The sequence below is a fragment of the Emydura macquarii genome, unplaced genomic scaffold (genome assembly GCF_026122565.2).
Source record: "Emydura macquarii macquarii isolate MOO-44397 ecotype Brisbane River unplaced genomic scaffold, CSIRO-AGI_Emac_v2 contig_369, whole genome shotgun sequence".
Taxonomy (NCBI): Eukaryota; Metazoa; Chordata; order Testudines; family Chelidae; genus Emydura; species Emydura macquarii.
Genome location: NW_027130506.1, coordinates 5,656,422 through 5,944,779, shown reverse-complemented (window position 1 = coordinate 5,944,779; position 288,358 = coordinate 5,656,422). Strand labels below are relative to the sequence as shown.

General features: G+C 43.1%; 1 protein-coding gene across 1 annotated transcript; it reads right to left on the bottom strand.

Annotated features, from left to right (window-relative positions):
• Positions 1 to 125,228: 125,228 nt before the first annotated feature.
• On the bottom strand, positions 125,229 to 249,266 carry FER1L6 (fer-1 like family member 6). Its single transcript, XM_067530267.1, has 41 exons — positions 249,205 to 249,266; positions 210,305 to 210,387; positions 205,405 to 205,534; positions 203,986 to 204,040; positions 203,738 to 203,869; positions 203,221 to 203,283; positions 198,142 to 198,220; positions 195,917 to 196,073; positions 194,906 to 195,092; positions 192,827 to 193,019; positions 191,542 to 191,891; positions 187,939 to 188,047; positions 185,104 to 185,290; positions 180,989 to 181,109; positions 179,335 to 179,435; positions 178,584 to 178,674; positions 176,940 to 177,059; positions 175,394 to 175,546; positions 173,106 to 173,292; positions 172,241 to 172,365; positions 169,345 to 169,479; positions 168,553 to 168,702; positions 164,065 to 164,175; positions 157,850 to 158,011; positions 156,536 to 156,716; positions 156,037 to 156,257; positions 154,558 to 154,680; positions 154,390 to 154,429; positions 152,356 to 152,474; positions 150,692 to 150,823; positions 149,792 to 149,917; positions 148,336 to 148,463; positions 146,451 to 146,621; positions 142,045 to 142,205; positions 140,277 to 140,419; positions 138,118 to 138,206; positions 135,720 to 135,818; positions 132,784 to 133,025; positions 129,092 to 129,255; positions 128,466 to 128,566; positions 125,229 to 127,344 (listed from the first exon to the last, which is right to left on the bottom strand). The coding sequence occupies exons 1-41, from the start codon at positions 249,222 to 249,224 to the stop codon at positions 127,161 to 127,163; spliced, it is 5,625 nt and encodes a 1,874-aa protein (XP_067386368.1). The 5' UTR covers positions 249,225 to 249,266; the 3' UTR covers positions 125,229 to 127,160.
• Positions 249,267 to 288,358: the final 39,092 nt, after the last annotated feature.

The window sequence follows — 288,358 nt, the reverse complement described above, 5'->3', positions numbered from 1 at the left end:
TAGTAGCAGCTGCGTGCCCTGCTCCTGCTGACCACCGCCACCTGGCTGTGCTCTGAGTATGCTGCGGAGTGAGTGTGCCAACAAATTGTAGCATCTCTCACTCTGCAGCACACACAATACAGTGAGGCGGCAGAAGCCAGCAGAATGGTATGTGCAGCTGCTGCCACACTGACACCGTGGGCAGGAGATGGCTGGAGACAGATCATGGGCACAGGGCATGGGGAGTGGGAAGCCTCTGCTAGTCCAAGCCCCAAGGATGAGGTGGCGGTGGCAGCAACACGAACACAGGTTTGGGGGGAGGTGTCAGGTTTGGGTTGGGTTGGTTCTGAAAACAACATGACACTCTCGGGTTGGGTTTGGGTTGGTTGTGCTTGGCTTGGGTTTGGGTTTAAGTCGGGCTTTAAAATTAATCCTGAGCAAACCTCTAGGTGAGAGTTCAGAGACCATTTTGTGAACAAGTTCCTGATAGAAGGCCAATGCCAGAATGTGGGTGCAACGGGAGTTACTGGTGTCCTGTTGTTCTAGGATAAAGCTGCTGAGGAGGCAGGCCAATTAATTTGGCTACAGCTAGAACAGGACATCCAAATACCAGCTGATCTGGTACCTAATGCCTATAAGGTCTGATCCAACACCCATCAAAATCCGTGAGAATCTTTTCACTTACTTCAGTGGACATTGGATTTTGGGCCCTTAGACTATAAACACCTCAGGATAAAGGCTTGCTTTATATATGACATCCCTCAACTGTCATACAAGTAAAGTGACAATGCTATATAAATAATAAGGTTTCCTATCCAACACATTTTAGGTTCTCTCTAGTTTCATAAACTATTGTTTCTTTCCCTTCGTTCTATTTATAGATAAGGGTGAGGAAAGGATCAAGAGGATACTTGTTTTATTTGCTTCAGTGCCTTTCTGTGTCACATTATAAATCACGCTAACCAACCCCAGCACACAATGATGCGTGCACAGACACAGATGCATGCACAGACACAGAAGCTGAGGTACAGTACTAGCAACTCTCAATAGAAGGTTTGTCTTGTGTCTCTAGATGCCCTCGGATGCTCTACCTCAAGGACTTCCTCTTTGAGGATTATCCATTTTCCTTATATTTACTGCTGATAGTGAACTGTGCCTGTTATAACTGGAATAACTGGAACGATAAGCATTCATGCAGAAGGACAAAAGGAAAGACATATGATCTTTATGTAGGTTTGTGGGTGCTTATAAAAACACAATCCACTTTCTTTAGTATTTTGGAGAGCCCCATCCTAACAATAATCAGGACCTAATAGTTCTTTTCATGACAAAGTTGTTTTTTAAAGGTTTTGGCATTAGGTAGCCTGTTAGTGATATGCAGATAGGAATCATTTGGAAAAGACACACCGTATTGTGCCATATGTACTCTCTCCAGCTCAGAAGAATCTCCCTCTACAGAGAACAGCAATCGGCAGACTACAGACATAAAAATATTAGCTATTGATTAACAGGAAATCCAACCAGAGCTTTAGAGTGGTGCATTGTTCAAATGTTACTTGTGGGGGAGGGTGATCCAAATTTATGATGTATTTATTAATTATTATTTTATGTTACATGTGAGGAGAATTTGGTTAAGGTTTTTTTCTGGATGATTTTTCTCATTTTACACTTTCTTGGATTTGCCAGAGACAGGAAGCAGCAGTACAATAATACTGTGCATGAGACTATTCTTGTAGATTTTCAACCTGGCTGAAGCTGGGACATGCCAGGAATCTCGCTTCCAAACATGAACTGAGTGTCCCGCCAGTAATCCAGTAGAAGGCTATATTCACAACCACAAGGGTCAGAAACTTTTTTTTTTTTTTTTTTTTTTTTTTAACGTTACCACATTTGCCCATCACCTTGGGGTACACTCATTTATTGGGGTTCCTTTCCTTGCGGACGGGGGTTGTAATTCTATCAATGTACTGCTTGTGTCGCTTGTGTTTTCATATGGAGCTTTACTTCTCCCTTCTGCAAGTCCCCTCCCAATGGAGCTACCCTGCAAGACCTATGTTCCCCAGGGCTCGGTTCTTTCAGCCCCAGACTCAAATAAACAACCACATTTACAGATTAACAGAGTGCGCGTGAGCAGGCTGGGTTAAACAGCACTTTCCAGCTACCACCCTTATATGCCCCTGGCACTGCACTGGAATAGAGTAAGTCTTGAGCAAGCTGGGTCGAAACAGCACTTTCCAGCTCCCACCCTTATGTGCCCCTGGACTCAATGAGGCTGGGTTACACAGCACCTTCCAGCTGCCACCCTCATATGCCCCTGGACTCCACAGGTGGGGCAGAGTAGCACTGCCAAGCTGCCACCCTTATATGCTACAGGCTTAGCACGTCGCTGTCCCCACTCTTACTCTACAATTGTTCTGGTAGTAACCCCCTTGATGAGCAAACCTCACAGGATTTTTTGGGCGCTACAGGGATCTTTAGCTTAGGTAAGAGAAGCATTGCTTCAGAGCAAAATAGGGAAACCAAGAACATGCAAGAGTAGGTGAAATTTGGAGAGAGTCTGGTAACCAGCTTGATTATAAAAATTATTTTATTGTCAGATATATAAAATTACTCATAGTAATTGCCATACAAGAGGAGAAAAGCAACCAAACAGTTACAATATTACATGATTTCAACTGGGATATTGGGGAAATTTAGCCCAAGTTTGATTAGGTTTAGAAAGTTAGGTTTAGCATACCTGGAATAAGAGAGAGAGAGAGAGAGAGAGATCAAATTTGGTCTGAGAGGAAAAAGTGGGCTTAACCAGAGGCCTGGTCTACACCGGCGACAGAGGTCGATGTAACGTCACTTATGTCGATCTCCTAAAGTCTGTGTCTACACTGGCACAGTAGCTCCATCAAATTAAAGTGTGGCAAAAGTCGACGTAATAAAACCACTTCCAAAAGTGGCGTAGTGTGTAAATCGAATTTCATGGGTCAATTTTGCGTCAGTGTAGACAGAGCGTAACGTAATTCGATGTTAATGGCCTCCGGGAGGTATCCCATAATGCCCCGTTGTGACCGCTCTGGACATTCGCACTCTGCTGTTACGTGGCCACGCAAACAGGAAATGGCCCCTCCCCTCATGCCCCGGGAAAATTTGAATTTTCATTTCCTGTGCGGCCAGCATGGAGAGAGCTTTGTAGCTGAACTCGTCATGGCTACTGCAAGGCCCAAATGCGCTCCAGCATGGAGTCGACCAGAGGTCTTAGATCTCATCGATCTGTAGGGCGAGGAGTCCGTTATAGCACAGCTTCGAGCCAGCAAAAGAAATTTGGACATTTACAGGAAGATATCCCAGGGCATGTAGGAGAAGGGGCACAACATGGACATGCAGTAGTGCTGCATGAAGATCAAGGAGCTACGGCAGTCATATAAAAAAGCCAGGGAAGCTAACAGCTGTTCTGGTTCCTCGCCCAAAACATGCTGCTTCTATGAGGAGCTGCATGCAATTCTCGGCGGCGACCCCACCATGGTGCCGCCACGCAGCATCGATACCTCTGCTGGATCCCAGTCCAGAGAGAATAATGACTCTGTGGACAAGGAGGAGGAGGAGGATGAGGAGAGCAGGGTGCAGGAGAGCGGGGTGTCCGTTCTTTCAGACAGTCAGGACCTATTCCTGACCCCAGAGCAGTCCAGCAATACACAGGACAGCCATAATGATCCCGGGGAAGGGACATCTGGTGAGTTTTTTTTCTTCTTAGCAGTTATGTCCTTTCAAATGGCGGGGAAGGGGATTTCAGGGGTTTTACACACTTTACTGGGGGGTTACTCCCAGAACAGATTATTTATGTGCAGAGGTATGCTCTGAGAATCATCCGCTGATATCTCAAGGAAACTTTTATGTAGGTAATCTGTTATCCTTTGAACAAGGTTTCAGGGAAGGGCAGCCTTGTTTCTTCCTCCACGGTAGGATACTTTGCCACACCACGCTGCAATCAAGTGAGCTGGAATCATGGCGGAACACAGCATAGCAGCATAAGGGCCAGGCCGGTACCCTGCTGCGTGCAGCAAATCTTCCCTGTCCTCCTGCATTACCCTCGGGAGACTGATATCGCTCATGCTCACCTAGGGAAGATGACGCATGTTTAAAGTACCCGAGCTATACAGCCAATACCCTCTACCTCTCAAGTCCCCTTTTTATTGGCCTACTGAGTCACTTAAATAATTTTGCCACAGTATCTGACGAGACTATTAACCCACCCTCGCTGTCCTCAGCTACACTGTGGCCACCTCATCCCAAAACAGTCATCTTATTTAAGCCGTGGCGCCCAGTCAGCCCTCCCATACAGGACATTTGAAATGAGCTTTTTAGAGATAATTAATCCTCTCTATAGCAGAGTAAAGTGCCCTTCACTTACCATCTCTGTAACGGCACAGCGAGCTGACCCTTCTGAGATGCTTGGAATGGAATGAGGGTCTGGCTTAGCCTTGTGCACACTAAGTGGAGAATTTTATACATTGTGGTATTTGCTTCAGTTTTCTGGGTCTGCTAACAATGGCAACGTTGTGCATTTCTTTTCGTTCTGTAGACACCTCGGCCTTGGCCCCCCCATCTAGAACTGCTGCAGAAAGACTGTCGCAGATCAGAAAGAGGAAAAAGAAATCGCGGCATGACATGTTTGGTGAGCTCATGATCACCTCCGTGGCTGCTGAGACAGAGCTCCGAGCATGGCGGTTGACCTTGTCCCAGAACATGGATATGGACAGGGAGAATCAAAGAGCGATGCAGGAGCATGATTGCAGTACCCAGAAGGAGATGCTGTGAATCATACGTGAGCAGGCAGACATGCTCAGGCGGCCTGTGGAGCTTCAGGAGGAGTGGCAGCCAGACAGAGTCCTGCTGCAGCCCCTCCAGAACGCTCCTCCACCTATGGCTTTGCTGCCCTCCCCCACCCCCAAGCAGTCTCAGAGGAGAAGCTACCAAGCTGCAGTATGAGGTGCACTCCACCCCGGTGGAGGCAAGCAGAAAGCAGCGGTGGCCATGCTGACAGCTGTCATGCAAGCAACCACGCTACCCCTTGAGACTGTGAATGAACACTCGCCCACCGACTTGAATGTTCATAAATAAAAGTTTGCATCATTTCAATACATGTCTCTTTATTAATTCATAGCTTGTTTGGGGAGGGCTGTGGAGGGAACTGATATCGATGGTAGGGGGGATGGTAAGCAAAGGCACAAAACATACAGAAAACATTACTGCATCTCATTGCAGAACCTGGTTTTCAATGCTTCCCAAAGGCAAAGCGCTCCGCGGTTGGCTCTGAGCGTATCGCTGCCATCTGGCTGCTCAAAATTGGTGGCCAGTCTTTCTGCCTCCACCACCCAACCCTGGGGGAACCTTTTCCCCTTTGCTTCACATACATTTTGAAGAACACAGCATGCAGGTATAACTGATGGGATGTTCTTTTCACTCATGTCCAGCCTAGTAAGGAGACTTCTCCATCTGGCCTTTAAACGCCCAAACGCACATTCCACCACAATTCTGCAAATGCTTAGCCTGTTATTAAAATGCTCCTTTTCGCTGTCAAGATGCCCAGTGTATGGCTTCATTAGCCAAGGGAGCAAGGGATAAGCAGGATCCCCAGGATCACTATTGGCATTTCCACATCCCTGATGTGAATTTTTTGGTCTGGGAAAAAAGTGCCCGCTTGCATGTTAGAGAACAACCCCAAGCTCCTAAATATGCACGCGTCATGCACCTTTCCAGACCATCCCACATAGATGTTGGTAAAATGACCCCTGTGATCCACAAGGGCCTGCAACACCATGGAAAAGTACCCCTTGCGATTTATATACTTTGTTGCTAGATGGGCAGATGCTAAGAGAGGGATGTGTGTGCCATCAATGGCCCCCCTGCAGTTTGGGAACCCCATTGTGGCAAACCCATCCACTATGTCCTGCATGTTTCCCAAAGTCACTACCCTTCATAGCAGAACTCTATTGATGGCCCTGCACACTTGAATCATGGCAGCTCCCACGGTAGATTTACCGACTCCGAATTGATTCCCAACCAAGCAGTAACAGTTGGGGGTTGCCAGCTTCCACAGAGCGATGGACACTTGCTTCTCCACCATTAGAGCTTGTCTCAAGTGAGTATTCACGCGCTTCAGGGAGGGGTACTGCTCCGTGCAAAATTCGAGGAAAGTGGCCTTTCGCATATGATAGTTCTTTAGCCATTGATCATCATCCCACAGCTACATAATGATGCACTCCCACCAGTCTGTGCTTGTTTCCCAGAACCAGAACTGGCATTCCACGGACTGCAGATGATGCGTTACAGCCTGCAGCAATCGGGAGTTGTTCCGCTCGATGTCTTGTAGGAGGGCAGCCTCGGTGACATTGCTGTTGCTTGTGCTTCGGGTTCTCGCTCTCCTTTGAAAATTCTCAAGGATAAGCCGCGATGTATTTGTGATGCTCACAATAACAGTGCAGAGTTGAGCTGGCTCCATGTCTCTGCAGCAATGGTGAGTGCGAAGCATAAACAAACATCGCGAAAACCGGTTTCCTGTTTGTTTGGGGCAAGAAGGGAGGGGGAAGGAGTGTTGCATCATGAGACAATGAAACTCGTCCCAACAGCCCTCGCAGCTAGTTGCACCGTGGGATAGCAACCCACAGTGCACTGCTTTGAGTGTCGACACAAACATGGCGAGTGTGGATGCACAAACCCAGCGCAAGGAGCGTGGTGTGGACATACTCCAATGACTTCTAAAAATCGGCGGGTGAAAGTCGATTTTAAGTAAGTCGACTTCACACTGCAGTGTAGACATAGCCAGAGAAAAGAGAGAGAGAGAGTCAGGATCTCACCACTCAGCGCAGGAGACAGACTGTTCAGCTTAGTGTCCGGAGTGCTTGAAATAGGCAGAGCCCCCAACATGATCAGTCAGGAAAAGACGAAGTCCCAGTGGAACTGATGCAGCTTTTGGATCCAGGCATCAGAACAGAGGTTTGAACTTGGGTAGGGGTTTTTGTAGGGAAGAAACAACGGTTCAAGGGAGAACACTACGTTTGTTTAGGGGTAAATGATGACTCAGGGGAGTATACCAGAGTGGTTTTATGTTTATGCTGGACAATAGGAATTGATCATTCCTCACTATGGGCAGTGTTCCTTCGAGTGAGCTCACAATGCAATCAGGCAATTCAGTGTTTTGGATATCAATAAGAATCTATGACTAGAATTGGTCTGATAACTGCTGAGCTGGGTGCATTCAGGTGTGGGTTCATTAACATCTGGAGCAGAGATCTCCCATCATGCCATGCTTCCCTGCTTCTCTGATCCCAGAATTCAGTGCGGTTCCTGCCATGGAGCTTGGTTCTCCATTTGGTATGCTAATAGAGATGTTTCCTGGTTCCATCTTTGATGCAAATGAGTCTTTATGTTTTCCATTCGGTGTGCTAATGGAGATGCCGCCTTTTTTACATCTTTGATGTAGATGAGGCTAGGGGAGTTGCCTTAATCCTGTCCCCTTGTTTGGAGGGGTTTTAGGTGTGTTTCCCACTACCTTTTTATTGCTTTTGGTAAATCCGTCTCTGATTGGTTCTGGTCCAAGCAGAGGTTTGGGGGGGGGGGGTTCAGGTGAGTCAGATAGTGGGGGGTTTTGCACCTTGGTTCCCCAAGAACACAGAGCTGACAGAAAACAAACAAAAGATTAGTTTGGCAGCAATTGGTCACTTAAATCACTTGACTCACCAAGAAAGCAGCCCATTCACTGCAGGTAAATGAGTTTTCAAGCCCTGTTCACAGCCCCTCCTATTTCCTTCCTTTGTTTTCCCCACCTTCAAACCTTTGTCAAGCTAAACATCTTTTATGCTGCAAAAAGCTGGCACTCAGTCCATACAAGGTTGGCAGTCAGCATGGCAGTGATCTCATTGTTATTGACCTGCGTTCTTGCTGATGCATTTTTCCTGGCTCCCAACTGATTCAGGACAGACTTGCTCCTGACTAGTGCAGAACGTTGCATGTATAAGTGCAATATAAAAAGTGATGAGTAGGACAAAACCTAAACTCCCCCCATGCTTAAAATCCTTCTTGGACAGCGCTATAAATATAGTATCATGGCACTGTGTGCTGCAGCCTGTCTAGCAAAAGCTGGACCAGGTTTATAGGGCAGTGTAACCAGTTTTTGAAAATTCACATTATCAGCATAACTAGCTCTACTGGGCTGGACTGTGTTCTGTATGTTGTGCTATGGAGCTAAAACCAGCAGTGCAGATGTTCCTTCTCAGGCTGGAGCCTACGCTCTGAGACCCTATCTCCTCCCCCCGCACACTTAACTCAGTAAATACTGTAACCATTTCTGTATGGCTGCAGTTAATTTTCTGACCCAGCATTCCTGCTGCAGAAGAAATAATTTACAATAGTAAAAAATGAATGAAGGCCCGGTCTGCCTGGAGCAGAGAGAAATTTGGGACACCAGTGAAAGGCATCCCTCATAATGGACAGATGAGTGGAATCATTATGTAATCTATTGTCTTTCCAGATACTAATAGTATATAATGTATTGTCTTTCCAGATCATTATATATTAATCTCTTGGAGTGCAGCCGGCACAGGTGAGAAATTCAGTAGTCCATAGGCTAATTATAGACTGGAGTTGAGTATATTTATAATCACTATTCCAATCAGGAATATGTTTTACTGAGTGATGTGGGAGGAATCAGATATTGAACTACTCTTTTGTGTATTGTCAAAGGCTTTAGATTGAGAATGTGCAGTGAAGCAAAAATAGCTCAGGCTAGAGCTATGAACTGGCTGAGAGCAAAATGAAGAGCAAATGGGCTAAACGAGGGAAGAGGGGAAGAAATTTAGGGAAGGAAATTATTGCCTGTTAAAGAATGAACATGGGAGATAGCTAATGGGCATCTGGGTCTGTGTGGGGCATTCTCAGGACTTTTTGGTTAATAAAAATATTGATTTGAATAAGCAGCGGACTGTTTTTTGGGCACTTGCTTTCCAATCACAAATCATCTGCTGTGGCAGCACATGGCTAGGTGCACACCTATGCTGGGTGTATGTATATAGTGGGGAAATGCAAGCACACATTTTGTTGCATACTTATGTGTGCAAATGCTTAACAAGATTAGTAGTGAGATGTAGACTCATTGTGTCCAAGGGTCTAGAAAAGATGCAGCTTTGAACTCCAGACAGCAATTTTAAACAGCACCTTAGAAAGGGAAGGGAGAAGGGAGATGGGGCAGTAGTTGGAGACGCAAGTGGGTCAAGGCTGTTTTAAAAAAAAAAAGATGTGGGAGACTAAAGCATGCTGTGAGCTGAAAGAGCTAGAGGAGAATGAGAGATGAAGGAGAAGAGTATGGGAGGGGATAAGGGTGGGCATGAGGGAGACCAGGAGATGACCTGGGGTCACTAGGGCAAGTAGAGAGACAGCCTAAATTCCTGAGCAAATGTCAAACTAAACTGAATCACAATCTTTTATTTTAAATGTGCAATGTCCCAGCTGTTCCTTTTCCCCAACGTTGCTGAAATCCATTTCAGGAGGCAGGAAGATGGGGGTGCAATAGAGTATACTGATTCATTAGGGCTAGAATAGAAAGGTTCCGGGGGCTAGTGACCACGTTCCAGGAGTTCTGCGGCATTTAGAGACACAGGGAATGCTGAGAGAGAGGATGTGATTTTGGGAGTAACAGCTGGTGTCTGGAAAAACCACAGACTGCTCTTCTCTTCAGGAGGTGGCAGTGCAGGGTGGGGTGGGGGTGTCCTTCTCTCTCAGCCAATCAGGATGAGTTCTGGGAAGGAGGACAGCATATAACTCACTTCTTCCCTGATAGGGTGAAGATTGCCTGCTAACTTGTTTCACTCACAAGGTGAAGGCTGCTGAACTGTTTGGACTCTGTCTTCAGGCCATGGAGGAACATTGGGAAACCTCACCTGAGCAAGGATACCTGGGGAGAAAAGGACATTCGGATTGTGAAGATTTCATTTCAAGTTTTGGTTGTGAGGTTCTGCTGCCAGTCTGGGGCAGAGCTGGATGGAGGTAATTTAGTGCTTGCTGGGAGATGATGGCTCAGGTTTGCAGCCTGATACATGGGGTTTCTCTGCAGGTTTGGAAGTCTCTGTTGGGCTGACTGCCACTTTCAGATTGAAGGAGATCAGGATTTTCCTTGGAGTGTGGTTCATTTTGGGGTGTCTGGCTTGGGAAAGCTTCCACTGTATGTGAGATTTCAATAAAACAGAGAGAGAGGGCTCGGGGGAGAAGGTGTAGCAAAGGGATAGGAACTGAAAGTAAGAAATGTGTTTGGGGTAAGGAACTTGAGGGGGCTCTGTTAGGGAACTAGAGGCTGAGCAGTTGATGAGAGGGAGCTAGGTGCTCATGGGTGTTTTGGGGTCAGCAAAAAGAAGCTAGAAGATCAGGGGTCTGGTTGGAGGACTTGGGAACACAAATGAAAGGGGATGGTGGGAAGGGAAAGGAAAACTTCAGAGTTTGGGAGTCTCCTAAACATAATGGGATCTTCAGCCCTTTCAGGGTTATCATAGAATCATAGAGTTGGAAGGGACCTCAGGAGGTCATCTAGTCCAACCCCCTGCTCAAAGCAGGACTAACCTCAGATTTCCTACAGGAGTATACAAGGACAAGACCTTGCCAAGGATTAACATATGAACAGCTTTTAAGAATGTCTTTGTAATAGAACTGAGCTGCTCTTTGGAATGTTGATTGTATTCCACAATACAGCTCATCAGGGAGAGGGTTTGGAAAAAATGAACATGGTGGTGAAGGGTCAATAAGTGACATCTGACGCCATGATGAGGCATCTGGGATTGGATGTCTGTCTTTGCTGAGATCATATGCTACCATATTGCTGATGTTTCATTAGCTGTAAGTCTTCTGTAAGGTTAGAAAATGACCAATGTTTTATCTATTCCATCATGCCTGAGCCACGAGGAAGCCCTGTAGGATGATAGTTACCTCTTCAGAAATAATTATGAAAGTGGTGGCAGTCTACTCGGTCAGAAATGTTTCACATTCACACAAGCTCTTATCTTCCTCTTAGTGCCTGCCCTATCTCCAGTTGCCCCAACTACCACAGTGACTGAGCACTTCATAGTCTTCAAACTCTTTATCCTCACCGCACACCTGTGAGGTAGCAAAGAACTATTCCCATTTTACAGATGGGGAACGTTTGCACAGAGAGATGGAGGGACTAGCCCAGAGTCACACAGGAAGTCTCTGGTAGAGCAGGGAATTGAACCTAGGTCTCCCAAGTCTCAGACCCTAAATACTGGCCCAGCCTTCCTCTCTTCATCCATTCCTTAGGGAGCAAGAGTTTAGTTTCAGCATGACTCTTTCATCTGGGGGAGAATTTGCCCCGGCAGAATGGGAAGAAGGTGTGGCCTCTGAAAATACATGGATCCCTGCTAAGAGTCACTTCTTCCTTCTTTATTGTATGGCAGCACCACTCCAGCAGGACCCATGATTGCCCTACGGCTGGCCAGCCCTTCTCTGGAAGGAAATTCTCACAACATTGTGCGGGACCTGGCATCTGTCGGCTTTATGGTTACACCAAGAATTTCCCTCGATCTGAGGGAGGGATAATGCTGCAAGACAGCTATCCTGGCTCCACCTTCTCTCATCTCTGGCCTTGCTCCCTCCCCACATGTAGAGCCTGATCCTTACAGGAAGAGGATTTCATGTGATTGAAGAGGAATGAAGCAAGCTTTTCTGTCTTCTGGCCCTGGTGCCATAACTCCCCCCTAACCATTCCTAGCATAGATCAGCTGCTTTTTTCCTCTACTATTCATGGAAGTGGCAGGGCGCTTTTGGCCTCTGTTTAAGGTTCAGTGAAAAGAATGACTTAGTAAGAGCCACGTTATTAGAATGATTGTACTTTCAAAAGCAATCCAGTTATTTTTACATTCAGGAAACCTACAATTCATTTAAAATCCCCAAACAGTCAAACCTAGACTGTTGTATTTATGGGTCATTCAAAAGCCTCAGAGTTAGAAAGTCTAGAAATAGACACTTAACAATGAGGTATTTGTTTTGCCTCAAGACTGTTTTGCATGACTATTAAAGGTATTGAGGTCCTTCTCCATACATTGCTTTTTGATGTATGCATGCCACAGCAAAATCATCCAGCTTCAATGCATCCAGCTGTAATTTCTCTGATGGGAGGAATTGCAGCCTTCTAGTAGAGGCAGAAGATATGTGTTTATCTCTTCTATCTGCCATAAAAGCTCAGAGACTGAAAGCTAGAAGCAGCTATCAGAATGACCACTTTCTATGGTTAGTACAAGGTGTGTGTACAGCACCACTTGGCTGTAATAATGGTCTACAGTATGTGAAGATGCTCACCCCAGCAGCTACTTCAAATATTGACAGGGTACAGTCCTAGTCTGGGTTTCTTGAATGACTTGTTTTTGTTTTATGCTCTAATCCCATCCCCCTCTTCCATTGCATCACAAGATCCCTCCCAATTGCCCAGCGATAACACACACCAGTCTGAACTCACTGAAACCAGACTATCTGACCTGGGTCTGGTTCTATTCAATATCTTCATAAATGATTTGGATAATGGCATAAAAAATGCACTTATAAAATCAGAGGACTATACCAACCTGGGAGGGGTTGCAAGCATTAGAATTCAAGGTCCAGGTTGGATATTAGGAAAAGCTTTTTCATTGAGAGGGTGGTTAAGCACTGGAATGGGTTACCTAGGGAGGTGGTGGAATCTCCTTCCTTAGAGGTTTTTAAGGCCTGGTTTGACAAAGCCCTGGCTGGGATGATTTAGTTGAGGTTGGTCTTGCTTTGAGGAGGGGGTTGGACTAGATGACCTTCTGAGGTCCCTTCCAACCCTAATCTTTTATGATTTTATGATCTTGACAAACTGGAGAAATGGTCTGAAATAAATAGGATGAAATTAAATAAGTACCAGTGCAAAGAGCTATACTTAGGAAGGAATAATGAACTGAAGAAATACAAAATGGGATAGAACTACCTAAGAAGGTACACTGGAGAAAAAGATTTGGAGGTTTATAGTGGATCACCAACTAAATATGAGTCAAAAATGTAATACTATTACATCCCAGAATGTTTGCTTTTTTTTTTGCTTGTATTAGCAAGAGTGCTGTACGTAAGGCACAAGATGTAATTTTTCTGCACTGGTAAAGCCTCAACTGGAGGAGTGTGTCAGCTCTGGACACACCACTATGGGAAAAATGTGGACAAATTGGAAAAAGTCCAGAGGAGAGCAACAAAAATGATCGAAGGTCTAGAAAACATGGCCTATGAGGAAAGATTAAACAAACCCATTTTTTTTTTCAATCTGGAGAAGAGAAGACTAAGGAGGGGAGAGTAACACTCTACAAGTACATAAAAGGTTGTTATAAAGAGGAGGGTGATATATTGTTGTCCTATGCACCGAGGACAGAACAAGAAGCAATGGGCTTAAATTGCAGCAAGGGAGATCTAGGTTAGACATTAGGAGAAACTTCTTAACCTGGAAAGGTAGTTAAGCAGTAGAAGAAATTACTTAGGGAGGTTGTGGAATTTCTGTCATTGAAGGGCTTTTTAAGTACAGGTTAGACAAACACCTGTCAGGGATAGTCTAGATAATACTTATTCCTGCCTCAATGTAGGAGGCTGGACTAGATCACCTACTGAGGTTCCTTCCAGTCCTATAATTCTATGTTTCTATATAATTTGATCTAACACCTGTCCTCCACAGATGTTGTGCAACATTTTTTTTAGAATGCTCTCGCAAGATTGAGGCACTATGGCACAGCCTCAGAAACCCATCCAGACATGCCCACAGTCTGTAATGTATTAGCCAAAGAGCCTATGGATCTTAACTCATTTTTAATCACTGTCTCTTGCAGTGACCCTTGATATGGGTACACTTTACTCATCTCCTTTTGCATGGAGAGCAGATCTCCAGATGCTCTGCAGCTGTGAGCAGTGCATGTACTGCCTCTTCACAGGTAAGGGAGGGCTGCTCAGACTGGTGGTGAGGGAAGAATTTGACTCTCTCCTCAGTGAGTAACTGATAGAAAGCATTGATCCACCAGTGCAGGGACTTTATAGGCCTGATTCTGGTCTCGCTCTCACAGGTGTTAAAACAGCAATAACTCCATTGATTACAGTGCAGTTGCACCTGGTTCAGTACCTCTGTATCTTGCCCATTCCAGTTAAATGACTCAGACTGCTGTTCTCTGAAGCACTTCTTATTTTTAGACTAATACAACGGAATCAAGAGAGTTAAATTCAGACTCTCTCAAACTAACATGGGTGTGGACCCAGATCCTCAAATCTTTCAGGTGCCCAACTCCTATTGATTTTAATGGGAATTAGATAGCTCAATATCTTTAAGGCTCTGGGCCCTGGTGTCTAGAAAAGTGGCTGCATGTGGGGAACAGGAGCCACTGTAGATGTCAGAATATGTGACAGCCATACCTACATTTCTGATTAGCTTGCCATAACAATGCCACCTACATACAAATATCTTGTAATATTCAGCACTACAAATGCAAAATTACCCGACCATTTGTACTACAAAACTCTGTAACAAGGTCTTTTCAGATCAAACTGGTTGCCCAGCTAACCACTTTAATGCTGCTATGCCTGATCCTAGCCCCAGTGAAATCCATGGAAAAAGTGTCATTTGACTTCAGTGGAAGCAGGTCCCTCACCTGTAGTTTATCAATCTGAACTCAATTCTGGACACATTTGAAAAAACTGTGTAATCCAGAGGGATCGCACTTGAATTTTATTTTTAATATGGGGCCTGAGGGTGCTCAGCACCTTGTTGCATTAATGTCCATTGACTTTTTAATGGGGAACTAAAGCCTTCAATATCACACAGGAAGTGCTCAGCACCTTGCAGGAGTGGGCCTATAACTTGGATTGCTTTCAATGTAAAATATTAAAAAGATCAGTGTGGAATCTAAAATGCATCCAAATATTTAGGAGAGCTTGAAAATATGGACTGCTTATGTTTAGATGCCCTGTGTCAGCTGGAAAAGAAAATGCTCCCATTGGTTTTTGAATTGGATAGCAATTTATATATGGGACTGTATGCTAGTACATGATGCTACTGTTGCGGCAGCTGCTGCAGCAGAGTGGAAGTAATCACACTTCTGAAGGTCATGTGCTAGTCCTTTACAAAGGTCACAGCTCCTTATTAAATCATGATCAGTAGCAGAAACTGTCAAGACTGTCTCTCAGGGAATATTTGCAGTCATTTCAGAGATCCTGAGATATTACCAAGAATGAATATATGCTAGGCCAGAGTTTGTGGTATTTTCCAGCCCCTTTGTGTGGCTCTGGGACCACCAGGGGTCAGTAAGCAGCTGTATCTGGCCTTTGAGAATTCTGTTTGGTGTGAGAGAACTTTTGGTGGGTGCTGAGACAATGTAGGTAGCTCAGCACCGCTTCCTACCTGCCCGCAGCATAGGTGGCCTGTTGGGAGGAGGATGGATTGTGATGTACTCCAGAAATCACCAGTATGTATGTTGCTCCTTTGGGCTCTGACCAACTGGTGGAGTTAAGAGCAGTCCCAAAGCTGCTCTAAAATCCAGTGAGGTGGGGTCACGGCAGAACTAGCCAGAGAATCAAGGAGCCATAAAAAGCTCCTTGGCAGCTGCCCACCCTGCTGCACCAAGCTCAGAACAGCAGAGAATTGTGATATTATGGCCCAACATATGCACATACCAGCTCTGTTCTTCAGGGATGCCAAGTGCCTGGAACCTCAGTTGACTTTAATGTGAACTGTGTATGCTCAGCATCTATTGGGATTATGCACTACATATATTGGCAATCAAACCCAAGTACAGACAGATTAAGACTGATAGATGAGATATGTATCAATATCAAAGCTGGATATGAGTCAGCAGTGTGCCCTGGTTGTCAAGAAGGCTAATAGCATATTGGGCTGCATTAGGAGGGGCATTGCCAGCAGGACGCGGGAAGTGATTATTCCCCTCTATTCGGCATTGGTGAGGCCGCATTTAGAATATTGTGACCAGTTTTGGGCCCCCACTACAAAAAAGATGTGGACAAGTTGGAGAGAGTCCAGCGGAGGGCAACAAAAATGATTAGGGGGCTGTAGCACAGGACTTATGAGGAAAGGCTGAGGGAACTGGGCTTGTTTAGTCTGCAAAAGAGAAGAATGAGGGGTGATTTGATAGCGGCCTTTAACTACCTGAAAGGGGGTTCCAGGGAGGATGGGGCTAGGCTGTTCTCGGTGGTGGTAGATGACAGAACAAGGAGCAACGGTCTCAAGTTGCAGGGCGGGAGGTCTAGGTTGGACATTAGGAAAAAGTTTTTCACTAGGAGGGTGGTGAAGCACTGGAATGGGTTACCTAGAGAGGTGGTGGAATCTCCATTTTTAGAGGTTTTTAAGCTGAGGCTTGACAAAGCCCTGGCTGGGATGATATAGCTGAAGTTAGTTCTGCTTTGAGCAGGGGGTTGGACTAGATGACCTCCTGAGGTCCCTTCCAACTCTAATATTCTATGATTCGGAAAATAACTTAAATGGATTGATAAACTGAAATATGAAAAATCTGTTACCTCTGGGAAAATTAGTTTGGTGAGGCTAATGGGTGTGATTCACCACCGTTGTGCCAATTTTTAACACAACTATAGTCAATGGAGTTACACCAGCAGAAAACTGTTATGATGCAATGCTGAATTACGCCCAATGTTTTAACTGAAATTGCCTTAAAGCTCTCTTAATGTGTCTAGGACTGTTTAAGTTTCATAAGTCTTTGAGAATAATCATATTGTAATGAACTGGCTAGTGTGTGTGCTTACCTTTGCTAGATAGAATCAGAACTGTCCAAATTGTGCCTGACTCTTCTCTGATATCAAAGATTTTCTTTTAGCTGAAATGGCAGGGAGTCTGTGCTTTGGGAATAGGAGGAGCTGAAATCTAGTCCCTGTGTTAATGTGAAATTCTGAATTGTCGTGATGTGCAGCAACCATGAAGTCCTATAAAGTACTTTTTCATATCACAAAAATTCTTTAATAGTTTGTTTGAAACCAAAAAGTTAAAAAGGAGCCAGATCAGATTTATTGGCTATTCAGCAGGCTATCTGCAACACAGATTCTAAAAAAAACTAAATTGCTTATCTGATGATCATAGAAAACTGACACAGGAAAAACTGCTAGGTCAGGTAACCTACACCTGTCAATAGAGATTTCTTTCTTGCTGGTTGTTTCCTAGTGCTTTGTCTCAATTGAAATGTCTCAGGTGAGGTATTTTCCATCCTTTCTCTAAAAGCTTATTCCATAAACTAATAGATCTCAATGTTAGGACATATTTCTTGTACTGTGCAAACGATATTAGGGCTAATAGTAGGCTTCAGAATAATCTGTTACTAGACTGAACAACCTGGGCATTGCCCAAGGCACACAAAGCATCTGCTAATCCACTTAATCACGTTAAGACACATTCTGTGATACATAGAGCGTTTTCAGGGGCCAAGAAACAAGTAGTGTCTACACTAAAACCATGCAAAACTGGATCTTGAAATACAGTCCTCTCATTTGAATGGAGAATTCTAGAAATTCAAGACTGGAAGGGACCTCAATAGATCATCTAGTCCAGTCCCTTGCACTGAAGCCAGGACTACATAACTAGACCAATGGCCAACTACTGTTTGAAGCACTTTTCTGCGAAACACAGTGTGACACTATCTGGATTGGGGTGACCATTTATAATATTATTGATATCAATATTGCAAAATTACAACAAATGTGGCAAAATATGCCATGTAAGTTATCCCTGGAAAAGTTATGATTTACTGAATATAAGTTCATCTATGTCTATATCATCTTTGTATTGTAAGCTATGAATATGTGTGATATATTTCTGTATTTAAAACTTGTGCTGTGCTACTGTATGATACCCCCCAACAGATTTAGCACCTGCACTGTCCAGCCTGGTTGAGAGTCAATCAAGAGCCATCAATTATACAATGAACCCTGGGAGAACAGCCAAGGGCTACGTGTATGAGTCACCAGGACATGTAGGGACATGTCTGCGGACAGAAACTTTAAGAGCTTTTTCCTGCCCATGTGCTATGAGCTTGTGTTTGAAACACAGGAAGTACAAGCCACATGGAAGAAACTATAAAATGCAGCTTCACCTTTTTCATTTTGTCTTCATTCCCGCTTCCTACCTCTGGATCAACTCATCTACAACTGATGCTGTGAAACAAAGGAATGAGACCCATCCAGATATGGGTGGTACTCCAGAGGAACTGTACAAAAGCCTGCAAATTTCACAATATTGCTAAGAATCTGATATATATGGATTTGAAATAATTTCTATGATTGTTTTGATCATTTAACATCTCTTATCTTGTTTGTTTCTTTCCTTTTACAACAAACTTTTAGTTTTAGATACTAAAGAATTGGCTGTCAGCGTGATATTTTGGGTAAAATCTAAACCAATATTCATCTGGTAATGTGGATGACCCTTTGGGGATCAGGAGAACATTTTACTAAAGGAAATAGAGTTTTTTTTTAAAATAACTTGTCTCTTTACTGGACCTAGTTGCTGATTGGGAGCCAGAGACTGAAATGCAATAAAGGGGGCTGTGTATTTCTTTCTTGGGGCTTCCTGATAACCAGTGTGAGGAATCAGGAGCACTATTTGGTGAATCTAACTTCAGGGTTAGCCACCAGTTTGGGGAGAATTTACTCTCCTTTCTGCAGCCTGCCCTGACCGTGGCATTTTCAGATGGGCTACCCTGGGTCACACACAGTAATAAAAGATTACTTGGGGCTGCTGTATTGCTTATTTGCCTATGAAAACCCAAGGCAATACACAGCTATGAAGCCTTGCCTGCATATAATGGTCCAGGACAACTGCACTTGTCTTCCTCCTCATAGTCCAACAAGGGTATCCACTCTTGGGCTTCCATCTCTGCAGCTGTCACTTCTCTTTGGCTGAGACCCGCATCTCACTCCCTCTTGACTGGGGTATTCCAAGACTGTTCCGTTCCCTGCCTACACTTTGAATTCCCCAGCAAGTCATACTGCCTAAGCAGGCCTGCTTTGCTTTTTTCCTCAGAGGCTGTATACAGCATTATTGCCCAGAGTTATATGGTATCGCACAGCTTTTCCTAAACAAGCACATAAATTCTTATGTAAAAGCATTACAGAGAAAACTTGTTAAAACAATAACGGAAACTACCCACATGCTAATAAGCTTCCCAGAGATCACCCTTCACTCCAACAATGGCTCTGAGAGCATTCAGTCCTTCAAACCTTTACAAGGGGCTTTTTTGTGGTTACAAGTTTATAACTGCCTTGACTCACAACAAGCAGCACCCTGACTATGTGAGTCAATCCTTTAAACACGTTGGCCTCTGATCTTGTTTTCATGTAACAAGTGATCAGCCGACAAAAGTACTCTCTTCAGGGCAAGCCTTGAAAAGGCTGAGTTCTTGTACCTCCTCTGGTTATACTTGCATACATCTTCCCCTAGACATTTCCTGGGAAAACCACTTAACTTTAAAAGTTCATTCTTGTCAGAGTCCTTTGACGCTCATAACACTTCTCAGGGTTTACATTAATCATGTCGTCTCCTCCAAGAGACGTTGCATATAATACCTAAACATTTGTATTTTTAATACAATGAACTCCTAAGATACTTTAAGTGAATTCAGTAAGGTTTGTCAGGATACTGCAGGGAATTACCATATCTGTCACACTGTGCACTTCTGTTCTGCTGAATTCTCTTATGCCAATTTGGACCTACACTGTTCTCATTCCATGTGTATCTTATCTTGTGTAATTCTTGTCCTGTGGAATATTGTCCAAGTAAAAAGATGAGGGTGAGCACTTTGTGTACAGTCTTGACCTAGGAGCTAGGGAATTTACTCACTCACCTATAGCAACAAAAAGCCAAGACTTCCACATTGCTATGAGGCAATAAGCAGAGGCAACGGTTACACTTTAAAAAAATGGGCCAGATAGGGTGACCAGATAGCAAGTGTGAAAAATCGGGACATTTTTTTTTTCTTTCAGGAGTGGGAGGGGTGGAGGCGGGGTAACTCCATATTACCATTATGGAATGGAATAGCTCCCTGTGTGGACACTATTCTGGAATAAAAGTGACCGATTCCACAATAACTCTGCTGGTCAATTTCCAATGCAGAGAAGGCCTGATAAGGCCTTAAATATTCAGTTGAAATCTGAACCCATTCCCTTTGGCTATATTCTCAGCCCTTTTCTGTTTGCTTTCTGTGAAAACAGTTTAGTAGAAGGAATTTCCAAGTATGGTAAGTTTTCAGGAACATGGGGCCAGATCCTGGTTCCATTGAGCTCCATTTCCAGTTACATCAATGTGGGTTTCGGCAAAGAGTTCCGTGGAAGCATGAGTATCATTTGGTGGCATGCGCATATGCTTATGGTTGGCCAGTACGTGGCCCAAATTGTGTAAATATCTCTTTATTATTGTACATGGTTTGGGATGAATCCAATCTGTACACATCCCACAGAACCTTGGCACTGGTTAAATGAAGGAGTCTCATATAATCTGTATTATAACATGAAGCAGAACTTTTCTAACCTCACCTGATCTGCAGTCCAAAGCACTTTATAAACTAAATGTAACAGAGTGATAACTATTCCCAGTATGACTTTGGCTCATTTAAACAGTAAAAGTATAACTGACTGAGTGAAATGCTACTGAATGATTTTTCTAGCCAGGACCACATTTGTTTCTGCAGTAGTTCCTCTGGGAGTGCACTCTCTGTGCTTACAAATGAAGCTCAAGATTTGATCCTAAATGCAAACTTGGAAAATCTGTTTGCACCTATGGCTATGGTTGTGTGTGTGTGTGTGTGTGCAAGTAATTACATGCACATTTCTGTGTATGCAGATTGAGATTATAGCTGAAAAATTTGGCTGGGAAAAGGAATTCATGTGGGGCTGTGATTACAGCAAGGTAGGTTAGAATTTGGGCTGTACCTGGGGTTTGTAAAAGAACCTTGGACCACTCAAAATCAGGGTGGATTTGGGCTCGTTTCTGACCTGAGGAAATTGATCCAGGAATACTGTGTGAACATGGACTGATGATGGTTGCAAAGCCAGTCTCTAGAATCTGAGCCCCAAACTGAACCTGCAGGGTTTGGTTTATTATAAACCCTGTCAATCAGTCCCTCAAAGATCTGCTAAAGTAACCAATCTGATATAGTTCCTACAAGTGTACATGTGGCCCCCTTAACAGTTTGGGGGCGGAGGGTGAGAAAAGCAGCTGTCACAGACAACCAGCACAGAGGCAGGGGAATTGAACAGATTGGAAGAAAGCCTAACAGTCGCAGAACACAGACACACATCTTTGAGCTCCCTTCTCCTGGATTTGTGGATGGTCATCTTGACCGATGCCAGGAGGAGATTGAAGAGGAGGACTCACTTTTTGTGAACGCCTTGAAACGGGAGTTGTTCAAAGCACACTAGGGAACTTAGTGTGGGACAACAGGACATTGAGTGTGTGGCAGGCTAGTGGGGGGTAGATTTACACCTCAGCTTTCTCTAAGCTAAGTGTTCTTATAGACAAGCCCAGAGTAAATGTAATTATATAGTTTGATTTTTTTTTACATATCTTTATTTTTACTACATATTTGGAAGCTGAAATTTGTGTAGGAGACCACTTATTCAACAGAACTTAGATATCTCTTTTCCTTGACAGGTCTTCTGTCTTAGATGTTTGCATTAAGATGACAGCTGTGTAAGTATAATCAATGGCCAGATCCATTAACTTCAATTATGCTACCATACATTGATTTACAGCAGCTGAGGATCTAGCCTTAACAGTCTTTTGAATTCAGTGAGGGCTCAATCCTGCAACACTTCACTGTATGAATAAATCTTGAGCTTGTGAGTAGTCCCATATGCTTTACTCACATGAGTAAAGGTTGCAGGATCAAGCCCAGCAATCAATGAGTTTGATTTTGATCAAAGATATATAGCATGCACAGACACAAGGTGATGAGGACCCTGCATTACATCCCACTGCACTGGTGTGTGTAATGGGCCTATCCTTGAGGTTCTTACTCAGGCCTGGTCTACGCTATAACATTTTATCAGCAAACCTTGCTGCACAGCCTTGTGTGCGTCCATACTCCAATGCTGAGTCGTTTAATGGCACAATGTCTGTGCGGATGCTGAAGTAACTATACAGGTACAAGCAGTCTTTCAGCAGCAGGCCCACAACACCACTGTTCCCACAGCAGTGACCACTCTGGTTCAATTTATGAACTCGCCTGCTCAGGATCATGGTGAAATATCCACAGTGATCCACCAACACTTGCATAAATATTTAGAAGTACCCCTTCCTGTTTATGTACTTGGAGACAAAGCGAGTGACGAAGGGGGAATTGAGATAGGTGTCCAATCTGTCACCCTATCACAGCTAGGGAAGCCCGTTTACCTGAATCCCATCTTTTTTTCTGCACATTGACCAAAGCTACAATCCTTTGCATCAGGACATGCTTATCGGCCTGGCATACCTGAATGATGACCACCCCCACCATAGATCTATCCAACACCAAACTGATTGCTCGCCAACAAATGGCAAACTGGGGTTGTGAGCTTCCAGCAAGCAATTCCCACCTGTTCCTCAGCTGTCAAAGCAGCTCTCATTTTGGAGTCTCTGTACTCTGCAGGAGTGGGTGAGCTCGGCACACAATCCAGGAATGTGACATTCTGCAGCCAGTGCTGGTCATTCCAGGTTTGCATCACAATCTGATCCCACCACTTAGTGCTCATTTCATAGGCCCACAACAGCTGCTCCATATCATCCACTCCTTAGTATCCTCATTATCCCTGCTGCACAGCTGGCTGCTGTGGTAGTTGTTGTGGTTCTTCAAATGCCCTCACTCTATGTCTAAAACAGACAAAATCTTGGCTGATCTGTTCAGCATTCATGTTTCTGCTGGAAACTAGCCTGGAAAAGAGCAAATTATGGGAGGGAACAGAGGGAATTGTAAGAGTTTGACCCAAACTCCCACAATTCCCTGAGAGGATTGCTGATATCCCAAAATACATTGCAAAATTTTCCCAGAAGGCAGTGCAATGGATGGTGGCACAGGGGACACTGGGATGCTTCCATACAGTGCTGCACATCTCTTGCCAAAATAAGTTGGTGCTGTGAGAACACACAGCACCAGCAAAGGCAATGTGAATGCAGTCTGCCAAAAGAGCTATGTCAGGAGCAGTATGTTGACAGAACTTTTGCCAGTCAAACTTTCTAGTGTAGACAAGCCCTCGGTTTTTAACTACGTCAGCTCCTGCTGATGTTAAATTGAATGAAGACCTCTGGGATTCATCCAGTATGCTGATTTTTATCAGGAGTACATCAATGAATGCTGCACAGCTGGGCCCTAAAAATCTGACTTCATTTCTTTTGTGATGCACTACAGAGAATTAGATATCAAATTATTATTAGCCTGCATTCAACCTGTCAGCAGTGGTCGGCACATGCAGAGCAATTTAATTATGTAACTTTTTATCTGGGTCAAGGTATGGATTAGAGCTCAGGGTTGCAAGAAAACCCCTTCAGATCCAAACTTTTTCCTCATCAGTATCTCCTGTGCTAACTATGTAAACTACTTGTATTTAGTTACTGGGGAAATTAATCGAAACTCACTCACTTAATTTACTGATGTAAAGGCACAGATGCTATCTATATTTTTATTTTGATTCTGACTTCATCAAACATTTTTCTTGATAGCCAAAGGAAAATGAGCTCATTGATTGTCTGACAGTAGGCAGCATGTGACCCACATACTATAAAGGTGTATATTTGCTTCTACAGTCATTTTTGTGAAATGGTACTTCATATTAATAGACAATAGAACAGTCAATACCATAACCTGGCTGGCGCACAGATAAAATAAAAACAAGAGATGCATTTATTAACAAAACACAGTGCATGATATACTAAGTGTCCATTAAGTATGGGCCCAGCTTGCTGTTATACAATTTAAAAATTAATTAAACATACTTTTACACTTCCTTTTAAAAATAAATGCTAAAGTGGTAGGTGAACATTTAGGAATAAGTAGTCAAAGAAAACTGCTCAATCAAATCAATACTAATGCTTTACATGTACATATCCCCTTTCACCTCAGCATCTGAAAATGCTTTATCAGATGCTATCTTAGCCTCAAAACACCACTGTAGTAATGTAATGTGCACTGAAAATCCCTAGCTTGTGCTGCACTGAAGAGAATCCTAAGCATGCCAACAGATTTCTGTTGTCAAAGGTCAGCAAGAATGAAAGCTGGAACATGACCAACCAATCAGAACAGGTGTGCCAATATTAGTGTTGAAGGAAAAAACTGTTGTCATTTGTAAATTCACAGCAACAATGGATGGATTTCAAATAATTCTGATGAAGAAAGATAGTCTGTATATGATGATACATCATCCTTCATTTCCATCCAGAGGAGTAAACAGTTGTCAACCACATGTGTTAAATCGTATGTCAGTCCCAAAAATCATGAGATTGGGGGCTTGTTTACACGGTGTTTTAGTCTGCACCAGTGGAATGTAAATTCTTGTCTGCACCAATGTGCACCAATGTGGATCAAGTAGGGGTGCACCAGTGCATGTTAAGTTTCAAACAGTGTGTCACACTGGCTGGATTGGGTGGAGGGGGCATTTATTTTATTGTTTAACATCAGTATGTCAGAATCAGAATCATTCATGTGAGATATGCCATGTCAGGTACTGTTAGAAAGGCTATAATGTGCTAAGTAAGATGATAATGTTTATGTTCATGTGTTATATGTGTAATGGAAGTTTTGGATATGATTGATATTTCAAATTGTGCTGTGTCTGGGTGACACCCCAGGCAGGATGGCTGCAGCACTAGCCTGCGTAATGGCCCATTAAGGAAACTCACAGGTACAATGGGCCAGGGGGAGAAGCCAGGGATATACTTGCTGAGTCACCAGAACTTACTCATGTGACTCTGGACTCCATCTTATTCCTGTAAAATTCCACAAGCAGCATGGCAGAGACCAAAGGACATAAAAGGCAGCTGCCTGAGATCCATTTTGCCTTTAGTCTGTCTTCAGTCTACCATCTACCTCTGGATCAACTCATCTACAACTGAACTGAAGTTGTGAAATAAAGGATTGAGACCCATCCAGGTATTGGATGTACGCCAGAGGGACTATACAAGCCTGCAAACTCCACAATCCTTCTAGAAACCTGATATATATGGACTTCCAAATCATTTGTATGTATCTGATTGCTTTAATCCTTTAACATCTCTCTTATAGTTTGTTTCTTTCTTTTTATAATAAACCTTTAGTTTTAGTTACTAAAGTATTGGCTGGCAGCGTGGTATTTTGGATAAGATCTAAACTTATATTGATCTGGTACTGTGGCTGACCCTTTGGGGTCAGGAGAAACCTTTTTGGTAAAGAGCATAGAGTTTTAAATAACTGATCTCTTTACTGGACCTCGTGGCTGATTGGGAGCCGGAGACTGAAATGCAGTAAAGAGGGGTGTGTATATATATATATTTTTTGGCTTCTTGATAACCAATGTGGGGAATCAGAAGCATTGTTTGTGGCTGATTGGGAAGTCTGACTTCAGTGTCACCCACCAGTGTTGGGAGAATCTGCTCTCCTTTTGCATCCTGCCCTGACCTTGGCATTTTCAGGTGGCTACCCTAGGCATGGACGGATCACACAGTGCTATGTTAACATGCATCACAGAACTTCCATTGCATGTGAGCCCGGCCATTCAGTGTGTGACACGCTGGTGCAGAGTAAGTTTTATACCCCACTGGTGTGGACTAATAAACCAGGTGGACAAGCCCTGGGTTAAAAAGCAAGAGATTAAAAAATAACTGGAGGAATTAGTTTCCTCTGCTGTCTTGCTTTTGAGCCAGTAAGGTTCATGTTTTCCAGCTTTTCTCTACTGCCTTGAGGTCTAGAAACTTTTTTTTTTTTTTTAAACAAAAACAGATTTCCTCATAATCCAGGATCTGAGGCTTTAAGTAAAATGCCAACTATCAATGGACTCATGATAAAGTCATGAAAGCTAGCAATACTGAGAATATAAAGTTTTTATTGTCATTTGGGGCAAAGCAAATCTTGGTCAATATTTACGTTAAAGATCAATAATGATTGATACGAAAGGCAAAGTGCTGCAAAATAATTCAGATACGATGGTGATGAGGTTGGTATGTGAATCTATGTAATAGTGTGGCCCTAGCTATTTTGCTGGCCAGCATGGAAACCTCTTGTGAGCATCTGAGAGAAAAGAAACCAATAAATGTGACTGCTAACCAACCTGCAACAATGATGCAATGATGCAGTCTAGAAATAAGTTTTAAGAACACTTTAATACTCTTGGCCTCTGAGAAATCTGTTTGGCACTTCCTGAGTCACTTCCGCTCCCAGCCCGCACCTGCCGCCCCCACAGCAGAGGGGAGGGGGAATGAGGGAGAGCTGGAAATGGGTCCACAGGTACACTCTCCACCCGCCGGGGTGCTGTTATCTTATCTGCTGCTGCCGCCGATGGGGGAGGAGGGGCGCTAATGCAAACACAGTGTGCAATTGGACACAACTGCTCATTAGTCTGGATTGTACCCTGGTATATCACAAACCCATGCAGTCAAAAGTATTAGGGAGGTTACATGATGATGTGCTCTGAGATATCATCAGTGAACCAAGAGGATTTCCCAGAGGAGAGATATTCAGTAATTATGTGACATGCTTTAAGATTTTACATGGGGACAAATAACTACAGTTCAGTGATTATCAGGCTTTTTGCACAGCGAGCTGCTGAATCACACACAGGACGTTTCACCAAATAAGAAATAGCTGCTAAAGTTGAATTGAATAGCTGAGAGGTACTTTACATTACACTTTTGAGCCTACTGTAGACAAATCCATCCCTCCATAAATGCCATGTAAGTTTCCTGGATGTCTTCATACAGTATATAATATATTCATACAGTATATAATATATACAATAAGTATTGTACTGTACTACCGATACATTTGTAAGTTGCCCTGGATAAGGGAGCCTGTTAAGTAATTTTATCTGTGAATGTGGTAGGACAATACTGATAATAGCACACAGCTATCTTGCTTGCTTGGAAAACCCACTGTGACTATAATATAGTTCTTTCATCATTCCTCCCCATGTATAGGGAGGCAATTCCCAGATAAGGCACTCAGGGCAGATGCAATTGCAGGCTGCAAATTAGTGGGGTGTGGCATTCCATGGCTGCTGATGGCGAATGAAAAAGTTATTTAGAGCTAGACACTCTCTCAGAGGTTTAATGGCAATACAGCCAAGCACATCTAGGAAGCGTCCTAAGCCAGCAGTTGCTAAGGAAGAAAGGCCAGCACCCTGCAGGTTACAACAGTATGGTAGCCTTTAAGAGACAAGGCATAGTTGTAAAGGGTTTTTCTTCTATCTTTTCCCATTTATATTTGATTATATATAGCACATACACTAGCTGCCATGAGCTAGGAACAGCTACATTCATCTCTCTACGGCTTGCTCAGTAGGAACTACTTGTAATATATTACTACAGCATATAAGCTATTTCTCTGGTGTCAAAACAAAGCATTTTCCTCCACAGGATATTTGGGCAGTAAAGTAATAATTTCTTATTCCATTGTATATTAATAATGGTAGCACTCAAGACTACAAAACGTTTTTAAAATAAAAGCTTTCCCACCTCCTCTCCAAGGTAAAGTTAACACATTGCACAAAATGTAGCGTCATGTGAGCTAGTGAGGGACTTTGATCCTCTTCCCTGATGGAACCGATAGATTTCAAAATGTATATAATAGTGTTCAGATACTACAGCAATACATGTCTAGTGGTAAGTATTAATAGTGTTAAACAGCGGTGTAATCCAGGTTTCTTGACATGGTGCAGTGGCTTTAAGCAGGCTCATCAGAATCTCTTGCATAACACAGTTTAAAGGATGAAATCCATCCTGTCCAGTGGGCTAGGGACCATTTAAGTTTCACTTAAGCCTGTTATGAGGACTTAAATGGCACACTGGCCTTGTGCAAGTCCTTTGCACATGGCTGAATGTTGCTCACAAGTGCAAACACTGATGGGCATTGAGTGTCCTCTGTGACTGCTAGGTTTCACTCTGCTACTAGATAGAATAAGCAACTGGGGAATGTTTAGTTAAGCCTCGCATTAGCATGATGAGGATAATACTTAAACCATGTCTTCACAGACCAGTTCATACCTTGGCCACCCTTCCCTCTTTCATCTTATTCTCCACATTTGCAAGTAAAGGAGCAGGAGTACTTACTGAAACTTACTGCTGCTCAGCACTGAGAACAGTGTTTAGTGCGTAACTTCACTCGCATGCATGCATATCCTTCACTCAGATGCGTGGTGGAGTGCAACTGCCTCGCTTACGCTGCTGAGTATTTTACTAGAGCAAGGCTAGAATGAATGAGTGTGGGAATCTGTATTCTGAGCTGTTGAATGCTGGGAGTTAGAGGTAACATCTGATTCTGTCAGTCAGGATTTTAATATCATTCCTTTTAGGATTTCCAAGAGCACCTTCATTTCAATCACCTTTCAGTCAATATTAGTGGATTCTCTTTCTCCTTAACCCATGTATCACACCATAGAATAGATATACCAAATACTTTATTCAAGCCATCTGATCACCATCTTTTTCCTGCACAGCCAAGAATGTTAGGAGAAAATTGTAATTAGATGGCTTCATAGTTAGATGGTATTTTTGATATACTTCTGAATTGCTATGGAAATATTATGTAAATTGCAAGAATATGCAGAAAGTCTAGTGCAACTTTTGAAAACCTGTGCAGCTTCATCTCTCCTATTAACTTTTCTAATTTCCTAGTAGAAATGTTTTTTGTAAATGTTTTAATTTCAGCCAAACTGCATGTTGGAGAGAAGTGAGGTCTGAGCAGATGGTTGTCACAAAATGAACAGCAGTTAAGAATTAGTGCACAATTATAGATAACCTTGTAGATTCTCTAATGCTGTATGTCAACATTCAGATGCCAGTGAAACCAGGCTCAGGAGACACATATACTGTGTGCCCCTTCCCACATATACAATCTGGATGGATTCAAATCCCAAATCATAAGAAAATAAATATAGTCATACGATTATAGCACCAATTCCCCTGATCTTCAAAAGGGTCTTAAATGCACAATGTTGAGGCCCAACAAAGAGGTAATTAACTGAGCAAAAAACAGCAATGACGGATGACTACAACTGCCCACATATGAACTGGAGTTAGGAACAGATTAGACAGTAATTGACTGAAGGAATGCTAATACATCCCAGAATGATTGCTTTTTTTGAAACAGTGTTACATTGTTGACTCATATTTAACTTGTGATTCACTATGGCCCCCAGATCTCTTTCTGCAGCACTCCTTTACACACAATGTTGCTACATACCTTTCACCACATTATTGATCAGGGAATTATTAGTTTTCAAATGATACCTTATTAGGCATTTTTATACAAATATTACTGCAATAGTGGGCAGGGTATGAATACGGGATGCATTCCTTCAATCAGTTATTGTCTAATCTGTTTCTAACTCTTGCTCAGATATTCTAAGAAGCAGTTGTTTAAGATATCTAAGCCTAGTCCCGCTGTGACATTTGACCAGTTGTAGTCATCCATCATTGCTGTTTTTTGCTCAGTTAATTACCTGCATCCCGTATTCACACCCTACCCACTAATGGGCTTAAATTGCAGCAAGGGCAGTTTAGGTTGGACATTGGGAAAAATTTCCTAACTGTCAGGGTGGTGAAGTACTGGCATAAATTGCCTAGGGAGGTTGTGGAATCTTCATCATTGGAGATTTTTAAGAGCAGGTTAGATAAACACCTGTCAGGGATGGTCTAGATAATACTTAGTCCTACCATGAGTGTAGGGGATTGGGCTAGATGACCTCTCGAGGTCCCTTCCAGTCCTATGATTCTATATTGCATGATTCTATGATGCATTTAAGGTGGTAAGTTGTTGTATATTGTTGCTTTACAGGTACAATGGTCCTGAAACATCTGAACTGTCCTGGAGAGGGCTTGACAGAACAGAACACACATTTGTGTGTGTGTGTGGGGCGGGGGGGATTCAGGACTGGAAATGTGTTGAGGTCACCCTGCAAATAATAACTAAGACTAGTGGGAGCCATAGGGTGGCTGGTGTTTGCTGACAGGCTGCTGGGATCAGAGTTGTTGAACCAGAACTATGGTCATACACAGACACTCAGGGTGTGACTCGCATGCTGGCAGGCTGTTTGGGAACAGCACAAGTGGGAGTTACAGCAACAAGTCATTGGAAGGCACCCAAGGTTACACAGCCTCTCACTGGTCTGAATTGCACCCCAAAATGTCAGACACTTTGTGGATATTCCCATTCTCCATACATTAGGTTAGGTAGGATAAAACCATTTTTGGAAGGGATGCTTGACCTATATGCTTCAGTAACTGGCAGCTATCTCTTAGTAACTGACAGGAGTTAGGAAAAATCTTTTCGTCTAGGCAAGTTATTCCATAATGGTCCACTAGGCGTTTTTTTGCACTCTCCTCTGAAGCATCTGGACTGGTGATTGTCAGAGATGGGATACTCAACTAGATGGACTGCTGGTCTGACCCCACCTGGCAATTCCTAGATATTTGTTTTATATTTCAAGCCTACATCATGCTGTGAGCCTGTTGGATCTCACAAGTGACAGAATAAGTAGGGACAAGGAGGGTCAGTGGTTGGATAGAAGACATCCAACAAAAAGCAGATAGTGCAAGAAGAGGTACTGATGACTTAGACGACTTCTCTCTCCAAATGAGTACTGAACCAATGACCCCAGCATGATGGGGGAGGGCACAGTGCTACAAGACATGCTGTTATTTAGTGGAGACATAAAACACATGTGGTCATCAAAGATACTATGGCTCCTTTAATGAGACAGTGTTCTGGCCAAATTCCAATACAGGTGGTCACATATTGCCTAATTCCCCGCTGTAGTTTCCAGTGGATATGGCATTTTTCATCACTTTGTGTTTTTACTTTAACCCTTGTGTATGAGTTTGCATATCAGTTGCTAAACTTGTAAAGTACTTCAAAACCCACTGAGTGAAAAGTGCTGTAAGGATGGAACTTATTTTTTAAGCAGAGCAATATTAAATAGACTGGCTGGTTAACATAAATGGGTAATTCAGTAATCCCAGATCCATAATTTTCATTCAGACAGTTTGGATTAATGCATTAGTCCCAGTCTTGGTTTCTTTTCCCCTATTCTATGCCATCATCCATTACCCAATTCTAATTAATCTTACCCCATATTCCTGTTTAACTTTAGATCTAAAATCAATAGACATACATAATCTGTAATTTTGTCATTGAGGGATTATCTGATGTCTTTTTTTTACCCAGACACAGACTGTCTGGATCACAGGCCAGGTTGCTATGCTCTAACCACAAACTGAAGCAGGTTGGGGCTGAATTGCAGAGCCCCCTGCTTGTTCACCCTTCATGGAAGACAGGCCACAAAGCACTCTGGGCTTGTCTGGTCCTCCCTCTCCTACCCTACTCCACATATTCCTTTTATTCTGTCTACATTTTATCTGAAGGATGGTAATTGCATTTATTTAACTAAGAACCACTGTGCTCTGGGGCTGAAATTCTGTGCTGTGCTTTGAAGAGCCCTCAGCCTGGAGGAGCAGGGGTGGGAAGGCTTTATACATGGGCTGAAAATGAGAGGCAAGTGAAGAAGAAAGGGAAGAGAAGGCGAGTAGATTAGCAAACAAAATAGTCTGGAGAAAGGGGATTAAAGAGGAAGGAGAGAGCAGGATAAAGAGAGAAGAGATGGAAGATCAGGAAGAAGAAGAAACAGAACAGAAAAGGAGGAGCAAAAGGAAGAAAGAGAGAAAGAAAGGGGAGGGGAAACAGAGAGGTATACATAATACAGAATACGGTAGATGTAAGCGTTCCCTGGAGTGGGCGGGGGGTAGTGGCCCTTCTGCACAGTGAGTCTTGGAGGGAGGCTACACTTCCCGGCTGCTAAGTCCTGTTGGGAGGCTTGAGCTAATATGGGAATTTAGCAGTTTTGGCCCTGTGTCAGGCAAGTGGGTGATTCACAGCCCTGACCCTCAGGTTGGGCAGGGCAGGAGCAACCTCTAGCCCTTTTTAGAGTGAACAGACAAGGCAAGGCCCTGGCCTTCAGTCAAGGGGGGGCAGGAGCAGTCTCTAGCCCAGTGTAGGGCAAGCAGCCAGTTCAAAGGTCCCGGCCCTCAGGCAGGGCAGGGCAGGAGCAGTCTCTAGCCCTGGGTAGGGTGAACAAACAGCCCAAGGCCTGGCCCTTGAGCAGGGCGGGGCAGGCAAGGCAAATAGTCTGTAGCCCCTGGCAGGGCAAACAAACACAGCCCGGCCTCTAGGCAAGGCAGGGCCAATGAGGCAGACAGTCTCTAGTACCATGCAGGGTGCTCACCCCAATGTTGGGGTAGGAAGGGGAGAGGGGGACGCAGGCTCACCGACTCCATTGTGTCTCCCGTTACTGAGTCAGCGGTGCTCCAGCCGAAACACACCGACCTGGCTATAGGCCACAACACAGCCGGACTAGTGCCTGGCTTCCCTGGGCTCCTTCCTTCCCCCCTTTCCCTGGCATACCTTGTCCTCCGAGCCACCCTCAACCTCCTCAGGGTACTTGGCTGGGGGAGATTCCAGAACCCTTCAGCCTTGTCGATCGGTGGCAGGTACAGCAGCTCCTCAGGGCCATCGGTGGATGGCAATCCTCCAGGTTGCAAGGGCGGGTATCTCCTCCAGCGCGCAGGGGTCCTGGATCTCTGGCCGCTCCTCCAGGTCTCAGGGCCCGGGTACTTTGTCAGATACACCAGGCTCAAGCTGCTCTGGCAACTCCTTGGGGCCCCAGGTGGTGGGCAGCTCTGGCAGCTTCTCTCCAGGGTAGTGGTCAGGCTCCGGTTCCAGCGCCCAGGGAGAGACGTCCTTCTCCCTCGGCCACCTTCTGTCAACTGAGCTCGGAGGCCCGCCCTTTATACTGCCCCTTCCTGTCCCATCCCTCTGCTTCCAGTCAGGTGGAGGTGGACTTCCGGATTCCGCCCCCCAGCGGGGAGTTGGCCCTTCCTCACAGTCAGTCTCAGAGGAAGGCCACACCTCCCGGCTGCTACAGTAGACAATAGCTAGATGCGATTCAGAGCAACAGTGTGGCACACAGGAGTATTCTGTGAGGTCTTCCCCTTCGCTCAGGTCCAGTCCTGTCAGTGCCACTTTCCAGGCAGCATTCTTACAAAACACCGGGGGTGAGAGTGGAACCGACTGCCCTTACAGTTCTCATCAGAGTAGCAGCCCATTGTATTGTGCAAAGCAAATTAATATAAGAAGACAAAAACCTAATGTGGCAGAATATGAGTGGATTAAAAACAGAAATTTGCCATTTGGGGGCATGTTTCTTTCCTCTAGTACAGTCACTTTTTACATTTTTTTAAAATTTTGTGATTAATTGCAATTTTAAAATAATCATTTGACAGTCCTAATAAAAACCCATGTGTGATGCTGTCTGGATTAGGGGTGATCATTTACAATATTATTATTATCAATGTTTCAAAATTACAATAATTCATATGAGATATGCCACGTCGGATACCATTGGAAAGATTATAATTTGCTAAGCATGCTAACATTGTTTATGTATATATATATCATCTTTGTTATTGACATGTGTGATATAGATCTGTATCCAAACACTTGTGCTGTACTACTGGGTTCACCCCCCAGACAGATTAGTGTCAGCATTGATGACTCACAGAGAGCCCTTACCTTGACAATGAGCCCAAGGCAAGTAGCTAGGACAGCATCTATGAGACACCAAGACATGAAGGGACATGCATCTTCCTCCCCTTTTTCCCCTATTGGAACACTGTCCGCTCCTCTATCTCCCCCACATCAAAACTCCTCTCAGCTCCCAAGGAATGGAGGGAGGAGAAGGAAGAGCAGTCTCCTGCAGTAGCCCCGATTGGCTGCTTCAAGTGGGGAAGGAGCATATCAGAGGGTTTTTTCATGGGAGGGCTGGAGTTTCTGTGCCAGTCTTGTCCCAGGTGGAGCCAAAATCATGGTACTTCCAATGAAATCATGAGAGCTGGCCACAATCTGGCCCATTATGAGCAGAACCACCAAAGCAGAAGAACTTAAAGATGCAGTTATACAGATGAGTGGATCCAATTGCAAGACGGGGATTTAAATGGCAATAAAAGTCAGTGAAGAAATCTCTAAGAAAAGAACATTCCTTTTATTCTGGTCTCTCAAATTCTTTCTCCTCTCCCCCTCTTTACTTCTAACTAGATTTGCTCTCAGATAAAGCTGTTTGATCACCAGACATAAATACTGCCAGCTTTCAAACCCACCAAGCATAGCAAGAAAGCTGCAGTGAGGTCAAAAGTTTACAAATGATATAGTGAGCCTAACTGGGTTTGGATCGTCTCTGGCAAAGGGCTTTCTGGAATGACAGCAGCAATTGTACTCTCAGGAATGAGGTATAAAAGCGGCTGCCTTGTTTTATTATATGAGTGAGTAGACTGGCTAGATTTCTTCAGTGTTGTAATCTGAACATCACCATTTTTATGCTTTGATGACTCGTTGATAATTTTGTTTAATCATCATTCTTTTCTTTAAATTCTTGTGGCAGGTGCTTTGGTCACACCTGAGTAGCATGAGTCTGAGTTTGTTCCATGACTGGATTTTGTCACAAAAAAGGTGCTATTTTTAGCACGAGTTCAGCTACATCTATTCTTAGCACATTGACTGGAATGTTCTACTGGGGTTTTTTAGCTCCTTCTCCCCCACCCTCCACTGAAGACATTGAAATAAAGAATTGTTTCTAGGAAAAAGCAGTTTGTTTGGTTACACTCACAGGGTTTTATTTTATTCTTCTAATCTTTTTTCTTTAAAAGATTTGTGGGTGTTTGGGGATTTAAAAACAAGATTTAATAATGCCTAACAAGTAAATTCAAGGGCTTCTCCAAACAACTTATTTTCTCAAATTCCATGGTTTCTAAAAATAAACACACTCAGGATTATTCTTAGGAAACTGTTATCAGTGAATCAAGTTTATTTTTGTTTTATAACAGCTGCAAAATGGTATCATTCCAATACTGTCTCTGGACCTCACTGTGTTATGCACTATGCAGCCACAAAATAAGAAGCAGACCCTGCCCCAAAGAGCTTCCAGTTTAAATAGACAGGACAGACAAAGGATGGGAGGGAAATAGAGATATGGAGAGAAGAGACATGCTCCAAGTCACAGAGTGGGTCAATATCAGAGCCAGGAAAACAACATAGTTTTATTTGCTGTCTTTTCCGGATCACGATGCCTCTTGTTATATCAAAATATATTGCAACTGCTGATGGCAATTGATAGAAAGAAAGTATCTTTCCCACAGCTTCTGAGGTGGTTGCTAGTTTGAGATTGTGAAGGAGAAAAAGGTACTGGATACTTTCTGCTATGCCCTTTTTTGTTGTTGTGGCCCAGGAACCTCTTCAAGCCAACTGGGAAAGGATGCAGAAGTGTTACAGGGATCTTCTGAGTCTGGTATGTACATTCTAGTTCACCAAAGAGTGTCATGTGAGGGCTCAAATAAAAGCTGGTGTCACATAGAGGTTATATTTGCATGCCTGAGTCTGTTTCTTCATCATCAATATCACCTGTGAAACATATGTATGGATGTTGTGTAAGGAGTTACATATATACACTGAAAGTTATATGCTTAAGGTCTGTGTCTAGAGATTGATCACCAGGAAACCTGAAAACGAAATATTCTGCCAGGCAAGAAATATTTATCTAGTGGGCTGTTTACACGTAAATTACATATTGTATAATTCATTTATCACATAAATGTGAAGTAATGCACATTGGAAAACATAATCCCAACTATATAAACATATAAAATGATGGGGTCTATATTAGCTGTTACCATTCAAGAAAGAGATCTTGGAGTCATTGTGGCTAGTCCTCTGAAAATGTCCACTCACTGTGCAGCAGCAGTCAAAAAAGCTAACAGAATGTTAGGAATCGTTAGGAAAGGGATAGATAATAAGACACAAAAAATCATATCGCCCCTTTATAAATCTGTGGTATGCCCACATCTTGGATACTGTGTGCAGATGTGGTCACCCCATCTCAAAAAAGATATATTGGAATTGGAAATGATACAGAAAAGGGCAATTTAAATGATTAGCAGTGTGGAGATGTTTCTATCTGAGGAGAGATTAATAAAACGGGGACTTTTCAGCTTGGAAAAGAGATGACTAAGGGGGATATGATAGAAGTCTATAAAATGATGACTGGGGTGGAGAAAGTAAATAAGGAAGAGTTATTTACTCCTTCTCATAACACAACAACTAGGGGTCACCAAATTAGATTAATAGGCAGCAAGTTTAAAATGAACAAATGCCCTGTCAACCTGTGGAATTCCTTGCCAGAGGATGTTGTGAAGGCCAAGACTATCATGGGGTTCCAAAAAGAACTAGATAAGTTCATGGAAGATAGATCCATCAATGGCTATTAGCCAGGACAGGCAGGGATTGCTGTTTGCCAGAAGCTGGGCACTGGCATCGGGACAGATCACTTGATAATTAACTATTCTGTTCATTCTCTCTGAAGCACCTGGCATTGGCCACTGTTGGAAGACAGATACTGGGCTAGATGGACCAGTGTTTTGATCAAGTATGGCCATTCTTATATTCCTAAAACATGTATTTGCTCTTATTGCTCTTTATCAGAATCCAGAAGCAGAACTCCAAAACTGATTGTTTCTTTTGCAATAGTTTTGCCACCAAAATAATTCCTGCAGAGGGAGAGCACTACAGTATATTACATTAGAACCCGGCTTTCTAGCAAGGAGTTATCTGGCAAAGGAAAGCAATTAGTTAGAAATGACAATGTGCTGTTGTTCCATTAGTTGGCGTCAACAACTGTGACAATACTGGAGTGCTGCTTCCCAGATCATTTAGGGCCATTTCCTCAGCTGGCATAGCATTAGTCCACAACGTGAGAGAGGAAAACTCAGCTGGAGACTAGAGCTGTATCCTCCAGAAGATCAAATACACACACAAATAAATCACCTTCTTCTTTAACGTGTTTAAAATTGAACAAGAGCAGGACTGCTGACTAAAGTCTCCTGTTGCCTTCCTCTGTGTCGTGGTGATATCACAGGATTGTTGTAGATTGGCTCTAACTAGGACACTTTCTACCCACCTAGTGACAGAATGTGCTTTAGATTCTTTTATTACGCACCTTTTTATTTTTAAAACTTCATGAAAATCGTAGATTTTCAGATGGCATCTGGATAATCCAGCCGTTAAAGTTATAAAAGGTCTGGGGAGGTGGGAGAAATGCCACCGTCATGTTGGTGAATCAGCTGGCCCACAACCGTAGCACTTTGAGCTGTCATTTTGTCAGATCTTAGTCTGTCACTGAGTGGGAGACCTCTCCCCACCCATTTGAAAAGTCAGGTGGCTGCCAGAAGGGGTGTCAGTGAACAGGAGGAGGTATTCTTCATGCTGAATCATGATGGAACCAGTGCCCCAGCATGCTGTTAAGGGGCACTCTGCGCTGGAGAAAATGGGCCAGATCCTTACTTAGTGTAAATCTGTGTAGCTCTCTTGAAGGTTGAATTTTGCCAATTTACACCAGCTGAGGATCTGGCCCGCGTCCTTAGAATGAGATGCAAAACCAAGGTCCTGACTGGCATTTTTCATAAGACGAGGAGTGTCATCCCTGGCATTTTTGGGCAAACAATATTCTGTCTACCAAAAAATCCCCCATCAACTTCAATTTGATATACTTCCTGTCCTAGTCCTGTTGTGTAATATCAATAGATGCATGTGCATCAGTGTGATGGGGTGTCTACCTCACACAAGGCCTGAAGGGGTAAATTAGGCTGATTGACCTATAGGCTGCACCTGAAGGAAAGTCAGGGCGTGCTAAGGCCTAATTTGCAGATGAAGTCCAGCTGGGAAAGGAGCTGGGCTGGGCTTATAAAGCCAGGAAGCAGGCAACAGAGAGGGGCTGCAGGGAAGTAGGCTGCAGTCACTCACTTGCTGTGACTCATACTGTTGACTCATACTGTGTTTGATGACTGTGTTTGATGACTCATACTGCAAATAGCTCACTTTGTCCATAGGAATTACAGAAATTTCCGATGTCTGTGGACGTTGGGACACATCTTCATTGCTTCTCCCCACTTGGTACGCTGTACTAGTAGCTGGTCAAGGTGGCTGCCCATGTCCATCCTATAGCATCCAGTTTGGCACAGTGGATTGTTATCTGTCGACACTTGAAACTGAGCACCATACAAGTCGTCTCAAAACTTCTCAGTGATGATCCATTTCAAGGCCAATAACTCCAGCTTGTGAATGGGGTAACGAGTCTTGCTATCAGACAGTCCTCAACTGGCAAAGGCCACAGGTTTATGTTTGCCTTCAGCTTCCTGGAATAGGGGGGGCTCCCAAGCCCTTCCATATTGGCATATAAATGTAGGATGAAAGGCTTGCTTGGATCAACAAAGACTAGGAGTGGAGCATGAGTTAGGCAACCAATGATTTCTTGAAAAGCCTTTTCACATCTCTGTAAACCTAAAGAAGGAGATGATGGCAACATGAACTATTATAATAGCCACCCCCCTCCCTAAAGGCTTTGGTGTGGAGGAGGTGGCCAACACAGACTGCATTTCAGATTTCCATTTAAAATATACAATATCTTCAGCTGAATGATAGAGAGTCTTCACTTGTATAATATATATTATAACTTATTACCATATGATGCCACATATGGTACATGGTATTGAATAGCCAAAGTGACAAGTCCAATCCCAAGCTGTTTGCACTCTCTTTGCCCCAGTTATGGACCCTTTGCACCATAAAGAGGCCAAAAGCTGGTTGCAGCTGGTGGGTTGATTATTCCCCCAATGGGGTGAGGGTACGGGGGGGGGAGAACTTGTATATGGCATTATGATGGAAGAGCCAGTTGCTACACTGCCTCCTCCCACCCCACGGAATAGGTTGGGGGAGAGAGTGATAGAGCAGAAAAGCTATTTTGCACTAATCTTAATCAGGCCTCCAGTGCAAACAGTCACAGTAACATGTGGGCCACTTACCCAGCTAAGTTCTTGCTTATCCATTCAGAGCTATATAAAAGATATATATCTGTCTGAGGGTGCAGGTAGAAAGGGAGTTAATGTAATGTGTGCCATCTACAGGCCCTTAAGAATGTCACATTGTTCATGTTAGTAGGTTTAATAAAGTGGTTATACACAGCAAATGGTTTACTGAGTCTGAACATAGCCATTCATAGACACAGCTCTGGACATAGACATTTTAGTGGGCCAATCTGCACCCACACATATTTGCACCCACAACTGGAGATCAGAGTCAGAAAATTGGTAATGATGTTCATTTATAATACCTTGGAAAGTTGGCAGAACCCAGGAAATATTCAGTGTGATGTATGCTACTTTGATGAATGACTTTGGGACATAACACCTCAATATTTCAGACACAATAGCTATAATTATAATCCTACTGTACTGTAACAAAAGATGTATGTATGGCATTGTTCTAAAGAATCCTTACTCAGTAACTTCTTCTGAAGAAACTACACTGCACCCTTGATAATAGATTTGTTCTCAAGACACACAGACAGATAGACAAACACAGAGCAATCTGAATGTGTGAACAGTCAGCTTTGAACTCCTCTTAGTTGGAAATGTACCATTGGCAAAGTAATATTTTCCTGCATCTCTTGAAGTCAATGGTTTCTAGTAAAACATTTCCAGTTGCACTCTGTCCCTCCCCAAGCACCTCCTAATACAAAGTATTTCAGTCTGGTCGAACAGTAGTTTTATTATGTGTCTCTGGTTCTCTTTCTAAACATCCCCTAAAATGTAGCATTTCAGTTTTGGTACCTAGGCTGATGAAGTATGACGGGTATCTTATGTGACGTACAAAGCTTTTTCTCCAGTCTTTTTTGTTGGACTAGTAAAAGCGACTGTCATTAACCTTAGAACTCTATTATTTGAACTGAGATGATTCCACAAAGATGGAGAATTTGACACGTTTGTCTTCTTACTCTTTTGTCTTGTTTTATTCGTTCAATTAATCTAATGTCAAATGGCACAGAGTGTTTCTGTAATCCTGTCTTTCTCGCTACACAGATATTGTATTCTTTTTTTTCACTGTTCTCTTGGGGGAAAAAAATCTAATCTCAAAGTACCAAGATCAAGCCAGTGTTGTCACTACAACAAATAATTATTGATTGAGGGTCTTTAACTTGAGTTATCCAAGAGGCCAGACTAGATAGTGATGCTCAAACTTTTTCAATTGTACCCTCCCTTCCCAGTAATGGAATTTGTGTCCACTCCCCGCCTCCCCCTTTACTGCACAGTCAAGACTTACTCAGCAGCGGCACGTGTGCTGAAGGTGGAGCTGGGGATAGAACTGGGGATTGGGGAGGAGTTGGGGCTAGAGGTGAAGTCAGGCTGGGGGCAGAGAATGAATGAGGGCAGAGCTGGGCTGGAAGCAGAGCAGGGGGTGGAGTGGAGCTGCGGCTGGTGTCAGAGCTGGTCTGGAGGCAGACAGGGAGTGAGGGTGGATCAGGGCCTGGAGGCAGAGCGAGACTGGGGGATGAACTGGATTGGGGAAGGAGTGAGACTGGGGGCGGAGCAGGGATGGAAGTTTGGTGCTCCCTTCCTGTCTCAGTGGGGGCTGGCCCTGGCCCTACTGCGTGCCCCCACAAAATTCTTCTGAGCCCCCTAGGGAAGCATACCCCACAGTTTGGGGACCTCTGAGTAGATGATCACACGGGTTTCTTCCGATCTTAAAATCTATAAAAAATCATTATAATTGTTATATCTTAGGTTTATATAACAGCGGGTGTCACCTGAGAATGTCAAAGTGCTTTACAAACATTCTGAACAAAATTGTACCTGCCGTATACGGATGCAGTGTGTGGGGAGGATGGAGGACAATACAGAGGGCCTACCCCACTACCATTGTGCACCCATTTCGGATCAGCGTGTGATATGCACCTGGTGTCCCCTGTGCACTAGTAATGGCTAAAGTACATGGTGACATGCCATTGCCCCAAGAGATTTTGACCCATTATATGGGGGTGTATTCAGCTCTTGTGTGTGCAGGGAAATGGGTCCCTCTCAGAGGCTGGCTTAGGGTTTTGCAATCCTCTCCAAGAATGATGATAAACTTGAACAATTTCTGATCTAGGAGCCATATCCTCTACTGGCATAAATCATCATAGCTCTGTTGATTTACACAAGCTGAGGATCTGGTTGGGAGTGTCAAACTCCCTTGTTCAAACTCCTTTGCTAAACACAACAGGGCATCTCCATTTGTAAAGGGAGAAAGAAAACATGCACAGAACTCCTCCCTCTTGAGGGAGGAATGTAGACAACCCCTCCTATGGCAGAGACTAATCTCTTGTTTAGCTTTAACTCTGGCTGGTGGTTATTTACTCCTTCTCATAACACAAAAACAAGAGGTCACAAAATGAAATTAATAGGCAGCAGGTTTAAAATGAAAAAAAGAAAGTATTTCATCACACAACACACAATCATCCTGTGGAACTCCTTGCCAGAGGGTATTGTGATGGCCAAGACTATAACTGGGTTCAAAAAAGAACTAGATAAGTTCATGGATCATAGGTCCATCGCTGGCTATTAGCCAAGATAGGCAGGGATTGCTGTTTGCCAGAGGTGGGAATGGCCGATGGGATAGACCATGTGATGCTTACCTGTTCTATTCATTCCCTGAAGCACCTGGCATTGGCCACTGTCAACAGACACAATACTGGACTAGATTGACCATTGGTCTGACCCAGTATGTTCTTAAGTTTATTTTACTACAAAGAGAGAGGTTTTAAGTGAGTACAAGTACAAGGCATTAAAGTCAGAAATGGTTACAGGAGAAATCAAGAAAAAAATGCTTTCTATACTAAAACTTAAATTAGTCTTGGTTCAATGTAAAATTCTTACCACATGCTCCTAGCAACAGGGCTGACCAAATATCAAGTCAGGATCTCTCCCCAAAATCAAATGGCTGCTTCCTTTGTCTTTTTAGATGAAAGAGAGAGCGATATCTTGGGTGTTTTTGCCCCTCACTTTTATAGTCCTTTGAAATGCATTTTCCTGTGGGTTACTCCTAGATAAAGTTCATTCCTGCTGTGATGTTGGAATCATGCATTCTCATGGTGAAAGAGATTCCATGCTGTTGTTTGCTAAAATGGAGCTCAACCTGTTTCTGGTCCCCTTCTTTGGCAAAGAACAGCCACTTGACAGGTGATGGCCCATTAACTTTAATGACACCTGGCTAGAGTCTTTTGTCTTTATGAAACAGGTTTATCCACTCCCCAGACTTGTCTGGTAGCCGCATTTCAGTCATAATTTCATCTTATGTTCATTACTTTACATGTAATGTTGCTACACACATTTCACCATGATATTATTGAGCAGTGAATTATTGTTTTCAAATGATGCCTCACAAGGCATTATAACAATAGTGTGTAGGGTGTGGATACAGGGTGCATTCGATCTCAGGGTTTGCTGAGATGAAAATTGAATAACAACTGAGGTGGTATTCATCAAAAGATAGGATTAACAGATGTCCTTGAAAAATATGGAGCCACCAAGGTATAGATGATTTAATTAGAGAAGATAATTTCATTAGGAAGGCTGCTCATTCAAGAGGGGCCATTAATCATAGGAAAGGCAGTTACCCTGATGAAATACCAGACATGCTTAAAGAAGAAAATAGCCCATGTGATGCAAAAAGATAAGCAATCACTTCTTTTCAAAAAGGTATTCCAGCCACCACCATAATTTTTGCAATATGCTTATTAGTAGTATTTGGTAGTTTAATTTTGTAAGTAGGCCCAACCTAGCTTGAATTTCATAGTCTACAATGTATAACTCTAATCCTCAGCGGATATTAAATCAGCCACTTGCTGTCAGGGAGTTTGTCACGTATCACACCCGCTGTCTGGAGGCAGCTACAAGACAATCAAAAAGGTTGTTAACATAGAATTACTTTGCCCTGGTAGAACAATGAATATGCTTTAAGAGATTGGCTAAGGTAAAGGAAATTGGTTTTTCACCAGGCTGTCTGCAGGGATGCAGGTAGGAGCAAGGGAAATTCCCCAGTAGGAAAGGAGAACAAAGGAAGAGGTGTTAGAAGCTGCTGTTTAAAAAAATACCTATGCTTATGAGCTAGGGGAACCTTTTGCCTGCTGACCTAACAAGCTAGAGAGAGCTGGTTGCAGGGGCAGAGAGAGAGAGAGCGAGAGCCTGAAGTTTCAGTAGAAGGAGAGAACGGTCTAGGGTCCCTGAAAAGACCGAGTAAAACCACAATGAGCTCTTGAAGGGATGAGGACACTGGAGGGAGGGTTTTGCGTCAGGTTTTGTTATATTTTGAATGGATCAGTAGGTCTCTAGGAATAAAATGTATGTGTGTTTAAGAAGTTATCTTGCAAAGTCTCTGAGTTTCTTGGGTCCCTGGAGAGTTAATCTGTAAATTGGAGTACCCAGAAAAAAGGAGCTTTGGGAAAGGGTGTGCTTAAGCTGCTGGGGAGACTTTTGGGGTTTAGTACTGGTCCTAGAGCCAAAGGCACCTGGATCTTAGAGTCCCACTTTTGAGCAGGAACACCCAACAAGGAGTCTGCCTCTTGGGAGTGATGAGTCTGAGAGGCCAGACCCAACTCCTGGATGCTGCTCTGGCACAGAAGGTTTAGAAGCACACAGGATCCAGTGTTGGGATTCAAACACAGGAGCCTGGTGAGTGTCCAGCAAGGGGAACTGACAGGTCTATGGGGACACCTGACACCATTACTGGTTTATAAACTATTACTATTGTAAGCAAAGTCTGAGTGGCACTCTCCCTACTCAGCAGCTGAAAGGGGACCCTGTTATTTGCATGGGCTTTGTATTTGCATGAGTACAGTTAAGTATTCAGCATATTGCATAAGCACACTAGGTGCTGAGCATGATAGGAAATGGTCAATGTGTCTTGTATTGTGTTACACGTCACTTTTGTGTTAACTTCAGGGGTAATGAAATGTTGTCCTTCGATTGTATGTATAAATGGCATCAGGTCTGTGTTTAGCCCATTCTGATGAAAAAATCACTCTCACCTAAACAGAGCCCAACCAGGGTGGCAGATGGATGTTTCTGCTTTGTAAAGGGAGTAGAGAGGGGATGAAAAGTTTTCTATGGAGATTGCATGAGCCCTGGCAAAGGGCTACTCTCAGGCATGGATTGATTATTTCCTCCCCTGTTAAAAAATAGAATTAATGATTCCTCTTAGAGTCTTTTTTTTTTTTTTTTTTAAAGCAGCGCTATTGCTCCTATGTCAGCAGAGTTTTTCCCATAAGCTGAAATTCACTAAAATCTGAATCACTAGAGGAACTGGGAAACCTTGACTGACAACCAGCAGAGAGGAGCCAGCAGTGGGCAGTGCCTGTGAATGACAGGATTGGTCCATGACTGTGGACAGCAGGAGCCACCAGCGGCGACTTGGGGAGACCCAGATGTAGTAGGAGACAGCAGCGGAGGAGGCCTGGTCAAACCTGCATCCGGCAGGATCCTGCAGAAGAGGACTGGCTGAGCCCAACCGAGAGGTGGACATTGCAACTACAATGGTCAGTACAGGGGAAAGCAAGAAGGGAGAGGTGAAGGACATGCCCCGTACTCTGGGGTGGGTTTAGCTCACTGAGTTCATGAATTTTGTTTCCCAAACCAGTGCTGTGTTACTTCCTTCCTGTTATTACAAGGTTTACTTTCTACACTCAGACTCTGTGCTTGCAAGAGGGGAAGTATTGCCCTTTAGGGCACCCAGGGGATAGTGTGTGATTTCCCAGGTGTCTGGGTGGGGGCTTGAACCAGTTTGGTGTGGTATCATTGACAGGCACCCCTAGATATAGAACCAGCCCTCTGTCTGATTACTGATTTATAAGAGCAAGTTCCAGAGGCTAGGGCCCTGGATTAGGAATTAGTAGAGCTGACATGAAAGTCAATTGACTTTCAATGAGATTTAGGTTTCTATTTGCTTAGGTCACCTTTGAAAATGGCACTTAGCTGTCCAAGTCACTAAGGCCTTGCAACACTGAGCAGAACAATACCTAAAGACCTTTAAAAATCTGCACCCTATGGCCTGATTTTCAGAGGTGCTGAGTATCCATGATTTCAGCTGAAGAATGGGAGCTAAAGGTGCTCAAAGCCTCCAAAATTTAGGCCCAGTTAGCCTCTCTGTGTCCGTTTCCCTATCTATAGATTAAAAGTAATGGTGCTTACTAAAACTAAAAGTCCGAAGTAGTAGTACTATCCTCATTGTAAACAAGAGGAGCTGACGTACAGAAAAGTTAAGTGACTTTCCCAAGTTCACACAGTAATCTATTGGAAAACTTAAGTGTTTAGACTCCCAGTCCTCCTCCATAACCACTAAACCATTTCTCCCCTTATTATGTGATCACTGCATAAAATTCCAGTCTCAAAAAGTTGAAGCACCAAGGGGCAAATTTAAAATGTTTGTGGGGGCAAACGTATGTAGAAAACTGTGGTGCAGTAGGATGGGTCATTTTCTGAGTCCAAAGGTCCTGTGAGATACATAAATAACTTAAAACCATCAAACATTTAAAAATCAGACAACCTAATAACTGAAATCCACTGAAGACAGATGATAGATATAGTAAGAAAGGCAGTATGTTCTCAGCTGGTATGTATGTCTGAGAGGAAGATCCGAATCAGTTTTATTTAAGACTGGTCTTAGCTGGGTATCTAACCTTTGCATTAAATTAATCCTTGAAAAGACAATGTTTTTTTCCAAAAGGTAGGTAGGTAGTAGTTGCTTACCAGCTCTTCCCTGACTGTTCGAAATGTAGTCAGATAAATCTTTTCACAGAGAAACATTTCACAATATTTTTTTCAGTGTCACAAACCCATAAACAAGATCTGATGCAAAGTTAATAACAAATTTGCTTCTAAGAATTTCGATTCACCTGATTCCTCTCTGGCTACCAGAATGTCTCCAAATCATGAAAATATTATTGTTTTATCAATTGTGTGACTGCATTTAGTTATATGAATACACATATGTATGTCTAACAGAAGGAGAGGGCATTCAGCGTGGGGATGGGGAGTGTTTCAATAATTGGTTGGTATCATGTGGAGTTAGGCCACATGCTTTACTCTATCCGTTTGCATAGATATTGCAAATCAATGTTTGTGTTCGATCCCCAGTCTGTAGCTGTGCATGGGATTCTTCCGTCCTAAGTGCAGGACTCTGCACTTGTCCTTGTTGAACCTCATCAGATTTCTTTTGGCCCAATCCTCTAATTTGTCTAGGTCACTCTGTATCCTATCCTTATCTTCCATGGTATCTACCACTCCCCCTAGCTTAGTGTCATCTGCAAACTTGCTGAGGGTGCAATCTCCAGATCATTAATGAAGATGTTGAACAAAACCGGCCCCAGGACAGACCCCTGGGGCACTCCGCTTATTACCGGCTGCCAACTAGACATGGAGCCATTGATCACTACCCGTTAAGCCCGATCATCTACCCAGCTCTCTATCCATTTTATAGTCCATTCATCTAACCCATACTTCTTTAACTTGCTGATAAGAATACTGTGGGAGACTGTATCAAAAGCTTTGCTAAAGTCAAGGTATATCACATCCACCGCTTTCCCCACATCCACAGAGCCAGTCACCTCTTCATAGAAGGCATATTGTACATGCCTAGTCATGTTGTATCATTCACTCAGCCTGCTTTCCCCCACCTCCATTTGTATCTTGTCTGCTCTGTAAACACCCATGTGACATTGGTAGGACTACTCACATGTGTAAAATTAAACATGTGCAAGGGTTTTGTAGGCTCAGGACCTAAGCGCATGAGTTTGTGGGTTAGGAGCCATTTTTGATTATACATTTATACAATGCCAAGCACAATGGGGTCCAATCTACTGCAAAAGCAATAATAATAACAGTGTAGTGTGTTGGTTTTCTGGGCCTGCACTTGGAATGTCCATAGTAGTCACAAATGATAACGATGCAAGCAAAATATGCAGGTCAACCCAAAGAGTTCTGGTAAGCATACATACCACATATGGATCAAATTGTGCCCTCAATTCCACTAATGTAAATCCATAACTCCACTGAGACACACCAGTGTAAGAGCAGAGCTTGGCACTGTGAATTTATGCCAAGATTTTCATAAATAGGTTCATAAAGTTAGGATATCCATTTATATTTAAGCACCTAATTAAGCAGGCTGATTTTAAAAGGACTGAGCACCCTGTAGTTTTTCAAAAGCATCTGGGAGTAAAAGTTTCACTGAGAGTCAACAGAACTTGTGCTCTGAGACTCCAGTACAGCAAGGTACATCAGCACTTGCTTAACATGAAGTCAATGGGACTATTTACATGCTTAAAGTTAGGCACGTGTTTAAGTACCTTGCAGAATCAGAGTCCTTAGGTGCTTTTGAAAATTCCCCCTGCTAGATGCTTTTAGGTGTCTAACTTTAAAATCTGGGTTTGTTTATACAGAAAAAATATAGACTTCTAAATCATGATTAGTACTATTTTTTGTATTCCATTGCTTGTAGAAAGCTGGCCATCTTAGTATCTTGAGTCTGATTGTATAGGCTTTGGAAGGGGAGAGAAATTATAACTAATACATCATCTACCACTCCCCCCAGCTATATCATCCCAAACTTGCTGAGGGTGCATACCCCATCCTCCAGATCATTAATAAAGATGTAAGGATGGAAACCGGCCCCAGGACCGACCCCTGGGGAACTCCCTTGTGACCGGTTGCCAAACATGGAGCCATTGATCACCACCCCCTATGTCTAGCCAGTTCACTATCCATTTTATAGTCCATTCATCCAACCCATACTTCTTTAACTTGCTTTAGAAATCTCCCAACATTCAAAATTATAGTTTTATTTGTTCATAGATTCATAGTGTTTAAGACCAGAATGGACCTTTAGATCATCTAGTCTGACCTCCAATACAGGCCATTTAATTTCTCCCAGATACCCCTGTCCTGAGCCCAATAACTTGTGTGTTGACTAAAGCTATATATTAAAATCATTATTTAATATATTCTGCAAAGCATAATGCTACAGTTGAAAGGTCTGAATACTCAGTATGTGTCAGGGATAGACACAAATTCCATATTCCACAGGATATGGGGATTTTCAGGTCCCCAGGGGGGGTAAAACCCTAACTTCTATCCTTGATAGTCTGTGAGATATTGGACCTTAAATCTGTCAATGGTCTATGAATGAATTTGTCAAGCCTGGGCCTTAGATTAGTGTAATTTGTGTAAAATGCACCGGGTGGGGATGAGGAAGCTGGTATTCCACACTTTGAAATTGGGAGAAACATTTCCATGTCAATTTTTTTTTAAACTGATAGCTATTATTATCTGTACTACAATACTAGTAGCTCCATCCAAGATCAGGGCCCCCTTTTGCTAGGTACTGTCCAGACACATAATAAGTAGTAAGGCTGTCCATGCTCCAAAGAGCTTAGAATCTGAACAGACAAGATAAACAAAGGAAGCATGATCACCCCCATTTTAGAGATGGTCAATTAAGGCATTGAATGACTTGCCCAAGATCACACAGGAAATCTGTGTCAGAGCCAGGTACTGAACCCAGACCTCCTGGCGTCTAGTCCAGTGCCTTACTTGCAAGAACAGCAGTCCTTTTTTGAGAGGCTGTTAAAATATTCAGATTTAAAATGTTAGAAGTAGTCCTGAGCAAAAGTGAGGCTGTTTATTATCTGGCTATAATCATATACACTTGGATAATTTTGCTTTAGTTTTTACTTGGAAAGATATGTGCGGCATCGCCACCTCTCACAATATTTATGCTATTTTTAAAGCCCTAGCTCCCGAGTCATATGATTGTTAGAATCTCAGCTTTCCTTAAAAAAGGGTAAGTTTCTAGCTCTCATAATTGCAGAATCAAGCTTAAAAATGAGCCCTAAAGTCTCAGACACCAGTAGGCAAAGGAAAAGAACCGACAAAGTATTATTTTGTTAAAAATCTATTGATTTTGGAATGTTTGGATTGGCAGTACTCCAGGATAATAAGCCAATAGGCCCAGATTCTCAAAGGGGATTTCAGTGGAAGTTATGTAGCTAAATATCTTTGGGGATCTGGGCCATGGGCAAATACTGCTGAAAGCTTTTCAATGAAAGTCTAAAATCCACCCTCTATTTGAGGTGTGCTCAGATATAACAAGCATCCATTCCAAGAAGGATTCTCTGTGCTACCTAGAGAATGCTGTACAAAAAAGATCTTAAATTCACTGTTCTGCAGATCAGCTGTCAAGAGATAACAACGCTTTCTTGGTGAGAGATAATTCATTCTCTGTGTCACTGCACTTTGGGTTTATCTTGAATAGACAGCTTGCTGAATTGGACTGAATTATTTAAGATGCAATTATAATGTGGCACATAAAGTTGCTCCATCATGTCCTTATTGACTGAGATCTGCAAATGGATACTAAGATCCTGGTCTACAATGCAGTAGTCATCCCCACTCTTCTTTATGGGTGCGAAACATGGGTGACATATTGAAGCCATCTTAAACTCCTGGAGTGGTACCAAGTGTGCTGCCTTAGGATGACTCTGTGTATCAGATGGGAAGACAGCTGCACCAATGCCAGCGTTCTCTCTGCAGCTAACATCACCAGTGTTGAGGTGAAGATTATGAAACATTAACTTCACTGGGCTGGTCATTGTGTGTGGATGGCTGATATGCGTCTTCTGAGATAAGTCCTCTTTTCTCAACTTAGTCATGGTAAAAGGATGCCTGGGGGACAGAGGAAACTCTGCAAGAACACCTTGAAAGTATATCTGAAGAAGGGAGGCATTGACCCCACGAACTGGGAAGAGCTGGTTGGCAATAGACTGCAATGGTGTCACATAATACATCAAACCTCAGCCTGTTTTGAAGACAATCGCTTTGCTCAAGAGCTGACAAATGGCAGAGGAGGAAGGAAAGTGTACAGCATCCTGGCCAGCAGTTGTGCTCTCTCCAAGCAACCACCTGTCATATATGTGGAAAAATCCATAGAGTACTCCTCAGCCATTTTAAATCTCATCAATGATTTCCCCCCTGGCAGAAATCATCCTTGTATTGAGGGATAGCCGCCGCCACCACCTTCCCATTGAAGAGTTATCCTTTATTCCATTGCATCTTTTATTCCATTGCATTCAAGATTAGAAGATATTATAATCTGAGTCCTCAGAGGAATATACTGTTTTTTAATGTGAATTAATACTTATTAGCTTTTTAGTATCAGTTTATTATCTGTTTCATCTGGTTTTGGGGACTATATCTTGGTCTTGAAGGGAGATGAACATGAGGTCAGACCCAGCAGTTCTTTCTGAAGCATAATTCCCCTTGAAGTACTGCCTGAGTATTAAGGACAGAAGAACAAGGAGCCTAGTGATCTAATACACCTTTCCATTTCTTCTGTGATCAGGATAAAAGTTTTCAAGGACTCTCCTTCAGTAATAATTAAGAAAATTTTTTACACCAGTCATTTAAGATTGTTGTGATATTAGGAAACAGCTGGTAATACCTACAACCAAAAGATAACAACAAAGTTGTTGGAAAAGTATTGCTGTGAAATGCACTATATACACACATAAGTGACTCAGTGCGTCTCAACTTTTTTGATACCAGGAACTGGCTTGCTGCCTTCCTAAACTGTGTCAAAGAGATCTCAGGGACTGGTGCCAGTCCACGGACCGGTCGTTGAAAAACCATCAGCTAAATCCTCAGCTTATGTAGATTGTTGTGGCTCCAAAGGAGCACCAGGCACTCTATCCTATTATCCAAAGAAGCTAGGCCAAATGATATCAGCTGAGTGATCTAATGAGTGATCTACTTTTCCATTTCTTCTGCGCATCATTAGCCTGTTTAACAGAGCATTTTGAGAGCAGGAATGTTCCTGAGTTTACAGCACTGGATTGGGACTCAATCACAGTTAAATTCTTACTTCTGCCACATTTTCTGTGTGATCTTGGGCAAGTCACTTAACTTCCCTGTTCTTCAGTTTCCTAGTTTTTAGCCCTTCTGAAGGGGACAGAAATAGAATCGAGACAGAATTTGTCCATGTCACAGATCCCAGCGACTGCTCCTTCCTGGCCATCACCTAGTACTTCTGCGCATGGAATCCAGGCCTCTCTACTGTGGATCCTCTGGGGTATTGTGAACGGGTCTGCCATTCACCGCCTAGTGGTTGCAGTTCCCAGTGCCCAGCCTGGCTAGTGGTTGCAGTAGGAGAGGTTGGGGAGCCCAGGCCATCCCACTCCTCCGGGTTCTGACACAGGGGAGGCTTGTCCAGCGTCTTGCACTCTGGGATAACTCAAATCACCCTCCCTCGGTCTCTTCCTATCCCCCTCTCTTTCATACAGCATGCTGCATTTTGGCCCTGTAAGTGCTATCTCACAGGCAGCCTACCTGGCTCCAGCCCGCAAGGACTGCCACTCACCAACGCTCCTTCTCCCATTCTGGAACTAGTTACATCCTCCTCCAGAGCTCTCAGAGCAAGTCCTTCTCCATGCCCTGTCCACCCCCGCCCCCAACTAAACCAGCTGGCTTCCTTTTAAATCCCACCTCAACTGGAGCATGCCTGGCAAGGGTGGAGGGGTGGAGCCTCCTGTGCCCAGAACTACTCTTTAACCCTTTGCTGTCCAGTGAGGGATTGGCATACCCCATCACAGATATGTTAAGCTTCCAAAGATTCAGCAGGCTGCCTCACTGGTTCTTCCCTTGACCTCTCTGGCACATTTCCTGGTGTTGCTGGACGAATTTCTGCACATGGCCCCCCCTCGCACTCCTCCCCATCCATTCAGGCTAACAGTCAACCCACGACCTGACCTTATTAGGGCGTTACCATGGAATCGGCTGCACCTTTGGCTCCCACGTCATATATGAGGAATGTAACTGACCAAACTCCCCAGCAACCAGGAAAACTGCAAGTGTCCCCCAGCCAATCCAGTGCTAGCACGAAGCCCATATCCCATCCCTTGGCCAATCAGTTAACCCTTTATGTCCCATTTAGTCCATAAAGAGGGGTCTTTCCCAAGCCCCCGCTGAGAGCCTCATCACAACCAGCCTGATCATCTGGTCCCAGACTCTCCCGCTCACGTGTCCCCCCCTCCCCAAGCGCGAAACGTGTTTTGCCGGCCGAATCGAATAATGCTGTGGATTTTAGCCTATGTGTTCTCCTACGTCTGTGTGGTGAGGAGTTAACTATCAGTCTGTATTTTACAGCTACGTTGTCTGTTTAACTGCCCGTTTGTGTCTTGCAGTTAACTGTCTGTGTGAAATCTCTGTGTGTCTGTGTGAAATCCTTATGTCTTGCAGTTAACTGTCTGTGTGAAATCTCTGTGTGTCTGTGTAAAAGCATTCTGTCTTGTAGTTAACTGTCCTCTGTGCCTTGTAGTTAACCGTCTGTTTGACCCCCCTTCTGTGGCTTGTAATTAACTAATTGTCTGTGTAGCATAGTGGTAAGTGTTCCTGTCTGCTACATGGGAGACCAGGGTTTGGTTCCTGGGCAGGGAACCACTGTCTGTTTAATATTAGTTTAGGTCTTTATAGTTAGTTGCCTGTTTAATACTTTCTTATATCAATTTATGTTTTGTGCTTAATTGTTTTTATATCCTTTTTATATTAGTCTATATTTTATAGTTAATTGTTTGTTTAGATGAGTATAACTAGTTAAAAATCTATATTACTCCTGTGTTTATAATAAAACACATTTATTCCCTAACTGACTCATTATTGGCTCTGGGGGATCACTAACCTGTCGGAACACCTGGGAGCTGACTTTCAGGCTGCTAACTCTTCTCAGAAAGGGGGCTCTTCAGCCCACCTGCTCTGGGCCCCAGGGCCAGTCCTGACTCCTGAGATACTGGAGTTACTTACATTCACCCCTCTCCCAGATCTCCACCCCAAAGGTGTGAAGCTACTGGTTTACAGTTTAACTATCTATGGGGCATGCAGCAGTTGTGAAGTAGTCAACACACAGAAAGACACTTGGCTCAGAGCCTAAAACCTTTGTGCTCTTTTAGACTGAATAACGTAAAGCACAGGAGAGTACAGATTATCCAAAACAATGAACATTTGAAACTGCACGTCCCTCACTTTCTAGCCCACCCTTCCTTTGTGAGCCCTTGGGGAAACCATCTGGATCCAGGAAGACAGAATGTTCCTCCTCATACAGGCTGCTGCATGCTGGTCTCTCCCTCATGGAGTCTCTTACCCAGTTTCTGGGACCTTGCTTGCTCCTGCCCCATGCTTCTTCTTGTCTGGTCCTGTGTGACTCATCATTTAAGCCCCTCCTGGTCACCCTGGCACCTCTTGTTCTACTCTTAGTAATGCCTTGTCTACATTAGAAAGTTTTGTCGACGGTAGTTTTTTTGGTGATAAAAAAGCGCTATAATTACAGCTCTCGTGTCCATCCACACAGCTGTAGTATTGACAGTGAGAGCAGTGCATCATGGGCAACTATCCCACCATGCAACTCAGCAGCTTCCGCCACTAGGAATTTTGGGATGGGGAGAGAAGCGCAAGCTGACATCTCTTCTTTCTTTTTTTTAAGTATAAAAGTAGAATTTGGTACCATCCCTGCTCTGTGTCCCTCTGCAAACACATTTTTGCAGTTTTGCAATCACATTTCCTAATTTTTAAATGGTTTTCTTGCCCCACTTGCTCTGAAGAATATCAACATAAAAACCAGGTGGGAATGACTGTAATGAAAGAGTAAAACTGATCCCATAAGACCTAAGTGGGGACCTAAATGCTGCCTAGACTTTGTGCTAGCTCCCTTCACCACAGTACATTTCACCCTAAATCAACAAACTGAAAAGACAAAGGGCCAGATCCTCAGCTGTTGTAATTATTAGAGCTCCACTGACTTTGATGGATTTCCTACACTAATTTCCACCAGTGGGAGACCCAGCCCAGAGAATTTTTTTATTTAATCTCTTTCCAGTCCAGTAACTTCAGCCATTACATGTAAGAATAGTGGGTAAAACACTTTCAGACAGAAATGTGAATTCAGTATTGGCCTCCTCATGCATTAAAAAGTCAAGTGACTTAATAATCATGAGACTTTAAAAAGAAGAAAGTTTGAATTTTTTTATTTACCTTCTGGCTTTTAGCCTTCATGGATTTTTTTAAAATTAGAAGGGACTGTCAGATCACCTAGTTCTATATCACGAAGGCCAGAGAATTTCAGACAGGTACTTTCAGAAAGCTTTTGACAAGGTCCCTCACCAAAGAGTCTTAAGCAAAGTAAGTGGTCATGGGATAAGAGGGAAGGTCCTCTCCTGGATCAGTAACTGGTTAAAAGATAGAAAACAAAGGGTAGGAATAAATGGTCAGTTTTCACAGTGGAGAGAGGTAAATAGTGGAGTGTACCAGGGATCTGTACTGGGCTCAGTGCTGACTAACATATTCATAAATGATCTGGAAAAAGGAGTAAACAGTGAGGCAGCAAAGTTTGCTGATGATACAGAATTATGCAGGATAGTTAAGTACAAAGCAGATTGGGAATTACAAAGGGCTCTGGGTGAATGGGCAACAAAATGGCAAATTATATTCAGTGTTGATAATGCAAAGTAATGCACATTGGAAAATATAATGCCAAATATACATACAAAATGATGCTCTAAATTAACTGTTACCACTCTAGAAAGAGATCTTGGAGTCATTGTGGGTAGTTCTCTGAAAACATCTGCTTAATGTGCAACAGCAATCAAAAAAGATAACAGAATGCTAGGAACCATTAGGAAAGAGATAGATAATAAGATTATAATAATGCCACTATATAAATCCATGGTATGCCCACACCTTGAACACTGTGTGCAGTTCTGGTTGCCCCATCTTGAAAAATATGTATTAGAATTGGAAAAGGTACAGAGAAGGGCAACAAAAATGATTAGGGGGTATGGAACAGTTTCCATATGAGGAGAGATTAATAAAACTGGGACTGTTCAGTCTGGAAAAGAACAGACTAAGGAAGATGTGATAGTGAGCTGTAAAATCATGAATGGTGTGAAGAAAGTGAATAAGGAAGTGTTATTTACTCCTTCACATAACACAAGAACCAGAGGTCTCCCAATAAAATTAATAGGCAGCAGCTTTAAAAAAAATAAGGAAGTACTTTTTCACACAACACAGACAACCTGTGGAACTCATTGCCAGGGGATGCTGTGAAGGCCAAAAGGATAACTGAGCTAAAAAAAGAATTAGAAAAGTTTATAGAGGTTTATAGAAGTTTATAGAGGACTCGTCCATCAATGGCTATTAGCCAAGATGGTTGGGATGCAACCTCATGATCTGGGGTCCCTAAGCTCTAACTGGATACTGGGACTGAATGACAGGAGATGGATCACTTGATAATCGCTCTGTTCTGTTCATTCCTTCTGAGGCACCTAGCATTGGCCACTTTCAGAAGACAGGATACAGGGCTAGATGGACCACAGGTCTGACCCAGTATGGCCATTCTTACGTTCCTATGTTCCTGTAGTGAGCCCAATAACCTGTTTTTGACTAAAGCATTTCTTTCAAGAAGGAGTCCAGTCTGGACTTGAAGATATAAAGAAGTGGAAAGGGATCACATTTTCAAGGTTTTCTCCCCAGTCAGGTAGCCTGGAAACTTTAATTTTTTTTTCTTTTAAAACAGTAAGAAGAGCTTTCTTTGTAATTCACAGATCCATCTTCAGGAGCTGGGGCTTTAAGAAAAACACTACACAAAGCCATAATAATTTGCAACACCGGGGATTTAAAGTTGGTTATGTTAATTCTAGTTTGTTAGTGAACCTTTAAGATGATTTTTATCAGCTCTGGTTTCGACTGTACAGTTGTCTTGCGAGTTTGACTCACTTAAAGCACCAGATTCCACAGACAGAAGTCTAATTGAGGAGCACAGCCCCGAGTCTCCCACCAACTGAAGTGCAGAATAGAAAATGTGGTAAGTGGGTTTGCCAATAAGCAGGAGATGATGCTTGAGCTATTGTGAAAAACTAGCACCTGAAGCATCATCTGCTGTCTGGACACTTCAAGCCCACTTACTTAGTTAACAGTAATGTTTCTTTTATTTTTTCTGCTGCCTGCTTTGAAATTAGTTGTGCTTTCTTCCTGGCCCTCCCCCCACACAGTGAGTCTGTGTTAGAGATCATTGCAAGAGGTGTGGGACTAGAAACTAGAGCAAGTGTAGGATTTCTGTACTATAGTAAATGATGGAATATTGATTGTAAAGGCAGAATCCTGCCCTGTTTGTGCATATACGCTAAGGCAAAAGAGGGTGCAGTAGGGTGACCAGATAGGGTGTGGTCTGCTGGTTTGAGGGCAGGGCCAGGGCTCCCACTCCTGGGCCCTCTATTCATTGTCTACTTTTGGCAACAGCAATAAGGTGCCATTTTATCAGTCATTCCCAGTGAGTCAGCCTGGTCCTGTGCAGTAGGGTGACCAGATGTCCTGATTATATATGGACAGTCCCAATAGTCGGGGCTTTGTCTTCTATAGACGCCTATTACCTCTCACCCCATCCCGATTTTTCACACTTGCTATCTGGTCATCCTACTGTGAAGACAGGGCTCTGTGAGCTACTGCTCCACAACCTGCATGCACAGAACGGAAAGAAGCCAGGGCAGGATTGTTATTTATTTATTTATTGGTAATGCTTTAGGGCTAGTAATTGCACTATGTGTTGTACAAATACAGATTAAAAGACAGTCCTTGTCCAAGAAGAATGTATGGTGCCCCATCAATACTGCATTATTCCAAATATATCATGAGAAACCAGTTTCAGTTATAGCTGAAACCATACTTCCTTGCTATTTTGGCAGTCTGGGAAAGACCATGCACCATGAACAGGAAATGCATAAATGATGGTATAGGCTGTTGCTGCTGATTGATTCTGATTTAGCAATGCCACAGAACTGCGACCTGTCCTATTTCCTTTGTCAAATGGCATTTCTTATATTCTGTGGTATAGGAGCACTGATCTGAAGGCATTCTCAATAAAAAGTGTCCTAATTCAAGTTGACTTAATTATTTATCACCCAGTCCTCCAGCTCTGCACCTTCCTATCGCCTGTAAGGTCAAGAAGTGCTTTTTTGTTTGTTTGTTTTTTAAATATAACTATTCTTCCTTGGCTATGCCTCCCCTAAGGGTTCCAGGTGAGAATGCAGAATACATGGAATTTTCCACAGACCTTTTCTGCCGGGCTGTCTTTCTATCATTTTTAGTAGAGACTTTTAGATAAATTGCAGTGCATGGAAAGGAAGCGAAACATGCCGGTGAGTCTGTTTAGAAATCAGTCAAATTCAGAAGTCTGATTTTATGAATATCAGATATTTTCTCTTTCCCATTACAAGGAAAATTATTGCCACATAATGTAAATGAATGATGTAGATAGAGACTGACAAAAACACCTAGGGCCCAGACCTGAAAAGGTATTTAGGTACCTAACACCCATTGAAATCCACTTAGGTGCTTAAATACATTTGTGGATCTGGAGCCAAGTGACTTAGGAGCATTATAAGAGAGTCTACTCATCACTAAGCACCCTCTCATTTACCAGGCATGGCACTGCAGCTTTCTTGCTGGGATAGTGTTCCTTGTTGACTATCATTCCTATGCTGTGGTGGTTTCTCTGGCAGATAACTCAGATATCCGGCTGCGTCACAGTCTTTTAGCCCATCCCTTCCAGAGTCAGAACTGTCCAAACTATACTTCCACCTTTTCTGGGACTCTTCTTCAGCCAGTTTCTTTGCTGGGTCTCTCCTAGGCTTTCCTCACTTTCTTCCATGTTTTAGTCAGGGTCCCTCCCAGGCCTGCCTAGCTCCTTGTTTACAGAAATCACCTGACTCCTCTCTAGTGAGGCCCATCCTGTAATCAGGGTTGGTTTAGTCCCTGGCTCTCAAGCTAGTATAAGCCCAAGTCTCAATTTGAAAATGCCACCAAAGTGTAGAGAGGTGGACACATGTACATCACTAGAACCTGTGCACATCCATACAAGTTAAAGTTAAAACTGAAAATCAACTGGGCCAACTTTAGCTGTTGCTGCTCATTAAATTAAAAAGGTGCCCGGAGAAGAAAGGCTGGCTTTCAGCAATGTTATTTTGTTCTAATGTAAAAACTTTTATCCAAGGATCTCAAAGTGCTTTAGAAAGGTGGGTAAGCCCCATTCTCCCATTTTACAGATGATGAAAGTGAGGCTCAGGGAGATTAAGGCCTGATTTTCAGGACATTATACACACAAGTGTATTTGCAACAAGTGTGCACAACTGATGCCTAATTTAACTGGACAATTAATGCAATCACATGGAAATTTCATATTTGCATATGCAAATTGAGCCTCATCCTGTACTCACTAATGTCAATGGAAAAGCTCCATTGAGTCCTCTGGTGTAGGAGTGGGACTATTGCCAGCTGTGTCACTTGCTGTTTAGTTTCCCTGCTATCACCCCTCCATCTTTCTCAGCCTCACAATGTGGCACTGCGCTGTTTATTTCTCTCTTCTATTGTAGGACTTTGTATTGAGTAGTTTCCTTGTTGGTGCAGCCCAGCTGGCTTCTAGGATCTATCCTCCAGCATGATTATCTGCTAATCCTCTGATATTGGGGCTTATTGTCAAATGTAATCAATATTGTGCTGCTGCCCCATGTGTCTGGAACATGGGATGTAAAAGGATGTAAAAAACCAAAATGAGTATGAGGCATTATCTTTGTTGTTTCTGTTGTAGATTGTTAAATCGCAGTCAAGTGATTGCAACCCATTAAGGCAAATACTGGCAAAGCAAGCAAAAGGAGACTGTGGAATGTTATGTCTTTAAAATACATTGGGTAAAATCCTGGAGCCATGGGAGGCAGTGGCAAAACTCTGATTGCATTTCCCCCATCACCTAGTGACTAAGGAAATGTCAGCAAATCAGCATCAAGATTGTTTTTTAAACAAATATCTGACTTCTAATGGATAAGAGAAAAATAACAAACTAACCCGTGGTTCCTAGCTTGCTAGGATGCATTGTGGGCTCTGATTCTCATTACACTGCACTTTGTCATTTACGCCAGTGCAAAGTGAGTGTAAAATGCTGCTATATCAGCAGCATTGCACACTCCCTTGTGCACCGGTGTGAAGGATGTCACAAAGCTGGGGGTTATGGAGAAACAGGCCTGTTTTCCCTAACTGTTTGACACACTTCCCAGATAACACAAGAAATTTTGCAAGATCTGGTATCAAGGAGGGACTTGATTTTGTATCCTGGGCTCATATTGACACAGCAATATTTGCTATGGGCATAATTAAGGTCATGCTCAGTGAGTGAAATTTACCCTTGTGCAGAAGGTCAGCACAAGACCTATGCATCCACTTAAGCCATATTTGGAAGGTTTAAGTGGAAATTTAAATGGTGAATCAGCACTTGGCTGGCCCTCTGCACAAAGGTGAATTTCACCCAGCGTGAGTAGGAGGTGAAGAGTTGCCCTAGATACTGGCCTGTTACGAAATCATAGAATTTTAATGCACCCAGAGAATGCTAATTATGTTGTTAAATGCAAACGTAGGGATGATATTTAAGGGAGATGTTTTTTAAATGATTTATTGAGTCTGGATTCACAGTAGGAATATCCTCTCTAATAGAGAATCCAGGGCCAGATCCACCCATGCACACAATAAGTGCCCTGGACAGGGAGAACTAACCTGTTGCATTTCTATGCATCACCCCATGGAGCAGCAGATGCGCTAACCAGGAGTGGCCCCCCATAACTGCAGGGGACAGGAACCACATGGAGAAGAAACAGCCCTGGAGATACCTGACCTTCTGCATAGTCATATCCTGCCTGCAGGCCATTCCTGTTCTCCACCACCGTGCTGCTGCACTGTCTCATGCCACACCATTTCCACACTGTTGACACCACAAAATGGGAATTGCTGCCTCTAAGGGGAACATGCCTCAGAGTAGCTATTCCCTCACTCCTCCCCTGGCTATGCACCCTTTGTCTGTGCAGAGCAGGTTCTGTCTTGGCATCTTCTGTGGGTGAAAGGGAGCTAAGTGTTAGGGGAGGTGATTTATGCCGAGGAGGAAGCACCTTTGCCTTCTGAGTCATTCCCCCTCTCCTCTACATCCCATGGATTTGTCCCATTCAACTCCACTATGTGCTGAATAAGCAGAAGGGGGTGTATATCTATGAGTCCTTGAATAGACTCTCAATACATTACAAAATCATTATATAAATACAAACTAAAATAGACACGACCTCTGTGGGTCTCAGGAAAGAATTTCAGGCTGGCCAGATGCTCTCACTTGAATGGTTAATGAAGACAGTTAGCAGCCAAAGAACTTTACACTGTTTGGCCGCATGGCTTTCTTTACCCAGAAGAGCTAAACGAAGTAGAGATGAGTGGTATTAAATGTACCTCCTGTGCATGCCTTTCAATAGATTGTAAAGAATTAAACTCTTGATTTACAGCAGCCTCCAGGAAAGTCTTTGAGGAGTGGAAGAAGGAAGCTGAGTGTAGCACTGGAGCTGCACTTAGTCACACTCAAAAGCATTCCAAGGGCTCTGAGTTTGGGGCTCCGCACACACGCCCATGGCCTGACAGGAATTTCAAAGTGAGATCATCACAGACAGTACAATTTGGTTTCTGTGCTGGCTTCATTTTACCAGAGTGTTTTATTACATAAATACAGGTCCTATTACACGCGACTGTAGCATGTTCTGCCTCTGCTACTCTGCGGTGAAATTCTGTGCAGAGGACCCAGGCCAGGTCCACACGCCACTGATCTCCGCTTACATGCTCAGTGTGGGCTGTAATGAGGAACGTTGATGTAGGAGCCAAGGTAACCTATAGTGTCGTAAGGGAGGAATGATTCTGTGGTGAGCCTTTTTTGGTTCCTCTTTTTCAGCACAAGCCCATGGCTGCAGGACTCGGAGCCCAGCAGGCAGGCCAATACCATGGAGCTGTACAGTCCTCAGCAGCAAGTTCAGTAAAGGGTTTACTGTCACATAAAAAGCCTCTAGGATTTTGTCTCATGTTATATCAGGGTGATAGCAAATTGGCAACTGCTATTATATTGTGCTGTGCTCTGTGCTGCGTTGAATTCACCCCCGGAGAACTGGCTCTGCTATATGATATCTCAGCAGAAGTGATACTATTCCACAGGGTGGCAGCCATCCCACTCACCTCCCACTGACCGTTCCTCTGACCACAGGATGGGATGGTGCATAGGGGTTAAGAATAACCAATACCAATGTTTATACAGTTCAATCACCCCACCTCCATTAGGCTGCATATTTAGGGGGCCTGAGTTTTAGACGAGCTGAGTCCCTGAAGCTTCCATTGCCTTCAGCTGGAGACAGGAGCGTCCAGCCCTTCTGAGAAACCAGGCTCTTTGTCTGTTAATAGACCACAATAAATTGTTTTTAAGATACTGTTGTCCCCTGTTTTTCAGGCCTGCCGAGAGATACATCCCGTTCGAAAGACTTACAGGTTGCTTGAATATTTGCTAGGGAGGCTCCTTCATATCAGAGAGAGCACTTTAATGGACCTAAGATCTACTGTATGGATCAGCTATAAATGAAAGATCCAGTCCTGTGATTAGACCAATGCAGATGGAGAGGTCAGTCCACGCAGACCATTGCAAGCTCAGACTTAAAACATTATTTGCCTTTTAAGTGTCTCTCTGGCAGAAAAGGACTGGAAATTGCCTTCCTTTGTCAGCCTGGCAGGCTGCCATTTTTATAATACTTTTCTAATGCAATGGAGTTTTGCAGGAGGCAATCACATGCTTGAATAGCTTTTATAATAATTTTTTTTAATTGATGCCTGCTAAAGAGATTAAACTGGCTGAGGGACAAGAGGAATTTTCCTTATAACATTAATGAAAGATTTTAAGGATTTGGTTAGTGTGGCGAATATTATTTTTCTGATCTTTATTATACATTACAGTGGGGGCTGTGCCAACAAATGCAGATCAGGATTTGGAACCAAGTGTTTGGGGGCATTCTGGACCAGGTTCTAGTTTCACTTCCATTGTAGAAAAAAAGGCCCATTTCCAAAACTTGAACCTTGAGCCATTATTTATTTATTATTTCTCTCGTTATCTATTATTTGTATTGAGATATCACTTAGGAGCCACATTGTGCGACGTGCTTTATAAACAGTGAACAAAAAGATAGCCCTTGTCCCAAAGACCTTACAATCTATGGCTCAGAAGAGACAGTAGGTGGTTTGGATTCTGATTCCATCTTCTTAACATTCAGTCCTGTGGTTTTGATTCCACCCCCTAGTCAGTAGGTATGTGGCCTCATTTTCCAAGATGCTGCACTATCGCAGTGCCCATTGTCTTCAGTAGGATCTATGGAACTTGTGAATAAAATAGGTTTAGAATCTTTAGTTGTAAGCTGTTGTAAGTGAACATGAAAAGATATCACTTTATGCAACCATATTTCAAATGTCTTATACAAAGGAGGTTGTTTCTCATGGTGTATATATCCGGGTAATTATTAGCATGCTACTGTTGTGCACTGCGCCTTTAAATTACATCAGATTCTGCTTGTCTGGAAAGAAGAGCAGCCATTTTGTGTTCAGTTCAATGCAGAAAGTTACAGAGCAGAGGCACACTGAACTGAATACAAAATGGCTGCAAGTCTTACGGAGATTTTACGATGGTCCTGTTTTGTTTGGTTGTTCACTTCAGTCATCTAGACTAAACAATATCTGTTTGTTCTTAATATATGGAGAAATATAAAATAATTAAAAATATTTCAGATTAAAAAAAATGGGGTGTCACTGACCAGGGTCAGAGTCATATGTTTATTATTGATTATATCAAGAAAGCTGACAAAATGAATTAGTGAGCAAGTTTTACCATAACACCATCAAATAATTAGACTGTAAATTCTTTGGGGCAGGGACCATCCACTAGTTTGTATTGTACAGCACCTTGCACAATGGCACCCTGGTCCCATCCTTTAGGGGATAACACAATACAAATAAATAATAATAATAGTATTCAATTAATTTTTTGCAGTATTCAACCACATCTATCCTAGTAGAGATTTATTTGTTGAATAGATTATTTGACATATAACATCATAATTAGTCAAATCATTTAGTGGACAAATCATATTTTTCTACTATTCAGTTAGCTCTAATTATTAGTAATTTGGGGTTGTATTTTCTACAGTGCTTAAATATGAAGATCAGAGAAAATAGAGGCAGAGAAGAGGGGTAGGCAGGGGAGAATACAAACCAACAAAAGGCAATCTGTTCTATACATAACAGACATTTCCGAAGGTTTGGGTAGATCTTTTAGCTTGTTTTCTCAGACCAGGCAACTAATGAGCCAAAGAAGGGGCCCAAAATAATCCTAGACAGTTACAAAACCGCAACTTACAAGGAAACACAATGCAGAACTCAGAGCAGCAAGAGAGATTTATTAGAGGTGGCTGTGGCTGTAGTAATTCATTACAGGAAGGAATTCAGCCAGATTAAAAATAGAAGCTGTCAGGCAAATCAGAGCATATTGTAGCTGCATGGGCGGCTGACAGCTCTATATTTGAAATGCTAAAATGGAGGCAAGACATCCCTTATCTAGCCTTTTTATTTAAGTGTCGAAAGAAGCCTGGCCAGTGTGGATGAAGCACTGTAGAAAAATGTGACCGGGTCACTTTCAACTTTCCCTTTCAAGGAAAATTGGAGGCAGTCAGTGGTTGCTTCAGATCCTAGAGCGGCCCAGAATCGGAATGGGGGGAAGGTGGCTTAAAGCCACGGTAGCACCCACTCTCCACAGGCTCTGAGGTCTGGTGCAGCACAGAATCTCACCCTCTGTGCCTGAGTGAAGTGTAACCCTCTCTGCACTTACAGCCTGATCCAAACGGGAGTCTTTCCATTGGCGTCAGAGAGCCCTTAACTGTGGAAAATGTAAACACAAAAGGCTAATTCATAGAGCCAGCCACCATTCCACGTAGTAATAGCTGTCTGCAGTAGCTTCCACTCAGCACAGGCAGAGATCCCTGTAATGAGGTTTTCAAACATGGGGATGTGGATCATGACTTCAGAATCTATTTTTATGTCCTTGCTTCCTGCTATCTTAATTTAGAGACAAAAAATGTTTCTTCTCCTGGCTACAATGACTTAATAGCCTTATGTTTCTGAGGGATTTTTTTTTCCCTTTATCCTATAACAAATATTGAATACTGATGAGCCCTATGGTCTAATATGTTATGCTCACAGCATACACGCAGAGAAGTTAGATAAAAACCATAAATAATCCTGCTGGAGAGTTGCAACATAACCCTACTATTTATTAGAATTCAGAACGATAACGTAAGGATGGCCATCGTGGGTCAGCCCATTGGTCCATCTAGCTCAGTATCCTGTCTTCCAACTGTAGCCAATGCCAGGTACTTCAGAGGGAATGAGTAGAACAGGTAATCAATAAAGTGAGCTCCATACCACTGGCCATTCCCAGCCTCTGGAACCAAACAACCAAGAGAGAGAAAACAGGCTGATCCCTAAAGCAGAGAGCTACAGTTACCTTCCCCCCCACTGCTTTACTTTAGATTGGTTCTGTCTAGACTGACTTTGATCACACTCTTGGCTACCGATCCGCCTCCTCCCTCACCCCGCAGCATAGAGATAGGACCAGCAAGCCTCCCACTTTTAAAGGGATAGCTTGCAATTCCAACACACTCCTCAGCTCATAGTCACTTTCATTTCCTTCTGTGTTGAACACTTGATCTTTGCTGAAAGGATCCTAGTGGGGCTGGTATTAAGGGATGGAGTGTCCTCGAGGGGTTAGAACAAGGGACTGGGAAGCAAGGGTGTTCCTGCCTACCCACCCAATATCACCACTACTTATTCCGGGGCACTGAGCAAATCAGTCATTTATTACACCCGTGTAGAGTGGCAGAAAGCATTACGCTCACTTTATGATTTCTCTGCACCAGTATAATTGATTGCCCAAAGTGTAGGGCAATGGTGACTTGGGGGCCGATAAACATAAGTTTACCCACTTGTAAAATAAGTATACTGCTTCTCTGACTCCCACGTGTTCCTAATTAACATCTATAGAACATTTTGCTGTCCTTGGAGGAAAGGGGCTATGTAAAATGAAAACATTACTTTGACACAGTCCACAATGAATTGTAATTTCATACACCTTAGTTGTTGCTTTGCTGAGCTAGACTGAACTCTTACACATCTTTTGCTCTTTTCATCTTTTGCCATTAACCAGTCCATCCAGTTCCCTGATTATTTCAGTTGTCCTTCACTGAATTCCAGCCACTGCATCCATGTCTCTCTGGTGAAGTGGTGGCAGAGCAGAATACAGTATTCCAGATGGAGTCACACTGCAGCTTGAGAGGGAGGGAGGCTGTCAGAGAGGTTATTTTACATGCATGCTGTTTGTAACATTTGCTAATGTAGCTTCCCTCCAGCTAGATAGCGGAAGGAGGCGAGAAGGGATTAGAATAAACAGTAGGACATGCATTGTTCCCCTCCTCTGTATTACAAACAAGATTAAATTTTATTCACTGTTATCTCATCTGCTTGGGGAGGTTTCATCTTTTCAAATCGCTGGCCATAATGTATACCACAGAAGTGTGTCCCTCTTCCGTGTTGCGCTATTAAGATGTAGAGACTGGTTTTAGAAAACTCTAACACACAGAGAGCCAGTAATGACCTTATTGTCACTCTCAGGCTGCACATTCGTTTCCTGACATTTATTTTTATGCAAGTGAAGTGTCTCATTAGTTCCTGCCACTGGCTGCTTTTTTTTTGGCTTTGCTGCAGCCTCGCTTGCTCTCTAATGATGGTATAGTAACTCAAACAGGCAACAAGGGCCAGATGCATCCCTGATGTAAGGTGAGGGGAGTTAGTGGAGTTAAACAAGGAGTGAATTTGACTCATCGAAGTTTAGAAGATTTCCTCCAGCTGATGGAACGGGAGAATGGATAGCAGCAATCATCAATGTTGTGAGGCTGTAGGTACATGAAAGCTAGGGAGAGAAGGCCAGAAATATTGCACTGTGTGGGTCAGAGAGAGCAATATGGATTGCCTATATTAGCAAAATTCCACTTTCCACGCAGGGAGGAGGCAAGGGGGTGCCAGGCATTCGAACATCAGCTTCTTTGTTTCCCACTGGACCTTTTCCCAGGCTGGATGCCAAGAGAACTTGCTACCCGCAGCTCTGACGCTGAGTCAGTTCAGCTGGGTTTGTAAAGTCATCACTTCACATCCCCTCACCATCCTGGCTTTCTAATATTTCTTAGATAAGTAATTGCTGGGTTTCAGCACAAACTCAGTTCTTGCCAGGGCTGAATTTGCCTTCACCTCAGACTGGAATGCTATTTCTCGAGGGTACACCAGCTAGAGTGTGCTCAAGGCTGACACAGTGTGTATCTTCTCCCTCATGCTTCCCAGGAGGAGAATATAATCTCTGTGATGCCCATCAGCAATGGAAATAATTACAATTCTTTGTCTGATAGCACCTTTCCTCCAGGATTATTTCCTGGATTATACTCTCCAGGATTAATCTTTTTTACACACATTAATGAGTTACCCTTCCACACCCATGTGAGGTAGGTAATATTACCGCCCCCCCCCTCCCTCCCGGCCTCCATTACAGATGGGGAAACTGAGGCACAGAGAGTAACACCAACATTTTGGTGGCCACTGATTTTGAGTGGGTCAATTTATGGAGGCCCAGCTTGAAATATCGCTTTGAAAAGGAGGCACCCAAAAGTAGCGTTCACCTTTAGCAAATGTTGCCTTCTCAGCCCTACACATAGTCATGCAGGATCTGTGACAGAAACAGGACTAGAACTCCTCTTATCTAACCACTGTGTCGCACAGCCTTTTTGAGATACTTAGATTATTTCCAAATCTCATGTGTCTCCCCAGGTAATTTTTGTAGTAGTGATGGAGCCATCTAGCTATGCTAGAAAAAAATGATCCACACATAGTCTTGTGAAACTGAATAAGGCTTTAATGACTAAAACCACAGACTAGAGTATGTTTGGCTTCATCCTGAGATGGCAGGCTCTGATTTAATCATCCAAAAAGAGGAAATTATACCCAACGGCAAACCACATTTATTAAAGAATACAAGAAATTTGTTTGTGTGCAGTATACAAGAGCTTAACACCCATCTGGAGACAATGACCTTGGCCCTGGTGGAGGCTTCCTTTTATTTGTTATGATGCTGAGTGCTTTGTTTCATCTTCTATAGTTTTCTGCTTCTTGGAACAGGAAAGCAATAATGAAGTGAGGGGCAAAGAAAGTGAACTGGTAAGGAGAAATACATTTGGCCTTCACAAGTGTATAAAGACAGTTTCAAATAATTATTTCCACTTGTTTTTTAAATTAATAGATTCCAAAGCTAGAAGGGATGACTGTGATCATCTAGTCTGGCTTCCTGTATAATACAGGCCATAGAATTTTCCCCAAACTAATTCCTAGAGCGTAACTAGTCAGATCTAACTGCCTTCTCTTTGCTGGAAGACTGGGTGAAATCCTGGCCTCACTGAAATCATTGGGAGTTTTGCTGTTAACTTCAAAATTGTCTGGAGACAGTGAATAGTGAGGTGCCACAAGGCTCCTAAACGAGACCTGGATCCAAAGCCTATTAAAGTTAATGAAAAGCCTCTCATTGAGTTCAGTGGCCTTTGAATGAGGCCATATGCCCTGATTCTGCAATGTGAAATACATGTCTGGAAACCCACACCACACCTCCCCAGCGTCCCATCTCTCTCCATTTTAGAAAACTACATCTGGGCCTATTGTCTTCAATGTGGCTGCACACAGGTGTGGGAGTTCGCCTACATTCAACTACATCACATTGCAGGATCAGGGCCTATGCAGGGAGCGACACCTAAACTGCAGCTGATGTCTCATGGGACATCATTGTGGAGGTCCTCCAAAGAGCCTGCTGCACTGCATCTCAGGAGAGAAAAGCAAGGACTTGCTACTTTATTTCAGCTGTAATAGCAGCAACCCAAAAAGCAGAAACAAATATTTTTGATAAAGTTTGAAGCCATCCTTGTGCATCCTAAAGGCAGAGTTTACCACACAGAAGCTGATGTAGATGACAGACAATCTCTGCAAACAGAGAATCACTGTCATGGAGCGCTGGGGTCTTTGTTATCATTATTCCAACTTATTTTTAATTGTTTTAAATCAAATCCATGTAATTTATTCAAGTGGAAAAACAGGGGAGAAAAAATAAAAGTAAAGACCCAGAAAACTATTTTTAGGCCTTCCATAGCTTAGGCATGTCTGAATGGAATTAGTGAAAACTCTCTCCATACCAGGTTTCAAGTAGTGACACATTTTTGCAAAGCTATATACACCTTGATTAGCAAGAATGGTTTCTGACAGACAGTCTGACAGTCCCTCTATGTTAGCAGTGCTCATTATCTGACACACTGCATGAATAAAGGATTGTGTTTGGTTTACATGAAGGGATGAGTTGGAAAGGGCAACACCAGAATCAACTGCTCTAACTGAATAGACTTTGCTCATATCTACCTTCCCCATTGTTGTTCCTTACCCTTGGATATGTATATATATATATACCTCTTATGTGATTTCCATTCCTTACGTCTGACGGAGTAAGTTTATGCCTGCAGCAATTAAATTTGTTAGTCTTTAAAGTGCTACAGGACTCTCGTTGTTCTTGCTGTATACAGACTAACACGGCCACCCCTGTGGAAGTTTCACCAGCATCAGAGCCACATTTGTTATCTAACTGTCAGAGTTAGCTATTAAACTGTAAACAGACACTTGTTATCTAGAGAGACAGAACCTTTGCTTGCTGACACTGAGTGGCAGAAAAACGGATTATATTGTGCTCTGAGTGACCTGAAGGGTCAGTTATGACTATTTTCAAAAACAGGTCCCTGACCTGATCCCATTATAGAATCCATGGAAAGACTTGCATTGACTTCAGTGGAAATTGGATTGTGTCCTTGATTTCCATTTAAAATGATAAATTACAACAGAGCAGCTAGATTAGATCTTATTGGTGTGCATTTATACATATAACCTGTCATTTGCACATGCAAATACCCAATGTATGTGCACAGTCATGGCCTGGTAGAGATGTAATGTTATTCCAATGTAAGGTCTCCAGCATGTGTAACAATGTGCTTGTGTAATCAATAAAGGGAAATGGTTTTTCTCAGAGCTTAATTTGTTACAACACTGCTCTCTTCTGTGAGCCTTAAAACATTGAACAAACTTTCTTAATAGGGAGGTATAATCCATTATGAGACTTCTTGCACCTTGCGCTGAAATATCTGGTAATGATCACAGTTTAGAGAGACAATTTACAGGCTAGGTGGTTCACTAGATCGATCCAGTATAAAAAATCTTAAATTGTAAGCTCTTGGGAACCGCAACCAACTGGTTTGTTGTGTGTGTGTGTACTGAGCCTAGCACAATGAGGCCCTGATCCCTAATTGGGGCCTGGAGGCTGTACTACAATACAAATTAATAATAATAAGAAGAAACACAAGAAATGGGTCATTTTTATTTGAGGCAGCTTCAAAAACGAGGTATAGTAGTGTGTGTGTGTGTGAGAGAGAGACACACACAACAAAAAGTAGTGACATATATAAAGGACAAGCTGGTGACAATTTTTAAAAATTAAAAGACCAGATAAAGCTGTTTGGAGATCAGAGATGGAGCCAAAACAAAAGGAAGCCTTCTGTCTGATGGTATGAGAGCTGAAGAAGAGAGAGAGACACACACAAACCTTAAAATCTATCTATCTATCTAATTTGTAAACTACCTAGTCATCATGGTACCCAGATGCAGAATACAAATAATGGAGCACAGCTGATTTCTCTGTAAAGGACACTGTTCTCTACTGCATGAAATCTCATGAATCTAAATGAAATCTCATGATTTATACTTTATGATTTTCTCTTTATATTTAAGTCCCCTTGCTCATTATATTTGTAGTATGTTTTTGCACAGAGAACAAATAACCTGGAAAATAAGGCACATCTTTTATAACCACATAATCTTTTCTTTAATCTCTTTGGTTCACAGAAATAATTTCATAGGTTTGAGTCCCATTTCTCTGTGATGTGACTTTTTTCTGAATGCCAAGTGACTTTATCCTCCACCTGAAATTTCCCTGGAACCAATGCGTGCAATGATTACCTGTTCCATTCATTCCCTGAAAAGCAGCTGGCATTGGCCACTGCTGGAAGACAGGATACTGGGCTAGATGGACCATTGGTCTGACCCAGTATGACTGTTCTTATGGTTTTATGTTCTTAATCTCAACTAATGATATTACAGTGTAGACCAGCTTTCCATACAGACAGCATCATGCAGCTATTAAGGACAACGGAGAAAGCGAGTTGATCTGTTGTACAAATTTCAGCTTTTGAGAAAAAGTGTTCTTCATGTGTACATGTATGTGTTCCACTTCTACATATATGTAAATAGTTCATTAATAGATAAGGTGCAAATAGGTGGTGCTTAAGAATACATAGCATCGTTCTTGAGGTTTCTAGGACTAATACACTCCTCATGCACACTGCAGATGGCTTCTTTCATGCAGCTATAAACATCAGCTATAAACATAATTTATGTCCCTCAGCCCCCGCAGAAAAAAGGACGATTTAATTTTACATTCAACTCAGTCGTTGTTCGGGGACTAACACATATTCCTGTCCACAACTTGAGAATATACAAAACTAGATATACATTCATGTCAGCGCACGGATCAGATTATGTCAGCCAAACTGTAAGATTGCAGAGCACAATGTGAAAGAGTTAAAAAAAAACAGGTCAGCACAAATTTCCCGCTCTAGTCACATGAGCACAGGTGTTAGAAAGGAACAGCTGAGTCCTCATCTAACATTTCAGTTCTTTTCATATCTTTTCTAGCAAAAAGATACTGTCACAAGCCCAGCACTGGCGGCCTTATGCTATCAAACCTGTCACTGAGTTCAATAGGAGTCAAGGTGTGTGTGTCAGGGCTGCAGGAACAGAAAAGCTGTTCGGTGAGGAAAAGTATTTAGAAAAATGCCTTCTGTGTAAAGTTCAGTTTCAAAGCAACACTATGGGTCTAATATTTTTAAGAACCAAGCCTCTGTGGGTGCAGTGATGTCTTTCAGACACCCAAGTGCCTGTTTCAGAACAATCAGGTATTTATGCATCTAAATTAAATCAAGTGAGACCTCATATAATTTTGGCCATAAGATTATGGGTATAAAGACAGAGACCAGGTTGAGGATTGATCCTTTCCCCTGCTCATCCAGACATAACCAATTCCCTAAATGGGTTCACTCCACCCTCACACATGCCTGTGGTTTTTGAAATGTTAGAACAAGGAAAGAACAAACCACAAGTCGGTTTGTGGTATGATTCATCTCAAAGCAGAACCAATCTTTGCTTAAAAAACATGGAATGACAAATGTTACCTGTGAGTAAAATGAAAAAACCAACAGGGACCCAATGTTGCATCCATGTCCAGTGCAGTATCCATGCAGGCTGCACACTGAATTACCGATTAACTTCAATGGGAGTCCTACACACAGAGGGCTGGTAGCATCAGCACCCAGAACTACCCCATGTTAGTTATTCAGGAAGGGGCATTTGGGTGAGCACGATCTTACTCAGCTTAATTATTATCTCAGGGATCAAACAGATTCATCAAACAGATTCATCTCCTTCCTCTTCTAACCTGTCCCCTCGGCATGCAGTGCTTGTTCCCTATGGTGCTCCTACAGGGAAGGACTTCTGCCAGATTCCAGAGTGGGATGATGATGATGATACAGGGCTGGCATTTGTGTCCTTCCACTCCCATGACTCAGATACAACTGATCTCGGTCTCCTCTGCTCTGAGAAGCAAAAGGGGGTGACAATTAATACCTAAAAAAAAAACCAAACCAAAAAACCCACAACGAGAGTTCTGTAGCACTTTAAAGACTAACAAATTTAATTTCAGCAGGCATAAGCTTTCGTGGGCTCCAACCCACTTCCTCAGATGCAAGTAATAGAAATCATCAACTTGCATTTGAGGAAGTGTGTTGGAGCCCACGAAAGCTTATGCCTGCTGAAATTAAATGTGTTAGTCTTTAAAGTGCTACAGAGCTCTCGTTGTTTTTGCTGTATACAGACTAACACAGCTACCCCTCTGGAATTAATACTTAGCTTTCCATAAGTAACTCTCAGAGTTTTTTGCAAAGGAGGTCAGTATCATTATAACCATTTTACAAATGGGACAAATGAGGCAGCCAGAGATGAAGTGACTTGCTCCAGGTCACCCAGAAAACCTAGGAAAAGAACCCAGCTGTCCTGAGTCCCAGTCCTGGGCTCTTTCCACTAAGCCACACTGCCTCCTCTGGCCCCTGCATGGGCAACAATTCTTCTCCATCCTTGGTCAAGAGCATTATACCTAATAATTATTTCTTAAAACAGCAACCGACTTGCACCTACCATATCAGCAGGTCAGAATTCTATGTGATTTATAAATGGGAGATTTTGTGTGATATGTAAAAGGTGGACCAGGTAGAAAAATCATGTGTTCAATCTAGCTTTCATCCTTCAAACCCACCATCAGTAGCCCTATTTCCTTTCGTACATGCTAGTGTGTCTCTTTCTTCGTGTGTGCTGCATGGCATTTCATTGATTTTCTTCCAGAGTTCCACTGATTTTTCTACACTTACCTTTAAGAAAAAGAATGGAGAATATTTATTACCTTTTTAATGGCTAGGTTTTTTCCTACCAAAGAACAGATGGTCAGAACCTCAGGGAAAAGTAAACTTTATAGATTTCAAACACTAGAGTGAGGGTCAGGCACCAGGTATCTATTCACTGAAAGAAAAGAACATCTAGGAGATGTAATATCCCATTCTTAATAATTCCATGCACTGTGTACATTACATTACAGCAATATAAAAGAACTAAGCTCATGAAGGATATGAATTTTTACACTGACCGACAGTTAATTACAACCAAAACTGAGAAGGTGCTTTGTATCTTTGCTCTGAACAAATCATTGTTACATCTGTAGATTCCATAGTTGTTTTTATAGCTACCCTATTTATGGAGGAATATATAACTAAATGTAGGCAAATCTTTGTTGCTCTACAAACCTTTTTAATGAGGAAATGAATGATACAGTAAATTAAGTCTGATTTGCACATGCACATGAGCAGAGAGAGACAGAGGTTTTTGTATGACTTAAGGAAGGTTTAATTTGAATTCTGTGAATTTCATATTTAATGACTATTAATGTTGTAATTGTGAGGCCCAATACGTTTCTGCTGTATTCAGGGACAGCAGGGAAGCCTCCTGTGGCTATTTGGCTCCTGCATGATCTCACGGCTGCATGCCAAGAAGTGTGTAAGCTAGTGGAAGCACAATGAGGGACAAAGCTGTGTTGGGGTTTTGCCCCCCATAGGCATATATTCCCTGTATTTGGCTCCCGGGGGCAAATCCTGATCCTACTGCCCAGTCTGTTCCTACTGCCTATGGGGATCCAGGTCTACCAGGCAGGGAGAAGCAGATTTCCTTTGCACCTCCCTTAAAATCTGGAGGATGAATAGCAGCATGTTCCTGCAGTCAGAACCTGCAATAGTTGTTGGCAGTTCTCCTGTGCCTTGAAATACATGGAGTTCAGGGAACAACAGCAGCTGGGGGAGCTATGCTGCCACAGAGCTGGAAAAGCAGATAGGAGACTTTGCATCTGCATAGCAATGTCTCTTCTGGTGGGTCTGACTGAGTCCAGGGAGATCCATGAATTTAGGAGGGGGATGAAAGCCTAGCTTCTTCCAAGATGTGTGAGAACTCCTCTAATGGGCAGATGAATCTGTGTGAGTTGAAACTCCATGAGTTTCCAAATACCCTTCATCAGCAGAGCCCATATTTGCTGTTTCTACATTAGTGTTTTTTTCCCTCCAGGTTCTTACCATTACTACTACCAGTTCAGCAGCACTGGAGGTACCAATCGGGGGGGGAGGGAGGGACGCTCTAGTGTAGACTTGGCACAGGTGGCTGCTGGCATTTTAGCCATGTCATCTAACCGTGAAGCACAGTAGATCTACACAACACAATGGTTAAAATGCCATCAGCATAGTCTACACTAGCGTGCTCACTTCTGTCATCACATGTGGAACTGAAACAGTGGAAACAATGGTGAGAGATTTTAGGCAAAAAAGGCTAGTGTGGACAAGACTTAAAGGACAGCACAAGGCACAAGGCACAAGGCAAACCTATTTATCATGCTGCCAGGCAAATTTACAGCACAAACAGTCTGAATCCGAAGGTCTGCAAAATCTCTGTAAACTTCCTTCCCAAAACATGGTAGGATTGGGAGTGGTCTGAAGATACACGGCAGGAATCATGGCATAGGAAATGCAAAATGCAGCCCTAGTAAGTTAACACTGATTATCGCAGCATTAGCTTGCCATCAAGAAAACCCTCCACCATGTGACAGCATAAATGTTCCACACGATGTTTATGCTGTCTAAAGCCATCCACAAACAGCGGGGAATGCTAGTGTGAGCTCAGACTGTTAAAGGGATTGGGAAGGTTTTCTGTACACTCCTGAAAGCTGCAGGCTATGGAGTCTGTCATGGGTGTGTCAGTGCTCCACATCTCTTCCAGTGCAGGGTGAAATCCTGGCCCCAATGAAGTCAATTGGAGTTTCACCATTGACTTTAGTCTTTCAAGGTGGGATGCATGAAGGGACTTCGATGTTGCAACACTGAGCGGCACAGTGCCTAACTTTTAGGTGCTGAGAAAATCACAGGAACAACGCCATGATCCACAAAGCCGAGTTAGATGCCCAGTCTCCCTGTACAATGAATGTGGAGAGGTAAGCGCCTAGGAATGGGATCCATACAAGCTAGCATGCTAAGTGGGGATCTGCCTATATTAGCCAATGGGAGATACCATCCAGAGGGCGTGTGCTAAGCCCGGCCCTCTCTGGGAGTTAGGTATCTAAGTCTAGGCGGCAGGGAGGTGCCTAAATCTGCTTAGTGATCCACAAACAGGAACTGCTCACCTGGAGTCAAGTGGCTTAAGGTGTCGCTTATGAGAAAGAGTTAGACATCTGCCTTGCTCCACAGTGAACAGTCAGAGGAGGGGGGGCTTCCCATCTTATAACTGTTAGCTAGTGGCTAGAGCAGTTGGCTGGGATGTGGAAGACCCAGTTTCAATTCCTCTCTCTCTGGCAGAGTGGAAGACAGGATCTGAACAGGGATATTCTACCTCTCAGCTCGTACTATTGAGCAGTGGGACATTCTTATGTTGGGGGTGCCCTCAACCTCTCCTGTTGAAGCTATTCCACTGTATATAAATAACAAAAGAGTGATTTGAGCAGGCGGATTGGACCCAGGGTGTCACCTCATTCCCACTGTTTTTAGCCCAATGACTAGTCAAGTACTTATCCATAGTGCTCCAATCCCTCTTTTGTCTCTGCCAGAGAAGAGGGAATGGATCCTGGATCACGCACATCTCAGGTGAGTGCTCTAACCCCTGGGCTAAAAGTGATAGAGTGGGCAACATCACCTCCTCCTGTGGCCAGATTTTGAATGAGATGCTATCCATTAAGCGTGCTCGAGGCTGCCTACCAGATCAGGACCTGCATGCAAGCTAGGCGGACAAATTCCTATTTTCGCCCTGTTCGTGAATTGCTCTAGGACAGTGGTTCTTAACCTTTCCAAACTACTGCACCCCTGAAGCCTGAGTCCCACCCCCACGGGGCTGAGGCATGTAACTTAGTTTCATGGCGCCCCTGTGGCTCCAGGCAATTGCCTTTCTTGCCACCCCCAATACCAGCTCTGCACTTGCGACCCCTCTAAAACCCCAGGTTAAGAAACACTGCTCTAGGACTTAAATGGGTGATAGGCATCTAGACTCCTGGAGGGAGGCAATAGCATGCATGCCCAGAGACGGAACATAGGCACCAAGTGACGTTTCATCCACAAAATGTAGGCCTGGTGTGAGTTTAGGTGCCTACCATATTCGGCAGGAGTTTTGTGGATCACAGTGGATCCTAAAGTAGATGCCTAAACCCAATATGTAAATGCCTAAGTCTGGGATGTATTAATAGGAGTGTCGTATGTAAGACAGGAGGTAATTGTACCATTCTACTTGGCACTGGTGAGGCTTCAGCTGGAGCACTGTGTCCCATTTAGGCACCACGCATTAAAAAAGATGTGAGCAAAATGACGAGAATCCAGAGGAGAGCAACAAAAAGAGCTTTGGAAAACATGACCAATGAGGAAAGACTGAAAGAACTGGGCATGTTTAGTCTAAAGACGAGAAGGCCAAATAGGGACCTGATAAGTCTTCAAATATGTAAAAGTTGTTATAAAGAGGACAGTAACCAATTGTTCTCTATGCTCACCAAGGAAGGACAAGAAGTAATCAGCTAGCTTGCAGCTAGGGATATTTGGGTTAGCTATTAGGAAAAACTTTCAAGCTATAAGGTTAGGTAAGCAGTGGAACAGGTTACTTGGAGAGGTTTTGGAATCCCCATAATGGGAGGTTTTTAAGAACGTGTTGGATAAACACCTGTCGGGGTGGTCTAGGTTTACTTGGTCCTGCCTCAGCGCAGGGCGATGGGATAGATGAGCTCTTGTACAGCTGTACATTTTTAAGAATCTATATCAGGGGTGGCCAAACTTACTGACCTTCTGTGCTGCATACAACAATCTTCAGAAGTTTGTGAGCCAGGGTGTGCCTTCCAGGTCTCGGGGCATCAGCCCTGTGGTGGGGCTTGGGACTTCTGCCCCATGGAGCACACCTGTTGGGGCTTCAGCCCCCTCCTGCTGAAGTCCTGAGACTCCCCCTCCCTGCAGGGCTGTAGCCCTGAGCCATGGCAGATGGGCCCCATGGAGCTGAAACGCCAAGATCCCCCTCCCCACTGGGCAGAAGCCTCTAGCCCCACCACCCCACCACAAGATAGAAGCCCCAAGTTCCCCACCCTGGTAGGTGGGGACTGCAGAGGGAATGTGGGGGGTTCTGTGAACCGCACTTTAACTGTAAAAGAGCAGCATGTGGCTCACGAGCCACGGTTTGGCCGACCCTGCTCTATATTGTACCCTCAGCAATGTCAACGGGAAATGCTCACATGGGTTAAGGTCAGTACCTCATTATTAATACATTCAGGTTCTTTTCTAAAGTTGGCTCTGTGTCTGAGACTACTTGGTACTCTGCTTGTTTTTACGAGGGTTGGAGCATCACAGAGTGCTTCTAATTAGTTATTGTTCTGGGCCTTCATCAGTCCCAGAGCTGTGGGTGAAATGTGAAGTATGCTTAAAATATCAAGCTTTAATGTCCTTCTGTGAGAAAAAACAAATAAAACTGCTTTTTCCTACTTTCAGAATAATCACCTTAAATAAATGCCCATGAAGATCCTAGCTAGTGGAGATTAATACCTGGGAAGGTTTGATTGGAGTGCCAGCGTTTGAGGAATGATTTTGTGAAAAACAGAAGATTCCGTGCTCTGGTGAAGAAGTCATAAATGTCAGCGTTTCACTGCCATGACTTAGAGAATAGTTTTATTTTTCTGCTTACAGCTTCATTAAACCTTTCCTCTATGCAGTGTGGCTGCTTTCTTCTACCTAATTCTTTTAGGCCTAGGTCTTTTCTGATAGAAAACTAAAAAAACCAAGGTTACTTACCAGTAACTGATGTTCTTCAAGATATGTTGCTCATGTTCATTCCACTATAGGTGAGTGCACGCCTCCATGCATGGTTCCCGGAACTTTTTTCCCCCTTAGCAGATCCTGTAGGCCCGGCTCTCATGCCCCCCGGAGTCCCGTGCACAGGCTGCGGTATATGAGGCACTGCCGGCCCTATGCCCTCTCAGTTCCTTCTTTCTGAGAACTCCAGCAGCAGGGATGGGGGTGGGTTGTGGAATGGACATGAGCAACACATCTTGAAGAACATCAGTTACTGGTAAGTAACCTTGTTTTCTTCTTCGAGTGATTGCTCATGTCCATTCCACTATAGGTGACTAAGAAGCAATACCTTGGAGGTGGGTAGGAGTTACTGGTGAGCTGCCCTCAGCACCGCTCTGCCGACTCCCGCGTCCTCTCTTGCCTGCTGGACAATGGCATAGTGGAATGCGAAGGTGTGCACCAACAACCCGGTGGCAGCTCTGCAGATGTCCTGCAGGAGCACTCTCTCCAGGAAGGCTGCAGACGAGGCTTGAGCTGTGGTTGAGTACGCATGTTGTGATGGTCCCCGGAAGCGGCACCCTCGCTTGCATGTAGCAGAACTTGATGCATGAAGTAATGCACAAGGAGATGCACTGGGTGGAGACAGGTGATCCCTTCGTCCGGTCAGCCACTGCGACGAAGAGCTGCGTTGATTTCTGGAATGGCTTTGTACACTCGATGTAGAAGGCCAGGGCTCGTCTCATGTCCAGCGAATGCCATCTCCTCTCCTCTGCCAAACCGTGAGGTTTGGGAAAAAATGGGGAGAAAAATACCTTGGTTACAATGAAACTGGGAAACCACCTTGGGCAGGAAGGCTGGATGTGGCCTCAATTGCACCTTATCCTTATAGAATACTGTATAAGGGGGCTCCAAGGTCAAGGCCCTAATCTTGGAGACCCTCCTAGCTGAGATAATGGCCACCAGGAAGACTACCTTCCATGAAAGCATGAACAGAGGGCATGAAGCCATGAGTTCAAAGGGGGGCCCCGTGAATCTCAAGAGGACCAGGTTGAGATCCCAGGGAGGCACCGGTTCACGGACCTGTGGATAAAACCTCTCCACCCCCTTGAGGAACCTGACCGACATGGGATGGGAGAACAGGGATCTCCCCTCTAGCGGCTGATAGAAGGCCGAAATGGCCACCAGGTGAACCTTCAACGAGGCCAACGCCAGAACCTGGAGCTTTAGCTAGAGCCCATACTCCAGGATCGCCTGTATAGGCAAGAGGATAGCAGGATACCCTGGGGACTCCGTCCAACAGGTAAATCGCCTCCACTTAGCCCGATACACGACCTGTGTGGAAGGCTTCCTGCTGCCAAGCAGGACTTGCTGGACCTGCATCAAGCAGACTTTTCCTCCCTCCATCATCCACAAAATCTCCAGGCCGTGAGGTGCAGGGAGTCCAGGTCCAGGTGCAACAGGCGACCATGGTCCTGGGAGAGAAGGTCGTGCTGTCTTGGGAGCTCCAGGGGTGGGGGCGATCAAAAGGTCCAGCAGCATGCTGAACCAGTGCTGTCTCGGCCAGGCCGAAGTGATGAGTATAACGTCTGCCCCGTCCCTCTTTATTTTCAACAGGACCCTGGGCAGAAGCGGAATGAGCGGAAACGCATACATGAGGGTCCCCGTCCAGTCGATGAGGACCGCGTCGGAAATTGACCTAGTCTCATAACCCCGGAACAAGCAGAACCTCGGGCACTTTATGTTTCAGGCCAACGCGAATAGGTCCAGTTGGAGAACACCCCACTTCTGGAAGATCGTAGTCACTGCCTCCGGGTGCATCAACCAGTCGTGGCGGGGTAGAAATGACCTGCTGAGGCGATCTGCCTCATCGTTCCTCACTCCTGGGAGGTGAGAGGCAGTCAAGTGGAAATCATGCCTCACGGCAAAGTCCCACAGACGGATAGCTTCCTCGTAGAGAGCCGTGGAGCGCGCTCCCCCCTGCCTGTTTATGTAAAACATAGTTGCGGTATTGTCCATCAGCACCTGCACCACTCTGCCTGTCAGGAATCGGAGGAACACCCTGCATGCTAGGCAAATGTCCATCAGCTCCTTCATGTTGATGTGCAGGTGCCTCTCCTCGCCCGACCAGAGCCCGAGTGCTTAGGTTGGCACCGATGAGGGCTCCCCATCCCACATCTGAGGCGTCGGAAATTAGGGTGACCGATGGGACCAGTTCCCTCAGTGGAACGCCCTTCAACACTGCCCTGGAAGTCCTCCACCAGTTTAGGGAGGCTAAGATGGGCGGGGGAACTGTGACCACCCGATACAGTGGGTGTCTGCTCGGCACATATACGTAGGTCAGCCACGCCTGAAGCGGTCTGAGCCTCATGCAAGCTAGTCTCACTACATACGTGAAGGCCGCCATGTGGCCTAACAGCTGTAGGCAGTGCCTGGCTGTTGTCGTGGGACATCAGTGCAGCTGGAAGATTATAGAGACCATCGCCTCAAAACATGGCTGAGGCAGGAAGGCCCTGGCCTGGATGGCATCCAGGGTGACCCCAATGAATTCTATATGTTGCACTTGGGTTAGTGTGGACTTCTGCTCGTTTATGAGAAGTCCCAGTCTGCTGCACATGAAGCAAGTGAGGGTCACGCTCTCCTGCACTTGGGATCTGGACCTGCCCCTGATCAGCCAATCGTCTAGGTAAGAAAAGATTTGCACACCCTTTCGTCTCAGGTGGGCAGCCACTACCGCCATGCATTTAGTGAACACCCTTGGAGCTGAAGATAGGCCAAAGGGCAGGGCTGTAAATTGGTAGTGGGAGCCAGCCACCATGAAAGGGAGGAAACGCCTGTGGCTGGGGAGGATAGATACGTGAAAGTATGCATCCTTGAGGTCGAGGGCGGCATACCAATCTCCTGGATCTAGGGAAGGGATTACGGAGCCTAGGGAAACCATGCAAAACCTGAGTTGTTTGACATATTTGTTTAGACGACGCAGGTCTAATATGGTCTCAGACCCCCCTTGGCCTTGAGGATGAGGAAGTACCTCAAATAGAACCCCTTCCCCCTTCTGCCTTGAGGGACCATTTCCACCGCTCCTATGTTGAGGAGGGTGTCCACTTCCTGCAAGAGGAGTTGCTAGTGAGCGGGTTCCCTGAAGAGGGACGGAGGGAGAGGGTTGTTGCGGGGGTGTAGAAGTAAACTGTAGGGCATAGCCCCCTGAGGCTATCCCAAGGACCCAACGGTCCGATGTGATCTTTGCCCATTCGGGATAGAAAGGACTTAATCTGTTTAGGAAGGGGCAGGGCGGATCCAGGAGAGCAGTAGAGGCGCCACCCTCAGGCGCACCATCAAAACTGCCTCCTCCAATTGCCTGACCCCCTGGGGGGCCCCTGCTGGGGGGCTAAGGATGAGCTGACGGGCTGATTCCTCCCTCTCCTAATTCTAGAATCTTCCTGATTCTAAACCCCCTATTTCTGTTCCTATTTCTATAGGGTTGAAAGGGCCTAGGAGGATGCTTTGGCTGCTGCTGTGCCTGGGGCCGACTGCCACTTGGAAGCCTGGGGCATGCACAGGCCCAGGGAGCGAAGCGTGGCCCCGGAGTCCTTCAGATCGTGCAGCTTCACATTGGTCTGGTCGGAGAATAGGGCTGACCCATCAAAGGGGAGGTCCTGAATCGATTGCTGCACCTCCTGGGACAGCCCTGAGGATTGCAGCCATGAGTACTTCTCAAACTGATGGCGGAGGCTATGACTCTGCTTGCTGAGTCAGCAGCGTCACAGAATGTGTGGAGCGCTGTCTTAGCTACAGTGGCTCCTTCCTCCATGATAGTGCTAAAGTCTGCAGCCTGATCCTGATGGTTGGCAATCCTAAACTGCAGGCTTGCCATGGAATAAACCTTTCTCCCAAACAAGTCCAGCTTCTTATTGTCTTTGTTCTTGGGAGTGGACCCTGGCTGACCTTGCCTGTCTCGCTGGTTAGCCGCGTCTACCACCAGGGTTCCCAGGGCGCCGCTTCTTCCTTTTCAGTACCGGTGATGTTGCATGGTGCTGAGTCGAGGCCGGTGCCAGCAATGTCACTCAGTGACGAGTCAATCCCGGTGCCGGCGGTACACTCTGCACTGAGGTCACGCTCGGTGCCGAGGTGGAGCGGGCCGGCTCGGACGCCGGGCGGAGCGCTGCCTCCATGAGCAGGGCTTTTAACCAGATCTCTTGGTCCTTCTGAGTCCTCGGTTTAAAATCCCTGCAGATCTTACATTTTTCTTTTCTGTGCACTTCCCCCAAGCACTTAAGGCACCGATCGTGGGGGTCGCTGAGCAGGAAGGCCTTCCCACAGAAGGCACACGGCTTGAATCCCAGCGACCAGGCGTAGCCCAGCCACTCTAAGTCTCTGCAGAGACTAGCTTATCTAACTACACTTAACAATCACTTAACAACTACTTAAAATCTAACTAAACTACTTAGAATAACAACAGTTCAAAGAAGGGGAATAGAAATTGCTGAGAACAAGGCTAGTTCCAGCAACCGTCATGGGTGGAAAGAAGGAACTTAGGGGGGCATAGGGCCGGCAGTGCCTCATATACCGTGGCATGTGCACGGGACTCCAGGGGGCACCAGAGCCAGCCCTACAGGATCTGCTAAGGGGAAAAAGGTTCCAGGAACCATGCACGGAGGCGTGCACTCACCTATAGTGGAAGGGACATGAGCAATCACTCAAAGAAGAATAGCTGCTTAGGGATACATTTCACTGTTGTCCTGTTCACAGCCCATTACACAACCTGCAGTTCCTTGAACAAAGTGGTCACAACATGTTTTCATCTAGTTTGCAACTCATTGTCCTCAGAGGGCTGCCAATTTTGGTTGGACATATTCCTGGAGGTTTCATCACATGACAATCTTTAATTAAAGATTAATCTTTACTTCCTGGGACCTCCAGGACAATCCTAAAGGGTTGGCAACCGGCAGTGTTGTTACATTGCAAGACATCATCACAGTGCAGTGTATCATCATTCTGGTGTAGATGTCATCAAATTAGGTCATAACATAACATAATGCTGCAATCAGAGCTTTCTGGGAAGACCCTTATGTCTTCATGAAGTCCAAGTGAGGTTAACATGGTCCTACTTTGGTCACTGGCATGGATCTGACTGCAGGATCAGGACCTTATTTTTTTTTATTGTAAGTGATTTCTGTATTTTGGAGAAAAGAGTGTTATTTCTATAATAAAAACACTGACTAATTCATTTCTGGTGTCCCTAAGTTGTGTCTGCAAGAAACTGTTGTTCCAGGAGATTGTGTGATTAAAGTAGAAAATTGGAGGTGAGAGCCACAATCTCGAGACCAGAATTTCAAAAATAATCAGAGCTGTAAGCACTCAGAGCCTCTCACAGTCTTGGGAGTTGCTTTAGTCACTAGAAATCTGACCAGCACTTGAAAGAAACTAAACCAAATGCGTTTAAATTCCAAGAGTCCCTAGATCCGGATCAATTGATTTTTAAGGCCCGAAGGGACCATTATGATCATTAGTCAGTCCTCCTGCATAAGATAAACCATAAGCTTCACCTAGTGATTCCTGCATCTACCCAACAACTTGTCGTTCAACAATTGTTTGTCTGTTAGGAAGACATCCAGTTTTGATGACAAGACTCCAAGAGCTAGAGGAACAAAGGGGACTTAGACTCAGCATTGCAAGGCCTAACTTTTTAGTGGAATCCAAAGCCCGAGTTAAGCACCTAGGCACCCTATACAATGCACAGGGAAAATTAGGCACCAAAAATGGGATTCAGAATGACCAGAAAGCTGAACAAGGAGCTTCCTAAACTAGGCCATAGGAAATGCAAAGAAGAGGCATGTGCCCTCAGCCCTGCACCTCAAATGGAGTTAGGCACCTAACAGGAGGTGCCTCCCTCCACCCGGGATTCACAGCCGGGAACCTTCTCCTGCAGGCAAGGGCCTAAGCCAGGTCCATCCTTTCTCACAAAACACTAAGAAGTAGAAGCTGTTGCCACTCTTTACCCAAAAGCCCAATATTAGAGCACTAGCCTGGCATCCGAGGTTCAAATCCCTTCTCTGCAGATTTGGAACAAGAACTTGAAAGCAGGTCTCCTACCACAGGAGAGTGCCCTAACCACTGTGCTATAGGCAGAGGCCACACTAATCACTCTGTCAGCCTAGGCAAAACTTCAGTCTGCCACCCCCCAACCCCTCTTACCCCCTGAGAAATTCACAGCAGACTGTACCTCAACCCCCCCCCCCCCCCCCCGCAAACATGTCGCTGAGTTGAAGGCTGATGGGGCAGAGGGTTGCCAACCTTGCATTTTAGTTTATACTGATATGAAGATCTGAAGTTGATTTTTTTTACTGACACGGTAAAACTTTTTACTGACATCACTAACAATACCATAAACAATACAATACAATACAATAAAAGTGTGTACTCACTCGCCATAGTCTGTACACGGGAATTCAGAATTACGCAATTGTTTTAGCTGCAGTTAATTGATCAGTCAAGCTCCTTGGGCTTGTGCAATAATAGAAAACAGGAAATTGATAAAGTCATGGTCAGCGTAGTTTTACGATACAAGAAGTGATTCTGAATTATGACAATCAATGTCCAAATACAGTGTGTTTTACTTCTACCCAATTTCACGGACATTTTCGTGTATTTACGGGTTTACAGAGAGTGTTAAAATTGTACCTTTTTTTACTGACTGTCCGTAAATTTATGGACGGTTGGCAACCCACCCTAGCCTGGGGCTGCTGAGGCCAGTGGGCCCCCGTGACAGACCCTGTGGGATGGGATCACCCTGACAGCCAGGCGACTGAGCCAGGCCAAGCCAGGGTGAAAGTGCCTCTCTTCCTCCCCTGCCTTAGTCCTTTGCAAGCCGCCAAGACCCACTCCCTGGGTAGGTGATACCTCCAGCCAGGCTGCCGTGCCCAGTGGCCCTCTCTAGGTGATTCGGTGCCAGCACTCCTGGACAGAGGCAGCTCCTTCCTATGGAGATGCTCAGCTCAACCACAGCAAGACCCGGGCACTGACAGGGGGCCAGTCCCAGCCCATGGGGCCTGGTTAATGGGCAGTGTGGACTCCCTGTTCTGCATGAAGCCACCTGGGCTGGGATTGTTGATCCTCCTCACACGGGGGGGCAGGAGGCTTCTTCCCATTGGATAGAGTGGAAGTCTCTGCACCTCAGTCCCTGCGCCTTGTTCAGCACCTCAATCTGGCCCCTGCATGATCAGTCCCCTGCCTGGCCCCCACACTCTGCTCCTCCCTGCCCAACACACCCAGTCGGTACACATTGCCTGCTTGGCCCTCTGAATTTCACCCCTCCCCGCAGCAGTCTGCCCTCTCCAACCCCCACCAGCCCCTGTACCATTCCAGAAGTGCGTTTCACTGTCGGGCTCCTAGCCCGCATGGTGGCAGTACCTCTAGAACCTGGACATACAGTTGAAATGGTGACCATGGCTGGGCCAGGATTTTAAAACTGACAGGGGGACAGATGTGCCCGTCATCTCAGAAGGGATTTACAATTACCTTCAAACCCCCCTCCCCGAGCTGATATCACCTGGCAGCCGTGACTAGCCCTGGAGATGTTCTGAACTGCATGGGCCAGTTCCTCACAGAAACAACTTAAAAAGATAAAAGCTATGTATTTAAACTGTAGGTGATCAAAGACCAACGCCCATCTCAGCTGCAGCATGGCAACCATGACTAGTGAGAAAGGTGGAAGAACTCGATAAAATATTTGGTAAAACTGGACTTTTGAAAGAAGACCCAGTAAGAGACAATGCTGAATGATACAGTGTACAACCAACTCTACCAGACAGACCTTGGAAGAGACTAGCTGTAGATTTATGCATATTCAGATGGCAGCATTACCTGGTCATACTTGAATATTTTCCCAAGTATATAGAAATAATGTACTTGAAAGTCATAACATTTCACAGTATTATAGAGATACTTAAGTTCACATTTGCTCATTTCGGTATTCCAGAACAACTAGTGATGGACAATGGACAACAATTCACTGCAGCATAATTTAAGACGTTCTGATTGAAATATGATTTTGATCATATTATTAGCAGCCCACATTACCCATAAGCAAATGGAGAGGCTGGGAGAGCTGTACAGACAGCCAAGAAAATCCTATAGCAAGAAGATCCATTCCTTGCTCTTTGAGTTATAGATCCACACCAAGAGCTGTTACTGGATATAATCCAACACAGCTCCTGATGGGAAGACATCTCAGAACTACTGTTCCAACTTTGGAAAATAATCTATTTCCAAAGTGGCCAGACATGCAGAGAGTATCCAAATCGGATAAAAAGGCAAAAGGAGCATACAAATACTTTTACAACAACAGAACCGCCCTAGACCAAATGGTGCCCTAGGTGCGTAGCATCTTCAGCACCCCCACATTTGTTAAACTTTTGAGTACTTTATTTTTTATTACATTTGTAACCATTTCATGACTTGGATGCACAATTTGCATGCATGATTTATCCTTGTCATATAAGACAATTAATTTGGATGCTAGAACCTGTAAATCTGTATTTATTCATGCCATGTATAAAAAAGTTATTTTCCTCTAAACTTATAGAAACTTTTTAACTGAAATGTATTAAGAAATTGAACTGTGCACCAACACTGGATGGTCCAGTATTAAATTGTGTTAGAGTAGGTGACAGCCTAGAATGTCAATCCTAGTCCTTTAGTTCAAAAGGTGGCTTTTCTCGCCTTTGCTCTCGCAAACTGAAGCACTGAATCAGAGAGATCCAAAGACTGGCCAATGGAATTTTCAAGTGATAAAATAGCAAGCCAGGTCAGTCTCTAGGTGGCCATCATCAATTGAAGATATGTTTTAATGAGCCTGAGCTTTGAAAAGCTTGATTACCACTCACGACTGTGACCGGCAGCGTGAGCAGAATCCTCAAAGCTATCCCTACTTAGGAAAAGTATCCTTCAGCTCTGCATCATGAATGAATTGGAGAACTTGGAGTAGCGAGTGCTTCCGTGTGGCAAAATGTGATGGATGTTCTCCAATTCAACATAGAGGTCTTTATCATTGATGTCTGAACATTCCCCACGTGTCAGCATCTGGTGACATTCCATACAATTGTTCAAGAGTGTTTTCCTGTCTGCTGGCAGTTTACTGTCATACAAAACCTCCCAGGTCTTTTCGTGGTGCTTCATTTGGCCAAACCTTTCGTTGATGGACACTTGAGCAGTGTCAATGAGCAAGCAAAAAAACTCCCTCTTGAATTTTTCTTCCAAGCTTCTCATCACCTCATCTCTGCCCTTTTAACCAAACTATCTCTTCTTCCAATGAATACAAGTTTCCTTGAAGACAGGCTCAACTCCTAAGTTTTCCGCCATTTCTTTGGCAACAGTGATGGCATCTTCAAATCTGCTGTCTCTGTAAGTCACAACGAAATCAAGGCACCTTTTCATCAAAATAGTAGTGGTCATGATGTCCATCAACTGAGTTTGTAATTCCTTGCTTACAATATTTGCTTGGAAAAGGATATTGTGCCAAACCACAACTGAGACCAGAAATTTGAAGTCAATAATCTGGTTTGCCATACTTTGTGCCTCGTGTTATATTCAAGTCTCAGCTTTACTTGACTGTGCCAGCTCCATGAGGATGTCATAAACCTCTGTCACTTGGTACCTGAAGTCTATGTTCCGCTGTCTTAGAAAGTCATCAAACATTATGTGTAAAGCATGGCAAAAGAAATAACAGTATTTCTTTTATATTATTGCATAAATAGGAGTGCGATAGATATATCTGGTATCTCATTAAATATGTCCTTTATTAGTCACTACTTAAACTCTTCAAGTCTTAAAACACAAGTGTGCTGTCACAATTATACAATAAAACACGATTCACAATATCGCAGCTGGGCTCTCATTTCACTTCACTTTGTTGTTATATCTCACTGACTGACTAGTGACATCCCGCCCCTTATATACCAGCTAGGGCATGGCTGACAACATTCTAGGAGGAATGTTCAAGGAAAATGTTCTCAGAAAAGTTCCACAAGATGCTACAAAGGTCCAGAACATTCTAGGTTAGTGAAAAATGAATCCACATATGGAACACCTGAAACATTTTACTTCAAACATTTTATTGTCCCTTTTGTTGCTAACAACAAAAACAGCACCCCAAGCCTGGCGCCCCTCCCTCCCCCAAGCGCAGCATCCCTGTCAGTCACCTGGATTGCCTACCCCTAAATATGGCCCCGTACAACAAACCACACTCAGTTAGAAAACTGCTGGGTCTAGACCCTGGCAACCATGTTTTTATCACACTGGCTGCAGAAAAAGGATGGACATCTCCAGCTGTTGTAGAGAAAAATAATTCATCACTTAGATCATATGCGATTGAGACCGACAGTGGAGCATTCAACAGAAATTAATGAAACCTACAGTTTGTCCTCTGAATGAACAATCAACAGAGCAAATTCTACAGACGGCACACTCAAAGATTCTAAACTGACCACAGGCAGTTATTGCAACTAATGAACAGTCAGATGACCAAGTTATTACATGTTCGGGTTGTGTAATTAGAAAACTAGTCTGATGCAGAGACACTTAACAGACTGCTAGGAACTGAACTGTAAGGATAGCATGATAGTATACGTTATTTAAATGACAGGAATGTAGAACTTAAAGGGGGAGATATAATGGAATGTAAAACTGTATTATACTGCTCAGCCACTAGGTTGCTCCACGTGTAACATATTTAACAAGCTCACAACAGCCATTCCGGGGAGTGCATTGCAGGATCTTATGGAAGGCACCTGTCTGGTGTAGCTCTCTGAGAAGGCAGCGCTGTAGCCAGCCTATATCTGGTACAGGAGCCTGACCTGCTAGTAGCAGCTCTGCAACTTACCGCACAGAGTACACAAGGCACATGATATTGGGCACGGAGTGGTAGGTGTGGGTTGGGCCCCGACAGGGAGATGGGTGGGTTGCTGTGCTTGGCCGAAGCCCTGACAGTGCTCATGATGCCACCAGGAGCAGCCCCAAGACACTCAGTGCCTGAACCATGGCTGCCATCTTATCCGTGCCAGGGCAGGGAGGGGCTGGTGAGGGCGTGGGAGGGCTTCTCTGGCAGCTTAGCTGGGGGCTGCTTTCTGCTCTTGGGAGCCACGGCTGGTGGATGCCCCCTCCCATGGGCAACCCCACCAACCTCATACACCCCCCACGGCTGCCACCACTCTGCTGCCCTAGGCAGCTGCCTCGCCTGCCTATAGCTAGAGTGGCCTCTAGCTAAAAGGCATTCTGGGATGGGGCTCTTCCCAGCTCATCTGCTGAAGTAGTCCTACTTTGTATAAAATAAACATTCATTGGAGCAGGGACTTTAACCCATGCCTTCCTCTCCCAGATGAGTGCCCAAACCACTGGGCTAAGGAGTCATTCTCTTGCTGGCCAAATGAAAGTGTGGAGACCAATGAATGTCTGGTGGGTGGCCTCTGAAGCAGACCTACCAGATCAGGTCCCACAGGTGAGTCAGGCAGGGGGACACCTAGTTTTCGAATCCCACAAGGGCTTAGGTGTGAGCGAGGCACCGGGCATCAGGAATGAGGTGGGTGTGTGCATGGACACCAGCAGAAATTGAGGACCCTGCAGGACTTTATCAGCATAAACTTGGCTACATCAGTTTCCTGGACACTCCAGGGTTAGGCGGCAGCTGAGCAGGGATTTTGATGATCTAAATTTTGGATTTAGGCACCTAAATCCCTTTTTGGAGCTAGCCCCAAGTACATATATCAGCAGCTTGCAGTAACAGCCTCTCAATGCTATATAACATTTTGTTTAACTAACTATCCACACATAAATTATACACTTGTGTAACCCTTTTGCCAGACAGAGCTGCCAGCGGCAAAGGGCCAGGTTCTATATCTAGGGTTTCCTGTCAATGATACAACACCAAACCGGCTTGAGCCCCCACCCAGTCACACACTATCCCTTGGATGACCCCAAAGGGCAATACTTCCCCTCTCGCAAGCACAGAGTCTGAGCATAGAAAGTAAACCTTTTCATAACAGGAAGGAAGTAACACAGCACTGGTTTGGGAAACAGTGCCAACAGATTTCATGAACTCAATGAGCTGAACCCACCCCAGAGTACGGGGGTATGTCCTTTGCCTCTCCCTTCTTGCTTTCCCCTGTTCTCACCATCATAGTTGCAGTGTCGACCTCTCGTTTGGGGCTCAGCCAGTCCCCATCTGTAGGCTCCTGCTGGATGCGGGCTTACCAGGTCCCCTCTGCTGCTGTCTTCTGCCACCTGATGGCTCCCACCTCTGCAGGTGGCGACCGCTGATGGCTCCCACCACCTCCAGGCCTGGCTGGGTCCTCTCTGCTGGTTATCAGTCAAGGTTTCCCAGTTGCTTTAGTGATTTCAGCTCTTAGTAAATTTCAGCTCATGGGAAAACTTTCTGCTGACACAGGAGCAACGTCCCTGCTCTTAACAAAACAAAAGACTCCAAGAGGAATCATTAATTCTACCTTTTCACAGTGGGAGTAGATAGTCAATCCATAGCTGAGAGTAGCCCTTTGCCAGGACTAGTGCAGCCTCAGCAGGAGACTCCTCAACCCCTCCCTGCTTCCGTTACAATGCTTGAGCATCTGTATGCCACCCTTGTTGAGCTCCGTTTAAATGAAAGTACATTTTTCATCAGAACAGGCAAAACACAGTTCTGCTGCCATTTGTTCATACAATCGAAGGACAGCAGTTCATTACCCCGGCAGTTAACACAAAAGTGACTTGTAGCACAATACCGGACATACTGACCATTTCCCATCATGCTCAGCACCTCAGCTCTCATGCTTATGCAGAGAGAGTGCAATATGCTGAGCACTTAATTGCACTCATGCAAATACAAAGCCCATGCAAACAAAGTCCTCCCCTGAGTGGCACTCCCTTAGTGGGAGTGGGAGTGCCACTCAGACTTTGCTTACACTTGTTATGTGGAATGACCAGTGCCCCGATCCTTAGGGGAATGTCTGCACTACATCTGGGAATGAGTCGCTCAGCCGCGGTCAACAGATCTGGGCTCATGCTAGCATGCCAAGGGGGACCTCAAGGGAGGGGGCTAAGAGGCATGAGTGGCAGGTGGAGGGCTTTGGGGGAGCAGGCTGAGCAGGAGGGGGGCCTGGGTCAGAGCAGAGGTGGAGCCTCAGGGGAGGGGCAGAGCAGGGATCCAGGCCATGGTCCAAGCACCGGTGCCCCCCAGCCTCTCCAAGGGCAATAGTCATGTGCCACCCATGAGACAAAGACATGAACTCGAGTCTTCTACATTGCAGCTGAGTGCCAGAACCACCAGGTTATAAAATCATTTGCTCTAGCCTCTTAAGTATTTTATACAAACTGGAACAGCTTCAATGGGAGCACCTGAGAGAGATCCAACCCAGAATACCCTGTCGTCCAAGGGTCAGGGCACTTACCTGCGTGGGGAGAGATCTGGAGTGAAGTCCCTGCTCTGAATTGTGGGAGTGAGGCTTAAACCCAGGTCTCTTACATGCAGGGTGAGCACCCTGACCACTGGGCTATTGGGGGGAGGGCACACCTCCTTCTTCTCCTTTGCTTTTTAATGGTTATGCATTAGGGGTCGAATTTGCATGAAAAATGCCATAAAATGATGTATTGTATTCAGCCTAAGATACAAGATTCTTGTTCCTCAAGAGACTCACGCAAGTCCTTAAGTTACAATAAGCCATACCATACCCTTGATTTTTAAGCAGCATTGATGAGTTCTGCTTAAATCATGACGAGCTTCAGCCAAACGGCACTCTTTGGGGCCTTGAAGTCAAGTGTTCCCAGTGCACTTTAGTGGGAGAAGGAAGGAACCTTGGAAGAGTGTTTATTCAGTCCTGGATAGCTGCCTCCTTTAGGTCTGCCATTCCCCAATCCTCAGAGAGCCCAGAACAGGTTAACAGGGAGAACAACATTTGAGCTGTATACTTGGCTGAACTGCAACCGACTTTTGTCAAAAGTGAACTCCTGCTTTTTCTTATACTCTGGAGGGACCATTTTCCCAGTGGTGGCAGGTATCTGATCACTGCAACGCTCAAATAGAAAATCCATGCATTAATTAAACTCTCTAAATTACAAAGAGAGAGTTTTAATCTGAAGTAAAAGATTATATCATGACAAGACCCACCAGGAAAGCACTTGCAAAAGACAGTGAAGATGATTTATGTGGGATTTTCTGCTTCATTGATTGTCTCTGGAAACGTGGCAATTTAACCATGACTTGTTTTCAGAATAAGTCCGCAGTGATCATAGTGCTGTCTCCAACAAGGCATAGCAATAAAATGATGAAAGCAGATACATGAGCAGAATGGAGATAGTCGGCCATAAAGCTGAGTGCATTCCTGAGTTAGAAATACCCTTTACTTGCATGACATTTGGGTTAGAAGAGGGCTGAATATAAAAGCTCTATGCACTAATAACTTGGGTAAACCCAGAGATCACAATGCTTACATTTAAATAAAACAACTTTTACTATTGTTTAAGAAGTTATTTTCAAAGACTGTCTTACCAATTTCAAAGGAGGAACTGGATGGTTGTAGGGGCTGGTAATAAAATACAGAGGATTTGGTATCAATGTCACTGGCTTAATAATGAATCTTGGCTACATCTTGTGTCTCAGTAGAGAACGTCAGTTTCAAATAATGTAATCATGTAATCATACCCATGCAAGCAGGTCCTTGTGCAGATTTCTCGTGGACATAAGGATTCCCCATGCACATCTGAGAGCTGGATTGGAGTCTTTATTGGCCATGATTAAGACTCTCCGTGAAAGGTACTGGTGTTTTCAGTTCAGTTCTTAGTAGACACATGCCCAGAAACTAGCACTGGTAGTAAACTTGCAGCACTCAATGGCACTGCATGAAATCTCAGCCCTAGAAGTAGTCCCTCCAAGTCAGAGTTAAGATATATTGATGGACGAGTGTGCAGAAATCTTGCAATCCTACTAACCATATTATAATTCTTCTGTGGATATATAATGGAGCCCAATTTCCACTGCTTTGAACTGATCCCTTTTACAAGTACTGAAAATTAACTCCATTTTCCTAAATGGAAAGACCTGCAAAACAATCTTAGTTACTTCTCTCAGAAAACACTTGCTTGTGGGACCTAAGTGCATGTGCAAAAAATGTTTTTATCTGCAGAGCAAGGATCTATGAATTACTGCTCTGCCCATAATAACTATACACAAATTACATCTGAACTGTGTATGCGCGCAAGACTCATTTCTTATAGACTTGGTTGTACTCTGCTGCCATCAGACCGATGTATTCTCCTAAATCTGATTAATACAGATTCCTCTTCCAATGTGACGCCATCTTTTACTGAAGAGAGTCCTATAACTATTAATATTTGATCCTGGACCAGTTTGACAAAAATAGTTTAAAGACTCTGCTCTTAATACAATATCCGGGAGATGGAGCCAAAGGTAATGGCCTGATTCTTGGCTCACACTGGTTTTACAGCAGTGTAATGCTACCGCAGTGTGAGATCAGAATAGTGCCTGAGATGTAGCTCAGTGGACGTGCACTTCTGGTAATTTAGGAAGAGGAGCGCTTTACATGGTAGTGCTTTCAAATAATGGTGCTAATATTATAGGTTTAATATTGCCAAATTACATTACAAATCCAGTAAAAGTACTTACCCCAAATGAGACTAACATGATCATCATGCCTGTAAAAAGGGAAAGTAATGGCAATAATTAAACCATTTCAGTGTTACATTATAGGGTGCAAGCCCATGAAAACATGCATTTATCAGTCAGTATTAAAACCAGGCAAAACCTTTGTGGTGTTATCTGAAAATAGGGAAACTCATCTGGTTTTGGGTTTTGATGTCCAAGTGGACCATAGGCACACAGGAACGGCCAGACTGGATCAGACCAATGGTCCACATAATCCTGTATCATGTCTCCAACAATGGCCAGTTCCAGATGCTTTAGAAAAACATCTGGCTTCTTCTGCCATGGCCACAGTTCCTCACATAGGCCAAAGGATCCCCACATGTAGCCCTTGTCCTCCCCCCAATCCCAGACAATCCCTGGAAACTCCCTCGCATCTCTTAGCACCTTTTGAGGGGATTAGGGGCTGGGGACCAGGATCAGCCTTTCCTCCTTTTGAAGTCTTCAAAAGATAAATGCATGACCTGCTCCCCTATCTGATGTCCATAATGGACAGAAAACAGGCCCATTTCTCTCTCACACACATACCCTCTACCTCTAATCCATTAGACAATCTTGCATAGGATGGTACTAGCAGTCTGGGGCCTCTCAGACCCTACAGCATAGTCAGACTTAGTGACTCTGTACCAGCAGGAACAGGACTGTTTTCTGTCTTGCTATTGAACTGGTGGTAGGGGTAGTCAGGCAGCCCACCTGCTAAAGAGACTTCCTGTGAACTGGATGAAAAGGATACATGAGCTGGTCCCCTAAAGACTCAAGATGGTGAACCGGACAATTGCTTCTACAGAAAACCCAGGAGCAGGCAATAAAGCTCACCAGATCCTCCCAGAATTCATTAAACTCTTCTGAGTTTTTTTCCACGCAATTGGATATCAGGGGCTGAATTCTCTGCTGGAATGCTCCCTTAGTAAACCAAGTTATGCCAGCAGAGACCCTGTCCCTCCTAGACTGGATACATGTTGTTTGCATATCTTCACTCATATCCAGTGGAATTTTCCGTTCAAGACTGTGGGACAAAGCCTGGCTAGCTGGGGCCAGCCAGAAAATACATAGCCAGAAAGGGAAACATGAGGCATAATTGTCCAACTCCTGGTAAAACCTCTGGAGCAAGGGCTAAAGGACACAGTATGTGGCCCACACATTTATGCATATTCAGCCCCAAACTATACATTCTGCATAAATTAAAGATGTGGATAGTTAATTTGGTGCTTTATGTGATACATCAATGGTATTTTACCCCGCCTCTCCCCGCACTACTTCCACTACAGCTGCCTGCCTCCTGTAACTCTCCCTAGTGCAGGGCTGCCTTCTTATAGAAATATTTTTCCCAGCACACCTTTGTGAGGCTGGCCCTTTAAACCTCAATTGCCAAACAGCTACATCCCTACCGCTCGTAAATATTGGCTCCTGTTATATTTTCCCTATCTTATTCCTGAGGCACATCCTCAAGCTGCACTACCACAAATAAAGAACCTACTAGATGCTACAGAGCTCTTGTTAAATAAAAGAATTAAAATAGCTGTACATAGTCTAAAAGCTTTATTTAATATGGTTGGTCAGGAACATGTTCTACTTCATTGTAGAATGCTGGTGTAAATTGATGCAGCTCCATTAACTTCAATGGAGCGATGCTGACTTACACCAGCTAGGCAATATTACAACACTAAAAATCACAGTGTGAAATTTTGAATGGATTCTGTAATCTTCTATCCATCATCTTCTGAGATAAAAATACTCCCAATATGGTTCTTCTTTTCTTTTCCCACACTGGTCTTTTGTTATCTGAGTCGCCTCCTTCCATTGTTCCAGCAGAGAGAGCAGAAAATAATTGAGTGGAACAACCTGCAATTCTACTGCCAAGCCTTTCAACAATAATTCACTAACGACAGATAGAATTATTTTTTCAAAAAAAGAATCTTTGTGAGACATTGTTATCTGGTGTATTATGCATCTGATCTATATTGTCTGTCAGCTTAGAATTTAAACTAATAGGTCAGAATCTGTCTATGTTAGTATCACTATGATGGGGTGTTCACCCCACACCAACCTAGAAGGGGTTAATGAGGCTGAAAAGGGGCCTGTTAACTAGGGGGACAGTAGGTGACCGAAGGAATCCCTTGAATGAGGATGGCACCCAGCTGCGAAGGAACAGGCAGAGCTAGGATAAAGCCAGGAAGCTGGCAACAGAAAGGGGCTGCAGGAAGTAGTCTGCAGTCATTCCCAGGGAGTAGGGAGGTGTGTTTGAGGCTTCAGAGTTCAGTAGTCCAGAGTTATTCCCTGGGAGGAGGGAGTTTGAGCTGGGACACCCAGAGAGTGGGGGGAGCCAGAAGCTGTAGGAAGAAGTCCAGGGAAAGAGTTACAGGGTCTGAGGGAAAGAAGACTACAGTTACCAGGACTGGAATCCGGATTAGTGAGCAGGCCCAGGTTCTCCTACCAACCACTGGGGAAGTGATACCATCAAGGCAGTGCATGAGAAGAGGGTCTGAGGCTGCTGGTACAGAAAGGCTTTGATACCCCAGAAGGGGAAGACTGTAGTGACCTGGCCAGAAGGCCAAGCCACAAAAAAACAGAGTGCCCTGAGCCGCAGATAGCGAGAGAGAAAGATGGTATGGCATGCAACAAGCAGCAGAAGGGGGCCTCAGACCTAAGTGGAGCTAATCCCCTGACATGGCCACAAGGAGGCGCCCTGTGGTGAGTAGAGCATCCAGTGACAATAACTCAGAGAATGTTAATGCTACTCAATGAATAATGCAGCTGCATGTCTGACCTTTAGTTGTATTTCTGAGAGCTGATGGCTGTTAGCCTTTGGGAGTATCCCCATCCTTATGGAAGGATGTACATGACTCCATAGGGTGGTTTTTTGAAGGGTCCAATGAGCTTTTGACATGATAAGAGAAGCATGCAAAAAGTAATCCCAAAACAATAGACTGAAATAATAGATAAAACTGCCTCTGATACAATGATTACCTTTCATGGCTGACTATGCTGTCATGTGAATGTCCTGGCACTCACATTCCCTCTTGATGCGTTCTGTATAAATTGGATGGCTAATGAGCCCAGGCAAAGGGCTCATAGGTAGAGCCCCATGTTTTTCACAAGCGTGAAATAACAATAAATACAAACTATAAATTGAAAAAAAACTTACCCCCCAGAGGCAGCTTATCTGGCTCCTGTCCCATGGGGTAGGGACTGGATCCCCACTCCAGGTGTTGCAACCTGCTGTATGGGGGTCATAGCACTGCTTTGGTTTGGCCAGTCCACTCATCCATCATAACAGGGGTGGGGGGACAGCCAGGCTAAATTTGAGTGAGTGGCATTGCAACCTGGCAGACCCAAGTGGTGTTGCAACCTCATGTTCCAAGTTGGAATGCTTGGAGCAGGAACCTGAGCCAAGCCCCTTGGGACAGGAGCAGCAGCTGTAGCATGAGTGCATGGCAAGATCACTCTGCAAATCCTCCCAGGGCTTCCCACACTCCAAGGGGCAGGATTTTCCTCCTTCCAGATAAAATGAAATAAAACAAAATCCACCCCCCAAGAATGAAAAATTAGAAAAAAAAAAGAATTTTATGCAGCTTTACTCATAGGTCCATTGTTACCTGAAGATGGGAACAAAAACAAAACAAAACACTAATTTAACTGTCCATTCTTTTCCTACCTTCCTTCAAACGATGGCTGAGGCAGATAACTCAGAAATACATAAAACTGATAAGCCCTGCCTGGTAAATCCATACATTGTAGGAGGAGGTGGCAGCACCACCTATTATTAAGGTTGCCTGAAACTTCCCATTAGAAGACCCATTTTTAAGTTGTTTATAATTTTGCGAAAATAGATGTAAGCAGGGTCTGAATGAACTCTGCCCTGCCGAGCTGGCCAGGGGGAGGGGAACAGGTGTCGGGGTCACACTGTGTTTGTATAAGCACACCTACCCTGCTTAGGTGCTCACTCCGCATGATGGGACTTCGCCCAAATGATCCCTTTGGTGGGTGCTGGGTTACAAATCACTCTAGTGTTAAATGCAGGGGTAATGAAATGTTGTTCCCCTTATTGCATGAGCAAAGGGCAGCAAAACTGTGCTTAGCCTGTTCTGACTGAAGGGTCACTGTCATCTGAACCGAACTGGCTAAGCAAGGGGCCCGGATGCCAGAGGTCTGTGAATGTTGATGGGGGCAGGGACAGGTATTCCTGTCTACCAGGGTGGGCTTTGCCTAAGAGCCCCAGGCATGGTTTAGCCTGCCCCTCCCCCATTCAAAGCTAGCGCTAATTAAGATTCTATTCGTTGTGTTAAGTGCTCACTAGCGCTGAAAACATCTCCTGTGGGACAGCGCTCCTGCCCTGCTTCAGCACTGGCGTTCACCCACTCAGAGCTGAGAACTAGAGAGCTGTGTGGAACCTCAGAAGACCGACCTGCAGAGGTCATAGTGGAGCAGCAGGTGGTAGCAGGAGGCGATGGTGTGCAGCATGGCAGCTGGCAAAGGACAGCTAAGGAGGCGGCTGGTGGACGACTGGCTGAGCGACCCACAGAGCAATGAGAGGCAGGCAGAGCGTCCGGATGGTAGCGGCCAGACAGAGGAGCAAGCAAGGAGACTTCTTGTCACCAACCCCCAAACCAGCTCAGGAGGTGACCTCGGCAGCTGCTCCTCTAGGCTCTGGGTATGTCCTGATTAAGGACAACACCTATCAGTGGGGTGCTGTGAAGGGAGGGGCACATTAAAGCAACTTCTTGTTGCTGGACTTAGGAGCCTGAGGCAAAGGGAAACTGCCCCATGTACTCTGTGGTGTCTGTTTTGTTCATGGTTTTATGCCTGTGAATCCTACTTGAGGCATTTTCCCAAGTTAACACCAGGTTACTTTTCCCCTTTTCTTAAAAGCTTCTTTTCTACACTCAGCCTCTGTGCTTGCCAGAGGGGAAGTATTGCCTCTAGGGGCGCCCACGGGGGTGTGTGTAATTGTCTCAGGTTACTGGGTGGGGGCTTGAGCTGGTTTTGTGTTATATTGTTGAAAGGAACCCTTAGATCAGTGGTCCCCAAACTTTTTACCTCCCGCCCCTCCCTTATTTCTGTCCGCACCCCCCACCATCCTCCACGAGCTGGGTCTAGGTCACAGTTGGGGCGGGGGAGTGCTGCGGCAGGGTGGTGGGGCTTCCGAGCTGAGAGTCCTGGGGTGGCGGGGCTTCCCTGCTCTCAGCCCCAGGGCAGCGGGTCTTCTCTGCTCACAGTCCTGGGGCTTCCCCGCTGCCCTTGAAGACCTCTGTCCCAGATATTGAACCCGGCCCATGTTGCTGCTGACTCCGACTGGCAGAAGGGTTACATATAATTGTTTGTGAAGAAATTTTCCATGCCAGGTGTCTGCCTCAGGCTGAATTATGTTGGAAAATTTCAGCCAAAATGGTTCCGCCTTTTCTGAGCATAAATCTAGAAGAAAAACACATTTTGCAATGTTAAAAAATTCTGATGACCTTTTTTTTTGAATGTGCCTAGCACTTCTGTGCTGCAAGGCAGGGACTTGAAATCTGGCAGGGAGTGGCAAGGAAGTGCCTTTTGCAGTAACTGTGAATCTGGCCAAGTCACAAGTCTTTGAAAAAAATTGTGGTTTGCACATGCTCAGTAGAGATTTCTTCAATTTTAAGTAACAGCTCTGATGTTTACAATCGCAGGGAGCTTGTTCCAGTCTCTCACAACCCTGTGTGACCTGACTGTGCACAAAGCAACTGACATGCTCTCTCCAGCCAAGGCATAGAGGGGCAAAGCTGAATTTCCACTGTAATGGCTGCTGGGAGAGCACACTCCCATCCATAGCCTGGAACGAAACCCATGATTCCTAAGTTTCACCATTCCTCTGCTGTCAGCACTAGCTGTAAAACTCACTAGCAAAGTGTGTGTCTCATCCTTCTCTAATGCTGGTCCACACAGAGGATAACAGCCTGCTACTGCTATCAGTTACTCCGCTAGTTCAAGAGGCAAAGGTCTGTGCGATGGATCTAAAGATTCCAACTCTGCTGATGACCCATGTGGGTATCAGTGTGATGCCACATGATAGACACTCAAGGAGACTGAATTAAGGATGCACAAGCAACCTTCATTCTTGTATGTCTTAACTTCTGAGTGCTTGACTTTGCAACCACAATAATGTTCTTGTAACCCTTTTTGTGTGTCATTTCCTAGGTTTTTAATAAAGGCAAACTGAAAAAACAAATTCCACGTGTGGCAAACCTGTCCATCCCTTGTTCCTCATCCCAGTCCCACCCTCCTCACCTAGCCAGTTCCAGGCTCCACTCCTCAGGCTTCTCATCCCATCCCAATCTCCTTTCCCAGCAAGTCCTAGTCTCCGGTCTCCCCATCCTACTCCCAGTCCATCTCCCCACCCCTTGCTCCTTGTCTCCTTGCCCAGCCATTCCCATCCCCCTTCCCACACCCACTGCTCCTTGTCCCTAGTTTCCTTGTCCAGTTCCCTGCCTCTTAGCTCCTCATCTGATCTGTTTCTGCCCCTACCCTTTCCCCCCCCCCCTTCTCTGCATTCAAATCAGGCAGCTTTCTCCTGCTTTCTGCCCAGGCCCAGCAGGGACAGGCACTGAGAGCACAGGAGAGACAGACTCCCTATTCTCAGGTCTGGTGCTGAGCCTTGGCAGAGTCCTCAGTAAACCAGAGCTGCAATTGCAGGGAACATTCTGCTCAGCCCCTGAACTGGCAACCCAAAGCAGACTGAATCTTCCTGGAATTTAGCTGTTAACTTGTAAGAAGTCTACTGAGAATGTGTGAATTGAGATTTTTTTCTTTAAAGGCTTAGAACTTGGCCAAATGTGGGCAGACTTTCACCAGAACAGCAAAAGGTACATCCCTGAACCCAACAGCCACCCCCTGCTCCAAATCATGGGGGCCCTACAGTTTTTCAGGACTAGGTTACTGGAAAAAATTTTAACGTGGCTGAAACAACACCTTTTTCCCTAGCCTCATTCTCAGAAATGGCTGAAACCTTTGTGCTGAAAATTTCAAAACAAAACAAAACAAAAACCTCCCCACATGTACAAAGCAGACACCTGGCATGGGAAATTTCAGCCCAACCAGTTCCAGTTTAGCAAAGTTATAAGCAACTGAAAACAGCATTTTATAATGGTAAGTGTCAGGCAACCTTAATAATAGGCAATACAATCAGCCCCACTTATAATACAGTCATATAGTAGCCAAGCAGGTTCAACAGAATGAGGATTCTCCCTCTTTTGGGTACAGTTAGTGACCTACCATAGCTGTTCTGGCTCATTCTGTTGCTCATACTCCTTCCTTGTCTCCTTAAGTGTAAAGTGGCAGGCTCATAAGACCCCTCAAAGCACTTGACATGGGACTTTGTATCTCTAGATAAAAAAGGAGACAAACATCATCCAGGAATCTGGATGGGACCCATCTCATGCTATTATTGCTCTGACTTTTGTCCTTCTACCTGGTTGTGTTTGCATTCAAAAGACTATGGAGATGCCTTGGAACAGAGAAGGCTCCATGTATTGGTATGAAGCACTTGGGCTAGTCTTTGATATAATTTAAGTCATTATTAATGTTACAACTGCTGCTTATAGTAATATTGTAGAGTATTCTACAATTAATGCTGAAGTTAGCTTACCATCATCTTCTCCCTGGAGAGCTTGAGACATATCTTTAACCCTCCTGAATAGTCCTTGGGCAGCTTTTAATAGTACATGGTGCCAGTGTGCTGTTGCCCGGGCTGGCTTGGGAATGACTATTTTTAGATTTCAGTGTCTACCTATGTCCAAAACATATCAACAGTTCAGTTAAATCCCTTAGCTAGTGTATCTTTAGTAACACTAGTCTCCAGTTTCTGCTGATTGTCCCTTTGATTAAAGACAACAGCAATGTCCCTTAAGTCCAGGCAAGGCTGAAAGAGAAGGTTATACTTTAAAAAGCAGTATCAATATAATCATCGCGGGGCTAGGAAATGCGCTGGCAGAAAAATGAGAAGCTGCACTCAAGTAAATTTCTCCTCAGAAAGTCCCTATGGATGAAGTGCTCTTATCAATAAAGGATAATGCAGCGGTATATTTCACCTGACCAAATACACATCATTCAGTATTGCAACCAAGATAAGACCTCATTTGGTGCCACTTTTGTCAAATCAGATTGCATCCTTAAAATAGAGGTCCTGCAGCAATCCTTGTCCTTCAAGGACCAGAACTGAGACTCTATGAAATAAGAGGACATGCTGTCATGTTGGTCCCTGTTCATCCCTGGTGTATCCTCAGTAGGATTACAACAGGGCTAAATATATACCAAGGAGTTTTTTTTTTAAATTACTTTTTATTCCTTAAAACAACTGGAACAATGCTTTGACGTCCTTATTAGGAAGGATGATTTCTTTTTTCTTTGTGGCTATGGGATTTTCCTTGCTTTGACCACAATCTGTAGTCCAACTGCTCTATTGTTAAGATAAACATCTATCTAAGGCCTCCATTATAATAGTTCACATTCCTTAATGTATTCAGCCTCTCAGATGGAGAAATGAGGCAGAGACTAAGGGCTAGATTTTTAAAGGGATCTAGGTGTCTAAAGATACCTTTAACAATCTGGCCCTAGGTGACTTACCCAAGACTGTACAGGAAGTCTTTTGCAGAGCAAGGACTTGAAGAAGAGTGTCAGGCCAGCACCCTAGCCCCTCAGCCATCCTTCCTCCCTATTTATATCACCATAGCATAATGAACATGAATGGAATTGCAAGGGTGTTTGAAAACTGAGCAAAAATTCATCTAGGCACAATCTGAGGGAGAAAGAAGGCAACAGTTTTCATTCACCACCTGGATTCATGGTAATCCGATTTACTTATGACAGTGCAGAAATGTGCATATAGAAGCCAAGATGGAGGGAAGGTTTTGTCATCAGAACAAGTCAATAGGCTGATTTCCAGATGTTCTGAGCACTGGCAGCTCACATTGAAGTTGATGGGAGTTGCAAGCTCCTAACCCCTCTGGAAATCAGACTGCTTGTTTCAGGCAACCAAGGTTGAAAATTAAGGCCTACATCTGTTCTGTGGTGCAGTAATACTGCCCTTTCTCTTATTGTGTCCATAGAATACACAGTGACACTTGTATTCAGGGACCTTTTAAAAAAACAGCTTCTTAAGGACGGTGGGATTTGTAATAGAGGTTGTTTAGAATTTTACTTACAAAGCTGAGCGGAATCCTATGAAAGATGGAATCAGACTTGAACAAAAAAAAAAAAATTAATTCAATTGATACTTTAATTCCCAGCTGAAATAATTTGATTAATTGATATTTATATAAATAAAAAACAGATCTCTTGTTGCCAAAACATCAGTCTGTCTAACTTGTCAGTTGAAATGAGCCCCTAAGGTTTATTATATTTCATGGCTGTCAGATGGTTCAGGATAAAGGATCCTCAGCTAAAAGGGGTGAGGTAAAGGCACAGGATTGCCAGGGAGTGGTTTGGCCCCTGGCAAAACTTAGGCTACGGCTACACTGATGGCGGCAAAGTCAACGCCGTCAGATCGATTTCTCTGGATCGACTGAGCGGTCAGCGAAGACCCGCTCAATTGATCCAGAAATTGATGTACTAAGACCACCGTCACAAGTGGCGTAGCACTATGTCGATGGGAACGCTGTTCCCGTTGGCGCAGTGCAGTGAAAACAGCACGCAGAAAAGAAGCAGAGAATTCGACAGGAGTTACGCAAGTTTTTTGCGTAGCTCACGTAACTCCCGTCGATTGCCACCGAATCTTGGAAGTAAGTGTAGACAGGGTCTTAGAACAGCCTCAGGACTGCTCTAAATTACACCAGGTTTTTACAACTACAAGGAGGCCATTCCAATAGCCAGATATCAGAGCACAGTGCACTCTGTCTATGCCTCCTCATTGCCTCTCTTGGGTGGGCCAGGAAGGGGTGGCATAGAGCTGACTATGCTGGCTCTATATCTTTATCAGGGATTCCCTGCACTTCTAGGGAGTGGCACAAAGAGGCCATAAAGCAACACCCACAACTATGCAAAGTACAGCATCTCCTATGCGTGTGTGTGTATTAAATTTCAAATCTGGTCTCCCAGGAGAGGGCATTTCTGTACCTGGGACCAACTCTGGGTGGTTGCACATTACACTGGAGGGATGATCACCTAACACGGGCAGTGAAATGTAGTGTTGTGTGCATCTTATGGTGGTTGCCTTAGGCAGGGGAATGACATCAGTTTTCTTGTATGTCATTAAGCCCGGATGTACAGTACAAGAAAGCATCACTGTATTCTTGTCCCATGTTATTTTTTTAAATGCAGCACCCAGCATTGATATGCAGCACTTTCTGGTATCTGTAGTAGTAAAATCTTTATTCGGTGTTAAAGGTATTACTTTAACTGTCACAGTAATAGACTACTTCAGTCTCTCACTAGAGCAGCAGTGCACAGATGTTCAATCAATCATTCTTGCTTAATTAATTTACACTTCACTTTGATTAACATATCCAATCCAGTTGCTTTCACAGTCCCATGCTTATTAGTTGGAATCCAAGGATTTTCTTCTCTTTTAATGCTTTTCTAAAGGACCAAATTATGCCCTAATTTGCAATCCGTACAATCCTGTTAACTTTACTGCAGTTACACAGGGTGAGAGTGAGAGCAAAACAGGACCGAAAGTTAACATTATGGGCCCCCAAACTGTTCAGGTCAATGAGAATTTTGCTATGTTCACTGGGGCGTGATTGAGCCTTTTGGATGTTAAGACTGTAAAGAATTAAACTAATTTATCTTACATTCCAAGCATGGAGCAAATCTGCATAACTTTTTCCATATTAGCAATGCTGTACTTGGATAGGGGTTGAAATGCATCTTTTATAGAACCCTGGGAACAGATGGAATGTGATCGTGCACAGATGGAGGAGCAAGCAAGAAGCTCTCTGACTTTGCTCAGTTTTGTGAGGGCTGCGTACAACAGCCTCACTGTGCTCCTGAGAGGTGCAGGAATTGCTTATTCTTACTCCTTTCCGGAGAGAAGGACTCTGAAAAGGAGAGAGTCATGGCTCTACAACTCCTCCTCCATACTAGACGCACCATTTCTCCAGTGTTCTTCCAGTGGTGGTGTGACTCACCAAAACTCCCTACCCAGGAATTAGGCTTAAAAGCCACTATCTAGCTATGGAAGAGAACTAGGTCATCCAGTGAATTTCCCTGCTAGTCCAGGAGGCTCCATGCAATGTATTTTTTAGTGCTTGGTTAACTCTTCAAGTGGTCTGTGCAAATATTTCCTTATCAAGAGCATGATAGAGGCATACAGAGCAGAAATTGTACATATGTAAATTGCAAAGGAAAATTACTGCACAAGTCTGAAAAAAAGGGTTTTTTAAATATAATGTTATGAACTGAATGAACCTTGTTAAGGGTTGAGTTAAAATCTCATTGAGATTGATAGGTGTGAACTCACCCTTCAATTAACATGACTGTAAGGATAACTCCCCACCTAAAATAAAAAGAGTATGTGAATCTGCCCCCAAGCTTTTGCTAAGTATTGTTCTGAGTAGGGATGTGGGCGGGGGAAAGCAGAGCAGCCAAAAAAAAAGAAAAGAAAAGAAAAATGGAAAGTCAGAGGAGGGAGAGGGAGCTGAAGGAGCATCTGAAAGCACGGTGGCTGGCCTTGGAAGGCAGCTGGAGAGAAGCTTTTGGTTCAGGGGTGCAGGCTGAAAAGACTGCTTGTTGCTGTGAGTGGTTTCCTGCTATTGATTCCTTCTGCGTTCAGAGGCACAGGACTGTGTACATTCTTTGTAAATAAACAAAACTTCATCAGTGAAATACCTGATTATCACCAATTTCTCCTCCTCACTGGATCACCTACTAGACCTGAAGTTTTGGCCAGCTCCTTGGGTCAAAAGAAATAACAGTTAAAAACCATCTAAGAACAGCTCTCTTGCATCAGTTATGCAGGGGAAATATGGAACTTAACTGTATTGTTTTATAAATCCATAGAAATGAAAGTTTCTTTCTTGGCCTGGGGACCAGATAGCTATCCAAGCAGGGAGATACGTTAGTGAGGATGAAGAAAAGGAGAACACAGTGCAAAATCCAGGTCCAGCGCTGTTGGGGCACACACTTATGTAATGAACATATTGTAGCTTGTTGGGCAATTGTTTTGCTACCCCAAAAAAGTGCACACTGTCTGAAAGATAATAGTCTTCAGAGAGGTCTATGAAGCTTTGCAGCCTCAGCAGTTAGATTTCTAAGGTTCATTATTTAAAATGTTATTTTGCAGACACTTAAAGGCGAGGAACACATAGTTATTAACTCCACTCTAATTGTATATATTCAAAATAGTGAAGCAATTCCCAAGTCCAGCACAACATGCTAACTTTTAAAAAGCAAAAAAGAGATATAGGGCCTGATCCAAAACCCACTGAAGCCAATGGAAAGACTCCCATTTGGTTCAACTGGGCTTTGGCTGAAGTTCATAAGAGAATGGCAGTGCAATTCTGGAAGGCATAATTATTTCTGGTGATTATGGCTCATAAGGAATATAATTAATATATAGACAAGAGGAACATGCCTTGTGAAAATCTGTGATTTGGCAGATATATGGAAATCAAGATATATACCCTGTGCAGATGGACCTGTGCAGTGAGGCAATGATCAATCAATGAATCAATCAATCAATCAATTTGAGGAAATTGAACAAGCAGCAAAAACCACTTAGGGTCAAATTATTTGTCACATATTCAGTTAGCTCCAATGGTCTGCAATTCCAGTTCCCAGTAGTCCGTCTTCTGAAACCTCTCCTCCTCCTCCTCCTCCTCCTTCTCTTTAAGAGTGCCTGATGACTGCTCTCATGTTATAAATTGCCCCATGCACAGAAGCAAAACATATTTTCAGTTTAAAATGATTTCATGTCAGGTTAAGGGGGGAAAGCAAAGAGAGAAAGAACAAATGTAAAGTCTCCATGACAGAAAAAGAGCACAGTGAGTCACTAACATTCTGCCTCTGAAGTGAAGCACAAAAAAATGGCATCTGCTTCCACAGCAGGAAGGGAGCTGCACAAACATTTAAAGATACAGTAGAAAGCAAGAGGAATAATAACTCCTTCCAGTTACATAGCTATGAAGTGACCTCATTTGGCAGGTTTGCCTTGAGTGCCATAGGGCTACAAACCTTTTCAATCTACCAGGTGTACAAGGAGCTGAAAGGCAAGTGGTATACAGGTGCTTTAAATACTAAAGGATATGGACTCTAGCACTTGGTGGGTTCCCAAGAAGTCACCTCTGATGGGAAATGATTTACTGGGGCTGCAAGAAAGGAAAGAAAATACCAGAGGTCCAGTGTCTTCGTCAGGATAAGAGATAAACACAATTTGATACAATAACCTAGCCATAGTGGATGCACTTAACTTTCTTCTGACTTGAGGCTTTTCATACCAGTAGGCATGTCCTGATCACAGACTTGGAGACAACTTGTGTGGGCACTGCAGTCACTAGGATCTAGCCCTTCCTAGGTTCCAGAGGCAACAAAGCAGTGACCTGCAAGCCCCACTGGCCAGAGGTCAGTTCTCTTCTTGAGACCTGCCAATACTGTGCTCCTGCTATCCCAGTGCCATCCCCCCCAGTCTGCCGGGCTCTGTGCTGTGTCTTCGTCCTGCCACTGCTCCTGCAGCCTCCTACCAGCAACAGGCTGCTTCCCAGCCTGACTTTCAGCCCCAGCTTTCACGCTGATATCTCTGGCCTTCTGCTCCTGCTCTCACACAGCCTCCATCTCTGCCTACTTTGGTACCTTCTGACCTCAGGTGTTACTTACTTTTCCTGTACTCTGGGAATTAGAGAATCTGTCACTGGCTAGATGCTGAACTGGGTAACACGGTGCCCTGCACTGCCTAGATCCTTTCCCTGCAGCTCATTTGGGGTGGGAGGAAGGTACTCAGTAATGAGCAACCAGGTTCATTACACTTCTCTCAAGAAAGCAAGGCAAGATGACATTACCTGAATATATAGATCCTCAAACCCGAGTATCATTCTAATAAGTATATTACACTTATCACCCATCCCTACAACAATTATCATAGACATCTTTTTAAAATCAACACAAAATCTTCCTACCTGCTTTTTCCCCCCCAAGAATTAATTACATGCAATCATTTTTGCTATTGTTTAATTCTTAAGAACTCTTTAATATGCTCATTTTCTTTTTTGTGGTGAGGGGGGCCAAGGGGTGAGGGTTGTCTTCCTCTGAAGTGTATGGAGTAAAGCAGATTCACTGCCAAAAGTATCATACCAGAGTACATGGATTTACAGTCTGATAACTTTATGCTTTTAATAGTAGCTTTTGTTCTAAAAGAACTATTCAAAACTCTTTAAATGCACACAATTATGAACTGCTTATGCTTTGAACTATAAATCAAGACAAGAGAACAGATGGTCATAAATTATGTAGACTGGCCAATTTTTGCCCTTTAGAGGGAATGATAAATTTACACTTTGCAAATTGGGTCTGGATGGAGCAATGTATAAATTTCCAATAAATGGCAATGTAATAAAAAACTTATAGCATGAAGATGCTCAAGTTCATTAAACACAGTTTCTTCGAGAAGAAGCACAACAGAGGATTGTGGATAGGATACAAATAGACGCTCCAATAAAAATGGGAGTTAAAATTATGTTCATAATAGAACATCAATAATGGAGTATAAGCCTTTCTTTCTTATTTATTATGATCTTATGCATTATCTTCACTCAATTTCTGATTGAATTGTTTCAAGCATGTTGGCAAAGTGAAGGTTGCTCTTAAAGATTATGGTAAATCCTAATCATCTTGCATCCTAAATATTTTTCAGCTCTTGCAGTAAAATGCCCCATATCCACAAAGCAGGCTGGCAGGTGGCTCTATCTTTTGCTCATCACTGTTGTAGCTAATTCTGCACTGGCTTGATTCTTGGGTCCATTTAGTCTGCTGTGTACTGATGAAAAACATGCAGAAACTCAATAGCTTTGAACTGTTGAGGATTCATTTGCTGTGTGGGAATGCTTCAGGGGTGTATGACCACTACAGCAGTTCCTACAGAATCCCCTCTTCCAGGTGTGGAAAGAAAGAGGGCATGGCTGGGGCATGTCCACACTTCTGTAATCTTTGGTTACCAAACCAGCCCCTTACAGCCATATGCCCAGTGACTCCCAGTCTCAGCTAGGGCCTCTGGGTGTTACTGTCATATAAATTATAGTACGCAGTCAGTATAGTTTAGACTAGTCCTGATGCTCTTCTAAATTATGCTGGGAACCAGGCCAGTGCAGAAATGGCCTCAAGATTGAAGAGTGGTGTGAATGACCTCTGTGACATCCACTCCCTCTCAGCTGCATCCAGTGCTTTTTGGGCAGAGCGGAGAATCTGTCTGAGTAGCTGCAGTATTTCTACAGTAGACCCTGAGGTAGTAGACGTACATTCTTAGGTCTTTTTCTCTTCTCATCTTGATAAGTAACAGATTTATGCATGTAATTCCCATTAGTGTTAATGAGATTTAGGCACTTAACTCCTCTGTTCATCAAGATGAGAATAAGCTTCATTAGTGGTTCTTAACAGAGATGAGCTAAACATGTTTAGAAATACTTGGGCAATTGCAAAGAGTGGTTTTTGGAAGCCAACATGTGCAGTGGGACTATCCTAATCAGGAAATGTAAATCCTAGTTCCACTTGCTACAGCCCTGCTCTTCAGAAATTGCATCTTAATAACTTTGTCAAGGCAAAGAGATGGGCCCAGTGGAGCAAGGCTATGGGCAACAGTAACATCATTGAATGCTCTCACAGGTCTGCTCATGGCTTAACCTGTCCTCCTCGCTGCTAAATCCTGTTGAATTATTTCTTCTCCAGTCTTGGTAGCTGTTGGAGCTAATTGAATAAATTGTGACAAAATTTGATGACGCTAAGCTCTTTTTGCTGCTTGTACAATTTCCTCAAATTGATTATTTGAATCTAGTCAACTCACCTTTTGGGTCTAAAGCTCTCCTCATTGGCCTAACTTTCCTCTCAGTGAAATCAGCAGTTAAATTTCCATGGAAGTCCGTGGGAGCAGAGTTAGACCAACACTGAGTGCTTTTGGAAATCCCAACCCGGTCCCTGCAGCTCCATCAACAATACTTTTCTGCAAGCATTCAATATTCAGGCTGCACTGACTGTGGTTGGTTTGATACGTCACACGATCGGATCCCTAACTGGATTCACACACATGCACTTCTGGCACAAATGCTCGTGCATGCAAATGTAAACTTTGGTTTCAACAAATTTCATAAAGTATCTTGGAAAATTCATTTTGGATTTTACTTCCCCCTCCACCCCCAATCTCAAAATACAGCACTGTACCTGTCAGTTCAGAGGAGTAGCAGGCACTGTATTACACAACCTTTTCCTTCCATTCACAGCAGGTAACATATTTAAGATTAAAAATATAGGTTCATAAACTCGGCTACTTAGCACCACTCTGGTTACCCAAAGCAGTTGTAAACCCAGTTACGTTGGATTTATCACTGCTTTGTGTGGCTGGAATGAGTTTGCACAGAATATTTAAAAGTAAATAATGACTAAACCTGATTTCTTTCAAAGCTGGAGAAAATTATGTGTCTGCTTTTTCAGAGGAGGGACTGGATAGCATAACAAAGTGGATACAGCACTTTTAATTACTTACTTGGTAATGACTGAAGTCTAGTTGGCAATCACTAAAAACTGATCTGCAAGCCACTCCCTCACATGGGAGGTGTTCCAGGTTAGGCTTTGTGTCCCTAGACCCCAACAGATATGAACGCTAAAAGGAGTAAGTCATAGAATCATAGAAGATTAGGGTTGGAAGGGACCTCAGGAAGTCATCTAGTCCAACCCCCTGCTCAAAGCAGGACCAATGTCAACTAAATCATCCCAGCCGGGGTTTGTCAAGCTGCACCTTAAATACCTCTAAGGATGGAGAGTCCATCACCTCCCTAGGTAACCCATTCCCGTGCGTCTAAGTCAAGCCATGGCTTTCCTTAATAGGCCATTGATGCACTTTTCAGGTAGTTTAATACACATGGCCTTCCCCCATAACACACTTCTTGCACGCAGCAGATGGCTTGCTAATGCACAACCTTCAGGAACTCCTGCGTTCAGACCATTAGACAATGCCTCTCTTTTTTATGTTTTTTAAAAAGCTCATATATTTTGTGTTTTGCATCTATGTTCCCTAACAATCTCTGGGACACATCATCATTTACATGTCATGGTACTGCATCATCATGGGGACCACAGCACCTCCTTTTAATGTAAAACACAACTCGTGCTGAGAAAGTGAATATTACACAAGTCAATGTTCTTATCATATCACCTGCCCTTCATTAAACTCTGGCATCGTGAAAGTTAGATATGATCAAATAGCATGCGCTCTTTACAGCTCCATAGATGAGGTCAGCAAAGCCCATTGATGTCATAACCCTTCTGAGACAAAAGGCTCAGATAATGACGTCAATATCTCCTTCCCACTTGTTTCCTCAGCATTCTCAATGAAGTCTGCGAGGACCCGATTCTGTTCTCACAGCAGCATAAGTCAGGAGTAACTCCAAGGTGAATGGAAAACTAGTGCATGCGAGGTCATTTTTTAAGCTACTAAAATGTAAATTGTGACTATAGTTAGTGTTTAGTTTTGTTCCCACAATGAATACATTAATATATTTTAACACTATCCAAGTGGTACTGCCTTTCAGGTGGATGTTAGATCTGCTTTTATATTGTTGCTGGAATAGATAATTGTTGGAATTAGGTTATTGATCTGGCATGAATCCTAAGAGCTGTACATATTCTAAAAAGAGGAGAGTTTCTCTTTTGTACAGCAGAAATCTCCTTGCCCCCAATATTTGAGTGTCTAGGGTCTGACTTACTCTAGCCTGCTAATAGGATTTCATCCCAGGGCTCCAATGACTATTTTATGGCTCTTCCCTCACCAGCCCTGCTGGAAAGAATCTGTTACGTATCCCAGCCCATTCCCTTACATTGTTCCCTGCAATGTCCTTTCAAGTGCTTTGCCCAATTTAATTTGAAATGGCCCAAGCGATGAGACTTTCACCAGTGCCAGCTCTCACAGTCAGAAATATTTTTATGATTTAACTCAGTGGGGTTGTAGGGTTGTGAGGGAAGAAACTGACCCAAATTCTGTTGAAGACGTTACTACTGCTAGATGCTACAGGCTGTATTTCATTTTCAGCTACCTGTCTGCATGTGTTGCCAGACAAGGGACTGGTCCTAAGACAATGGGAAGGTTGCCATTGACGTCAGCGGGCTTTGGGCCAGGCTCCAAGTGTACTTGATATCAATAGAAAAAACACTGACAGAAAATACTGGGCCTAGTGTTCAGAATGGGGCCTTTTGGGGCTCAGATTCCCATCTGCTGGGCCCATCTGTTGCTCTGAACCGTCAGAAGCCCAGTGCTGTTAGTAAGCACTGTCTGAGAGGTGCTAGCTCCTCTGAACACTTACTGACTTCAGTGGAAGTCAAGGGCATTCAGCATCTCTCAGGGTTTGACCCTCATGTGAGGGATTTTGTTGCCCTATCAAATGACCTGGGTTTAAAGCCTGAGCTCTGTATTTCAGTGCTAAGGGACTATGGAACGAATCCACATGTTTCTCACAAAATCCATTACCTGATGATAAAATGGGAAGTATTTATCAATTCCAATTACCCCCCCCCCCCAAAAAAAAAATACTCAACAACAACAATGATACCTAGCACATCAAAAATGGTGCACAGTTTCAAACAAGGACATGCACAAGCCAGGGCAAGCAGGGGCCTGGCATCCCCAATCATCTCTGCCACTGGCCCCAGTTTGTGCCCCAGCCCCCCGCCCTGGGATGTCCTCTCCTGAGCCCGTCCTCCCTCCTTTTTGCCAGGGTGGGAGTTGGGCTGAGCGCGGCTGAAGGGACGTGCCTGGGACAGGCACTGCAGCTAGCGTTCCCCCTGAGCCCCACTAGATGGCGCCGAGAGCAGGGAAGACAGGCTGGCAGCTCTGCCAGAGGGGGTGAGGGGAAGCCTACTGAGTCCTATCCCTTCCCTTGCAGTCTCCACTAAGTGTTTGGAGCCTGCCTGGGATGCACAGAAGGGAGCTTGGGACAATGGGTGGGCGGGGAGACATTGGGGCCCAGAGATGCTAAGGAGGTTGGGTGGGGAGGCAGCGGGGGCCTGGTGGATGAGAGAAGCAGCGGGGCCCAGGGGCACTGGGTGGGGGCGGCTGGTGTTTAAAGTGCCCCTCCAGAAGTCATCACCTTTGAATCCCTGCACACACCCCTGGTTTCAAAGCACTGAACATATGTTCATTTCGGTCTGTAGAGGATCCCTTGTAGGGGGCGGCGCTGGTGGCTCTCCCTCTGCGTCAATCTCAGGAGGAGGACCACACCTCCCGGCGCCTACGCCCTGCGGGAAGTCCGGCCCTCAGTAGGGCAAGCCTTGGTTCAGGCTGCTCCTTTGAGGAATAGTCTCTTGCCCCCAAGGGGCACGCCAGCAGTCTATGGTCCGGCCCTCAGGCAGGGACAGGCCGGCAGCAGGAAACAACCCTCAGCAGGGCGAGGAAGTAGTCTATCACCTAGCCCCTCGGGAGGGCAGGCCAGCAAACAGTCTTGAGTGAAACAGTGAAAGAGAGCAGTAAGTATATGTGGTTACCTTGGCTAGACTGATGATATGCACAACTTAATAGTTCTGAATCCGTATTTTTAGTAACTATCAGCAAGCCCTAATCCCCACTGGCCCTCTGCCCAGCTTGATAACAGATTCTAAGTTATTGCACATCGTTTTAAAGCACCTTTGGGAAAGTGGCCTTAATAGCTGTCGATGTTCCCTGTGAATCTCCAGGGCTCATGATTGGTGAATGACAAGAGGAAATAAAGAGTGTACTGCACAGTGTGATACAAGAGGTTGAAATGGAAACTTGAGACGTTTTCCGCTTCTCTGCCAAAATCCTATTTCATTTTAGATGCTAATCTAGCAATTAAAGATAATGAAACCTCAATCTTAATTTGTTCAAGTAAACCCTTTTGGCAGAATTCTCCTCATTACAGACAGAAAGCGTTCGGTGTGGTTTTTGCTGCTGAGCCCAGCTGCATGCCAGAAGTACATTAGTAGTTAAGGCAGCAAAGGGAAACAGCTTTGTGAGGTAACTGCCTTCACCTGGGCAGGGGAGTCAATGGCAGTTCTTTGAAAGCTGAAAAATGGGAAGATTTCATGCTATGACAGACACATAATTTTGAAAGACAAGCTCCCCAGATTAGCCCAGTAATTAGACACCAAATTCCACCAGGCTGATAGGCCAGTCTTGGTCACTCTTCAATTAATAGGAAACAGTAGAACTGTCAAGAGCTTTTCAATTTAGAAGCTGCTAATGAATTGACAAGCTCTGGTGAAGCTCTGTAGTTTTTGCAGAGAGGCATTCGTGAAGCTAAGGCAAATCTCTCAGTGTCAGCTAATTAAAATAGCCCTAAGTGGTCTATATGCTTGTTAGCATCAGGCTGTGACCTTGGAAGAAGAAAGGATGAAAAAGTTTCTACAAGCAATAATCTCTCTGTCAGAAATAACTGGAAAGTTTGTGTGAAGACTGTAATTAGAGGTGGACCTCAGATGATAAAAGTATGGGTGCCTGGATCCATGATTTTGGTTCAAGCACATCTGTGGTAGTAACATGGTGCAGAGAAAATATATACAAATGCATCTGAAAGGAGATAGCATTCTGCAGAGGGCCTTCTGTCATGTTTATAAAGAGTACACAGCAAGGTATGGAGATTCTTCCTGAAATCAGTAACTACTTCTGTGACTTACATTTGGGGGGAAAAAATTCTCAAATGAGGTGGTGGAAGAATGTGACCCTGTTGTACAGTGACTAATCTGCAGAGTTGCTCTACAGTTTCCGTGATGGTAGGAGAGTGAAATATACTGTCAGGGTCGCTAGAATTTATAGCATGTAAGACCTCCATTCTGCTGATGACTTCTTAGGGTTCTGCAATCCTGATTACACTGACTTTCCTTCACATTCTCTTTGGCATGCCTCAGCAGTGCCCGAAATGTTCCATGACAGTTCTGTGCTCTTAGGGGATTGATCCTGCCTGACTGAAGACAGCGGGAGTTCTGCCATTGACTGCAGTGGGAGCAGGATCAGACCCTCAATGTGCTATGCAGCACAGAGTGACTGTCTTTTACTCACATGCATGCCACAATGTGTCACTCATCAGGATGCTGAAGATGGGCAACAGGGGATGGATCGCTTGATGACCTGTTCTGTTCATTCCCTCTGAAGCACCTGGCATTGGCCACTGTCAGAAGACAGGGTACTGAGCTAGATGGACCATTGGTCTGACTCAGTATGGTTGTTCTTATGTTCAGAGCTTCTGTCCTGCTGTCTTGAGTGGTTCAATACTGTGAGTGCCAACCTCAGGGTAGACTGTCAAAAAAGCAGGCTAGAACACCCTGAGCTGGTGGTGTGTTCTATCATTAGATTTCACCCACCCAATAACAAATGTGAACTCCTGAACAACTGAAATAGTCCTAACATGGTGTCACACACAGTCCCATTGGGCTCTCCAGTCTATCTTACACACAGGCATGCTGGACTTGGTGATAAATGGTCACTTACACCAAAGATCACAAAATATTCAGATTTCTCCCAGGCCCAGGAGACCAGTCACTTACCCCAGGTCAATCTGTACCTCTGATCTCACACCAAAGACAACATAGGTAGCCAGTCCTATAGTAAACTAAGTAAGAATTTACAGACTAGGAAAAAGAAATCAGAGTTATTTACAGGTTAAAGCAGGCAGCATATATACACAAATGAGCTACAGTCTATGGTTTCAGAGCATGACAGAGTTGTTGTAAGCTGTCAGCGCTGAATGTGTTTTAGGGCTAACACAGGTTGACACCGGGATCTCTGCTTTCATCTCCTAGCGCCTGCCTCATGAGAGTCCAAGGAGCAAAGAGATGAAGAATTTTCATGTCAGAATTCCACCTGATGGGCCATGCTTCCTTGCCAGGAGCATCTTTACAGGTGTGAGAGGGCCTTTAGCCCAGTCTTTGTATCGTGATGCCTCACAATGGCCCACTTTGAAGGGTGGGGAACCACTCCTCCTGTCTGAGTTCATAAGTTCAGAGCAGGCGTTTTTACAGTTCTAAAGCAAAACTTACTTATTACCTGATAGCATGGGATACAGCCATCACAGGTACAATTAATGCATGCAGCAACTTAGAAACATTTTATAGAGTCTGAACACTAAACACATCGTGGCAAGTCTAACATGTATCTTGAACAATACTAACACACAGCTGAGCTGGTCTGGCTTCCAGCTATGAATTTTTCAGTGCTCAGCTGACACAGCCTTAGCAAGAGCTGGCACCTGGTCTGTCAGCATCACAGCTACTAAGAGGTCGTTCATTGTCTGTGAGGGGTGAACATCAAAGGACTCCAGGGTTTCTGTAGGTCTGGATAGGGATTCAAAAATTTGGCTAGATCTCTTATCCTTCTCACCATCCAAACCTCTCTCGCTTGTCTTGGAAGGTCTTGAGTGCCCTCAGCGCCTCATGAAAGCAATGAGGGGGTTAAAGACACTCAGCACTTTCCAGAAGGGACTCAACACTTCAGAGGACTTGCTTTAGGTTTGGTCTAAGGCAGCCCATGTCAACCTACTTATGTCAATGCACACACTGCAGCCTTGGTCCCTCCAATGTAAGTGCCCTAAAACTCCAACATCATAACTCCACCTCCACCAGAGGCCTAGGGCTCATGTCGGCGTAGTTAGGGTGATGCAGTGTCTGTGTAGACACTGCGGGTTACTTACATTGGTTGTTGACTGTCATTCTTGTCAATTTCCCAGCTCCATGCCCCTGGGCTCTGGGCTTCCTTCCAGGAGCACAGCAACCCCCTGGGCTCCCAGTCATTCTTGTCAACTTCACAGCTCAGAGCTGGAGCCCTGGAATTGACAAGAAAGCCAGAAGTGGGTGGATGGCTCCAGCTACAGCCCACTGTTCCCAGGGCTCTCGGCTCCCCACTCCTCACTAGGCGCCTGGCTGCACAGAGGCTCCCTGCTCCGAGCCCAGGGGACAGCTGGGCTCTAGCCCCGGGCTTTCTTGTCAATTTCACGGCTCCAGCACAGAGCTGGGAAATTGACAAGAATGACAGCTGGAGAGGGGAGCCCTGGAGGCAGCTGGGCTCCCAGTGGAGAGCAGGGAGCCCAGGGGGAGCTGCATATGGAGCTGACACCCTGGGCTCTCAGCCCCCCACACTGCCGCTCTTTAGACCGTGGAAGCACTCCTGCTGGGGACACGCACCTCCAGCAGAAGGAGGGTACTGGGTAGTGTGGACATGAACCACAGCAGTAATTGCTGCGCTGGCTCTAAGTCGCCCTAACATAGGTCGACTTAAGTTTGTAGTGTAGACGTGCCCTAATTATAGTTTGCAAAAATTGGATCAGACGCAGTGTGAGACCAGGGTTTGCCTCCAGAGTCACAGCCACTTTCTGTTCCTGATCAGTCTGGAAACACTGTGCAGCCACATTCACCTCTCTCAGGGATGTAATTCCATGAACTTCAGGTCATGACCCCTGTGTATGGTAGAGGAGACTCAGACTCAGTGACAACAGCCTCTCTTACAGCCTTTCAGCATGGTCCTCACCCAAGGCAGGCTGCACAAAGCTGCATGAAAATGGATAAAAAAAAGAAATTGACAACATTTTTCCAAGGTTCTAACATTTTTTCTTTAGAATTGGTTCTTATATTATTGATCACATTCCCTTGCAATTTCCCATCCCTCAATTTCTTCCACCTTCTTTAAAATATAAAAGCAAATATATTAAGATTTACATAACTGAAAGATAACCTGATCTTTAAAGCCTTAATCACTTTGTCCCAATTTAAAAAAAATAAAGCATGCTGTCCACAAATTGTCCTCCTGAATCCTTTCTGAGCTTGCAAAGAAGTAGCTTTGCAGTAAAAACATCCATTTCTTTTCCCAAGATTTTTTCCTTTTGACAAGTTCAAGCAAAGAATCAAATAGACAAACAAACTAAAAAGACACAAATCTTAGAGGACTTGAGATCTCAGGCAACTTCCCACAGGCCCTCAAGAGCATGAGGTATTATAACTGTCAAGAACCACTGTATATTAGGTCTGGTCTACACTACAGAGTTAGGTCAATGCAAGGCAGTTTACATCAACCTAACTATGGAAGTGTCTACGCTTAAATTTCACTCCCTCGGACGTAACTGCTCTGCTAAGCTGAATTAATAACTCCACCTCCTCGAGTGGTGTAGCATCAAGGTCGATGTAGTTAGGTCAATGCTGTGTCAGTGTAGACGCTGTGTTGCTTACGTCAACTGTTACTCGCTTTCAGGAGCCTTCCCACAATGCCCCTCACTTACAGTATAATCAATACAAGGACTCCTCCTGGGGTGGACACACACCGCTGACACAAGGAGCAAAGTGTAGACACACACGAGCGATGTAATTACTGCGGCAATTGTATGGCGACATAAATTAGGCTGACAGTTTTGTAATGTAGATGTGGCCTTAGAGCTCTCAAATCTGAGAAGAATGAAAAGCGCAGCACAAATATTTATCAACTCTGTTTTGAAGTTTAGCGTTAATCTTGCAACATTCAACCCCTCACCTTTTTCCAGAACTTTACATCAAATAATAAAATGCAAAGTCAAAACATGGATTCAGAATACAGTGTTAATATAAAGTCTATCTAGCTGTGTATTTATATGGCCACTATCACCACAGTAACCTCACTAATGCTAATGCATTTACCCTCACAACACTCCTATGAGGTAGGGGAATATTCTCATCCCCATTTTAAGAGTGAGGACCAGAGGAACTCAGAATTTAAGGACTAGATTTTTAAAGGACCTCAGCTCCCGTTTAGTCACCAAAATTAGTGGCCAGATTGTGTAATAGTTATCTGTGCATTGGTTGCTAAGTACCCTGGAAAGCTGCACTGCATTTAGGTGCCTAAATGGGACTAAGGCCTTTTTGAAAATCTGACCCGTTATTAGTGCTGAGCATTTGGAAATCTGGCCCCATGTGACTTGTCAAAGGATACACAGGAAGTCTGTGGCGGAGCCAGGAAATAAAGTCAGATAAATAAAGTCAGTCTCCTAATAAAGTCAATTTCCTAATTCACAATGCATTCCAACACAAGAATGAATATATAGAGAATAGACCACAGCCCTGTGAATCCATACCCCAGTTAATTGGATCACAATTATGTCCTTATGTGTGAATTAACGACATCTCTAATTATCTGAAACATTGCAGCTAGCCAAGATTATACTCTATTGTGTTTCCAATTAATCATGATCACATTATGATTGCAGTTAAATTCCTATAAAAGCTTCTATCTTTCACTGTTTCTGGTGTTTTACAATGAAAGCTTTGCCGCTTCCTGACACATTTCAATGAGCTGTGATTCAAAATGAGTACCGAGGTGTCTGACAGCAGCCTGTGTGCTAACTACCGTAATGGTGGAGGTAATTGGCTGGTGAAAATAGCAAACAAAGGTATTCCTGCTATAGCTGTCTGGACAATGCATGAACTGAATGAAAAATAGCAAGCAAGGCCCTTAAATCCAGCAGAAACAGCAAAGCAAATCTTTGGCAGAAGAGCATCTAGACTCTAGGTTCTGCCCCATACACGGAAGTGCTCATCTCTGCTGCTCCACACCCAGTCATCTCTGGACCACTTTTCCAGTGAGCAATTGACACTGGTAGGCAGGGGGACAGGCCACAAGACCATGGATTTGATGAGTCTTTCCTTCTCTAATCAAAGCACCTTAGCTTGATGTTTCAGCTGAAAAGGTAATAACACTGCTACTTACGCTGTCATTATTAGGCTTCAGTGTAAATGCCTTTTGTGATGAATATAGGTAATTTCCACGGGTCCTAGAGCCACCGTTGCTGTCTGTGGTAGTGGTTGGTCAGGCACTCAGGTAGACAGCATCACATCTGGAAGGCTTTCCTTGCAACCGGAGGGCTTAAATTTATATTATTTTAGTTGCAACCTCAACTGCTGCTGGAATTAAAGATCCACAGGGAGGCTGTATGACAAAAGAGAGCTGTGGTGCAGGAAGGCAGCTTAGAGCTTGTCTACACGGCAAACGACTGCACCCCAAGCCAGGGTGTGAATCCATAGCCCAGCAGCTTGCCATGCAGTAATGTCCTGTACTCCAAGCTGCACTCCAGGACTGCAACTGATCACCCAGATAACAACCCACTGTAAGAGAGAATCCCTGCCCTAATGATCTTACAGTCTAAACAGACAAGACAAAAAATGGGAGGGGACACAGAGCTGAAGTGACTTGCCCAAGGTCACACAGCAAGTCAGTGGCAGAGCTGGGACTGGAAGTCATGTTTCTTTCCTGACTCCCAGCGTAGTGCTCCATGCACCGGGTCATGCTGCCTTTCAGTGGCTTCAGTTACCAAGCTATTTGCATCCAGGAATAAATAGCCAACAGTCAAATCGCAAACAAGATGGAGCCTTCCTCCATAACCTGCTGAACCTTGTCTCACTATATTACAATTATGTGTCTGGCTGAGGGAGGGTCATGGCCACCTCATGAAGCTATGCTGGAAAGGAAAGAAGAACATAAGTGATGCCGTAAGACTCTGAAATAGAGCAGGATGCATTGGACCATAGAAACCTGAAGCACTCAGCCTGACAGCTGTATCAGCAAGACCAACAGAGCTATAGGCCATTGATTTTGAGAAGCTGCAATGGCCTCTCTATGTCAATTCCCATCAATATCTCATCCCCCGCAAGCAGCAAGTTAACCTTCTTCAGGGAGCTCACACAGGTGGCCAGGGTGGAGTAACAGAGACTGGAAACTTGATTTGCCCACACGAGAGGAAAGCAGGAAAAAAATTTAAAAGCTACTTGCTAGGCAGCAGGAGAGGTAGCCTTTCCATCAGTTCCATCTATCTAGGTACTGATAGGTACCCTTCAGCACAGTATCTGAGTTCCTCACAAGCATTAATTAATGTATCCTTCCAACATGCCCCCTTTGCAGATGAGGAGCTGAGGCACAGACGGATTAAGTGGCTTGCCCGTAGTTAAGGTATCTGTGCCAGAGTCAAGCATCCAAACATTACAGAAATCAAAATGATCATGAAATAGCCAGGTGCATTCAACCACCGACAAGGTGTACAGACTGTGAGTGTAGCCCACCTGGGCATCTGCTGTGTAGGTTAGTGACCAAGAGGGTACTGAACTAGTGCTGGGAGCTTATCAGAATGTATGACATGCAATGCAAAGCAGCATCAAAAAGTTAAGCATATGTAAAAGACTGGGTAAGCCCAGCAGCTTGTTTTAGCTAGTTGGGAGGCAGTCTGGACTAGTGGACTAAGCCTCAGGTTGGGAATCAGAAGCCCTACATTTTAGTTTCCGCTCTGCCACTGACCTGCAATATAACCTCAGGGCAGACTTGCACTGTTGTCAACTCTTGTGGTTTTGTCATGCGTCTCGCGATGTTTGCCAAGTTTGGTAAAGCCCCAGCTGCTGGATTTGTAAAACTCTCAGCTTTCATTAAAAAAAACAAGTACACATCTAGCAAGGTTGCCAGGAAAAGTTAGAAAATGTAATAAAAAAGTAACATAAATGTTCAAACACCAGAAGGCAAGAAAAGAATCCAAACGTTGTTATTTTTAATCTTATGATTTTCAAGCTAAGCTCATGACTCTATGGGCTTGACTTTTGATCATTCGAGACAGCAATATTGGATGCTGCAGACATCGCAGACTGTCTTGTACTTGACCTCTATGCTTTGCTTGTGAGACCAGTGATCATTTCAAGATATGATATCTTGCAAAGCACCAGGGATAGAAATAATGGGTCAGAAACAATGGGACAGCTGTGATTTCATAAGGGCTAACTACTATCACTAACACTAATAATTAACGTTAAACAATATAAACTTCACTAACTATTAACTAGACTAACTACTAAGTACTAAAGAGGAGATTGCTACTTGCGAAGAGCAAGGGGCAGCGTTCCAAAGACCGTCACGGGCGGAAAGAAGGAACTGGGGGCCACGGGGTCGGCAGTGTCCCTATATACCGCGACATGAGCGCGGCACTCCAGGGGGTGCAGGAGCTGACCCGCAGGGGGTTGCTAGGGGCAGAAAAGCTTCCGGAGGCTCGTGCACGGGGCGCGCACTCACCTATGTTGGAATGCATATGAGCAATCACTCGAAGAGAGAACAATGGGTCAGAAACAATGGGACAGCTGTGATTTCATAGGCTTTCACCTACGACAGTTGCCAGTGGGACGATGAGGGAGGTCACATCTTTTTATTATTCGTTTCAGTGACATTTCTGTATGAGGTATTTGTATTTTCATAACAAAATAGAAATTACGTTTATTCTTCAGATATTGCTGCAGTGAATAGAATGAGTGTTCTGTGTCCTTCAAAGATTCAGCCTTAAGGTAGTTCAGGACAGTGGATGTAAATCTAGTACCAGTTAAAAAACAATCACCATTACTATACAACCGTCATTACACTTGCCAACCATTACTACATAGCTGTGGTATCTGTGATACCAAAGTATTTATCTTCGCTTCAAACAGGAAATAGCGTGGATACTAGTGCATTGTAATTTTTTTATAAAATGTTGACACTATTGATAACAACTGTAAGGATCGAATATTGCCTTTGATTATACTGCAGTAAATCAAGAGTAACACCTCAGAATCTGGCCTTTCCTCCATTGCTTAAATGTTACATGCTCTTGCATTCCTTTAGCGTTAGCTTTTCAGAAAGGTTGTGCAACTGAGCCAATAGAAATGACAGAGTTATAAACTAATTAATATTTCCCAAGAGGCCTCACAGTTCACTGTCTGTTGAATTTTTTCTAGTATGATTCCTTTTCATTAGGGACAGTAAAGTCAAAGACCCGATTCTGAATTTCTGTCACCTTCACACTGCTTTGCTGGAGCATGTAGTTTCATTATTTTGCTCTGTCAGGGCAGATTTGCTGATTCCTACTGATGCTCCAAGAGGTGGCTTATAATAACAAACTTCTGTTCTTCAGGGTTTTAGTATTAGTTTTTTTACTGAATCTGCCCAGAGCTAAGCTTCATTTTTAGAAGAACTTTTCTTCTTTGCTGCTTCTGATATTTCATTTTTTTCTCCTAAAAAATGCTTTTCACTTCCTTTCCTCAGACTTCTTGTAATTCTACTTTGCTAGCACAACATAAAAATGACTTTTTCTGTTATTGATCCTTCCAGTGCTGTTGAAGAACTATTGTAAAATACTTTTAAGACTTTACAATTTCCTTTGAAGAGAGAAGGAAGTGAAATTGGCATTTGTGTATTGGGTACGTGAATCTTGTACTCTTCCAGATAGTTCTGATTGGCTTGGTTATTTTCCATGTAAGTAGTTAATGTCCTTCTTTAGTAAATAATACAATTTGTAGAGAGGATAGTTCATAAGAATACTCCACATTACGTTTATAATTGGTTGGCAGAGGAAAAACATTTGTTGATTAAAATAACAGAATATAATGTGAGATATAGTTCCTTCCCCTTAAGCCTCCATATGACCTAACTAAGGGAGAAGGGGAGAAACGGCCCATTCTAAGGGAACAGTATATAATTCACTTAAGTTGTTGTATTTGCTGCTTGGCTGCTATAATGGTGGGTTCAAAAGGAATGGCTAGACAAACAGACGTGTGCTTTTACAGCCTCAGTCACCATGGTAAGTGCCACCTAGACAAATAAAGAACAGTCCATTACCTTACAGTAATGGTGGTTCTTTGAGATGTTCTGTCCATGTGGACCCCACTCTTAGTGTGAATACACCCCATGCACAAGAGACCAGAATCTTTTACCTAGTAGTGATTGCTGGAGCCCTGAAGTGTCCTGCATACCATAGTGCCTCTCCTCCCAAGGTCAGAAAGGGTAGCATGGCCCTAACAGCAGTGAGTTCAGTATAAAAGGATTCCAAGCAGTGGGGAGGAAGAGTGGGTTATGGCATCCACGTGGACAGAACATCTCAAAGAACCACAATTACTGTCAAGGTAAGCAACCATTCTTTCATCTTCCAGTATCTGTCCACATCTTGATCCCACCCTTGGTGATTGGCTATGCGTTAACCTCCTAAAGAGGTGGGAGCTAAGAGTCCTACTTAATAAGCATTAGTAGGACTTCCCTGCCAAGCGAGGCATCAGATCTAGAAGTTGATAATAGGGAATAAGGACTAGCAAAAATATGTACTGAGCTCCAAATGGCTGCACTACAAATCTCAACTATACGGACTCTGGAAATTGCCTGAGCTCTAATAGAATGTGATTTAATTTGGGAGCCGCTTTGTTCAAATCACACGAGAGCCTATGGCAGGGCTCACTCACCTTAGAGTGCCCCCTTGTGTTGGTGCAGGATGTCCCTGCTATGTTCAGCTCCATTACCTCCAGCAGGCTGCCTGCCTCTGGCCCTAGGTCTTCTGTGTCCCAGCCCTGCAGCCAAGTCACCTGAGTCAGACCCCTTCCAGGGTATCATAAACACATCCAAGCAAAAATCTAAATGAAACTGAATAGTTCTTCTGCCATCTTGTCTTGCTGGAGTCTTCTCTTTTCTACACTATTGACAGACCCTGTCTAAGGGATTCTCATGCAGGAGCTTCCCCAGTCTACATTGTGCCCATCTGCATGCCCTAACCCTGGACTTCTCTCAGCCAGAGAGACCTGTCTCTTCTGCCATCTCTCCCTCAACTGAGCGCTTTCAGTCTACTTATTATGGTGTAACCCTGCCCTCTCTGGTCAGGAGCCAATTAGCTACTCAGAACATAACCAATTGTGGACATTCACTAGCCTTGCAGGTGATGAGGATTAAGCCCCATCACAGAACCTCATGCAAGCTGAGATCCACTTTGAAAGTCTCTGTGTGGAAATGGCTTGCCCCTCTAAAATGTCACACTGTCTGGAGGGCTCACAACCATGAATGCCAGCCTCAGGGCAGACTGTCAAAAAGCAGGGCAGACACCCCAAACGGGTAGTATGTTCTATAATTAGATCTCACCCACCCAGTAACACGTATGAACTCCTAAAGCATTATAAGAGTCATACCATGGAGTCACAGTCAGTCCCCTTGGGCTTTCCAGGCAAGCTAGACAATGTGATAGATGGTCACTTTTCACCAAAAAAAGAGTCGGCCTGGTCCTGACTCTACATCCGGCTCCGACCTCCACTCCAACCACTAGGCCTGGCTACCGGGCTCCGGCACCTGACACATTGTGACTCAGCCATCTCTCTGAGTCACCATTCTGTTCCTGCCTCTTCCTTGTTATGTGAGGTGGCTAGTAACTTGCTGCTGGCTTATTCCAGCAGCTAGTGACAAGACCTCTGTGCCAGCTCAGCTGCTCTGCTTCATCCAATGCTCATTGAAGTCAATGGCAAAACTCCCATTGATTTCAATGGTGCAGGACAGGCCTCAGCTGGAGACCAGAGTTTGTCTGTCCCATGCCCCTTCCTGCCCTCCTCCACTGGGAAGGAAAAAGCAGACACATAGCACATGCTCATTGCTATATACTCAGCCCCAGGGCCTGGTAGCCAGTGCATGGGTGCCAGGAGAATTCTTACCCCCCCATGCCAGCACAGAATCTAATCTAGTCCTAAAATCAGTGGGTTGACAGGCACTTAGCACCTTGCAGGATCAGCCCTATTGTCCAATACTTAAACAGAAGGGTCTGCTTAAAGAATCAGCATGTTGCCTTCCAGACTATTCTAAGACGGTAGAAATTACTCATCTGAGCTTTTTTTATTAAAATTATTTTATTTATGCATCACAAAATTAGCTCATTTAAATCTTCGTAATTCAAAGGTTTGTAGACACAACAGGGCTTATTAGGAGAAACAGGGTTTGCACTAGAGTTAAGTACACAGTGAAATAAAAACTAACAGTGCTAGAGGACTACATTACAAATGCCATGTAAGCATGTATCGTACTGGGTCAGGGCCCATTCCATGAGATGCAGAGTGTCTTCCCATTGTCGCCAGTAGATGCTGTACCACACCTTGCAGTATCACTTTCTTATCCTGTTTCTGAGTAACGAGTACCAACCCCACCTATTTCTTTGTCACATTAAACACACGTCTAAGGTCAAATACACCACGTGAAGGCCCCAGTCCAGCAGAGTTCACTTAAGCACATGTTCCACTTGAATGGGACTGTTCACACACAAAGTTAACTTGATAATGTTTATAACACACTTAGAATGTGAAAGCCACAAGAAGTACTACATCATGCTGTCATCATGTTCTGTCACATGGAGTTTAGCCCCTTTTAAATGCAAAATGTTTGCTATTTGGCCATTTGAGTTATTTTCATTTTTTAAAATGACTTCAGTGCCCGCCAGATGAATAGCCCTGGAGAACCAACGTCCTCTGTAGAGTCACAGAACAGGTAAAGCACCAGCAGTGACAATGCAAGCTTTTCTCACACTGTCTTGCTAATGTTCCTCATATCGTCCCGTAGAAGGGACAACCTATCTTGAAGAGAGGGGAGCACATTTCAGGCCTGTTGCCCATTCAGTCTCAGCTGTGTGGCAACACTGCATTTAGATGATTCATTTGTATTCCTATGTTACAGTATCCAAAAGCATGTGCAGTGCTTTCCTGAACATACAGAAATAGCTAGTCCCTTACCCAAAGAGCTTACACTCTAACTGTTACTGATATGACTTTAGAATGGTGGAATGAATTTTCTGGAAGGTCTGGTCTACTACATGTCTGTCTAACCAAAAATCAGCCGACGGGGATTTTTATGGCTGTTAATTATTCATATTCTTAAATTGTCAGCCAAGAAGAGAACATTAGATCATTCTAGTCTGACCTCCTGAATAACAATCTATAAAATATTCTGTGTTTTGGAGTGGGATGGGAGTTGTGACATTTACTTCAAAGGGGCCAGGATTTTACCCCTTGTTTTTAAAATCCCCCATGAGTTGTTCCAGCCTGCACATTTTCTCTGTTTCCTTTCTCATTCTCTCTGTTCATCTAGCTATTGGACAACCGCTTTCTGTATTTCTCTTCTTCATTAACTCTCCATCGGTTTTCAAACCACATCTGAAAATAGATTTTTCTTCCTTTTCCTATACCTCCTTATTCCTTTCTCCATCTTTCATTATTTATGTGAGCACAATATCCTGAGCTTTTGGAGCATAATACATTTATTTTAGAAATTTAAAAATTTGTATATGATCACAAAGGTGAGAAATTCACCTTTGATTTTTATGAACAAATTATCTTTAAAAATCACTTACAGCAATATCAGATCATAAATATATTAAAATCATCAGTTGCAACATTATGCAAAGAACACACAGGGCATCCTTCCTAGGTCTCATGTTTATAGATAATATTTCTCTCTCAATATTTGATAATATAGATATTATTATATGAATTATATTTTACTTTTTATAACACCGTTTTTGGGTTGTATCAAAGAATGTATTTTCACATTTATTCTTGGACACCGAATCAGACTTTAAAATAGTTAATCAAGTTATGGCTGTTCCTGAATGATAATGCACATCATGGTTGTTTCTGAATGAGTAGAATGTTAAAGTATTTTGAGTCAGTTTCATTTTCCTAACATGAATGGTTATGTCTTATCTTTATGATACGCAGAATGTGTTTCAGGTTCATTAACTGTGAAGCCAGGTTTTTATTTTTACTGCAGTACCTGTGTGTGATTAGTTACAAGTGGAGATGTAATTGTCTAAGATCCTACAACAATCCTACGGCTGATTGCTCCAGGCAAAGTGTAGATGAAAAGCACCAAGAAGATCATCAGAATAATCAGAATCAGCGCTATAATGATGTACTTCTTGTAATTTCTCCAGATGAGGTAATACAAACACTTGAAAGGATTTACAAACCAGGAGAAGGAAGTGTCTGGACGGCTGAAGGAAAAAAGAAAAGAGAAAAAATTGATAAGAGACGATCCAGCCATTTCCAAAAGATAATACATTATAAAATTCATGCTGTGTAAAATATATCACTTACAAAAGGACCTCTTAACCTTGGAATCCACTGAAAATTCCTAATCCCCAGAGTACTTCTGAAAGTGCTAATCACCTTAAATGGCATTCTTGTTTTGGGAAGTATTACTTCAGCACATCAGACATAACAGTACAATTGGATTAAGTGACATGTTGGCTTTATATTTTCATTTTCATCATGAAAACCGAACCAAACATTTAATGGAATCTTTCACAAGTTAAAATTACCACTTGGAATAAGATATTTAAAAGCTTTAATAGTAGGAATCTCATTCCAAATTCCTTGTCTTTCCATACTCATTGCTGTAAGTGAATAAGTGCATAAACCTAAACCAATTACATGAATGTTTTTTTGATACAAAAACCTCAATTGGCAATATATTGAGTGTGGTGGAATTTGATAAGATAAAAAGTTCATTCTGGATCTTCTGCTTTGTGAAAGGACTTCAAACAATACCTCAGAAAGTCTTATGTTGAAAAATATGTACCCTCATTCTTTGACTCTGAACTTCAGTAAGTTAATATAGATGTGATAAAATTGTACGATTCCCATATGGCCAGATTCCAAAGTCAAGTGTGCACAGTCACTGGCATGTGTCTAATTTATGCATACAAATACCAGACATATACACACAAATCAGATTTGTGGATGGATATGGCTAGGTAGACGCATGGGCAAAAATATCACATCTAATATTGAGAAGCAAGCCCGTAGCCATATAGGTTAGCAATGACAGGCATAGCAGATATTGATTAATGTAAGAATTGTGAAGCACTTAGCAAATATTAATTATTTAAGCCTAACAATATTCCTGTCAGATACCCTAGGTAAATATCATTACTCCACATTTTTATATCTGGACAAACTGAGTCACAAGGAGGCTAATGTATTTTGCCAGAGTTACATAAAAGGACAGTACATCAGAGCCAGAAGCAGACAGAGGGAACACTCCTGCTAAGACCCTCGCTCCAACCACTACAACAGCGGCCTGATCTCACTTAGTGAATATGTTCCCACTCACTTGGGTTTCTCCAAAGGCTCAGGTTCCTTCCGAGCTTTGCCTACAGGACTCTTCTCAGCTTCCTCTGCAGTGACTAAATGAAATTCAGCTTCCACTTTGCCCTACATCAGAGAGATCATTTTGATTAACAGCTGTTCAAATATTCAATCCAGAGTTATTAACCAATAACCACATATTAACCAATGAGCACCTGTGAGACATTAATCAAATAAATGTGCATAGTTTTAGATTAGTTGATTGACTATTAAATAACTAGCAGATTGTTAATGAATAAAGTTAAGTTCAAGAATTGACAATCACAAACATTGAGAAGCAATTCTGAATTTACCTTCCTCAGTAGCCCCACCCCCTAAATGTTAGTACCAATAAACATCATGTCTATTGGACCTTCCATTTGTTACTTGAATTATTAATGCTCTTTTTAGTATGAGCCACACTTCAATCATCTAAGGATAGGTCTTCCAACATGGAAATTACAATACATAATATTAGTGCTCAGGTGATCTGTGTGAGATTAGAGCTTTTCTATCTCTTTGTAAGATACCTATCATCAAAGTATCTGTATATGAGAAAGGTACTTCTAGTACACTTAGATTGCTCATCTTAGCCAATAGTAATCTGCTTACAGTGAGCTCCCCAGCTTTGACGAAAGGCCACCATCCTCTGACACGCTTTTGCTGAAATATGGATATCTTGTTTTCTTTACTTGTTGGTGTTAGCATGTCTACGTCACAGCTCTTGGCAGACTTGGCTGCTCGAGGAAATTCATTCATTTTCATTTCAAGGGAGCCTGGGGAAAAAATATACTATCACTTAGACATTTCGGATGTCAAGGCAGTCAAAGAACCGCCAACTAATTCACATAGAGCCCAGCTTGGACACAACAGTAAACTACTCCGAGGCTATATTTGTAGCTGCATGTATGGCCCCCGTATCTGTAGTATCTGAATGCCTCATTGTTGGCTTTGCTACTAAACACATGGCTCTTATTTAAATACACCTGGTTAGTTGATATCCAAACTGTTACTCAGCCAATACCCCAATTTCTCCTCCATGGTTCTAAGCAGTACTTCTCAAAAATATTGGCAAAGCAGCAGTGTGAACTCTGAAGGATCCACCAAGGCTTTTGAAAAACATCAGAATTTGGACTCAGAATCAGGCTGCCATAATAAATGAGGATTTTTAATTTCCTTATTAAGACAGGCAAAGAAAGGTGATATAGAACATGGTATTGACTTGTCTAGATCATTTTTGTTTCTATCTGTGCATGTTATAGCAGTGAATACGAAGACAGCAAACATGAACTCCTAAGAGAGTTCACAAAGAGCGTATGATAACAAACCGGCCAAGATTTTCAAAAGTGACTAGTGATCTGGGGTACATCAATGTTTTGGTGCCTGACTTGAGACACTTTAAAAGTCCCTGATTCTCTGAAGCAAAGTTCTCAGAACTTTCTTAAAAGTAGGCCTCTTTAGAGTGTCACAAGCTGGACATTCATAAATGGAAGCATCTGAAATCATAAGTTGCTTTTGAAAACCGTGGCCAGCATGCCTAGAGAAAGCTGTCCTAGTGCATAAATTTGATGCAGAAAGCCAAGCAGTCTAATGCAGATGGTGTCTAATACTCATGCAGTTCAGGGCATCTTGATAGCAGAAAGATGTTGACACATCAAAGGGAATTCATAGAAGAGAAATAAAAATGATTAAGGGGGTGGAGGAAATAATTTATGAGGGGAGGTTAAAAGATGATATGGATATGGACCTCCCACATTCCCAGCTGGGTGCAGGATTGAGGAGGATGATCAGCTTCCCGTTGACTCATGAACCTAGGAAGCTTCCACAACAACCTTTTCCTTACTTTCTCCATCCCTCTTTTCTTCTGCCTGATTCAGTCTCTTTCATATTGTATCATGTTAGGTTTAAATTGGAAGCTTTTCAGGGCAGGGACTGCTGGTGAAATCCTAGCCCTAGTGAAGTGAATGAGAGTTTTGCCATTGACTTTAATGTGGATCGGATTTCACCTTAGGTCTTTATTTATTTGAGGTGCCATATTTTAGTCACTCAAAAAGCCAAACAATGATGCAAGAAGAATGTCTTGCTACCTTTTGCTTGCACTAGCCCTTCCAAAGCATGATCTCTCTCACACACATATGCGAAACCAAAATCTCATGAACCTAATAGCCTGAGGCGGGAGCAGAACTATAGAATCATACAAGTGTAAGACTGGAAGGGAACACAATAGGTCATCTAGTCCAGTTCCCTGCACTTAAGACAGGACTAAATAATAACTAGACCATTCCTGACAGGTGTTTGTCTAACCTGTTCACAAAACCTCTAAAGATGGAGATTCCACAACCTCCCTAGGCACTTTGTTCCAGTGCTTAACTACCCTGACTGTTAGGAAGTTTTTCCTAATGTCCAATCAAAACTTCCCTTCTTGCAATTTAAACCCATTGCTTCTTGTCCTGTCCTCAGAGGTTAAGGAGAACATTTTTTTACCCTCCTCCTTGTAACAACCTTTTATGTACTTGAAAACGGTTAACATGTCCCCCCCCCCCCCCCTCAGTTTTCTCTTCTCCAGACTAAACAAACCCAATTTTTTCATTTCTTCTCTCCTAGGTCATGTTTTCTGACCTTTCATCATTTTTGTTGCTCTCCTCTGGACTTTCTCTAATTTGTCCACATCTTTCCTGAAATGTGGCACCCAGAACCAGACACAATACTCCAGTTGAGGCCTTATCAGCACGGAGCAGAGTAGAAGAATTACTACTTGTGTCTTGCTTCCAACACTTCTGCTAATACATCCCAGAATGATGTTTGCTTTTTTTGCGATAGTGTTACATTGTTGACTCATATTTAGCTTGTGATCTACTATAACCCTCAGTACCCTTCCTAGGCAGTCATTTCCCATTTTGTATGTGTGCAATTGATTGTTGCTTCCTAAATGAAGTACTTTGCATTTGTCCTTATCGAATTTTATCCTATTTACTTCAGACCATTTCTCCATTTTGTCCAGATGATTTTGAATTTTAATCTTGTCCTCCAAAGTGCTTGAAACCTCTCACAGCTTGGTATCGTCCACAAACTTTATAGGTGCACTCTCAATGCCATTATCTAAATCATTGATGAAGATATTGAACAGAACCAGACCCAGGACTGATCCCTGCAGGACCCCGCTCAATATACCCTTCCACCTAGACTGTGAACCACTGATGACTACTTTCTGTGAATGGTTTTCCAATCATTTGTGCACTCACTTAATGTAGCTCCATCTAGACAAGATTTCCCTAGTTTGCTTATGAGGTCACGTGAGATAGGATCAAAAGCCTCACTAAAGTCAAGATAGACCACATCTATCTCTTCCCTTCTATCCACAAGGCTTGTCAGCCTGTCAAAGAAAGCTATTAGGTTGACATGATTTGTTCTTGACAAATCCCTGTTGACTGTTAATAAGGCAATAAGTATCTTCTAGGTGTTTGCAAATTGAGTGCTTGATTATTTGCTCCTTTATCTTTCCAAGTACTGAAGTTAAGCTGACTGGTCTGTAATTCCCTGGGTTATCCTCATTCCGCATTTTTATGGATTGGCACTATACTGGCATCATGCTGAAATGTGAACCTCCTGTATTAGATGCCTATCTACTACAGTAACTAGAGTAATATAATGTAATATAATATAGATGAGACAGATATATATATAAGTAAGAGAGAGGAGGGAGACAACATGTATTTGTCTAAATGATGTTTATAGGGTTTAGGAAGAGGAATACGATATTTGAAGCTTGTAAAAACTAAGGAGAGGAATTGCGTTGGGTGGTTTAAGGAGTAATGGAATTAACTGGAGTAAAAAGTACTTTGGGATGAATATCAGGAAATATTTCCTTACAGTGAGCTCTGTTAGAGTCTGGAATAATCTTTGAATGGACGTAGTGGAAGCTCAGTCACCAGAGCAATTTTATTCTCAACTGTACAAAGCACTTGAAAGCATACTCCCAGCAAATTAGTTGAAAATCCTGCATTGTCAGGGAGATACCGATTGGCCTAAATAGGCTCTAATACCTGACGTTATAGAAAAATGTCACTATCATTTAAACATGGGGGTTGAGCGGGCAACTTTTAATTAGCCTCCAAAAATATGCCACTTAGATCCACCCATCTGAGTAGCCAAAACTATATATTTGTTAGGCATTCTAGCCATTAAGTGGATTCATGGAAGCCGATTGATAATTGAGCCTTAGATGCCTCCTTAAACACTTTTCTACAAAACAAAGGTCTATGAAGATTTTAGCTGAAGTTCAGTTGGCATCACTGTTTGCTTACCCAGGAAATCATCAGAAGAAAGTCTTTCAAAGTCCCAAACCTGGAGCACTAACACTGCTGGCATTTTGCGTTCTGTCTTTTCCAAGGAAAATATGTTTTCTTTCTTATTGACCACCATTTGTTTTTCAGCTGGGAGGTAGTGGAATGGAAACACAAAGCGCCAGTTGAAGTTCCCTTCTCCAGTCAAGGAGTTGTAATGCACGTCTGTCTCCTGTTTGTCATCTTCCAGTCCCTTTAACCACCTATAGCATGCACACAAGTGAATACAGGAAGGTTAATAGGGAGGCTGTACTATGGGCATTAATATTCAATTACAAGAATTATTATTTATGAATCCTTTCTTTCATCATCAATGTTAGTAGAGGAACTGGAAGGCCTTGGGGGGGAGGAGAGGTTAATCTCTAAAACACCGTTGATGGGTGGCTCAGATTTTCTGTGACTGAAAATCACTATCAAAAGTTTAAAGGGATAATGTGAATTCTACTTAGGTCAGATTTGTAAAATTCTAATTACCTACTCTCCAATGGCTAGTCATTTAAAAAATACTTTTTTTTTTGATAGGCAAGCAAACTATCATAAGTGTTTTTTCATTATCAATCACCATGATAAAAAGTATCTGAGTAGATTTTGTGCCTTAGCTGGTAGGCTTCATGACTACCTCAGATGCTGATTTAGGTACTGGATGTTAGAATCAAAATTATTTGTAGCTGCAGGTGCTGTAGAGTGAAGGATGTCAGGTGTAAGTCTGGCTGACTGGTTTCCCCAAACTGTCTTCAGGTTTGTTCTTGTTTTCTGATGCATCACAAACAATGTGTCATGTGCAAAGGCACATTACAAAAAAACATATTGTGCTTCCCTAAAAATATGTATCTTTTGAAGGCATCCAGTCATTTATGAATGTATCTACTTTGTTTTTTTAGATCAGCAAATGATTGGCTAGAACTTCTAATCAATATTTAAAAATTTGCACCACATCCAAAAAAGTTAACTGGTACTTGTGAATGATATTATTACAAAAAGATGATTAAAAATATGAACAGTCTCAAAGATGGAACTAAGGACATAAGAACTAAGAATGGCCATATTGGGTCAGACCAATGGTCCCTCTAGCCAGTATCCTGTCTTTCAACAGTGGGAAATACCAACTGCTTCAGAGGGAATGAACAGAATGGCAATTATTGAATGATCTATTCCCTGTCATCCAGCCCCGGCTTCTGGAAGTCAGAGGCTAGGGACACACAGAGCATGGGGTTGCATCCCCGACCATCTTGATTAATAGCCATTGATGGACCTATCCTCCATGAACTTATCTAGTTCTTTTTATAATGCAGTTATAGTTTTGGTGTTCACAATGTCTCCTGGCAATGAGTTCCACAGGCTGACTGTGCATTGTGTGAAGAAGTTGAATTCCATTTGTTTGTTTTAAACCTGCTGCCTATTAATTTCATTGGGTGACCCCGGGTTCTTGTATTATGTAAAGGAGTAAGTAACACTTCCTTATTCACTTTCTCCACACCATTCATGATTTTATAAACCTCTATCATATGCCCCCTTTGTCATCTCTTTTCCAGGCTGTAAAGTCCCAATCTTTTTAAACTGTCTTCATATGGAAGCTGTTCCATACCCCCTAATCATTTCTGTTGCCCTTCCCTGTACCTTTTCCAATTCTAATATATCTTTTTTGAGATGGAGCAACCAGAACTGCATGCAGTTCAAGGTGTGGACATACCATGGATTTATATAGTGGCATTATGATATATACCATCTTATTATCTATCCCTTTCCTAATGTTTCCTAACATTCTGGTAGCTTTTTTTGACTGTTGCCGCACATCGAACAGATGTTTTCCAAGAACTATCCACAATGATGCCAAGATCTCTTTCTTGAGTGGCAACAGCTAATTTAGATCCCATCATTTTGTCTGTACAGTTGGGATTATGTTTTCCAGTGTGCATTACTTTGCATTATCAACACTGAATTTCATCTGCCATTTTGTGCTCAGTCACCCAGTTTTGTGAGATTCCTTTGTAACTCCTCACAGTCTGCTTTGGATTTAACTATCCTGAGTAATTTTGTATTGTCTGCAAATTTTGCCTCCTTCTTGTTTACCCCTTATTCCAGATCATATATGAATATGTTGAACAGCACTGGTCCCAATACAGATCCCTGGGGGATACCATTATTACCTCTCTCCATTCTGAAAACTGACCATTTATTCCTATTCTTTGTTTCCTGTCTTTTAACCAGTTACTGATCCAGGAGAAGACTTTTCCTTCTTATCCCATGACTGCTTACTTTGGTGAGGGACCTTGTCAAAGTCTTTCTGAAAGTCCATATCACTACACACAAATCCAAATGTATGCACTAGCAGAGGACTCTAGTGTCTTGGACTCTTCCTAGGAGCTTTAGCTGTGGAAAATGGGATGTAGTCTGAATATTAAACATTCAGGCCTGGAAGCAAGAAGCTATCAATTACTTGCTTTGGGCTAGATTGCACCCCTGTCCAACACAGTGAGTCTGGGAAGAAGAATAGGGCAATTATCAAGTTATTCTCTCCCTAAAACTAGCTTGACTTTCTCATTATCTCAAGTGACTTTCAGAACTTGCAAGCTTAGTAAAATTCTCTCCATCCAGTTACCTAACTATAAGTACAGCTGTGCTGCTCTTATGAGTCCATCCTCCATATCTTTGCACCTGATCTTTGGCAGTAGATGGTTTGGAGACTCACTTCTTGATTTGCATAAGTGCAGATGGTCCAATATTCAGGAAGATGACACAGTGACACACCTCTGATATACACAAGCAGAACAGCCTTGTTAATACAACACCATAAGTTCTGTGACTCTGGTCTTTGATGGATGGCTTGAATCGGATCTTAATTGTCTTGTCAAGGAATAAATGAAGAGAAGAAAAATGTGATATCCAGATGAACTCACCCTTTAACGTAGATGTCACTTGATTTTTGTCCTGTGAAGATATTCTCATCCTCTAAAATTACATCTTCTGTATTCCAGATGATTACTCTCAATTCATAACTGAAAAAGAAAGAAACCAACATTTTGCATATTTGAATTGACATTACCAAAAGGCCTCTTAGTTAATTTCCCTTCATCCTTCCTGAGTACAGAGTGGGTCTGATTTTACTCAGACACTGGTATAAATCAGTAGAAACTTCCTTAACATAAAGAGTGTTATGCTGATATAAAACCGGTTTGAGTGGGATCAGAATCAGGCTCCTTGTGTCTATTGGAGACTTGTTATATAATAGAATTAGGGGCTGTTCTCTTGGCTCATGAGATAGTAGAGTGACAGTAGGTGTCACTGGCAGCCTCGGAATGGTGGAAAATTCCTCGTTGGTTGTTTGCATACGTTCTTTTTTAATTCTGATCTAAAAAATACTGCAATGAAACAGGGCTAGACTGGACTGAGCAATATCATTTAAGCAGACACAAAATACTGAACAATTTGCCAATGACAGCAAAACCCATTTAGGCAGAGAGAGGGTCTCCTTTTCAGAGATTTTGTTGTTGTTGACAATATATGATATTTGGTGTAATCTAGGCTGGAAAAAGAAAGAAAAAATGCTGTTCAGAAATACTTTTCGGGAGCACAGATAAATGTAATCTCTAGGAGAGACATTTTATAGCACTAACAGGAAAGGGAATAAACTCCTCCCCACTCTTTCCACTTTGAATACACATGTATACTGTGGGCATTGGAAGCCCTAGAAACATGCAGCTCTACATGTTTGTCTTGCACCATTTCTGTGCACCTTTCTTCAGGCTAATTGGCATACAGCCTCTTCCAAAGTCATGGTCTATTGCAGAAATCTGATGATTAACATTTCAACATAGTTCAACAATATTTTTCTGTTTCTGTAGACTCCAGTATGGCAGTAGCATTTAGTTCTTGCAATTATTATTAGGGGCAAATCTTTCTGGTTTGAAAAATTCAAAGTTGATAAATAGCCTCACATAAAATCCTTGTATGAAGAAAGTACTTGTTAGATGGTGTCCTTTTTTGTCAAAGTATGGACCTTAATTAATTCTGCATTGACAGGAGCAAAATGTTATTTTTTATAGCATCATCTTTTGTTTGAACAATAATAATGCACACACTCCTTCTGTGAAACTGTCCCTGATATAAAGATTACCTAACAAAGCTCTAATTTAAATATCTTATTAAAGCTCATTGGAATGAGCCATGAATTCTCCTACCCACTTGCCATTTATTATCTATCAAACACTCTCCTAGGTTAACTCATTTAATGCAATGTCTGAGAAGGAGATATATCTGCCTGAAATTACAGAGGTGCTTAATATTCCAAACAAATCTCTCTCTGTGGCCTGCCTTTTGTGCTTCTTGATCTCATTCTTGCCAAAAGTCGTGAAAATCCCTCAGGTACTATAATACGAGATGGACGATCTTGATCAAGTCAAGTACATTCTGTATGTGACAGAGCTAACGTGGCATAGAAACTAAATTATAACTTTGGAGTTAGAGTTCAGTGGAGGGATAAATAATTCTAAGACTCACTGCAGCTGCCTCTTGTACTCTGGTCTTTTTACCACTGTTGGATGAATAAAATGAGGTCTTAAAATCAAGATCAGATGCCTTTGTAAAAGATATGCTATAGCTCAAACAGAAGGTATGGAGTGATGCAGAAATCACCGATAAGGTTCTAAACCCTGCATTATGCCAAAGGTCAGACTAGATGATCATAATGATCCTTTCTGGCTTTAAAATCTATGGCAGTGGTTCCCAACCTGTGGCCCGTGGATCCCTGGTGGTTCATGAGGCTATTATAGGAGGTCAACGGAAAAGAAAATTAATAACATTCTCACCAAGGAAATGTACAATTTCAAATAAAACTAGTAGCATGTGGTGGTCCGTGAAATGTTTGGAGGTTGAAAAGGGGTCAAGAAGGTTGGGAACTGCTGATTATGGCACTGTTTCTCAGTTTAAATAATATTTTGCAACTATATTTCTTATCAGACACTGGGTCTTATTTATATGGCCTTGCAGTGTGGGGTACAGGGGTGTGAACTGCAGCATGCACGGAAGTGTTGTGCTGTACCTGCCTCATATAGACTCTGCTAGCACGTACCAAAAGCACCCAGTTCATGTTAATGTAATCCTGTTTGAAATGAGACTATGTTAACAAGAACTAGATACCTTTTAGTTCATGCTAACACGCTGTATATGGGACAGTTACAGCACTCACACTCCCATCTTCCACACTATGCAGCCTGTAGACAAGCCCTTCAAAAGAGTCAATATTTGCAGGATGATGCCAGTACATTGACAGCACAACTGGAATGCACCCTGAATTACCCTTTGGGTTTCCTTGGTGAAATATCAACAGGTGGTCCTGGTGGAGGCATATCTTTGGGAAACATGTCCACCCACATCTGCACACGACCCTTTAAGAAAAGAAACAAGCAATATTGTCATCCTTCTTTAGTGAGAACTTTAAATAGCACTAAAAATGTAGTGCTAAATTAAAGGCTTCACAAGCCAATTTTCTTTTAGAAATACCAACCAAGTTATTACAGCATTTGTAAACTGGATGCTCTGTGTATTTTTCATATACAGAATCTATATCAGTGGTATGTGATCACATCAAGAATCAACATTTCAGCCAGTGGTTCCCAGAGCAGCACTTATATTTTAGGATTTTGTGGTTGTATCTTTGGACATCCCTTCCCTACTCTAAAGTTATTCGTCTGTGTTGGGCCCTGGTAGATCACTGCTGTCTGCCTCTCATTCTGCACTGTGTGCTGTAACCTGCAATAGAACATAGGTTGCTCCAAACCCCAACCTTGTGATCTGGCCCACTGATGGGGGGGCAAAGGGGTCAATTGCCCAGGGGCCCTGTGATTTAAAAGGGCCCAGGTGGATGGGGTAGATACATATCCTCTCTTTCTCCACACCGCCTCCTCCCCCGAGGACCCAGCTGCCCGTGATCTCCACCCCTCCCCTGAGCCAAGTTTATGCAGGTTTCCAAGCAGGCTGAGTTGGTGGTATCTGCTACTCAGCTTCTCGGGTTCATCAGTAATCTCCCTGGGGAGTCCAAGGGACCTGGGAAGCAGATACCACCTCCTCAGCCACCCAGGGAACCTGCATGGCACATAATAAATAAGTAAAAACTTCTGGTGGAAGCCCACTCGGACCTCAGTCATCCCTTTCTAGGACAGGTCATTGACTGTTCTACCCTAGGGCCCAGAATAGCTGTCCATAGGTCTGCTTGTGATTGTCCTGTAATTCATACTTCTACTGGCTAGGGACAATGGGGAAACCTCATGCTGATATTGCTTCACTGCTATCTCTACTTATTTTATTACCTGTTTATATGGGGCCAGATGTTTATCTGAGAACTAAACCAGACCCATGTTTCTATTTCTATAGCCAAACTCAAACTTGATCCTGCTGTAGGATTCTGATATGTTTTAGAAGTTTAACATTTTCACTTGCTTTGCACTCTTGAGTTCCTAGCAGTGCAGGACATGGTGAAAGCCCACAAGAAAGGTGTTTCTCATGGTATTTTCAACTCAGGCCAGAGGTAGTAGCCATTGAAATCTTGCAAGAAAGCCTATTCTTAGGAGACTTCCAGCCCAATTTTGGAGACTCAGGAGGGTTGGATAATTATTTGGATCCTTAATTGAAATGAATTCAGATTCTGAGGTTTTTTGGTTTGGCATTTTGTAACAAATCAGTGACTGTCATTGTGCTATACATGATCAAAACTGCACAATAACGAGGGCAGACTCCAAGTCCCTAAAGCTGAAGTCCTATCTGAGCTAAAGAAGGATCACCATTAGCTGTTCACACTATCATAATAATACTTATTGTTGAGCAATTCTGATTCCTCTCCATAGACAGTTTGGAGAGGAATCAGAACATACATTGAACAGTTCATTATATTTTCTCAATGAAATACGTGCATATATATTATATATATTCACTTTAGCAAATGCTGAATTTCCATTGGCTTCAATATGTCTTCATGAAGTCAGTGAGACTTAAACATGTACTTAAATGCTTTGCTGCAGCCAAATTCCTAAATAGTTATTTTCAGATAAGAGCAAACGGACTCTTGATTAGATTCCCTGTAAACAAAATTGTTCTGGTGAAGTTAAAGCTCAGAGCATCTTGATAAGAACCTTGCAGTTAGTGGGGGAAGGAAAGCAACAGTAATTAAAATGCAATGAAATGCAGAGTTAACATTAAATTTAGAAGAAACCCAAAAATTTGAAAGTATGAGAATTTGCCATTAAATCAGACGACTTTTGCTATGCATTTAGGTGCTCCACTGTACATATGCACATTTGACAATATTGAGCTATGTGCTTATTATTTTGTGCAAACTATAATGGAAACTGGAGCACTTGAGAGAGTTCCCTGTTAGCTCTGAGATCTTAACAGAAATAATTGTGGTAGGAGAAATAGAAAATCTCTCCCATGTGCCGTGCTTTCACTGTAGGCTTATCTACCTGTTCCATTCCTGGTTTATCTTTGTGATAGAGAGGCCGGGTCTCAATGTGTTCTGGAACCAGCTTACATCCAATCCCTGGGATTTCATCCCAGGAACGTAAAACCTTTAGGGCAAGGTGTTCATAGGATTCAACTGGCTCCTCTATAGGAAAGAGTAATAAAAAAGAACAACCAGAGCAGAATTAGCATATTAAGCCTCTGATTAATGTGGTCTGTGAGTTATGAAAGACACTTGTTAAAAATTGGCTTAAGTTTAGAGCAGCGTATAATGCATCCCAAGGAAGAACAGAGATGTAATAAAACACATTTATTCCTTTAAGTAAGAGCACCCCCAGGAGTAACTGAAAGTTTAGTGCTGAGAAAGAACCTAATTACAAAATACCACGAATCATTACAAAATTATACGGGCCTGTTTTAGTGCTGTATCTAACAGTAGGATGGTAAAAGATTTGGCTTGGTTTCTTCTTCTTCTAAATAATTAAGTCTTTTTTTTTTTAAACATTGCAGCCAGCCAAAGAACTGGGGATTTGGCATTTCCTCAAGCTGCCAGGAAGTGTCAGTAAATAGGCACTAAGGATTGTATATTCATCTTATTTTTGCCTTGCAACAGCAGCAATGAAGACCCCCAAAACGCCCAATTCAAATGCTGAATGAAGAGAGCAGAAAGATGCCAAAGGTATCCATGGACAAAATTATGCCTCGTCCCAGTCAGTGTTGTGCTAAGCAAGGGGAAGGAAGGACTTAACCTGCAGTCCTCCTGTGACATTGTGCCTCTGAAAAGCATAACAACTCCACTGGCACTGGAGCAAGAATGCTGGGAAACAGCTATTTCAACCACTTCTCCAGTGCACACCTGTTTGTAGGCAGAGGGTCAGGTCTAGTCCTGCTCTGACAAGGCCCTTCCGGAGTCACTCGTGCCTCTAGCACTCTCCTACCTAGTGCATCCTTGGAGGAACAGCCATAATTTGGCCCTTTCCTCATATTGAAGCACACTGAGTCTTATCTTTTCTAATGACCCTGGTCTGTTTGCCCACAGGAGAAATGGGAGCACGGTGTTTGAACTAAGAAAAAATCAAACACTGAAAATCAACTGGACACTGACGAAGAGGCAAAGCACAATCCTTGTGCTGCTTTCCTCTCTTGGGCTATCCAGTCAAAGTGTCCATCTTAATACTTGTCATCTGCTCCTTACCATCGCCTTCCCTCAAATACACAACTAGCCACTGGTGGCTCTGTCCCACCCCTCCCCACCCACACCTACATAGCCAATCCCCTTGTGGCCCTGTGCCTCTTCTCCTCTTGGAACTTGCCTCTTCCCCTAGTGGAAGGAGCAACTCCCTGCAAAGCCCTCTGGATTCCTGGTCCCCCACACTCATGAGGACTACAAGGAGTAGGATTCACTGATGCACTCACAGAACCAGTGATGATAATGGTAATAATTAATAATAAACAAGAAGAGTAACAATTAGGAGAGGCAGCATGGTCCAGTGGATAAGGCACTGGACTGGGACTTTGGAGGCCTGGGTCCTATTCATGAATTGCCTATTGACCAGCTGTGTGACCTTGCATAGGTCCCTTCACCTCTGTGCTCCTTTTTCCCATCCCACTCTTTATCTGCCTTGTCTATTTAGATTGTGAGCAACTCAGGGCACAGACTGTCTCTTGCTCTCTGCTTGTCCAGCACCTAACACAATAGGACCCCAATCAAATGTGGGATTTCTAGGGGCTACGGTAATAGGATTAAATAGCAATAAATGGCATAATTACCATTCTCATCTTCATTAAAGATTGTCGTCCCCGTGAATACTTTGGTTCCGATTTGTATCTCCCCAGGTCTCTTGATGGGCCCATTCAGTTTGTTGTCCTGGCATAGCTTGGTGAGGATCTCAGTTGGCTTAGTTGCATCTCGCCAGGCATTGTACCCTTCTCTGCAACGAGCAGACAAAGTGAAGAGAGGAGTGGAGAAGGTTTTCTGTTTGGTTAAAGGCTTTAACTAATCAGGAGCTCCAATAAAGATGTCAGACACTATGGCAGATGGACTTATTGTAAAGGAGCTTAAACCTGACTGAATGAAAGTGAGCAGAATTTTACACAAGTGAAATGTAATCAGAGCTGGACATGTCCTCTGCTTCTCCTTGTTAGTTCCTCAGATCCATCCCAGTCAATGTTCCCCACATTGTGTACTTTCATTATCAAGGTCAGACATCACAGAGCCACCATCTGTTTGGCAAAGGAAGTCAGAGCAAGACTCCTTTTGGAGCTGGCCAATGCTAATCATTGATCATTCAGGGCTTGGTCCAACACTAACTAAAATGAATGGAAGTCTTTTCACTGACTTCATTGGGCACTGGATCAGGCCATCAGATGATTTCTGTGGGTTAACATAGAATTTTGGAATCATAGAAATGTAGGGCTGGAAGGAACTTCAAGAAGTCATCAAGTCCAGCCCCCTGCTCTGAGGTAGGACCAAGTAAACCTAGACCATCCCTGACACGTGTTTGTCTAACATCTCCTTAAAAGCTACCAATGATTGGGATTCCACAACCTCCCTGAGAAGCCTATTCCAGAACTTAACCACCTGTATAGTTAGAAAGTTTTCCTAATATCTAACCTAAATCTCCCTTGCTACAGATTGAGCTCACTACTTCTTGTCCTACCTTCAGTGGACATGGAGAACAACTGATCACACTTCTCTTTATAACAGAACATAAGGTTCTCTCTGATCAACAGGAACTTAGTGCAGTCGCTCCATAACATTCCCCATTCCAGCCAACTTGAGGATCTGGGACTAGTACCTGGGAGAGGAATAGAGTCCAGGTCTTCTGCATGGCATTCCTAATAGTAAGACAAGCTCCATAGGCTATTATTTTGAATAGTGTGGCACCAGGGTCTGGATCACAGGGCATGCAGCATGGAGGTCATACATGATGGACATTACCCGGCTTTAGTATAACCAGATGCACGTTTGCTGGATTCTGGGGTGTTGCTGTTACTTACACCATGGTCTTAATTTGGTCCTATGAGGAAAATTGAACTTTCAATGACACTGCGTCCAAGATCAAGATATCAGTATGATAGAGATGTTTTGATCGAACCATTCTGTACAAAGTAAAGGGTGGTATCTTGCCATGTCAGAGGGTGGCAACTACACATGTCAGAGAGGCAATATGAAACTTGTTATCTTTCAGGAATGAGCTTGTACCATCCTTTGGTATCAGGATGCCCTGGAATGTGCTTGCGTGTTCTGTGCCTAGCATTTCTTTAGGAATGTGTATTTCTGCAATACCAGCTCTGTTCTTGCCCATTTCTGTGAACTTGCATGCAGGTTCGCAGCCTGACTTCTGCTAACAGCGGAAAAGCAGGGCTTGACTGTTACTTTAGCTCAAGACTCGGGCCTCATACCAGGCCTGTTATCCTAGGCCTCATGTCTCAGGCTCTCAGGCTCTCTACTACAAGGATATGTCTACACTGCAGCTGGCAGCCTGCTTCCCAGGTCGAGTACACAGACACATACTAGCTCCACTCAAGTTTGTGCACTGAAAATAGCAGTGTAGCTGAGTGTAGCATGGGTGGCAGCTCGAGCTACAAACCCACCGATACTCCCTGGGTACGTATTTGGGTGGCTAGCCCAAACCGCTACCCATTCTACCTCCATCTATGCTGCTATTTTTAGCACATGTAGCCCTTAGATGATGTCTACACTGAGCTGGACGTATAATTCCCAGCTCAAGGAGATATACTAGTACTAGCTCCAATCAAGCTAGCATATTAAAAATAGAAGTGTAGCTGCTGTAGTGTGAGCAGCAGGAGGGGCTACCTGCCCCAAATATGATCCTGTCCTGAGATGTGAGGCATGTACTCAGGAGATTAGTCCCTGCCACTGCTTGTGCCACTCGTATTTTTAGTAGGTTACCTGCACTAACTTGGATCAAGCAATGTCTTCTTGAGCTGGAATTTACATTTCCAGCTCCAGGTGTAGGCTCCTAAGTAACTTTTGAAAATAGGATTTAGATACCTTTTGAAAATTTTGTCCTATATCTCTATAAGTATATTTAAATACTAGGAATGCCACAATGATTATAGTTCTTGGACTTATGTCACTACTCTGTGACACTGGTTTTTCCCTGGTGTGCTTCAATTGATATAAATGGAGTCACACAGGTGTGACACAGCGATGCAGCCAAGCAGCATTCCCAATACAGGAAGGATGTGTACAAATTGGAGAGACTCCAGCGAAGGGCAATGAAAATGATTAGGGGGCTGGAGCATATGACTTATGAGGAGAGGCTAACGGAAGTGGGCTTGTTTAGTCTGCAGAAGAAAAGAGTGAGGGGGGATTCGATAGCAGCCTTTAATTACCTGAAGGGGAATTCCAAGGAGGATGGAGGTAGGCTGTTCTCAGTGGTGGCAGTTGACAGAACTAGGAGCAATGGTCTCAAGTTGCAGTGGGAGAGGTCTAGGTTGGATATTAGGAAAAACGTTTTCACTATGAGGGTGGTGAGTACTGGAATGGGTTACCTAGGGAGGTGGTGGAATCTCCATCCTTACAGATTTTTGAGGCCCAGCTTAACAAAGCCCTGGCTGGGATGATTTAGTCAGGGTTGGTCCTGCTTTGAGCAGGGGGTTGGACTAGATGACCTCCTGAAGTCCCTTCTAGCCCTAATCTTCTACGATTCTATTCCAGTTTATTTTGATCCGTTAACTCAAGTGTATTTCAGATGCTGTATTTGAGACTCCATTATCAAGAACAAAATAACAAATGTCAAGTACTGAACAATGTGACTGCTAAAATAACAAGGCAGATGGAATCTTAGAGTGAGAGTTGAGACACTTCGGGTTATAAAAAAATCTTCATAGGCAACAGAAAAAAAGTTCTATAGGGAGTAAAGCTGCAATAAAAAATTAATATGACAAGAATGTTGCTTATCAATTTATTATGCAGTTTAAAATTACCCCCCACATTTTTAGCATATCAGCTGAAGTACTGCAACCAGGAACACCTAGGGCTAGATCCTCAGCAGTGTGAATCCATTAAAACCAATTCACACCAGCTGAGAATCTGACCCGTAGTGTTGATGCAGTCCAAACATTTCACGCTTCTTATCGTTGTAAAGAAAAAAAAATGGCAAAAATTCACAGAGGAATAGACATAGGGAAGCACTGGCATATGGCTACAGAGACCAGTGTATTAAGTACAGACAAATACCAAGCTAAAGCCAGTGAGTATTTTTCTTTTCTGCTGGTTGAAACTAGAAACCATTTCATCTGTGATCACAGACTGTGTGACAATAATCACTGGAATCAGTGGACATTGAAACCCTGGACTCGTCTACACGGTGGGGTAACACAGTCTATAGGGGTGTGATTTCAAAGTATACTAATGTGCTGTGCATTAACTGGCATGTGTAAACCCTGCTGGTGCATACTAAAGGTTCCCTAGTGTGCTTTCACATAGCACTGTTTTAAACAGCACTACATTAAAGTGCACCAGCAAGATCTACACAGACCAATTATTGCACAACATATTAGTGCACTTTAGAAATCACATCCCTGTAGAGCACATTACCCCACTGTGTAGACAAGGCTCTAGTCATGGGACAGGGTTATTATACTTTAAACCCGGACCCAGATCAGGTGACAGAGGCCAGGAAATAAAATTCAGTCTCTGATCAATACTCCTGTATGACAAACCTTTACTACCCACTGTCTCCAGAATCTGAAGCCAAATTCTGCTCTCATTTACACATATGAGAATCCTGAGAAACTCCAGTGGCTTCAAGGCAGTTACTTTGGATTTACACAAGTGTAACTGAGAGTAGAATTTGGCCTTACAATTATTGTACAGCCATCCCAGACAGAGATTTTTATTCAGTGTTTGAGTCAGTAAAATCTCCAACTTATGTTTATCAAACAAAGACACTTAAATATAGACAGTTTGCCATCTGAAACTAATTGTGAGTAAGTAGAGCTGTTGGTTTTAAAAATACCCACTTTCTGTGTATGTTGGCAGCTATTTCTGAGCCATAGGACACAATTCAGTTTAACAAAATCTATAAAACTCAAAGGCTGAAAAAAACACAATTTTTGACTAGATTAGTTTTCATCAAAAAGCTTCTCTGCAGGTCACTCATTTCTTGTGTATGCACAAATCAAATGTCTGAAGAGGATCTTACTTTTCATATTGACTTTGTAAACCACAGGTAGCCCGGTGCCTGCTATAGAAACGATTTTCCAAATCAATTTTAGTTTCTCCAATGAGGTCATCCGTTCCAATGAAGTCATGGTCATAAATCAGGACAGAGAGCACAGATTCCTTAGGGAAAGTAGCCTGAATTTCAAATGACCTATGGAAAAAATTGATAAGATTTTGTGAGACAAATCATTTTTAAAGCTAAAAGTATCAGTCAAAAAAGGTATAGTGGATGCCCAAGTGCACAGTATGCTGGCAGAAATGAATAATTTCTTCTGTTAGGTACTGGCATTTTTACTGAATATCTGAACATACTGAAAGCATGCAGAATATGAAGAGTATAGTGCCTACCTAATCAGTTCCTAGTCTTCAATGAGATTATGCAGCTGCATTTTTTTTTCTGAATGGTTTGTATTGCATGAATCAGGAAGTACTCAAAATCTGAGGAGAGAGCCTGTTTCCATTAGATTTCTTGCCCAATTTCCAGACCAAAGAAAAGAGGCTAAGTTGAGATAAATTCTGTGTACAAACTGAACTGATCATTTGAAACTTTTGTGGTTCCTTCCAAAAGCTTCAAATTCTGATCTCAACTCTACATTTCAAATAACTCCATCCTGATTAATAATAGCTCTGTCCTGCTTCCATATAAGAGAAAATCATGGGTGGTAAAATTTACCTACCTTGACACACAAGTGTCAGACCCTCAGCTGGTGTAAATAGTAACAACTCCATTCACCTCTAGATAAGGATCTGTCCATATGTTATAAAAACTCCCCATATAATTATTGTTATCAATTGTTTTACGTTAGCTGTGAATAAAAATAATTATTCACCTATCTATCTGGATATATGTGGTTTCTCACATAAATATAACTGATGGGGCAATAATTTAGGAATACTTTATCATGTTCAGCATGTATCAAGTGAAAAAATGAAGTGAAAACATTTTATAGCAAAAAAAAATCAAGTGAAAACATTTTATAGCAAAAACAACGAGAGTTCTGTGGCACTGTAAAGACTAACAAATTTAATATTTGGAGACATAAGCTTTCGAGAGACTTCAGCTCTCTTCTTCAGATGCAGTAATACAGAAAATAGGTAACACAGAGGCATCTTATAGATATCCAAGTGCATTGAGAACAATGGGGGAGGTGGAGTCAAATTCTGACCCACATTTTCAAAAGTGGTCTCTACTCATGCCTGCTTAGATTTTTGGGTGCCCAATTTTAGATACCTCTGAAGCCAAGACACTGTTAGAGACCAGATGAAGTAAATAAAAGTTATTCGTGCTAAGCACCTCTGACAAGCAGACCATAGTGGCTAGATTTTCAAATCTGGCCCCAACTGTGGGAGCAGATCACTTGAAAATCTAGCCACACTCTTCTGAAAATCTCACCCTGTGTGGCCCTAAAGAAGGGCACCCAAAAACTGACCAGCCCAAAACCAAAGGCTAGCTTTGAAAACTGGGTTCTGATTTGGTCCTAAAAGTCTGAGATTGTTTTATAGTAATTCTCAGATTTAAAAACACCATCACAAACTGTGGAAATTAAGTTTTACTGTCACTGTATCTATTTCATTTTAGACCGAACGAATCACCTCATTAATTTGAGCTGACAAGATCATTTGCTGCTTCGTTTCTTGTGCAGTAACACAAAAAGCCTTCTGCAGACTGATTTTCAGGAGGCGTTCGACTGGCGTGAAAATGGAATAATTTGTAAGTACACAATATGACACAAATAATTATAAAACATCCAGACACACAGCATTGTATAATACATGCACTCTGCTCTTCAAAACAAGTAGAAATAGCTGTAGTAAAAGCCTAAGACTGAAATCACCATGAACATTTAAATAAAGCTATCACTTACCTTCCAAAAACTGGGTTTAGTTGTTTGGGGATGTAATTGTCCCGGTCTTTAATTTCAGTTTTGCCTAGTCTGAGAACGATATAGGGATCTGATGTGCCCTCTGCATCAGCAATGCTAAGATTATATGCCTGATAAAAAGAAAAGACTGTTTCATCAACATCCAAATGCTTCATTAAAGGTAATCATTAAACGTGGTTGTTTTCTAAGGGAGCTGTTTATCCATTAGTGCAGGGGATGTTCTGGAAACACAAATGCTAAGCTAGTCCTGCCTACTAAAATATAGAGCATGACACCAGGGCAAGAATGTTTGTAGATTGTTTAGGGCCCAAGTGCCACGCTGATGTGGGCAGCCAAAATGGCCCCCGGCACAGTTGCTGATCAGAATGGAACAGGTGAGGTGAGAGGAAGAGAAAGTGCCAAAGGAAGACGCCAACTTTGCTGGATGTTTTTACGTCCAAATCTATGTGAGATTCAAGGGGATTTTCCTATAAACAATGGGCCAGATCCTCAGCTGGTCTAAGTCATAGCTCCATTGACTGGCCCATTGTCTTTGATGGATGTGATCTGAAAGCATTTTAACACAGACAAAAAGTGTCTTCTTTCTCGTCTTCTCTTTTGTCTTAATTTCATTTCCCCTTCCTAACTCTGGGTTTTTCCTACTTTGTATAATCTGATTTTCTTTTCTGCTTCTCTCTTGTTTTCTCACTAATACCCAGCTCAGTACTGACTGCCTTTCTCTGACTTCACTATGTCCCACCATGTTCCCTCAATATTTGATTTTCTAAGGCATGTCTACATGTTCAGCACTGCAGCGGCGCAGCTGTACTGATGTGGCTGTGCCATTGCAGTGCATATGGTCAAGACGCTCTATGTCGATGGGAGAGCTCTCTCCCATTAGCATAATAAAACCACCTCCGCAAACAGCAGAAGCTATGTCAGCACGAAAAACTCTCCCACTGACATAGCTCTGTGCTCACCAGGGCTTATGTCAGTGTAACTTATGTTGCTCGGGAGTGGGTGGTTATTTATGTCTCGTGAGCGACATAAATTATGCTGACATAAGCTGTAGTGTATAGACATAGCCCTAATTTCTACCCCTTGCTCCTTCAAATTCATCATTCACACTCCGACCCCTTTGCTTGCTCTGAAAGGTATATTGTCCTCACGGGATATTCTCTCATTCTCTCCTTCTCCTGAATGCTCCTTTGCTTGTTTGTCCCTTTCCCTCTATGAAGCTTCCGAAATGGCCGCTAGAGTTCCTCTTCCCCAATAAACTGGCATCTTTGTGATTTACAATGAGAAGTCCTTAAGAGCTGCAGATGCTACTCTGTAGTACTCTAAGTGTTATCGAATTCTAACATATGGACGAGACTTTTCAGAAGCTACATTATGTAGAAACTAGAGGAAAATGAATTTGAAAAACAAATCCTCCATTATTTCAAGGCTGTATACTTACTTTCACGATATACACCCTGACCAGAACTTCGACTGAGTTATTCGGTGGTATCCCTTGTAGAATTTTAGGCTGTCCTCCATCCACTGAGCTAGAATCTTCAGGACTTTTGTATATGCAGAAACAGCCCTGTGGGTATACAATGTTTTATTTCCCTGGAAAAAAACAACAAACCTAATCCAAAAAAAAGTTCTGGTGTATAGACAAAACTTCATGAATGCAGTCTGCATAGGCACATATGCATGTGTGCACATCCATGTTTTGCACAAAAGAAAGAGAAGTTTAATAAATGCACTAAACCACATTCCTGAAAATATTTCTGTTCTGTTTTGTTAACCTTCCAAAGCACTTCCTTTCAATAACTGTATTTAACCTTTTCAAGACATTCCCAGAAACATCTGCAAACTCCTCTGAAGTATAAAGTACTTCAGTTTTAAATCACACAACTATTATATTAATTGTGCTTGAACTATACTTGCAGATTTCCTAATGGTAAACTGTAAGGGAAGTAGAAAGCCTATCATTTAAGCCAGATAGGCTAAAGTACCAGAAATTATATGGAAGAAATAAATTTGCATTAGCAGAGGCTATACTGCAGCACAACATGATAAGTCTGTTCTAGCTCTAATTATTACGAATCTGTGATTTAACTCAGCTTTGTAGTTTTAAATAAATGTCCCGTCTCAAAATGATAGTAAACATTGTGGGTTGAAAACTGCTTCTATCAGTCAGATACTAAGACATAACAAATAGCAAACACTTTTTGGCTTTGGATTCAATAGAATTAACAATGTCAATAGCAGATTGCCAGTGTCACTGAAACTCATTTTCTGTATACCTGGAATGTCACTGAAAACATGCATTTCTCTAAATTACCATGTATCCGATCATTTTTAAACTCACCTTAAATTTTCCTATTATTCTGTCATCATAGTCACTGTGATCTTCATCGGTGGCTTTGCCTCTGAAAAGTTCGAAGGTTTTCACCCAGTCTTCAAAGTTATTAAATTCACTCTCCAGGTCCCCATCATAGATCTTTGAAAAATGGGATAATGCTCATTTCACATGACGCAGCAAGTAAAAGCACAGCAAATGTTGAATTAACTGGTGACTTAAAGTTCAGCTTTGGCTCAGTGTTTAGGTTTTATTAAATCAAGTGTTTGTAAAATCTTTAGGTGATCAACAGAAAAATATCCCGTTCCCCACCAGTGATGGAAACCTTTAACAAATGCACCCCTGGTGTAGCAACTCAAATACTGTAGTATTGTAATAATGCATAAGAACCTGAAAACAAAGTGGACAAGAAAACATATTGTGGGAACCATCTTGTCGAGATAGGTAAAGAGATTGGATTGCTCAAAAAGGTCTTTCTCATCTCTAACTCCTACAGTGTGGTTCTTTGTGAAATCAAAAACAAGCAAAAGTGAAAATGTTCCAGAGGGGTAGCCGTGTTAGTCTGTATACAGCAAAAACAACGAGAGTTCTGTAGCACTTTAAAGACTAACACATTTAATTTCTGTAGGCATAAGCTTTCGTGGGATGTAACCCACTTCGTCAGATGTCACAGAAAGTGAAAATGGTTGTCTAAATTTGTTGTACAAGTGGAGACCTTTCCATTCAAAAATGGAAACAAACAGTTTCATTGATTTGTATACTGTTTCATGTCCCTTTTTATTCAACCTCTTTCTAAACAGTCCTAATCTTTTCAATCTCTCCACATGCCTCTAATCATTTTCCATGTCCATAATCTTTTCTTTGACTCTGACTTTCTGAATCTGAATCCTTCCCATTCCATTTGTACTTTGGGCATGAAAAACGCTTGACCACCCCTGTCTATAATGCTGGAATAGCTACCTTGCTGTGTTTCTATAACTTAACTTTTTTACCAGGATAGGTTGTTGGCCTATCACTCAACTCCTGACCTGAAGAGCCAGTGGACTGCTTTGTATCTGATCCCTGCCCTTGAATCTGTCTGGCTTGGGTACCAGGAGTAATCACTTCCTCTGGCATTACTCTCAGGGTCTTTGGAGCACACAAGCCTTCCCACCATGTCAAGGCTCAGTCGCCAGGAAAGGCCCTCTATAAAGGTCCTTTTATAAGATATGGTGACCAGCATGTAGCTCATATTCCCGGTGAGGGTCTACTATCATTGTATATAATCTTTTCAATATTGTTTTCTATCCTATTTTTTATATACCCAAACATTTCTGAAATGCCTTGTCACTTGTTCTCCCAATATCCACATTTCTGTGCTTTCATCAATCCAAAAAGATATTTTAGGCAAAAACATTAAGAGGATTACGTGCATAAATTAAGTGCACTTTGGCACAATAAAGTTTATACATGTAAGTGATTAACTGTATCCGAGGTGCAGCTAAAACAAAGGGAAAGGGAACATGAATCTAATATTTATAGTATATTCCATAAGGGTGAAATTCACTCCTCTGCACAGGGGCAGCACAAGAATCAAACTCTACTGAAGTCTTACTTAAGACTAGCCCTCGGCCCAGCAGTGAATTTTGCCCATCCAGAATAACCTGAATTATAAAAACAAAGCATTTTTTTACCTTCAAAGTTGCTAGTTGGGGGTCTTCTTCCTTTTTTCCCTCTTTGAGCACCTTTTTTCGCTTCTTTTTGTCTGTTTCATCTTCAATTAGTAATGTTACGTGGCCAGATGTCTGCTTAGCTACAGAGATTTGATTACATCATTAGGTTTATAGCAGCTGCAGTGATGGATAAAACTCTAATGGCTTAGATAAGTCCTTAAAATAAATCTTAGTGGTCATACACCCTTCCCTCCCCTTCTCTATACTTCTCTTGCACTTTCTCCTGTCAGCCCAGTCAGATTCCTTTCCTATCACTCCTCCCTACCCGATACACCATCTTTTACCCTTCTCTACCACTGAATAAAAACTGCTGTTTGCCTGAACCTGGTGCCTTCCAGTCTCATACCCCTTACACACACACACACTCTGTCTCTCTCTCTCTCCCCACCCCTTCTTCCTCAGTCATCCCAAGGTCAAATCTACCCCAGCAGATCCCACTACCTTTACAAATGTTGCGAAATATTTAAGGTGAGGTCTTACCAAGATGGAATGCCACTGCCCTGCTGCCTATTGCCTTCAGATCTCATATGTTCCTGGCCTTCCTCAGGTCAAAGGCACCAAAAATACATCCCAGTGTGCCTCTGACCTTCAGAAAGCCATGGGGAGTGTGAGATATAAAGACGGCAACTGCTCAGCAGAAGCTGCCTACTTGGCTGACAACCCACCACTGATTTTGACAGATATCAACAAAGGCAGGAGGCGCTTATTGGATCTAGCTATTTACCCAAATCTTCAGAAAATTATTCAGGCTTAGTGTTTGGGTCAGATCAGTCCTTAAATTTTTTTAAATTAATTCATCTATCTCTGATATAAGTATCTATTAATACTCTCTCTCTCTCAGTCATGTATATGGTGCCAATCACCACAGCATGTAAGTAAATGAGATAAAACATATCTTGTACAAATAATTAGGAGAGTCTTTTTCAGTTTTCAAGTCACCAGCCTAGTCAAAAACAACAGAAAACCCTGGCATAACTATCACCAGTAAAGTTTGTGGATGGTAGAATTCTGTATATGTTAAGTTGTCAGTCAACAATCTCACTATACATGGATATGGCACCAGAACTTTGTATAACATTTCTTCCAGGTGGATAGGTATGCTCCATGCATAATTAGAACTTTGACTGATGCTTTGCAGCACTGATGATCTGATCATTGACATTTTGGTCAGCTGCCACTTTCAAAATGATAATGACTGACATTTATGTAGTGCCTTTCATCCAGAATGATTGCAAAATGCTTTGCAAACTAGAAATTATTTCCACCACTTGTGAAATATAGTCACCTCTAGGATGGGAAGAACCAGCTGTTTAATTGTGAACAGCAAGTCTACACAGACAGTACAAATATTAGTTTTCTTTCTCTGCCTACTTAAGTAGTCAGGTTAGAAGAAGTAATTTGCTAAAGACATGGTTCACTATCGCAAGGACATGTAAAGCAGTAGAAAATTGTCTTCCATTAGTGTATTCAATGATCTATTATTGTCTAACTCCTCCAGGCTTTTCTGCTGAAAATTCTTGAGTTGGCTGAGTTTGACACAAGAATTGGTTGCTATTGTGATGCCTATCATTCTGGACTCTGTTTTCAAATTCAGATACCTGGAACCAAGCCCAAATGGTTTTTGTTCTGGGTTGGATCCAAAATTAAAAGAGGATGTTTTTTTGGATCTGATACAGATGCAGACCAATATTGTGGTAATCTTTCTAGAACATCTAGCACTGAAAGATTTCCATCATTTTTGAGGCAGAAAGCTGCAAAGACTTGCTCATGTGATTTGAACATCATTAAACCCAAACTTCAACCCAGTTTTGTATCTCAACATCTAACCAACCCACAGTCTAATCCAGATAAGGATTAGGATCTGAACACAGCACCTTGCACAACACAAGGAAGAACAGACATTCAATGTGAATAGGGCAAAAATGTTCTCGAATTAGCACAGAAAGACATTATAACAGTAAGTAAAATAAGTATATATGCAAATATTTTACTTACTTTTGTCAGGTTTCCCCTCATTGGGATAGATTGCTTGTACCTTTCAAAATAAAAACAGAATGGTCAGACTCCTAAATACAAATTAAACATTAAAGAGGAAGCTATTTGCATAAATCTAGTTTTAAAATATCACACATCCATTCAAGTATGGAGCTATTGGGCCTTTACCGTTTTCATTTTTTCCACAGAAGCATCGTACTTTGACCACCAATCAATAACATTTTCAGCAGATTCATCCGCTATTGTTCTCTTTTTTCTTTTTGTGGATCGTCGGGAGTATTTTCTTGAGTCCTAGCAAGGCATAAGGAAATACTGTTGAACTCTAGAATTATGACAGCTATTAAAAACTAGCTGGGCTATCAAGAGGAACAGATGAAGGTGGAATGGATATTACTCTGTAAGAACTACATTATTTTGTGTCTCTGTCTTTGTATCCCACTAGAGAATCCATTGTGATCATCATGTTATTAGTACAGTTTCTATATTACCTTCTGCTGGTATCAAATATTATACTTTTAAAATTTGGGGCATTGAAACAAAAGCAAGCCTTTTAAAGGGAAAATCTACCATAGAAAGAAGAAATATTATATTTGGAAGAATACAGACCTCCTGATATCCCCTGGTCCCCTCCAATATCATTATATTTGCAGATAATATTGAAAGTTCTTGAATGTATCAACACTTGAGTTTTGAAGACAACTAGGATTCTGAATAGCCATTGAGAATTCAATCATCTTGCCCTTAGAAAAGATAAACAGCCTGATCCCACAAACCAACTGCTTGTGCAAGTAGGCCCACTGGCTTCAATGGGATTACTCATATGAATAATGATTGGACCCTGTTAAATTGTGCATTCAGCTTTTCACACTAATAAAGAGTTGCCACTTGCAGTTGTCATGTATTTTAGCAATGCAGCTAAATCAGAATGGCAGCAATGGTAATCTGTATCAGACATACAGTTACAATACTGGCACTATATATGGATGAGTATTTTACTATATTTCACTCACTTTTGTGTCTATAAATTGTACCATTACAGATGACAGACACACAAGGATGTGTACATGTGGAGTTGAGACATCACTGCCTTTCCTTGTCCTTCAAACTATGAAGAACATTAGCAATATCTAACAGTGCATCCAGGTGCTACAGATAAGAAGTGGCTTCTTTATCCCACTCCAAAAAATATTACTGAAATGGAGCATAAAGTCAAACAGTTTTGTCATTCCCTTCATTTTATTTTTGCTTAAGAAAGAAAGAAAGAAAGAAAGAAAGAAAAAGATTATTTCTCCATCCAAAAAGTGATAGTTTATGGAGCTGATCAGAAAAAGGTTTCTGCAGTCTAGAAACTTTCTTCTGATCAATTGTATGAATTAAAATATATTCTGGCTGTCATGATGACCAGTATTGTCTCATTGTTTCCCTGTTCTTCCCCATCTGTCTGTATGCATATGTTGTCTATTGTCTTATACTTGGACTGTAACCTGTTTAGCACAGGGACTATCTATTTGTTCTGTATTTGTACAGCATCTAGCACAATGGGGCCCTGGCCTATGACTGGGGTTCCTGTGTCCAACCATAATAAGTCATTTATTATTTATTATTATTATTTTAAAATAATAGCTAGCTGATGATTTTCTATCTAACCTTCTGTTTTCTATCTTTTGCTGGTTCAGAGGATGAGGATGTAGGTTTAAGTTCTGGTGGCAGTGAGGAAGCAGGTACAGCTGCCGCAGCAGACGATTTTGCTGGAACTGGTTCTTGCATTGCAAATGAAGCTGTACCATGTTCCACATCAATGTAAATGTGATCTGTTGGTTGTGGTTGTTGTTGGGGTGATGCAAGTGGCTTTGGTGACTCTGGAGAAGCTGAAATTAGAAACACAGCAAGTTGGGTAAGATGATGCCAGAAAAGAGAGTCATCATATTGGTTCTCAAGATAATATGGACAATGATACCTCTTAATAATCACACAGGGCTTGATCCTGCAAGGTATTGAGCGTTCCAGCCCCAGCCAGCAGATCCCTTCAGTATGTGCTTAACTTAAAGCACCTGTACAGTCCCACTGCAGTGAACTATTATCCACTGTTCTAACACATATCACTTTGTCTTTTTATTTGTGGACAAGAGTTGTATTGTGCATTTACCTTTGTCAGTTTCTATAACGTCTACTTTTGCTGTAGATGCAGGAAGCTCTTTGGGTTTATATAAAAATTGCTTAAGGCAATTGATGGTGTGTGTTCCAACAAGAGTGCTACGACCAAAAGCTCTCCAGTCAACCACACAGATGCTGAGTGGTGGGTGCAAAAGCTCATTTTCAGGCAATTCCTGGCAGAAAAGAACAGACAACAGCATGAGAGATTTTATTTCTTTACTGGTGCCTGGAAAGGTGTCCTGAAAAATGCTGAACTGAGAACCCTGACTATTGACTTTCTTGATCCATCAAACAGGTATAGCATGGGCAGTGTAGTTCTGTTCACACTACCCTTCCAACCCTACCTAGAAAAGTACCCTGGCTGATGGGAAGGCTGCTAATTTGTCAAGGAAACAGCAAAATCTAGAGGGATAAACACAGTGTTGGTAGTCAGGAATGTATGAATTCTAATCCCACCTCAGTCAGCAATTTGGCCAAAGTAATTTCACTTCACTGGCTCAGTTTTCCAAGCTATAAAAGGGATAACATGTATTTCCCTAGCTTACAGGGATATTGTGAGGATTAACTAGGTAATGTCTATGCATCAGTTTGAATGTGTAATGTGCAATAAAAATTAAAGGTACCACAGATACTTAGATATTATTACTGATGCTTAGATATCCCTGGGCCTTATAAATACTTAGATAGACTTTAATCTCTGTTGATGTTACCAGCTAGTGGAAACCCTCATCCACTAAGACCTGAACTGAAACCACCAGTTCATGTCACACAAGCCAGTGGACAGCCAGGAAGCTTCAACACATTACTGACCAGGGCCAGATTCAAGTCAACAACCTAGAAGTGAAAGTCTCAAAGCTCATTGGTCATAACTAAGGGTAAGACTTTGCCACAGTTATTTTTAGTAAAAGTCATAAACAGATTGTGGGCAATAAACCAAAATTCACGGAAGTCCGATCCCCACCACCAGGAAATGTCATCCCAAGCCCTGCTGCCCACTGAGGGGGTGGAGGGAGGCTGACAGCCTGAGCCCTGCCACCCACCTCAGGAAGTGGGGCTGACAGCTCGAGCCCCGTCTCCCACGGCTGACGGCCCACGCCCTGAAGTCGTGGAGAACATGAAAAATCATGGAATCCATGACTTCCATGACAGACTCATAGCCTTAGTCATAACCAATCAACCACTTAAGTGCCCCGTCTGGTAACAGCACACAAGGGCTTAAAAAGTAAAGACAATCAGTGTTATAGCTTGTGCCTTCCCCTGCGTAAAGAGAAGAAGATCAGAGAGAGCAGCAGTGCACTGTACACACCACTTCAAACCTGTCTGCTTGGACACTGAAGTTGGGGTTGTTCTTGTAGCTCTGGATGACAGATGATTTAACTCCTTTCCCGGCACATTCTATGAGAACCTGTGGACGGTCCACAGAGAGGAGCTGGACTTTCTTCAGCTCACGAACACCCCAGAACAGAACCTATGGCAGGTGGTAGAAAAGTGGTCAGCAAAACACAGGCAACAGTGGGCCAGACTCACTGGTATGCTCCTGACAGTAGTACACAGTAACACTGGGAACCATGGATCAGATTCACCGGCACAGATGTGACAGGAGAACACAGGTAATATCAGGAACCATTGACCAGATTCACCAGTATGTTCCTGCCACTCTGTGTCACTCAGACAATGCATAGCTGCCACAAAGTGCTGCTCAATATGGCCCCAGTAATTTGCAAGAAATTCTAAACACCCGTCAGTATCTGAAATAAAAAAAAAAAAAGTCCTCATACCTTAGAACAGAAAGTTAAGCCAATTAATGTCAAACTGTTAACAAAACATAACTGGTAAAGAATAATTTTGTTTCTAACAGTCCCTTCCCTCTGCAGGACAAATATGCTCAGTTCCTATTAATCTGACAGGCCAGATTCTCAGCTGATATAAATCACCATAGCCTATTACCTACAACAGAGCTACATCAGTTTATACCAGTTGAAGATATAGTCCAGTATTTTGTCAGAAGTAGTTTTATTACCTTTATATGTTTTATGTATTGATTCACTGCAAACCCTCTAGAATGCTCATGGAATTCCAAGTTTTCCTATGCTTACTAGCAATACAGTTATTTAAGATCCAACTATAGAATATAGTGTTAAAATGACAATAATTACAACAATATAAATTAAGCAATATAAAAACCAAAATAAAATCCTTCAAATGCCAAACCACAGCAATATCATTCCGGGGCTGACAGTGGGTTATACCTTGAGCAATATTTAAGCACATGCCTAACTATAAGCACATGATTTTTCCCATTGACATAAATGGAATTAATGTGCTTAAAGTTAGGTATGTGCTTAATTAATGCATGGACTCAGGCCCAAAAAAGAAAACACATCTGAAAAAGAGATTTTTTTTCCTTTGTCCAGTGAACAGTTGTCTTTTCTCTTCCTATTTCCCTATTCAATAATTTGTTGGTTTGATTCTCCTCCACCCCTCAAGAAAAAGTCAAAGCAGGAACTGCTCCTGTGGGTGAGTTCACACACAAGCATTTCTGGTGACTGGTTCATCAGTCTCAGCACAATTCATGTAATTAAAATCTGACTTGATTTAGAAATCTTCAAAGACAGGCAATTAAGCAGATTATGGTAGTTATAGGATCAGTGACAGGAAGTGACACATGACCAACTAGAATTCAGTCATTATTCTGACAAATGAGGAGTTGCCAAATTTCCCTTACATTTTGCTGTTAATATAAAATGACTTTAGGCCCAAATTGTAGCTGACTGTTCATCGGTGCACTAGAGGGAATGGGGAGAAAGCACAAGCACACACATGCAGGAGGCAGCTGTCATTTGGCTGCAAGTTTTGGAAGCACAGAAGGAGGAGTGGCTAACACTGAGCCACTGGCAACACTATGTAATCCAAAGAGGGTGTCTTGGTTCAGTGGGGCAGAACCATTCCTGCCCGGTCCCATCCTGTGCCGAAGGTGGGATTGAAAACAAGCTATACTTCCCAATTGTCCAGCCATTTTATACAAGCATCTTCCATGCTCATGTGCTGTGGCTGGAAAGACTGGTTACTTACGTTGTAGAGTAACTGGAGTTCTATATATATGCCATTCAAGGTGCGCATGCACTCCATACACCTGGAACAGGAAGATTTGTCATTAGCAGTGTCTGTTGGTCCACACATGTGCCCCTGTCCTCTTCATGCTCTGAACCGAGGATGGAAGGGACGGTGCACGCTAACCACATCTCCAGGTTCTTCTCTACCATAAATAACCTTAGGACAAGGATCCAAAGCAGAGGAAGAAGAGGGTAGATGGTGGAATACACATAGGGACCACACATTTAGAAGAACTCAAGTTACTTACAATGTAAGTAATCTGTCTTTCTTCTTCGAGTGATGGTCCCTAGGTTTATTCTACTCGAGGTGATTCTCAAGCAGTATTCATTGGGGAGGAGGGTATAAGGAACCCTGCTGTACAACAGATCAGAAGACTACTGTGCTAAAGGATGCATCTGCTGTAGAAGCTTGTACCAAGGCATAATGTCTGCCAAATGTATGCACAGAGACCCACGTTGCCTCTCTATAGATCTCCAGAAGAGGGACATCTCAAATGGAAGTTAGTGCAGCCTGGGCTCTAGTCGAGTGAGGTCTCACACCTTGTGAGAGACAGGTTTCCACCAACTCATAGCAAATCAGTATGCAGCCCAAAATCCATTAAAACAGTCTCTGTGAGGAGACTCTCTCTCCTATCACATGTTTGGCAAAGAAGACAAATAGTGTAGGAGTTTTCCTGAAGGATTCTGTCTCTGCAAGTAGAAGACAAAGGCTGGTTGGATATACAGAGAGCAGAATTTCCAGTCCTCTTTGGTGGCATGAGACTTCAGGTGGAAGACAGGGAAGTGGATTACCTGGTTCAGATGGAATTCCAAGATTCCTTTCAGAATGAATTTTGGATATAACCTTAAGGAAACTTTATCCTTGTGGAATACCATATAGGGAGGGACTGCCATAAGGACTCCAGTTCTCCTACTCTTCTGACTGAAGTGATTGCAACCAGGAAGACAACCTTCACAGACAGAGGAATGAATAAACATGAGGCTAAAAGCCTGAATGGGGAATTTGTTAATGGAGATAGGACTGGATTGAGGCCCCATACTGGAGTAGGTTTTAGCACCAGAGAAAAGACTTTGACAAGACCCTTCAGAATCTACTGTAGACGGGCAAAGACTGAATAGCTGTCCATTGGAGGATGTAAAGCGCTAATAGCTGTCAACTGCACTTGTAAGGAGCTGAGAGACAACCCCGACTTTTTCAGAGAGAGGAGGTAGTCCAGAATAGTAGAATCTCAGAATCCTTTGGGGGTAGCTAATGATGCTGACACCATACAGAGAATCTCCTCCATTTTGCTGTATAACATTTTTTCACAAAGCCTTTTCTGCTTTCCTAAGGATGGATTATTTATCCACAAGCATGATTCCTCTAAGTTTGTCATCTATCCAAATACCAAGTTGCCAGATGGAGAGATGCTGGGTTGGGATAAAGGATCTTAACTTTGTTCTGGGTCGATAGATCTGGTAGGAGATGAATGCGGATGCATGGAGTTTGGGAACATCTGGAGAATGTTGGTGAACCAGAACTACCTTGGTCACATTGGAGCCACAAGGATCAATGAAAAAATGTGTCCCCTCTGCAGCTCCGGCCTGCTTGGGAACAGTAGGCTGGGCATTTCTTAGTCTCATGAGAGGCAAAAAGATCCCATGACAGGAATCCCCATTGCTGAAAGATGCTCTGCACCACTGAGTCATGTAGTTCACACGTATGGTCACTTGACAAGTGTTTGCTCCGGGTGTCTGCACCCCTGGAGGATGCTCTGCGAAGAGGGTGATCTGGTGGCAGATGCACCAGTTCCAGAAAATGACAGCTTCTTTTGTAGAGAAGTGTGGACTTTATTGATCTAAGAAAATGGCTATCATGTTGTCCAACATGACTTGACCGTGCAGGGTCCAATGGCAGGAACCATGTGTAGGCTTTGTGCACTGCATGCAGTTCCTAGTAAGTTTATGTGTAGCTTGGATTCCTGAAGGGTCCAAGTATCTTGTGCTATGCATACATCCAGATGGGCTCCCCGATGTAGCAGGGAGGCATCTGTAATCAGTCTTTTCATGAATGGGAGGGAGCAAAGGGAACTCCGACACATACCGTGCTCATGTTTTTCCATCAGGCAAATTAAGTCAAAACTTTGTGTGGGAGCAAGACCAGCTTGTCCATTCTGTGCTTGCTTGGCACATAACTGTCCACAACCATAACTGTAGACAACACAGATGAAGCCTTGCAAAGGTCATCACACGTGTACACGACGCCATGTGGCCTAGGAGGATTAGACAGGATCTTAGTGTTGTCTGACGTCTCACTAGGATCTGAGTGATGAGATCCTTCATAATTTGGAACCTATCCTGAGGTAGGTAGCCTCTGGCCATGATAGAAGCCAAGGTCATTCTGATAAAGTCTATGGTGTGTGTGGGAGCTAAAGTGGATTTTCCTGCATTTACTTGGAATCCTAATGATTGTCGGAGTCAGAGTAGGGACAGAGTTGCCACCTGAACTTCTTGGTGTGACTTGCCTGTGAGCAACCAGTCATCAAGGTAGGGGAGCAGTGATATACCCTGATGTTGCAGATTTGCTTCTGCTATCAATAAAATCTTCATGAATGCGTTTGGTGCTGTCGAGGGGCCGGAGGGGAGCACTCTGTTTTGGTAACGGTCTAGGCCTACAGTAAACTGCAGGAATCTCTGTGTGCAGGGTAGATATCTATGTGGAAATAAGCATCCTTCAAACTGAGACCTGTACACCACTCACCTTTGTTTAGTGAGGGGATTACAGACACCAGGGTGATCATTCTGAAAGTCAGGTGGCAGTTGAAGACATTCAGCAGTCTGAGATCTAGTACGGGCCTCCAGCCTCCTATCTTCTTGGGGAGGGACTGTCTTGAGTAAAATCATTTTCCACTGTGCTGGGTTGTACTGGCTCTCTAACTCCCATTTGGAGCAAAGAATGTACTTCCTGTCAGCTCATCTTCTTGTGAGGGGTCCCTGAAGAGGATAGGGAGGGGGTTTTGAGAGAGGGCATGTATTGTTATATTTGGTAGTGATGATTCACATAACCCATCTGTCTGATGCTATATGGTGCCATGCCAAGGAAAAGTGAAGCAAACAGTGCCCAAAAGGGGTGGAGACAAGCAGACTTGTTGGGAGGACTGGTTTGCAACTCGAAAAGATCCCATCAAAAGGACTTCTTAGTGGGAGGCTGGGACTGGGAGGAGAATGAAGGAGGAATGTTTTGCTTTCTGTGCTGCATTCTTTGATGTTTTCTTGCAGGCTCAGAAGCCCTCTGAGTGTAAAGGGTTGAGGAATGGGCTGTTGATGATGGGAAAACTGAGGCTTAAGATATTTTCCTTGTCGTGCTGGGGTATCAATATCCAGAGAACAGAGTGTGCCCTCAAGTCTTTGAGGTTGTGTAACAAACATCCGGTTTCTCACTGACTAGGTTATTTCCTTCAAAGGGCAGATCCTCCATCGTGGATTGGATTTCCTTGGAGAATCCGGAGGCCTGGAGCCATGAAGTCTGTTTCACGACTATAGATGTTGCCAGCGAGTGGGAGGCTGTATCTGCTGTGTGTTCCAAAGCTTGAAGGCAGAACTAGCTAGCAATTTACCTTCTCCAACGATTGCTCAGAACTGAAGTCTGTGCCCTTGAGGCAGCTTGTTGACAAATTCAGAAAAGTTATAATTCATAAATCATACTTTGCCATTAAAGTCTGCTAGTTTGCTATGTAGAACTGAAAACTCACAGAAGTGATGTTCTTTCTCCCAAAGAGGTCTAAACATTTGGCTCTTTGTCTGTGGGTGCAGATCTGGGTTAGTCTTACTTGTTTCTTTCATCGATAGCCTATACCTGCAGCCCTTTAAAGCTCACTGAAACTAATATTAACACTAGAATAAAAGAAATCAGAACAGGTAGAACTATTTACAATACTTACACTAGAAAACAAAGAATGCTAGCTAATGCTGTGGACACTGGAGAAGTTTGGTCTCAGATCACAGGTGGTGGAAAGGAACTGGAGAGGCTGTAGGATCACACCATCACTTATGTCCTCAGTTCAGAACATGAGAAGAAGTGCACAGACGCAGACCAATAGACACTGCTAGTGAAAAGTCTTCCAATCGCAGGGGCATGGCATGCATATGCGCCTTGAGCGGAATATGCATAGGGACCATCACTTGAAGAAAAATCTGGCCCTAGTTGTTTTCAAGATCTAACTCAATGGTTGAAGTGACTGCCTTTCAGGGATTCCACCTGATCTGGCTCATGTGGTTACATTTTAACAGTCGCATGGAGTTTTATTTCTGTGACTCCCATTGATTTCAATGTTAAAAACATCATATAGTTAAACCCTGTGCTCCACTATGCAAATGTAAAGTGTCTGGGAGTCTGAAACAGTTAAAAATATTATTCATTGTAACTTACCTCCACTCTGTATTTGCTTAAAACGGGCCGGATGTTGGCTGGAACTGGGTAGATCTGGCTTACGTCAGGTGGATCCATTGGTGGAAGGCTCTCTGGACCAGAATCTGGAACCTGCAAAATGAAATAGTCGTAACTCATTGTCTCTGCTCTGTGAAGGAATAAATATAGCCTCAAAGCCCCCTGCGAGTTGTTCATAGCATACAGCACTTTACAGCAAGTAGGGCTGCCATGAAGACAAAATACATGCTCGGCATTGTGAGAGAGACATGTCTTGGAATGCTCTCTGCTCTGCTCTGATGCCAAAGCACTTCATGGGAACAGGTCATTTTACACCTTTCCAAAAAGCATCTCTCTTGACCTGATTGACCATAGCCTGCTGTTGTATAGATACATGCATACTCTAAGAAAGAACAGTAATTATACCTAATAAAAATCCTAACCTAAGGGCTCTCAAAAGACTTAACAGAAAACTGTAATTATGATTCTCATTTAAAAATGCCACATGAATTAAGGATGGGTGAAATGAATCATACACTGAGCAAGCAGTACAAATATTAATGCTTTTAAACCAGCCAATATTTTGGAATATCAATTGAAAAATATCCAGCAGATATTTGACCTATCCCTTAAGGTGATCAGGGATCTGTTAGTTCTGTCTGGTTTTGTTTCAGCAGGGCACAGTACAACTTGGAAGACTTGTCCAACTAGAGAGGTGTTGTCTACGTTTGGGAATGCTCAGCTCCTGTCCCAAATTTCAAGGCTGGGTCCTCACTATATACAGATTATAAAGCACTCTAGACACTAAATTACTACTTCCCAGAATCCTTGTCCTATCCTGTAGCAAGACTTTGCATGCAAATGGCCTTTAGCATTGTGCTCTGTGTGCATTAGTGCATGTGTGTTTGTATTCAATCTAGGAATGGGGAAAAGGCTGATACTTAGATTTGCATCATAGTCCTATTTGGAGCCCAGGGAAAGGAGGGTCATAATCTTCAGAGGTTATTTTGACTCTTGAATATCAACCGAATATCAGCTTCATCTCCCCCATCAGCCATGCTCTGACTCTCACATTTTTTGAGCTGCCTTTTAAGGGGAAATTCCTTTTATTCTCTTCCCCTCTGTAATTTTCAGGAGCTGGTTGGTTGCCTTTCCCCACAATCTCTCTAAGGTAGATCTATGCCCCTGCCTGGTTTGGTAGACCTTTGCTTCCTCTATTTGTCCAGGCTGAGTCAAAGGGGCACTGGTTTCTTCTCATCTACTAACCCAGACAAAACTGTGAATTTCTGTATCATAGATTACCCTCTTTTGCTCAGGCAATTGTGTTTGGCTTCATTATGAAATGCATAAAGAGGTGGTTATGGGAGAGGATTAAAGAGGAAGGATATGAAATGTCTTCAGGTTAACTAAGGGCAAATTAAATTAGATCAAATAGATGCGCCATGGTGTGATAATGACCACACACAATTAAAAGGATAAGGATTCTGGGAAATAGTAATTTAGTGTCTAGAGTGCTTTATAATTATGCCTCTGAAATGTAAAGCTATGAGAGAGTCACCAAAGGACCTGTAAAGTTCACATCTTTTGTTTCTTTTAAATAGGTGCCATCTGTGGCTGCGTGGAAAGTTCATTTAACATAAGGAAGAAGAGATATTTTCCTTACTACCTTGTAGGTGCAGCGAACACATGGGTTTAAAACATCTCAGAGTGACAGCATTACTCAGTGCATTGGTGATAATACTAATAAACTAAAACAATAACTCCATTTATATACATAAGTGCCTCTCATCTATAACAATTTTAAAACACTTTATAAACTGAAAAGAGGGATCATTTCACCAACCCCTCCGTAACAAATATTGAAACACAGCAGCTGTTTAATTGCAGACACTGGGCTGAATCTCCTCTCTATTCCATCATGAAACTCCATCAACTTCAGTGGAATTGCACTGGTATAACTGAGAGGAGATTTTGGCCCAGTGCCACTGCACAGCAGTTTAGGATAGGAAGTGAAGAATTACACCATATTCAGCTGAAATTGCATAGGGAATTTTAGGGAACAGGGAACAACTACTAGAGGCTTCAATATCTTTGCAGCAAAAGATGAAACTATTTAAAAACTGATTCTTTTCACATTGTTACAAACTTTTTGTAAAAATTTTGTTAAAAAGCTGGCCACGTTTTCCTTTAAATAGGGGCTTTTTTCCTAGTCACAATAAGCACATTTTCAACTGGTGTTGGGCCCATTCAAATAAAGGTGGCTGTGAGATTCTAAAGCCAAATTTCAAAAGTTAACATTGGAATATTCATATATTTTTGATGTGCACATAGTCATTTAATCAAAACAAAGTGTGATGAGTGAAATAAACCAAAATGGTGTAAATTTTAGTGTGAAATTTCAGGGGGATCATTTCCAGACAATTCTAGTAATTACAAAGATGGGAACCATTCCAAGATGCCTGGGCCAGCATTCCTAGCTCTTGAGAAAGGTGCCGTGTGATCTTTAATGACTGCAAATGATCAAGACTAGCAAGTGAGGTAATATCTTTTATTGGACCAACTTTTGCTGGTGAGAAGGACAAGCTTTCAAGCCACCTAGAGCTCTTCTTCAGGTCCGGAAAGGGTACTTGAGCACCACAGCTAAATGCAAATTGAACAGACTGTTCAGCATAGACAGTTAGCACATATTCTAAGGGACAGTTCAAGGTACTTCCCATTGACACCTCTGCAATCATAGGAAAAAAAAGTGGGGTTAGTGGGTTACAGATTATAGTAATAAACCATAAATCCAGTCTCTGTTCATGTGTAGGATCCTTGGATCTTGAAAGGTGTGTTGATCATTGTAGAAATGGAGATATGTTCACTGAATACATATAAGACTATCAAGTGTCCATTAGTCATTTTTTCAGTACAGAGCAAATTAGTGATTGTAGATTTTCTTCCTATGGAGCATCATCAGGAATCCTTTGCTACTGGAAAAAAAATTGCCAGCATACTAAGCCTCTGAGAAAGCTTTGAAGCCTTTCATGTGTTTTAACACATCTTCTCTTGAATGGTTCTTTAAAGTCCATGCTCTTGAGCATTATCTGTGCTTAAAATAAGCGTTCTTTAGGGTGTAATCACCAAGACAAACAATGAAGGGTATGAGAATGCTGAATGTCAGTGCTGGATCATTTTTACATTTACTTTCAGCTCTTTATTGAGGCCTTGGATATTTTCAGATCAATCTGGCATGTTGTGCTGTTTCCCTTGACCCAGATAAAAGTGAAATAAAAGTAAATGTTTACTCTGTTCACTAGAAACATGGATTAGATTAAAAACTGAGAAAAATATTGATAATGGTGCTAGATTCTGTCCTTAATTACATACCACTAAGTTGGTGAGTTCCCCTCATTGGTGTTATTCAAATTTAATTGGGGAAACAATTAGCCCCACATGCTTTAAAGTGCATTTTTACTCTGGCAAGTGACTATAAAAGATGGCATCGTGGGGGTCTGTGTGTTTTACATGTTATGTTTCACTGATTCATGGGGCATGTTTCACTGATTTCAGAACACATTTGTTCAGTTTACAAACAAAAAGATGTTTCTTCTGCCAGTCAGCCCTGCAAATTCTGTTTGGGATCTGAAAGTCGAGCTGTGTTATATCTTGTCTGTGCATTTGCAAAGCCATGCCCAGATATGAGGGCAGAATTTGTCCCTGCAACTGGAAAGTGGTTAACAATTCTATTTATGAGCTACAGAAAGAACAGAACTCAGTTCACTCTCTCTTAAACACATTGGCTCCATACTGCTAATAGGAGTATGTAGTAGTAACTATTTATTAGTGTTGCTAAAGACATAGGACTCTAAACAGACATTGGGAGCAATAAGAAGATGCCATTTTTACACACTTCTCAGAACAAAGCCAGACTTTAGCTTGCTGTCAATAGAATTAGAGCTGGGTAAAACCAGTGTAAATGAATGGAGACCCAGGCCAGAGGATTCAGAGGGCCAGCAGCAGTGGGAATAGGGGCAGTGTTTATTGCTCCGATTGCACAATGAGCAGGAATGACAGCTGCATTGTGTTCTAGGCACATGAGATGTAAAGGCGAAAGGGTCCAATTCTACCCTCTCATGGGTGCAATTCCCACTGCATTTAACAAGGGATGCACCTGTCTGAGTAAGGGCAGGACTAGGACTGGGGATGTAAAAGCCTAATCATTTAAATAGTAATTAGCTGAGGGGGAGGGGAGCGGCAGCTGGGCTTGACTCCCCATGAGCGAGCGAGAGCAGCCCAGCTGCTCTTGCTCACAGGGAGGCGCGGAGCCCAGTGCAGCTCCCCCCACCCCAAGCATTTAACCATTTAAATGTTCTATTTTTAGAACATTTAAACGGATTCTTTATTAAACAAATTTTTACATCCCTAACTGGGACCAGGGTGTTTCTTTCTATCCTACATGTTTTTATGTGCCCCAAAGGTAATGTTAATAATCAAATGATTCTAACTCACCTGCAGCAGCTCGAATGCAGCAAGAAGGTCTCCTCCAGACAGATTTCCACAATGCACTGGGTGATAAGACAGTTTAGGTGGCTCATATTTCTCATCTGCAAGTCTCACCACTGGGGCAGCCACTGTTGAGCCAATATAGTCTGATTTACCCTAGATAAATAAGGATACATACATCAGTCTTTTTTGGAAGAGGTCAGAACATAGCAGCAGCTTTAGGGACATAGCTCCTCCTGCCTTAGATCCCAATGTGGGAAATGGGCTTTTAATGTATATGACAAAACTGACCAATGAGGTGCACAGCAAAATACAATGGAGGGCAACTACAGAAATGAAGTAGGATGAATTTCTTGAAACTCATCTGAAGTTCACCAATGCCATGGTTTCACAATTCAGCAGTTCTGAAGGCAATATCCTAAGAAACAGTGAGATGGTGCCAGATTTCTGTGGGCTGGAGATAAATTTGGGTCACTAAATATACATAAATATAATATTTACAATTGTGTACACGTAAAAAGATGTTTCTACTGCAAACCCTTTTTTGGATGTAAGAATCAAGCTGGAACAACAAGGCCATGAGGTTACAAAGACATAACTGAGGACTGGGGATAAATCTGGTTCTTAGACTACTTCCCATTACAATATTAATCTCCATTTCCAAAGGCCAAAAACTGATTTACATGGCCAGGGAAGCTATTTTTCAAATGTCTGTTAAATGACCTAGCTTTGATTTTTACATAGATAATACTTTATACGGCAACAATTCAGATTTTTTAATAAGTATTTCATCTTTACCACTGCATCGTCATCATACAGCTCTATGACAATCACTGGTGGGAATTCAGCAATTTCCTTTCCATCACCATGGAGCTTAATGTTTTTGAAGAGCAGCATCTGATTCCACGTAGGGGATAACGTCTGAGAAATGATCTAGTGAAAAACAAACAACATATTAAGAAGGCTGTTAAAGGACTGATTGATGTGCTCCAGCAGAAAGTGGATGCACTGTGATGGAATCCTTTTCAACGGTCTAAACTATTAAAAGACGGTGAAATTCACCCCCTGTACAAAGTCAGCACAAGGCCTATTCACCACTTACAGCCCATTTTAAACGTCACTCATCTCTGCAGAGGGCCTGCATTAAAGCATGCCTGCATGCAAGCCTCATTTAGTGCCCAGTCCAGCAAAGTACTTAAGCGCATATGTAACTTTTGACTTCAATAGGATTAGTCATGTACCTAAAATTATGTATGTGCTTAAATTGTTTGCTGGACTGGGGCCTTAAAACCTTAACATGGGCCTTCATAAATGCAACAAAAGCCCTTCCCATGCAAACAAATACCACCCATGTGCATTCTGAGCTGTAAAAGTTCCCTCCTCTTCCCCTGCTTGCCTTACAGACTCTTCCTGCACATAATACAAGATATATCTTGCAGTTCTTCTGCATGCAAAACTCATGCTGCAGTCTATGGGAAGGTTGCCTGTTTAGACACTGCAGGGTCAGGCCCTGTATAGTTAAAATAAGGGCTTTTCTCAAAGTGTATTCCACTTTTTTATTCTGTGGGGTAAACATTTTCCAAGCCATTTTTCTTCAAATACATTAATAACATACAATGTTCTTATTGAATTAGGTAATTTATTGATTAATTCATAACAAATCCGTCATTTTTATTTTTATTTTCAATTTGCTGCTGCACTTCAGATATGCTGGGCTGTTCAATGCACTTCCTCAAATACAAAGTTTAACTGCTTTGGCAAGAAAAGTATCTACCAATGTTAAATATTGAAGGAAAAAATATCCACTGCAAAATACGACTCTCAGAATCTGCTGTTGTTCTGTTAAATGGAAATGTCTTCTTTCACTATGGCTTACTGGAGCTTGGCAGACACCATTCTAAAAACAATTCAAGTGATTGCCTATAGTATTTTATTCAGTTACTTTGCACTATGTGTGTACAAAATCCTGTCACATATGGGTCTACTCACAGGTAAGCTAGTTTATACCACAATCACCTCCACTGACATCCAGAGGGCTACAATGGGCTAAACTAAATTTAACTGAATTGAGCATAAACATGAGTGTAAAACAGGCATAAAAGTGAGAGCAGAATCAGGCCCTATGACTTTAAAGACACACCTGCATAGAGAAATCTTTTCCTCCCTTGCCCTCCAAAATCTGGTGCTATAGAAACTTCCTTCAGAGAGCCAGAAGGGGTTAAACTTTATTTTTCTTAAAGCCTGTTACACTCTGAAAAGTGACTCTGTAAAAATAGCTTGATTTGGATTCCACATTATTGATTCCTAATGATTTCTGTATCAAATGTGCTCGGTTTACAAAGGAAATAGTGGGTTTCCTAACTTCCACCCTTGCAAACTTAAACTGGGCTCAGAGAGGTTCTTTCCATCATGCTGGGTGAGTGAAGTGAAATCCAGCTCTCCCACCCAACCAGGGCCAGGTTGCAGTCCCTCCCACCTTCCCCACGGGTACCAAATCAGCCGTCCCTGGTACTGGTTGCACAGTGTACTGAAACCACAGGATCTGGGTAGTAGCCCCTCTCTTATCCATAGGGAACTCATGGCCCATTCCAAAATGTCCCTTCAAGCCAATCTATGTGAGGCTGGTATGGAGACCAATTTTCCAATGCAAAGGCATCTCTAGGAGGCTACTCAATGAGCAACTATTTTGCAGGACTCAAGCAATGCAGAGGACCTCTGCAGCAGGTGTGCATTCCACATGGTAATGCCTCTCTGAAATCATCCTTGTGCACTACTAAACTCCATTCTAAAGGGCCAGACTGACTCACATAACCACAGAAGCGCTTTGGGGTGTTTTTTTAAGTGACTCAGCAGTGATCTTTACAGACACATAAACAGTGGAGGGGATTCAGGGTGCAACATCTATTCTCCTTGCAGTGGGAATGGCCTAGTCTCAAATTCTAAAGAGGGATTAATTTCAGAGCAATACAATCCAGCCAGCACTTGCTGTTTTGGTCCAATAATCTCAGAGAATCAAATATCCAATGGGGTCAAGACAGATTAGCACTAGTCTAACTGAAGCCCAAAACAGGCTGCAGACCAATTACAGTTGGAGAGCAGATACAAGGCTGCATCGCTTTACATATGCTATGGCATCAAGACCGCTATCCAGGATGATACGTTTGTTAATGTAATCATACCAAGAACTAGAATGGCAGTGGTGTCTCTCTTTAATCACAGGCACATGTCGTCAAAACAGATGGCCCTGTTAGGACTTCGGTTTTCAACATCAACTCTTGGTATTCACAGGCTGAAAACCAGTGCTATGATATCGTATATACTCTGACAGGCACTAAAAGAAACCTCAAATAAGTAACCGCTTGTTTTAATAATATACTAGTCCTTTACTTAACTACCATACTGAGATGTTGTGAAGGTTAATTCATTGCCGTTTGTAAAGCACTTTGAGATCCTTAGACAGAAGGGGCTACAGAAATGTAAAGTATTATTCTCATTTTACAGAAAGGGAAACTGAAACACTTAATGCTGGCCATTATCAGTGACAGAAACTGTGCTAGGTGGACCACTGGTCTGATCTGGTAAGGTAATTCCTAATTGCCTTTGAAAAAATCAAGGTTTTTTCTCATTTTAGCCACTTTAATGAGAAATCAAAGTTCCTTATTTACCCAAGGAGAAGGATGACTTTACAACTTACCTTGGTGGTCTGGCAGTGCGAAACAAATGTAACTTTGGCAAAAGGATCCGAAAGTCCAGAGCTGTCTGCTGCAATGAGCCCCCTGGCCTGATACATGTGGGCTCTTAACTGGAATTGGTGCTGAGCTGTGTCATGACAATGAATACAATGTTATCAGTTTTGGGGAAATGATACCACAAGCACATGGGAAGAGGACATAAAAAGAATACCAATATCTACCACCCACATATCCCAAAACCTTCTACAACATTTGAGTCTCACAGCACTCCAATGAGATAGGGAAGTGCGATCACCATTTTACAAATGGGACATCTGAGGGACAGAGAGATCACATGATAGCTCGAAATTCACACAGTCAATAACCCAGCTCTGCTAATTTCCAGTCTTTTCTCTCATCACTTGCCCATGCTGTCTCCCTAGGTATATTTATTATCTAGTATGTATTCTAGCACGTATGCTTTTATCAAGAGATCCATGGGAAGCCCCATCATTTGGGACATTTTAAACTAGGGAGCACAAACAGTGCAACGTGTGCTAAGGGCGACAGTCCTGCACTGAGAGGGAGATGGAATGAAGGGCACAATGTAGTGGATCTTTTCCATCTCTAATGTCTATGATTCCATGAAGCATCAATGGAGGTCCCGAGCATTCAGCAGCTGTCAAGGTGGCAGTCAGCAAGTAGTCACTGTCTATGACCAAACAATGTGTTAAAATGTTAATTTAAGCGGTTTTTTTGGTGGGGGAGGGGAATGCAGTTATTTCAAGTAGATGTTTTGTAGCCCTCCTATATTAGAGCACCTTGTGTCTAATGTACCGTACTACCACTAAGTGCCCTTGTTACTGTGCTGCAGAAGTATTGTCTTACTTTTGTACACCAGACTGGCAGGTGAAGGAGTAGCATGATGCCCTGTACCAGCTGTGGTAAGCACTTCCGTCTCGTGTCCCATGGGTAAATTCTCCATAATGGTATGGGCATACTTGGCAGAACCAAGCCATAGATAGGTGTCTACTTTTGCATGTACATTCCAACCCGGCAGACGTTTTCCTGGTAACTGAAGAAACACGTGTCACCAACAAATGCAAAGTAAGACAGATCACTGAATGTTATGTGTCATTTGGCCAAGCTGCACTGCTGAAGAGAGGAGCATCCACTCAGTTGATATACTGATAAATGCTATGCCTACATAATCACAGAATCATAGAAATGTAGGACTAAAAGAGACTACCCTTACCATTATGAAGTTTTTCCTGAATTCTAACCTGAGTTTCCATTGCCACAGATTAAGCTCATTATTTCTTGTCCTCTACGCAATGGATAAGGAGAACAATCTATGACCCTCCTCTTTATAACAACATTTTATGTACTTGAAGATCGTTATCATGCCTTCCCCTTTCCCCGTCTACTCTTCTCCAGACGTAACAACTCAATTTTTTCAGTCTTTCTTTGTAGGTCATGTTTTCTAGACCTTTACTCATTTTTGTTGCTCTTCTCTGGACTTTTTTTTTATGTTTGTCCACATCTTTCCCAAAGTGTGGTGTCCATAACTGGACACAGTACTTAGTAGAATGGAAGAATTACATCTTTTCTCTTGCTTACAACACTACTGCGAATACATCCCAGAATGATGTTTGCTTTTTTTGCAACAGAATGACATTGGTGACTCATATTTAGTTTGTGATCCACTATAATCTCCAGATTCTTTTTTGCAATACTCCTTCCTAGCCAGTCATTTCCCATTCTGTATTTGTGTAATTGATTATTCCTTCCTAAATTTAATACTTTACGTTTGTCCTTTTTGAATTTCATCCTATTTATTTCAGACCATTTTCCCAGTTTGTCAAGATCATTTTGAATTCTAATCCTGTCCTCCAAAGTGCTGGCAACCCATCCCAGCTTGGTATTGTCACAGACTTTATAAGTGTACTCTCTATGCCATTATCTAAACCATTTATGAAGATATTCAATAGAACCAGACTCAGGACAGATCTCTGAGGCACCCCACTCAGTATGTCTTTCCAGCTTGACTGTGAACCATTGATTATTACTCTCTGAGTAAGTTTTCCAACCAGTTGTGCACCATCTTTTTAGTAGGTTCATCTAGGCTATATTCCCCTGGTTTGCTTCTGAGAAGGTCATGTAAGACAGTATCAAAAGCATTAATAAAGTCAAGATATATCACATCAGCTATTTCCCTCCTATCTACAAGGCTTGTTACCCTGTCAAAGAAAGCTATTACGTTGGTTTAACATTATCTGTTCTTGACAAATCAATGCTGACTATTACTTATGACCTATTATTTTATAGGTGCTTACAAACTGATTGTTTGATTATTTTCTCCATTATATTTCTGGGTACCGAAGTTAAGCTGACTGGTCTATGAGTCCTTGGGTTATGCATATTCCCCTTTTTATAGATAAGTACTATATTTGTCCTTTTTTCAGTTCTCTGGGTTCTCTCTCATCATCCACGATTTCTCAAAGATAATAGCTAATGGCGCAGAGATATTGTCAGCCAGTTCCTTAAGTATTCTAGAATATATTACATCAGGCCCTGCTGACCTGAAATCATAATGGGGATGCGAACTACTTGGTACAATGTATTTCAAGATTCTAAGCAATGAAGAGATAACAAGTCTGCTTCCAGTGATCTGTTCATGCTAAATAATAGCTGTAAATTTGCTTCTGGTGTTTGCTATGTTACATTTCCCAGTCTTTGGCCCACTGTCCACCTTATGCTGCTTCCCTACTGTATTGTAGCTGCTCCTAAATAAGACAAAATTACTTCATAGAGCAGGTCAGAAAACTTTTGATAAACCCAAAGATTCCTTGAAGATTGAATTTCAGGTGTCTGGTATCTAAAATGATGTCCTCTCTTTCTCCTGCATAATTTCACTCTGAAAACATTTAAGGCAGACAGATGAGGGCTGAGTGAAACATGGATAAGAATAAACGAGAGTTCTGTGGCACTTTAAAGACTAACACATTTAATTTAAATGTGTTAGTCTTTAGAGTGCCACAGAACTCTCGTTGTTTTTGCTGTATACAGACTAACACGGCTACCCCTCTGGAACTGTTCTACATGGATAAGAATGGTCTCCATGGAGTTATCTGCTAAAAACATGTTTGTAAATGATTAAAATGTCCCAGACTTACTTTCAGGAAATGGGTTTTAATCTTCCCACAGTTTTTGCCTCTTTGTTCATTCACAGGGGAATAGAACACTTCTTTTGCTGGGATTCTTGCATATGCAACTCTTTTGTTGTTGCTGAGCATCCAGATGAACACATCAGGAACAGTATGCTGTGGCTATTAAAACAACATGGAACAGAACTAGTATGCTTTGACCACTAGAGCTGCATTAACAAATGTTCTTTTTATGAGCAACGATCATTAATTTTTGTTATACATCAACTAACAGAAGCTGACTCCTTTCAACAATTCGGCAAGACAAAGCCAGCCTTTCCTAAGAAGAGACAGCCAAGAATCAAACTAGAGAACCTATCCATTCAAATTCACACCTAAAACTCCATACACCACATTGTGATACATAAAATCTGCCCAAACCTCAGTCCCTGAATACAGCCAGAGTTTGCGCCTTTTAAAGTTTTACATTTTAAGCTTTTAAGGAGCTCACTCTGTTCAAACTACCGAAGAGAGAGTTAGGAGGTGATTTGATCAAGGGCTATAAGGGCCTACACAGAGAAAACGTATCACATACTAAAGGATCTTTATTGAAGCAGATACAGGCATAACAAGATGCCATGGATGGAAGTCGAAGCTACAGAAATTCAAACTAGAAATAAACTGCAAATTCTGAATGGAGAATCTTGCCAAAGGACATGATGGATACACCATTACTAGAGGTCTTTATATCAAGATTGGCTATAAATCTAACAGAGACGCTATAGCTCCACCAGAAGTTATGGGACTTGAGGCAAAAATCACTGGGACGTGCTATGCAGGTGGTCAGCCTGGACATTCATAATAGCCCCTTCTGATCTTAAAATCTACGGACTTGATACTCATTTACCCTAGGCCATAGAGAAAATGAGAATCAGAGCCCAGGATTCTATTTTCCATGAGGTCATGGTTGATTGAGATCTCCCAGGCACATGGAATAGCAGCGCAGCCACTGTGTGGCTGAGACTGCAACAGGGCTCACTACCCTCTTTTGTGAGAGAAAGGGAGATTTGCTGGGGGATCCACCGTGGATCCTCCATGTAACCCCAGGTCCACTGGTCACAATCCCCCTCTTCCACATCCCCTCACGCTAGTGAAAGTTAAGCCTTCACAGACACAGTTGTGTGGCAGGCAGAGGGTGGAGATCCCCTATGGGATACCCTGCATACTGTTACGTCATCCTGCACCTTTCATTCAGATGCTTCTTTTGCCCTAGATTCTTTGTTAAATTTCAGATGAAATCTCACCAGGAGGCCTAACATTCTTTATTTAGGCAAACGCACATACAGTATATCTAGTTTGTCCCTGTCACAGTGTTCTGGCCACAACCCGATTTCCCAGGACATACCCCATGCCAGGGGCTGTACGTGAGGAGATACAGAGCAGTGGGGATCCCCAGGTAGTCAGTCAAGCCAAGATCTAGCCAAAGGCTTTACTGATTGTACCAAATTATAAAGACTTGTGTCTAAAGCATTAGACATTGTGACCTAGGTAAAGTCCTGTGTCAATGATGAATTACCTCATCAACCAAGAATCGAATTCTCTCTACAAAGTTCTGTGTTTCACGCATCAGTTCATCTATTGACATCTTCTTTTTCTGCTGCTGGACAATTCTTTTGGCATCGGAGGACATTGCTTCCTGGAACAGGAATAGACCATATGTAGGTATTTCATATATACTTCCAAGTTCATGAAAAACATATTTCAAAATATCTAACTAGACATGCAAGGGAAAGCAATTATTCAGCTTCACTCTGAAAAATGTTGTTTTTCAAATGTCAAAGCTGAGGGCAAATTAAATTTCATGGGATTATTCCATCTGTATAAAACATGCATTTGCTCCACTCTCTGTGTGTATTTCTACATTGGAGGTCCCCAGAAATTTGTGTTTACTGCTTCTAGCACAATGGGGCCCTGATCCTGATGGAAGGCTTTGATCAATATTGTACCACAAACAATGCATTAAAATAATATATACATTTACTGGGAAACCACAAGATATAATAGAAAATGCAGGCCTATTAAGATAAAAGTAAAAATCCCTCTGTATACATATATACTGCATAATAATGATATTTTATTATACTAATATGATCCTGCTCCTGAAAAGTGGTGTTAAATTCACTGGGCGTTGCTAGTACTCCTCAACCCTCTGGATCAGTCCCCCTATGTGTATATATTAAAAATGGACCATCTGATACTGAGAAAGAGTGGCCCATTGGTTAGGTTGGTTACTGAGGCTTTCTGTGTAGACTTGGGCAATTCACTTAGCCTCTCTGTCCGAGCTCCTCAATGGATCTTTGCTCAGTTCCTCATCTGTAACATGGAGGTTACAGTATTTCTGTACTTCACAGGGTTGTTGTGAAGAAACATACATAAAGATTATGTGGCACTCAGATACTATAGTAATGGGGGCCATATAAGATAGATAGCACAAAGATTTATATACATATAATATAGGGAGAGATACAAAAATGTATGGATATTTAATTCTGCTTGCATATTCCGGGCCAGATTCTCATTTAATGTAAGGTCCTTTCATGCCACTCTGGCAATGTAAATGGGCCTTAAAATGGATGCAGATGTACCAGAGCAATATAAAAGGGGCTTAGCAGAAATGAAAATCAAAATCAGACAACAGAATTAACGTCGAAAAATCAATAAGCATGAACATGTTTAAATATACACATACATTTATTTATAAATAATTTATCTGTGGCCATTGCTATATCAAGAGATATATGTTAAAATATGATGGACCTGATTCTTCTATCATTTAGGCCCAGATCCAGCAAAGCAATCAAGCATGGGCTAAATCAGTGCCTTACACTCATGTAAATCAAGACTAACTTCACTGAACTCTCAGTTGCACTACTGTAAAATCAGGGTAGGTGTTAAGAAGAACCAAGCTTGCTGCTGTAATTGCTTATGTCATGTTACATATTGAAAATAATATGTTCAAAATCACTTTAAAGTCTCTTAAAAATTTTGCTTAACAGAGTAGCCTTTAAAAAAAAAAAAGCTCTTGGATGCAAATTTTCACAGCATTATGAAGCATTCTGCCACTGAGAAACCAACTCCAAATTACTACATGCACAGTGTGTATGCTTAAGATTAACTCATTATATATTGTGCCACTGCTTAAAGAGAGACCCTTTCATACCAGTTCTTGCCTGCACATCATGAGTCTCTTTTTGTCCAAAGCAGTCTGGTTCGTCCCACGAGGCTTCTTTTCAGCATTAGTGATGAAGGCTCTATGATCAGGGTACAGGAATATAGAAGCATTTTTTTTATTAGTTAGGTTACTTTATTATTAAAAGAGACTTCAAGTGGATTATTATCTGGTACAATGCATGAAGCTGAAGATGGTGATGCTGAAATTGTCAGTCTAATATAAATGTTGAGGAACCACCTATACTAGAGAGAGTTAAGAAGCACATACAATCTGTACTGTAATGTTCAGATATAAATTAATTCACGGTTGGGCTTTGCCCCTATTTTGGGTCCAGTCCTGTCCAGGACCCAATGGCCCGATCAAGGCCTGATGGGAGTTCTTCCTGTACAAGGAGACCCTCTGTATTCATTTTTATTTTGCATTATTTTATAATATGTCTACCTTACTGTTTCTCAATTATTCTCATATAAATGTTTTATTCTGAGAGTCCAAAAAGCCTAAGACCAAATCCAATAATTGGCAGATGGAAAACAAGTCCTGGAAATTAAATAAAATATAGTTATATTGTATAAAATATGAGCCAGAGGTTGTAAAATTCTTTGTTTTTACAGCGGAATACAAAGTACAGCAAATTAAGCTCATTGTATTTTTCATACAATGCCAATTTCTGGGTCCATAGCCTGGAATTTGCTGCCAGTGTATAAAGTATACTTGATGCTCTGCTAGTAAATTAGGTTACCTGCATTGACTAATAAAAGCATTTAGAGTGGTGCTCATTTTCTCTTCTGATGCAGCCTCTGAAACCTTGATCAAATCTTTTACTTCCTCTAGCCCTTCTTCCTAAGAACAAGATATGAAAAAAACAGTTGTATAAAGAAGAACACATTGTCAGTCTAATAATTTATACTATGGTTATTCAGAGTCTATCCAGGAAGAGGAAGGTGATCTAGCAACCTGAAAAGTATGAGCTTCAAAATACCACTAAGCTTGGCGCCTGCAAAGGAAGGAACGCAAGTGTGTGACTGGGTTTGGGCCTTTCTACAGCCTTCCCAGCACTGATATGTATTGATTTAGGGGACATCTTTTTTACCTTATTTGTAAAGTGAGTGGGGAGTATTCTCTTGTGGTTAGATTATAAGACTTTGGGTTTCTTGGATTCTATCATTAGCCCTGCCATTAGCTAGATGTTTGTTTTAGGCAAGTGGCTTAGGTCAAAATTGTTGAATCTGGGTGCCTAAAATGACACACTTATGTTCATATATAAGGCCCAATGCAATGCTCAGTGACATCAATGGGGATCGGACTGAGCCCTAAAGTATTTAAATAAGTAGCTGGATGTTTAGAGGTGACCAAAGTAACAGCTGTAGGTGCTTAGCCACTCTGAAAAGTTGCATATGCTGACTGCAATGGGCTGTCCCATTCAGGAGACAGGCTGTGCCACTGATTTAACAAGGGTTAAATCAAAAGGCAAAATAATCTGCTGTGGTTCTAAGACCCTCTACTCCCGATGCAGCACAGCTCCCTACGTGGGTGTTTCCTCTCCTGCTGCGGCTGCATAATCTGTGGGCTGGAATAACTCCCTTGCTTCAGCTGCAGTGGGGAAAGCCATCTACTCTCTTCACTTACGTGCAAGTAGGGAGCAGAGAATCTCTGTCCTTCACTGAGTCTTTGTGGGGAGCCTGTTTATCAGATATGCTGGTGGAGATCCCTGAATGAAGGGCTGTGGGAAAGGTCCCTTTCCCCAATGTATTGCTATTGGAGATGCTTCTGGGACAAACACAGAACCCCTTGTCTTCTCCTGGGATAAGGTCTGTTTAGAGCTATTGAGTTGGGAGGGGTGCTTCAGACTATGCCACCCCAGTCAATTAGCCAACCAAGAAGAAATCGTTTGGTGCCCTATACACACTCAGTGGGAGCTTGAATATCCTTTCCAAGGGCTGTACTGCAGTACATAGCAAAAGGATTTGAGGAGAGTCCAGGACTCATCCCTGGAAAGTGGGTGGGTTTAGGCTGCTTCATAATGCCAAGAGTGGCATTACATAAGGGCTTCCTCAGAGGGACAAGGTGAAGCTGCCTATGGTAGCCCAGGACAGGATAGACACCAGACTTGATTGGAAAATGATTTTTTTTCCCCCAAGAAAAATTTAGACACAAACAACAAAATATAGCTTTTGTCAAAATTTTCAGTGAAACACTGAAAACTTGAAATTCTTTCAGTTTTTGACTTAACATTTTTAGTTTTTTGAGGGGGGAAAAACTGAAAATTTCTGAGGAAAGCGGACACTTCCATACAAGTTTTTATTTAGTCAAAAACCCAATTTTCCATCCAAAAAAAAAAACGTTTTGACAGATAATTCCCAACGAATTCTGACCACAGGTAGCACCAGGCTTACCAACAGATCTGCCATTTTCTCTAGGATATTGGACAAGTACAGTCTGAAGGTTTGATCTCCCCAGTGGCTTTTGATATAGACACAGGGCTTCTTTTCCTCATATGGCAAGTAGTGATAGTTCCTGTGGAAATACATTAAATGCTGTGAGCAGTCTGTAGTAAGATGTGAATCACTGGAGTCAAATTCAGAGGGATATGTAAGGCAGTGCAATTTGCACATCAGTGAGTGAAAAGGAGCCTGAGTGTAAGTTAGTATATAAATCATTGTCTTTCAACCAGTGGCTAGTTGTGAGAAAAGTGCACCCTAAAGGCTGATTTTAAAAAGTCAGCAGCATCCTGCAGTCACTAAATCCTGGTGGAAGCTGGGTAAGGGCAGGAGAAATAGCTTCTCAGGCTTGGTCTACACTTACCTGGCAATTTGGAGGCAGTTGACGGGAGTTACGCAAGCTACACAGAGTAGCTTACGTAACTCCCACCAACTGCTGTACTTCCATTCTGTGCGGTGTCTTCACTGCACTACGCCAATGGGAACTGTGTTCCCGTCGACGCAGCACTACGCCGCTTGAGGAGGTGGTTTTAGTACGTCGACTTCCTGATCGGTTGAGCGGGTCTACACTGACCACCCAGTCAATCCAGTTAAGTCGATCTGATGGTAGCGACTTTGCTGCCGTCAGTGTAGACATACCCTCAGTCTCCAAAAGCAGCATTGTCTCTGAGCTGAGCAAAAGAACATCCCATTAGGCTGAAAACTGTTCACTGAGATGTTCAGGGAATACCTGAGAATAACAAACACATCTGCAGAAATCAGGATTGGTCCCTGAGAAATTAATGAATAGAAAAATAGACTAAATGCACTGGATCTAACTTGGCAATAGCACTATTCATGGGGAAGGATGGCAAAGAAATTAAACCTAGATACATACAGCGCTGCTGAAATGCTGCTGGGTTGGGGGTGGCAACCAACTGGCAACCAGTACATTGGACAACACTGAGAGGAGAGTACATTTGACCTGCTCTTATGAGCAGTGCCATGGGCTTTGTGTAATGTCCACACAGAACACACATACCATGGTCTCTTTAACAATTTGCTTCCCTCAGATTTTTTTCCCCCTTGAATGGGATCCACAGAGACTGACAAGCCGTAAAAGCAATGGGACTGCAGGCTTTCAATGCCAGGACTTACTCAGTAATAAAATGTAGCTAGAACTCCATCTCCTCTCAGGTTTTATTTTTAGTCCAAACCCAGAAACTTACTGTTTTGTACTTTATTTTCTTTTTGCTTCTAGCTACATAAGTTCTCTGTTCATGGAAAATCAGCAAGAGATCAGTTTGGCTGGAAGCTCTGTAAAGCTTACCACACATCTGCCATGCGGCCTGAAGTTTTGACTCAAATTATCACAGTTGCCCTGTTGCAATGCTGCCTCTGAAAGCTACTTTCAAGACAGCTTTGTCATTGCCCAAACGTTGAATTAGTTCTGTCCCATGGTTTCGTGGAGTTTAAAGCCAAAAGGGACCATCAAATCTTCTAGTCTGACCAACTGTATAACAAAGGCCATTACATTTCACCAGTTACCCCTGTATTAAGTCCAATAACCTGGGTTAGACAAAACCATTGCCGTCCTCAGGAGACTAAACTGTTGTGTGCCATAGGCAGAGGACAGAAAAGACTGAGGTGCCACAATGCGCAAGGCCCCTGCAGTGGCAAGGAATTGATTAGGTTTCAAAAGCTTTCCCTTTAGATAAGTATTTCACTGCTACCAATGGCTGCACTCAGCCCCACTGGATTCTACATGCATCAATAAAGGCCTATTCACACCACTCTACTAGTATCAGTGGAGAGGACAGAAACCCATTGAAAATACAGTGTGGCAGTGGCTCTCTGACCTGGTGATTCTGTGGAAGCTGCTGCACACCCATGCTGTGAAGGGGCATACCAGAGAGACAGCCATTCTCTGAGCATATTCCACCTGTAACCACTCAAGTATTTCCACGTAGAAGGTAACAAAGGTAATAAACCATATACTCCCATGAGGCTTGAACTTGAAAACTAGGCTGGATTTTATTGCACCCTTATCTTTAATATAATATTAATTGGGAACATTTCAAGAGAGTAAGGTTACAAAAGGCCCATGCCTTTGGGGAAAAGAAAAATCCATCCACACACTCATCCCCTAGGGAATCATGTGACGGGAACTCATTGAATTATGATTCCCAGAGCTTCTTGGCCCTTTCAAGAGCTGTTGGTGTTGGTTTCGTTTTTTGCAGAGGGGACAATTTGGCCCTATTGTGACAGAGAACACTGTACTCTTAAAAGAGTAAGACTTGACATCCTGTCATTAATCTCTCTATGAGGCACTGAAGAGTCATTTTTTAATGGTTAATTTGTCCTCGTTATACATTTTTATGTTAAATATGAAAAATTCCTGGCAATTCACTGATGCTGTTTGCATGGGTTGGAGGGGCTGCATCTGACGGGTTAGGAAAGCCACTTTCTATTCTTTTGCTAATCAGCTAGGAATGTGAAATGCCAAAGTGGATTTTTTGTTTCTGTTTTTACTGTTAATTTAGGAGTATACGCACAATATTTATCTGACATATTGAATGTCCCACTGAAGTGCTGACTAATACTAAGAATATCCTTTCAGTGATAGTGATTACAATTACCAATGAAATTCTTGCGTCAGGAGACACATGTCTTTAAATTGCTGTCTGATGACCCTAGCAAGTCAAGTGGCTACAGACACCATAAGAAGAGAAAAATAAAAAAGACAGAATAATTTATATTCACACAAATTAGAGGAAAATGGATCCCTAATGAGAGCAAGCTTTATAAATATCTGAGCAAGCTAAAAATGGAATTGCAGCTTTGAAGAGTGTTTCATCTTTTACTGCAGCTCTTTAAACCCAAATTCCTGTCAAGGGAAAAACTAAAAAACTCGCCATCTGCTATAGAGGATAATAACCCAGCATGAGCCCATTCTGTAGCACTAGCATGGGGGGAAGGAGAGCAATTATATTCTTGACAGACAATGATTTTCATCTCTATAGGGCCAAGAAAGAAAAAAGAAAAAGTGAAAGAAAAGTCTTACTAAGTCTTTCATTCCTTCTTAGTTTCACTAACCATTATTTAATTTAATTGCATGATTTACTGTCAGGAAGGACCCAATCCAAAGAGTTCTGAACTTTTTGCAGGTTCAGAATCCAAACTTCCTAGCCGGTCCCTATGTCTATAATTCCCACTGCCAGTGCCTTGAAGTCTACAAGGAGAGGCACTATTAAGTTCTGGGCCTCCTGTATTATAGAACTTCCTCTACTTGGCACTCAGTAATGTCAGGAACAGTTCTATCTACCAAGGAGACAAAGGAAGAATGTGTTTTTATTTATATCTTTAAAATGAAATTAAATTCTTAACTGTGTGTGCGCATGCATGTGAAAGTCACCCCTGTACTTAAACAAGTCCATCTGCAAATTTCTTTTTGTATTTATTTGCTCCATCAACTCTCCATCTTTTCTTTATGGTCTGTTCTTCTGTTTTTCCCCTACCTCTGCTATTATTTGTTATTTAACTTTGTAACTGTATTTTCTAGATCTTGAAATGTTTTGGAAATTAATCTGATTATCTATAAAATAAGGACCAGATTTTGATACCATTGTTCCCTTGAATAATACCTACCTTTCATGCAGTCTCACTGATTTCAATGTAGCTACTTGCAGAGTAAGGTACTACTCACTCTCATTAAGGGTATTGGACTCTGGCCCTAAATTTGTACTGAACTGAACTGAACAAGCTACTCTTCCTTCTCTGACTCTACCATGTGGCACTGTAATATAGTCCTGTTAAAAGCACCAAAAGTTCTAAGGCAAACCATCATTTGAGCCAAGATCCTCAGCTGGCATATCCCAACACAGATCAACTGACTTTAACAGAGCTTTCCAATTTACATTGACCAGTTATGTTTTAGTATGTTCTACAATAGACTGTTCTCCTTAAAGCATAAGCTCCACACACCGTGTACAGTGTTGTTAGTGATTGTTAAATCAAAAAGCTACATCCAATCGTTACAGAGCAAAAGCCAGAAAGCTATACATTAAGGGCATGCAGTTCAAAAGTTCTACCGGTTTCCTTCTGTGAGGAGTGGCTTCTCAGGGTGGGTGGTGGATATCATTGGTACTGCAATGTCATGTGACGCTTCACCCTCCCCTTCATGTAGCAGTGGGGCACTTTCTTCCTCTTCTCCCTCATGTCCCTTCTTTTTACCCCCAGCTTCCGGTGACACTCCATCAATAACATTTCCAAAGTTACCTAGAGATACAAAACAAGGTTAGAAGGGCAGGGAATGGAATGAGGCTACAAAGGAGATAGGATGACAAACCTGAGTGAAGTATAGTTCTTTGCGTTAGCCTATTAAAAAATAAAGAAAAGTGATATAGGAAAGTAGGTATTTTTAATTATTCCAATCCTGGAGGGCAATTCCCATTTCCTTTCTTCCTACACTTCTGCAGAAGCTGCCCCTCGCACAGATACCTAGGCTAACTCCTGCTCCTTGTTTCTAGCTGTTTTTACAGCTTCTCAGGGGCTTTTCTTTTCAAGGAGGAGCAGGGGCACCTGTAGAAGCAGCTGGAAGCACCAAGTGACTTGCCAGGTCTCCACTGACCAGCTCTCTGGATAATCTACTTCCAGTAGTACCCAGTCTATAGTTTGAGAATCACTGGTTTACCCACTGTATGATGGCATAGAAGTCTATATACAGTAGGAGCTGGATTGTCTTCTTGCAATGGTTTTACACTGGGAAAAGTCCACTGTTTTCAGCAGAGATTTACAATGGTGTGAAGGAAGCATATGGCTCTATGTGCTCATAACAGACCTCTGTGTTGCCCAAGAGACCATCAAATGAAAAGGTGAAGGTCTGGCAAATTCAGGGATCAGAGGGAGCATGTCCTGATAACGAGGGCAGAGACTGGTGAATGTATGGAATCTAGCCTATATGGATTTAGTTAAAAGCTCAGCAGAGTTTGCAACATTTTACAGATTTCGTTAAAAAGTTAAAAGGAGCCAGAGGATTCTTTTGAAGAATTGCTGGAGTGAAGCATGAAGCAGCTAAAGCCTGTTGTACCAAATAAAAAAGTAATTCCAACTGAAACCCTCTGCCCCCTCCTCTTACTAGCTGACTGTTCTGACACTGCCCGTTTGTCAACCAGTTATGGCAGCAAGGGTTAGCTATATTATCTGTCCAGGTTCCACCCCAACAAAATTAATAAGGTTGTTACTTCCTTTAACTGGTAATACAGGAATACTGGTAATAAGGTTGTTACTTCCTTTAACTGGTAATACAGGACTTCTATACAAGGTATAGCAATGTACTGCCTTTGAATAGGTGATTCTGCCCTCTCATAGCTGGCCCACAGAGAGAATATGGGATCTACATTAGCTAATGGAATTCTGAAGGGCAGGAGCCTGAATTTTTGGAGTGGATAGTACAGAGTTCTAGACCCAACTCCCAGGGTATGTGTGAGATTTAAATGGTGATTGTATCCGTTGTTTGCAACATAAGGATCCTAATTACAAACGCTATTTTCAGATGTGCTGAAGTCTGTTTTCATTCAAGCAAATTTAGCATTGTACGGGTTCAGAGGGGGGCTTATTAACAGCAGTGCTATAGGGACCAAGCTTCACTCATGATGCACAAATTTCATTTAACAATATGGTCATCTATGTCTATAGAAATGTACCTGAGAGGGCAGTTATCAGTGTTGACATGAGGAGGGTAGGTATCAAATGGGCTATTACAATTTTTATTAGATATATGGGCTTGAGGCTGAAATTGAGGTCTGAATCTCAAACCCTACGATGTTCAGATCTAGATTTCGGTTCATCCCATTATACAAAAAAAGGCTATTAGCCAAATTTGGATCCCAATTCCAAACACACACAAAGCCGTAAGGTGCCAGAACCAGTGTTCAGACCCAGACTCACTGTCAGTTTCAGTTCCTTATCTGAACTGGTCTTTGCCCTTTATTGCAAAGTACACAAACAAACTTGTTAATTTTAGCTTATTCCCTCCCCTGAAAATAAGCATAAATCAATATTACACATTGCTTTGTTTGCCTGTGAGATCCCTCCCTGTACTCACATTCTTCAGAAGAAAAACATATCCAGACACTTAAGCGAGCACAAGGAAAATATGGGAATGTTAATGTGCACAGAGACCTCATTAGGGAATAAACCAAAAAGGATGGGCAAAGTCCTTCAGGTGAAATAAGATTCAGTCCAGGCTTTCACCTAGAACTGATCTTTCTGAGGGTTGGAAATGTTCAGCTAACATTTATAAAAAGATCTTTCATTTTCTCCTTACTCTGCACTTATGGCAAATCCTACTCCCGCCACCACAGTTGTACAGGAGCCCTTGTGCAGCAGAACCAGTAGAGGGCAGGATTTAGTGTGGCTTTTGAGTGGGTGTGGCACCTGTGTGTGTGTGTAACTCAGCTCTGCACTGACCTCCTCTACACCAGCACGCAGAAAGTGCCAAGATATTGGTAGGGTTGGGCCCAGATCCCCTGCAGAAAGGATCCATTAGAGTCATGGGAGCTGCAATAGTTGTTGCTCAGCGATCTGCAGCCTGGGACAAATAGTTCTTCTGATTTATCCCTCTCAGAGATACCCAGGACACAGTCTACTATGCTAGATAGCACTAGATGAGAGGATCTGGGCCTATGGACTCCAATTGTGACTTAAAACAACAAAGTCTCAGTGTTTCCAGATTGACTAAAAGAAGGAAACACCAAAAAATTGTGACATCCAATGCCATGAGATTCAGAGAGGAATTGGAATATACAGGTATTTCTCTGCAGTCGGCCCCTGAGCTTTTTTGAGAGGTGTCCTTCAATAATATAGTCACCTTGATGCACTGAGACTTAACTCCTTCCTTGGATAAGCGTTTTACACATCCTTACCAACAGAAAGCTCGAAGCTTATTGGTTTCTCTCCAACCTTCCTGTCAATCATCGTTGCTTCAAAAAACGCCCCAAAGAGAAGAAATTCCTCAGATTCCTCTTCATGGAACTGTGGGGGGAAATGACATTGGTTTTGCCTTTTATTATTTTTTTAGTACACAGAAGTCTCTATGAATGGTTTCAGCATGTTCACTTACTGTAATACAATCATTCAAATTATCTGTCGCTAGCAATTCTTGGGCTCTATTTTTGTTTGAGAGCAACAGTGAAATTTCATTGTCTTGAAATAAGTCATATTAAACTAACGTTTCCCAACCTAGGGTGCGTGAGCTCCTGGGGGGTGGGCACCAAAGATTACAAGGGGTCCGTGAGGCTTCAGTAATAATGAGGTAATTTATCCCCGAGTCTCGCGCCGGCCGGAGTGGAGGAGCGGCCCCTCAAACCCCATGTCGGCTGGGCTCAGCACCCTCGAGCCCTGCACCAGCCAGAGCGCAAGAGCAGCCCCCTGGAGCCCCACCCCGAGCTCTGCGCCAGCCAGACAGCTGGCCAGAACGAAGAAGCAGCCCCCCAAGGAAGCAGCAGCCCTGAGCTCTATGCCAGCCAGAGTGGAGGAGAAGCCCCACCGCAGTCTCAAGCTGGCCAGAGCGGAGCAGCCCCATGCTGGTGGAGCCCTGAAGCAGCCTTGGCTAGCCCGCCAGTGCCCGCTGCCCCCATTACCCTCTGTCCATGAGGGGTGGGAAGAGGCAAGGCCACACAGGGCATGTGGTGGCAGCTGCACCTGGGAAGGTTTAGCGTCTTACTCAAGTAATGGTAATTTATTATTATTATTTATGTACTTTATTGTTGTTATTATGTGTGTTTATAGGGGTCATATGTGTTTAATGTTGAGGGGCAAGGTGGAGGAGCATGTGTTTTACCTAGTGTAAATTAGTGGGGCTTTCACCCAAAAAGATTGGCAATTACTGTATTAAACAGTGGAGCAATATAACTTCTGAACAATGATGTAGTAAACTGTGTAGCATTCTAATGAATTCTGACCCTAGAGTTTTCACATCTGTTCTGCACCCTTGTAGCTCCTCAGAGTCACTTCATAAAATCATAGGAACATAAAGCTGGAAGGGACCTCAAGAAGCCATCAAGTCCAGTAGGTCCTTTTAAAACATAAAGGGACGGATTCCCAGCTGATGTAAATCAGTATAACTCAATTTGTATGAAGTTAATGGAGCTATACCAGTTTACAGCAGTTGAAGATCTTACCCATAATAAGTTGTGATTCCTGCTCCAAAGAGCTCACAATTCAAGAACAGAATCAACATGAAGAGAGAAGGGAAAAGCATGCAGTTGGACTGCTTCTCCTCACACTTCCACCGGTTTTACACTAGTGACTTTAATGGCCTTATTCCCGATTAGCATAAACAAAGGCAGACAGTCAGGCCCAGTGTCTGTAAATACCAACTATCCACACTGGCTCTATTCCTCGCTATTATTAGTTGGCAGTTTCTTGTAGGTATTGCAGCAGAAGTAAACCTTGAGGTGGGAGTTAAAGGAGGAGAGGATAGCTGCCTTACTGGTTATGAGCTAAATTCTCTGCTGGTGTAAACAGGTGAAATTCTGCTGAAGGCAATGGAACGACATACATTTACGCCAGCACAAAATTTGGCCCTAGTTCAGGGAAGGTGACTCTTCCTACTGGCAATCTGCAAACTGCATTGTCCATCTAGAATGACCATAAAGAAAGAGGTTCTTAAAGGCAGGAATTGCTGATGGCCATAGACTTGAGAGAGGCTAGGTTCTCCCACCCCATATTGCAATGTTTTCAAATGCAGTACAGCCTTTTGTCCACCAACCTCAGCTGCCCATTAAAGGTGTCACCAGCGGTGGATGGAGCTCCCGATTCAATGAGTGCACAATAACAATGTTTCCCAACCAGCGTGCTGCAGCACACTGGCGTGCTGTCAGGCCTGAGCAGGTGTGCCACGGAATTTTTTGGAAAGCTACTTGAAGTGTTCTGAATTGGCTCATGAATATTCATGAGTTCATTTGGAGACTAGATGATGGTGTGCCTCAGAATAATTAATGGTATCAAGGTGTGCCACGGCAGAGAAAATGTTGGGAACCACTGCACGATAGTAAACTGCTGAGGGGGCACATACCGCTTGTAGCAGCACCTTCTACCCCAGTACCACAATCCTAATCCCAGCCTAATATGGAGGAGAGGCCCCGGGGAAGGGGATGGCTGGAGAGGAAGCTCGTCCTATACTTGCACCGGAACAGAGGTTCCTAGCCTGTGGGCCGGGCCCAGCTTACTGTTCTGAGTGTTGCGACCTGGTGCACAGGGTTGCAGGGTCACTCAGGATTAGCCTGGCTGGCCCTCCATCATGGCAGAGGGGAAGCCATGACAAATCTGAGCGAGTGGTATTGTGACCAGGTGTGTGGAGTCACAGCACCACTCAGGTTTGGCCTGGCTGTCCCTCCATCATCCTGAGTGGTGCTGCAAACCCATGTGCTGTTCACAATGCCCAGAGTGGGGAGCCAGGCCCATCCCCCCCGAGACAGGAGCTGCTGCTGCGGGCTGAGTGTGGGGCAGACTCACTCTCCCACCTGCCCCTGGGCCTCCCCTCTGCACTGGGCCAGAAGTATATATCTGCCTCTAAAAATGTACAGCTATCAGTGCAGTTCTGCTGTTGGGGTCCAATCCAAACCTGATCAACGTGAAGCCACGCATATCTATCAGTGGAGTGCCAAAAACATTCAGCATTTTTGCACCCTTGATTTCATTATTTCTGGGGGTGCACTTGAACCCAGGAACCTGCAGTAAAGCCACAGCTTGTGTCCACCCACTGCTTTGGAACATGGTTCATTTCCAAGAGAGAGAAAGAGGAGCCTAATTTTTAAATGTGGGTATTTTATACTGACACCCCAAAGCTAAAAGTCGATGCTTAAATAAAGCTACTCAACATTCGATTGTGAACACTTCAGGGCAAAGACTTAGGAACATGGGAATTGCCATATTGGGTCAGACCCATGGTTACGGTCAAGATTTTGTCACAGTTGTTTTTAGTAAAATTCACGGACAGGTCGTCGGTGGCTGATAGCTCTGGGGCCCCCTCTGGCTGACAGGCCCAGGGCCCTCACTGTGCTGGGGCATAGGGCTGAAGCTAAAGCAGCAAATGTCACAGAGATCTCTGAAAGTCACGGAATCCATGATCTCCATGATAGAATCTTATTCTTACCCATGGTCCAACTAGTCCAGTAGCCTCTCTCTCACAGTTGCCAGCCCCAGATGCCTGAGAAGAAAGTGTAAGAAACCCCACAACAGGCAGATATGGGACTGAGTCTTCCTATTGGTGTAAGACGCCTGTGTGAGGTGCTAGTACCATACCGATAGTAAATAATGATTTCCATCCTATTCAATATAAAATATTGATGACATATATAAATTTATGATCCATTCGCATAGCAAACCCTATAACTGGATGTGGGAGCACCTGTGCTGATTCACATTCATGTTACAGACCCGATTGCAAGACAGGGGCCTTACTTTGTCGATTAGCTAAAAACTCTGAAAACGAGCATCAGTCAATCTCTATATTTTAAACTGACCTCAGCAGGCACATCGAAGGGCTCAACTTCCGCCTCGGTGGAGTTTGCCTTGTTTGAAGGAGAGGATGACTTCCCCTCTTCTGCTGCTTTGTCTGTTTTTTCTTTTCCTTTAGATGCTTTCGGGTCTTTATCTTTGGAAGGTAACTTTATCTCTTTGATGATCTTTGAAAATTTAGACTCTTGCGCTCCCCCTGAAAGTATCTCCACTGCAATTTCAATGAGGAGGCGGCCTCTAAAGGAGACACCTTCCCCAAAACCTTCATTAAGCTCCTGGTGGTCATCCATTAGGGTGTGGTTCCTAGGTGAGCCATAGAGATTGATCCAAGCTGGTCCAAAGGTAGGCAAGAACCCTGGAGATGAGGCATATTTTACAGCATTTGCATTACAAGGTCTCACTCTCTCACACATTCTATTTGCAGAACTCTGTTCTTTGAGAGTTTTATTCATTAAGGAGCTCACTCTGGCCCCGCTTCTATGGATGCTGATGTCCCTCCACCTGCAGAATGGGATTTGGGGTGACTGTACATTGGTGCATACCCCAATATAGTACAGAGCAATGCTCCACAGGGCAAGCCTATGTACAAGTCACCTGAGGCACAGCAGTGTGAAACAGACTATCTGCCACAATGAGCCTCCTCCAGCAATTCCCCTTAGAGCCCTGGAAATGAAGGAGTGGCTCCCTTCATGCTCTGCAGAATGAGACTGGGATGTGGGGGGAAGAACCCTATACTTGGACCCTAAGGAGTTCCAGTGCCCATCCTCTTACTTGCACTGGGAACTAGGGAGAGGATTTAGCTCCATGACACTTTGAAATGGTTTCTTTTTCTCTTTGAGTAACGAAGGAACAAATAGACCAGAGCAGATCAGAAATAGAAGACAGGTCTTCCCCTGAAAAGTGATACATACTTTTGTTTTTCTGGCAATGCAAGTGCAATTGGCATTAGCCCTGAATTCTTATCACTTGGCCCTAACTGAATTAGTTATGCCACATGGTAACAGATCATTGCCACATTCCCAGAGATGGTAAGAATCCTTTTCATCGCTGATCAAAATGACGATATTTAGGAGTATTCATAAAAGGGGACAACACCATTCCATTAAACACAAAAAAGACTCAGCTTCATATCAAGTAGGAGGATTTTTCATAGAACCAATAAAAGGCCTATCCCTTATTAAAACCCTTTGGAGACCTTAAGTGGGACTTAATTGAAGTCCAGTCCTTATACTGATGAATTTTATCCTAAGGGCCTGTGAGAGTTTTTATAACAAACATTTTCCCCTTTACCTTTATCTCCATCTTGTTCATTGGCGATTTTCTTCAGGTCTATGAAGTGCGTGGCTAAGGCCACATCATTCATGCTGCCTTCATCCCACACTTGGATTTTGACTCTTCGACACAGCGGGGGGAACATTTCCTTGAAGACAATCTGTTCATGCCACACAGGATCGGCACAGTTTTTTTGCACTGTTGTTCGTCCCTGAAATGAAAGACCAGAAGCTCTAGATCTCGAGGCTAGACCAGATTCTGGAGAACAATGCTGAGTGTAACAAAGTCCTGTAGCAAGCCCTGTTGATTCTATGGCAGAGAAAGCATGTAGTCTAAATTAAAATAAATTTTAGGGACAGTTTTCCAATCTAATATATTTACTGAAAATTGAAAGCACTTCTGCTTTTCTGTTAGCCAGTGCTAACACAGAACATAATAATACATTGCAATAACTATTGTTTCTTGTTTGTTTTCTGCTAAGTATTTAATGAAGGGCCGCATTTTGAAATGGGACTCATCCCGACTTTGGAATTCTGACCCAGAACTAGTAGAGTTTAGTGCGGTGTATAACTCTTCAGTATATCAGTTCAGCTCCTCCTTGTGCACTGAGAATGATATTTTGCCATGCAAAACTGCACACATCTAGATGGCCTTTTTAATTAAATATTTGGTTCTAAGGAACAGTCCTCCCTCTTCATGGCCTTGAATGCAGGAAATATTCACTTCATTTGGGGGTCAAAATAGGACAGTTCCACGAAACCTGGAACTCTTGGGAGGTCTGCCCTAACTCAAAGCTTCACATCTTACAGTCAACACCAATGGACAATTCCTATCCGTATAATTAGAACTGGGCTCCACAGAGAACTTAAACTTTTGTTTGACCACAAAGCTTTCACAAGCCCATAAATAGGTCGGATATTTGCACTCACATTTTTTTCAGGTGTAAAATGTTTGCGAAACATTGAGAAAGTCAGCTTTATACATGAGAACTGAATGCATGGGTGCAAATTAGGAAGCTAGAAGTCGGCAGTGAGGGCCTCATTTGCAATTGCAATGCATTTGTCATGCCCAGATATAAGTTATTGCAAAAACCTCCATACAAACAGTTATATGAAAAGTTGATGAAAAATGATGGGTGTAAATATTCAGCCTGATTCCAATCTGATACCAGTGCTGTGAAGATGAACTCCATGCCAGTCAATTAAGTTACACCAAAGTAAAACTGGTGTAAGGCAAGAACTAGTCCCTTAGGCCTTGTCTGCACTAGCAAACTTCCCAGCGCGACTGTAGCATGAGTGAATCTCCACATTACCGTACAAACAGGCCTGCGCTGTAGGAACAATAATAAAAACAGCAGAGGCACCTGAGTCTTGTCTGCTCTACTGCTGTCATCAGAAGAGCTGCACTGGTACTGAGTTAGAGCTATGAAGTTCATTAGTGAAGATGCAGCCTTAGAATCCAATTGTGCCACCTTTGGAAATTTAGCCTTTTTTTGATTGTAAGAGAATTAGATCATTGCATTAGCATAATACCACCCTGTGTAATTGTTCTGCCTCATGACTTCATGTTTTATTAATGTGAATCTATGTTACTTTATTTTCTCTACTACTGTACTGCTAGTATTAAGTTAAATCACCAGTTTACTAAGGTCATGAGCAATATGGGCACTAAAGATTTCTTATTGACGACAAAAGAATGTACTCATCCTACTTTTCAAGACACTAAGCCCTGGTCTACACTACAGAATTACTTCAGTATAACTACATCACTCAGGGGTATTAATAATCCACACCCCTGAGCGACGTAGTTATACCAAGCTAAGTGCCAGTATAGACAGCGCTATGTTGGTGGGAGAGCTTCTCCCGCAAACGTAGCTACCACCTCTCATGAAGGTGGAGTAACTAAGACGACAGGAGCAGATCTCTCCCGTTGGCTTAGAGAGTCTTCGTTAACTCGCTATAGCAGCACAGTTGCACCGATGTAGCGTTTTAAGTGTAGACCTGCCCTAAGTAAGAGTGCATCAGCTTTAATGTTTGCACGTAACTCAACTGACAGGAAACAAGGCCTACATTTGTGTTCAATACAATTCCAATTTACCATTTGACCTGCAAACATGACCACCACATATGGATCCACAAGGTCCTTACTGTCGCCCATGAATGCTTTGGTGACATTAGCCATGATGCTGGAGTTCATCTTTGGAAGCCCCTCTGCTTTATAGATTCTCACATAAAACCTGGCCCAAGGTCTTTCAGATGGAAATCCTTTGGGGATCAAGAGGTTCCTACAAGAAAAAAGAAGCCATTTCCCTTAGAATGAAAACTTATCCAGACAATGAAGTGATTCCAAGACTATTCTTTTAACAAAGGGTTCACACCATTTGTTTTTCCAGTTTAACCTGTGATAAATACTGTGTCCCAGAGGAGAGGGATGGGAATGGGGGATATGGAGTGTCCATTTGATTTTCCATCTAAATAAAAGCATTTTCTAGTTACCATAACTGCAGAAGGCGGCCACACCACTTGGCAAGCAGATTTCTATGAAGTGACCCTGCTAGAAATGTTTATACTTTCTTCCTGTAAAATATACTGAGTATACTGATAGGGCAGCATAGCATACAGTGTATGTAACTTGTAATGTGGGGCAGCATTTGTATATGTATAGAAAGAACACACTCACATACACAATAGGAAGATTAGGAATATCTTCCTGTCATATTGAGGTGGGGGTGGGGTTTTGGTTTTGTTTTTTTGCTGCAAACTGGTGCATCTCCAGGCAAAAAATTGCTATTCAGAAATATTTCAAATGGTCCCAGAGTAAAGTCATTTCTGGCAGGGATGATTAACTTAGCAATATCCTAAAATGAGAATGAATTCCACAAGAGGCAGGAAACTGACAATAATCCCCCCTTTCATTTGGTGGTAGAATTAGAAGAGCTCCCCCAACTCCCTCCACCAACACACCAAAGCAGAACATACAGACTTCTGTTGCTAAAACAATCCCACATTAGACAAGGAAGGCATGTAGTCTATAGACAGGAGTACAGGACTTTTAATGGATTTTTTTTTTCTGTTTGACAGATGCAAAGTAAGGAAATGTTTACAGTACTTTTCAATTTGCTCTTCAGCATCACTTGCTTTCTGAATGGCTTGTATCGTGTCTCCTTTCCCAGCAACACTGATATCACACTTCAGGTATCCCTTGGCTCCCGTCCTAATGTCAGCAGGGTCTGTGAGAAGTGCCCACTTGTCACAAAACTGATGACCTGTAAAACAAACAAGCTTTAAAACCACCCGGGACAGTTTCTGAGGGCTCTGACAGTGGGCATACAATTGGCATAAACACTCCCACTGCAGCATGTGTATCTGCAGTCAGAAAGCTGCAGACAATGTTTGTACTTTCCTGAGAATAACGCTGGAAACTCTTGCTCCCCAGAATATTTGCAAGTGATAACAGTGAGTTCTGGGTGACTGAGAGGGAGAGGCACAGACATCTGAACTACAGCTCAGTGGAAATGAACATGCTCGGAGAAGCAGTGTAAAGTGCTGCTCAATGGGGCACTAGCTGAAATTTCAGCAGCAGGCAGGCTGAAATAAGGCCATTCAAGGGAATTATAAGAAAAGCAGTGGGTGCAGTTTGGAGAGTGATTAGTGGTATCCAGTGGTGAAACCCTAGGTGGGAGCTACAGGCCAGGCACAAGCACAGCAGCTGGTTCAGAAGAAAACAGTGGGAGGGAGGAAAGAAAAGCCCCAAGGGAAGAGACTGAAAGTTAAATCTGCTAGAGATTTTCAGTGCCAAAACGCATGGGCCAGTATAGCCCTCTCAAAACTATGGCTGGTGTTCTGTTTAAGCAAGGTTGCTCTAAGCTGGTTTGAACCAGGTTTCCCAGGTCAGCAGAGACAGAAATAATTCTCTGTGTTGACTACCTCAGAGGAATATATGAAAGAGGGAGCCACTGGGGCAATTTTGTTGAATGGCTTTATACTGTAGTACAATTATAAGGGGTAAACCCTCTCTCCCTCTAGCCTGATAAACAGAGTGCAGACAGGGCCTGTCTCTTCCATATTGAGTGAGGAGTGCAATGGAGGGCATGCAGCACTATGGCCTTCCTTTCTGTCTCCTCTCATCTGCATTTACAGCTCCCTTTTCCTACCATTTCACAAGGCCTGGATATTTATTTATATATTTACAAAACACCCTTGGCCAAGTCCCTTCGTGGGGTAACTGGGGAGGAAGGTGGTCCAGCAGTTGGGCACTAACCTGCGACTGAAAAGACAGGGTTCTATGCCTTATTCTGCCACAGACTTCCTGTGTGACCTTGGGCTAGGCTCTCAGTCTCTCGGGATATGTCTATACTGAACAACAACAAAAAACCCCACAACTGCAAGTCTCAAAGCCTGGGTCTACAGACTCGGTGTAACACTATGGTGCTAAAAATAGCAGTGTAGGCATTCCTGCTCAGACTCTGTGACCTACCCTCCTCATCAGGTTTGAGAACCCAAGCGGGAATGTCTATATTGCTATTTTTAGCACAGTATCATGAGCCCTGAGGCTGCAGGGTTTTTAATTTTTTTTTCTAATGTAGACATACCTTCTGTGTTTCAGCTCCCTATCTATAAAATAGCATGCCCCTTCTACACAGGGTGCTGAGAAGTAAAATACATTAAAAACTGCGAGGCACTCAGACACTACAGTGTATGTGTGCTTGTTTTCTAGAACTACACCTCCAATCTGTGACTCATAGAGCTGGTCATAAATATATATGAGTTAGGAGGAACACAGGGAAATTCCTTCCTGGGCTGTTTATTTAAAATTTTAGAATGTGCTTAACATCTCTAGAGGTGCTAATTCAAATGGGATGGATCTTTCCCTCTCTCTCCTGCTTTGCCTCTTTCTCTCTCTCGTTTTCCTCTTCGCCTCTCATTTCACAGGCCCACGTGGGCCCTTTTCCAGGCTCCTCTCTATCTCCCCCATTCCCTCCCTCTCTTCCCCTCTCCATGGGACCAGACTGTCAAGCGCTCACTGCCCACAAATGGGGCCAGCTTGTCACAAGAACTCAGCTTCTATTTAGTCACCTCAATAAGGGCCAGGTTTTCACAAACACCTAGCTTTCTGCAGCTACCTTTGCAACACTTAATATGCAACATGCAGAGCTCTTAAAAAAAATCCAGCCATTTATTTTGGCCTAAATAGAAGATGAGCTCTTTTGAAAATCTAAACCTTGGTGAATCACTCTGTGATGGCCCCAAGAAGGGATTCACGTGACTGAACAAGACAAAGAGCAGAAAAAACACATATGTAACAACATAGAAATTAGAAAATGCATTTCCTACCTGGCTGATTATACACTGTCCCCAAATCCACTTTAAAGGAGCCAATCAATAAGCTCCCGATCAGCTTATTGTGCATAACCTGTCAAAGAAAGACACATTAAAGAGTGACACCAGATTACCTACCACTCAATATATGAAACAGCATTCCAAGCAAAGATATTTGACATAGATAACAAAAGCAGCCACAGCAGCCAGTGGGGATCATATCGAACAACAGACATAGACACCTTAGAGTTGGCAGCTTTTGTGCTGATTTAATTGTTTAGAAACCAATACAGTTAAGAAAACAATACAGTTAAATCAGTGGAACCCCCTAGTTTGGACACAATTATGCCAATATAAAACTACCTATATATGTCCATTTAAACGAGCAAGGGGGATAAAAGAAGTTTTATACTGGAATAACTGCATCCACGCTAAGGGTTACATCTCTTGGTTTCTAAACCAATAGTTAAGTTGGTACAAAAACTGCATGTAGACAGAGGAGAAGGAATTACATTGTCACTTTCCAAAGTTTCAATATGTATTTAGTGCAAAGGGCTCAATTCTGATCTCACAAAATGTCATTCTATTGAAGTCAGTGAGTGACACAGATGTAAACTGGTGCAACTGAGAGGAAGATCAGGTCCATGGAATACTTGTGCCATCCTTCCAGGTTCACACTCAGCAGCTTCTCTGGTCAGATCATTTCCCCTCTGATCCAGATCTGGTTTTCAAATCCCTGAGTGTGTACCTCTGGTGACAAGCAGGCTTCAGGTCAGCAGCATTTCCTTGTGGTGGAGTTGGAAGGAAAGCTGTGTGAACCTTTTGTTATGACACAAATCTCACTTGGTTTCAGGTTTAATTAAAAGTCTATGGAACTCAACCCATGTTTGAGAAAAGGTCCATGAGGACTAGCCAACCTTTCTGACAAACTTTGGCCAAACTGGAATGAGAGGCCTGCAATTAAAATTCTAGATCTGGATTAGGAGCTGATTTCATGGTTCTAGAACAGCCAAATCCACAAACCCCAAATTTAGGAAGCATTCAAATTTGGATCTAGATTTTGAGCCCCCAGCTTTGGAAGCATACATATCCAGGGCTAGAATATATGTTCTAGATACAGGTACAGGATTTTGGTTTGGGTCTGTCATGGGGGAGATAGCCCCTGAGTCTCCTCCCAAATCACAGTACTTGTAGCCCAAGGATCATGTGTCTGTAGCCTTCAGCAAGGCCTTCTGGGAAACTGAGGCAGCATCCAATCTAATGCCAGACCAGGCAAATCACTAACACAGTGTCCATCTAATTGTGAAGGAATCTGAGTTAAAATAGGTTTTGGGGTGGAAAGAAACCATGAAAACGGAGTGGTTTCACCTTAAAGCCAGACAAAGCAGCAGCTTTGGATGAATTTCAATTGATTTTGTGACTGTAACAGGAGTGTGAACCCACAAAAACCAAACTGGCAGCCCCATTCCACATAAAAAATTTCCAAGTCCTGCGCAACCAAAACCACAGAGTTTCATAAAGATTTAGTCGGGTCTAGGGCAGGGTCCAGTTCTCTCATTGCTCTCCCTTTATTTTCTCTCCCCTCTCTAGAGTCTGAGTGGATATTCAGGGATAGTCCCATGTGGAAACTACACTCTGTGGACACATAGGGGACTTCTTGTGTGATGTGTGATGCACACCCGTGAGATGCTGCGTGTTCTCGTTCCACTGAAGTCCCACAGGGCTCCACCCCATGCAGGATGGGGCTCTTAAATTGACAATGAAAATAAGTAACTAACAGCTACCGTGTGCAGCACTCTGTATATTTCCTTTAATTCTTATTTCTCAACCAGTTCCCCACCCAGATGTAGTAAAGCAGGTAAATTTGAACTATCAAATCAAACTCTTTTTGTTTTCTCCGGGGGAGCAGGAGAGAAAGCATGATAACCATCTGAACAGCTAAAAACCCATGGTGGTTTTTTTCCAGTCAATAAACTCAAAAAATAACTGAAGGGATTTTCTTCAAACTTCCCAGCTGAGAACAAGCAGGAGAAATGTCAGCCTAGAATGAAACAATACTAGGGATAGGGGTTTAGAATGAAAGTACAGCCTCAATTATGCGTACAGCATTGCTAGGATGTTGCCATAATGTGATTGAAGATGTCAATGAGGAGGAAATCTATTCATTTTTAAGGGCTTGAGACACAGAAAAGGCCCATTTTCTCCCAAGAACAGGAATCAAATTGCAGTTAGATTAACTGCTGGCCTGACACATGGTAGGAACATTTTCTCCTCCTGAGGTTTCCAAACACAGGTGTGTTCATTTCCATGATAAAATGGCCTCAGTGTGTGAGAGATTAGTAGCCCTGAAGGCTGTTAAACTTTGCTTCTCCTCAGACTAGCTTCAAACCAGGCATATGTAGGAAGTTTTCCATCCCCTGTGGTGCTGTTTCTTGCCAGGACACATTCAGTTTTATTCCTTTGACATGCTGTTTTTTTCTAAACCCATGTTCCACAGTAACGGAAATGAATTCCAGATTATAATAGCATATATTAGCATTGCATTGGATTAGCATTTCCTTTATAAATGCCACATTTTGTTTGTGACCTAGTAATTAACACCATGGGGCCAAATCCTCTCCTGGTGTAAGTCAAGTATCTCCACTGAATTCAGTGCAGCAAGGCCAATTTACACCAGCTGAGACTCTGGCCCATTTTCTCTGTAGAAACTTGGCATTCAGGCCTTCAGCCCAGATGCTGACAAATGGCTACGTTGTTGAAGAAAAACTTAATCAGAAAGATTAAACACGGAAGTAAAATAATAGACATTTAACAGGTAGGTGAATGCTTGTTGTAATTATAGTCTAATTCAAAGAAAGGGATGCAGTATGGGGAAAAAATGAAAAGCAAGTTATTCATTTAATATGGTCTAATTAGTTTTGTATCTTTAAAATATATAAAAACAAATAGAATTAAAACTGAAGAACTATTTCTGTTGGGAAAATATCTACTCTTCACGTGCAGCTAGTATTTTACAAAGAACTAATTACATGCTCTATGGGTTTCATCCTGGAAACATCAGATGGACAGAGCCAGGCATCAAGGTGCATGGAATTGGGATTGAAATACACATCTGTGCAAAAGGCCAACAAAGGGGCCTATGCACTAGTTGAACCCCAATGAAGCTTTATGGAGCTTAACTGAACCATAGATGTTACGTTGGTAATCTGCACAGGTGAATTTGACCCTTATATAACTAAGCTGCATAGGAAAACACCACAAAATTAGTTTGGAATTTGGAATACAAACTGGAAATTTGCTGTCACAGCTGATTGGCGGGGCATCTAACTGGCCATTCGTACATGAAAATACCCACTTTGTGCCCCCAACCAAGATAACTGCATTTGAAGCTCTGCACTTCTGATGGTATGAAAATTGAGACTGGATCCTGGCTCTTCAAATACATAGTGAACCTCTCCATGAATCTTACAACAACAGTTTTTGTATGTATGGAGCCACATGACTCTTAGGTGCCCATCTGGTTCTGCCACTCAAGTGCCAGTGCTGTTCTGATCTAGGTTTGGTGTATTTGTTATAAATGGGCAAAGTGCTTCATAAAAAAATAGGTATTTTCCCCAGTACCTTGAACCATTGCTCATTTCTCTGACCAAACTCAAATTGAACCATTTTTAATGGTTTTGAAATTTTTGGATGTGAGACTGGGACTGGAACAGAAATGCTGAAATACTTCATGAGAAGTCAGGCTTGTGGGATTTCTAGCTACGAGCGCAAGTGGCATTGTCCCAGATCTCTTCAGAAGTTCTTGCTCAAGTTCTAGTCCAGTTTTAGGTTTGAAAAAGGCTTGGACTACACATATAGGACTAGATGCTTCACAAGTGTAAATCAATGTAGCTCCGCAGAACTCTGAAAATTTGGCCCTAAACTATAGATAACCAGCACCCATTTAGATACTCTCATCATCTTGAGCTTCAATGGGAAACAGATGTGCACTTCCTCAGTATTGTTTCATTTGCTTGTGTGAAACACTGAACTACTGATTTCTCTACGGGGAGTGTGCAAATTAGATTTATACCAGTTTTACATTTTAAGCTTCTCAGTGCAATAAGACACATACACATTCCCCACAGCATACTTTAGATGCTTATTCATTCCCAGAATCAGCTATTCTAGGAATATATTTCTGGCAGAGATTAGCAGTTAATTCAGAACTACATTGCTTTCCCTAAGTGCATAAAACCATCTGTGACAGAATAAATATCTGCATGTTTGTTCATTTCAGTATTCAAAGCAAGGCTGTTTGGGACAGTTGGCTTGTTTGCTGAGGTTTCACCAGAGCAGAGTCAATGCAGTGTTGTGCATGGCAACTGAACTTTCACTTGGAATCCTTTTCTTCCTGATTAACAAGCAACAATTAAAATGCTAGCATTATTTTAGCACTGGTATTGCTCATGCCTAAAGAGGCTGAATGCAGCTTTCAAATTAGAACTTGGGTTGCATCTGAAGAACTGAGATAAACCAAAGAAAGAAGAACTTTAGCTCAGTAACTGAGAAAATCTGATGTAAAGATTGAAAATTAACGGGATGAAGACAACACTGAGGGCTCCATTAATATTAGGTGAAATTCATCCTCTACAGAGGGCCAATGTACCACTCAACTATCCAACCAAGTAACACACTGTTCACTAGTTTATAATTAACGTTCAAAAAGCTGTCCATGAAAATTCACACTGGATCTTGCTGTTGGGTTATTTTAAATCTCTTTAAGTTATTACCAGTTGCCACTTCTCCCTTTCCCCATCCCTCATTTCACCTTAATGCACATAGTTTCAATCTTATGACACCATTGGCATTTAAAACAAAATTGTTTCTCTTTCTATGTTGCTGTTAGGCTTAATGCAGACTTTTTACCCCACATCCCCCCTTATCCCTGTCCACACACACACACACCCAGCTGGGGTGCTGGATCTCGCTGGGGGGCTGGATCTGGGGCCAAGGCACCCTATCGTTAGAAGACCTGTGGCTTAATGTAACACACAGAGCAGAATATTTGATCCTCATTTAATAAAACAGCATTAAACTTCCCAGAATACTTACAGAGATTTTGATAATTTTGTCAAACAAATGCACTTGTGGTCCAATGAAGTCAAACACAAAGTACTGTGGAAAAACAAAATAGCAGATTAGTATTGTTCTTATGCTGTCATTATCAAGAACTATTTGCCCCACAGTTTGAAGTTCTGGTCTAATATAGCATATTTCCACATATGCTTCTGTCTGATTATTTTTAAACCCAAGCTACATTTATTTAAAAGCTCCAAATGTAAAAGGTAGAGGCAGAAAAGATAGGAAGCCCAGAATAAGAAATAACTTGGTTTGCTTTGGGAGTGATTTGGAGTGATTTGAACTTGGAGAGGGCAATGATGGGTGGGGGAAACTAGTCTGGGAAGAGCTCATGAATGTGGCTTTTTTTAGAAAAGTCATGGAGATGGGAGTGGTAGAGGATGAATTAGACATGGCAAGTAGATCCTCGGCAGATCAGATTGGAGGGACCATGAAAAGAGAGAGGTTTAGAGCATTTCAAACAGCATCTTCTCAATTGCAAGGTACATACTTCGTTGTAAAATGGGGCATTTGTGCCTTCTTTGACTGTCGTTTGCTTCTTTTCATCCCCAATTTCTATGATCACCACGGGATCAATATTCTCACCAACTAATTGCCGGGCTTCAATGATTGTTATAGCAATCTGCAGGGCACAAATACAACACATACACAAAAACAATCTGAGATCCAGTCTCATCAGTTATTTTAATTAACATAAGTAGTGTTGTTATAAATGTGTGCACTCATGTGTCTACTCACCTGATAATTCTGGGATTTTATCTCGCCTTCATGAACTTTGGGCACCAGTTTTGCTCTGTTTAAATTATGGAACAGAATATTATGCATCACCCATCAAGAACTTGACATTCTTAGTTACTTGACACAAGCTCAAGAGATGTGTTTAATATAATTTTCCTTGAAACTACTACTTTTTAGTGGCTAGTTTTAGATAGGCTACTTTGTTTGATATCAGCAGCGGTCACTTCAAATATAAGCATTGGGATCTTTCTTGAGGATTATGATACCAAGTATTTCCAGCTCCCAAAAACAGCTTTGTGTGTCTTGAGCTTTTATCTTCATGCTTAGTATGAAAATGCAAGAAGGGAATTAATGCCAGGAACTGACGGTCTCTGTCTGATTCTTATTCAGTTAATAGATTTTAAGGCTGGAAGGGACCATTACAATCATTTAGCCTGACATCCTGTATAACACAGGACATGCTGTGTCTAACTTCATCGGACAGCTGTATCTATTGGGCCCACCAAAGAGTGATGAGCCTGCTACAGGCTTGGCTAACAGACACACATCTTTTAGCTCAGGCAGTGGAGGCTTATGCATTAAGCTCCAGAGGTCCCAGGTTTGATGCCAATGCCCCTGTGTGGGTTGGTATTACAAGTGGGGGCCCGTATAGGCAATTCAACTGGGAAATCTCTGACGCTCATAGGTGTGCTTCCCTGCCCAGGGGGAGTATGTAACCCTCTGCTTGCTTGGAGTGGCACTCTTTCCCCCTTTAGTATTGATTAGGCCCACTAGAAATTGATGAGCCTGCTACAGGCTTGGCTAACAGACACACGTCTTTTAGCTCATGCAGAAGAGGCTCGTGCATCTAGCTCCAGATGTGGAGGCTGGTGTTTTGTAAGAGATACATGTCTCTTAGCCAAGGCTGTAGCAGGCTCATCAATCTCTAGGGGGCCTAGCCACTGCTAGAGGGAGACAGAATGCCACTCCAAGCAAGCAGGAGGTTACACATACATGAAGTGACTCTGCACACACAGAGTATTACATAGATATAGAAATATAGCAGATACAAATACAGGGTCTGATACAATGCTCACTGAAGTAAATGAAAGAATTCCTGCTGACTACAGTGGGAGTTGGATCAGACTCACATTTTTTCCCCAGATGAGCAACCATGACATCTTCCAAAATTCCTGTCCTCTTTCTCTAACTCTGTTTCATTAGTAGCTTAGTCCTGGTCCTCCCTCCATTACTCACACTCTGCGGTGCCCTGCATCTGGTGATAATCACGCTATAGCACTTAGAAGGACGATAGCAGAGAGATCAGTACTTTCAAGCAAGTTGATATTCTAGCCATGGGATGTGTTGCCAACAGCAGTGTTGTCACCAAGAAGGACAGGATGGGAACAACTGGAAATGTTAGTGATACAGCAAAAGTACCTTTTCCTCTGTGGTCCTGCGGACACAAAGCCACTGTAAGATGCAGTGTCATCATACGTCCAGTCACTCTCTCCCCCTTCTTGTCCTGCAGGCACCTCCTGGGGAACACTCTCACCACCATCGTGGTCACCTAATTAACAAAATAATAAAGGAAATGTATCCCCTTCTGTCATAGAATCATAGAAATGTCGGGCTGGGAGGGATCTTGATAGTCTATTATTCTGCACTGAGGTAGTACCAAATATAACTAGGCCATCCTTGACAGTTGTCTAACCTGTTCTAAAAAACTTCCAGAGATGGCGATTCCACACCCCCTTTCGATAATTTAGTCCAGTGCTCAACTACCTTTATAGTTAGACATTTTTTCCTCATATCTAACCTAAATCTCTCTTACTGCAGATTAAGCCAATTACATCTTGTCCTATCTTAACAGACACATAGAACAACTAATCACCATCCCCTTTCTGACAGCCCTTAACCTACTTGAAGACTGTTATCAAGTTCCCTCTCAGTCATCTTTTCTCAAGACTAAACATACACAAGTCTTTTAACCTTCCTTACAGGTCAGGTTTTTAAAATCTTTTATGGTTATTCCTGCTCTTCTCTAGACTCTCTCCAGTTTGTCCACATCATCATCTTTTTAACGTTTGTTGCCCAAAGCTGGACACAGTACTCTGCGGAGGCCGCACCAGTGCTGATTAGAGAGGATCAATTACCTCCCGTGTCTTACATACAACACTACTGTTAATACACCCCAGAATTATATTAGTTTTTTTTCACCATTGCGTCACTTTTTTGGCTCATTTTAAATTTCATGATCCATGATCCACTATAACTTTTCAGCAGTACTACTGCCTAGCCAATTATTCCCCATTTTGTAGTTGTGCATTTGATTTTTCCTTCCTAGGTATAGAACTTTGCACTTGTCTTTACTGAATTTCATATTGTTGATTTCAAACCAATTCTCCAATTTATCAAGGTCATTTTGAATTTTAATCCTGTCCCCCATGTTGCTTGCAACCTTCCCAGCTTGGTGTCATCTGCAAAGTTTATAAACATACTCTCCACTCCATTATCTGAGCCATCAATGAAAATATTGACTAGTATTGGACCCAGGACTGATCCCTGCAGGACCCGACTAGATATGTTCTCCCAGTTTGACAGTGATAACTACTCATCGAGTATGGTTATTCAACCAGCTGTGCACCCACCTCATAGTAATTCATCTAGACCACATTTCCCTAGTTTGTTTATGAGGATGTCAAGTTGGACTCTGTCAAAAGCTTTACTAAAATCAAGATATTTTACATCTACTGCTTCCCCCCTATTCGCTAGGCCAATCAAGAGAAGGAAATTAGATTAGTTTGGAATGATTTGTTCTTGTTGACCATGTTGGCTATTACTTATTACCATGTTGGCTATTACCTATTCTCCTCTAGGTGATTACAAATTGATTGCTTAATAATTTGTTCCAATATCTTTCCAGATGTCAAAGTCAGGTGACTGGTGTATAACTCCCCACATCCTCTTTATTCTCCTTTTTTAAAGACAGGTACTATGTTTACCCATCCTCCATCACCCTTCTCCTTACCCCTCTTCCATGAGTTCTCAAAGATAATCACTAACAGTTCCAAGATTGCTTCAGCTAGTTCCTTAAATACTCAAGGGTGAACTTCATCAGCCCTGCTGACTTCCATACATTTAACTTACCTAAATATTCTTTGACCTGCTCTTTCCCTATTCTGGCTTTTGTTTCTGCACCCTTGTTGTTAATAATAATTGTGTTAAGCATCTGGTCACAATTAACTTTTTTTAGTGAAGACCGAAGCAAAATAAACATTAAACACCTCAGCTGAATGTCATCCATTATAAGCTCTCCTTCTCAGCTGAGGGATGGACCTATATTTTCCTTCATCCTTTTCTTGAAGGTGTCTGACTCCTTCTTCCATTAAAGATAATAATGAACAAAGCTGTGTTTCCAGCCGGGAGTATATCCCACCTGTGCTCTATAACTGCACTGGCTTCCAACTCAAGCTCTAAATCAATGCTGGCTTGCTTAAGGACTACATCTCTGCTGTATCCTCCAGAGCAGCATTTCCCAACCAGTATGTCATGGCACACGGGTGTGCCATCAGACCCAAACCGGTGTGCCACAGAATTTTTTGAAAAAGTACATGTGAGAACAAGGGGTGGGTGGAAGCCGCCTTCCGATTGGACATCTGCCTCACTGCTGCACCTCCTCCAGGGGCGGAGCAACCAATCAGAGTTCAATCTCCCTCTCTTCCCTCCTCCCCTCCTGTGTGAACAACGGGTTGGCTCCTCTGCCCCTCCACTCCCCTCCTGCAGCCACCAGCTGGGGGTGGGGAGTACAGGTCCCTGGGGCTTGAGGTATGCCACAGCAGAGAAAAGGTCGGGAACCAACTGCTCCAGAGCACTCAGGCTAACAACTGCCAGATGTAAATGGGAAGAGGTGGGCAGTGAGTCATTTACAGTGAAGAGCCGTCAGCTCCGAAACTTACTCCCTGCCTGTGCGCCCTGAGCCTGACAGAATCCAAATTGCGATTCTTTGCGGCACATAGCAAAGCTTTTCTGTTTGTGCAGGCTGCCCCAAGGGGGTGGGAGTTAAGTAGGGGTGAGTGAGTTGTGGGGTTAGTCTTAATTTGGGGTGGTTTTGAAGGATCTTTATGCACACATGAAAAAGGTTGCAGTTCAGCAACAGTTACAGAAGGCATCCAAAGCATTAAGGCCAACATTTTCAAAAATGGCCTCTGACATTGGGTGCCCAACTGGAAACACTTTAAGGGTGTCCCAAGTTGGGCTCCCAAAAACTGATGCACCCAAAATGAGAGGCCACTTTTGAAAGTGTTTACATTAACCTCTCTGAGCCTCATACCCCATCTAAAAAATGGGGGAGGGGGAAATGACACTTCTCTCCCACACTGGGAAGTTGTGAAGATACACATCAATGACAGAGAGAGGCACTCAGGTACTCAGAGCCACCGAATGGCCTACAAATACATGAGTAGGAAATCTTGAACATGAAGGCATCTTCATAAACATTGGCATGGTTCTGACTGAAGCCAAGAACTTCAGCCTCAGAGGCCATAAGCTGGCATTGCTCCATTAGGACCAGCTATGCTGATTTACATCAGCTGAGTCTCTAGTCCCAAGTGTCTCTCTGTACACTTTCCTTTTGTTCTGTGTCTGCATTGCTCCAGGCTCATGCTCATGGCCCATATCCTATTTACTCTAGTGTGTGGTGTTTGAGTAGCGCACTTTATTGCTTGACTTTGTTTACTTTGTAGGCGGAAACACTAAGAATTCTTTTCCAATTGGGAACGGCCATGTAAAAGAATTACATTCAGTCAAGAAAAATATCTTTTCAGTTTCAATTTATCAATAAAATATAAAAAAATAATTTTGTAATGGTTTCATGTAATGTACAATTTCAGTACTGTTTGTCATCCTGATATCTGAGCAGATATTTTTTGGTACTTCTACCTAGTTCCTGGAATAACTGAGAACTCCTTTCTATTACCAATCAGCAACAAATATCACCTTTTGTGAATTCACTGATAGAAAATGAAAATGATACAGCCAGTGGAACATAATCCCTTGGTGTACTCTTCTTTTGATAGATCTGGTGAGCCCCAGCAGGAGACAAAATCCTCAGTCAGAACTGAGAAGGAACCTGCTGTCATGTTAAAAGATTTCTCCCACAGTCCAGAGGTTTAGTAATCAAAGGCTCTAATGATGTATATGAAGATGCAACACGGTGAGTCATCTCTAATGACTCAAGTGACTGAATTTGCTGTATTAAACAGTTGCTGAAACATGAGTGTTTGCATGGAAAAATGCGGAGATCTCACTATTGACAGCAATGTAACATACTGTAAAAAAAATCCAGGACCATCTAGGAACTGCACGCAATGCTCCATCGGAACTACATGGCAGTAGTATGGACAGAAGTCAGATCTTCTTGCTCCAAAAGCACAAGCCCTTGCCATGTGAGCTAAAGAAGAATCGCCTTTGGTGTAGCAACTGTTAGCAATATAGTGTCTATGACACACAGTTAAGTACTTCTGTTTCTGTACAATAGAGGGTCCTGGTACACATACATACCAGCCAATTATTTACTGTATTATAATTCATAGACTGCAGTAAGCACATTGTAATCCATGTTTTAAAAGACCCCGCAGAACTCAAGGCATAACCTCACATCCAGGATTTATGAGACTCAACTAACCCCTTCTGTACAAGATAGTTGTTGTGGTGGAAGTGAAAGGGAGAGTTATAGGAATAAGAGAGAAAAGCAGTGGGGGAAGACACCTAGGATCATTTCATGTGAGTTTGGAAAAGAGAAGTGCATTAGGAAAAGGAGAAATAGGAATCTGTGTAAATTATGGATGCAAGATCCATGTATTAGATAAAATTTAAAAGCTATTTTAAATGCCTGGACTATAATTCTATCTCAAGCTTCTGACAATCATGTAAACCACTCAGTTTTTGCTCTTGTGATTTATAACCTCTGAATGGAATTCAAAATACCCTGTAACTTAATGAATATGTATCTAGAACAGATTGAACATTCCAATACTCAGTGCTTCCCTAAAGGAAAAATAGTTTTGACCATTTATTTCTATAATATTAGGCTAATTTCAGATGCTGTAATCTGCACTCATATGATCTCTGAGTGGCTTTGACCAAACAGTAATGCTGTAGGAGTAGGCTGTGTTTATATTTAGTTAGGATTGATAAGGAATTTACTGCCCATTTTATCATTTCCTAAGCCAATAGTTGTAAGGCTCAATTCAAATGGTTCTTCAGGTGAAGTTTCGGATGAAAGCTGACCCTTGTTCTCTGTTTTAACCAGGTGTAATATTGATTTACTAGGCCTTACCGACTGCACCTTTGTTTTCAATAGTTAATCCTTTCTCGCCTTTTTTCTTCTTCTTCAGCTTTATGCCAGCAAACAGCCCCTTTCTGAAAAAGAAAGAAAACTCATAACAATAATAGCTTCAAGTTTTGTTCTCCGCAGACATCCAATTTCATTTAAGCATCTGTTGAAAGGGAATGTTAATATCCAAGTAAGATTGTGTATTTTCCATTTCCCTGCTACAAAAGGAATAAAAGTAAACAAGGAAACTTTTTCAATAGTGTTTTTGTACTTTACTCAGCTTTATTCTATTTTAAAATTTAGGAACATACAGAACAATATATTTTTGTATTTATTTTTATAGACGTACTGGTAACTTTATTTCAAACAAAAGCAACCGATCAGAGGTAAAGAAAGGAAACCCAAGCTAAGCTTCTATTTGTTTTGACTTCCCACACAACATAATTACTGAGCATGTGATGAGACCAACCAAAGATGTATTTGCTGGTTTAAAAGCTTCTTGGCAGATTAGTTTATAGGTTCCAAGTCAAAAGTAGCTTTGCAGTGAATTAAAATAAACATACAATGTTTGTTTAGGCATAGTTTAACTACGTTTCCTGCTGTGCTGCTGCCACATCTATTGCTACAAATGACTTTTGGTGAAATTATGAAATATAAAATAAAAAAAGGCATTCAGGATGGAGGGGACCCGGGACTCAATTCTGCTTCTATTGAAGCCAATGGCAAAACTCCCATTGACCTCAGCAAGAGCAGGTTCAGGCCTCAAGGTGGTAACAGTTAAAGCAAATATGCTAAAGCCCATTCTCACAGATCCAGACTAGGCTTTCAGAGTTTTGTTCCATTTCCCCTTTTTCTTTTGTGTTTCCTTTTTCATGGCACTGCAGCCATTTAAAATGCTTTTTGAGCTGTTTTTAAAGATGGGAAAGAAAGCAAAAATCTCTGTCATAGAAAACTCTTCCTGCTGAAAGGATATTACAGTATTCCCTCCTCTAGCAAGGGTCAACAAGGGTGAGGGTGAAGTCAACCATCCACCTCCGTGTCCCATTTATTATTAATTACCTGTACTACAGTAACACCTGGGAGGTCCAGCCATGCACCATTGTGCTAGGTGCTGTACAAACACAGAACAAAGACAGTCCCTGCTTGTGACAGGGTGTACCAACTCCACGCTGGTGAAGTGATGGTTAAAGAACTGCTCTTGGCCCAAGAGGCCACATCCCTTCATCTCTGCTGGGCATGCTACCAGTGGAGGGAGCAATTAAAAGGGAGTGACTCAGCTCAGTCTGGGCTGATTGAAGAGGACAGTGGTTGGGTCCTCCTGCTGGGAAGCCTCCAGGACTCAATGCTGGCAGGATTGAGCCTCATAACTCAGCAGCTGGAAGTCCATTGACTGAGGGAGCTGAGGGTGACGACTCACTGTAGCCAGTTGAAGAGATGGATCAGAGGGGAAGACAGGAGGGACCCCCAGTCCAACCCAGGATGATGTCAGAGGGACTGGAACAAGGGTAGGAAGTAACCCAGGGAGCATGTGTAACTCCTGCCTGCTTGGTGTGGCACGCTGCACCCCTCTAGTGGTGGCTACACCTGCTAAAGATTGATGAGCCTGCTATGGCCTTGGCTTTAGCTCATGCTGTAGCGGCTCATGAATTAAGCTCTAGAGATTTCAGGTTTGATGACAACAGAGATCTGCAGGTATTACACATGCTGAGGGATATCAGGCCCCAAGCCCTGTCCTTGGGTTGGAATCAGGTGGAATAGGGTGGCTATGGGTTCCCACATCTCACCAGTGGGTGACACTATCCTGAACTATTGCCGCTAGGCAAAATGGTTTTTTAGCTCTCGCCAGGGACAACATTACCTGACTTGTAACTGCCAGGGAAATCGACCCTTGGGTTCTCACCAGTCGGCGTTATGCCCCACAGTATCACCATTCTGGGGCACACAGACACCCTCCCAATATTCATAGACTTTAAGGTCAGAAGGGACCATTATGATAATTTAGGCTGATCTCCTGCACAACACAGGCCACAGAACCTCACCCACCTACTCCTGCCCCAAAGAGCTTACAAACTAAGTAGTCATGGTGTCGTCCAGTCTAGTGTTTCAGTTTGCTAGTACTTATCTCTATGATAAACCATGAAAAATAGATCCAAATACTACAAATTTTGGAGATGTTTTCATCCTGAGCTGCACTGAGAATCTCGAACCATTTTTCTTCTGTGATAGGACACTGATTTTTGACTCATTTAGTCCTCTTCTAATCAAAGCCATCCATGTAGGGGAGCGGTGTGTGCCACGTGAGGTAGAATTTCAGAAAAGTGTACATGTGACTTCACGTGCAAAAACTATAGAGAAAATAAGAGCCTTAAATGGATCCTCCACTGAAAGCTCAGGGATAGATAGAGGCTAAAAGTGTGATTGTGGAGGCACACATGTTCACTGAAGTTTCACCAACCCAGAAGAAGAGGTGAGCACTAAGCAGCCAGATTGAGTACACAGCCGGTTAGAAGATAGTGGAGTGTCTCGATGGAGACTCAGTGATCAGATAGGGTTTCAGAGCCAAAATGTTCATCTGTGCAACCAGTTCAAAGGAAAGTTATCTCCCAATACAGTGGCGATGCCAAGAAAACACATCAGCCACCTGGGGAACTGATCTACCTATTTTTGCTAGGAAACATGTGTCAGACCAGATGATCATAGTGGTCAACATGTGTCAGACCAGATGATCATAGTGGTCAACATGTGTCAGACCAGATGATCATAGTGGTCCCTCCTGGCCTTAGAATCTATAAATATGCCAAACACACACTGTCATCTTTTACATAAAATCCAATTAATTTCTTTAAAACATACTGCCGAGTGGAATTACTGGAAATTATATTTAGCTCAGCATATGAGAGTGATCTCTGTTTCAAGAAACTAAATTAGGGCTGGGGAGGTAAATCCCTGATGAATTTAGCAAGTGGCTCCTGCAACCATTTGCGTCCTTAGCCTGTGCTAAATATTGTGTCTCAGGCATGTGTGCACTGTAGAGAGAGGGGCGATGAGATGAGGAATCTGTTCAGTGGTTTTCCCATTGAAACAAAAATTCTTTTCTCCAAAACCATAACCCAGGTGGGAGGTAGAAACAGCTGGCAAACCAGAGTGATCTCAAGCTGCACTTTGCTGGAAATCTTTATACTTTGTTCCTGAAAAGGATATACCAAGTGTACTCAGAATATAGCACAGCATTCAACCTAACCCATCAGGGGTGCACAGGTCACTCGGGGTGGTGAAAAAAACCACATCCCTGAATGACACAGTTTCACCAGTATAAGTGGCAGAGTGCACAGGTGGTTTTATTATATCAACAGAAGAGCTCTCTCCTGTTGGCATAGAGCGGCTACACAAGTGATCTTACAGCGGAACAGCTGCAATGGTACAGCTATGCAGCTATAAGCTCGCTAGTGTAGACATGGCTTAAGTATGCAAACTGCTGTAGGAACAAAAATATTTTTTTCCAAAAAGAACACAGTCTGAATCAACTAAGGAAAAGATACAGACATCTAAGAGATAAGTGGAAGGGATAGCGATAGTTGCTTAAACAACCAAAATTAATTTCCTGGAGCCTGCATGTGCATCTAATTATAAAGGCAATGCTACTGAAAACTGGAAAGGCTGCTGGGTAAGGCTGAATGTATTTATCGGAGCTAGCGAATTCCGTCCAAATACTGACACAACAGGAATCTCAGCAGTGCTGCATCATATAAGAGAAATGCATTACAGTTTATTATTCCTTCCACATGAACCTAGTGAAAGCTAATTAATAAAATTTGAACAGTATCAGCAAAAATGTAGTGCCAGGAAAAATCTGGCAATGGGAAAAGCAGAAATCAGAATATGAACGAAGCACATAGCCACTATAAAACTCAGTTAAGAAACAAAGCAACTCTTTGCAATTTTTTTAACAGTTCTCAGAAAGATTAATGATAGAATTGAAGGAGACATATCCAGTAAAACAGAAAGACCAATGATAAAGATCTGTGGTGAACTCCTGCCTCCATTGAAGTCATTGGCAAAATTTGGCCTCACTATGGCCTGGATTTCACCCCTTGATTTTAAATCTAATACAGGCAGCTGAGATACAGAACTGAGGAAGCAAGCAATGTACACCTGAGAGCATCTGATCAAACTGAAACTGCAACTACACTGCAGTTTTTCATTTTCTTTTGTTTTCATCTAAATTTTTCATACAGGAAAATCATCATTTCCCAACCTGCTCCAAATATAAAATCAAAATATTGTTTCTCAGACATTCATTAACTCAGAGGGTGTTAAAGTTGCTCTATATAGCTTCCTAATATGGAGAAAGAATGGCACAAAGCAGATTGAAAGTGTTAGCAAGTCTGGAGAAAAAGGATTCAAATTAGGTTTAGGGAAATCACCTATGTCAAGCATATACTATATGAACATAGTTAATCCTCAGCCCAAATATCCAGTGCTTTTTTTTTTTTTTTTTTTTAATAGAACACAGCAAGAAAAAAGGAATACTTCAAAGACTGGTAGAGATGATGATATATCTCAGCAAAGTCATTCCAAAACTGTATCAGTTACTCCTCAGTAGATTATAATATACTAATTTGATACCAGCTATTTTAATGATTCAGGAGTTAGTTATTTGGGAAAACACAACTGGACTTAGATATGCCAGCTGCAGATGCCTAGAGTAGTTAAAAGTTTCTGCAATTCAGTTTATGCTCATGACCTTTAACCTTTTTACAGGTTCTCTCAGATCCCAAGGAAGGTAGATGTGGCAAACGCAGAATGAGGGAGGGGAGGGAAAAATCAGATTTATAAACAGTATGTAAGAAAAAATGTTAGTGACTTGTTCCATGTGGCCACTCAGAAGTTTGTCTCCTCTTACACAAAGTTTCATAACATTTTGTTTTGTCCCATAAGTTATTCACTCCCATCTGCTGCCATCAGCACAGGGCATGTGGGTGTGTTTACCACCTCTTAGGAAGTATTTTTTAAGGAATCTAAAAAAAGGCAACAATCTGTTCAGATCAGAACAGCTTAAAATTCTAGATGTCCTTATATGATGGTCACCAATATCCTTGCAAAATCCTCAATTTCCCAAAAGTCTCTCATATTCTGGTGAAAAAAACCCAGCACAAAAAATATCACCATTTCTGTTCTTTTAAATAGCCATAGAGGGAGTTTACTCTGGGGACAGGTAACCAACATGGATAAGAGGGCAAAGAAAGAAAAGTGATTGCAAAATGAGATTATCTGACACTTCAGGGACTTGTCAATCACTAAGGCCCGGTCTACACTTACCTGGTGATTTGGCGGCAGTTGACAGGAGTTATGCAAGCTATGCAGAGTAGTTTGCGTAACTCCAGTTGACTGCTGTGCTTCCCTTCCGCTTGAAAGGGTGGTTTTAGTGCATCGCCTTCTGGCATCTTCAGAATCGATTGAGCAGGTCTTCACTGACCGCTGAGTCGATCCAGATAGGTCGATCTGACGGTGGTGACTTTGCCGCCATCAGTGTAGCTGTACCCTAAATGTAAACTAAGGGTATGTCTTTACTGATGGCAGCAAAGTCGCCACTGTCAGATCAACCTATCTGGATCGATTGAGCAGTCAGTGTAGACCCGCTCAATCAATCCAGAAGTCAACGCTGGAAAGTCACCCCCTCAAGTGGCGTAGCGCTGCATCGATGGGAACACGGTTCCTGTCGGCGCAGTGCAGTGAAGACAGCACGCAAAAAGGAAGCACAGCAGTCAACGGGAGTTACACAAGCTACTCTGTGTAGCTTGCGTAACTCCCGTCGACTGCCGCCAAATCGACCAGGGCTAAGAGACATATTTTCCTTCTACAGATGATCTGTTCAGCTTGTAACCAGTCAGGGCTCTGAAATGACACTCTGGAGATAAAGGAGTCACTGGAGACACCATCATTTTTACATATTAATACACTTCATCAAACCTTTCTAGATGGTGGTGACCACAGACACTCATTTTCAGATAGTTAATGTGCACCTTTCCAGAGCTCAGCCAGGGATGGCACATCTCCTTAAGCGCTGGAGCACAGACTAAGTACACAGAGCTGCTAGCACATTTCCAAACAGGTCCACTCACACACGGTACACATACACTCGTGCCTATTGTTAGGATGGCATTGCAAACTGTCAGACCTTTTTGACCAGAGCACAAGAGCTATACCAATATCATCTTCCGTCCAGGAAACAACTGTCTCACAGTGGCGATTGAAGCATTCCTTGTTATAATTTAATCACACCTGTTGACACAGTACACGCCAAGAAAAAATACCTAAGCGATGATGAAAAGCAAAGCAACAAGTCCACAGGATCTTTTGGCTGCAAATCAGGCCCGCTGTACTGGATAGCACTACAAGAAATTGGGAAACCACAAGGAACCTGGAGGGATCATCTTCTGGGATGAAAAGCTAATTAGATTTTTCTCCAGGTCCTTCCAGTCCTTGATCTGTTGAGCTTATCAGCAAGCACTGTGTGCCCCCTAGGATGGTGATTTTATCATATTATTTATTATATGTATTGTGGTAGGACACAAAGTACTCAGGGTTTTGACCCCTTTGTGATAAGTGCTGTACAAATACAGAGGAAAACATGGTTCTTTTAGGACAATTTAAGACAAGACAAAACAAGTGGGAGTAACAAAACAATAGTAGGAGTGGGGAAAGGAAGGAAAATGGCAATGGTAATAATATACAGAAGAACCGCAGAATTACGAACACCTCGGGAACGGAGGTTGTTCTTAAACCTGAAATGTTCATAACTCTGAAAAAACATTATGGTTGTTCTTTCAAAAGTTTACAGCTGAACATTGGCTTAACGCAGCTTTAAAAATGTACTATGCCTATTACATAGACTAGTTATGTGCATAATTTGAGGGTTCACAATCACGTGATGTGTTTTGTTTAAATCAAGTAAATACCAGCAATCCTCACCAATCTAGAAACACCTGCCCGTTACAAGGTAGACTGAGACCATCAACTCATTTCACATGGGATACTTACTTGGACTGTAAGCTCTGTAGGGCAGGGACCATTTTTTGTTCTTTGTACAGTGCCTAGCATAATGGGGTCCCAGTCCATAACTGGAACTCTTAGGCACTATCTGAATACAAATAATAAATACAATAATAATGGGACACCCAGTATTCCACCACATGAGGTATCAACCTCTGATCATTACCATCCTGGGTTGGATTTGAGGCAGTGAACTAGAAAAGGGAGGTTCCAGATGCTATTACAAAGCCCTGAGTCAGCCAATCCTCCAGATTAAAAGGTTTTGCTGCTCCCTTTCTTTGAAATGTACACACACACTGGATACTGCTTCCCCATTAGCTTTTTCCATGCTAGCTTCACATTATCTTGCCAACTTTCTAAAAACTTGTTTATTTTTTATTTAAGCCTTACCTTTCACAGATGCTTTCTGATTACATCTGGCATTGTATGATATTCTCTCAGAAACCTGATAGTTACAATTTGCATTTCAATTTAGAAGACAGCTGGAAAAATTTGCTTCATTCTTGTTAAGATGGGGCGGAAAGAGTAAGCCTTTCTAGAAATTGAATTTACTTGGAGTTTTTCCTGTCACCTACTTGTTAAACTTCATTTCCCCTTCTCATCAAATCTCATTATGAGTTTATGCTTTAGACAAATTAATATGCAAGGACTGTAGCTTCTTGCTGAACGAAAGGCCACATGTAGACTTCACTCCAAACACACATACAGTAGCATTTTGCTATTGCAGCTCACATTAATAGACCTGCAATTCACAAGTACAGCAGGGATGTAAAAGCCATTTGATCCATCTGCAGCAAATGAAGAATGGAATCCTCTACCATGGTTTCAGAAAACAGAGGTCTGCAGCGCGGAAGCTGAAGAAGAAAGGTCCAATTCATCGATGACCTAAGACTTGGGTGTGTTGGCTCTCCTGGAACAAAATTCTGCAAACCCAGTGGTTCTGGCCACTGAGGAAATCCCCAGGCACAGAGAAGTCCCTCACTGACATATGGTCAACACAGAGACTCTGCCATCTCCCAGTTTAGGAAGTATATAGGGGTCTTGGCTAGAGTACTGCTGTGCTCCAGCTGCTCTTGGCTGCTGGAACAGCTCTTTGAGGCCCACAGGCAGCTGGGCACAAATTAGGGCAGCCCTGCGACTTCTCTTACCAGTGCTTGGGGCTGACCTGGCTGGTCCCAGAATAGAGGAGCTGCAAAGGTGTCATAAAGCCATCTTCCCCCATACACTCAGACCCTGCTCCAGACAGATCTTTATCACACTTGAGAATGGAGCCCACTGTATTAAACATGGCTTGTTGTGATAAAGTGAGATGACCAGTGAATGGGATACAGTCAGCATGCACTGAACAGGCAATGGGGCACATGTGGGTCCAGTCCAGTGTTAATTGAGATAATCTTGCCACGATGGCCACACAGTCATTTTGATGTATTTATATATGTGTGTGTATATATATATATCACTGACATATTTCAGATGCTTTGATTTAGGTTTATTTTCCTGACATCTCCTGAAATTTGACTCTGAAAGGATGTACCCAGTAACGTCTCAGAGGCTTCATGAGTGCATGGTACTGGGTGTTCCACTATTACTGCCACTTGATTTGACCCTTTGGAGAGTGAACAACAAAAGGAATTCAAGACGCTGAAGGCTGTCCTCCCTAATAGTGATCCTACAGCAGTCCTGTACATTTCCTATGACTTGATATAAAGAGCTGAATTTTCTTTATGGCTTTGCAAATTCATTCAGGATTTTCACCGAATGTGACACACAAGAGTACCAGATGCACAAGATTGTTTGTTCCCTCCTTAAAGCCCTCTTCTGCAGGTAGCTTTCCACCAGGTGGGCTGCTTGGGTGAAATTCACTCTTGTGCATAGTCAGCACCGGGTATATGAACTACTTAAGTCCCACTTGTGCTCTGTTTTGAGGGATTAAGCAAGACTGTTTGGCTACTCCCCCCGAGGTCCTTTCTTATTAGAAGTAATTGTTGGTGAAGTGGCCCTTAAACATTTTTGAACCATAACAAAAATTTAGTTCAAGAGATGATCAAAAAGTTTGGTGCATCTCATATTTAAACCAGCCCTAACTGCCAGGTCCCAATGGCCTCTACTAGATTTATCTGAAAGAATTTTAAAAGAAAAAAAAATCAATCTTTTTCACACAGATGAATGTGAAATTCAGTAGGTGAGTCTGTTTTTGTGTATGTTTTTTGCCTGTTTTAAATGCTGTCTCTTTCAATAAAAACTTAACTTTCCATGGAATTTTCCAATAAATCAAGCAACATTTTATTAGGGGTGTTACCTGTCAGCTCTGTGTTCTTGGGAAACCAGGATGCAAAACTCCTACTGCCTGACTCACCTGAAACTCCACCCCCACCCCACCCTTCAGCCTCTGCTTGAACCAGAACTGATCAGAGACAGATTTACCAAAAGCAATGAAAAGGCAGTGGGGGACACATGTAAACCCCTCTAGATAAGGGTGACAGGATTAAAGCAACTCTCCAAGCCTTATCTACATCAAAGATGTGAGAAGCAAGCATCTCCATTAGCGCACTAAATGGAAAACAGAGAGCCTCCTTTGCATCAAAGATGGAACCAGGAAACATCTCTATTAGCGTACCGAATGGAGAACCAAGCTCCAAGGCAAGACCCACACTGAACTCTGGAATCAGCAAAGCAGGGAAGCACAGCATGATGGGAGATCTCTGCTCCAGATGTTAATGAACCCACACCTGCACACGCCCAGCTCAGCAGTTACCAGACCAATTCTAGTCATAGATCCTTATTGATCTCCAAAACACAGAATCTGCCTGATTGCATTGTGAGCTCCCTCAAAGGAACACTGCCCATAGTGAGGAATGATCAGTTCCTATTGTCCAGCCTAAACAAAACAATTCTGGTATACTCCCTTGAGTCATTGTTTACCCATAAACAAATCTAGTGTTCTCCCTTAAAACATTGTTTCTTCCCTACAAAAACCCCTACCCAAGTTCAAACCTCTGTTCTGATGCCTGGATCAGAAACTGCATCAGTTCCATTGGGACTTCTCCTTTTCCAGACTGATTGTGTTGGAGGCTCTGGCTGTTTCAAGCACTCCGGACACTAAGCTGAACAGCCTGTCTCCTGGGAACCTTCAACCAGTTCAAGCTGCGCTGAGTGGTAAGACTCCAACACTCTCTCTCTCTCTCTCTTCTCTGGTTAAGCCCACTTTTTCCCCTCAGACCTAATTTGATCTCTCTCTCTTTCTTTCTTTCTTTCTCTCTCTCTCTCTCTTAGTCCAGGTATAACTTTCTAAACCTGACTTTTGTAATTAAACTTGGGCTAGATTTCCCCAATACCCCAGCTGAAATCATGTAGTATTGTAACTGTTTGGTTGTTTTTCTCTTCTTGTATGGCTATTACTATCAGTATCATAAGTTATGTATATCTGCCAATAAAATAACCTTTATAATCAAGCTGGTTGCCAGACTCTCTCCAAACTTCCAGGGAGGTAGCCGTGTTAATCTTTATACAGCAAAAACAATGAGAGCCCTGTAGCACCTTAAAGACTAACAAATTTATGCAGGCATCTGATGAAGTGGGTTGCAGCCCATGAAAGCTTATGCCTGCAGAAATTTGTTAGTCTTTAAGGTGCTACAGAACTCTCGTTTTTTCTCCAAACTTTGTTTACTCTTGCGTGTTCTTGACTTCCCTATTTTGCTCTGCAGCAACACTTCTCTTTCCTAAGCTAAAGACCACGGTAGCGCCCAACAATCCTGTAGGGTTTGCTCATCAAGGGGGTAACTACTAGAACAATTGTAGAGTGAAAGTGGGGACAGCAAGTGCTGAACCTGTGGCATATAAGGGTGGTAGTTTGGAGGTGCTGCTCTGCCCAGCCTGCTGAGTTCAGGGACATATAAGGGGTCATCCTGAGAATGCTGATAAACCCGGTCCACTCAGACACGCCCTGTTAATCTGTAAATGTGTGTGTGTACATGTGGGTGTTTATCTGTATCTGGGGCTGGAGGAACCCAACCCTGGGAAACTTAGGCCCTGCAGGGTAGCTCCATTGGGAGGGGTCTTGCAGAAGGGAGAAGTAAAGCTCCATATGAAAATACAAGTGACACAAGCAGTACATTAATAGAATTACCAAAACCTCCACCCTCCCCCTAGGAAAGTAACCCTAATAAATGAGTGTACCCCAAGGTGACGGGTGAATCTGGTAACAGAGGGATAATCATTACTGCAGTAATTAATTCCTGTCTGCACTGAATAAATGCAAATGAAGGGAACATAATTTTCTAGCAGCTATGCACATATCCTAAAAAATATTTTTTTAAAGGAAGGCTCCTAGCTTCCTTAATCATTTCCCAGTATACAGCGCTTTCAATAGTACAGAAATTAGAAGGGAAAATAAATTATCTCCCTAATTTAAACTGATCATTTCTAAGAGTAAAAGTTAGTTATTATGGTAAGAAGGAATTTTAATACAAAAAAGTAATCAGCCAAAAATTATAATGCCAACATTATTGGCTAATTCAGAAACAATTTTCAACAAACTTGTATTCCAGTCATACTGCTAGAGAAAGTCCCAAGGAAGACATTCATTGTATCAAATGTCATTGATGAAGAGGGATAAATAAAGTAGGATTTGTCCATTCTATTCAGCCAAATGGAACCCAAGATGCATCTTAATAGAGGGTTTAACGAAGAATTAATTTCATGTCACTTTTTCACAGAATCATAGAGGTTAGAGAGAGACATTACCTGTTAGACCGCCTCTCCTGCCAATTCCTCATACATATTCTCAATGCTTTGTCCTGCTATGATTCAATAATGGGATTTCCATTATTCCTGCACCACTTTCCTTTAGAATCCATTGCACAGTCTAACAGATCTAGCCATCTTCCTTTGTTCATTTTCATGTCTCCCAAATTCTACACCATTTTGGCATTTTAAAAGTTCAAAGGCTTTGTCATATTAAAGATTTAACTTCCTCTCCACACAATGCACCAAACCCATATGATATCTCAATGCAGACTCAACAAGATACATGTCAAAGGGAGAACCATTAAAGATCATTTTGGCCAGATAGTAAAGCCACTTCTGAATAGAGGTTTTCCAATCCCCAAAGTTTTCCCGTGCCTCTTGTAGCTGGATTAATGCCTTAGATACATGACCCTATAAAACAGTCTAGTGTTTAAAATTAACAGCTGCACATGTGCATCCATCAATATTGGAACTAAATTCCCATATATTGCATTTGAACCTTTAATACCTAATCAATCAATATAATATCATCAGCGATGTCTTATAGGTCAGTCTCCGATCATTTGATTTCATCAGTGCTATTTGTCTAACTGTTTACATATTTTTAATAACTAACATCAGATCTGACAATTGAAATATCGTGTTTATTCAACGCAACCTTGCTAATTGGATCGTTATTTACTTCCTTTGACAGACATAAAAACACACTCTGGTTAATCTACCTGCTGTGAAAAGGTGTCAAATTATATCACAAATGATTTAAAATCTAACAATATGACAAAACTGAAAAGACCTGAATAATCTGTACTATATGACTGTGGGAAGAATTCCAGAGTATCCAGGCTTGACTAGGAGTTAGGGCCCCAGGCTACTGAATAACATTAACACCTTCCCAAATGCAGAGGCATATGGCCAGTAGATCTGTGTAATCCCCAGCCACTGACCCCTTCACATTGGCCCGCCATGCAGTGGAACCGCACCAAACTTACTGTGACTATGGGCCTCTGAGGCTGCAGACAAAGAGACACGATTTACCCCGGTCTCTCTAAAATTCTTCCTGTCCTGCAGGAAGGCAGTAACTTTTACAGGAACTCAATATTTGTAATATATCATGTTACATATTATATTATAAAACAGGCCAAATCCACAACTGGGATAAAGCAGTGTTACTCCATGGAATGCAGCTGTATCAGTTTACACCAGCTGAAAATCTGGTACATTATATACAGACAAGTATACACAAATTCAGAGAGAGACAGATTATACACACGGGATCTGTATCTCCAATTCCTTGCACCCTATGTAGTCATTTACATCTGATGTGGGTGTAAGCCATCACCATCCTGTTCTTAAAAAATTTTACACTGACTTTGCATAGGTGGAAATGACTGGATAAAGTGAAAAAAGTAGGGAACATGGACATATAAAACAGGAATGGTAATTATTACTACTTAAGCCAACTAAACAACATTAAGGGACTTACTAGTTTTCCTTTCCTTCAAGAAAATTTCATCAGATTTAACTAGTTGAATAAAAATCAAGCCTTGGAAGAAATCATTGAGGCATCTAGACATACCTGTGGGACTGTGGAGTAGTGTTTGAAGGCTCCATCCTGTTAGAGAATGTTTTTCTTCCAGTGATTGCCTTTTACATTGTGAACATACTCCCCACCTCAGATCTGTATTTAAGATTCATCTACTTGCATGTATAAAATGCAGTGACAGGTTAGTCAGGTTGGTAAACACTGCACCAGGACAAAAAGCTCTGTGACAGTGTAAACATTAACTCTCCTTTGGCCTATTGAAATCTTTGGTTCCCCAAATAAGAAAAAAAGAGAGAAACAGAGCCATGTAACATTTTTTAAATAACATTTCTGAGCCAAAGGGATAGTAAAAATTGCCCAGGCTACAACAGTCAAGATTTACAAAAGTGAGTACTGGTTTTGGATGCCCACTTCGAGACTCCTTAAAGGGGTCTGATTTTCCGAAAGTACTTAGCACCCACCCTCTGAAAATTAGGCCGCTTTAAGGTGTCTTAAACTGACTTCACTTAAACCTTTGTAATCCACACAGAACATATGGCCTTCACTGCCATCTTCCTTTTTTGATGATCTCTTGCTCACGTCGTTTTGATAGTTTTCAGTTCTGCTTCAACTATGCATTTCCATGTTGTCTTTGACCTAGCTCTTCGCCTCTTTCCCTGGGGATTCCAATCCAATGCCTGTCTTGTTATGCTGGTCGGGTCTTTCCCCCAAGAGTATCCTAGACATCTCCATTTTCATTTTGTAATTTCCTGTCCTATTTGTCTCTGTTTTGTCCTGCTCCAAAGTTCTCTATTTGTGACTCAGGGCATGTCTACACTACAATCTTAAGTCAACCTATGTTAGGTTGATTTACAGCCACCGCAGTAATTACTATGCTGGCTGCAGGGCCCTCACATGGGGGGTGGAGGGGAAAGGGTATCCTTTACCAGGGCCCAGAGACCCTGGAGGGCCCGGCCCAGGCTGCAACCCCCATTACTATGAGGAAAAAAATGTTCATGGCTCATGAGATTGTATGTATGGGATGAGGGATTGTGGTATGTGTGTGGGAGGGGGCCCGTGTTACAAGTTTGTACTGGGCCTGAAAAAATTATACTTGGGCCCTGTCTGGCTGACGTCCACACTATCCTCCTTCTGTCAGCGGTGTGCATCCTCACCAGGAGCGCTTCCACCAACTGAAGAGGTGAAGTGTGGTGGGGCTGAGAGCCAGGCCTCTCAGCTCCGCACAGCTCCATACAGGGAGCTCAGTTGCCCCCCAGGTTTCTCACATCCCTGCTCCCAGCTGGAAGTGCTGGGACAGCTGCCTGAGACTTCTCGCTTCTGGCGGGGAGTTCCATGCCTGAAGTCCTATCAGCTGCTGTGCTTCTGGTGGGGAGCAGGGAGTTGGAACCACAGGGAGCAGCAGTGTTACCTGGGGGCAGCCCTTGCGGCAGCCCAGGCTGGGAGCCTGGGTGAAAAGCTCAGCTTGGAGCAGAGACCGGCAGCAGCCCAGCTGGCAAGACAGCCAACAACCAATGTAAGGAACACAATGTCTACACGGACACTGCGTCGCTCTAACTACTCCCACGTAAGCCCTACATCTCTCGTGGAGGTGGAGTTGTTATATTGACATAATTAGGTCAACATAAGCTGCCTTATGTCAACCTAACTCTGTAGTGTAGACCAAGCCTGAGAATTTGTCGCAGGCAGACATATATGAAAACTTGGAGTTTAGATAGTAAAATCTTAACAAGTCTCCAATTTCAGTGCCATACAGTAAGATGGACTTTACAACGGTGTTAAATATTCAAAGTTTAGTTTGGTGGACAAGGCTTCTATTTCTCTAAATTGGCTTAAGGGTTACAAAGGCATGTCTGGCTTCTGGTATTCTGGCTTTAATATCTTCATCTGTTCCACTAATTTTGTTTATGATGCTGCCAAGATATGTGAAGTGTCAAACCTCTTCTATGTCAATCCCAGAAAGTGTTATTGGTGTTTCTTGTTATGTGTTGATTCTCATGATTTTCATTTTCTTGATGTTAATTTTCAACCTTACTAATTGTGCAATAGATCTGAAAATCATTTGTTTTGGTTGAATGTCTCTGTGAGCATGAGACAGAAGATTGATGTCAGCAAAGTCCAGGTCTTCTAGCTTTCTGTGTGAGAGTCCACTGTATAACACTTAGTCACTGTGGTCTCTCTCATTACCGATAACAAAATCACAGATGATATAAGATATCTTTCTCTGAGGCTGGTAGCATTCTCAAATGGCTTAGTCAATTCGCTATTATGTATTACTTGTCATGTCATTTTTATAGAAACTCTAGACGATGTTCACAAATTTCTGGGGGATCCCACAGTGACATATCAGCTTCCACAATTCTGTTCTATCACTGCATTAAAAGCTTTTTGGAAATCTATGAAATTCATATAAAGTGGTGACAGAAATTTGATCGACAGTTCTATGATGATACGTAGGGTTACTGTTTGATCTATGCATGGATTTCTCCTCCCTGTTCATGCTGTAGTCTTGAATCTACCGCTTTCTTTATTCTGCCCGGAATAATGCATGCAAGTACTTTACTTGGGATGGACAACAGTTGAATGCTCCTCCAGTGTGTGCACTGATTGAGGTCTCTCTTCTTTGGCAGCTTCACTATATAACCATTTTTCTAACATTTGGTTTCTATTCTTCTTCCCATATCTTTTGTAAGAAGCCTCTCACGAACTCTTAAATTAGGTATCCAAGAATGGAGGCACCCCAAATCACTATTCACTTTTTTGAAATCTTGGCCTGTGTTTTGTCTCTCTGCAACATCAACTTGATAAAATCGAAACTTGACATGCAATATTAATTTCAATGAAATACTGGAATATTCTCAGTGATTCACATCCATCGAATTATTTACATAACAAAAACGTACTTTGGTTTTCCCCATCTTGTCTTCCATCACCACACCCATGACATGCCCACTATTCCCTGGCTGAAGATCTGGTTGCTGCTTCTTCAAGCATCACTCAGAAGGCATTGAGAGAGGTGAGGGTCCCATTTTCTCCTGCCCTTCCCTAAAAGTTGTTTCAACAGCATTCCCAATCCTTGCCAACCCACAGAATGAGGGACTGAACCATGATGCTAAAGAGTAACAGCTTATTAATGTAAGAGGGGAAATGGTCCCTCTATTGTGAGGAACGTTCCTGGCTTCTGTACTACCCCAGTGGAATTGGATAGTGAACGGATCTGAGTCCTCGTCTCAACTTCCTTTACCACATTGCCTGCCTGACCTCGAGGACTCCTCTTCCAATTTCCCATGCGGCTGAGTTCTTGTAACCCCAACAAGGCTTAACCTCCAGTCTCTTTGTGGTCACTTAGAACAGGGGCTAGGGTGTCCTCAAGCTGGGATACTTTCTCCTCACTGGCCACTTCCCCAACCCACTGATGACTGCATTAAGTTTAAACCAAATACAATTTATTAAACAGCAACTGTAAGAAAAATACAGGAAAAATGGAGAAGGCTAAAGGAACAAGGGGCTCCGCCCTATGGGCACAGAGAACACCATAAGTCTCTGCAACTTAAGAAAAGTTCACAGTCCGTTCCTCATATGTGCCAAGCTTCCTTCCCAGGCCCTGGCTGTGCTGCAGCAATACCGTGGGAAAGACACCTGCTCTGGCGGTGGCCATACACCCTCAGGCTCTAGGTGGCAAGAACCTTCTCCCCAGCAGTTGCCCACCCATTGGGTTCATGAACCACCCCTCCAAGTCCAGCCTTGAAGGCCCTCTTGTCTAGCGATATCTCCCCCCGCTGGGCTCTCTCTGCCCAGGGTCCCCTCCCCTTTCTTCTGGTATTGGAAGATGGCCAACCAAACAAGATCCTACTAAGTTGCAGTGAGAGCCAAGCAGTCCCCTTACATTGGCATCAGGCTAAGCAGCCATTTAGAGATATCCTTGGAACTACATGTTCAGATCCCAACAGGGTAGACTCATCCTTCCCAAAGTCTATAAATGAGGCTCACTGCTGCACTTACATGCATGTACTTTGTGAGCCACTCTGGGATTTTTTGGAAAGAAAGGCACAGTGTGCAAGTGAATTACCATCTCTGTGAGGTAACACATTGCATTGGTACTGAAAACAGGCTGCTCCAAACCAATTTTTAAAACTTTACAGCCTTTAAATGAACACCTATACACCATGAGCAGCCCATTAGGAATCTCCTAGGATGGACCTGCCTGGGTAGATCATAACTTGATACCATCCACTAAGATAAAATTTCAGACTTTCTATATGGACCAACCAAGTTTCTTCTAGAGAACTGAGTTTGAAACTATCCACTGTAGCAAAAGACATGCTTTAGAACAGCTTTATTACCTCTTCCGAATAATCATTATGATTTGCACATGACTCCAGTGCTGGATTGGCAGCTCTGGAGACTAAAAGCAATCAGAGGAACAAGTGCTGTTATGAACCCTTAAAATCCCACCTGCTATCAGGTTAACAACTTTTATGCACCAGTGACTACACAAGCAATCCAATCGGCATGCTGTAGGTGAGATTCCACTTCCCATGGCAAACCTACCTAAGCAATCCAGATCCCACATATTTTGCTTTTCAAATAGTATGTGACGCAAGTTGCTGAACAGCATCCCGCTCAGATTGAAGCTCTGATTGTACATTCAGAACCCTGCTAGTTTTGGAATATCAAAAGCTGAGTCAGCAACATGCATTTATTCTGTCCTGATCAAAACATTTCCTGAGGAGGGAAACAGAACAGCTTTAATTTAAAAAAAAAAAAAAAGTGTTTTGGCCAAGATTTTTATGTACAAGAAAAGTTTTCAGACTGACTACAATTTAATAGCCAACTTTACAATGAGCAAGTGGTGGATCTGCAAAAAAATCCACCGATTTGCACATGAAAACATATTTGCTCACACAGATCAAGTCACTATACATGTACACAGGCAACCAATTCTTATAACTGAATCAACCCATTTGTTATTTCTCCCACAACCACCTCTGTCCTTTTCTTCTGTGCCTCATCGGTTGCCTTGCCTGAGCTGGTTGGGAGCATCACTTCCCTGTCCCCTCATTAAAACCCCTCTGACAATCTGCTTCTCCTGTGAAACCTCCAGGAAACTAGTTATGATCCTGATTCTGCAATGTGATGCATGTGGGTAGAGAGCCACTGATTGCAATGGAATCCACCCATGTGCATCACTTTGTAAAATCAGGGCCTAAGTCATCCATTTCACTTATTTATCTCATGTGTGAGCTGTCCACTTCTATTAAAAAAAGGAGGCTGAATCCTGGGAGAGATGGGTGTAAAAATTATAAGGGTCCTCAATCCCCATGTTTTGGGGATCACTAGCAGGGGGAAGAAATCCCACGGCCAACCTCATAGTACAGTAACACACATTAAGAAGAATTTTTGCTGGGGTTCCACCTTTGTCTCTCTGAAGCACCCTTTACTTCTGAAGGAAGGATATTAGACTAGATGGCCCATAAATCTGATATGGCCTTTACTGTGCTATTGCAGATTGGAAATAAGATATACATTTTTGAGAGGGAGGGTAATTATTCATTGGAAAAATTTATCAAGGGTCATGAAGGATTCTACATTACATAAAAATCAAGATTGAATATTTTTCCAAAAGATCTGCTCTAGGAATTATTTTGTGAGAAATTCTATGGCCTGTGTTTAAGGAGATCAGACTCGCTGATCACAATGGTCCCTTCTGGCTGTGGAATCTGAGAGTCTGTGAACTTACTTCACTGGAATGGGACAGAATAGCATCTTCTATTGCTAACTTTCATTTCCAGGTCTAGCAGGCATCACAAAGTGCAGAGGCATATGTTTTTTAAGCAAACCAGACTTTGGAGAATCTCAGAAAGATGTTTGTTTTTATGCAAACCAGTTTAACCATCTTACACAATGATCAAGATATAATAATCTCTCTTCTGCTTCTCTGGTGCTGTTCTCTCAGTGCAGCTTTACCTTCTTCACCAGAAGACCAACCTAAATAAGTGACAATCAGATCTGAAATATCAGCTAGTAATAAACAAGTAATAACCACACACATCCTCTTGTATGCATCTTCATTATATAAACATTGAGTAGACTATAACATCAGTAGACAAGATGCCAGTGACATATAAATTGTAAGTTATAATATTGTCTCATTGTTTTCTTGTGCTCTCCCTGACTGTTTGTATCTTCCTTAACTTGACTTGTACCCTAGAATGTAAGCTGTTTGGGACAGAGACTGTCTTTTTCTTTTGTTCTTTACAGCACCTAGCACAATGGGTCCTAGTCCATGACTAAGGCTCCCTGGTGCAATACAAGTACGTACATATATAGATACATAAAGTAGATATTTTTAAGAAAAAGAAACAATTCATTTAATCTCTCTGTACTTAGTTCCTCCCCTGTAAAATGGTGATAATGCTTCCTTTCTCTCACTTTTTGTCTGTCTTGTCTTCTTAGTCTGGAAGCTGTTGTGGACAGGGAATGTCTCTTACTAAGTGTATATACAGAAGTTGGCATAGTGAGGCCCTGATCTCATTTGTGCCTCTAGTCTCCACTGAATACAAGTAATAAATAACACCAGAATAATTCTGAACTGCTGTCTGCACAAAGTGAACATAGCTTGAAAATTATTGTTCACATTTTAAGTTTCAGGTGAACACTGCCAAAATGATTTGTTAAATTTGAACAAAAATGTAGATTGAAATCACCACAATATTTTATATAGATTTCAAATTTTATGCACAAAGTCTAATAAAGTCATTTTTTCCCAGTGCTCAGAGTCCAACCCTGTTCTTCAGCTCCCACTGTTGTCAAAGGGAAAATATTTATCAACTTCATTGGAGCAGCAGCAAGCCAATCAGTGTGCAATTAACAGCACTATTAGGTCAGATTCACTCATCCTTTCAGGGTATTTTGCACCTCTCCAGAGATGCAAAGCAGCCATTAGCCTTGCTTAAATGACCAGTTAAACCAAGTGGATGGTTGCTTTGTGTCCAATGCAGCCCAAAACAGCCAAAGCGTGCTGGTTTTTTTTCCCCTGTAAGCATTCAAGGGTGATGAGAAAATCCTTTTGTATTTACAAAGGGGGTGTTTCTTTCAGCACTACAATAAATTTAGGTGGGGCTGTATCAAGCAACAAGATAATGTATCATTAGCATAATGGAACTAGACAGCTTACATAAGGAGAGGTTTTTCCTGAATTGTTTCATTAAAAAATATGACTCAGCTCAGGCCTCTACCATAAAACATTCCTGACCTAGCACTAACCATGATTTTTTTTAGGAGGGAAGATGGGCCAGTGATTGGAAGTAGGAAGAAGAAAGCAGAGCTTCAGGATTCTATTCCCAGCTCTGTCATGGACACCCTCAGGAAAGTTATGTAACCTTTTGGCAGCTTCCTCTTTTAGTGGATATAAACTATTTACCTATCTCACAGCAGGAGTGTTGAGAGACTTGATTAATGTTTGTAAAACGCTTTGTGATCCTCAGATGAAAGGCCCTATCTAAAAACACACGACAACGTTTTCAAATGTGGGTCCTAAAGTTAAGCTCTTAAATCCATAGTTAGGCTCCTAAATAAAAGTATTTTCTGGGAGCCTCCATATAGATTTTGGAATCTAATTTTAGAAATTTTGGAAAATTTGGCTTTAAAGAATTATTACTAGTTGTTTTTCAGCTCCACAGAACCCCACTGTCTTTTGCTCTGTGGAATTTAGAACAAGCCAATGACTTCTCCATAATATCCATGTGCAAACTGTATCATTAATTCTGGTTTGCAATGTGGTGAAGGCCATGTTGGTTCTGGGATATGAGAAAGTCAAGGTAAGTGAGGTAATATCTTTTATTAGACCAACTTCTTTTGGTCAAAAGGACAAGTTTTAAAGCTTCACAGAGCTCTTCGTCGGGTTTGGGGAAGGTAACCAGAGCATTCAAGCTAAATACAAGGTGGAACAGATTCTAAGCATTAGAAATTCACACATGCTGTATGAGACCACCTCAAATGAAGGGTTAGCAGGCAGTAGGGTATATTATAAATTATTATAATGAGCTATAAAACTGGTATCTCTGTTAAGTCCATGGTTTTTAATGTCCAGCAGAGTTTCAAAGCTCATCTTTTGAAGGTGTTGTGCAGGTTTCCTTTGAGGACGAGGATGGATGGGGAGTGAACAGTAAGCATGGATTCAACAAGGGCAAGTCATGCCTGACCAACCTGATTGCCTTCTATGAAGAGGTGACTGGCTCTGTGGATGTGGGGAAAGCGGTGGACGTGATATACCTTGACTTTAGCAAGGCTTTTGATACAGTCTCCCACAGTATTCTTATCAGCAAGTTAAAGAAGTATGGGTTGGATGAATGGACTATAAAATGGATACAGAGCTGGCTAGATCGTCGGGCTCAATGAGTAGTGATCAATGGCTCCATGTCTAGTTGGCAACCGGTAACAAGCAGAGTGCCCCAGGGGTCTGTGCTGGGGCCGGTTTTGTTCAATATCTTCATTAATGATCTAGATGATGGGGTGGATTGCACCCTCAGCAAGTTTGCAGATGACACTAAACTGGGGGGAGTGGTAGATATGCTGGAGGGCAGGGATAGGATACAAAGTGACCTAGACAAATTAGAGGATTGGGCCAAAAGAAATCTAATGAGGTTCAACAAGGACAAGTGTATAGTCCTGTACTTAGAATGGAAGAATCTCGTGCGCTGCTACAGACTGGGGACTGACTAGCTAGGCAGCAGTTCTGCAGAAAAGGACCTGGAGATTACACTAGACAAGAAGCTGGATATGAGTCAACAGTGTGAGTCAACAGGCCTTTATTACCAAGAAGGCTAGGGGCATAATGGGCTGCATTAGTAGGAGCATTGCCAGCAGATTGAGGGAAGTGATTATTCCCCTCTATTCGGCATTGGTGAGGCCTCATTTGGAATACTGTGTCCAATTTTGGGACCCCCACTATAGAAAGGATTGGGACAAATTGGAAAGAGGAGGGCCACAAAAATGATTAGGGGGCTGGAGCAAATGACTTATGAGGAGAGGAGAGGCTGGGAGGCAGGGGTTGGATTAGATGATCTCCTGAGGTCCCTCCAACCCTAATCTTCTATGATTGCTTTGTGATATGTGTTCACCCATGGGTGACAGGGTGTTTTTGTCTTACATCTTTTTCTGTGGGAGTTCATACCTCACCTACCTTGTGTAGCTGATTCTTATCATCTTAGTGGAACTGAACTCTAACACAAAGAGTTGCTCCCAGGTCTCTTTAAAGCACTGATAGCAGACCCTTGGTAAATAAATGGAGAACCTTAAATGGACCCCATTTTCAGCTGGTATATTTCAATACACTTCAATGGAGTGACACTAATTGGCACTAGATGAGGGTCAGGCCCTAAAACTGAGATTATTTAAGGGGAGAAAAATAATGTATGTTTTTGAATCAGGGTAAAGTCATTCAGCTAACAGTTCGAGTGGCAAGGGTACAGAGATAAGGTGGATAATCATTTAACATTTCTAAAATAGCCCCTTTAAGGAAGCTGACCAGTTTGACCTTCGTAAATATACTGCAGAGCTGACAAGGGACACTCAGGCACTGTGAGCCTCCATGCCTGACTAACTCATCTAAGCATAGAAGACACACATAACAATACCAAATACTTACTGCAGCTTTGGCGATACATTTTTTTTAAATGTAGCAATCAGCTTGTTGCAGAGCCAAGATCTGCTGACTATGACAGGTCGGGGAGCAGGGGAAAGGTCGCATCAGCATGAACGCCACTCTTACAGAACACTGATTTTTAGGAGCATCTTGAACTGCTGGATGCTTCGATGCAAAACGTGTTGTATTTGGAAAAGCAAAATGAAGCCTTGGTGAAGGTGAAGAACTGCATTAAATTCCCCAGCCAGGGGGACCTTGGCTGGGTGCTACCCCAAGCAATGGTCACCTGATCACAAGATGATAAGTTGTACCTAGCTCTTTTTACAATCGTTTTACTACTCAATTGCGTTTTATGAGGGACTGGACTGGAACTGAGGAGACCTGAATTCTAGTCTTCGCTCTGCCGCTGCCCCGCTGGCTGGCACTGAGCAAGTCAATTCACGCCTCTGTGCCTCCCACCCTTCATCCTGTCTATCTAGATTGTGACCTCTTTGGAGGCAGGCGCTATCTTTTCTTTCTGTGTTTTTACAGTGTCTAGAACTATGCAGCCCCGATCTCAGATGGTGCCTTTAGTTTACTGTCACGTGACATTACTATTAATGATTAATTATTAACTATTATTATTATTACTTGCATTGTGTTAGTGCCTAGGAGCCGCTGTACGAACCAGGCCTCCATTGTGCCAGGTACTGTACAAACACAGAACAAAACGACAGCCTCTGCCCCCAAAAGCTTACACTCTAAGTGGATACAGAGAAGCAGAGACGGGAGCACAAGGAAACAATGAGACAAAATATGGACTGTATCTGAAATTATTGCTTAAACTGAAGCACAGTGGTCTGTATAATATTTTCCCTCTCTCTCTTCCTCTCTCTAATGTAGTACAGGTAAAATGCACAGGAATTTCTGTCTCTGCTGCTTCAGAGTCTAAAGTCTAGGATGTGAATACATGTGTTTTATTCTGAGAGGCCAGGATTTGAGATGGTTGGTTAACGTTGGTATATCCTTTACTTATTAATAATAATATTGGTCCCTACCTGAAGGACTAACTGCAACCTCCTCCTGAAGGAGGAGGGTTATGGGGGAGAGGATGTGAGGAATCCTTCCAACCACAGGCCAGCGGGCAGGGAGCAGGTATAATCTGGTTCCCCGGTGCTGGAGAATACTGGAGGGAGAGGAGGGGTGTGACTAAGGCTATGGCTGAGGCACTGTCTCTATCTGAAGGTATGTCTTCACTGAGGGAAAAAAAGCTGTGTTTCTACCATGGGATCACTAATGTGCTTTCATTATCCAGCTGTAAAAACACCGGGGAGACAAGGCATGCCAGTTTTACTGTAAGGTAAACATGCCAAGGTCAGCCACAGGTGGGGGTGTAGTGCTGACCACACCTAGCTTCCTGCTGGTAAACACTACAAGGGCTTGTCTCCATTTAGGATTTGACAGCAAGATAACCACTGGGCGTTTGTTATCTTTCTGTAAAAACCCCACCCTTGCGTCAGTGAAGACACAGTCAGAGCTGCAGGCTAGCACTGGGTACCTGGGTGGTGCCATGTCTACTTTCCATTGTTAATAAACTTGTTTCATTGTTTTGTCTAAACCAGTGTGTTTGGGAAACTCCATTTGAAAGGACAGGATTTGTGCATATCATTTTCTATTATAAAATGACGGACTTTATATGAGCTTCTGTTGTCCAGGAGAGGGTTAGGCAGTACAAGATACACATTTCGGGGAAAGTCTAGGACTGGGCATTTGCTGGTGGTGCTCTGCAGTGTAATTCAAGAGTGGCTGGCCATAGTACCCAAACGGTATAGCTGGGAGTAATTTTCGTGCTGGAGGCTGTGTGTGAGCAGAACAGGAGTGGTTACTCTCACAGCAAAGCAGTGTAAAAGACACCCCAGGTTGGAGAACTGAGGGAGACACAGCTGTTCAATAGTCCAGTTTGCACCCTGGGGAATGTCACAGGGTGAGCTTCAGCGCTCCATCTCCAACCTGAGCCACAATATCTGCACAGCTATTTTTAGTGCCATAGTGTGACCCTAAGTCTGTTGACCTGGGCTCTAGGGCTTCCTGCTGCAGGCTGCCACCTCCCGTGCAGACGAACCCTTAGTGGCTAGTATCTGAGTGACAGCATTGGCCCTGCCCTCTTGTGCACCAGGTGAGCTGTACTAAGTGGAGCAACTGTTAAACCTTTCCAGGAAGAATGCAAAGACTTAGGAGAAAAGATGGCTCAGTGGTTAAGGCATTGGCCTGAGACTCAGTAGATATGAGCTGGGTTCTGTTCTGAGCTTTGCTGCACACAGCCTCTGTGACCTTGGGCAAGTCACTTAAGCCCAGACCCATCAATGGAAATGAGGTGCCTAAATACCTTTTGAAGGTCTTGGCCTTAGTTTCTCTGTGCCCCAGTTCTCCATCTGTAAAATGGGGATAATACAATGTCCCTACCTCACAGAGGCATTGTAAGAATGAATTCATTAAGGCTTGTGAGGTGCCCAGATACTACGGTGATCGGGTCCATAAATATTTAAAACAGAGAGATTTAAAGGTACAGCAAAGGACACTGCCCAGACTCAGGCAGCATTATGCATTATTAAGGTGTTCGCAGTACTATGGTAATGAGTGCAGTGTAAGATAAATTAATGCGTTTCAAATGCTCCCACCCATCGCCATCGGGGTGGTGGATCCCTTCTCTCTCCCTTGCACTGCTCAGCCGCACAGGAAGCATAACTGATCTCTAACTGATCATTAAACTTCCTGCTGTATGTTTAACTAGCCTTACTCTGCTCCAGGGGTGTCAAACTCATTTGCTATGGCGGGCCAGATTTGAATTAAACGTACTTCAAGTGGGCCATACATACCATAAATCGAAATACTAAGCACTTTTGGAGCACTGTGTCTCGTGTAACAGCACTCCACGTGCTGCCGCCAGAGTACGCAGATCTCGTGGCAGCGCACGACGACGCGAGATCTCGCGGCGTTGTACCCTCTGGCAGCAGCATGCGATGCTGCGACATCTCATGGCGTTGTACTCTCTGGTGGCAGTGCCCGCTGCCGCAAGATCTCACAGTGTTGTACCCTCTGACAGCAGAGCGTGACGCCACCAGAGAGTACAACGCCACGAGATGTCGCGGCAGCGCGCACTGCCACCAGGGGCCGGACCAAAAAGGTTGGCGGGCCATATCTGGCCCGCATGCTGGATGTTTGAGACCCCTCAGTAGTAAGAATCTTGGGCCAGATCTTCAGTGCATGTCAGCAACAGTGGGTGGAAAAAATCACACTAAGCCACCTTTTTGCTCCTCTGAGCTTCAGGGCTGCCAGAGGCTGATTTGACCCCAGGTGTAACTTAGAGCAGCCTCAGGACTGCTCTGAGTTATGCAAGTTATAATGGCCCACAAAGGGGTGGTGACTCCACCCACGGATTGCTGGACCTCTATAGGGGGCTTCAGCTGCCCCCTTTCCCAGCCATGCTCCCAACATGCTCCTTACCCCAGCAGTGAGGTGGGTAGCATAGAGCCAGGACAGCCAGATACATCTCATCTGAGGACTTATGCCAGGGGACTCCCCAGGTAGTTGGATCTGCTGGGTTTCCAGCTGCTCTGCATTGTAAGACCAAAGCAAAGTAGCCAGACAGGAGCCATGAATCTAGCCTCTTATAGCTACTTTGACTGACCTCTTCACAATGCTTTGACACCTATCAATCACAGTCATGATCAGCACTCCCATTCTTGCTAATCGACTGGCAGCCTCATGCCATGTTAACTTCACCACCATTCAGAAAAAGCCATTCTTCATCGTCAGTAGCGGTTTATCAGTTATGTAAGGATAAAAATACCCACGCACAGAGATGGAGAAAGGAATACATTGGGGTTCTGAGTAGGGCGGTGAGACTCTGCATTTGCACCCAATGCGGGCCACTGCCTCTAGCCATGAGGGTAGAAAACCAAATTAGCGCACTAGCATACCAAGCAACCACAGCTGGCAGGTTCTCTGCCATTCCTTCATTAACGAGGTAGAATGTGAGGGACAGGCCATTAAACAGGCTGCTGACAAAGATGCTTCTATTTTATTAATACTTTGTTTGCACAGGAAATTCACCATTGATATGCAGAGGGGTTATATTGTCACCAGTCGAAGCCTTATTGCACTGAAACAAACTGCTGTGAGAAGAGCCTGACAGTTCAGCTTTCTTCCTGCATTAAACATGCAACGAGACTCTTTCTCAACTAGGCAAGCTGTTTAAATATCATTCAGCAAGTTCAGCTGGTTGGTTTCCAATACCAATACTACATTCCAGCCTGACTCTGGTAAATATTTAGCTCCGTCATTGAGACACCTTTTTCTTTTTACTTCCACAGCAGAAAGATAACCTCTCCCATTCTGTTGCACACATTACATTGCCACTAGGGCCATGAGAAACTAAGAGATTCAGCTTCAAGAAATCTGCCAGGCAAGAACTGAATGGAGGAGTGAGGAATGTCTGTCATGCTCCCCAGTGGTTTAATGAAGTTATAGCCAATCTCTAGTAGGCTATATATAATTCAGTGGCAAAAATTAAATTTGTCTGAGGTCTAAATTTTATTAAATATTCCCTTTTTCTCATTGCCCTCTTCCCCTTGCCATGTTCCAGGAGTCCTCTATCTCCACATTCAGATTTCTCATTAAGACACACTTTTTTTTTCTCAGCTTTCCATCACTGATCCATTTTAATTATGTCTGGTGCAGCCCTTGTTTTTTTTCTTTCGTTTTCCATATCTAATTTAAACTGGGTTGGGTCCTACTAATCTATGCATTTGATGAAGTGCTATGAATGCCTACTGTAGGGCACCGCATAAATAATTTAATATACTTGTGGAACAGGGCCAAAAGCATTCTTAGATTAAGGAACTAGTGACAGTTTTAAACTGATATTTTATAAACCATTAGGAATAGCATTCCAGCTTTCTAGTAGTATAAAGTAGGAAGATAGCCAGGATGGGATCTGAGTGGTGTGATTTTTAAAACCTGATAGCTTGCAGCTTGTCAGGCTCAGGAAACTTTTTCAAGCCCTGGCTCTGAACCAGTGATCAGAAAGGGGGGGGGGGAATTGAGCAGCAAATGTAATTAGCTGTGGGTCTCTAGATTGCTGTATAAAAAAACTGTGGAAGCCTCCTAAAGCTTCATACAAACCATGGAACTACTCCCACTTAGTGATCAATGAGACTTAGAAAGTTCTGTAGTTAGGTACTGATAAGCAGCCAAAAGTTCAGGTGCTTCATCCAGAATTTACCAGATTCTCATGAGCCTACTAAATTGGGCTTGAAATCAGCCTTTTTTTGTGGAAATACAGCAGTTCTGCTTCCAGTTACTGCCAGAGCCAGGAAATACAAACATGCATTCAAAAAAACCCAAAATATTACAAGCTGCCCAGATCATGAAAGAAAAAATCAGTTTACTCAAGGCAGACTGAAACCCCAAATGCCTGAAAATTCCCAAAACAAGCTTTCCCCATCTTCACATTCCACCATAGACAATTGCATGCCATTATTCAAAGCTGCTACCTCCAATACTACACTGTAAAAAAGCTGTTCAGACAAACGTTTTATAAAATTAGCATTGCAAAACCAGAGCCACACGCATACATCATTCTGCCTCAGTAATCACCACGTAACAAACGCCTTTTAAAACAACCTGCCCTGCAGGGGTCAAACTCAGAAGAATTTGCTGTTCCCAAGAATTAATCACCCTGTGTAAATAATGGTTACAGGATGGTGAACAAACATTTCTATTTCTGTGGCATTTATCAACAGCTGTTTGGAGGCAGAGACATTCAGACATTTGTCATCTGCATGGCTGGAATCAAAATTTGCTTAAAAACTACTGGAGATGAAGAACAGCCAGGGAGTCTGGCTCATAGGGGTTCATGGGGACAAGAGGCATTCAAACGACAATTCCTACGAAGAACCGTGCCACCAGAGGTAGATGCCATTTAATGCCAAACCTCAACCAACTTGAAGCAAAACCTTTCAGTTCGAAACTAAATGTTTCAATTCAGGAAGGTCCATTTCAAAACTTTTGTTCCATGAACTTTTCTACTTTTTAATTCAGGACAAAAAGAAATGCTGAAATAATGATGGACATTCCACTTTTTGCTCAGTTACCTTTACCATTTCAAAGAGACAAATTCTGAAAGATCCTACTTGCAAAGGATTAGCCCCACAACATTGTCTTTTCAGATTCAGTATATGTTTTATGGGGTGGGAGGGGGTTATTTAAGACGCAAAAGCAAAGCAGCTCTAAATAGGATATAAAATATTATATGAAAAAGATCAGTGAAGAAATGAATAATGTGTCTCCTGTATATTTACATAACAGTAAAATAATTCATATCTTAGTCCTATAAATCAAGAAAGACAGACAACATTTATCCAGCATCTCGAAAAAGATATTTTTTTGCTAGAACAGTTATCTCACTTTTCCCCACCCTGAAGTCCCTAAAATACACATTTGGGATTTGTGGAGTGAATAAAAGTCTACCCAACCTGGCATCATCCCTTCAGCAGTGGCCAATACACGATGCTTTAGAAAGAGTGAAAGAACCTATCCGCCTAGTCAATTCTGCAGTGTGTATAGACCTTACCCAGTGCTTAGATTTGTAATGAAAGAGGTGCCAGGGTTCAAGCAATTAGATGCTGGGGCTGAAGCAATTTTTTTAACATTCAGTGCGGTGTTATCTCTGTTTTGCTATTAAAAGGTTTCTTTCTACACTCAGACTCTGTGCTTGCGAGAGGGGAAATATTGTCCTTTGGAGGGTGCCCAGGGGATAGTGTGTAATTTCCCAGGTGACTGGGTGGGGGCTCGAGCCAGTTTGATGTTGTATCATTTACAGGGACCCCTAGATATAGAACCCGGCCCTTGCTGCTGCCGACTTGGTCTGGCAGAAGGGTTACACAAATATTAATTGTCATGAAATCACTCAGACCTTTAAAAACAATCCATCCACAGTGATCTCCTAGAGCAGTGAATATAATTCCACACATTCACCATATTCTGCATGAAGAGTTGTTCCCTTTCGTTTGTCCTAAATTTATTCCCTGTCAGTCACTGAGTGACCCCTTGTTCTCATATTATACTGACTTATATTGTGCTTCTCTCCTCAGGATTTCATGGTAGATATTAACAGCTCTTCACAGATAGCAAAACTGAGGAACAGAGAGGCGGCTAGTTGAGATGGTCACACAGCTAATCAATGAGATAGTCAAAAATATAAATAATAAACATCCTGGTTCCTATCTGGCCTGCTCAAATGACCATATTATGAGACAGTAAAAAGGAAGATGTGGCAGAGGGGTGAGGTATGGATGCTCATTTTCACTTTAGAAAAGGTTATTTTACTTTTTTGTCATGAGGAATGCACAAAGCAACTCTCTTCCTGGTCTCTGGTAATTCCCTGAAGAAATCCACTAAATCTCCTAAAATAAACAAACATCAATTGCAAGGTGTGAGGCAGGAGCATCGGAAGCTCGCTAGAAGTGGGGGGGCCAGTGGCATTCGAACTGTGGCCCTGCCTTTGTGCCGCCTCTTCCTCCAAGGCCCTGGCCCCCCCGCTCACTCCTCTCCATTCCCTCCCATACCCCTGTCACTGGTCCTTAATGCAGGTAAAAAGTGATGTGGCCATGGCCCCTTGTGCCAGGAGCACTGGAACAGGTGTGAGGTATCCGCAATCATTATAGGCATTTTCACTGAGACTGACATCACTCTGAAAGCACCTGTCTTGGAAAAGGCCACCATGTGCTACAGAATCCATAAGCTCTTCACCTTAAGATGCAACATGGACAAGCCTAATTTAATGGTATCTCCAACAGACCACTTTGTAAGAGAGAGTGATGCTTTTGCTGACCACTTCTCTCACAGTTTAGGGTTTCCAATAGTGCTAGCTCAAGTTATATGTTATTGCAGACAGTGAAGTTACACAGTTGTTAAGTTAGTGCTATCAGAAACCCCGAGCTTTAGAGGACTGGTTAGTTGGGAGGACACAGTCTACAGAACACGGAGATATCCTTTAATCAAATTTGCTGGTATATTTGCATAGCCCTTGCCCGCATAACTTCAACCTGGGCAATCAAAACCTCAAAACTCCAATGAGTTTGCACCATCTCCAAACAGTTAATCTGCTGTGCCGCCTTCCACCTCTACCCCAAATATTCCTAAAACTAAATCTTTGAGTATCCACTGGGATGGACACATTTCTTTCACCTCCATGGAGAAGTCTGGGCATAGACATCTTCAGCCCTTAACTCTAAATGGCCTCGTTTTGCTACAATTTGACTGAACTATTTTGAACAGTATCTCAACACTACATCAAAAACAGCCACAAAGATATGCAAAGATACTAGATGGTCTATGGAACTAAGAATGAGATAGAGAGCCTTTCTCCAGTTCTCTTTCCACAGGAGGAGGAACAGGCTTGCAGTCTCCAGAGCTGCAAATACAGCTCATGCTGAAAAACCCTCTTTCAGTTCATGCCATGGTATTTTCATGATCTGTGTGCACAAAAAATGCTCTCTATAGGTGAAATTCCCTCTTGTGCAGAGGGCCAGCATTAGATGCATGCTACACATCACAGAACCCTCACTTAAGCCCTATTTTGAAGATTTAACTGGTGCAAGCCTTTCCTTGGGGATGAATTTCACACTCATTTATACAAACTTGTAAACAGAAAGGACTAAATATCAAACCATACAGGTTACTATAACCACATCAGATCACTACACCACAAATATAACAGCCTTCAACTATTGGAACAGGTTACATTTTCACTATTCCACAGCAAAATTACTCTGCAGCACCATCTAGTGGAAATGAGAAGTGTGCATGAAAACCAGCTTTTGAGAATTTTCACAGTAACAGTTCCAGAGAGGTAGCCGTGTTAGTCTGTATACAGCAAAAATGCCTTCCCCATTGTTGTTACTTCCCTTGGATATGTATATATATGCCTCCTATGTGATTTCTATTCCTTACACCTGATGAAGTGGGTTACAGCCCACGAAAGCTTATGCCTGCAGAAAGTAAATTTGTTAGTCTTTAAAGTGCTACAGAACTCAAGTTGTTTTTTTAATGTTATAACCCAAACTTCAGCAGCAATGGGCAGTCTGTGGATTCACAACACAAGGAAAGAGAGCAATAGATCTCTTCTAATGCTTCTTTATGGCTATGCAGCCACAGCACACTTCCCTGTTGCACTCATTCTAGCTAAAATTTCCTCAACCAAATTTGTCTGCTGCTCATCATATTGTGCCACTTAAGGATCTCACCAGGAACAGTAACTTTGTGCTTCCTATAAATGTCTGCTAGACCAGAACTAGGCCCAATTCAGTACAGACATACATGGTAGCATAAGTTACATGTCCTGGGTAAACTTGTCAAACACCGTTGCAAGTAGCTAAAAACAATGTAACTTACACTAAGGTGAAGACTGCAGGCCCTCAAATCAGCAACAGGCACAAGGGTGTCCTTGCTCCAGTCCCTTACAAGACCTAGCCCGGGGAGTCACTCCAAGTCACCAGGCCCTCGTGATTTCTCTTCTGCTCACCATGTGAGGCAGGGGCTCTACCCAGGTACCAACTGTGAACTGTGACTTCCCCACTACTCTCACTTTGCTCCGGAGAGCAAGTAAATTAAGAACATACAAACAGCCGTACTTGGTCAGACCAATAGTCCATCTAACCCAGTGTCCTGGCTTCTGACAGCACCCAGTGCCACATGCTTCAAAGGGAATGAACAGAACAGAGCAACTATCAAGTGATCCATCCCCTGTTGTCCAGCCTCAGCTTTTGTAGTCAAAGGTTTAGCAACACCCAGAGCTTGGGGTTGCATCCCTGGCCATCATGGCTAATAGCAATTGATGGACCTATCCTCCATGAACCAATCTAATTCTTTTTGAACCCAGTTGTACTTTTGGCCTTCACAGCATCCCCCTGGCAATGAGCTCCACAGGCTAGCTGCTTGCTGTGTAAAGCAATCCTTCCTTATTTTTGTTTTAAACCTGCTGACTTAATTTCAACAGGTAACACCTGGTTCGTGTGTTATGTGTAGGGGTAAATAACACTTCTCTATTCACTGTCTCCACACCCTTCTTGATATTAGAGACATCTATCATCTCCCTTAGTTGTCTCTTTTCTAAGCTGAACAGTTCCAGGCTTTTTAATCTCTCCTTTTATGGAAACTATTCCATACCTCGTAATCATGTTTGTTGCCTTCTCTGTACTTTTTCCAGTTCTAATATATCTTTTCTGAGATTGGGGCAAAGAGAACTGCATGGAGTATTCAAGGTGCAGAGTACCATGGATTAATATAGTGGCATTATGATATTTACTATCTTATCTTATCTTTTATAATGGCTCCTAATATTGTTAGCTTTTATGACTGCCACAGCACACTGAGCAGATGTTTTCAGAAAACTATCCACGATGACGTCTTGATCTCTTTCGTGAGTGGTAACAGCTAATTAAGACCCTATTGTTTTGTATGTGTAATTTGGACGCAGTTTTCCAATGTGCATTACTTTGCATTTATCTACATTGAATTTCATCTGACATTTTGTTGCCCAGTCACCGCGTTTCCCTTTGTAACTCTTCACAGTCTGCTTTCAACTTACTTAGATTGAAAGTCTGCAAACTTTGCCACCTCACTGTACCCCCTTTTTCCAGATAATTTAGGAATCTGTTGAACAGCACTGGTCCCAGTACAGATCCTTGGGGGAACCCACTATTTACCTCTCTCCACTGTGAAAAATGACCATTTATTGTTACCCTTTGTTTCCCATCTTTTAACCAGTTACTGATCCATGAGAGGATCTTCCTTCTTACTCCATGACTTTGCCTTTGGTGTGAGACCTTGTCAAAGGTTTTCTGAAAGTTCCAATACACAGTATCAACTGGATCACTCTTGTTCATATGCTTGCTGAATAATTTTACTGGTTGGGTGAGGCATGATTTCCCTTTACAAAAGCTGTGTTGAGTCTTTCCCAATATATTGTGTTCATCTGTTTGTCTGAGAATTCTGTTCTTTACTATAGTTTCAACCAATTTGCCTCATTAAAAAGTTAGGATTACCAGCCAGTAACTGCCAGGATCATTGCCGGTATAACACTAGCTATCCCCCAGTCATCTGGTACAGAGGCTGATTTAAACGATAGGTTATATAGTAGTTTTGCAATTCTGTATTTGAGTTCCTTCAGAACTCTTGGGTAGACACCATCATGTCCTGGTGACTTTTACTGGATTTTTTTATCAATTTGTTCCAAAACTTCCTCTATTGACACTTCAGTCTGGGACAGTTTCTCAGATTTGTCACCTAAAAAGAATGGCTCAGTTGTGGGAATCTTCCCCACATCCTCTGCACTGAAGACTGATGCAAAGAATTCATTTAGCTTCCCCCCAATGGCCTTGTCTTCCTTGAGTTCTCCTTTAACATCTCAGTAGTCCAGTGAACTCACTGATTGTTTGGCAGGCTTCCTACTTCTGATGTACTTTTAAAAAATTGCTGTTCATTTTTGTGTCTTTAGCTAATTGCTCTTCAAGTTCTTTCTTGGTCTGCCTTATTATACTTTTACACTTGACTTGTCAGAATTTATGCTCCTTTCTATTTTCTTCAGTAGGATTTGACTTCCAATTTTTAAATTCCTTGTTGCCTCTAACCATCTCTTTTTCTCTACTGTTTAGCCATGGTATCATTTTTTTGGTCCTCTTCCTGGTTTTTTTTAGTTTGGGGCATACATTTCGTTTGAGCCTCTATTATAGTATTTCTAAAAAGTTTCCATAGATCTTGCAGGCTTTTCACTTGTGACTGTTCCTTTTAATTTCCATTTAACTAGTTTCCTCATTTTTGTGTAGTTCCCGTTTTTAAAGTCAAATGCTACCCTGGTGGGTTTTTCCAGTTTTCGCCCTTCCCCCCCCCCCCCCCCCCCCAAGGATTTGTTTAAACCCAGTTTGATAGTGTCAAGTTTGCAGATCAGTTCAAGCTCAGCAGTTTCTCTTTGAAGTCTGCTTTTGAAGTTTCTCATTACACGAAGTAATTCTCACCTCCTAATCAATAGTTGTGAATAGGCCTCAACTACTTCCCCATTGTTGTTCCTTAAACTTGGATGTATATATATACCTGCCATTTGAGTTCTATTTCTTGCATCTGACGAAGTGGGTTGCAGCCCATGAAAGCTTATGCCTACAAAAATTAAATTTGTTAGTCTTTAAAGTGCTACAGGACTCTCATTGTTTTTAGAGCAGACTTGAGACTTGCATGGGGTTTTTCACTTCACTGAATGTTGACGATGAAATCTGAAACCTTGCCCAATGTAACGATAACACTAAAGTTAGCCAAACACATCCTGGTGAGGTCACGGAACTAGCCCAGGGGGATTCGGGAAGTTCCTGCTACCTCCCCACTGTACTGTGTGTGTTCCTATAGGTGAATTCTCTACACCTACATCAGTGACAAGCTCACGTGCAGTCATGTTTGCTTTTTTGTTTAGGACCAACCCTGGGCACAGTACACACAAAAATACAGGCAATTTTTGCCCTGAAGAGTTTACAACCTTCAAGATGGGCACATAGAAAATGGGATGCCAAGGGATATCCAGAGATAGGGAGGGAAGTGGTTTTATTTCTACACTATTTTTAGTCAGAAATTTTAACATTGCAAGCTAAAGAAGAATTAATCATTGTCTATTACTAAACAGCATAAATTGCAACACTTACTCTTATTGGACCAATTTCTGCTGTCTGTAACATTGGTGTAAGTTTGGCGTAACTAGTTTGATTTCAGTGGAGTTATTCCAGATGTGTATTGGTACAACGGAGCTCAGAGGCAGCTCTAGTTATGTATGACCAACAACTCACAAATATCTCCAGAAACTGCATTTGTTTCCATAGCTAAAATACCACCATGCAGGACAGCCAGATTGTGTATGTGAATAAAATCCCAAATAGATAGGAAGGCTCTGTATCCCATAACCTCAAAGGATCAAATTCTCTCCTCAGCTGGTGGCAAAAGTAAAGACAGAATTTGGTCAAAGAAGATGATTTCGCCTTTACTTTTTATTCATCTTGCTATAGTGACTCAAAGCAGTCCCTAGATATTATTTTGTGATTACAATTATGATGACATGTTAGAAGTTACCATCTGAGGGCCAGATTCTGAGATCCTTACGCAAGCAAAATTCCCATTGTTTTGGAGCAAGGACCTTATTGAATTGTTTGTTTTGGGTCCATTATATTAAATAAATGGTTTATGTATTATTGTGAGCCAGGACTGTAAGTAACTTCTCACTAGGGGAGAAATGGGATGTGAACCTGGGAAGTGTTCTGAACTTCAAAGGACTGTACACTTCACAATGTGCCAGAGAAGAATGGATTTTTGGGATAAACCATGTCAAGTGGTTTGCCTGGGGAAAGTCTAGAGGGAGGTGATTGGAAATTCACCACTCAGAGTGAAGCTTCCAAAGGGCTGCATTTTTGCATCACCAGAGGATGGGATCATGATTATGTGTTCCCGACATCTCAAGATCAAAGGCCCAAGCTGTATAAAGGAAAGACTGAAATATTCATGTGTGTGCTAGTTCTAACCTAAAACTCTTATGAAATTGCAACCACAGTAACACCCCTTTGTGGAGTTTGAAGGACTGACTCCTGCCAGAGCCCTTGTTGGAATTGGGAGGTGATCTCTTGTAAGCTTTTTAAATGTGTGTGTAGGTTCTTTTATTGTTTTAATATGTTTTCTCTGTCATGCTTTCACCTTAAGAATAAATGTGCTTACATATAAAGGGCAGTGTGGTAACTTGTAACTGCTGGTAATTACAACTGTTCATAGCCTTCGGAAAGGAAGCAAAGTGCAGACACTGGCCTTTTAGGCAGTCTGACTTGCTGAGGATATCAGAGTGTAAATAGGGAACTGTGCAGCCAGGAAAAAAACCAGTCATAAGGGACAGAGTCATGGGTGTCTGCCCAAGAGAGGTGACAACTGGTAGCTGGTAGCCTAGAATGGCCCCTCAAGGGATCACAAGGGAGGGGGGAAATACAGGTGCAGTTGCCCTGAACTGTGACATACATGGTGGCAGAGGTGGGATCTATGGCTGTGATCTGCAGTAAGTGCCAGCAGCAGTGAAAGCAAGTACTGTAGAAGGAAAAAGCCCAGTGGAAAACAGGTGTCTCACAGTCTTTTGGGGAAAAGAATAGCAAAAACAGAAATGGGAAAATGAATTATAAACAGCTGAAGAAAGTTCAGCTGCTTGAGGTATGCAGAGAAAGGCAGCTCAACTCAGAGGAGCCAGGAGAGACAGGGGTGCCCTTGAAGGACCACAGAGGAGAAATACAGGTTCAGCTGCCCTGAACTGTGACATACAGTACTTTAGAGTTAGATGAAATGGAGATTCCTGTCATATAGTCAGTTTCTTATAAATCAGCTACCACTTGTTCATCATCATCATAAAATACATTAAGTCAAATAGTAGTTTTCATGTATCACCTTCTGAAATAATTCCAGAACTATTAAACAATTCAAAGTCTCTCAGAATCTACTCTACTGTTGTCATTCTTTAACATGCAGTCTGATACAAAGCTTAGTGACGTTAACGGAAACAGTCTCATTGACTTCACTGGATTTGGATCAGGCCCATCAAGCAACAGATGGCTCAGACTCGTGTGCCAGGTGCTTCTCTCAGTTTTAAAAACAAATTTAATATCATAATTCAGGAGACTGAAAAAAATTATTCAATTGATCTAAAACTTATCTAGGCTAGCACAAGCCCTGTTTTAACTTACATCTGTCTATAATGCTTCAACTAGGAAAGCAGACCAAGCAAATTCAATACAGCTTTCTCTTCTTCAGAAGTAAAGCAAAGCCACCCAATTGTCTAGCGGTTACAGCCAGGCAAATATTCTGAATGCCTTGCACCAGATTTTGCTCACACTTACATTGGTGTAAATCCAGAGTAACTCCATTGAAGCCAATGGACTTATTCTGAATTTACACCATTATAACAGAGCAGAATATGGTCTTTCATATAGCAGTCAGTTCTGCTATTAAATTAGGTAAAGCAAGGAAATATTGCTAAAAACCAGACACTATATCTAAGTCTAGTTATCAGGGGTGAAAAAAACCCAAACTTCGGTCTCCCAGCAAAAGGCTTGCATCCTTTCCACATCACACACAAACAAGTGCAGATCCTCAGTTGGTGGGCTGGAGCAATGACTATTTCCACCAGCTGATGAACTACTGCATTCTGTCTGGTCAGTAAAAAGCTTAAAGGACAAGTTTTGTCCTTGGATGCATCTCATTGACATCAATGAAGTTCTTCTTGCGTAATGGCCGCAGGACTCGGCTCATTACAAGCTGTGTACAAGCATCCAAATGAAGAGTATGGTTCCGGGCTTTTTATGCACTTTTCTAAGTATTGTCCTGATCTGTATTATCCTCTTGATCCGCGCACAGAAGTCTCATTAACATCACTGACAGCAGTGAGTGTGGAGAGGAGGAGCCATCCCCCCTTACTCACAGTACTTAGCAATTACATAAACTGTCTCACTGACTTTAATAGGATTAGTTGAGTGAATAACTGCCAGCATAGTAAGAGATCCCAGTCTTATCTTAGGTATTTAAATATCTGTGGACGGGGGAGAGGGGATCCTTAAAGGAGGATAAGATTTGCCTAGAAGAAGTAAACATGTTTCCCCATTTACAGTTTAGTAGAATTAATGACCCTTTCTTAAATAAAGACATTAAACAAGCTCTACTAAAAAAAATTGCTAACATAAATAAAGCCTTTCACTTAATCACCTGCCCAATAAGTAGCAATTCTATGTACTTAAAAACACTCCTAGACCTTATTTGCCTCTCCTTTGGTCATCTCTCATTCTCAGAGTCAAATTGGAAATATAGAAGACACATTACTTTGTTTTAGGTTTCTCCATTCTGCTTAATCTCCCTGCAGTCTGGTGTCAATAATCCATTACCGACCGTGTCTTCGGCGACTAGTCCTGAGGCAGGTTGTCTTTCTTTTCATAGCTGGCATCGGATTCTGTCTGTGTTCATGATTAACCCACTGAGATATCTGCCATTGCAGGGTGGGGCTGTTTAAACAGTTAATGGCATTCATGACTCTTTTCTTATTCTAGTGAACATTCCCCAGCGTGGTACAGCGGCCAAGTGAAGTTAACTATTTAGTGAAGCCATGCTAAACTTGGAGGGTTTGGCTCAAAGGCCTCCATCATACAAATTTTTTCTATATGTGAGTTCACATTCCCACTGTAAGCATCAAAGTTTGTGAATGGAGGGGGTGGAGGAATAGGAGGGGGAACAAGAGGATTGTGGGGGAAAGGATAACTGGCTCTAAGATGGGAAGGAAAGTCCCGGTATTTCCCTATTGCCGTTCCTTCCTATGGCAGTTCCTTGGCGGCTGAACCCTGTCCACCGATGCACACAGGTCTGCTGCCACGCTCTGCATCCTCCTGCCCTGGTGTTGGTGCCCTGTCCCATCCCCCACCCTACCTGTGTCTGGCACCCCTCTCCCAGACTGGGGTCTCCAAGGTTTCTAGAGGGTAGGACCAGGGTGGGCCGAGGAGTCCTACCAGCTGGCTCAATTTCATGTGCCAAGATCAGCAGGCACTCCAACCCCTCCTTGGCATCCTGCTCTCATCCCTGCCCTCCCTCCCCCCACACACACCTTGTGCGCAGGGGCGGAACATAGCAAGGTCCTGCTCTGAGTCCGCTCTCACCTTGGCAAGATGTTATGGGGGCAGAAAACATAGGGGAGGGGAGTGGAAACACAGATCTGCCCTCCCAATATTTCCATTATAGGGGTGCTAACCCCTACCCTTACCCTACCAGTTCTACCACCCCTGACCAGTAGGGTTTGTTTTGGTCAAAAGTTGGGTCCAGGCTCACATAAAAGTTTCCAGAAACTTAATGCATCCTTAGATTAACCTAAATTGTGAATTTGTGACCAACCCAAATAACCGGGCAAGTTTCTCTTTCCTCAATAGTTACACTATTCAGATATTTGTTAGGTTCCCACCATCTATCTCTCCATCCCCAAACACATATACTTGTTTCATCCTTGTTTAGCCAAAAAAACCAAATCATGCCACCCTTAATCATGCCAACATCCAATTGAAGTCAATGGGAGTTTGGCCAGAATACTTGAAACTGGCACAGTAACTAAGTCTGAAGATGCTAGGAATTCAATTCCCCCAATGATTTCTCAAATAGAAGAGCTGTAGTATTCAGAGCATGGAATGAAGAGAATATGGGTACCTTGGTTTCTATTCCTAGCTTTGCCATTGGCTCAGTGTGACCTCACAAATCACCTGGCCTTTCTGTGCCCGCAGTTTACCCATCTGAAATACGGGACTGATTCTAGTCACCTACTTCCCAGGTCATTTGTAAACACAATTTGAAATCCTCAAATGATGTTATAGAATTCCAAAGTATTATTATGAATGTGTTTGTATTAGTCCTTAGACTTAAGAAATTCAGGCTCCCGTGACAAAGTGCAGATATATTTTAAGACACAAGGAATTTTCTTGCTTATTTTAACGAGGGCAATTTGGCATCAATCTGCTGCTCAAACACAAAGACAGATATGCTGAACACAGCGGGTAGAGAGGAGTGCAATTAACCAGCTGTTTCATCAATGAGAACAAACACACACATCCTTCATTGCAATATAAAATTCTTCAGAAGAAACCTAACACCACATTGAGAAATGCTGTTCAGCGAAAAGAATCAACAGACTGACACAAATCACACTCATTATCACTCAGAGGGTAGGTTCAGGTCACTAGACATTACGTGTATTTGGGTGTACAATTTCGCCAATCAGTAATTGAGTTTCCTTATTGGCATAGCACACGCTCCAAGTGTTGCCAAAGGGACACACTTACAAGGGAACAAGGAAGAAAAGTCACACAGGATGCTTCATACAGCCGGGGTATGAACAAGCAATGAAGGCTCTGACACTTGTCTTTGGATAAAAGGAGCATCTTATTTCTTTATATTGAATTCTAGCCCTTCACAATATAAACTAATGTCCTGTCTTGGTTAAAATGGTGCTGCTTCAGAGAGCCCCAGTAACAGATCTCAGCACCTGTCATGGGTGCCCACTAGATTTGGGTTTTATATTATACATCTCATGATACTTTATTTTTTTTATACATTACCAACGAATGCACTAGGTGCTGCACAGACAAGACTCCTAGAAGACAAGTGCAATGTAACAAGCACTATGAATGAGGATGAGGGAGGACTCAGGTCGCAGAAATAAGAATATATGGTGGCACAGGCTACCAGTTCCCAAGCTTCCTAGTGGAGCAACCCACCAACTGCATTTTTGTCTTTATTTATGACCCCCTGTTACCTATATGCACTGTCCGCTGCAGGACCACAATCCCAATCCCAGCTGGGGTGGGAGGAGGGGACTGAGTCTGCCTGCCTTCTGATCAGAGGGCTCAGCTCTCCAGGTTGCAACCTGGAGCACAGGATTGTCACACCACTCAGATTTAGCCCGGCTGCCCCTTAGTCGTGACAGAGGAGTGGCTGGGCCAAATGTAAGTGAGTGGTGTTGTGACCTGGATCATGGGGTGTATCACCACTCAGGTTTGGTGGAGGTCATGATAGAAGGGCAACCGACCCAAACCTGAGTGGCACTGCAATCCCACGTGCCAGCCCCACAAGACAGAAGCGGCCACTAAGGGGTGAGTGCAGACAGGTTCACTTTCCAACACCAACCCATCAGGGCTTCCCCTCCATCCCAGGCCAAGAGAAGTTCGTGTGTGCCTAGGCCAGGGCCCAGTAATGGGTTAATTCAGCCCTAAACGTGGCAACCCATCTTCCCATGACCGACTGGTGGGTCAGTACCCGCCGTTTGCACGGTCATAGGGTGGGCTCCTTCAGGCCTCAGGGTGGCCTTGCAAGTGGTGACCTGTCTCGATTTCCCCTTTATTCCAGGGTCCCCAGAAACTCTGTACAAGCTTTTGGAGCATAAGGGGCCTTTATGAGGTTAATTACAACACGCCACCCAATCATAAACCAAAATTCTCCAGCGCTGTCCAAACCACACATTCACTCTTTTAAACCCCAATAGTCCAACACCAAGTGCCGCGCCAGAGTCTCTACCTATGCTTCAACTTTCAGGTACGTCTCTGGCATCTGTCACCACACCTCACCCCAGCCCTTCCAGCTGGGTGCTTGTCCAGCCTGCTTCATTCTCAGGTCTCACTCAAGATCTCACCCAGAAAAATCAGCAGGCTCACCCCTCCATCATTCCCCACCCTTCAGCCCTCTGGCTCAGACAGCCAACAGGCATCTCCCTCTACTGCTCTCAGCCTTCAGCCCTCTCTGGCCATTGCTCTCTGGCCTGGGGAAATTTGTAAATGCCTTCCCAACTGCCTTCCTGCCTGCTGCTTTCACCCACCTGACCAGGCTCCACTGCTCGCTAGAGTAGGATAGGGTAGTAAGTAGCCCAGGGGAACTAAACATTGATCTGATTGTGGAACTGGATGTTGACTTGGCATGTTTCAGGAGGATCCATCTGAGCGAGTGGTGGATGCTGCTGCTACAGACAGGGCCCTGAGCTAAGATCTGGTAGAATAGGGAGGGCCTGGGTCCCCCACCCTGGCCACCAACCACCTCAGGTGATGGCTCACTCCCCTCTGGCTAGTAGGCCACACTGCCCTGCCACAAAGTGCAGTCCTATCAACTCTGACCATGCTGTTCTGCTATGAAGCTTAGTCATTGACTCTGACCCTTGAGCCATGCTGCCCTGGAGGCTCAGTACATTAGACCACATGGGCTGCCTAAATGCTACACTAATTTCCCCACAACTCACCACCACGACAGGGTGTACCTACCCTGCGAGAGGCTTGTCACTTTTAGTTTGACTCAGAAGTTTAATCTTCTAAACAAAGATAATTATCTGTGTAAAAATCAGATCAGAGCAGGATGTTGTTATGGTTGGGCTGTTATGTTTTCTTATAGATGAAAGGCAGGTCTTTTCTCTGGTGTTAGTCCTTACTGTGCTAGACTCTTTATTCTACATTTTGTAATGGGGGTGATGGTCAGTCAACAGATTGTATCTTTCACTAATCAGGACTCTAGAGTTCAGTTTCCAGCCCTGCCTCTGATCTGCTATGTTACTTTGGACAAATCACAATTACTCTGTGGCCCAGTTTACCCATCTGTACACTGGTTATTTTCGTTGGGATAGTACTTCTCACAGGGGTATTATAAAGCTTTGTTATTATTAGGACACTGTTTGTTTGGGGTTTTTTACACCTCAGGAATGCCCATCTTCCTGGATCTGAATGGAGGCATTGTCATATAAGCCCAGGTCAGATCATGTGATGTCTCAACCTGTGATGTTACGACAAATATTGATGGGAAAAGGTAGTAAAAGGGAACAGACTGAATTAGTCCAAACAAAAGGATATCTTGATATAATTCAAGGGCTGTGTTAAAATCATGCTTGGTAGACAAGAAAAGCCTAGAATCAGAAATCAGTGAACCAAAATCATGTGTCTGAAATTAGACATAACTGGTGGACAAAATAACGAAAGGATGGGCTATTTCACCCTCACTTCCTTTGAGGGTCCTTAAAGATTTTTGGAAAGAAAAATTGGCTACTGCAATGAGCTTCACCATCATAGCTGCCACCCTCACCATCTCTTTGGACTCCAGGCCTTCATCATCCTGATCCTGAGAGATGTCCTGGCCCTTGCAGAGCAGAGAGAGAGGGAGCCAGATAACATTGGGATTCAGCTGGAGCTGGCAGACACCACCTAGGATGAAACAAAATTGGACTTTAACAAGAACAAAAGCTCCATCCCATCTCAACTAACTTCTTTTTCCCCAAAAAGTTTGTCGAAGGTTTTTTCTCCTTAAAACCTCTCTCCAGCTAAAGGGAAAGGAAACAAAGGATGTTGTTAAAATGGAAGCTTTATTTAATACTTTACATTTCAAATGCTTTAACTGTTTTTCCTTCGTGATCCTAAATAAAAAGTTTAAATGTGTTTTGATGGTGTGTTTGCCGTCGTACTAAGCAAGCTGAGGTCTCTGTACACCAAGCCTTGCTTAACACTGGTCAATGTTGGACAGTAACTAATTTGTTGTTACACCTCCAGCACCTAAGTTATGCCATATACATTAATATAACACCTCCCCACTTCATTGGAACAATGCTGATTTACACCAGCTAAGGAATCAGCAACCTGTCTTACTTAGGTTTTTTTAAAAAAATCCATATTCAAGAGATAGTGAACATACCGATCAGAGGTAAAACTGTGCCTTTCGAAGCATAGATGCTGAGGTTTTCACAAAACAGCAGCCTAAAATGAGGCTCCTATTGACCTACTTAGGCACCCAACTAAGTGACTTGATTCTCAAAAGTGCACCCATTCATGAAAATCTGGACTAAAATTCTTTGACTTCTGTAGCACCTCAGGCTTCTCAGCCCAAGATCAGTGGATTTGTCTGCATAAACTTAGCCTGCAGAAGAGAATTATTAATGCCAGAGGACAGGAAAGAATTTTATGTGAAACTGCTGTAGAAACATTCTCTGTGCACGGACACCAAAGAACATTTCTTACACAAACTCCCTAGCATTTCCCATGAAAGTTTGCTAGCGCTATCCTCTCCACTTCCTAAGCAGGAAAGCCTCCAGAAAGTGAAGAAACCGATAGGTACAATGTACTGAACGTGTGAGGAAGAAGAACCTGAACCCACACTAGGGCATCTTAGTTTTTCTACTATCTCCCCCACCCATCTCCATTTCCTCCCCAATCCTCCATTCTTATCTGTCAGTATTTGTTAATTAATCAGCTGCCTATTGTAGATGGTGAGGTCCTTGGGCTGTGATATCCTTTCAGTGTGGCACTAGATAAATGGCAAGACGACAACCAGTTCAGCAGAGGAGCTGCAGAAAAACTTGCAAATAAGTCCTAATTCAAGTACTATTATCAAGCCTCCAATTTCAGGTTAACGTATATTTTCTATTAATGCAGCCTTCTTATATAGCGTATTAGCTGAAGACGCATTAGCCCTTCAACATTAGAATCTAACATCAACTGAACAGGCTATCAAGAGAAAATGCACTGAAATTTAAGAAGAATAATTAATAAACTCTTAAGATTTGAGAGCTCATATGCAGAAGTGTGCCCTACAGTATGATCATACATCTTTTGTCCAATCTACTTTATTTTGGTCCAGGGGCATGGCTCCCACCACTTTTCTTTGGAGACAATTCTATTTGTTCATCTTATTTTATCTAATTGCCTCTGTTTGGCCCCCATTGCTGGTATCTAAGCACTCAAATCTATTGTAATGTGTTAACTTCATAATATTGGTTTCCTTCACCTTCAACCAGTAGCAAACTGGACTTCGCTGAAGCAAATTTCTACTTCTTAATTCCACCCATGCAAACTCCACTGAAACTAAGGCTTGGTCTATACTACAAACTTATGTCAGTATAACTACATCGTTCAGGGGTGTAGAAAATCATAACCTAACCCCCGCTATAGACAGCTCTATATGACAAGAGAAGCCATCTAGTTCACACTTACCACCTCTCAAGATGCAAAGTACCTATGCCATCAGAAGAAGCTCTCCCAACGGCATAGGTAGCATCTTTATTAAGCACTGGAGCTGCACTGCTTCAACGTTGAAAGCACAGACTAAGCCCTGAGAGGGTTGACTTTGCTCCACTCTCTCTTTGAATTAAAGTACTCCATGGGCTTATCCAATCAGTCACATCTACTAAAGCATCTACATTAAGAGTATGGCAACATAGCAAAGGAAGGAAGCATACTATGTTAACTAAGAAGAGGAAGGTAGAGAAAATTTGTTAAACTGTTTCCCAATTACTCCATAGCTCTGATTAAGAGGCTGGGATCCTAAATTGTCTCCCTGCAGGCCCGGATTTGGTGAAGTCTCCTGGACTGTATCTGTCTGTCACTTGCATTAATAGCAAAGAACTGAATCCAGTCTTTCCATTCCTCAGCTCTAACCCCACCTCATTTAGACTTTTCCTCAATACCTTGTTACAAGAAGGCAGCACTTCTGTTCAGCTTTACAAGAGTGAAAGCTGATTCCAGCGAGCCTGGTTTGAACAGGAACTCACAGGCTGGCTAAACATCACCCTACTTCATACACCTCAATCTGGTGGAACCGCTGACAAAAGCCACATGAAAGCAATAGATAATATTAATGAGAATTCACTTGATCTTTAACAGCAGCGTCATTTTAGAACATGCCAAAAACAGAATGAGTCACCTTATTTGTTTTGAAGTATGAATTTAACCCCTCATTGGTTAGTAAGTCATTTGCAGACCAGTCCCAGTTCCAACTAGCGTTCTCATTATTCATGTAATTATTTGCCAAATAGCTTCAACCAAACATTTTCAACTGCTGGGGGTAGCTTTGCCCCCTGTTTACGTATACAGAAGGGAATGAATAGTGGAACTAGTCACCTAAGTCCTGTGGGGTTGTTTCTGCACCCTGACTGGATGACAGTTAAGGGTTTTTTTAATTTTAAACCTTGGAACATTCAATCAAATCAACATTCAAATGACAATGTCTGAAACTTTCAGGACCTATGAAAGTTTACACAAATATGTTATGGTCCTAAAAATACTTATAATATGGCCACACAGTTCAGTGGTCCAAACTTGTTGGTTAAATCCATGGAAATATTTGCAAAATAATTTTTCCCCCTTCTATTCAATCCTCTCAAATAAAAAATTAGAAAGGCCATTAGTTTACCGAAGTTAAGCAGCAAGACTAGATAGGTATTTGCTCTTATCCAGTAGGAGAAAAAAATTATTGTGGTGACAGGTTTATTTCTAGAGGTTTTCAGTGCTGCAAACTCATGATTTTATGGCAAGTTTTGCGATATTTGGGTGTATTTTGCACAGCCTTACCTGCTGGAATCAGGAGATTTTTAAGAGAATTTCAGCTTAAGAAAAGGTTTCTAGCCCGTGTGCTTACAGAGAAAAAGCTTGCACATGTGAAGCAAGTGCATCCTAAAGGTTGCTAAACCAGAAAATAACTGGAGGGTCCTCATATGCAGGAAAAAAGTCTACAACTGGCTGGCTACCCTGTTTAAGGTGGTTTGCGCTGTGCAACTCCACTTTATCAGACCAAAGAATCTGACTCAATGTTTTTAATTTAATTCCCATGAAAATGGGGCATGGGTTGTGCAAGCTTCCTCCCACAGCTCTAAGAACGCACCTCAGGTTTCACCTGCAGTTATCTTGTTATTCCAGTCTGGGCCTCTTTTTAGCAAAGTTCATCAACTAATTATTGCTATTTGTTTGTTTTTGGTAGCAAGCATTAAGTGGCAGGTTTTCTACAAACAGAAAATGGTGCCAAGTAGTGCAGTGGTTTGTGCCATGTGTGCTGGCATGTCCATGGGCCTGTGTTTCATGCATTTTGATCAGTTTAACCAAGTTTTAAAACACCCGGTTTACTTTGCTGGAAGTTTTGTCATCTCAGAATCACCATCATGAGACTTCTCCTTGTGATGCTGATTGCTGTTAGCATAAACAGTTATGCTCTGAGTCTCCCATGCACCTACCCAGCTGTTTTGTAAAAAACTGGGTAAATTCACCATCTGTATAAATGCATGAAAGGGGCTTTGCTCTTCATTATCTATTCCTTTGTGTGGCTTTCCTAATTCTATCCTTGTTCTTTATACCCCTTTTTCTGTCACTCAAGCTTTTCCCCCCCAAGAAAGCAAGGCAGGCCATCCTGTTGGTCTGAACACATAGTTCATCAAGTCCCGTTAGACAGCAAGGGCTATCTTTATTAGCCAACAACGACAGCATTATGGTCACTTAGAGGGGTGGGCCTAGACTGGGGCCCCACGGTACTAGGTAAGAGGTAACCACATGGTAAGAGAGAGCTCCTGTCCCAAAGCATTTACATTCTAAACAAACAACACAGAAGGTGGAAGAAAGGAAATATTATCTCTATTTTATTGATGGAAGACAAGCAAAGGAAGTTGAAGTGACATGGGCAAGGTCACACATGAAATCTGTGGCAGAACCAAAACCTGAACCCTGATCTCCAAGGTGCCCCAAGCCAGTGCAATAACCACAACATCATCCTCCCTCTTCCTCAGGTAATACATATTGCCTCTTAGCAGACCTAACAGACAGAATCACCAGTCTTAGTGGCTCCAGATGAGGAAAAAGCAGAAACACCCATAATACCAGCACGTCTCCACGATGGGCCACAGCCAAGGGACCTTGAAATGCTAACTCTGGGAGTCATCCTTTGATCTGTTCCTCAGGTTGCAAATTCTTCTGAGCCAGGACTGTGTCTTTGTCTTGTTTGTACTGTGCCTAAACCAATGTAGTCTTGACCTCCAGGCACCAGCATATTACAAATAATAGCAACATTCCGGTTTGTTTGTGCTGAGAGGGACCCGCCATTCAGTTCCACACAGGAATGTCACATGGTTGATTTACCAGCCTTTTTTAGGGTGTGATCCTGTGATTGAATAGAACTGGCTGAAAAAGTAAGCTAGTATTTTCATGAAACTTTCATCCTCTTTTGTTGTAATTCAAAAGTGCAGAGGGGGAGCAACTGGCCTCGAAGGCTTAACCAAGGGAGCTATGTTCAAGCTACACGAAAATCCAGGAGCCACAAACTGTAAAGGTAAGAGAGGGGAGGGACCACGCTTATTAAGGTCACATCCATGCTGCTTTTAATAATATTGCTCTGTGTTCTTGCCCACAATCTAATAGGCACTGTCCATCTCTCTCCCCTCTCCTCCCCTCACACGTGGGGACGCAGTTCCTGCCCCAAAGCACCTCCAACCTAAGAAAAGAAATCATCATATGGAAGGTGAGAGGTTTTCCAAAAGAAGCTTTTCATCTGACTCATTGTTTATCAGGAGGATTTGATTTGTAAATGGGAGGAAATGTGCCTATGCTAAATTGTCTTCCCACACTAAACACATGCTCAATTATAGTCCTTATTAAATGGAGAGGAGCACAAAAGTTGTGTCTGTTCCTGTCAGTTATACTGCAGAAAAGGAAGATCCAATATCTGCCCAGTCCATTTTAAACTAGCACAAGACAACAGAGCTGTGAGTGTAATTATCCAAACACATCAACACTTTGTCAGAATCAAGGCAAAACCAACTGACTCCCTCAGAATATTACAAAAGCCAAGTACATTAATTTCTGGTGTAGAAGTGAACTTCTTGTTATGAGGGCGAGGCGGTTCTGTTAAGAGCAAAAAGCCACTGCATTGAGGTGTTTGAAAGCCAGCTAAAAATGGACAGCTGGGTATGTAAAGGTGCAAAAATAAAAAATTAGTGAATCTTTTATGTCAGTCTGAGTTAAAATTAAAATGTTTTGCCAAACCAATACAAAAAGAAACCAAATTGGAAGATATTATCGCTACTGTACTAGACATGCACTGGAGGTGCATTTTGTATTTAAATATTCATTTTAAAAAAAACATCTGTCTGGTGCTCTAGGCACCTTAATGTATCATTAGTACTACAACAAAATCTCAAGAGCATTAAATTAACTGTTCACACGGGAATTCTGCCAGCCAGCCATTCTGGGACTCTCTCTCTCCTTAGCAGTCTCCAAAATCACTATGACATCCATAGCTGGCCTCCCCCGAGAGGAATGGGGTTTCTGATCCTGGTTATCAAATCACTTGCAGACAGTGATAGAGGAGACCTACAAAGTTTGGATCCAGATCCAAACACCCCAAAGATTGATGTGCCAAATCGTGATCCCAAAGAATTAAATGAGGGAGGGGAAAAAAAATAACCCTTACATTGAAAAATGTGTTCTGTGCCCAGTGAAGTCAAAGAGCCTCTTAAAATGTGCCAGTAATGTTTGTGCACAAAAACCAGACGGCTGTATATACAAATCACATACAAGTGAATCGAGCTATCTGTGCAGGCACACAGCTTCTCTGGCAAAGTCTGTGAAGGAAATTTCAAAGTCTCTTTGGAAGCCCCATCCTTCCACATATACAATGTACTTTATGAAACATTTAAGAGGTACACTGAACATGCAATATTTCTTCTGTGAGGCTCCATTCCCCAATATGATTATTTTCATACAAGCAAAAAGATTAAAATACAAGGGAAGCATCTCATTGGTTTTGCAGCAGGATAACAAAGGCAATGGATTTATTTTTTAAAGAAAAGGACAGTCACAAACACATTCCGGTTCACGGAGCAGTTGATAATAGCATATTGGAAATTCTATTCTTCCCATGGAAACAGCGGTAAAATAGGCTTAATCCAATTTTTCAGTGATTCATTTCCATTACAATCACCAGCAGTTTACATTCAAAATACAAATCTCATCCACAACAAAAGAAACTTAAACAGAACAGAAAGGGTATTATTTATGTACCAGCTGCTGCAAATGTAAAGAACTCAGAGATGCATGAACCCAAAATTATACAGTACATTGTGAGGAAATAAATATCATACTCAGGATGAGGGTCTATCGCTTGTAAGGTGCAGGAGGTCAGATTAGATGATCACAATGGGCCCTTCTGACCTTAAAATTTATGAGTCTTAGTAGCGGGTTGACATGTTTAAAGACTAGATTGTGAAACAGTTGCATCTGTAGAGTTTCAAGAAGCCACATGCATCAGTCGTAGATTAACTGCATGTAATGGCACGACACCCATCTCTCACGAGCACCCTCTTCCGGTCTGGTGTATCTGCAGTCTTTAAACAGTGCAAGCCCTGGTATCAGGCTGTACCCTCCCCTCCCCCAGGGCTTCTTCCCTGGAGGTAATGGTTTCACCCTCTTTGGTCTGTGCAGGCCCCATCTCCCCTGCTGGGCCCCTTAGCAGTTCAGTTCACCTTCCAGAGCTTTATCTCTGTCCAAGACTAGACTGCTTCTCCAGCAGCCTACAGGGTGGGGACACAGGCTAACCTCCTACCCCTAACCGCAGCCCAGGGATTCTAAGAATAGTAGCCACATGTCACCATGTCCCTTTGACTGCATTTTGTTCCCTGGGCCACAGCCTCAGCCTTTCCTGATGCTTCACCCTTACCTCAGGGCTCTTTTATGTTCCAACCCACCCAGGAACTCTTCCTCCTCTCTGCTAGTACTGATGCTGCAGTTCCCTTTGGCCATCCAGGAGCATTAGCTACACCCCTCCTGCAAGAAACTGACTGTCTCTAGCACTGCAGCTCCTTTTATATGGCCTTTCTGGTCCCTGATTGGCTGCTCCCTGCCATTTTCCCTGCAACCACTCTAGGCTGTTTGGAGGATTCCTCTACTGCACCTTTTCTGGGATGAGTGTGGCAGGACCCTGATGACTCCAGCAGGGAACCTCTGGGCCTTGTCCACCCTATCACACTTCAGGATAACAATAATTTCTCATACAGAAAGCACTACAGTATCCCATAATATCCCAAGAGATGTCACTGTCACTCCCAGTTCAACAGCTCATCAAACAATTAGGAGGAGGAAGGAGCACCAGGACCACCACTGTTAAGAACACCAGTACTTGGAAATCACTTTTGAAAGGAGCTATCCTAACCGCCACTAGCAATAGACCTAAGAGCAGGTGTCAGCAGCCCCCTCAGAACCACAGGCACTGCTGCCATATGCTTTAAAACTGTGCATATAAGATCACAATGCACAGTAAGATTAATTTATTTTTGGACTAAAGACAAGTATATTGATGAGGTCGCTGTGGCAGTAAAGTGCCTTTGCAGTGGGAATGCAGCAGGGGTGGACAAGATTCATCCGGAGATGTTGAAATCACTGGACAAAGTTGGGGTGTTATAGTTAACACGCCTCGTCAATGTTGCATGTTTACAGATCAATCTATGTCCCCATCTTCACCTTTGGGCACAAGCGGCAGAAATGAGTTTCTCCACGGGGTCACTGGGCTGATTTTCTGAGATAGGGTGAGGGTCTCGGCTATTCAGGAGAACCTCATAGTAGAGCTGCTAATCCTCTGGATGGAGAGGAGTCAGCTGAGGTGGTTTGGACACCTAATAAGGATGCTCTCTGGTAGGCTTCCTCTGGAACTCTACCAGGCACATCCTATTGTGTGCTGGTGTTTTGAATGAGTACGTCAGAGATGTGGAAGCCTAGGTGCTGGTCAACAAAGAGGTCAAGAGACATACTACTACTGGCAGCTATAAAAGCTCTCCTTTAGCCCAAGTGGTTGAGGCTGTATTCTTGGAGCTGAAGGACAGCTGTGTAGCAGTTATAACTTTGATTGCACCACATGGATTTCTTTGTTCTTCACTGGATCACTGGACATGAGTCCATTGTGAGAAAGCCACAGAGAAGGTAAGAAATATTGTTTTAAAATATTTTTCTGCAGTTAGAAAAAGCAGAAAAAAATGTAATAGCTATTTATTATCTATGAATGTAATATAGAATATACTGTGTACAACAGATGCCGATCATGCCCTAGAGCTGCTACATTGTCATTATGTAGCAACATTCTCTTGACAGTAGTAGAAAGCTAGGGCAGCGTAGTAGGCCATATATTCAGCAGCACAAGGGCACCTGCTTACAGTGTACCACAGCTGTTGAGTTGTACATGCAAAGTGTAAGTAAACAGGTGAGATTTTGTTTTGTTAGATGACAAACACCCTCCTTGCTGTACTATTTCCTGATCGACTACTTTTCAGAAGTCATTTGCATGCAAAAGCTATTGGTCTTCTTCCAAACATGAACACTCTAGAATTCTGAATTTTTGCCATTACACATTACTTCCTCATTGGCTATATTTCAAAGGTAATTTGCATCTACTCTCGCACAGTTGTCCAGATTAATTTATTTAAGCACAAGGGAGGCAGCACGGCCTAGTGGATAGTGCAGCAGACTGGGATTCTGGAGGTTTGGGTTCTTCCACAGCTTTGCAGAAGCACCTTGAACAAGTCACTTCCCTCCCTGTGCCTCCGTTTCCCCATCTGTAAAATGGAGATTATGATACTGACCTCCTTTGTAAAGCACCTTGATATCTATGGATGAAAAGCACTATATAAGGGCTAGGTTTTTTTATTATTGTAGCCCTCTTGGTTTTAAAACCCCCCGTGGCTTTACCCCACCTTGAGGACCTTGAATTAAATTTAGGTCTGGGTAATACCAGCTTCTGCCGGAGTAACTCAAGGCCCAGGGCCACCAGCAGTGTAAGGTCACCCCCCAGGAGGGAAACTAAAGCAGCATAAGGTACTTGCAGGAGAACTGGAGTGGCAAGACCACCAGGCTGCCAGCACAGCCCCCAAAATGAGAGGCAGTAACTAATGGGGGCATGGTAGTTTGAGGACACATTGATTCAGTTTCAGGCTGCCCTCAGCTGGCAGAATCCCCAAGGCACAGCCCTGCCTGCCCCTGAAATGAATTCTTCCCTAATCCCCAGGTCACAGGGGGTTCCCGGGAAGCAATGGGTGCTATTTGCACCGTCTGTTACCAGCGGGGGGGAGCACATTTGCAGCCTAGGGTCTAGATCACTCCCGAGGGAGAGGCTTTCACCATGTAGTGGGCTGTGCAACTGTGACTTTCCACTCGCTGAATTCCCTTAGATATTTCTTTACGGGGTGAGGGATTCCTCTGTCACCTATGGATGTGGCACAAGAGTCCATCTCATAAACCTGCCAATGGTCTGAGATCTGCATGGGCCTGAGGACACCCGACGGGACTAGGCACCTATGCAGACTCTATGCCTCTGCACTGCTCCCTGGGCTCCCATCCCTTCCCCATGCCAGGGTGATGACCATGATTTCAGCTGCCTGGCAGCCCCTCTACAGTGGTTGCTCAGAAATCACCCTCAGGAGGTGGTTTGCAGGAGTTACTCTTTGTTCCCAGTAGGTTTCTGCTTGGAAACCTGATTAAGTCTAAGGAGATGCAGCATCCTCTCCAGCTCTGCCTCAACACTGCCCTCTATCTCTGCAGAGCCCCTCTCCCTTCTGCACTAGCTGGGAAGGATGGGGGAGAATACAAGGGAGCTGTTATGCTTACACCCCTCCCCCCACTATTTGTGGGAGGGGGAAGGTGGAGGAAGTAGGGGTGGCACTGTACTACCCTCCACAGCAGAGAGCATGATGTAGCCTTCGATTTAGTTACTCTGCCAGTTGTGGAGTGCTCCCAGGGCTAGCTTTTTCTGATCAATTCTTTATCTCAAACCACTAATACTTCTTTAGAGAGCATGGACAAAATTCTCGGTTTACGTACACTGGGGTGAAAACAGAGTAACTCCAGTGAAATCATCACAGTTACTCCAGCTTCACTCCAGTGTCAACAGATGCAGGATTTCCTCTCTCTCTTTCTCCTCTCTCTTGTTCTCAGACTTAAATAAAACAGGCTTTGAGGGAGTAGCAGCAAGTGCCTGGAAGAAGACACTGGAACTGTCACAAGAGATCAGTAAAAGCAAGGAAGCCTGAAATCCAATTATCCTCACCCTTGTTTCAGCTCAGATTATTGTACAAGTCTTCACTCAGTTGAAGAATATTATCTTGTCCTACATTTCCTTTTGCCTTATTGTGCTTTCTGGAAAGACAGGCATGTGGTCCCTTTTTCAATCTCCTTTATAGTTTTCTTGGGATGAAGAGCCTCAGATTAGTCTAGGAGAGGGGGGGTGCACACAATGATTCTCAATAATGCCTCTCGCTCCTGGGAGTGCAGTGAGTGCCAGTCACCCTTGTATTTTTCACTCAGATCTGAAGGTGATGGGCAAAGTAAAAGGAGAGGGCCTAAGACTTAATACAAGAGTGAACTTCCTTCTTGCCTGTCTGGAGATCGGTCACTTGTCTTTTCTTTTGAATGTAATCAGCACAGCTCCTTTACTTGGCAGTTGGCTTTGTCATTTGCATCTCTGAAGCTGGCCGGACAAGATCACAATCTGAGCTTTTCTAATGCAGTGTTCTGCACTCACCACCCAGCCCCTTTGCCTCCCAACCACCTCATTGTGGAAAATATGGTCACTATGGGAATTGTTTGGGCATGGTTGCAGATAACGAGGCAGTCTCTCAGGTAATCGAAGCCCAGCTCATTAGGGGCTTTAGAAACTAAGATCAGGACTTTGACTCAGGTCCCGTATCAGATGAGGGCCCTTGTGTGATTTTTCTCCCTGCTCCTGCATGATGATGTGTTGCCAGCTCACATTAATCAGGACATGTTCTAGTGCACGTTGGACAAGCTGGTGTTTCTGGTTGGCCCAAGGCGGAAGGAGGGGTAGCAGTAGTCTAAAAATGATGAACGCATGGAAGACGGCTGATAGATCTTAATGCGAGGGACTGGGCGAAGTCAGAGTAATGCTTTCTATAGGACTGTGTATCCTATCTCCTATTTAAAGGTGAGCTGCAAAGGTTTGGCTGAATATTTAACACTTGTTTGTAAGAAGGAAAAAAATTAAGTGCCTGTCTGTAAAGACTCTGGCTGGTGATTACTGCTGGTCAGTCACCCCTTTAAAGAGGCCACGCTTCTGGCTCGTTTTTTTTTCTTGTCACTCAGTCCAAACGTTGGTAGGATTTTTTATTTATACTGGATTGAGTCCTGCTGCACAGGCTCTCATTAAAAGCTTTCTCATACCTAACTGGATCCCCTCTCATTTAAGATACCCTGCTGCTCTAATTGAGGCCACTGGGAATATGTCCTGTTTCCCAGCAGATGTGTAAACTTCCACATTCCACCCCATTAATACGCATTAACCTTGATCCACGTGGGACACCAAGAGGTGAGAAATAAATCAATCTTCATATGCCCATCTGATCTTTGGCTAATGGTAAAGAGACAAGATTTAAGAGTTCAGCCAACCACAGATCATTTTAATTGAAAAATAAAAGTCAAACTCCCTTGAGCATTGACAGGTTTGCAGCTCTAGAAAAGAGAGGCTAATTTTTTATTTTTTTTTAAATTGGGTTATTAGTTTCAAAAGGCAAAACTCACTTTGACTTCAATAGGGCCAGGATTTCTATAGACAGAAAGTCTGTAGATAGCCAAGAAACATGAAAGGAAAAGACTTCTGATGATGTGAAATTAGCAACACAGAATTAAACTCTAAGAAATATTAAATTATTAATAGATTGCAAACATTTACCTAAAATAAAAATCTTATATGCTGTTACTAGACCTAAGCAATTCACAGGGGGTACATTCCAAGTGCCAAATAATGATTAAAAAGTTCAAAGTTGTTCATACTGAGAAGAGATCAACACCAAACAATAAATGTCCCAGGATGCTCAAGCCAATAAGACAGAATATGAAGAAACTTTAAACACACACAACTTAAACTTGCCCAGTTCAGGCGAAATCCCTCAAGGCTAGAAGGAAGATTACCATAATATTATTAATTTAGAGAGGACCCCCATGGAAACCATCAGGAAAATTAGTCAACACTGTAGTAAGTTTATTTAAACAGACCAGAAAAAAATTGGAAAACAATTCTATTTAATAAAGGCATGGCTTGATTAAAGATAGCCAGTACTTTAGACCCAAATACAAGAAGTCACCAGGAAACAGACAATTGTCTCTTACAGGCACATACACATGTTGTGAAAGCATAGAAGCTAAGGAGTGGAAAAAACAACATTAAGTCATCCATTCAATTTCCTGCATGTACAGAATTTTTCCGGTATCATCTAGTGCAGTATAGTGTTTTGCCCAATTTAATTTTGAATTAATTGCTTCCCTAGGGAGATTATTCCACAGACTAAAAGAATTCACTCAGCAAGTTTTTCCGATATTCAGCCTAAATTTTCCCTCTCTCAATTTCTTCCCACTGCTTCCAGTTATACCCCTCTTTTATTATGCTAAGTAATTCCTCTTTCTACTTGGGGTTTGCTGTCCACCCTTCACATTTATCAGCTGTTTTGCCCTCCCTTAGTAATTTCTTAGCCAATTTGTACCTATTTAGTTTTTCCCTTACAAATCAGTCCCTTGAACCCCTTGCTCATATTTGAACTCCCTTTATTCTGTCAATATTTTTCAGCATAGACATGCCCCAAAAAGAGTGCAATATTCCAGGTATGGTCGCACCAGAGCTAGGTAGAGAAACAAGGCTACTTACCAGTAACTGCTGTTCTTTGAGATGTGTTGCTCATGTCCATTCCACTATAGGTGAGTGCACACCACCGTGCACGGTTCCCAGAATTTTTTTTCCACTTAGCAGATCCCATAGAGCCGGCTCTGGTGCCCCCTGGAGTCTCGCACACATGCCACAGTATATGAGGCACTGCTGGTCCTACACCCCCTCAGTCCCTTCTTTCTGCCAACTCCGGCAGCGGAGACAGGGGGTGGGTTGTGGAATGGACATGAGCAACACATCTCAAAGAACATCAGTTACTGGTAAGTAACCTTGTTTTCTTCTTCAAGTGATTGCTCATATCCATTCCACTATAGGTGACTAACAAGCAATACCTTGGAGGTGGGTAGGAGTTACCAGTGAGCTGCCCTCAGCACGGCTCTGCCGAATCCCGCGTCCTCTCTCGCCTGCTGGACGATGGCGTAGTGGGACATGAAGGTATGCACCAACGACCAGGTGGCAGCTCTGCAGATGTCCTGCAGGGACATTCTCTCCAGGAAGGCCACAGATGAGGCTTGAGCTGTGGTTGAGTGCGCTGTGATGGTTCCTGGAAGCGGCACCCTCACCTGCTCGTAGCAGAACTTAATGCATGATGTAATCCACGAGGAGATGCGCCGGGTGGAGACAGGTGAGCCTTTTATCCGGTCAGCCACTGCGACGAAGAGCTGCGTCGATTTCTGGAACGGCTTTGTACGCTTGATGTAGAAGGCCAGGGCTCGTCTCACGTCCAGTGAATGCCATCTTCTCTCCTCCTCTGAACCATGCAGTTTGGGAAAAAACACGGGGAGAAAAATATCTTGGTTACAATTAAATTGGGAAACCACCTTGGGCAGGAAGGCTGGATGCAGCCTCAACTGCACCTTGTCCTTGTCTAAAGGGGCTCCGAGATCAAGGCCCAAATCTCAGAGACCCTCCTAGCGGAGGTAATGGCCACCAGGAAGGCTACCTTCCATGAAAGCATGAGCAGCGGGCATGAAGCCATTGGTTCAAAGGGGGGCCCTGTGAGTCTTGAGAGGACCCGGTTGAGATCCCAGGGAGGCACCGGGTCACGGACCTGCGGAAAAAGCCTCTCCACGCCCTTGAGGAACCTGACTGACATGGGATGGGGGAACAGAGATCTCCCCTCTAGCGACTTATGGAAGGCTGAAATGGCCACCAGGTGAACCCTCAATGAGGCCAGCACCAGAGCCTGGAGCTTTAGCTGGAGCAGGTACTCCAGGATCACTTGTACAGGCGAGAGGCTGGGCGGAATACCCCAGGACTCTGCCCAGCAGGTAAACCACCTCCACTTAGCCCGATACATGACTTGTGTAGAAGGTTTGGACCTGCACCAAGCAGGCTCTCTCTCCCTCCATCAGCCACAGAGCCTCCAGGCCGTGAGGTGCAGGGAGTCCAGGTCCGGGTGCAACAGGCGACCATGGTCCTGGGAGAGAAGGTCGTGCCGTCTCGGAAGCTCCAGAGGCAGGGTGATCGAAAGGTCCAGCAGCATGCTGAATCAGTGCTGTCTCGGCCAGACCAGAGCAATGAGTATAATGTCTGCCTTGTCCCTCTTTATTTTCAGCAGGACCTTGGGCAGGAGCAGAACAGGCAGAAACACGTACATGAGGGTCCCCGTCCGCTCGATGAGGAATGTGTCGGAAATCGATCCAGTCTTGCAATCCCAGAGCAAGCAGAACCTCGGGCACTTCGTGTTCCAGGCCGACGCGAATAGGTCCAGTTGGGGAACACCCCACTTCTGGAAGATCGTAGTCATGACCTCCGGGTGCAACGACCAGTCGTGGCGGAGTAGAAACGACCTGCTGAGGCGATCCGCCTCGTCGTTCCTCACTCCCAGGAAGTGAGAGGCAGTCAAGCGGAAATCGTGCCTCACGGCAAAGTCCCACAGACGGATGGCTTCCTTGCAGAGAGCCAAGGAGCGCGCTCCCCCCTGCCTGTTTATATAAAACATAGCTGCGGTGTTGTCCATCAGCACCTATACCACTCTGCCTGTCAGGAATCGGAGGAACACCCTGCAAGCTAGGCGAATAGTCCTCAGCTCCTTCACGTTGATGTGCAGGTGCCTCTCCTTCCCTGACCAGAGCCCCTGAGTGCCTAGGTTAGCACTGATGTGGGCTCTCCATCCCACATCCGAGGCATCGGAGATTAGGGTGACTGACGGGACCAGTTCCCTGAATGGAACGCCCTTCAACACTGCCCTGGGAGACCTCCACCAGTCTAGGGAGACTAGGACGGGCGGGGAACTGTGACCATCTGATCCAGTGGGTGTCTGCTCAGCACATATACAGAGGTCAACCATTCCTGAAGCAGTCTGAGCCTCAGGCAAGCTAGTCTCACTGTGGACGTGCAGGCCGCCATGTGGCCTAACAGCTGTAGGCAGTGCCTGGCTGTTGTCGTGGGACATCGGTGTAGCTGGGAGATGATAGAGACCATCGCCTCAAAATGTGGCTGAGGCAGGAAGGCTCTGGCCTGAGAGGCGTCCAGGGTGGCCCCAATGAATTCTATACATTGCACTGGGGTTAGTGTGGACATCTGCTCATTTATGAGCAGTCCCAGCCTGCTGCAGGTGAAGCAAGTGAGGGTCATGCTCTCCTGCACTTGGGATCTGGACCTGCCCCTGATCAACCAATCATCCAGGTAAGGGAAGATTTGCACACCCTTTCACCTCAGGTGGGCCACCACTACCGCCATGCATTTGGTGAACACCCTTGGAGCCGAAGATAGGCCAAAGGTAGGGCTGTAAATTGGTAGTGGGAGCCAGCCACCATGAAACAGAGGAAACGCCTGTAGCTCGGGAGGATAGACACACGAAAGTATGCGTCCTTGAGGTTGAGGGCGGCATACCAATCTCCTGGATCCAGGGAAGAGATTATGGAGGCTAGGGAGACTGTGCGAAACCTGAGTTGTTTGACATATTTGTTTAGACGACGCAGGTCTAATATGGGTCTGACCCCCCTTAGCCTTGGGGATGAGGAAGTACCTCGAATAGGACCCCTTCCCCTTCAGGGACCAATTCCACCACTCCTATGTTGAGGAGGGTGTCCACTTCCTGCAAGAGGAGTTGCTTGTGAGAGGGGTCCCTGAATGGGGATGGAGGGCGGGGTTGTTGGGGGGAGGTAGAAGTAAACTGTATGGCGTAGTCCCTTGAGACTATCCCAAGGACCCAACGGTCCGACGTGATCTTTGCCCATTTGAGATAGAAGGGCCTTAACCTGTCTAGGAAGGGGTGGGGTGGATCCAGGAGAGCAATAGGGGCACCACCCTCAAGCGCACCATCAAAACTGCCTCCTCTGATTGCCTGACCCCCTGGGAGGCCCCTGCTGGGGGGCTGAGGATGAGCCTTCTAAACCCCTATTTCTGTCCCTATTTCTGTAGGGTTGAAAGGGCCTAGGCAGAGGCCTTGGTTGCTGCTGCGCCTGGGGCCATGACTGCCTGGAAGCCTGGTGCATGTACAGGCCCAGGGAGCGAAGCGTGGCCCTGGAGTTCTTCAGACCGTGCAGCTTCGCATTGGTCTGATTGGAGAATAGGGCCGACCCATCGAAGGGGAGGTCCTGGATCGATTGCTGCACCTCCTGGGCAGGACCGGCCTGAGCCATTCTTGTGCCCTGGGCACACTTTTGAATTTCCCACCCTGTCTTACTCTCTGCCAAAAAATCGTCAATTTCGCGGCAGCTTGTCAATTTCACTTTTCCCATAGCCCTCTGGGGAAAAGCGAAATTGACAAGCTGCAGCAGAAATTGACAATGAGTGCAATTTATCAGTGCTAAATATCTCATTTTGGTGCCCCATCCAATCAGGCTCCCCGGGCTGTTGCCCAGTCAAACCGTAGCTCGGGCCGGCCCTGCTCCTGGGACAGGCCTGAGGATTGCAGCCATGAGCACCTTCTCATGGCAATGGCGGAGGCTATAGCCCTACCCGCTGTGTCAGCAGCATCACTGGATGTCTGGAGCACTGCCCTAACCACCGTGATTCCTTCGTCCAGGATGGTGGTAAAGTCTGCGGCCTGGTCCTGGGGCAGGGCCTCAGCAAACCACCTGAGGGAGTCCCACAAGTTAAAATTATATCTCCCCAGGAGGGCCTGATGGTTGGCAATCCTGAACTGCAGGGCTGCCGTGGAATAAATCTTTCTCCCAAACAAATCCAGCTTTTTGCTGTCTTTGTTCTTGGGAGTGGAACCTGGCTGACCTTGCCTGTCCTGCTGGTTGGCCGCGTCTACCGCCAGGGTTCCCGGGGCCGGGTGAGTGAACAAATAATCGAACCTTTTGGCCGGGACATAATACTTTTTCTCAGCCACCTTCGACGTAGGGACGACCGAGGAAGGGGTTTGCCACAGGGCCTTTACAATTTTGAGGACCCTATCGTGGAGTGGTAGGGCCACTCTCGCTGGGGCAGCCGCCACCAGCACATTGAAGAGGATATCATCGACCTCCTCTAACTACTTCACCTCCAGCCCCAGGTTAGAGGCCACCCTCTTGAGCAGCTCCTGGTGTGCCCTGAAATCCTCCAGTGGCTCTATGTGGTCCCTGGAGACTGCCTCGTCCGGGGAGGAGGAAGAGGACAGCCGAGGCACGTCCTGCAGGTGCTCCCCTACCTGATGAAGGGATGTGCCCGTATAGGGTCCCTCCATGGAGTCCGACTCCTCGTTCAAGGAGTGGTGTCTATGGACCTTCTCCTGTGCCAGAGGCATGGACTGAACCCCCAATGACAAGATGGATTGGGGCCCCAGTTCCATCTGGCTGCCCCATGGAGCCCAATAAGGCCATTGTTGCAGCCATTGCTCCTGGGACCAACCTGGAGCTAACTCCACCACCTGCTGTGAAGCCTTGTGGGGGCGTCGGCTGCCCCGACAACTGTCCCCCTTGTGGAACCCCGAGCCACTGGACCGGCGGTGCCATGCATGTCCTCGGTCCCGGGCGCCCTTCCATGCTGGGGACCGTCCTCTCGACACATCCGACCTAGAGGACGACGAGGACTGCCTCCATCGCTGCAAGCAATGCTGATGGATGGAGGTGGCTCCGAAGAGCTCTCGGTACCGATGACTTGCAGTGCCACTTGCTCTTTGGTGACTGAGACCAGTCATGGACTGCGTGGTGCCAGGTCCTCTCATGGAGACTGGATTCTGCGCCGCCTTGGTGCGGGCAAACTCCTCGGTGCCAGAGATCTGTAGCAGGAGCTGTCTGGGCACCACCTGGCAGACCTCGACCGGTGCCGCCTCCTGACCTGCGCTGCCTCCGATGCCGGGGATCGACGTTGGCGCCAAGAGAGGGACTCCATGTCCTGAGTCAAAGCAGGCCGGCTCAACGACGCCGACCTGGAGCGACTGCTGGGGAAGTGTCCTTGCTCTTCCCCCGGTGGCCGTCCGGCGGGAGATCTTTCTCCCCACGCCGGGGATCTCCACCACCCTTCAGGGGTACCCAACACGGGTTTGCCCCGGGACACTGGCCCTTTCTCCCTCGGTGGAGGGGGGGCGGAGGTAAGGCCAACAAGGCTCTTGCCGCCTGAGAAGCCTCCGGCGTCGACGGCATCGGCAGGGGCACTCTCCCACGCCCAGGAGTCGGGGGAGGTTCCCTGCTCGGAGATTCAGGCACCAGAGAAGACTCGATGGGCCATGGCCAGTGCATCTCCGCACTCGACCCTGCCCGTACCAATGGGGCAAGGGAGTGTCCACACTCCATGCGCTGTTTCTTCCTCTTCGGCACCAGGGCTGCTGCACGGTGCCGAGTCAATCCCGGTGCCAGTGGTGCACTCTGCACCGAGGTGACACTCGCTGCCAAAGTGGAGCAGGACGGCTCAGATGCCAGGAGGAGTGTTGCCTCCATGAGCAGGGCTTTTAACCGGATCTCTCGGTCCTTCTGAGTCCGCGGTTTAAAAGCCCTGCAGATCTTGCACTTGTCTTTTCTGTGCTCTACTCCCAAGCACTTAAGGCACCGATCGTGGGGGGTCGCTGAGCGGGAAAGCCTTCCTGCAGGAGGCACATAGTTTAAATCCTGGCGACCGGGGCATAGCCCAGCCGCTCTAAGTCCCCGCAGGGACTTGCTTATCTAACTAACTTAACAACACTTAACAACTACTTAAAACTAACTAAACTACTTAGAATAACAACAGTTCAAACAAGGGGAATGGTACTTGCAGAGAGCAAGGCTAGTTCCAGCAACTGTCACGGGCGGAAAGAAGGAACTGAGGGGGCGTAGGGCCAGCAGCACCTCATATACCGTGGCATGTGCACGGGACTCCAGGGAGCACCAGAGCCAGCCCTACAGGATCTGCCAAGGGGAAAAAAGTTCCGGGAACCGTGCACGGTGGCATGCACTCACCTATAGTGGAATGGACATGAGCAATCACTCGAAGAAAAATAAATAATTATCTCCTTGCTCTGTCACATGATGCCTCTGCAAATGCAGCCCAGAATTACATACTTTTTTTAGTAGCTATATCTCATTGCAAACTCATTTCTGAGTTGCTTTCCACTGTTATCCCAGATTACTCCCTTTGTTTAAAGCAGTGATGTGTGCACCTGTATTCCGGCCACAGCCAACCCCACGCATATTACCCTAATACAGCCTGTCCTTTCTAGGAATAGCAATTATCTCAATTAGCTATTCAGGCCATTTCCACACAATAGAGCATACATACGCAAGCCAGTGTCAGCTCTGGAGCTGTAGGAAAGGAATGCTCTGCTACCATCTAATGGTGAACTGGAGGAAAAGATTAAAGTCAGACTTCAGTTGCATAGTTGTTACCCATCATCCATTTTGGTCTTTGCATTAAATATTAGATTGTAAGTATTTTGGAGCAGAGACTGTCTTTCTGTTCTGTTTGTATAAGGTAATGGGGTCCTGGTCTATTACTAGGGCTTTTAGAAGCTACAACAGAAATAAATAATAATCATCAGTTTTGGGTGCAGGTGGATAACAGGCCAGCCTCCCTTCCTGTCCTGAGATCCCAGACAAACAGTCCTAGATGCTGTCTGGTTGTTTTTCATCTCCATGAGTTTTACAGATATTATCTCCGCCTAACCACCATGACTCCGCACAGCAACTCTGTCTACAAGTTTTGCTAGTCCTCAGCCCTTCTGCAGGGAGAGGGAGATCTCACCATCCTGCGATCTTGCTTCCTTTGGGCTCTGCCAGTTCTCCCCCCTTGCATTGCCTTCCAGTGCTTTTTAACTAACCTCTCAGCTAACAGGCTAGTTAGCTCCTTAACTCATCAGCCCCTCCACTAGTCTGATTAGGCAATTAAGCACTCCACTCTGTGGCAAGGGGCAATGAAAAGTTATTCTCCTTATTATATGACACAAGGGAACAGCACTATACTCAATATGTCCTGAGTGCAGAGTTGCCATAACCAAAACCTCAGTCTAGACTGGCTGGGCAGTAGAGCTGGACACATATGGTTGATTTGTTGTGTTTTCTCAAAATTAATGCTGGTTCCCTTTCCCCTTAATAATGTTTTTCTGTTTTGTGCAGATTCAGTGTCGCGAAGGGGGAAAGTATCACCTAATAAGGGCACTCAGGGAAGGTATTTAGTTTTCCCAGGTTTCTGGTTGGGGGTTCAAGCCAGTGTGTTTGTTAATTTCAAGAGGAACCCCTAGATATTTGAACCAGAGCCTTTTTGCTGCTAGTGACACCTGGCAAAATGGGTACATATACATATAGACACATGCAATGCCATTCCAAAGACACAAACCCAAGTTGATGGAAATCACATGAAAGCAAATGACCATGTGAGGTTTTCTGATATTTGTGGCTAAAATCCAACAACAATAGCTAGGAAGATTTTGGCACCAAGTCTTGCACTAAGTCTTACGCTAACACTAGTCTTACACTAGCACCACTAGGAAGATTTTGGCACCAGGTCTTACACTAGCACCAAGTTTTACATTTATACTACAAAAGCATAAGTCTGTGCATCTGCACTTGAATTGTTAGCTGAGATTTAATACATTAATTATCATGACTAAATTCTAGCATAGACTGTATACAATTCAAAGATTATAACACCAGAAGGGACCATGGTGATCATCTAATCTGATTCTCTGTATAACACAGGCCACGGCACTTATTTGAATTAATGCCTGTGTGAACTAGAGCATATCTTTTAGAAAAAACATCTGATCTTGAGTTAAAAATTGCCAGTCACAGGTAATCCACTACAACCCGTGGTAAATTGTACCAATGGTCAATTACCCTCACTGTTAAAAATTTGCAGCTTGTTTCTAGTTTTAACTTCCAGCTATTGGATCTTGTTATATCTTTGTCTGCTGGACTGAAAACCCATTCCTATTCTAGCAACAAGCATTAGTGTCCTGTCTACAGCAGAATTTACAATTGTGTTAACACATAAGTACATTTGGGTGCAGACATACCTTAAGCATATATCTCTCTATCTACATTAGGCACTTATATGACCCCAATCACTCCAGTATCTAAGCATAATCACAGTTTTTAATGTATTTATCCTCACAAAACCACTGTGAGGTAGGGTGATGCTCTTATCCCATTTAATAAACGGGAAACTGAAAGGAAACTAAGTAACTTACCCAAGGTCACATTTGTGGCAGAGAAGAGAATTAAAGCTGGGTCTCCCAAATCTTAGGCCAGCATCCTCACCACTGGACCATCCTTCCTCTCCCCCTTACCTGCGTGTCCACATACAGCATTCTGTCCCCCCGGTGCTCTGTCCTGTCACTGCCCGTGTCCCCCTCTGCACTCTGTTGTACCCATGTCACCTACAGAGCTCTGTCTCCCTCCACCCCACACACACACTGTCCCCCATCTGTTCTCTCTGTCTCCCCCTCTTTGAGTCGCGTCTCTCTTACAGGGGTGTGTGCCCCCCCCCCCCCCCCCCCCCCCCCCCCCCCCCCCCCGAGTAGTAACTTTCTCCTCCCTGTCAGGAAGGGGCTGGTGCCTGTACTTTCCACCCCCTTCCTGTATGTGCAGCTAGCAGAAGGGAAGTTGGGTTCTTTTCTCTGGCTCCTTCTGGTGCTCCTCTGCCTGCCAGCTGATGAAGGGAGTTCTTGTCTCTGCTCATCACAGTCCCACGTGACTGAGGGCTGAGTACTCTGCAGCTGCTGCTGCACACAACAGCATTTTGAGGACTGACATTGGCCTCCCTTGCCCTCCCTCCTCGCCCACAGACTCAAAGCAAAGAGAGAAAAGACACTGTTGTCCCCTTCTACGTGAAAATTGGAGGGAAATCCCTACCCACCGTCATCTAGGGTTGTCAGGTGCTCAGTTTTCAACCAGAAAGTCTGGGCAAAAAGGAGTGTCTGGTCAGATGTACTGACTGGACACCAAAAGTCCGGTTACCATGGGGCAGGGGGAGGCACTCGGTCATTAACTTGCGCCAGTCCCTGCTCAGCCGGGCAGGCTCCTTCCCAGGCTACAGTAGCTCTAGTCCCAGCCCTGGAACAGAGGGAACAGCTGGGATGGGGAGGGAGGTGGAGACAATCCAGCAAGCAATAAGAGGAGAAAGGAGATGGAGAAGCATGAGTGACGGGGGTGGAAACATAGGGGGAAGAGGTGGATGAGGGACAGGGTCTTGGGAGAAGAGGCGGGGCAGGGGACAGGGCCTGAGGGGTCTCGTTACCAGCAATTAGAAAGGTGGCAACCCTATCCACATCCCTCACCTATAGTTAGGCCTCTGGTGGACCATATAGACATGATTTAGAAGGATGCAGTTGAAAAATACAAAGGAGGCCCAAAAAATCTCTGTCGGCGTTTGCGACCTGGCAGCTGGCTGGAGCTGGTTATTTGGCCTGCCACTCATCCAGAGAGCATTCACACTGGGCAATACTGCTGGCACTGAATCCTAGATTCCTAACAGCCAGTGGAAACATGGAACAGCTCTCATATCTGCCTTATGCCGTGCAGGCTTGGCTCCATGCCTCTTTCTTCACCTTTCTATCTTGCTTTTTGTGAGCTTGAGGAAATAAATGTGGTTACTTTCCAGTCTGACTATTTTTTTAAACTATAACCTGCTCAGAAAGAACCATAATAATAAACCCTATCTATGGAAACAGGAAGAACACTTAGCCATTAGTACAAGCCTAATTTTCCCTAGCTGTTGTTAAAATTGCCCAAACAATTTGCTGTTTCTTTTTCATTTTAATTGCAAGTTTTGCTTTGAAATAGATGGGGCCCCTGGCTCAGTGGAAAATGCCTCTTATCTACACTCTTTGAAGTGAACAAAAAAATAAACAGAACAAATTAGACTTTAGTACAGAGCCAAGTTGGAGGCTGCAGTTGCTGGTCTTTGCCTGCTGGGGATGTTGGCAGAGACGCTGAGAGCGAGGAGGGTACACCCCCAGAGTACTGACCCCCCCTGCCAGACAGCCCCTTCCTCACCCTGGCCGTTCAGCACAGCTCCAGGGCAGACAGCCCTGCCAGCCGGAGCCTGCACAGAGAAAGCAGACGGTGCTGCACCCAAGGGCTGGAGTCATCAGGGGGCCCTGTCTAACAGGGGGCCAGTACTCGTGGGTGCATCTTTCCACTCCCCTGCCAATCGTGGCCCTTGAGAGTGGCCCATCTACTTTCCCCGCACAGAACTGAAAGGCCAGGGTCCGGAGAGGAGTAGAAAGATGCACCTGTGAGTACTGGCCCACTGCTGTTTAAATATGGGATAAAAGGTATCCCATACTGATTTAGTACAGGACAGGCAATTTTCTATTTAAATAAGGGATGTCCCTTGTAATAGGAGACTGTCAGTAACCCTAGGACAGGCATGGGTTTCTTTTGCAGTCACTAGTGTTATTATTGCAGTTTATGTTTCTATTCTTTTTTATTTTTTTCTCTAGTGTAGGACTACTAATTGCTTTGCAAAATATGAAAAATGTAAGTGTGAAATCTTTAGAGAACTATGATCACCAGATAATGCAGCCCTGTTATTTCTCTTATCTTCTATTGCATAAATTCATTCCAAGCAAAAGCTAACAATTAAAAGCCCAGCAAGCAGTGCGCACCTGAAAGAGATGTGCAGCAAGATGAAAAGATGAATTTGCAGACCATGACATCCAAATCGTTGCCTTATCTGGTCATGCAAATTTAAAAATCACATTTCAGTTCTCAAAAACATTTTGAAAAGAAATGAATGCTGTCAGGTTAAATGAAATGTGACTGCCTGGTAGCCCTAGAGCAAGATATTAAGGAGAGTTTTACACTGAGAAAAGTGAGTGCAGCACCCAAATATGGGCACATCCCAAATCACTAGGTCTGAATCTTCTGGGTTGTTCTTCTATTATAGCCCCCATAAAACAGCTCCTCTATAAGTCAGTCATTCCTCCCACAAGTGAGCAGCAGGCTGTCATTGAAAGCTTAAAAGTAGGAAACAGAATTTCACAGAATCCAAGGCCAGAAGGCACCATTGTGATCATTGAGTCTGACCTCCTGAATAACACAGGCCCATAGAACTTTCCCCAAATAATTCCTACATCGTATCTTTTAGAAATACATCCAACCTTGATTTAAAAATTGCCACAGCTGGAGAATGCATCACGACTCCTGGTAAATTGTTCCAATGGTTAATCACCCTCACTGTTAAAAATGGACACCTTATTTCCAGTCTGAATTTGTCCAGCAATCTTTAAAATCACTATGTCGGTGTAAGTTCCAGTATGCATTGAAATGATGCCCCTTGAGATCTACCTATTCTAGCATCCTGAAACCCAATATGCCCCCATTTTAGATAACTTAAAACCCAGATCTGAATTCTCTGGCTCAGGCCCAACAAATTATAAGGTTTTTTTCTGGGATCTGGATTCAACACAATAAGCTTCTGGTTGATCGAGTTGCCATTGCTTTAATTACGGGTGGTTTTGCATCCAGCAGATTTTTTCCAGCTGACAGCATGACAAGTGTTGTAGCCATATTTGTCCCAGGATATTAGTGTGACAGTGACAGGCTTTCAGGATTCACTGATCATTATTGAGATGGGCAAGCAGAGAATTCTCAATCCTGGATAAACCTGAGAGTACTATAGGATGAACCCTTCCCTCCCTCAGTATACACTGGGGGGGTTAGGGTGAGATGACCAATTGACAATCCCACTCTTATAGAGAGGATGAGCACCTTTAGTGTGAATTTGAATCCTTTACCCTGTTGCAGAAATATCCATGTTGCATTCTTAATACTGCAGGTTCCACAGCAGGACATGGGTTCATAGCCATTGTCCGTATTGTTGTGCGGACGTTAGGGCAGCGGGAGGTTATACTGCCAGAAGTAACATCACAGATGATATGTTAAACCACCTTCCTATCTCAAGTGGATTTCAGGTGGAAGTGAAAGGTCCCAGGGGAATAACTCAATGTTGTGCTCACCCATCTCTCCCATTAAAACAGCCTCTAATTAGAAACCTATGAAATTTTGCTTATGAAACCCCAAACCATGTTGCATTGACTTGGGTTTTGTTCAAACTCACGGTGTGGCCCAGTTTTGTCAGAACTTTAGTTTAAGTTTGTGGTACCCCAAACTAAAAGCAAAATTCAAGAGATGCCAATCCACATAAAGCAGAGTGGAAGGAAAGATTTGCATGCACTGATACTAAACTGACACTACAGAGTTTCACCTTGCTCTAGTTCTAACGTAGGGAGCTACTGCTGATCACATAGTTGTTGGTCCATTTGCCTATGGACTACAAGGATTATAAGAGAGTGGTCCAAGAATCATTTAAGTTAATGGGAATTTTTCCATTGAATTGAATGGGAATTGGAGCAGGTCCTCAGTGGAGCCCTTTGGAATACCTTTAATATGACCATACTATATAAAATAAAATTCCATTGTATATCACAGAACTAGCCAGACAGCACTCAGCCCTTGAGGAAAGGGATGCAGTGGAGAGAGCAAATACTAAACAAATATTATAGTCAGATGGGAAATACAAATCACACTCATTTTCTAAGAACCAGAAAACAGTATTTCTTACAAAAGTGCAATTGTAATCTCTGCTTCCACACGGCAAATTTCAATTCCCTCGGCCAGTCTGGCCTTTTGCACCACTTTAAAGGATGTGTAGCCCGTGTTTACGCCTTGGGGATTCGGCCAGTCAGGGACAGCTTTAAATTCTGTAGGGGGACTAAGGGGAGCGGAAGGCTTCTGTAAAAAATTTTAAAAAAGAATATGTTATAAATGAAAGAAAGGGAAAGTTGATAGGAATGAACACAAATCAGAAGTTAGGAATTGTAGAACATTGATAAAGAGAAGCCAAGAGACACAAGAAGAAATATATGGCAGCAGAATTGAGGACAATAAAAAGGAATTTTTAAAATATATTAGGACAAAAAAGAATTCTGACAATGGTATTGGTCCATAACTAGATGGAATAATAATACAGAAAAAGCAGAAGTGTTCAATAAATATTTCTGTTCTGTTTTGGGGAAAAACCAGATGATGTAGTCTCATTATATGGTGATGATAACAACACACTTTCCATTCTACTAGTATCTCTGGAGGACGGCAAACAGTAGCTACTAAAGTTAAAGTCAGCAGGTCCAGACAACTTGAGTTTTAAAAGAGCTGGCTGAGGAGCTTGCTGGACCATTAATGTTGATTTTCAATAAGTCTTGGAGTACTGGGGAAGTTCCAGAAGATAGTAAGAAAGCTAATGTTGTGCTATTTTTTTAAAAGGGTAAACGGGATTGACCCAGATAATTATAAGCCTGTTCACCTGTCATGGATCCCAGGCAAGATAATTGAGCAACTGATATGGGACTTGATTAATAAAGAACTAAAGAAGGGTAATGTAATTACTGCCAACCAAACTAACTTGATTTTTTTTAGAAGATTACAAGTTTGGTTGATAAAGGTAATCGTGTTGACATAATATACTTAGACTTCACTAGTGCTTTTGATTGGTACCACATGACATTTTGATTAAAAAACTAGAATGAAATAAAATTAACATGGCACACATTACATGGATTTAAAACATGCAATGTGATAGGTCTCAAAATGTAACAGTAAACAGGGAACAATCATCAAAGCACATCTGTTTCTAGTGGGGTCCCATAGGGATTGGTTTTTGGCCCTATGCTATTTAACATCTTTATCAATGACCTGGAAGAAAACATAAAATCATCACTGATAAAGTTTGCAGATGACACAAAAATTAAGCCAGTGGAAAATAATGAGGATCACTTGGTACACTGGGTGCAAGCAAACAATCTGCATTTTAATGCAGCTAAATGTAAATGTACATATCTAGGAACAAAAAATGTAGGCGATACTTGTAGGATGGGGGACTCTACCCTGGGAAGCAGTGACTCTAATAAAGATTTCGGGCTCATGGTGGAAAATCAGCAGAATATGCGCTCCCGGTGAGAGGCTCTGACCAAAAGAATTAATGCAATCCTGGGATGCATAAACAGGGGATTGGGGGAGTCGTTAGTTTAGCTCTGTATTTGGCAGTGATGTGACCACTGCTGGAATGCTGTATCCAGTTCTGGTGCCCACAACCGAAGAAGGATGTTGATGAGTTGGACAGGGTTCAGAGAAGAAGCATTAGAATGATTTAAGGATTAGAAAACATGCCTTATAGTGATAGACTCAAGGAGCTCAGTATATTTAGTTTAACAAAGAGAAGTTGATGGCATGTGATTACAGTCTATAAGTACCTACATGGGGAACAAATATTTAATAAAGTGATCTTCAGTCTAGCAGAGAAAGGTAATGTCAAGCTGATGAGCAAAATAACCGCACTGCAAGGCCAGGGAGACCACATCACATTTAAAAGTGCCATACAATGCCAAAATGCTCCAGTGAAGCCTATGGAGACCTTGTTATGACTCATGGTTGGCCAGAATTAGAGGCTTGGGAAGGCTAAGTCCTCCAAACAGCCTCCACTGGAAGCTTCCGCTTGGCCTCTGCCCCCATGACCTCACCCATGCTGCTCCTCTTCCCACCCCCACTCTGCTCCCTCCCCCGAGGATTCCCCCCTGCCTGCCCACCCATGGCTTGTGCCTCTCGACCCCTGCCCCAAGGCTGCTGATGCTGGAGCAACTCAGCTAGATCCAGCGGCAGAGGGGGGAGGAGGCCAAGAGGCCTGAGCGGCGGGTTCTCAGGGCAGGGGGCAGACCGGCACGAGCAGTGTGCAGGAGGGCCTTGCAGGAGGGGCCGAGTGGGAGTGGGGCCTAGGGCGGAGCAGGGGCAGGGCCTCGGGGTGAGGAGGACGGGCAGCTATCTAGGCAAATACACTGGACTTACCTAAACTGAAGAAAATGTCAGGCCTTTGAGACCTGGCTATTATCAGTGCCAAGGCAACACCTCTTTATCATCACCAGTTTCTCTCTTTCTGAATCCAGATAAAACTGATGTGCTCAAAGAATCCAAAGACCTTCATGCAAAAATGACAAGAGCATTAGTGCTGGTGTGGAATGGAATGGTAATATTCTCAGAGTCGTCCCAAGGGTAGGGCGAATTGAGGTGACCTTCCCGGGCCCCACGCCTGGGTGGCCCCACACTGGACCCCGCAGGAGGCAGGCTGCAGCCTGCCTCCAGGTCGGGACCAGGTGACAGGCAGGCAACTGCAGCCCGCCTCCTGGGTGCGCACAGGGACCGGGCGGGAGGTAGGTGGCTGCCGCCAGGGTCCCATTTTCATGCCAGAACCAGCCAGGAGGTCATGCCAGAACCAGGCAGGGTGGCCCACACAGTGTGATTTGCCCCGGGCCCCGCATCCCCCCTTGGGACGGCCCTGATTATTCTTGATAGTCTTGTAACAGTCTGGATGTAAACAACTTTACTTGTTGGAGGCTGCAGATATAGCTATGGCATATATGATTTTATAGAAACGATATATACTGTATAGATAAATAAAAATGATGTAGGAGAAAGGGTCTTGCAGGGTCTGTTCCCCTATATCCCACTAAATCAGTTGAAATCAGCTAGGCTGGCTTTGCTTGCTGTGTCAGCATTCAATCTGAACCAGGCCAGGGCAGGTCCCTGTGGGAGAGGGGGTGCACCTTCCCTATTTTCTGAATAGGTTAGCTACATGAAGAGTCAGAACTTGGAAAGGTTGGCTGGCCAGAAGTTCATGGGTATTCCTGGCTGTGTCTGATCCTCAACAACAACCATACCTTAAAAAATACCACAGGTACTTAGATCGCAACAGAGACAAAGGCCAGATCCTCAAAAGCTATTTGATGAGTTAGGCACCTAAATACCTTTGAGGCTCAGGGCCTACGACCCCAATCTCACAAAACCTTTCTTGTGTGAGTAACCCTTACCAAGACCAGGCCCTGTTTTCTTGCCAGATTTATCTGTTTAAATACAAGCATATTTCTGAGTAATGCAAGTGCAGTCAAACCCAAAGTATTTGCGGTTTTCTTGCACCCTAAATGTCAATAATCCGATCAACTATTTTAAAGTTTACTATTAAAAAGACATTCCTTTGTTTAGACTCTGTGGGCCACATTTCAGCACAAAGGAAGTTTTAAACTGATGAGAATCACTAAGAACCTTTAAGGGCTTGTTTATCTGGGGGAAATTGACTAGCATAGCTAAAATTATTAAATTAATAATTATTCCATTAAAGCTATGTGGGTATAACTCTCCCCTGTGGACAGACTATTAAAGAATTATTCCTCTGTATAAATGCTGGTCAATTTTCCCATGTAGACAAACCCTGAGAAATTAGGTTTTATCAATATTTGCAGCACTGTTATTTCAGTAGCACAAACACAGCACTATAGTTAAAAGGAATTAGGAGAGTAAAACAATTACTAGAGCTTTTTTTTAATCTCTAAACCCTAATACTAATACTTTGATAGCTTCCACAAAGATGGGGGTGGTGGTGGAGATTTCCTGCACAAAGGAAAGGATATAGACTGCAGCTGTCACAAATAGCTTTGTAGCTCTGGAAGGCACAATAACGAATGCATATGTTTAGACAATCTTGTTAAAGAATCACAATAATTCTAATGTAGTTATTAGTCCTTTCTGCTTCGTGGCTGGAGGGTTTAAATATAAAGCATATCTTTGCAGCAATCTCGGATTATTGAATTTCCAATATGTACAAATGCAGTTTGAGATTCTTTTGAGCTCTATCCATTTGTGCATAGCACTGAAAAAGAAACACTGTAAGAGATATACGGTGTGTTGCATGCACTGTGAAAAATATACAGCAAAATGAAAGGTAAATGCAACTTTTGTTAAACAGGTAGCTATTCCAATTTTATTAAAAAACCTTTTATGGAATAGCTGTTGTCTGGTGAAATAGCATTAAAGAGCTAGTTTCTGTATGTGATTTCTCTTTGCTTAAGTGATTTCCTTTGGCTCATGCATTTCTAACCATCAGCAAGCAGAAATGTTTTATGAACAGCAATACATTATTGTCTACACCAAACATGTCCCCAACATTCAGCCCACAAACTGATCAGTGACGGCAAAATGATGTATTTTTAGCATATCCATTTTTTTTCAGAAATACACCAAGTATTATTTATGTATTCATCTCCTGCTAAGCTGATACTCTAAATATTTATAGACAAACTGGTATGGATATTTTAGCGCAGGCAAATGGAAATATATTAGGAATAATTTTTTTTTAGAAAACCTCTTACTGAATCTGTATCTTTTTTTCTTGAGATCTAACAAAAGATACACACTTCTTGATAGATGTCTTTCCCCCAACCCCTCAACACCAAAAGTAACCTGACAATGGGTTACCATGGATACATCATACAGAAAAGCAGGAATCCCTTTGAAAGCATAGCCCAGGGCCAAGGTACACAGTTATCAAACTGCCTATTTATAGATTAGACAGAGCAGTCAAGTGTTACTTGCTATCCATTCTGATTTGCAAGCCAGTAGGCAACTCTAGTCAAATTTTGACTGGTTTGCCTCCCATTATTCTTCTTGTTCTTATTTATGTGTATTATATAGCACCTAGAGGCTCCCTCAGTTGATCAGAGAGCACTCTCCGATGGACTCAATTAATCAACCTCCCCGAAAGAAGTAAAGCTGCGTCGACAGGAGGGTGTATCCTGTTGACGAAGCACCGTGAAGACTCCATGCTGCCTGAAGGTAAGTATGTCAACGGGAGATACGCAGGCTACATAATGTAGCCTGCGTATCTCCAGTCAACCGCTGCTGCCAGTGTAGACCAGCCCCAAGAAGTGGTAGCTATGTTGATAGAAGAAGCCCTCCTAATGATGTAGTGCTGTCTACATCGGGCGTTTGGTCAGCATCATTCAGGGGTGTGGATTTCCCTGAGTGACATAGTTATGCAGATATAAGTTCATACTGTAGACCAGAGCTAAGACTAAGCCTGACGTGCTACTAAGTTATTTAAACACCTGACTGCTGTTTCTCAAAGTGATGTTACATCATAATTACTACAAGCAACAGTGTATGTCTGGGTCTTCCAGTTCCTGGGGAGAAAAGACTAAAATCTTTTAACTCCAAGTCTAAAAGAGACAAGGAGTGAATACTGGACGGTGACAGCAATGGTACCAAGCAGAGAGTCACCAAATATGTGTGTGTAAATGTGTCAGCTGTTCCACCAGGAGGGGAGCAGGTCATCACAATGGCATTCATAAAACAAAACAATTCATACTCCTCCCCACCCAAGCTCTCCCATGGGTTTCTTCATAAGATGAGGTGAACTGGCCCATTGCATGCATCTGAGAATTAGGGTTCTGGAAGGCACAGAGAATCTCCCGGATGGAAAGCTAAAGAGCGTTTCTTCAAATGTGCTTGACCATTGTCATTCCTCCTTTCTCCTCCCACCCTCAATTATTCCTTTCTGACAAAGTCAGCTTTTCCATGAGAACTGGAGTGAAAAACTCACTCAAGCGGTCTGCATAAGAGGGAGATCTTTACTTCCCCTTCCTGAGAAAGGCTCTTAGCTACCAGAAGAGAAACCACTAGCTCTTTGGTAATAATGGTGGAAAAACATTAGTCCATCATGCATTCCCAGAACACAGAACCCTTCTATGGGAATGAGCAGGTGGGTAAGGTTGCAGGATTGGGTAGGGTCACATTTATTTTCATTCCCAGATGTAGGTCTAACTTGGTATGAGTGGGCCCCAGTAATCAAGGACAAAGGAAAAGATAAGTTGTAAAAATAACTGCGAGTGGGCCCCTGTAGCCAAGAATAAGGAAAGAGATAAGCTGTGTAAAAAAAGGTGCAAGAACTAATAGTGCCAATAGCAATGGCTAAAAATGGTAGGAGGAGAATAAGCAGACTGGGAGGAAACTAACACAATATGCTATGTTTGTGTGGCATGATAACAAAGCATGATATGTTTAGGGATTGGTCCTGAAAATAACCTGACCAATCACAAATTTTGACCCTAATTAGGGGACAGGGCTTCCCTAATTAGGTGGCCTATAAAGGCAGCCACTGAATCAGGCAGCAGCACAGGAGCCAGCAAACATAGCTGAAAACAGGGGAGTTTGAGTGGGCCTTGGGGGCAGTTTTGTGTGCCTAAAGTTTGAGTGGGCCTTAGGGGTGAGTTTTGTGGAGTTGTATGTCTGTTTTTGTATCTCTAACTGACAGGAAGTAGGGGGAAAGGCTATGACAGATACAGAGGTGGTAGTGGTAGTCATTCAAGCAATGGAAGAGACAATGAAGATGACTGGATGTGGAAGCTGTGGGATGTACATGATCCTGGAGGGGGTAAAAGAGCTTCGTCAGTATGAAGTGCCATCTCATAGAGCCAATGGAAGAGAAGATTTGAGGGCTGGAGATGCAGGCAGAAACTCTGGCTGAGTTTAGAAGAGGGTTCGAGCAGTTGATGGAGCAAAGGAATGAGGAGGCTGAAAGGAAAAACCCAGACCTGCAGATGGAAGCAGGACCAATGAACTCTGAGGGGAGAATGCTAGGTGAGGAAAGTGGCTAGTGGAAGCATGTGACTGTGAGAACTCGGCAAAGGAAAAGACGGGCTAGTGAAGGAGAAATAGAGCTCAGAAACATATTCGCAGAATTGGAAAATGAAGGGGCACAACGGGTGGTTACTGAAGGTGGGAGGGCAAGGAAGAAGAAAAGAGCAGTTAGACCTATGCAAAGAGTGGATGAGCCAATGGAGATACCACCAAATAAGAACTCCAAGATGATACAGGGATGATTGCAGAGGATTGCAAAGGAAAACTGTAGACAAGAAGACTTGCAGTCAGAAAGAACAGGTGATAGATCAGAAAATCACACCGTTACCAGGAAAAGGCAGGTCTACATGATTGGGGACTCCCTCCTGAGAAGAACAGACAGGCCTGTAACCAGAGCTGATTCAGAGAACAGAGGGGTGTGCTGTCTGCCGGGTTCTAAGATACGGGATGTGGACCTGAGGCTGAAGAGGATCCTAACGGCAGTAGGAAAGAATCCACTGATTGTCCTTCATGTGGGCACAAATGATATAGCTAGATTCTTGCTGGAACATATCAAAGGAGACTATACCAGGCTGGGGAAGATACTTAAGGAAACTGAGACTCAGGTGATCTTCAGTGGGATTCTGCCTGTCCCTAGAGGAGGACAACAAAGACGTGACAAGATTATGATGATCAACAGATGGCTCAGGCAGTGGTGCTATAAGGAGGGCTTTGGGATGTATGACTACTGGGAGGCATTCATGGACAGAGGACTGTTCTCTTGGGATGGACTTCACCTGAGTGGGGAGGGAAATGTACTTCTAGGATGGAGGCTGACACAACTGATTAAGAGAGCTTTAAACTAGGGAGTTGGGGGAGATGGTTGGGAGATGCCCAGGTAATCTCCATGCCTGATTTTAGCATTGAGAGGCAGGAAAATGAAGGACACAGCAGTGGGGAGCAGAATGGACATTAAGAGGAAGGGTAGTGTAGATACCAGTCGAATAGGCGATATTGGCAGTTGAATGACTGTGCCAAATCAGGTAAGGAACATGAGCAAACCTAAACAGCAAAAATTAAGATGTTTGTATACCAATGTGAGGAGCCTGGGTAACAAAATGGAGGAACTAGAGTTACTGGCAGAGGAAGTGAAACCAGATATTATAGAGATAACAGAAACATAGTGGAATAGTAGCCACGACTGATGTACAAGTATTGTCGGGCAT

Coding starts and splice junctions, on each gene's coding strand:
- FER1L6 (XM_067530267.1), bottom strand. CDS start 249,224: ATGGAGAAACCTAAAACAAA. Junction 168,703..169,344: donor TGTATGATGACGATGCAGTG/GTAAAGATGAAA, acceptor TTATTTATCTAG/GGTAAATCAGACTATATTGG. Junction 138,207..140,276: donor ATAAACCAGGAATGGAACAG/GTAGATAAGCCT, acceptor CTTTTCTTAAAG/GGTCGTGTGCAGATGTGGGT.